Genomic DNA, 288,358 nt, shown 5'->3' with positions numbered 1-288,358 from the left:
GATGCACACTGGTGCGTTTTGATGGTGCGTGTCAGAATATATCACCATATATATGTGTTATCCTGTCCATTTGCATTATTTACAGATCGAGATTTTATAAGGTCGGAAGACTCATTTGATTGCACGGTAAATTATAGAGTAAATATCTGGCAAGGTTGCCCCGCTATCAGGGGGGGGGGGGGGGGATACTTGTAGACGAGCCAAACTTAAATAATGCCCTCCTTGTTAATACCAAGGGGAAGTAAGCGATGTTGGTGGTAGTGATAAAAGCAATGCCAGTCTGTTGGGTAGAGTGTGTACTGACAGTTACAGGCGGTTGTTGGGTATAGTGTGTACTGACAGTTACAGGCGGTTGTTGGGTAGAGTGTGTACAAACAGTTACAGGAGGTTGTTGGGTAGAGTGTGTACTGACAGTTACAGGCGGTTGTTGGGTATACTGTGTACTGTCAGTTAAAGGGGATTGTTGGGTAGAGTGTGTACTGACAGTTACAGGAGGTTGTTGGGTAGATTGTGTTCAGACAGTTACAGGCGGTTGTTGAGTAGAGTGTGTACAGACAGTTACAGGATGTTGTTGAGTAGATTGTGTACAAACAGTTGCAGGAGGTTGTTGGGTAGATTGTGTACTGACATTTACAGGCGGTTGTTGGGTAGATTGTGTACTGACATTTACAGGCGGTTGTTGGGTAGAGTGTGTACTGACAGTTACAGGCGGTTGTTGGGTAGATTGTGTACTGACAGTTACAGGCGGTTGTTGGGTAGAGTGTGTACTGACAGTTAGTGGCGGTTGTTGGGTGGTGTGTCTACTGACAGTTACAGGAGGTTGTTGTGTAGATTGTGTACAGACAGTTACAGGCGGTTGTTGGGCAGAGTGTGTACAGACAGTTACAGGCGGTTGTTGGGTAGGGTGTGTACTGACAGTTACAGGCGGTTGTTGGGTAGGGTGTGTACAAACAGTTACAGGAGGTTGTTGGGTAGATTGTGTACAGACAGTTACAGGAAGTTTTTGGGTAGGGTGTGTACAAACAGTTACAGGCGGTTGTTGGGTAGACTGTGTACAGACAGTTACAGGCGGTTGTTGGGTAGAGTGTGTACAGACAGTTACAGGAAGTTTTGGGGTAGGGTGTGTACAAACAGTTACAGGCGGTTGTTGGGTAGATTGTGTACAGACAGTTACAGGAAGTTTTTGGGTAGATTGTGTACAGACAGTTACAGGAGGTTGTTGGGTAGAGTGTGTACTGACAGTTACAGGCGGTTGTTGGGTAGAGTGTGTACAGACAGTTACAGGAAGTTTTGGGGTAGGGTGTGTACAAACAGTTACAGGCGGTTGTTGGGTAGATTGTGTACAGACAGTTACAGGAGGTTGTTGGGTAGATTGTGTACAGACAGTTACAGGAGGTTGTTGGGTAGATTGTGTACAGACAGTTACAGGAAGTTTTTGGGTAGGGTGTGTACAAACAGTTACAGGAGGTTGTTGGGTAGATTGTGTACAGACAGTTACAGGAGGTTTTGGGGTAGGGTGTGTACAGACAGTTACAGGCGGTTGTTGGGTAGAGTGTGTACAGACAGTTATAGGCGGTTGTTGGGTAGATTGTGTACAGACAGTTACAGGAGGTTTTTGGGTAGCGTGTGTACAAACAGTTACAGGCGGTTGTTGGGTAGAGTGTGTACTGACAGTTACAGGAAGTTTTTGGGTAGGGTGTGTACAAACAGTTACAGGCGGTTGTTGGGTAGAGTGTGTACTGACAGTTACAGGCGGCTGTTGGGTAGATTGTGTACAGACAGTTACAGGAGGTTGTTGGGTAGAGTGTGTACTGACAGTTACAGGAGGTTGTTGGGTAGAGTGTGTACTGACAGTTACAGGCGGCTGTTGGGTAGATTGTGTACTGACAGTTACAGGAGGTTGTTGGGTAGAGTGTGTACTGACAGTTACAGGCGGTTGTTGGGTAGATTGTGTACAAACAGTTACAGGAAGTTGTTGGGTAGGGTGTGTACAAACAGTTACAGGCGGTTGTTGGGTAGAGTGTGTACTGACAGTTACAGGAGGTTGTTGGGTAGAGTGTGTACTGACAGTTACAGGCGGCTGTTGGGTAGATTGTGTACAAACAGTTACAGGAGGTTTTTGGGTAGCGTGTGTACTGACAGTTACAGGAGGTTGTTGGGTAGATTGTGTACAGACAGTTACAGGAGGTTGTTGGGTAGAGTGTGTACTGACAGTTACAGGCGGTTGTTGGGTAGAGTGTGTACTGACAGTTACAGGAGGTTGTTGGGTAGATTGTGTACTGACAGTTACAGGAGGTTGTTGGGTAGAGTGTGTACAAACAGTTACAGGAGCTTTTTGGGTAGGGTGTGTACAAACAGTTACAGGAGGTTGTTGGGTAGAGTGTGTACTGACAGTTACAGGAGGTTGTTGAGTAGAGTGTGTACAGACAGTTACAGGAGGTTGTTGGGTAGAGTGTGTACAGACAGTTACAGGAGGTTGTTGGGTAGATTGTGTACAGACAGCTACAGGAAGTTTTGGGGTAGAGTGTGTACTGACAGTTACAGGCGGTTGTTGGGTAGAGTGTGTACTGAAAGTTAAAGGGGGTTGTTGGGTAGAGTGTGTACTGACATTTACAAGCGGTTGTTGGGTAGGGTGTGTACAAACAGTTACAGGCGGTTGTTGGGTAGAGTGTGTACTGACAGTTACAGGAGGTTGTTGGGTAGAGTGTGTACAAACAGTTACAGGAGGTTGTTGGGTAGAGTGTGTACAGACAGTTACAGGAGGTTGTTGGGTAGAGTGTGTACAGACAGTTACAGGAGGTTGTTGGGTAGAGTGTGTACAGACAGTAAGGGGAGGTTGTTGGGTAGAGTGTGTACAAACAGTTACAGGCGGTTGTTGGGTAGAGTGTGTACTGACAGTTACAGGAGGTTGTTGGGTAGAGTGTGTACTGACAGTTACAGGAGGTTGTTGGGTAGAATGTGTACAGACAGTTACAGGAGGTTGTTGGGTAGGGTGTGTACAAACAGTTACAGGAGGTTGTTGGGTAGATTGTGTACAAACAGTTACAGGAGGTTGTTGGGTAGAGTGTGTACAGACAGTTACAGGAGGCTCTTGGGTAGGGTGTGTACAAACAGTTACAGGCGGTTGTTGGGTAGAGTGTGTACAGACAGTTACAGGAGGTTGTTGGGTAGAGTGTGTACAAACAGTTACAGGCGGTTGTTGGGTAGATTGTGTACTGACAGTTACAGGAGGTTGTTGGGTAGAGTGTGTACTGACAGTTACAGGAGGTTGTTGGGTAGAGTGTGTACAAACAGTTACAGGAGGTTGTTGGGTAGAGTGTGTACAGACAGTTACAGGAGGTTGTTGGGTAGGGTGTGTACAAACAGTTACAGGAGGTTGTTGGGTAGATTGTGTACAAACAGTTACAGGAGGTTGTTGGGTAGAGTGTGTACAGACAGTTACAGGAGGCTCTTGGGTAGGGTGTGTACAAACAGTTACAGGCGGTTGTTGGGTAGAGTGTGTACAGACAGTTACAGGAGGTTGTTGGGTAGAGTGTGTACAAACAGTTACAGGCGGTTGTTGGGTAGATTGTGTACTGACAGTTACAGGAGGTTGTTGGGTAGAGTGTGTACTGACAGTTACAGGAGGTTGTTGGGTAGAGTGTGTACAGACAGTTACAGGAGGTTGTTGGGTAGAGTGTGTACAGACAGTTACAGGAGGTAGTTGGGTAGGGTGTGTACAAACAGTTACAGGCGGTTGTTGGGTAGAGTGTGTACTGACAGTTACAGGAGGTTGTTGGTTAGGGTGTGTACAAACAGTTACAGGCGGTTTGTGGGTAGAGTGTGTACTGACAGTTACAGGAGGTTGTTGGGTAGAGTGTGTACTGACAGTTACAGGAGGTTGTTGGGTAGAGTGTGTACAGACAGTTACAGGATGTTGTTTGGTAGAGTGTGTACTGACCTTTAAAGGAGATTGTTGGGTAGTGTTTTTACTGACAGTTAAGGGAGGCTTTTTGGTAGAGTTTGTACAGACAGTTACAGGAGGTTGTTGGGTAGAGTGTGTACTGACCTTTAAAGGAGGTTGTTGGGTAGTGTTTTTACTGACAGTTACAGGAGGTTGTTGGGTAGAGTTTGTACAGACAGTTAAAGGAGGCTGTAGGTGTTTACACCAACCAGAGACCTACTGTTTGTGAGAGGCAACGACACTATCTGTTGTGTATTGATGGTACATATACTCTTAATCACGAAGAACAATCGTCTCGACGTATTCAAAAGTTGTGATAACCCAGTTTCCTTCAACATCTCGCAAATGCTTTTGGTTGTCATAACTATTCTAGTCGTAGACAAATGAAGTACACATGTTAATACCTTCCATGTTCTGTTCATCTGTTCTGTTCATGCCGGTGTAGCCACATAAATAGAGATCCTCACCCATTCTCATTAAATATGTCAACACGAGTTGATAGAAGTGGAAAAGATCCGAGGCTTCCCGAGGAGTTTTTCGACTTTTATCAATGAGTGTTGATATATTTGACATCGAAAGACACTCGGGTGAGATTTTGTTTCTCATTCAACATATTTCTTCCAAATTTTTCAGTTTGTAGGTAGTAGTAAGCAGTGTACGAAGTGTAAAAAGCACTGCTAACAGTTTCAGGAGAAGAGCCATTAGTGATGTCATTTGATTGTGACGTCATGGTAACAATGACGTCACAATGGTCTCCAAAGCATTGTGATGCAATTTAATTGCAGCGATATCTACAATGTACCTCACCCAAGCGATATATCCTGTGGGATGATAAATTATGATAAACAAGTGAATTAACTTAGATCTACGCGATAGTGAACACTATTCCATTAATACCATGGCGTCCTGTATATTCTGGACCATGGCCAGTCTACCCAGAGACCGAACACAACAGAAACACGATTTGTATAAAAATAATTTTATCAATGATAAATTATCATCAGTGACTTGTATATTTACAGGTCTCAGGATTCCAAGAGAATTGTTATCTTCAGCACTCCGGTCGTGTTTGGCGTTTTACGATCGCATCAATGTTATCAATGACACCAGTACATGTGGCCAGTAAAGATAAGTACATCATGTACCATCTTCGGCACACAACAGGTTATATTGGGGTTAGGAGTACGATGTCACGCAGTACTTGCAGTTGGACATCTGTCCACAATACTGGACGATGAGTGCGTGAGCGAATAAGCATAATGGTATAAAGTCAAGTTTATCTTGAGTGTGTCAATATTGTTGAAACTACTTGTTGATGCACAGCGTAGCGAGTGGGTATGGGTACAATGCTTTCAGCAGTATTCCAGAAACATCATGGCGGGGCACAAAGAATGAACCTTAACATAGTGTACCAATGTGGAAATCGAGGGCCCGTCTACATGGCAGTGGACTGACAAACAAAACATACCTGGTTGAACTGCAAAATAAGCCGTAACAAATTTGAAGCCACAACTGTCTGGGTTGAACACGCAGACAAGAGATGGAAACGCACCCCTTGCGGTTTGTGATATACACTAAGTTACTAAAGAAGGTTTCACGCCATAGTCGGTAATATTACAGTGAGTCAAGTCCGTCTATTTGAACTAGGCAAACCTTTTCCCTGAAGGAAAATTGTTATATCAACCGCGTAACCATTCTTTCCATCTCTATATAATCGCAAGGAAGAAAAATAATGTTTAGGCTAGGAAGGCCAGTGGTATTTTAAAAACAACGGCTGTTATAGCAAAGAAGTATTTTTCGTCAGGTGGGAATCTACACGTGATTGAACCTTTTGTTCTGTTAGATGGGTGAGTCCTATAGAGCTAGCGGTGGGTAGGATATTTCTTTTTGAGCAATCTTGTTTAAACTTCAGTAATTGATCTCGTAGGATGAGCCTGAGCACATGATCGTATTGAGAGCTCATTTTTGTCACTAAGATAAACTGAGAGTGATGAGACACAGAGACATAAGAACAGAGACGTGCTGCGTATGTGCGGCGTCTGTGCACGTCTCGTCCACGGTGGAGGGCCTGTAGTGGAGGATCCAGTCGTCCACGATCTCCTCCAGAATAGTGAGAGGCATAGGGCCGTTCTCCAGCACCACGGAGTGGAAGTCCCGAATGTCAAACAGCTCACCTGGAATCAGTATTCATACAGAATGTTAAAAGGGTGATACTGTTTTCTTCACTTCTAACACATGATATACTTCAGTTATTAACTTCAGTTCTACACTCATGAAACCTGTGTAGAAGGTGCAGGTCCCCCCTTGTTATGTCCTTACCTAATGCATCCTGTGTAGAAGGTGCAGGTTCCCCCTCGTTATGTCGTTACCTAATGCATCCTGTGTAGAAGGTGCAGGTCCCCCCTTCTTATGTCCTTACCTAATGCATCCTGAGTGAATGGTTCAGGTTCCCCCTCGTTATGTCGTTACCTAATGCATCCTGTGTAGAAGGTGCAGGTCCCTCTTGTTATGTCCCTACCTAATGCATCCTGTGTAGAAGGTGCAGGTTCCCCCTTCTTATGTCCTTACCTAATGCATCCTGTGTAGAAGGTGCAGCTTCCCCCTTGTTATGTCCTTACTCAATGCATCCTGTGTAGAAGGTGCAGGTTCCCCCTTCTTATGTCCTTACCTAATGCATCCTGTGTAGAAGGTGCAGCTTCCCCCTTGGTATGTCCTTACCTAATGCATCCTGTGTAGAGGTGCAGGTTCCCCCTTGTTATGTCCTTACTCAATGCATCCTGTGTGGAAGGTGCAGGTCCCCCCTTGTTATGTCCTTACTCAATGCATCCTGTGTGGAAGGGGCAGGTTCCCCCTTGTTATGTCCTTACTCAATGCATCCTGTGTGGAAGGGGCAGGTTCCCCCTTGTTATGTCCTTACTCAATGCATCCTGTGTAGAAGGTGCAGGTTCCCCCTTGTTATGTCCTTACCTTATGCATCCTGTGTAGAAGGTGAAGGTTCCCCCTCGTTATGTCGTTACCTAATGCATCCTGTGTAGAAGGTGCAGGTCCCCCTTGTTATGTCCTTACCTAATGCATCCTGTGTGGAAGGTGCAGGCCCCCCTTCTTATGTCCGTACCTAATGCATCCTGTGTAGAAGGTGCAGGTCCCCCTTGTTATGTCCTTACCTAATGCATCATGTGTAGAAGGTGCAGGCCCCCCTTGTTATGTCCTTACCTAATGCATCCTGTGTAGAAGGTGCAGGTCCCCCTTGTTATGTCCTTACCTAATGCATCCTGTGTAGAAGGTGCATGTTAGCCCTTGTTATGTCCTTACCTAATGCATCCTGTGTAGAAGGTGCAGGTCCCCCTTGTTATGTCCTTACCTAATGCATCCTGTGTAGAGGTGCAGGTTCCCCCTTGTTATGTCCTTACTCAATGCATCCTGTGTAGAAGGTGCAGGTTCCCCCTTCTTATGTCCTTACCTAATGCATCCTGTGTAGAAGGTGCAGTTTCCCCCTTGTTATGTCCTTACTCAATGCATCCTGTGTAGAAGGTGAAGGTTCCCCCTTGTTATGTCCGTACCTAATGCATCCTGTGTAGAAGGTGCAGGTCCCCCTTGTTATGTCCTTACCTAATGCATCATGTGTAGAAGGTGCAGGCCCCCCTTGTTATGTCCTTACCTAATGCATCCTGTGTAGAAGGTGCAGGTCCCCCTTGTTATGTCCTTACCTAATGCATCCTGTGTAGAAGGTGCATGTTAGCCCTTGTTATGTCCTTACCTAATGCATCCTGTGTAGAAGGTGCAGGTCCCCCTTGTTATGTCCTTACCTAATGCATCCTGTGTAGAGGTGCAGGTTCCCCCTTGTTATGTCCTTACTCAATGCATCCTGTGTAGAAGGTGCAGGTTCCCCCTTCTTATGTCCTTACCTAATGCATCCTGTGTAGAAGGTGCAGTTTCCCCCTTGTTATGTCCTTACTCAATGCATCCTGTGTAGAAGGTGAAGGTTCCCCCTTGTTATGTCGTTACCTAATGCATCCTGTGTAGAAGGTGCAGGTCCCCCTTGTTATGTCCTTACCTAATGCATCCTGTGTAGAAGGTGCAGGTTCCCCCTTCTTATGTTCATACCTAATGCATCCTGTGTAGAAGGTGCAGCTTCCCCCTTGTTATGTCCTTACTCAATGCATCCTGTGTAGAAGGTGCAGGTTCCCCCTTCTTATGTCCTTACCTAATGCATCCTGTGTAGAAGGTGCCCCTTGTTATGTCCTTACCTAATGTATCCTGTGTGGATGGTTCAGGTTCCCCCTCGTTATGTCGTTACCTAATGCATCCTGTGTAGAAGGTGCAGGTCCCCCCTTCTTATGTCCTTACCTAATGCATCATGTGTAGAGGTGCAGGTTCCCCCTTGTTATGTCGTTACCTAATGCATCCTGTGTAGAAGGTGCAGGCCCCCCTTGTTATGTCCTTACCTAATGCATCCTGTGTGGAAGGTACAGGTTCCCCCTTCTTATGTCCTTACCTAATGCATCCTGTGTAGAAGGTGCAGGTCCCCCCTTCTTATGTCCTTACCTAATGCATCCTGTGTAGAAGGTGCAGGTTCCCCCTTCTTATGTCCTTACCTAATGCATCCTGTGTAGAAGGTGCAGGTTCCCCCTCGTTATGTCGTTACCTAATGCATCCTGTGTAGAAGGTGCAGGCCCCCCTTCTTATGTCCTTACCTAATGCATCCTGTGTAGAAGGTGCAGGTTCCCCCTTCTTATGTCCTTACCTAATGCATCCTGTGCTCTCTTCCGTAACTCTTTTATTTTGATTTCGCCAATCTTGTATGCACATGCCTGCCCTGGCCATGTGATGTATCTGTCAATCTCTGTCGTCATTTCCGCCCTAGAGAAGGATGTGTAATTCAGCATGTACTGGATAGCCTCCTCGCGGTTCCACCTGGTTCAGACAGACAACGACCACGGTGTTAGGATAAGCCTGCCTTCAGTGGCAGAAACAGTTCAACCATAGTGAGAACATCTTAATGGGTAAAAGTTGTGGATAGCAAGAGAAAGAATCATGAAAAATATGCCTCCATGTTTGTGGAATTGAGATAAAAAGAAAACAACCAAGAAACAGGAACAGGGCTGTGGTGAAAGCAGAATTCAGATGTGTGTAGAATAGAAAATTTGTAGTTTATATCCCGAAAAAAATATCTGTACAAATTCAAAGTCAAAATATCAAGTCAAATTAAAAACTTCACATTTTTAAAAGTTATCCCATATATGATATACAACGGACAAATGTATCAGAGAAGGTAATTTTTTATCATTAATGTCCAAAGAAGGATTTTGCTTAACGGTTGTAACCATAATTTGTTCCAAGCACCTACGTTATTCGGTAATAATATCAACAGTTTGAATCATAAGTCCCAAGCACGAGAATCTGATGAAACACAAGTTCAGTAGTGTGTATGGCCACCATGTGCGTTGACCTTGTGATACTTGTGAACACATGATTGGGAAGATGACGCCATTGTTGCTGCAAAATGGTGCCAAGATCTTGCAAATTCTGTGGTTGGATCTGGAGAGTGCGCAAGAGCGACCCAGACGTCTTCGATGGGATTGAGGTCGGGAGACCTTGACGGCCAGTCCATGACGTTGACTCCCGCATTCTGAAGGAAATTCCTTGTCAAATTTGCTGTGTGGGGTCTGGCATTGTCGTGTTGGAAGATCAAACCGGGTCCATGTGTTGCCATAAAAGGCAGAAGTTCTGGTGCCAGTACCTGGTCACGGTAAGCAGCAGCGTTGAGGTTGCCACGGATGACAAGAAGCCTGGAACGTGCATTGCCACAGAAAGCACCCCACACCATGACACTTCCGCCTCGAAATCTGTCAGCTTCCTGTACACAACACTGGGCGTAACGTTCATGACGGCGCCTCCAGACCCTCGCCCTACCATCAGCAAATCGAAGATGAAATCGGGATTCTTCACTGAAGACGACTTGATTCCAATTCCTCTGAGTCCATCGTAAGTGTCGCTGTGCCCACAATTGACGTTGACGTCTGTGTAATTGAGTCAGAATCGGCCCGCAGTATGGCCGTTGTGCTCGAAGATGAGCAGTTCTCAGGCGGTTTCGAACAGTTTGCGCACTCAGTCTACCCCTAAACAGTTCATTTCTGGTTGATGTAGCAGTCAAAAGTCGGTTACGGGGGTGTCGTAAGACAATCTGACGATCCTCTGCATGTGACGTCACACGTGGTCGATCTGGCCGAGGGCGATCAGCGGTGGTACCCGTTTGCTGTAGACGCGTCTGTAAATCATAAACAGTCCGTCGACTACAACCCATCGTCCTTGCGACTTCAGCTACGGACGTTCCCGTCTGCAACATGCCGATGGCACGTTCACGTTGCACATTTGAAAGGCGTGGCATGACAAATGGCCGTAAAGACTATTGTTTTCTTGTGTTTTTTTTGTTTTTGTTAATGACTGCTAACAAGTATGGCTGAAAACACGTGCGGCATTATGGCCACGTGACCAGTTGCACATGAAAAAACACTTTTGCCACTATAGTGCTGTGCACATGATTTTGATCGATTCACCTGCACAAAAACGGGTGTTATCTGAAGACAATACGTGGCCATTACTGTTTAAATACACAATAAGGGCCCACAATGATAACTGGTCAAAATGTTAAAATTTTAGGATTGTGAAGTTTTTAATTTGGTTCAGTATATGTGTTTCAGTGTATATTCACGGTGAATGAAGTTATATATTCATCTCATGCTATACACAGGTGTCGGTGTATTGATACAGATGTGAAATACCTCACCCGTAGTAGTGTAGGCCTGTGTCCACCACTAGTCTACATGCTCGGAAGATCTCAGAACTGTAGCGCCCCATCCTTAAACACAAGCCATATTCATCACGCCATACACAAGCCGAGCTCATTACGTCAAGCACAGACCGTGTTCATCACGCCAAATACAGACCGTGTTCATCACGCCAAACACAAACCGTAATCATAATGCCAAGCACAGACCGTGTTCATCACGCTATACACAAACCGTACTCACAACGCCAAACACAGACCGTGTTCATCACGCCAAACACAGACCATGTTCATCACGCCAAACACAGACCGTGTTCATCACGCCAAACACAGACCATGTTCATCACGCCAAACACAGACCGTGTTCATCACGCCAAACACAGACCATGTTCATCACGCCAAACACAGACCATGTTCATCACGCCAAACACAGACCGTGTTCATCACGCCAAACACAGACCATGTTCATCACGCCAAACACAGACCATGTTCATCACGCCAAACACAGACCATGTTCATCACGCCAAACACAGACCATGTTCATTACGTCAAACACAGACCATGTTCATCACGCCAAACACAGACCATGGTCATCACGCCAAACACAGACCGTGTTCATCACGCCAAACACAGACCATGTTCATTACGTCAAACACAGACCATGTTCATCACGCCAAACACAGACCATGGTCATCATGCCAAACACAGACCATGGTCATCACGCCAAACACAGACCGTGTTCATCACGCCAAACACAGACCATGTTCATTACGCCAAACACAGACCATGTTCATTACGCCAAACACAGACCATGTTCATCACGCCAAACACAGACCATGTTCATCACGCCAAACACAGACCATGTTCATCACGCCAAACACAGACCATGTTCATTACGCCAAACACAGACCATGTTCATTACGCCAAACACAGACCATGTTCATCACGCCAAACACAGACCATGGTCATCACGCCAAACACAGACCATGTTCATTACGCCAAACACAGACCATGTTCATCACGCCAAACACAGACCATGTTCATCACGCCAAAGACAGACCGTGTTCATCACGCCAAACACAGACCGTGTTCATCACGCCAATCTCAAACCATACTCACAACGCCAAACACAGAACGTGTTCGTACCTCCAAAGAAAAAACGTACTCACCTCTCCAAACATAGGCTGTGTGAACACGCCATACATAAACCGTACTCAAGTCAAACTCAAACCATACCATCATTCCAAACACAGGACGAAATGTCCTGATTGTACATGTATGTAAAACCGTTACATACCATGCACTAATTTAATGTGTAATGCATTGTTTAAAATACAGAAACTTCTGTTAATTTTAACTCCACAGGAAGTAATGATGGGCAGGCTGTATATGCTTCAAATCAACGCGTTGCCACAGTTGTGACATTTGGTTTTAAGACCAGTCCTACCCGTTCGAAAGCACAAGAGTTTTAAGCATATAACCACTGTTTAAGATGCACACTTACAGTTCGTAGTCATTTTGGTATAAGTTGAGCTCCTCCCCGAGTGATTCTGCATACAGCGCCCAGCCCTGCAAGGAGTCAGGTAGTATATGTGCAGAAGCAGAAGCATAGTGTGTATACTAGTAAGTATGTACTCACCGACAAACGAAATGCGAATACCACATAAGTTGGTTAATTTATGAAGAATTACTAATTTTGAAGAGATATAAGATTGGTTCAACGCAAAAAATACTTCTACACTGTACTACCGACAAGAAATGTGGGAACTAATGATTTGATACCGTTTCTTTACCATGCTCCCCGACGCGTGAAGATACGGGTAAGAATAGGTCTTCAGCAACCCAACCCATGCTTGTCGAAAGAGACGAATATGCTTGTCGTAAGATGCGACTAACGGGATCGGGTAATCAGGCTCGCTGAAATGTCATCATATCCCATTTGCGTGGATCGATGCTTATGATATCAATCACTGGATTGTCAGGTTCTGACTCGATCATTTATAGGTGGAATACAAAAGCTTAAAAATAACAAACAAACAAGCCATGCTCCCTCGACTCACCTCCCTGTAGGCTGTGTAGAAGGGGAAGTGGAAGGGCACCTCATAATACCGGAAGTACTCGGTGTTGCGCCGGAAGTCGGGCAGATTAGCCTTTAATGCGTAACTGATCTGAAAACAAACTGACACATGTGTAAAACATCGGTACTCGGCCACTACAATTACATTGAAGTAAGCTGTTCGTGCCATTGTTTAGGTAGACATATATACTCTGGACAATAGAAGCCAACTTTACCTGTAAGTGGTGGCCGGGCACAGACTCGTGCAGTGTGATGGGCACCATGATATACTTCCCTCTGAAAACATACAGCATCGATATGGAAACTCGTAACAGGAGGAATAAACGGTTTTCGAAAACTGTTTATGTGGTTGTGTACGAGCAGAATGCAATCGTAAAGATCCGGGTTAGAATAGGTCTTTAGCAACCCATCCTTGCTATAAAAGGCGACTATGCTTGTCATAAGAGGCGACTAACGGGGTCGGGTGGTCAGACTCGCATACTTGATTGATGCATGTCATCGTATCCCAAATGGATAGATCGATGCTCATAATGTCAATCACTGGATTGTATGGCCCAGACTCGATTATTTACTGACCGCCACCATGATGCATGAAATATAATAATGTGGCAAGGAATGATACATTCAAGTCAATAACACTGACCTGAAAAAGAATGCAAAAATAATTGGATAAATATTATTAAATAACTGCTTGAGACGCCCAACGCTAACACCGTATTCGTGCGTGTGTGATTCCCGTGCAACCTTTCGAGTTGAGTTGATTGGTTCAACTGTGTCATATGGCCCTGTGACGCAGGGGTAGCATTATGCAGATGGCTGTTACAATGAATGCTCGTTCCACCCGTGACGAACAGGTCTGGTTGTTGATGAAATATAGTGATAGCTAAATAGAGATATTTTTTTATTCATGCACCGATAGTCTTTAAATGTAATATCCAGTTATGTATGACTGTTTAATAATCTCATACCAACTTTGACTGGAGTAGGTCCAATAGTTTTTTAGATAATGTAGTAAACGTCGGTACCTTAAATCAACTTCCAGACTATAGTGTCATCATAAACAATGCCCTATGTAAAATAGAATTGAGATTAAGAAAGCGGACTTACATTTCGTGGGGTCTATTAACATTGACCTTGAAGATCCCTGGGCGGGATCCATCCTCTGACCCTGACTGGTATTCCCCGGCTGGGCCGTCATACGGCATGGGCTCCACCCTAAACATCCATGTAACTTGATCAACACAGAACTGATGCGTCACACAACGACACTCACAATGGACATGTAGAACTTACGTAGAGAGATGCTTAATGACGTAGTTGGTGTTATAGTAGTATAAACGCGTTAGACGTGTCACCGCGAATGTTGTAGAGATATTGTTGTAGCAATCGTAAAATAATGATAAACTTCGCGATATGGGACTATTCCAGATAAACGGACATTGGCATAAGGCGAAGTAGAGCAAATGACGTTTTCAAAGAAATTAATGTAAAGATTTTATGAAGACGAAATTGGGTGACTGAAAACCATTGTTTCCAAGTAAGAAGTTGGTGAGTAGCTAAAGTTACGCTACATGCTATTATGACTAAAACTAACTTGATAAGTAGATTCGAAAAAACAAAAAACGACTGTAGCAGTAGTAGTAGTAGTAGTAGTAGTAGTAGTAGTAGTAGTAGTAGTAGTAGTAGTAGTAGTAGTAAAAGAAGAAGAAGAACCAGTAACAGTGCTAGTAGTGGTCGTCATAGTCAGATATTCGCGGCTAGCGTAGTCGTTGTCTTAGTATTAATAGCTGTAGAAGTAGTGGCAGTAGTAAATAGTAATTATTGTAGAGTAAGCGTAGTAGTAGTTGTATGTAGTAGTAGATGTAGCCGCATTATCTGTCGTAATGGATATAGCACCGACTGCAGTAGTAGAAGTAGTAGTAGTAGCAGCAGCGGTAGCTGTAGTAGTAGAACTACAAAATGACATCTTACTTGACAGGTAAATCCGGTAGGTGGTTGAAGACCTCGTGGAGTTTAGGGTTTATTCTTTCATTGATCAACCTGTTATATCCCTCTAAAAGCTCCTCCTGCAGAGAAAGGACAGAACTGGAAACTTACAGGACAACGTCGACTATTGACAAAGGACATATAAGTGTCTACTAAGAGACGGTCATCTCATCAACTGCTAGTGTGAGTGAGTGAGTACGGTTTTACGCCGCTTTAGCAATATTCCAGCAATATCACGGCGGGGGACACCAGAAATGGTCTTCACACATTGTGCCCTTGTAGGGAATCGAACCCGCGTCTTCGGCGTGACGAGCGAATGCTTTAACCAATAGGCTACCCGACCGCCCCTCAACTGCTGGAACAATAGACTGCAATTCTACAGGAAGATACGAATATGGTCTACTCCATGATGATGACCGTCAGATTATGAGAGCCTACTTTCCTCATCGTGAGTCATTGATAGGTTACTCTTGTTTTACTCGAATGTTCACATACGTCTGTGTTGAACGTTGTAAACCCCCCGCATGCCACAAGGACATAATTCATATGTCCGTTCTCTTCAGCCCTCACTTCGAAATCGAACACAATTACATCATGCACATGCACACTGATGCACTTCATTGTTTTGAATTCTGTGGGAAATTCCCTGTTCTGTGATATCATCTACTGTCATTTTAGGCAAACCAACATTATTGAAAATTACCTCTGAAAATTAGAAACCTAGGAAACCTCGTTATGTTTTTATACATTACGAATTTACCATTCAGTGCGTTATTTACTGTATGTTTAGATTATTATCATATAAAGGATAGGTCTCTCGGCAGGATAAAGCCAACGGATAAAAACTATATCCGATGTGGTCATATGCGGATTGAGATGCAAATACCAAAAGTCAAGTACGGGATACTTTTAGTATTTACAAACCATCATGGCGTCGAGTCAGAATTAACCATCGGGATATGGAGAAACTACTGGAATAATTGCTATCATTATTAAAAGACTAGTCTAATATACTGAAAATCAGTATGTTCGTGTGACGTAGCTAAAGCATTTTACAAGTTTGGGTAAATTTGGAGAAATAAATTGTGAAACAATTTAGCGAGGACACTAGCCAAGCGGGATTAGTTCCCATAGCGGTGCTTGGAACCTTTCCCCCAAATTATAACAGTTGGATTGGGCCGAAATATGTCCAAATTGTTACCTTGTTTCGTTTTGTCGCTGTGTGCACATCTAATTGCATTTCGTAACATTATACTTCCGTCAACAGATGTGACGTCTCACTGAGTAGGGTAAGAGTAGCTTCCCTTTGGTTAAAGGGCAGTTACTCTAGCGGACAGACTGATGGATTGCCACGAAAGGCCATTGAAACAATTTGTTTAGGCAATTGTGGATTTCCCTATATCAAGTTACGCCACTGTATGTGAAACAGGTTTCAGTTGGAACTATATTGACTGTTGTCACTGTACGACTGACACGTCACTTACCTCCTGATGTAATATATATTAATGCGCACATTCCAGGAAAACTTGCAATGTTTAGGTTATGTTTGTAAGAGATGGAAAGAGATTTTTCGAGCACAAAAGCGAAGAATGACATTATATGATAAAGAGGTTATCCCGCTTGTGCGTTTGGGGATGGTAAATAGGGGAGCTAAATACATAGTGTTTTTTCCTAAAACAGGATATTTACCATCCCCAAACACACTCACGTGACAACCCTTACATCTATCTAATCGAAGAAATTATTTTTTCAAAAATAGCTTATAAGTGATCACGGGTATTATCTGTTTTTCATCAAATCACCAATGATAATTCTGAAATGTCGCCGATAAGACGTTTAGAATGTTTTAGAACTTTCCGCAAAATTGGATAGTGTTTACAAAATCACGTTTCACGTATGCCGGTTATATACGCTTATAAGATCACGTATATTATATTACTCAGCTGCGATACATACATCCCTGAATTCTTCCTACATTTTAGAATCAATGGAAAAATGATCTTTGTAACCAGTACTAATCATCTAGATGAAATCAATTGAAATGTTACATTTGGAAACGAACACTGTGCTAGAAAAATTGTACTTGTTTGAAATGTTTGAACAAAGCGAAATTCAGCTTTTACACTGTGTAGTATTTTATCCAGGTTTGAGAGATCCATTCCTCTAATTGTTGCATAAATTGGCTCACGTGTTTGAGAATATTCATCAGAAGAGTATCATAGCACGAATTATGGAATTAAAAATATATATACATTACAATGACCAGGTAAATTGAACAGAAATCGTATAAGTTTCCGCCCTGCGAGACGCCATGATTGACGCAAACTCACGTACAACGACGACGATATTTATCTGCATTTCGGACTAATTCTCTTGGTTACCATGGAAATCATAGACAAACAGCACGCAGATTGACAGATAGTTTCTGATTACTTACGATTGATCCCTCAATCAACGAAAATCCTCATCTGAAAATCCCGACGTACTGTCAACGGTGGACACGCCATTTTGAAAAAGTCGGTCACCGGTAGTAATTGTTGTACATATTCGGTTATTTCTTTGTGGTGAAAATTATTAACTCGGCATCCAGTGGGTTCATACATATTCTTTCATCTTGTCTAGTCTGCATTATAATCATCGTCTTGATAATCCACAGTTATGGCGGAAACCTTTCTGTGCAGGGTCATACTATTTATGATTAGTAAGCGGTCCGTTTGGTGATGTCACTCATGACTATAGTGTTATGTATTAATGCGCCACAGAGATCATGAGAATAGACAAAATGCATCGATTCGATGCAAAAAAAGTACGAGGCTAGGATGTGTAAGAAACCGATTAATGCACTCGTGCCTTTCAGATACTCGAGTATTAATCTCTATCTACAGAAAGAGAGTAACATAGTCTTCTTTGGTGGTCAATGGCGAATACATGAATACATGACTAATGTCTCCTGCTGGAGGCCAATGGTAACAACAGAGAGAGGAGACTATAGTCTACTATTGGAGGTCAATGGTGTATACCTGAATACATGACTAATGTCTACTGCTGGAGGTCAATGGTAACAACAGAGAGAGGAGACTATAGTGATCTATTGGAGGTCAATGGTGTATACCTGAATACATGACTAATGTCTACTGCTGGAGGCCAATGGTAACAACAGAGAGAGGAGACTATAGTGATCTATTGGAGGTCAATGGTGTATACCTGAAAACATTACTAATGTCTCCTGCTAGAGGCCAATGGTAACAACAGAGAGAGAAGACTATAGTCTACTATTGGAGGTCAATGGTGTATACATGAATTTATGACTAATGTCTACTGCTGGAGGTCAATGGTAACAACAGAGAGAAGAGACTATAGTCTACTATTGGAGGTCAATGGTGTTTATATCAATACACGACTAATGTCTACTGCTGGAGGTCAATGGTAACAACAGAGAGAGGAGACTATAGTCTACTATTGGAGGTCAATGGTGTTTATATCAATACACGACTAATGTCACTGCTGGAGGTCAATGGTAAGAACAGAGCGAGGAGACTATAGTCTACTATTGGAGGTCAATGGTGTATACATGGACACATGACTAATGTCTACTGCTGGAGGTCAATGGTAACAACAGAGAGAGGAGACTATAGTCTACTAAAGGAGGTCAATGGTGTATACATGAATACATGACTAATGTCTACTGCTGGAGGCCAATGGTAACAACAGAGAGAGGAGACTATAGTTTACTATTGGAGGTCAATGGTGTATACCTGAATACATGGCTAATGTCTACTGCTGGAGGTCAATGGTAACAACAGAGGGAGGAGACTATAGTCTACTATTGGAGGTCAATGGTGTTTATATCAATACACGACTAATGTCTACTGCTGGAGGTCAATGGTAACAACAGAGTGAGGAGACTATAGTTTACTGCTGAGAATGAAGGGTGTCTGCAGGAAGAGAAGAATAAGGTGATGTGAAATGAGTGATGGGAGTTTGAGTGTCATGGATACCCTTTTCAGACACAGTATACTGACTCCGAGCCCACCAATCCATATCTGCCCCTTTCAGGCGGAGTGCCAGTCAGGGTAACAACAAGTACTTTTTTATAGTAACTTGAGAAAAATATACCTAAAACGAATTTATTTTGTTCATCCAAATGTAAACAATTTTTTTTTAAATGAAATCAGTTAATACAAATATTATTTGAAACGAATCGATGTATATTTAGCATGCCAAGTCAATTAGGAAGTCTTTTGTGTCTTCGGCCTTTACTCTTAAACTCTGTAATACATATACTATAGGCCCGTGGCCTTTCCGTATTGACAATAAAAAAGATTGATCGATTGATCTTAATTCCCTGTGGTATGACACGACCAAGGACGCTTCACCCGTCCTCCCGGTCTTCAGACAGATGCCACGTCCACCAGACCATGAAGGCGGTTCAAGAAAGGAAAGATGTACTGCTGGAGATCAATGGCGACTACGGGAAGGGAAGACTAATGTCTCCTGCGTAATGGTATCTATTGCGAGAGGGGACATGGGACTGGAATAAACTACTAGCAACTATTGAATGGTCATCAACGTGTGCCAAAATAGAACAAGTGCAGCTTCAGAAAACATGTCTGTTGTTGTATATGCATCCAAACAACTGAGCAATGAGATTACAACAACGAAATGAAAGTCCCTCACAGAGAACTTATGACTTGAATATGAGGAATATCGTAGATTCCCTAGAATAACAAGTTTTGCCAGTTTGCAACGATCAGTATATTAAGTGATCTTCCCTATGTCAAATAATGTACACACTGAACATATGGATCTGCTCCCATCATGGAGGTTGAGGGGTCGCTTGGCAGGATCTCAAAAAGGCTTCCTGTAAGACTACAATATCGAGGGGTGGTAGGTCTGAATGGTAAGTACGTAAGGATTCATTCGATATATTAAGATCCGGTGAGCAGGCAGGTCAGTGTCCGTACATCCTGTTGCTGGAGGTAAGTAGCGACAACCATTCATTGGGTGGTGTGGCATTATCGTTGAAAGACATGTTCACAGTTTCTAGGAAATACCTGCATTCAAGCACGCCTGCTGCAGGAGACATGGGTATTTGAGAACGTCAAGTGTTCACGTTGTAAATCTGCAGCGGTAAAAATGGGTTGTTCTGGGATGGGATAAAACGACATCGGTATTATGTGAAAACCAAAGAAAATGCACTTGATGGAATATGTACGCTTCTATATCAGTTGGCAGTGTATTATATATGACCTTCAAAGAATCATTTATCATGAATGTATGGGTTAAGTCAGTTTTCAGAGCATCTGGTTGTATACTGCTGTATTTGAATAAGTTACCGCTGAATCTGTATGCAGGGAGGTATTGTTCCTCAGAAAAGCAAAGTACTCAGTAATTGACCCTTTGAAGTTCTGCTTCTTCACAATCTGAAATAACAATTGTAACATTAATTACCCTTCTGTGGTCATTCAACTGCTTGGCTGTACTAGGTAGCTTTGTGCTATTTCGTCATTAGAACTATGGTGATCTTCACATCACTATCTGATACACTTGTCTTGCAAATACTCATAGAAGAACAACACATTTGCCATACGTTTTCGCCCCTTGTCTCATCTGCTTCGTATGGATGAGGTTTTCTACGTACAACCCCCTGAACTACTCCCTCTCCTCTTCACGAGACACACAACGAACTACCACCTGAAGCCCCTCTCCTCATCACGAGACACACAACGTACTACCACCTGAAGCCCCTCTCCTCTTCACGAGACACACTACGTACTACCACCTGAATCCCCTCTCCTCTACACGAGACACACTACGTATTACCCCCTGAAGCCCCTCTTCTCTTCATGAGACACACAACATACTACCCCCTGAAGCCCCTCTCCTCATCTCGAGACACACAACGTACTACCACCTGAAGCCCCTCTCCTCTACACGAGACACACTACGTATTACCCCCTGAAGCCCCTCTTCTCTTCACGAGACACACATCGTACTACCCCCTGAAGCCCCTCTCCTCTACACGAGACACACAACATACTACTCCCTGAAGCCCCTCTTCTCCTCACGAGACACACATCATACTACCCCCTGAAGCCCCCTCTCCTCCAGCCAATCTTATCATGTCTCTTCTCCATCCCCCCCCCCCCCCCCCCCCTCTCCTCAAGCTAATCTTATCATTTCTTACCTTCCACATCAGTCCCTACTCGTTTAGCCAATCTTATCATGTCTCACCTTCCGCATCAGCCCACCGATCCTCTCTACCTCTTGAAGTCCTATCTGATGAACGGTCTCTGGACTCATGGCTGTCGACAGATGCCATTGGAGACACGCCTTGTAATAATTCTGGCCATCATCGAGTGATCCCACTCCCCACCCCTGCCTGGTCCGGGGGAAATAGTCCTACAGGAATAATGAGGGAAACATGTTATCCACAAAATGAAATGTGAGCAAGTAATATTCCTTTTGTCCCAAATGTTTTAGTAACTAGAATTAAGAAAACAATAATGCACACTTTACAGTATCCCGACTTGTCACTCATACCCAAAACCTATTTGAAGCAAACGACGTGACTTAAAGACGAGTATACAAACGATTTGGTGACAACGTTGCTAACTCACTGTTTCCAGGAATGTCTTCATGTCTTGGAATGCCCCAAGTAATCCTTGAATTAACGAATATGCTCTGTCTCGTAGATCGCTTCTGCAAATACAACATTAAGTTAAGTGTAAATAAACGATCATTTTAAAATCCATGATCTTTCATCTGTGACACCTACTTGATGAAGAGTGCAACCCACATGACACACTCATGCGAGGTATAGGTGCAGCCTACTTGGCAGTGTTAGCTATTGAGTTTGATCGCAACCTACTTGGCAGTGTTAGCTGGTGAGTTTGAGTGCAACCTACTTGGAAGTGTTCGCTGGTGAGTTTGAGTGCTAGATTCGGAACAGTACTCACTTGGCAGTGTCAGAAAAGGGGAATTCGTCTAGAAGACCTGTAAAAGGTTCATAAAATGGCGATTCCTCAGGGCGGACAAGCAGTCGTTCTATTTGTGCAGGTACTCGAATCTGTCAGGAGACATAAATATATTGCCGAGTATGACCAATAGGCAAAATATAAATACTGATGAACCTAAACTATCATTTCTTGCCTATAACTAAGATTACATAATCATAAATGTCAGACGATGCATGGACACGTTATACTTACAACGGAGACATTGTGCATGGTATGGTTGATTCCGATCGCTGTTCGATACAGGTCCTGATATTCAGCTAACTGTAAGATGGAGACGAAAGCATGGCAGCGAATGCGTATGTTGGTTAACGGTAACAATAGCAAAACTTCTTGTCATTGGCCCAGGTTAGATAAATAGGAAGTTAAAAGAATTCGGTTAAAAATTACACCTTAATGACGTTTGTTACGTCAACTTTCCATTCTACAGATCGCTAACATACTGATGCTGCTATTGAAGCTGATGTCATGTCTGACAGTGTTTCCATTCTACAGATCGCTAACATACTGATGCTGCTATTGGAGCTGAAGTCATGTCTGACAGTGTTTCAGTGTGTTCCCACGACCTCCTTATGACAACATACTTGCAATGGGGTATTCTCAAGTCTGACAAGGAAGTTTTCATAGTCCCCTCGTGTGAAGAAAGGCGTGGCCTCCACGTGGTGAACTGGGTCCACGTGTATTCCCTCCAGGAAGTTCAAAGGATTGATTGACCCATATCTGAATTCCATGGACGAATACTTTAGTTACAGTCATATCAGGCCATAAATTGCAGTAGGTTGTGTATATTTAACCATTGAAAACTATGTCAGCGGAATAATATATCATGAAGAGTGCTATGAAAGACAAGCCGATGCATTATATCACCCTCAGATAATGCAGCGGTAGAAACGGTGAGGGTAATGTAATGGTAGATTGTGAACACAGAATCTACAAACTGTAGTTCAAAAGAAATTTAGTACAATTTTTTTTATTCCCGTTTGTAAAAAGCGTGTGATTGCACATTAGTCTAATTTATTAAACTCTCTGAATAAATTATGTCCATTATGTCCATTGACTAAACTGTTATCTTACTCACACAATTGCATGAGATCATGACAGCGAAACCCAACCGAAGTGTGCACGCAACACCCACCTCCTCCATCTGTAGCCTTCCAGGTAGGTCTCAAGCACATCCTTCAAGATGCGGTAATTTATCCTGTCCGTCTTACACAGCTCTGAAGCATCAATAGTTTCTAAATCCTCCTTAAACATGTCTGCTATTTCCTAAAACAAAACACCAGGTGCATGTTAACACGGTAGTATTACTGAATCTATTCCAATAATGGCATCGCATCAAGTACTTTTCTGTGTGTTCAATGATTTGGACGGGTAGATGATTTAGTGAAGAATAACCAATTACTTTAAAAGGACACACTTACTTTTCTTTCGTCCATTCGGGCGAGACTGAACGCCTGCAGCCTGTCGTTAAAGCGATATGTGCCAGAGTAGGTGGCGAACTCGGGCGAATCCTCCAGCCGCCAGTCGTAGAACTCCTGTAGGAGAAGATGGAGGGAGGTGGTGGCATCGCCTGGATACAGACACATACCAGGAGTCAAACCTCACAACTGATACTACTTGATGACCAGACTCTTCTTGAAAGCTTATATATGGTCTGTACTGCAATCAGATTCGGAGTATTTTTTATGCAGTTTCAAATTGTGCTGCTGTTCGTGAAATGAATTAAAACAGATGACAAAATTCTTTTATGGTTTGTTTATGTTTCTCAAATAGTTCCTTCTTGTATGCCCCACCAGCACGTTCCGACAGCATCTACAGGTCACAGAGTAGCCAGCCAGTATTCTCTCCAAACTATGTCATAGTTATACGTGTTTCTTGAAGTGACATTTAGAAGTTGACATGATGATCAATGGAGATAGTTCTATGGATATACAACTTCGTTATTAAATTATGCTTTCACTGCAATAAAGCAGGTGTATATCCATACACCTATCTCCCTTGCTCAGTTTTACTTGTTGTCTGAAACTCGTTTGGTGTTTCAGTATGGCGTAATACAGTTTGTTTTCATTATGAATACTTGTGCCAGTCTGTATTCCAGATCATGATAGTTGATGCAAATTTGGATTGGATTGGGTGACTCCGAGAGTCCGACAGTCATTTACACGTGACGTTTACGGAATGGTTACTTACCTCGTACAAACATGTGTAAAGCCATGTGAGACATCAGAAACACCATCGGTAATCTGAGGAATGCAATACACATAAGGCATGTATTTTAACAATGACATTTCAGCTTGGTTTCTTTTAAAGGCAGTTATCATGTCGTTATCAAATAGAATGTCAGTACCGAAAAATATTTGAATACGTAAGGTTTGAATACGTTTCGAATAACCATCGACTCGGTTGAGATGCATCTCATCTTCAACATTACAGTTGATGAGTATCACTTTATACCTGTTTGTCCATTGTATACTGATATGAACAAAAAAAAATTGTATCAATGAAAAACATTTTGTTAAACCTAATATTCACAAATTCCACATATGAACGACAACCAACAGTTGTGTGTGTAATTATTAAAATATTTTGCCATTTACGATTAAATTTGGGTTTATTCAAATTGACTGTTAAGACATTGCCCATTCACTCAATGTTTCAGGTTCAACAAAGCCTTCGCCTTTTATTTGGTCATGCCAAAATGAGTATACACCTACGGTCCTTACTTGAACAGTATTTAATCAACGAAACAAATTATCAATTTTCATCTTGTTAGGAATGCAAAATGAGCCTCCCTCCTCAGGCCCACACAAAGCGTACCATATTGACCTGACAAACGACGGAAACAGTGGTAGTTAGATAGAAATATTGTGTGTAAAATGCAATGTTCCTTTCTAAGGTGTGAAGATGAATGGGTTGTGAAGATAACCACCAGACTGAAATGCTTGTAAGGACGTTTACCTTGATATCTGATTACAAACTTAAACATCAGTTCCTGACACTGCAAACACGAAAACGTCGTTTTTTTCCGTATATGGTCATTGGACGGAAAAACGACGTTATTTGGACGTTTTCAAACCATCGTTTTTCCGTCCAAATAACGTCGTTATTTGACATCGGAATTTACTGGGAGAGAACGATAGCGTTAAGCTCCTCCCTTTCTTGATTGACATTGTCAATCAAACAACAGCGTCTACCGGTATTTCTACTTCTCAGTTTTCATTGGTCAGTCCCCGCGTGTTAGATTACAGGCCCGCGTTTGACGCTGCACTCGAAGCGCTTAGCGGAGGTACTGAAATCAATCGTTCTGCGCATGCGGATTACTTAATGCCTTGACCAAATTTTCCGTTCTGTGCATGCGCGATTTCGCGTATTGTTTCCTAGATTTAATGTCACCACTATTGGACAATGGTTCATAAACACAGTCACGTGAAGGTTCGGAATCGTAACGAGTAACTCCATTTAAATTGAAGAGTATCCCCAGTGATATGGGAGATTCCAAGATGAAACTATTCTATGGCTATCTAGGCTGCCACCCAAACCGATCTAAACGGGACCCGATAGCTTATTGTATGCTATATAGTCATATGGAAGTGGACAAGAACTATACATTGTATTCCGGCCGATTGTTCTTGCATTTACTTATAAGTCAGGAAAATGGACTTAATAGGGGAGTTGTTGAATGTAATTATTTTAATTATTAAAAGTTGCCTATACACTAATCTGGACGAACTTCTCATTGTTCTGTTTATGTCATCCTATATACTATTAGTATGTTACCGTTCTAAAGTCAACCTCTCACATAACATTATATTGTTCATAGTATCAAAGTTTAATCAACAATATCAAGAGCAGCGATTTAAACCACTGAAACACCCAAACACAAGGCTGTTATCAAGCGCTAGTGCAGACGTGATGCATCGTAAAAACTGTATCGTGATGTCTTCAGAAATAAAATTATACTACGAGATAGTACGGCTAACGCTGACTCACCGGTGGAACAAAGACAATATCGCTAATACAGATATAACGTATTTGAATGTTAATACTAAAGACAAACAATCATTATTTTTGCAGTGACGATATAACACGTATACACGTTTATTGTTAACTTTCATCAGTTTTGCTCTTCATTTTAATAACTTTGTTTTCACATATACATGTAGCAATACCCGACAAGCCTGTCATACATAATTATGGGGCAGTTTTCAATCTTGCACTGACTTACTCTGGTGTTAATGAGCGAAGTTTATTGGCTTGTGTGTAAAACCCCGTTTTTCTGGTAATCCTATTATTACTTAGTTTATTTCTATCTAATGACACCCTGTACTCTGGATCATGGCACCGTGACTATCCATAACAATTAAGATGAACATTCAGTTCAAGTAAATGAATGAGTTTGTTTTGACGCTACAGTCAGTCAAAAAACCAATGCTGTGAGGTTTGATAACACACTTCTACCAGGTCGAACATCGTGGATCCTCATTTTCTGCCTAAAGAGAATCATAGTTCATATGCTAATCCATCTGCGAATACCCTCCCACTCAAGATGACCTTACTTGTTGCTAAATCTATCATCTACCCCCCCAATCTCAACCCCCCCAGCACGCACGCACGCACGCACGCACACACACACACACACACACACACACACACACACACACACACAAACAACTGACCTAAATAACCTGGACAGGAAATACTGCTGATCGTAGCCTCAGGTCAACTCAGCCGCGCCACCGCAGAATGTTCGTCCAACTCTGCAGGGGGCATTCTCAGTGGCTTCAAACGCGCTGAAATGTTTTCGCCTTGCATCCAAGATGCCGGACAAGTACAATCGTATGAAATTTGGCTATTTTAGGTCCTATCTCTTTTTTGATTACCCAATAAAGTCAATTCATAGTTACACGGTTGTGAAGAAGCTTACAACTTTATAAGACTTATTCATCTCATTCCAAAAAAGCTACTCGCGCTCACATAAAGTTGTAGTTATTATGTCACTGTTTTATTTCTTTAAAAATATATTACATGTTTAACAATAACAATTAAGATGAACATTCAATTTCCGATATAAGTAAATGAATAAGTGTGTTTTACGCCACAATCAGTCAAAGACCAACGTTGACGGTCTGATGACACTCAATCTACCAGGTAGCACATGGTGTACACCCTATCCCCATTGAAGTCTCCACTGTGGGTATTCCTGGGGACGAAAAGGCCCCATGTACCTAGGAATTTCATCAATACATTCATGCGCGGCATTCTCTGCCTAAAGAAGATCATTTAGTTAACATGCTAATCCAACTTGAACTACCATCCCGCTCAAGATGAATGTTTTATGTAACATCAAACAGGCCCACATTTACGCACGCACGCACGCACGCGCACACACATATTTGGATTTACCAATCCCTGAATTGAGAAGACGTGCGTTACGAAGCTCCTCCAAGTCATCATCAATATCCGTATATGTCTGTGATATCATTACCCATCCAAAGCCGAATATACATTTATTGTGTTTTCTTGACAACAAATGTTATAATTGGGATAACACTTTCTGAGTAACGTACAGATTCTCGTACTTTCTTGGGTTGAGTCCCGTCCGTGATTTGAACCCACACTGTGAGTGAGGCACCCAATCGCCAGAACACAAAGTTGGCGATCTAACCCAGCCACCGAACCAAAAATGTTAGTCCAGATGACGTATACTTTGTGTACTCCTCTGACAAGAGAAAAATGGCACGGCTTCTATGACCGAAAGCTTTGCACCAACAATACCTTTAAGAAAGTGGTCAACAGTAACACACATTATATTTGGATACCACTTTCTCAGTAAACTACATATTTTTAGGGTGGAGATAATAGACGTTGATGGTTGATTATCAATGGACAAATTAAAGCAAAAACTTAACTTATGAATGATTGGTAATGGGAAATGGACAATGGGCAAACGGGAGGCGGGGTAATCAGCGCCATGCCAGTTATCTGTTGGCTTCCCTTGTTGCGTTCCCTTCTTTGCTATCTTTTTACTTTTGTTGTTCTTACAGGTACAAATATATGTTCTCTGCCTCATAGCATTTAATAACATGCACCTGATGAAGGAGAAAGTACATATTCCGAAACGCAGTGTTCCTCCGTTGACATCCATAAATATTTTTCCTTGTGTGTATCAGTTCTTAATGCCCTTCAAAGACTCAATCTAGCTTTGTTTTTAAATGTGGTGATATTTGCGTAGAATATAATATGGTCATGCCTATATACATTTGGGTCTTTGTCTACATAAGCATTTAGACATACAATTTAAAGCTAAGGACATTGCTAATTCTGCAGGCATGAAGTACACGTCATAGCAAGCTTTATTCATACTTTAGATATTCGTAATGGAGATCTGTAACTGAAGTTTACCGTAATCTTCCGCAACTCTCACCTCCTGACCAGTTGAACGTCTTAGTGCATTCAGATGCCATTGTAAAATTCCAGGCTGCCCCTCTTTCTGTGATGTTTTGACGGATGAAATCTATTGCGTTATAATAACCTCTGTTTGCTGATATATAATATGTACATGTTGTAAAATATTTACGATATTTTAAACGTGTAATTCGATGCATATGCAATGCAATGTGAACATAAGTGCGGATGCACGAAGGCGGTTATAGTCATAGTTATACTGCGATGGATGTAGGGGAATGGTAGGGGGGTGTATGTATGTATGAAAGCACGAATACCGATACATGAGGGCGGATATAGTTATAGTTCGATGGATGTTGGGGAATGGTTGGAGGATGGATTATGTATGAAAGCATGCGCATGGATCCATGATGGCTGACGTAGACATAATGGTGGGGAAAGAAGAATGTGATGTGTGTGTGTGTGTGTGTGTGTGTGTGTGTGTGTGTGTGTGTGTGTGTTTGCGTGCGTGCATGCGTGCATGCATTGTGATACGAGGGTTGGCGAACATGTTGTCAGATGATTGTGTGAGTAAGTTAAGTGGTTGAGGATGTGGCAGGTATGAGTATTGGTACATGCAGACTTGGGGTTGGGGGACTGGGTGTGCCTGTACTTAGGTCTTTTGTTTCACTCACTTATAGTGTTTTCTTTCACTCAAATACAGTTTTACGCATTTTAATGATTTTAGTGACTCAAAGGTCATACTGGCCGGGCATTCAACATATCTACCCCAACTACATACGTAGCCATTTTTATGGTGTACAATTCTTCTTCTACCTCTCTCTCTCTCTCTCTCTCTCTCTCTCTCTCTCTCTCTCTCTCTCTCTCTCTCTCTCTCTCTCTCACACACACACACACACACACACACACACATACACACGCATTAATTGTTTTATTAAATGTATCTTCTAGAGTCAGTAAGAAACTAGAAATAACTGCCTTTGTTCTGTAAACCTCACCAAGTTTCAGCTTTCGCCTCTTCCTTTGTGGACTGAGGTTTCACATTTGTAAAATGATCTCTCTTATCTGTGTGTACCATCAACTTAACTGCCCTCACCCCCTGTTGTTTTCCCGTCCCATATTGCCAAGCAGGTGACCCACAAGGAGGAATACCGCCCTCCTAGTCTGTCTTACAGACCCTGATACAAATATATATCAAATACAGCCCATGCAAGTCTAAAATGTTTGGCAAGTCTAGATCACTGAAGAGAGTCACTGGGCTCCTTTTTATTATATTTTTATTAAGATAACTAAACAACTGTTTTTTTATGTACGATATGTTCATTTCAGAGACTAGATTTTAGTCTAACCGCCCTCCCTCAGTCCAGTGATACTGTGCCTAGCACAATATGTTGGGGATACGTAGCCTTGCTGTGGGCAAACATTTTGTAACAATTTGGCAAACTTTGATATGTAAACAGCAAATATTATTCAGTTTTATTTCAACAAAAACGAAAAAATCGGATCCTACTTATTTTGTGGATACCATAACAATAAATCAAGCCAATAGATCGTTTGAGCTGGCATGAATATAAAAAATAATTAGCAAGTCGATAGTCATAATTCCCTCTGTTGGTCCCACGTGAAATGTTCTTCATGAATAGGATAGATGGCTGATAGACGTTCGACCGAATAAAATCATTTGCTAACTTCAACTGTTCATCTAATTTCCATGAATGTATGTTACATAGTTTATATGTTCATGGGCTTCTTCACTGAATGTATAGTGTGGAGGACTACTTCACTTGAGGATAAGTAACATGAATAATGATGATAATTATGATAGTATTGCCATTATTATTCCTTCAGATTATTAAAAAAAAAGTTATTATGTTTTCATAGAGAGAAAGAGGTATAGAGATTGTGAGATTATTTTTAGCATCGGAATTGTTAACATAATTCTTAAAGATATTATGTTTTGTTTGTTTGTTGTTAAATGCTGCACTCAGCAACGTAAGGATATTAAAACATTACATTTAGGTTCAGTTGTATTTTTATATTTGTATCATTTTGCAAATGTTACAGAGTCCTGATAAGGGATATATAATAATGTATAGTAGCTATTCTTAAAGTAAGAATATGTTAGATTTATCAACCAGAAATATTGCACACAAGAGGATAATCATATTTCATGACACTATTCAACGTCGAAGTCAACGATATTTGTGTATGTTATTGCTAAATGACACGGATACGTCATGATAAAGCAATTAGAAATTGGCATTTGATGATATAAGATAGCTACGCGATAAATCACAAAGAACAAAGAAGGAAGCGATATTTATTTCACGATAAAACATTGTTCTATCATGACGTCATTTATTGAGATTCGAACATGCACTCGCAACTTGAAAAGTAAAATTTGTAAATTTGACCTTATTTTTGAGAGGTATGTGTCTAGTGAGTTGTTCCCAATAAATGTTGCTGGAGAATCCGAAAGTGAGAGTGATATGACAATCGGTATTGGGAGAAAAGGTACAGATGATTGACGAGAAAATTGTGAGAATATGCGGGACCAAACTCAAATCCTAAAATGGATTTATCTAGCATGGCCGCTGTCGGATTCTATTCAAGAAATCATCATTATTTAAGTACGGGTAAAAATTGTAAAGCGTGTATTTTTTCCTAATTTAACACCCTAAAAGAGGCTGTACGTAATGTTGATATCTCATATAGAAATAAACGAGTCTCGGTCGTTGTTTAGCGTACAATAAACAACTCCCACTCGTCGTTTGTTTTCTTAATTACATGACCATATACACTAACATTATATCTTTTCATGTTTATCGGTCAACAAAAGCGACATAAGCATTTCCATAATCATGAGAAACCCTTGCCAAAAGTAGCGCCAACTGCACCATTGCGACAACATCAGGAGCATGTTTCATGATTCATCATAATGAATGATGACATTGGGTGCTCGCAAAAACGCGAGCTCATTCCGATCCACTAGTGGCACCCGCCACAAACACATCCAAAGGCAAGCCAATTGTTCACCCGAAAAGGCAGAGAATTGCATCTGACATCATTTTTGTTATTGATACGTCAAACCTGGATATGCCGTCTACACGTCCAACACAAAGCCCAAGCCAGGACCCAAATCCTTCAAACCCGGCCAAAGTTCTGTTAATTACATACATTTCCCCCTAACCTTAAATAATCTATACTAGTTCTGAAGTAAATCGTATTTACCCGTATGAATCGTCTTATGTTATTTATTGCCGATAAACAGAATATGCACACTTTCTGAAAGTAATGTGTGATAAGTCACGCACCAAACCTATACATGCTGCTCTTACTTAAAAAAGAATATTGGGTTAATAAGATACGTATATTAAAGTACCATGCTTTCCTGATGTGCTCTCATTCTAATTTGAAATAATGGCATAAATAGTTACCACTCATCTTTCAATATTTTTCAAGGTTGGGTTAATCACGAACATATTTGAATATGTACAACATCTATACTTACTTATCTTTATACTTAAAGGCATTAGGTTTGTCTGTCATAAGACCCCGAAACAAATATGTCCAACACAGCCAAATATTTGGCTCTTGGCTCCTTGTTCTTATATTTTATAAGTATTGTTTAAACAACTGGTTTTTTTTGTAAAATATGTTCATTTCAGAAATTAGATGTTATTCTAGCATCAGGTCTGTGGTACGTTTACTGCATCAGCATTACATTAAAACGATATTACATTATATAAATCCACACAGAGGAAATGCTTAACATTTATCTTTTAAGGAAGAGTGCAGGACGACTTGCTTTATACATATAAATGTGGACATATATGTATGGACATTTGGATGATACAGATATATACCTCCTTAAAGATAGTGTTCGTAGATGACTGTAGAAAATGGAACAATTATGTGAGTAATCGGGTTAATACCACGTTCAGCAATATTTAGCCATATTGCGATATTGGTTTCCAACATACAAGACGGACCATGAAATTATGACTTGAATTTGGACCTGGCTTTCTGGTGTGATGTAACACCCCAGAATCTCCGGTAGAAAAAGGGCTCAAAGCACGAATTAAGATCACGAGATGATACTGATGTATGCATCTTGACATATATTTTCGTAGTATTACTACCTTAATTCATCAGTATACATGTATTTTGCATAACAGGATATTATAGGATCGACGCTGACATGCGCATATAACCTATTCACCAGTGCTGTAATATTTCATTTCTTCTGACACATATCGACACGAGAAATTATATTTGAATTTAAAAGGAGCCCAAGTGAGATAGAAATTTGAGTCTGAACCTGTTGAACAAGGCTTGTTTCATTTTGGGCTATAGCATTGCCGCAAGGCCTGGGCGGAAGGGAACACCTGTTTGCACCCATCAGATACCAATCACAACTTCTCTCTCCAAACGAAAACAAAATACGAAAGATGTCGGAAGTGTATCCTTCTAATTTTCTATTTAGATACATGTTTTAACTTTAAAGTAATTATATGTATCTCATGTATTATTGGTATCTGTGATGCTGGTTCCGTTTTGTTGCCATTGTGTAGCTTTTGTGGAGTTATTATGAATATCAAATACATGCCTTGAAATATGGACTTGTGAAAGAACTCATCATTGAATCATTTGCATTTAAATTAATGCATATACCATTTACTTGGCGTGTATGGACATATTATCCATCTACTTATACGTGTACACACTTATTATGGACATATACAGAATTTCATTGTACCTTATTATTTAAAAAAATACCCGTGAAGATCCGGGTTAGAATAGGCTGACTTGGTTGATGCATGTCATCGTATCCCAAATGCGTAGATCGGTGCTCTTGATGATAATGACTAAATTGTTTGGTCCAGACTGGATTATTTACGAACCACCGTCATATAGCTGGTATATTGCTGAGTGCGGCGTTAAACAACAAACAATCAAACAAAATCTATATAATTATTAAACACCTTCCAACAATGAGAAATTAAACTTATATTTTCTAAATATTCTGTTATATTTATAACATAATTTGATTCATAATTTAATTATTGCGTTGCTTTCTTCCCTGTCATTGCCTAGATCTCTCGTTACCTATTCACAAGAATAGATTAAAATAATTTGTTTTACTATCATATTTCTGTTTATCTAATTCATAATACGAAATTGATAATTCATTTATAATAGTATAGATCATATTCGTGTATATCACTATCTGATGCTAAGGTTTTATTTCAGAAAATATAATTAATTCAAAATGTAGAAAGATACACAATTTGCCATTATTTGACTTTTAAACTGTACAAAGTATGATATAATGATCAGAATGCCTGTAACGGGCCGGGTAGTATTTAAGAGAGAAATATTTGTCGAGAAGTCCCATTTTTCAGATATGCCCTTCAGTAGTATTATTGCATATCTCCAGAGAGAGGTTTACATTGTAGTTCTCATTATTTGTTGATAATTCAAAAAGCAACATAGAAAATATAATATATGCTACCATGACGAAAGAATACAGAGTATACATAACTCGCAATTCTATATATTCAGCAAACAGCCCAAAACCGAAACTCCACAACATATCCGATTACACTGATTAAGGCTGTCCCAGTTCTCCATGCGATACTGACGCCCGTTCGTCTCCCAGACCATACAGAATAAATTTAAAAGGAATCCAGCTCAAGTCTAGAACGATTTGGCAAGCCTAGATTGCCTTAATTCTATCCATGAAAGTAAGCATTAATAAAAAAATATTGTTCTTGTCTGCTTCAGATTATATTTTGTAGATACTTATTTTAACTAGGAAAATTTTACTGACACCGGCGCTGTCCCTATTGAAGCTATCCATAACAATTTCGAATTGCCGTCCATTGTTCGATGTCAATACATCGATGACAAGTGAGGATATCATAAAGTAATCGTTGATGCCGCGCTACAGGTTGATTAAAATTATAATCAAGTTGACTGGAGTGTGCATTACTACAGTGAACATGTACATGATCATGCCCTAATAATCAAATGCCGTAATGTCAAATACTAATTTATTATTGTGTGATGAATTTAACTGGATCAGTGGTAACATGTGATATTAATATTCCATCAATTTCTTTCCTGGTTGGTCCATTCATGTCTACAAAATGAAAACAATACAATTAAATTGGAGCATAGAACAATTCTTAATTTCAGTCTAGAGCTGTGGAAATCTAGACTTTCCCAATCATTATAGACTTGAGTTGGTCTCATGTTTTACATTATTCTCTTGGGTCAACGTCACAGCTCATACCAAACACTAACAAGACCAGCTTGCCCCCCGCCGGAGCCCCCGGATTTTGGTTATATCATCTAACATGGCCCATTCTGCTCTTAAGTAAACAAGAACCTAATCAGCGAGGGGTCCTTTATCATCCCTATGTGGCTGCTTATAAAAATCTGATATCTTTTCCCAAAGACCTGGTTAATAATATATTTTCTGCTGAATATTCGAAACAAACAGAGTGAGTTGGTACTACATGTACATATATATACGGTTCTATTTTAAATGACTGCAGCGCTCCATTATGAAAACAATTTGTTTTAACGCCGCTCTCAGCAGTATTCCAGTGATATATGACGGCGGTCTGTTGTATATGAAATATATGCAAATTGAATCTTGAAAGTTGTAACATTTCCGCAAATAAGTATCACATGCAGTATACAGTATATCAATTGCAATATACTGTATACATCAGTATACAGTGTGTCGCGAGCTCTGCGCTGGGCTGGAGCACACATTTCCTACACCTCTCCCTTCGGCAAACACATCACGAGGGTTGCAATGAGGTCACAGGTCAGGCGTGCACTCGTCAGTTGTCTAATACGGTCAAGAGTAAGATCTTCCGGAAGACCACTGCACTGGAGGTATGTGGATAATTGAGGAGGTACTACGTGTTTGGAACTGTGAGTTGAACACTAAGCAATTTTAGAGAAGAGCTCACAATAAAACTTTATGGACTCGCGGACGGACTTGTGTTTTCATTTCAAGACGTACATTTATCAGGTTGAACTTCCTAACTGTAACAATAACTGAACTTTACGCCTTTTATACACATTTGTGATGGAGCGACAATGCGACAACGAGACATATTTTGACCTTGAAATTGTCGCGTTACGGCATCGTCGCCCTTTTGTAAAATAAAGAAAAAGATTATCAAAGAGCGACAATGCGAACACGCGACAATGCGACAAATGGCCAATTGTCGCGCTTTAGTTAATTTTGACACGTTTTGCTTGTTTTTGTAAAGGCGTCAATGCGACAATGCGACAACGAGACAATGTCCCTTCCATAGTAATCCGTGCAAATAAAAGTAATGAAATAGAAGTCTGACATGCCAGTTAAAAGATAGAGTGTTGCAGCTTCTGATTTCATAGATCTTCAAGAAGGGTTATCACTAATGGGATGGGTGATGAGATCAACTACATACGCTGTGATTAACAATAATGCTCCGAGTCAATACATTTTGTCAAATGTATGACATGTATTACGTGAATGAACATATTGTTTATACTCGTCCATGTTTTTGACGGAAAAATAATTTACATGCTCGGTATTACTGAGGACGGGCATCATTGTGTGTTTCCGTGCTTTGTTCAGGTGAACAATTGACTTGTCCTTGCATGTGTTTGTGACGGGTGCCACTTGTGTGGCAGGATACGCTCACCTTTTCCCGAACACCCATTGGATGACCTGAACCACTTCGGATTTTTATCCCACATCAGTCTGATACACCATGATATAACTGATATACTGAAATACTGTACAGTGGAAAATAATGTTTAATGCGATTACCGTAGTGTGTTACTGCAACTGTTCATATTTTGTGCAGTGATGTTATGTAATATGTAAAAGAATTTAAAGCATATTCAATTATCCAATTGATTTGAATAGAATATACTTGCGTCAGTGTATTTTATTAACGCCCCAAATCGTAATTTAAACACATAAAAATTATAACAGATCACGCATGGTGCCTTGACTTACTACTAGATTTAATGGGCCACCCCGGAATAAAATAGTTCCCCCCAAAGCGAGGAACATATGTTTTAGTATGTTTACAAGAAATATATTCCAAACAATATCCTCATTAGATGAGAAGATCTTTTACAGAATTACCTCAGTAAGTCAATTACAATGACAGAGCGTCGTAATACATTTACATCAAGTACAAAACGTCAAAATGGCCGACACGATAAACGTGACGGGAGATATTTTCGAAGTTGTTAATTAACCTGTGGCTATTTCAAGCCTTTGGCATCACTGATCAATAGGCCGATCATTGAAAGGTGATTGTGAAGATGTGTCAAATAGATACTACGGTAAATTCATAGATTTCTGTAAATTGTCACTGCGACAGTTTGGATTTTGTTTCGTGTTTTTTCTCTCTGGGATGGGTTGTAGCGAGGGTATCCTTAAATGGGCTTGCAACCACGCTTCTGTATGAATTCGTACCAGGGAATTCCAAGGGTTTTCCCCAGGAATGTGGAAGTAGTCAGTGTTTACGCCTTTTCAAGAATACAGTCACGTGAAGATCGTCATGTGACCGACCTCGCGTCCAAGTCGTATATCTTGTAAACTTCACATTTAAAAAATAGTTATTGTTATAACCAAATGAAACACAACCCATTATCCGATAGGGGTAACTGTACATAGCCGTTACCACAATAAACTTAGTAACATTGTTTGGTTTGACTTCGTGGCGCGTGTCTGAATTCCATTAACATGTAACATATCCTAAAACTAGCTTATCAGCAAATCTCGCTGCACTGCGCGCGACAGATACTAGAGCAAGGCATGCCAGAAATACGAAACCTAAAGCTTCCGAAAGGAAGCCTTGGACATCACGTGCATCGGGGGACCAGCGCCATCTGATTGGCCGTTAACAGTTGTACAAGGCGGAGCAAAAAGCATCGTTTTTCCGTCCATTTTACGCTTGAAAAACTCGACCCTTTTCTGGACACTTTCTAGACGCTGACCAATTAATCACTTTTAATGAATTTTTAGTCGTTTTTCCGTCCAATGACCATATACGGAAAAAAACGACGTTTTCGTGTTTGCAGTGTGAAAGATAACATCAAGTGGTCTTATTGCAGCCTGCAAGTTCTATACATAAGCAGAGTTGTGTGGCAGCCAGAAGGGTCGGCGCTGGGAAACGACTGTGGCGATGGAAGAGGCCTGCTCTCCTTGAGACTTGAGACTGCGACAGGTGGGCAGAAAGAGGTGAAACGGTATTCACCTGTACGTACCGGATGTGACGCAACCCAACACAGTTACATCACTTGTGATAGATCCATTAAAGTGAGTGCGAGAGGATGAAGAGAGTAACCAGCTCATCTTCCAATCCTAGGTTTTGAAGAGGTTCTCTTCCAAAGCTTGGTTTTGAAATGGGTCACTTCTAAACCTGCTTTGAGGTTTTACATTTCAATACCTAGGTTTTACAATTGGCGTTTTAAAAACTTGACACTTGATATGAACACAATTGTGTTTGATGATTGGTTAAAAGTCACACATTTTGTTTATTTGAAAATTCGTGACTTGAATCGAACCTGCAACTTTACATATCATATATAGGTTTGTCACCACTGGGCCACTGGGCCAGCTGATGAGGTGTTGTTCAATGTATCATGTCATGACTCTAGCTAGTCCATGCTGCACGTGTTTTTTCTCTCGCACGCTTTGATTGAAAATTAATCCTTTTATATCGCGACACACTGTATTGTTTCACTATAAGTTATGTCGATGTATTCTTATTTTCTCTGGTACTTCCTGCATTTAGACGGTTCTTAAGTTAAATACAACACACTTCCGAGGTTTTGGTTGAAAAAATAAAACATAGAGCTCGGTTCTTTATTTGTAAGCTCGCGGTTTTACATTTTCAACCAAAACCTCGGAGGTGTGTTTTATCCTATACCTAACAGCGAGTGAGTTGTGTTTAATGCCTCTTTTAATATTATTCCAGTCATATCACGGCGTGCCAGCTTAATGTGTGAGAAAAGCCCGAAGTGATGCAGGTCCCAGACGTTTACCACTTTGGTGAAACCCACGAGCCCGGGTATGGTGCTGACAAACCTAGAAACATAATCGGGGCGAACCGGGATTCGAACCCACAATCATAGGTTTCTGGCGGGACGCAACTCTGCACAGCGAAACGCGGCGCCTGAGACGACTGGGCTCCCCGTGCCCCCCTCTACATAACAGTATGCTTCTGGGACCAATGGACACACCCTAACAATAATGCTCATTTTTTGCTCAAAGTGTTAAAGGATTCTTTTTCAAATAATTTACAGTAATATTATATTCATACCACACCTTTACAAGGTATGTGGAAGGGTATATAGGAAACGAGTGCCGTCTGTCCGTAAAACATCCTTACAAGCTGTATACCAACCCAATATCAGTGGACCGCTTCCGCGGTCTAGTGGTAAAGCATCCGCCCGGAGAGCAAAAGACGTTAATAGATGTTACTTGTTGTTACCCTGCCTGGCGCTCAGCATTAAGGGGCTAAAACAAGGACAGATCGGCTCGGAGTCAGTATACAGTGTCTGAGCTGGGTAGTCATGTTAAACTGCGGCATGGTATCTCAGTGGGTTAGCATATATAATCGGCAATAGTCCGGACTAGTACAAGCAGCCAAACACACACACACTTGCATGCACGTCGCCATGTAAGTGCAATAATCTTGAGCACGACGTTAAACCCCATTTCACCTCCCAATGTCATCATCGTTCGATAGTTTGTGTTCAGTAAAGACTGAATGGTTTGGTTAGATGTATACTGTGACTAGAGACTATATATATACGAACGGGAAAAGGTAAAGTATAAAGTTTGACTTATAGTACAAAATACATATATTCTGAAATTAAATGATCTTTCCATACATATTAATGAAGACATCTATTCCAATTTAAGGTCGTGATTCACAATTTGCACGTGCACGTTAAATGCATGCCTTGGATGCTTGCCTGTTTGTTGGGAGCATGATGCTGATACACCGTAAATTACGCTTTCGCAATGCCCCGGCTTCCTGTAAAGCAACGTCTACGCGCCGTGGAGGGTATTGCTGCAATGAGCAAAGGCGTAAAACGAAGTTGTCAGACATGTTAACATTACCATCTACAGCAGGGTAACACTCATGACTTACCGCGAGCCGGTCGTCAACGTGTGACGTCACGTCAACAAGACTACCATATTTGGTTGGTGCAACTATGGACCGATACCAAACTTCTACATTAACAGCTCCTGGTTTGAAACCAATAAGTGTCAGAACCGGACGCAGCCGATGGCTCTGATGGTCGTGCAAGGGTCTACAGGCGTCGCGGAGAACGTTTCACCGACGCTTGCGTTACCCAAAGTTTTCAGTTTGCGGATGGAAGTGTTATGCTATTGGGTGGCGTCACAACTCATGGGAGATCACAACCCATCATCGTTAATGTCAAACTTGAGTGACGTCCGCTACCGGGAAGACATCGTTCGAGATCCCGTTCTACCCTTTGTGCAAATGCAGGGACGTAACGTCACAGCAGGATAATGCCCGCCAACACAAATCTCTGATTGATCACCCCAAGTCCGTGCCTTCAATGCAACGCCGCTGCCTCACTTGTTTCAACGCAAATAGTCACACCCGCTATTGACATTGTTCATTGAGGTGTTACACCACCCCTCTTTAGGGCGTGTCGCTCTGTCTCCTGTTGCCAGGTATGGGTTTTCTCAATGAATGTCTCAATATAAAACATGGATCAGAAAAATGACCAAATAGTTGTTGCTATTTTAAAAACAAAACAACTACACCACTTTTCATGAAGCACAGTTAAACTGTTTTTCGCTTGTTTATATAAAGTGATGCATATGCTCAATTAGTATTTCAAATATTAATAGATATTACGGTTCGTTTGTAACTTTTCATTTTTTTAAATTTAAAAATTAGCGCTTTGGGCAAAGATAATTTTGAACTTTTTCTTTATTTTTTTATAACGGCTTTTGACAGTCAAAATATATATACTGAACCAAATTAAAAACTTCACAATCCTAAAATTTTAACATTTTGACCAGTTATCATTGTGGGCCCTTATTGTGTATTTAAACAGTAATGGCCACGTATTGTCTTCAGATAACACTCGTTTTTGTGCAGGTGAATCGATCAAAATCATGTGCACAGCACTATATTGGCAAAAGTGTTTTTTCATGTGCAACTGGTCACGTGGCCATAATACCGCATGTGTTTTCAGCCATACTTGTTAGCAGTCATTAACAAAAAAAGGAAAACACAAGAAAACAAAAGTCTTTACGGCCATTTGTCATGCCACGCCTTTCAAATGTGCAACGTGAACGTGCCATCGGCATGTTGCAGACGGGAACGTCCGTAGCTGAAGTCGCAAGGACGATGGGTTGTAGTCGACGGACTGTTTATGATTTACAGACGCGTCTACAGCAAACGGGTACCACCGCTGATCGCCCTCGGCCAGATCGACCACGTGTGACGTCACATGCAGAGGATCGTCAGATTGTCTTACGTCACCTCCGAAACCGATTTTTGACGGCTACATCAACCAAAAATGAACTGTTTAGGGGTAGACTGAGTGCGCAAACTGTTCGAAACCGTCTGAGAACTGCTCACCTTCAAGCACGACGGCCATACTGCGGGCCGATTCTGACTCAATTACACAGACGTCAACGTCAATTGTGGGCACAGCGACGCTTAAGATGGACTCAGAGGAATTGGAATCAAGTCGTCTTCAATGATGAATCCCGATTTAATCTTCGATTTGCTGATGGTAGGGCGAGGGTGTGGAGGCGCCGTCATGAACGTTACGCCCAGTGTTGTGTACAGGAAGCTGACAGATTTCGAGGCGGAAGTGTCATGGTGTGGGGTGCTTTCTGTGGCAATGCACGTTCCAGGCTTCTTGTCATCCGTGGGAACCTCAACGCTGCTGCTTACAGCGACCAGGTACCGGCCTTTTATGGCAGCACATGGACCCGGTTTGATCTTCCAACACGACAATGCCAGACCCCACACAGCAATTTTGACAAGGAATTTCCTTCAGAATGCCTGAGTCAACGTCATGGACTGGCCGTCAAGGTCTCCCGACCTCAATCCCATCGAACACTTCTGGGATGCTTTTGGCAGAAGTCTGTGCACTCTCCAGAACCAATCACAGAATTTGCAAGATCTTGGCACCATTTTGCAGCAACAATGGCGTCGTCTTCCCAATCATGTGTTCACAAGTATCACAAGGTCCATGCGGAGGCGTTGTGTGGCAGTTTTCAATGCACATAGTGGCCATACACACTACTGAACTTGTGTGCCATCAGATTCTCGTGCTTGGGACTTATGATTTAAATTGTTGATGTTATTACCGAATACCTTAGGTGCTTGGAACAAATTATGGTTACCACCGTTAATTAAAGGCCTTCTTTGGACATTAATGATTAAAAATTACCTTCTCTGATACATTTGTCCGTTGTATATCATATATGGGATTACTTTTTAAAATGTGAAGTTTTTAATTTGACTCAGTATACATTATAACAAGAGCTTATCATCTATTTCATATGTTTACTGCAATGTTGGTGCCTGTTTGTGCCCTTTCATTGGTTGTTATAGGATCGGACAAACCTTATATCGTCCTAGTTAGCTGCGTGTTGGTGCCTGTTTGTGCCCTTTCATTGGTTGTTATAGGATCGGACAAACCTTATATCGTCCTAGTTAGCTGCGTGTTGGTGCCTGTTTGTACCCTTTCATTGGTTGTTATAGGATCGGACAAACCTTATATCATCCTAGTTAGCTGCGTGTTGGTGCCTGTTTGTACCCTTCCATTGGTTGTTATAGGATCGGACAAGCCTAATATCATCCTAGTTAGCTGCTTGTTTGCATACAAAAGTAACTGAATACAGGCAAGCAAGGCTCTGCCAGGCTACCATAGACGTGTCACCAGATGATTGTGTAACTAATACTATATGGTTATTTGTCCAGCTCTCTCGCCGTTGACCAGACTGGTCGTACTCCGGGAGGGTGCTGGCTGTCTGAGAGATATGAGAGGCCTATACCATACATCTGGAGGGCCGGGTTCGCTCCTACAGAGTACGTTCCTCTGTTACTCTCAACATACTACTACATAATTGTGAGTAGCATAAAGTCCGGTTCTCTTCTCTTATGTTTTGTTAAGGCCGTAGATAATAACATATTTTTCGTCGATGCTATAACTGCCTTCTAGGTTCAACAACGGCGTTGTTTACCGCGACTGAACGTCCGCAGTATATATAGTGCAGTTGGGGAGTGATAACACGTGGTAGCCAAGTTTTCCTGTGGTTGTACACCTACATCACAGAAAGCATGAACTTACACATAGTGCGGCGCGTGATTTAGCAGTGAGCACCGCAGTCTGCCCCCTCTCACTAATGTTGGTAAACAACAGGAATATCACCAGTGAACATGCGGTCTCAAGGAAGCAAAGGTACAAGAGAACACACATGAATGACAATATACCATTACCATCTGGAAGGGGGCAGATATATTAGGCATGTCCTTGAATATAATATCTTGAAGGTCGCGTCCAGACTGTTTGGCGTAGTGCTAGTCCAGCACATATGCTAGGGTTGTGTGCCTTTGAATCACGATGTACTGAGAGTTATGTATCTTTGTATCACCAGGCACTGAGAGTTATGTAGCATTGTATGACTATGTACTGAGAGTTATGGAACTTTGTATCAGCAAACACCGAGAGTTATGGAACTTTGTATCACCAGACACTACAGGTGTATGTGCTGACTTTGTATCACCAAATTATGAAACATTGTATCAGCAGACACTGAGAGTAATGATACTTTGTATCAGCAGACACTGAGTTATGTAACATTGCATCACTATTTACTGAGAATTATGCGACTTTGTATCACCAGGCACTGACAGTTATGTGACTTTGTATCAACAGACACGGAGAGTTGTGTGACTTTGTATCACCAGGCACTGAGCGTTATGTGACTTTGTATCACCAGGGGCGGTCGGATAGCCTAGTGGTTAAAGCGTTCGCTCGTCACGCCGAAGACCCGGGTTCGATTCCCGACATGGGTACAAAGTTCATTTCTGGTTCCTCCCGCCGTGATATTGCTGTAATATTGCTAAAAGCGGCGTAAAACCATACTCACTCACTTGTATCACCAGACACTGAGTAGTTTGTGTCAGCAGACACTGACAGTTATTTAACTTTGTATCACAAGATGCTGAGAGCTATGTGACTTTCTATCACCACACACCGGCTGATTATGTGATCAGCAGACACTGAGAGTAATGTAGCTTTGTATGACTATGTACTGAGAGTTATGTAACTTTGTATCAGCAGACACTGAGAGTTATGTGACTTTGTATCACCAGACACTGAGAGTTATGTGACTTTGTATCAGGAAACATAGAATTATGTGACTTTGTATCACCAGACACGGAGAGGTATGTGACTTTGTATAAGCAGACACCGAGAGTTATGTGACTTTTTATCACAAGGCACTGAGAGTTATGTGACTTTGTATCAGCAGGAACTGAGAGTTATGTGACTTTGTATATCCAGAAATCGAGAGTTCTGTGACTTTGTATCTGCGGACACCGACAGTTAAGTGACGTTATTTTAGGAGACAACGAGAGTTATGCGACTTTGTATCAGCAGACACTGAGAGTTATGCGACTTTGTATCAGCAGACACTGAGAGTTATGTGACTTTGTATCAGCAGACACTGAGAGTTACGTGACTTTGTATCACCAGACACTGAGTTATGTGACTTTGTATCAGCAAACGCTGAGAGTTATGTCACTTTGTATCAGCAGACACTGAGAGTTACGTGACTTTGTATCACCAGACACTGAGTTATGTGACTTTGTATCAGCAAACGCTGAGAGTTATGTTACTTTATATCAGCAGACACTGAGGGAAATACGATGTTATTGTATCGCCGTTGTTAACCATCATGGTGTAGGGTCGTGTGACTTTATACACTAATGGCATTCCTGTGAACAGATAATATCAGCAATTGCTCCGACATAATTTCATCAGGCAACTGTAATGATTTAATCTCCTCCAGCGCCGCTTCTCGCTGTGCCACACATGCCAATGTGCCTCCGCGCGGGAGGTGTGCAAGATCGCCGGGGACAGCACGATACACCTACATCATGTGTTTTTCACAAGCAAGTTGATCGGGGATAAATCACACTGTGCGGGCGTGATAACTTTTCCTGTTTCTACCTACTAACCGAAATACTGACCCTGATGAATGCGTATTTCGAGCATATATATAAACTATTCCTGGCGGTAAAACGGCGCAGCTTGCGTCTCAAGCATGTCAGACTATTTACACATCTTCACTTAGCGTTCTCACGAGCGATTCACGTGCACTGACACACGGGGCAGATATGTGTATGTGAGTGTACGTGTTATGATGTGTATATGCGCGTGTGTGTGTGTGTGTGTGTGTGTGTGTGTGTGTGTGTGTGTGTGTGATTGCATGTGTACCAGTTTGAGCGTAAGCGTGCGCGTGCGTGTGTGTGTGTGTGTGTGTGTGTGTCTTTACGTGTGTATGACCTGTGTATGCGTGTGTTTGTGAAGGTATATGAGTGTATTCTCGTGTGTGTGTGTGTGTGTGTGTATGCGTGTTTGTGAAGGTATATGAGTGTATTCTCGTGTGTGTGTGTGTGTGTGTGTGTGTGTGTGTGTGTGTGTGTGTGTGTGTGTGTGTGTGTGTGTGTGTGTGTGTGTGTGTGTGTGTGTGTGTGTGTTTGTGAAGGTATATGAGTGTATTCTCGTGTGGGAGTGTGTGTGCGTACGTGAGTAGCTGAGTGTTTGTGTGTGATTGCATGTGTGTCAGTTTGAGCGTAAGCGTGCGTGTGTGCATGTGTGTGTGTGTGTGATGCAACCACTACTGTATGAACACAGGCTGCCCGGGACAGTCGTGGGCAATACGTCTTGGTATCATAGGACACAGAGTGATATAACTTTGCATCACCATGCACATTGGGCATTAGGACTTATAGGTCAAAATGTAAGGTGAGGTCCAATGGGGTTTAACGTTGTGTTCAAGATTATTGCACTTTATTAGCGACGTGCATGCACATGTGTGTTGGTGTGCGTGCGTGCGTGCGTGGATGATGCAACTCTCAGTGAACGCAGGCCCCGCAGCCGACCCTCAAGCTGATGCAAGCCTTGATCTCAGTTCAGAGACATTTTACTGCGGGAAAGTTTGTGATTCAGAATAGCGCCATTATGCATTTCCTGACTTCATAACAATTAGGGTCGGTGGGGTAGCCTTGTGGCTAAGCGTTCGCTCGTCACGCCAAAAACCCGGGTTCGATACCCCAAATGGGTACAATTTGTAAAGCCTATTTCTGGTGTCCCCCTCCGTGATATTACTATTGCTTAAAACGGCGTAGAAACATACTTACTCACTCATAACAATTACATATGTAGTGGTTCTGAAAGGATGTACGTAATATGTCATTTGATCATGTCCTTCTTTAAGAGACCTCGAATTAAGGCAACAATGTTGTTTTTTCATGAGGAATTGTAGCGCATGTCTTCGCGAATACATGTATGAAAATAAATATGTTGAGGCACACGACATTAGTGTTAAACTACAGAGTTTGCACATGGGACACTGGGACAATTTCATCAGAATTCATGCTTCAGCAGGAAAAAGAGAACCATCACCGACACCGCCTGTTAAGATTCCACTCATTATGTTTTAGTATAAAAGATACACTAATAATGTTGATAAATAAGGCTATATGTGGGTATAGGTAGGGAAACTACCACTTACCTGTATAGCTGCATGGCTGGTAGTTGCATTGACTGTAGACACCTCTGCCGCTGCAGGAGCACTAGGTCTGTCTCACAACGACCTCTGCTGTTGAAGAAACCAAGACCTGATGTCTCGGACAACTTTATAAGCCGCATAGCGAAACCTGTATGATTCACATGAAACTAGTAAGTCATCAGTTGGATTATAAACCACCAAAGGGAGATAACCGGTGCTGGTAGTGATGAATTGGTCTCGATGTCAATCATAAGATCAATTATGCTTCTCCTGGGGGCGGGGATATATGAGAACTACGATGTGCGATATTATATCATGTAAATAATATGAAACTAGTTTAATAAACATTTCTAACACATGTTTACTTAACTTAACTCAATATTTATATATGTCCTATCTGTTTGAGTTTTCCCCGAATCGACTGCTGATGCAACGTCAGGGCACTATGATGAAAGGGTTCACGCGGTGTGCGCTACTTCCATTGCCATCTACAGAGTGCCTAAACGGGCATATTCATTGGGGGGACTGGCATGGACATATAGAGAAATCAGGATACGTCACCAAAACTGTTCTAAAATTATATGTTGACGTCTGAAACTCAAAAGAAAAATTGAAGTGAATGTGTTTCAGCAAGCTCTGGTTGACTGAAAAGCGTGGTGTTAACCGGATAATAGTTTTAGCAACCGTAATTTCTGATAGTGATAATTGTATATGAATGTTCTGCAGAAACCGATCCCAGTTAGTTGAAATGGTAATGTGGTGTATCTTTGATGGTTTTTTTCTCACATTGCCCAAGTCTTAATGTTGTTTTAGTAACGGATTAGGATTAGGCTGGATTATAGTCTGTACTAGTCTGTTCTAGCTATGGTGAGTTGTAGTCAGTCGTAGTGGTAGACTAGTAGTATAATATTTGGATTGAAATGATGAACTATCAATAGGCTATTTAGGCGTGTCACTTCTATCCATGTTCATTGCAAATATGACGAGCGCACAGGTTAATGTTAAATTCATTCCTAACCCACGTGGTGGGAGGCATTTGATCTTTTCTGGCGACAAGTATAGAGTGAAGACTACCCATGGTATCAGACTATATTGGAAGTCATGTAAGGCTGGCTGTCCAGCAAAAGTGACAACAGTTAATGATGTTATCAGCACGTTTCTGACCTTGACAATCCAGAAGTGGTAAGATTTGCAGACGATGTCACTTAACAGTGGGTGGGAGGTGATAACAGGGTGGGTCAAGGATAACAAATCATGTTGAAGGGTGGCATTTGAAATTGAATCCGGAGGTTCCCTTCAACCAAACAAAAAAATGTATCGGGCCATGGATGACCGACTCGAAGTGTTAAGGAACAGGTTGCTCCAACAAACTATCAGTTACACAGTATGGCGATGCTGTGTCCTACCTTCTGGGTGTTCCTATGTAAAGAGTAATATGTGAAAATAAATGTCTAAAATGTCAGAAGTAAATGTTTTAAAATGTCAGAAATAAAATCATGAGATGTGAAAATGTTACTTTTGTCATTCACCAGTTTATACATTGAAAGCTACAGTTGGTATACTTTTTTTCTGCAAGAGACTATAACCTTAATCCCTATTGTTTAGGGGATTAGCATGGTTGGGTGATTTTAAAATTAAAACAATAGTGTTGGGCAATGTGAGAACACCCCTCTCTGGTGATGGTGTCCACACAAACGGAGTGATACAGCCGACAAGCTACCAATCTTATTTGGTTTTCTTTTGATTAATGAGAAATAATTATTCTATTTAAATTCTATTTGATATTACAAAAGAATTCCAAATTTTGGTATTAATAACCCAACCTGTATGCTAAATCCACACATGGCTGGGTTTTATAACTTGGAATTGTTTTTTCATATCAAATAGAATTTGAAATAAAATAAGTATTTCTTATTAAGTATGTCATTGATGTATATGAATGTCAAAACAAATCCAAATTATGACATTTATAACCAAGCCCTGTGTGGACATTCTGGACATGAATTGTGACACTGTGTATCGTGCATGTGAGCAAATGTAGCTGATGTGTAATGAAATAGTCGACTGCATCCTCCAACCTCATGATCAGTGGCGCGAATTAATATTCTATGAAACATACTTTGGAGTCGTTAAACTATTCACAATACTGAATGTGGGATTTTTGTAGAAGACACGTCACTCCGCCAGCCTATGTGTACCAACACTACAGACGCAATATCCACAACCCCCAAAAGATGGTGTTGCATCAGAAAGTTCCAAATAATTATGTTATCTTCTGTAGCCTCAATAGAAGATATCTACAGCCCATACTTGGTCACATAGTTATCTACAGTTCCAGCTATAGATGACAACATGGTTATCGACAGTTCCACATAAAGATCACAACATACTAATGGATCTACAGCTCCAGCTATAGATGACAACACAGTTATCTGCAGCTCCAGCTATAGAGGGCAACACAGTTATCTGCAGCTCCAGCTATAGATGACAACACAGTTATCTGCAGCTCCAGCTATAGATGACAACACAGTTATCTGCAGCTCCAGCTATAGAGGGCAACACAGTTATCTGCAGCTCCAGCTATAGATGACAACACAGTTATCTACGGCTCCAGCTATAGATGACAACATACTCATATATCTACAGTTCCAGCTATAGATGACAACACAGTTATCTACAGCTCCAGCTATAGATGACAACACAGTTATCTACAGCTCCAGCTATAGATGACAACACAGTTAACTACAGCTCCAGCTATAGATGACAACACAGTTATCTACAGCTCCAGCTATAGATGACAACACAGTTATCTACAGCTCCAGCTATAGATGACAACACAGTTATCTACAGCTCCAGCTATAGATGACAACACAGTTATCTACATTTCCAGCTAAAGATGACAACACAGTTATCTACATTTCCAGCTAAAGATGACAACACAGTTATCTGCAGCTCCAGCTATAGATGACAACACAGTTATCTGCAGCTCCAGCTATAGATGACAACACAGTTATCTACGGCTCCAGCTCGAGACGGCTACATAGTTATCAGATAGATATTTGTTTATGTCTAGCGTATAAGCCACGTCTAGATATGTGCTCATATCTGGGCTCGAAGCTATGTCTAGATATAAGAAAGCTACGCGATAAATCGCAAAGAACATTGAAGATCGAAGCGTGGTTTATATCTCGATAAAACGTTGATCTATCATGACGTCGTTTCTGGAGATTCGAACATGCGCTCGCAACTTGACGTCGTAAATGTTTTTGAGAGGGGAAGTGTCTATTGAGTTGTTCCCCATAGATGTAGCTGGAAAGCGCAGATGAACGCAAGGGCCGAACGATCGCACCATAAAGTCGGAGAGATATGACAATCGATTTTGGGAGAAAAGGTGCAGACAGATAATCAGCGTAAAACAATTTTGAGAATACCAAACTTAACCCTCCTGTACATAAAATGGAGTTATTCGGAGAGTCATCATTATTTAAATAGTCGAATAAGGGTGATAATGCGACATTGTAAAGGTTAAAATATATTGCATTGTCGCCCCTTCCAAAACGAGTAAAAAAGGCGTTAAAATGCGTGACACCGCGACAATGCGACAATGTGACATATTGATGTAGGTCCAAAACAAGAAACAAAATGAGGACGAACCCGGATTTTTCGAACCCACGATCATGGGGTTCTGGCACGCCTTGGGGACGCCACTCTGCACAGCGAATTCATCGATTGTATTATCATTATCATCATTATTATTATTATTATTATTATTATTATTTACAGATTAAAATTAAAAATGCAGCAAAGAGAGTTTGGGTGATCCTGGCACAGTCAGGCTTGTTAGGCTCATCATCAGCTCAGGGCCCTTGCCCCCTCTTCACGCAGCCCAGTCGGCGAATGGGACTTCTCCCTGAAAGCGCTGCCTAGTCAAACCCACCCAGAACGTTTCGTAGAATGTGAAGACTCCCCAACACTGCATCCTTCTGCATTACCCAGATTGTCAGAAGGGCTGTATTCCTGGTAGCAAACCCGGGTACTCTCCCGATGTCAGTCAACAGATTGGGAGGTACCAAACCTAAGGCACCGAGAACAATGGGGAGTCGGACAACTTGGTACTTGGGATGCAAGCCTGACATTTCGAAAGCGAGGTCTGCATATTTGCCATGTTTTTCCTCAATCTTCTCAATCACATTCCTGTCAAAAGGGACAGAAAATTCAATGATATAAATGATTTCATTGGATTTATCAAAAAAGGACAAGGTCAGGTTTGTTGGCCTGGATATGTGTGAGGCTGTATACGGGCCTATTCCAAAGGATTTTGTATTTATCATTTTCCATGACGCCCTCTACATATTCCAGGTCGTACCATGGATGGACCTCTGTGTCAAAACCACAAGCATGGCAAAGACGGTAATAAAATGATCGAGCCACCCCATCATGTCGCCAAAGATACTGTGTCTGTGCCATAGCTGGGCATCCACTCACAATGTGTTGGACAGTCTCATCAATTTCATTACATAATCTACATTTCATATTCACATTCTGATGCAAAATCACACATTGACGGTTTCGAGTGGGAAGTGACTGGTCCTGAGCAGCAAACAGAAAGCCTTCTGTTTCACTTTTCAGGCCAGACGACTTCATTCAAGCGAAGGACTCTGCAGGATTGCTGATCTTCTCAACACACTGCACATAAATTCGATGCAGTGTTCGTTCAGAAAGGCCTATACGTATTTGGGAATGCCAAGAAGACGAACACGGTCACCCATCCAAGGGCTCTCCGTGACAAACGTGACCTGTGGTTTATCGCCGCTTTGAACATAATTTAAGTTATTTCACAGTGTGTCATCTTGATATGGGAGGAAAATCCCTAAGTGATATTTGTGTATGGTGATTGGATTCGAACCATTTGGTTTTAGAAACATTGGAGCTAACAAGAGACCACTGGAGTTTGAAAAGGAGCATAACCATTTTACCGCATGCGTGGATGAATTCACTTATTATTCATGTGCACCATTGATCGAAAAGGGCAAAAACGCGACAATGTGGCAATGCGACATTATCAATACGTCGCATTGTCGCGATGTCGCGCATTTAAACGCCTTTCTTACAAGTTTTGATGGGGCAACAATCTAACAATGCGACTTATTTATATTTTTTAAAATGCCCTTTGGTAAAATAAAAAACATTATTCAAAAGATGCCAAATGTCGCATTGTCACGCTCTGGTTAATTGTGACACTTTTAGCTTATTTTTGTTAGGGTGACAATGTGACAAGGCGACAATGTCCCTTCTAGGATTCGATACATATGTCCCCTTTTTTGTTCAAAATCAGTGTTATAAGACCTAATTTTATTTGCACATTAGAACCTAACCTATCATCATTGTTGCTGACAAGTGGTTGATATTACAGACGAATGACGGGGATGAAATATACCCAGATGCTAGGGTCATAGCTGGACTAAATTAGTGACAGTTACAGTTACAAGGTAGGGTTAAAAGTTAGAGTTACAAGGTAGAACTTCAAGTTAGAGTTAAAAGGTAGAGTAACAAGGTAGAGTTACAAGGTAGAGTTACAAGGTAGAGTTACAAGTTAGAGTTATAAGTTAGAGTTACAAGGTAGAGTTCCAAGGTAGAGTTACAAGGTCTAAAGGTGTTGAAAAGAGAAAGTGTTTTTGACGTTCTGTTCAGAGCTAAGAAAGATAGATATGAGGGCAAATGACGTTGATTGGCTAGCCATGGATCAGTTCATAAAATGATTGGTGACACAAGAACTGTAAGCTGCAAGGCATGCACAGGTGGAACCGTTGGACCTTGCAGTGACAGAGGCATCTGAATGACTGGCTATCTGTTGAAGCAACAGACCCCTTTTTCAATTTCCTGACATTAACAGGAATTGTAACAGATGATATGATTAAGAAAACCTAGCAAAAACACTTATGAGTTATTTTGAATAACAAGAAGGTGTCATGTATGTTATGTAGAAGAATGTGTCTTGTATGCTTCTGTTTATGTGGAATGAGATGTCTTGTATGCTTCTGTTTATGTGGAAGGAGATGTCTTGTATGCTTCTGTTTATGTGGAAGGAGGTGTCTTGTATGCTTCTGTTTACGTGGAAGGAGATGTCTTGTATGCTTCTGTTTATGTGGAATGAGATGTCTTGTATGCTTCTGTTTATGTGGAAGGAGGTGTCTTGTATGCTTCTGTTTATGTGGAATGAGATGTCTTGTATGCTTCTGTTTATGTGGAAGGAGGTTTCTTGTATGCTTCTGTTTATGTGGAAGGAGATGTCTTGTATGCTTCTGTTTATGTGGAAGGAGATGTCTTGTATGCTTCTGGTTATGTGGAAGGAGGTTTCTTGTATGCTTCTGTTTATGTGGAATGAGATGTCTTGTATGCTTCTGTTTATGTGGAATGGGATGTCTTGTATGCTTCTGTTTATGTGGAAGGAGGTTTCTTGTATGCTTCTGTTTATGTGGAAGGAGATGTCGTGTATGCCTCTGTTCATGTGGAATGAGATGTCTTGTATGCTTCTGTTTATGTGGCAGGAGATGTCTTGTATCCTTCTGTTTATGTGGAAGGAGGTGTCTTGTATGCTTCTGTTTATGTGGAAGGAGGTGTCTTGTATGCTTCTGTTTATGTGGAAGGAGGTGTCTTGTATGCTTCTGTTTATGTGGAAGGGGGTGTCTTGTATGCTTCTGTTTATGTGGAAGGGGGTGTCTTGTATGCTTCTGTTTATGTGGAAGGGGGTGTCTTGTATGCTTCTGTTTATGTGGAATGAGATGTCTTGTATGCTTCTGTTTATGTGGAAGGAGATGTCTTGTATGCTTCTGTTTATGTGGAAGGAGATGTCTTGTATGCTTCTGTTTATGTGGAATGAGATGTCTTGTATGCTTCTGTTTATGTGGAAGGAGATGTCTTGTATGCTTCTGTTTATGTGGAAGGATATGTCTTGTACATTTCTGTTTATGTGGAAGGAGATGTCTTGTATGTTTCTGTTTACGTGGAAGGTGTCTTGTGTGCTTCTGTTTATGTGGAAGGAGATGTCTTGTATGCTTCTGTTTATGGGGAAGGAGATGTCTTGTATGCTTCTGTTTATGTGGAAGGAGATGTCTTGTATGCTTCTGTTTATGTGGAAGGAGGCGTCATGTATGCTTCTGTTTATGTGGAAGGGGGTGTCTTGTATGCTTCTGTTTATGTGGAAGGGGGTGTCTTGTATGCTTCTGTTTATGTGGAAGGAATTGAGGTGGATGGGATGGTTGATGCAGGTGCTTCAATTTCTGTGATATGTGAAACATTTTTTTAAGTTAATCTCGGGGACACTAGTAGTCATGCCTTGTTAGCAAATTCACAGGAAATCAGGATAAGTGGTTCGACACACATTGTACATATATATCCGCATTGGACCAAAAAACAAGGCATTGCGCGTCTTGTTAATTGTTGTGACCTGACTCATTGTACAGACGTGTTGAGGGTCTTGAAAGCAAAACTAGATATGTCTCAACAGAGAATGAAGATTGGGTGGTATTCTATTGTATTATTGGGATTTAGTATTGCAACCAGATATTTGTCAGCTGCAGTTGCAACAATACAGATATATTTTGGATAAAAACAATGAGACAAAAAAAAATTCGACACCCCCAGAAAATCAAATGGCCGTTCCCTGAAATTGATTGGGGCGCTCGTATAATATCCACCTTGATATAAAGTGACCTTCATTGGTCGTTGCCAAACTCCATCCCAGCGCTGGACACCCTCGTTACCTTCCCGGTAAACATGGCTCCGCTGTGAGGAACTCGTTTCTGCTTGTTGAGAAGATTTGATGGATGACATTATTCCAGGTGCTTCGAAGTTTGCGAAATCTCTGGAAGGTAGGCTAGCTGTACCTATACTAGTACGGAGCGAGGGCGATACGCGGCCTTTTCCTTACGACCTGCCTTCCAGCTATCTCCTTGCCCTGTGCGGACGGGATACCTGTCGGTAAACAACGACTTTACCGCCTGTTTCCTAACCTGAGTCCTGGATTCCAGAACGGAGCACGTGCCTCATACAATGTATCCAAACGTGACAAATACTGTATATTCGTGGATGCATTGGCTCTTTACATAGGGCCAATTATTCCGTATTCTTGCTGTCATACTTTGACCTTTTGTATCATATATTTTAACCATAGCCATATCTTATATGATTGAAACCTTTATCCTGTGAATTCCAAGATGATTTATTGATTGTTCATTGATCTTGTGACGGTTGTGTGGTTGTTAACTGATTTCACAATTAACTTCTGTATGTATTGATTTCTGGGTTAACCATAACGTTTCAACACAACAACACGTAACAACGTATACGTTTTTTTCTGGTAGCCTAGTGGTTAAGGCGTTTGCTCGTCACGCTGAAGACCCGGGGTCGATTTCCCGACATGACTTCAATGTGTGAAGCCCATTTCTGGTGTGATATTGCTGGAATATTTCTAAAAGATATTTAAACCATACTGACTCACTCACTCATTGTAAGGTGGCGCAATAAAGCGTTGTGTTATCACCATGTTCTGCCAATCCTAACCAGTCGGATATGTACAGAGAAGAGATGGAATTTATCGAAACAGACATATTCGTTAGACCAATTTGAGTTTCGCTAGAGTTGAGAAAGAAAATGAAAAAAACATTAACTAGGAACTAGGCACATCTTAAGACATGGCGATATGGCACGAATGAACATGCAACCTGAAGGGCTCGTTGTTTGAATCACCAATGGAAACAATGCCAACGATTTCCACCCACACACAACAGAACGACGTTTTCGACAAAAATAGCAATTGCAGTCACAATTTGGTCTCTTTAACTGAGTTTAATGATTTGTGTGTTTTGTCGGTTGAGAGAAAAATGAGCAAAGCGAAAAAGGTGGGCATGCCCACACAGGTCATTCTCAGGTACTTTTTAAACCAATACAGCTGAAACTTGATAGTGGGAATTAACATTTATTTCTGTCTGTCGATTAGTCATGTTTCTTTATAATAGGCCAATTTTTATTTGCGGGGGGGGGGTGGCGTCTGAGAAAGGGAGTGTGTGTGGAAGGGTCGAATTTGAAATAGGAGATGGGAGGGGATTATTGCACTTATCTATCGACGTGCATGCACGTGTGTGTGGCTGCTTGTGCTAGTCCGAAGTAATGCCGAGTTTATGGTGACAACCCATTGTGATACCATGCCTCAGTTTAACAGGAATACAACACTCAGACACAGTAGACGGACTCCGAGCGGATAAGTCCTTCTTTTAGCCAGTTAATGCCGAGCGCTAGGCAGGGTAACAACAAGTATAATCTTTTAACAGCTTTTGGTAAAACGCGGCAGGGGATCGAACGGGCGGACGCCTCTGATACTAAGTAGGGTTGGGCTATTTTGCGATGACCCTTATTCTCCTAACGACTGGTGGATGGTCTCTGCCATAAGGTATATGACAAAACCCGGACTCATGCATTCTAGTTTCATACTCTTCCACAATACATTGACACGCTTTGTTTTATTAATCGTTACTTCAATCACCTGATCGTCTGGTTTGTGTGTGAGAGGGGCGGGAACTGCCGGTGGGGCAGGACATATTTACCCCCGTCGACAAAACCAGGTGTCATCACTGATTTTCACCGCTATTTGCCCTTTTCCCTATGTATAATCGAGACTCGTTGTTCTCTGCTGTTGGCGTGTTATACTCAGTGTTATTTCTGCGGTTGCATGATAACATGTGGTAGGAGATAACACAACTGACACACAACTGACACACAACTCCCCCTGTCCGGCTTCATTCTACTCAATTGTAATCCTCCAAATAGCTTCTTCCATGATGTGGTGTGCTGTGTTGTCGATCCTGACCTTGACATGACTGGAGGCCACGAACCCTGACAGTGGCGTGCGTAATATATCACCACTCAGTAAAGTTACGGTGTCAGTTTAAAGTTACTCGATAAAGATAGAGGATTTGTCTCACTGAATGGTTGGTTTACTTGACGGCTAATCACAATTAATATCAATTATTTTCAGGTAATCCAAAATTCTACTTTTGTATTCGGATGTTGGTCTACTGGTCATGCTGAGTTTGATTTAAAGTCCCAAATAGTTACAATGTATAAAACTGGTGTTCCCTCTTGATGTGGCTGAAATATTGCCTAACAATGCCACATTCGCCTAACCCTTTCAAAACCGTATGTTCAGTGGCACACTGGGTAAGGACATTTTTCACACAATCTATGACACAATCGCGGCACGGCTGAATAGCTTCATAGGTTTGCCATAATTAATCAAGACGTTAAATCAAACTGGACAAACTAAGGACAACAATAACTGTTTTCTATAAGAAAATACTTTTTATTTCATATGTAAGTCAAATATCATGTTAAACCAGAACATAATTGAAATGGATGTTGGTTAAAACATTCCACTGGAATGTTGACTGAGGTCGCAATGTTCTTGTAAACCAACGTACGAAATGTACGCGCAAAATTCGCATAAGGGGTCATTGCGCATGACAGAGTGGTCCCTTTTGTTCATAGGGGAGATCAAGAGAAGCGTGTGTTTTTTCACGTGTTGGCTTTTGTATTTGTATTTGTATAAAAACGAATATATGACGACAAACACAATGTTGGTTACAAACTGGAAATGGATTTTTCATGCACGTGCAGCTGGTCCGCCAGTATGGCACCTGATCTGATCTAGTGAAGGTACCAGTGTTCGCAATGTTCTTCCATGGCAATAGTTGAACGCGTCGATGGAAAAATAACTAGCATCAAACGAGCATTCTCTCAATCTGAAGCGGAATAAACACGGTGGTAGATGTAGACCGTAGTCTAGTAGATGGAGAGGTAGCTTCATGGAGGGGAAGCGGAATACACACGGTGGTAGATGTAGACCGTAGTCTAGTGGATGGAGAGGTAGCGGAATAAACACGGTGGTAGATGTAGACCCTAGTCTAGTGGATGGAGAGGTAGCGGAATAAACACGGTGGTAGATGTAGACCCTAGTCTAGTGGATGGAGAGGTAGCGGAATAAACACGGTGGTAGATATAGACCCTAGTCTAGTGGATGGAGAGGTAGCAACATGGAGGGGAAGCGGAATAAACACGGTGGTAGATGTAGACCCTAGTCTAGTGGATGGAGAGGTAGCGGAATAAACACGGTGGTAGATGTAGACCCTAGTCTAGTGGATGGAGAGGTAGCAACATGGAGGGGAAGCGGAATACACACGGTGGTAGATGTAGACCCTAGTCTAGTGGATGGAGAGGTAGCGGAATAAACACGGTGGTAGATGTAGACCCTAGTCTAGTGGATGGAGAGGTAGCGGAATAAACACGGTGGTAGATGTAGACCCTAGTCTAGTGGATGGAGAGGTAGCTACATGGAGGGGAAGCGGAATAAACACGGTGGTAGATGTAGACCCTAGTCTAGTGGATGGAGAGGTAGCGGAATAAACACGGTGGTAGATGTAGACCCTAGTCTAGTGGATGGAGAGGTAGCGGAATAAACACGGTGGTAGATGTAGACCCTAGTCTAGTGGATGGAGAGGTAGCTACATGGAGGGGAAGCGGAATAAACACGGTGGTAGATGTAGACCCTAGTCTAGTGGATGGAGAGGTAGCTACATGGAGGGGAAGCGGAATAAACACGGTGGTAGATGTAGACCCTAGTCTAGTGGATGGAGAGGTAGCGGAATAAACACGGTGGTAGATGTAGACCCTAGTCTAGTGGATGGAGAGGTAGCGGAATAAACACGGTGGTAGATGTAGACCCTAGTCTAGTGGATGGAGAGGTAGCTACATGGAGGGGAAGCGGAATAAACACGGTGGTAGATGTAGACCCTAGTCTAGTGGATGGAGAGGTAGCTACATGGAGGGGAAGCGGAATAAACACGGTGGTAGATGTAGACCCTAGTCTAGTGGATGGAGAGGTAGCTACATGGAGGGGAAGCGGAATAAACACGGTGGTAGATGTAGACCCTAGTCTAGTGGATGGAGAGGTAGCGGAATAAACACGGTGGTAGATGTAGACCCTAGTCTAGTGGATGGAGAGGTAGCGGAATAAACACGGTGGTAGATGTAGACCCTAGTCTAGTGGATGGAGAGGTAGCGGAATAAACACGGTGGTAGATGTAGACCCTAGTCTAGTGGATGGAGAGGTAGCTACATGGAGGGGAAGCGGAATAAACACGGTGGTAGATGTAGACCCTAGTCTAGTGGATGGAGAGGTAGCTACATGGAGGGGAAGCGGAGGGAATGTAATAAGGGATACGTTGACGGTCAAAACATAGAAACAATGAAGGATTGCTAGGCATAACAGGACTAGTTTTAGTAATAGGCCCTGGAACTAGATTCGTTGAGAAACCTGGGGTATTGGTCAGACAGACCCTGAAAACGGTTCTACAATAGACCGACCTTGAAACAGACCTACGATAGACGAGGATTGTACCATGGGCGTGGTGTCCTGGTATACCACCTTGTTGCACCTATAAAAGCGGCATAACAAGCTCACGTCAGACTAGTTTGGCTGTGTTAAACAGCCGGAGAGATCGCCATGTTTATATAGGATATTACATAATGAGCCACACTTTTTTCAACAACACAATTACTTTGAGTATGCGTAAGATGCAAACCAGACAACGACTCCTTAGGTAAAACTGACGCCCGCACACCATGACACTAGGATAAAGGTGTTCACCCAAAAAATTGATTAGTATTGATTTTTGCAGCTTGATATGTGGTAAGTCATAATGTGTGGTTGTCACAACGTCTAACTTCCTGGTTTAACGGCTTCCCCATGCAATAGCTAGTTTATATAGCGCCGGTAACACCCCACCACACCCCCACACCCTACCCCACACCCCACACCCCACACCCCACACCCCACTTGGTGACTGGATGTTGGAATACACTACCATGGATGAGCGACGTGACGTTTGCTTTAGTTAAATTATCGTACTGAATACGGTGGATTGAGAAACTCGAAGTAGATTCTGCAGTGTGTTTGACTCCTTGATACGAACTGTCCGAGTTTGTGATGGAACCCGCTTGTTTGGGGCTGTGCGTTGTTGTCCTTGGAGACCTCAGCTGTTTGTTAACTCGTATTGCAGTTTTCGAGTTATTGCTGCATGGTGACATGGTCGATATACAAGACTGCTGTTGTTCGAAGAGGAAGAGGACGAAGAAGTGTAGAATCAGCGTCTGGAGAAGATGTCATCTGTGTACTCAACGTCCATATAAGTCGCCGTGTACATCGGCACCCTACATCGTTCGCAGTCGCAGGAGTCCACGCGGCGATAGTAGACGGGGAGGCTGTTCCCCACTGTCACCGGCTCCAGTTGCACCTGTGGCAATTAAACCATATAAACTCAATGGCAGCATACATACACGTGGAAACAGACTGTAACAGATCAACAACGTAATATGTAATCAAAATATTCAGACAAGCCGAAACTCTCGCCGCCTGTAACAGTGCAACAGAGTAACAGTATACAGACACACGGAAACTCTCGCCGCCTGTAACAGTGCAACAGAGTAACAGTATACAGACACGCGGAAACTCTCGCCGCCTGTAACAGTGCAACAGAGTAGCAGTATACAGACACGCAGAAACTCTCGCCGCCTGTAACAGTGCAACAGAGTAACAGTATACAGACACGCAGAAACTCTCGCCGCCTGTAACAGTGCAACAGAGTAACAGTATACAGACACGCAGAAACTCTCGCCGCCTGTAACAGTGCAACAGAGTAACAGTATACAGACACACGGAAACTCTCGCCGCCTGTAACAGTGCAACAGAGTAACAGTATACAGACAAGCAGAAACTCTCGCCGCCTGTAACAGTGCAACAGAGTAACAGTATACAGACACACGGAAACTCTCGCCGCCTGTAACAGTGCAACAGAGTAACAGTATACAGACACACGGAAACTCTCGCCGCCTGTAACAGTGCAACAGAGTAACAGTATACAGACACGCAGAAACTCTCGCCGCCTGTAACAGTGCAACAGAGTAACAGTATACAGACACACGGAAACTCTCGCCGCCTGTAACAGTGCAACAGAGTAACAGTATACAGACACACGGAAACTCTCGCCGCCTGTAACAGTGCAACAGAGTAACAGTATACAGACACACGGAAACTCTCGCCGCCTGTAACAGTGCAACAGAGTAACAGTATACAGACACGCAGAAACTCTCGCCGCCTGTAACAGTGCAACAGAGTAACAGTATACAGACACACGGAAACTCTCGCCGCCTGTAACAGTGCAACAGAGTAACAGTATACAGACACGCAGAAACTCTCGCCGCCTGTAACAGTGCAACAGAGTAACAGTATACAGACACACGGAAACTCTCGCCGCCTGTAACAGTGCAACAGAGTAACAGTATACAGACACACGGAAACTCTCGCCGCCTGTAACAGTGCAACAGAGTAACAGTATACAGACACGCGGAAACTCTCGCCGCCTGTAACAGTGCAACAGAGTAACAGTATACAGACACGCGGAAACTCTCGCCGCCTGTAACAGTGCAACAGAGTAACAGTATACAGACACGCAGAAACTCTCGCCGCCTGTAACAGTGCAACAGAGTAACAGTATACAGACACGGAAACTCTCGCCGCCTGTAACAGTGCAACAGAGTAACAGTATACAGACACACGGAAACTCTCGCCGCCTGTAACAGTGCAACAGAGTAACAGTATACAGACACGCGGAAAAGCTCAAGTGAGGTGAGGTGAAATGGAGTTTAACGTCGAATTCACGGTTATTGTAATTATACGAGTATAGCAATGTGCATGCGCATGTGTATGTGTGTGTGTGGCTGCTTGTACTAGTCCGAACTAATGTCTTGTTTACAGTGCTATCCCACTGAGATACAATGCCGCAGTTTAACAGGAATACCCCACCCAGACACAGTATACTGACTCCGATCCGACCAGTCCTTGTTTTAGCCCCTTAATGCCGAGCGCCGGGCAGGGTAACTGAGAGTACCATCTTTTAACGTCTTTTGGTATGACGCGGTCGGGGATCTGACCCCCAAACTTCTGCTATTTGGGCGGAGGCTCTACCACAAGCCCAGGGAGGCGGTCTGATTGGGACCAAGAGGCTTAGACGTGTACTGACAACACTTGATGTGGAGTATAGTATGGTAGGACATATTTGACGCTGTGTTAATGTCATTGTACTCTGATCTTACATTTGTGCTGGTACTCTGGCAGTTATACCCGGCTTATTTAACGTCAGTGATAGTCCCGAGGAATCTACAAAGAGTGTCCCCGGATCGATTCAGGAGCGGTTTGCTTCAAGCGTTGAACAGGTTGGCGAAAAACCTTCTAGCTTGCTGGAAGCACCTTAATGCCGAGCGCCATTACCAACGTCTTTTGGTATAACGCGGCCAGGGATCGAACCTCCGACCTTCCGCTCTCCGGGCGGACGCTCTACCAATAGACCACGCAGTTGGTGGTTCTGCATAACACGCCAAATGCTGAACGTGTAATCAGACTATACAGAGACGTGGAAATACTCGCCGCCTGTAACAGGGCAAAGGCCACACGTGTATACAGAAACGTGCAAACATTTCTGTCTGTGTATACAGACACGCGACAACAGCGTCTGTGACAGGGCAACAACGTAATGTGTAATCAAACTATACAGACAAGTGGAAACCCTCACCGCCCGTAAAAGAACAACTGCGTCATGCGTATACAGACACCTGGACACACTCACTACCTGTAACAGGGAGCCCATAAACTGTAGAAACACATACCATCTGGCGGGAACTTGTTACAGAACAGCAGCAGGAGTCTTCGTAGCGTTTGATGTAGGTCTTGTTACTGATGAAACCAACTGAGATGCGGGGCATGATGGCGGCACTGGAGGTCTCTCTGCAGGCGTTGGTATGGACAGCCCGCGTCCTGTACCCCTCGATGTTGATCTCCGTGACCTCTGCCACCCTCACACAGCGGCCCTCAATGTGCACCAGGACGACCAGGGCTGATGCCAGACTGACCAGGTAGCTGTAGGTTGTGGTCATAGTGGACAGTAGGATGGGGCTGAAACAGGAGACGAGTGTACGTCATGTGAACAATACAGTGGCTGTACTAGCTGGCTTAACTTGTCAAATGGTAATTTCTTCACGGCCCTAAATTATAACTTCGCTATTATTTAGTTACGATCCAGTGGAGCTAAAATCAAAGGACTTGATGTAAACATTCGACTTTTTCACGTAACACATCTCATCAGGTCTGAGATCGTTCAAGGCTGCATGTCAAATGTCTGTAGATCACAGACAGGGTAAATGTTATCACACCAAGAGAGACGACACATACTTCCAGCCTCTACACATTTCTATATAAAAATATCCTGATGTTTTCAATCAAGACCAAAGCGAACACAAATTTTGTAAATTTTCTTGAACTTTCCTGAAATACATTATTGAAGGTGGTTTGCGTTTCATGCTAGAAACCTTTTTAAATCGTTACATTTGTGCAAATTGATTTCTATAATCATATCTCCGATAATTTGATGTTAACTGAGTATAAAATCGATTTCTTTCATTGATAAATAACAACGCGATAGATATTCAGTAAATATATTATCCAAACGCTAAACAGAGAAAAAAACTTAATTTTCGAGGTCATCATGTCAGTTGCAGAAATGCGAACATTCAGGTTAATCTGACGTGTCATGTCATAATAACTAATTTCCAATGTTTTGTTTGAATATTTACGATGTACGATAATTGCTTATTGCTATTTTATTATCAACAATGCCTTCCTATATATGCCTTGGCAAAAGTTGACCATCTTCACAATCGAAAAATGTTTCATTTGTCAATGACGAGAGAAAAACGAAAATAAAGATCGTATATTCTGCTAGCAATATTTCAGTAAGTACAAAGGACCCGTAAAGATCCGGGGTAGAATAGGTCTTCAGCAACCCATGCTTGCCGTAAAAGGCGACTATGCTTGTCGTAAGAGGCAACTAACGGGGTTGGGTGGTCAGGCTCGCTGACTTGGTTGATGCATGTCATCGTGTCCAAATTACGGGCATCGACGCTCATGGTGTCAATCACTGTATTGTCTGATCCAGAATCAGTTATTTACAGACCGCCGTCATATAGCTGGAATATTGCTATGTGCGGCGTTAAACAACAAACAAACAAACAGTAAGTGCTAATGTCACCGAAGTGATGTCACAGACAGGAGTTGTCTGCTGATAACCGTTCGCAACAAAACGGTAAATTTTGAAATATTTCGCCTGTCGTATACAGAATAAACACAAATCAATACATAGTACCAGTAATCACCACTAATATGAAATAACAACATGACTTTGATATTATTGGCGTATTATTTAATATGTTTGACCTTGCATGCTCCCATGACCCGGAAACGGTAGACGATGAATCAATATGCCACATGCAAGTTTCTCGGTATCTTTTATTTGAACTTTTGCTGATTTACAAGGAACACTTTCGAAGTTACGTTGAAAAAACGGGGATATGATTCATGTTTCATATGTCTATAGATATCGTCGATCGGCAATGATCACCCTCAACAACAGGTGCGCGAGAAAGGGCGTGACAAAACGTGTTTCAAAATAACATTCATGCGTTGCTGAATATGATAGGATATACACAAGTGCGTGATGCATATATCAATAAAATACTACATATATATTTTCAGTGTTAGTTTCACATTAAATTTTGGATAGCTCAAAGATTTTTTATAATACATTTATAGAAACTAGCATGGTTTTAGAACAAACTCAGAGCATTTTCAAATTTATTCCATAAAGATCGCCATGATTGCGATTTGTTGATAGATGTGTCAATGTTTAATTAATACCTGAACATCAATTATGTGAATAAGTAACTATGTGATGACACTATTTAATTTTAGTATTCCATGAATAAGAAATAAATAGATAAGATCCTTGACACATACATACGAAACTCATATGGACATTAATCTTGTGTATTAAATGGTTTGTTTCCAAACGAAACAATGCTAAAATATAACTGTGATATGAATATGATACATTAATTTCTGTAACAGAACATGAGATTGTTGTTTGCTTAATCACAAGAACCAGGGTGGCACTTCAGCTGGTGAGTTAGCCATATATTTATAAAAGAATGTTATCTTTGGAAAAAGGAATAGAGTACATATATGTACAGTGAAAATTTCTGCAGTCCTGTTCGGTTGGAGAAAGGTACATAAAAAATATCCAACCTCATGTATTTTTATTCTTGGTCCTCACCAATGAAATCATGTGTAATTACTCTGGCAGGATTTTGCTGGTTGTTGCAGGATGCTCAGGTGTGTGACAGTGACGCTCTCGCATGTCCCTACAGGATCATGAACCGTTGTAACGATGGTCTACAGGTTTTTGTCTATCAGTCAATGTGATGTAAATAATTAAAAAACGCAAATCATCACCCGCCTTGGATCTGACATCCTTCATCATTTGTAATGGGTTTCTGAATATCCAGTCAGTATAGGTCCTTATTAAGTTCCACATTTCTCAGTCTTCTGGGTGGAGTGAAAGGAAATATCCCTGTCTACATGATTAACCTTGTTATATTATTTTATCCTGTCAGACACACCCCATGACGTCATGTCGCCTTATGGTGTTTATTTTGCGCATACATGTACTGCTGCAAACCTGTTTTCCCTAGTATGCAATCACAGTACCCAACTTCATCAGCTGGTGAGTCACACGTTGCTCAGTTGGTGTGTATAAAAGTGTCCTTGCTATCATGAAACAAGAATTACCAAAAGAAATCGATTTTTCTTTGATAGGTCAACGTCAAACCATCTGCCAAGTTAGATAGAATTATAACTTTAAAAGCCTTCATTTCTGAGGTGTCCATAGTTTTCAGATGTTTGTTCTACTTTTAGGACAAAACATAAGCCGTCTACCTGCTTGGTTTCGTAAACAAATACTTGTTTGAAATCGTGAAAAGGAATTCTACCGACAATCACACATTATCCAATGGTTCCACGAAATCCAGTTGAAATGTTATTTTTGTACCCTAAATTTCGTGTGGGTTTGTACCCAAACCGATATGTGATTTTCTACCCAGAATAATTTTGTATTAGTTTCGAAGATACACACGTGATTACTTTTCCTATCAAAACAATACAATTAGCTTAGGCTTAACCAAATTAACTGGCCTCTTCGTCAGTGACAAGATGTCACATTCCTATCAAAACCAAACAATCAATTTGAGTTGCGCCAATGGGGACTGACTTCAAACCAGGACCGCGTACGGTGAGTCATATTATGGACTTGGAGAAATGTGAAACGTGTCACTTACGCTTGTCAACAACACACGAAATCATTAGCAAACTCGATAAAAATTAGATATTTCTTACAAAGATTTATACATTAATTTAGATATATAAAATGGATTGTAATAGTAGTACGGAATAACAATCCATGTGAAGTTGGTTGCTCACCGCCCATGCCATGATCGTACAACTTTCATCCACTCGATGATGTTACGAATCAGATTCAGATTGCTTCTGTTTATAATTAATTATACCGAAAGACGCTAACTTATAGAAATTAAGGAACTTGAATGTTCATCGGTTAACACAACATAATCCATGCCGCGCATGCCACAACATGCCGCGCAACGTGGAGTGTACCAAAAGTCAACAATTGCCGTTTCTGGTAGTTGTGTGGGGAGAAATTTGGCCGATGTGTTCTTTTTTAGGTAAATAAACTACTGAAATTACTACTTTCACTTCCAAAATGGAGATTCGTCACAATATGGCTGAATTGTTGCCGAAGTGGCGTAAAATCTTGACTCACTCACTCATTCACTACAATGGATAGGCGAGATAAAGCAATCCGATAAATTTGATATCACGAACTGATAAATGTGCAAATGAAGTCACAGGACAGAATCTATGTTTAAGCTCCATCATTTATGAATAAACTATCGACTGACGTTGCCGATAAATGTATATATGTGTTTCCCTATGTATGGGTGTTTCTGTGGACAACTATGGCTGTAAATCATTTGGCACTACATTTTGTTTGTTTGTTTGTTTGTTGCTTAAACCCGCACTCTGTACAATTCCGGCAATATGACGGCGGTCTGTAAGTTATCGAGTCTGGGCCAGACAACCCAGTGATTTACATCATGAGCCTTGATCCTCGCAATTGGGATATGATGACATGCATCAAACCAAGTCATCGAGTCTTACAAACCGATCCCGCTTCCGTCTCTTACAGCAATATATTAATCATGGGTTGTGGAAGACCTATTCTCTACCCGGATGGTCGCGGGTTTGCACTACATTTTAAATGGGCGGTTCACACAAAAAATGTATTCACAGGCGATGTCGAAAGTTACTTCATTGGGTGAAATAGCATCGACATCGATTTTTTAAAGAATGACATTTTGTAGTATAGAGTTTGATTCCCTCGTGTGTTTTCGTGTCATAAATACTATATGTTAGGAACATGCCCGCATGATACAATTTGTATCCTAATATATATGATAATCAGCTCATAATCTCTCCATAACTAGTTAACTTATTAGAGCTATCTACACGTACTAACTATCTTCATAGTCAAGAAAAGATTACTTGCGGAATTTTAAAAGTGACCTTGCAGTGTTTCAACTTCAGTATCAATACCTCCCTGGACAGAGTGTCTGCGTCATTTCTCCCACAGGATTTGAACGACTTCTGTTATAGGTCACCCTGTCAACACGCCGTTCTCCCTGTCTACCAGTTGAGTCACTCAATCTCGGAGAACGATACACCTGTGTGGCGGACGACAGAAATATAACCAGATCTGGGAGGTCATATAAGTGTTATGATTGTGTTATGTCTTGCTATTGGGCAAATTGCAGCAGTCACATGGGTAGCTTATTTCACGACTCGTTTATTTTCACTATTGAACACTTAACGAAGACTGAGTGGGGTTTATTGCCACTTTGACAATATCAGGTCATATCTAAGAATTTCAGACTGATTTGAGTGGAACGCCCAAAGCATCAGTCGTTTACGCGTTGGTAAAACTTAACTGACAACTGCTTATAATTAGCGGATCCTTACCAGTCTTGGCCAAGACTTCTTGTCTTACACGTGTCGCAGAACAATATCACGGCAAACGTTGTGTATTTCTTTCATAATTAAATAATATATTCTTAAACTTCAAATGGCAAGTCACATATACAGTATGGACATCACGTTGAGACCGACACCAGCTGAAGCAGCGCTTCCTCATCCCTGCGCAGTCTGGTACATGTACGTCAGAGCGGGTTCTTGACCCACACCCAGTCATCGCGTTACAGCTTAATGACCGCCAGTATTACATTACCGTGGAATGACTGAGAACCTTGCCGTACACGATGGGTAGCAAAGCTCTTGAGAAGAGAAGATATTCCTATTGAAGATATCTCCGTGATAAAACTGGGAATAACTATGCCACGTGTTTAGTATAGTTAAGTTCAGTACTGAACATTTATATATTAATGAAATGGTCGATGTGACTGACGCAGTTACCGTTGTTGGTGATATTACGTACGTAGGTCACAATGGTCTGAGTGTTGTCTTATGTCTTACTGCCCACGTGGTGAAGATCCAGGTGGTAAGATACTAAATCCGTTCGTTGTACAAGGTTGACCTTGTTTTATTCGTTTTGATTGGATAACCGTCACCTCTGTCACACCGGGACTACTTTTTTCATTCATAAAAAATCACGAGACACCATCACTGAGGCAATCTGAGAGCGAGAGATATTTACAAACACTTTATTAAACCAAACAAGATAGTCACACGCATCAAATTCGGTTTGCATTCTATATAGGTTACGTATAGAGCTCCTACAGACATTATATAATCGAGCCAGATATCCATTTACAATGTACGACTACCGATCAATGGATCGATGGTCCCCAGGAGCGTGGCACTGTTTCGGGAGTTCGCACGACTGCACGACCAGATCACTCAAAGTGAACATTTCCGATACAAATCATTCGAAAATGATTTCTGATTATGTGGTTCAAAATATCCTAAATGTGAACAATAACATTCCCTATCCCTAGCGTAAAACGATGTGAGTAGATCACGGTTGTCTTTTCTTATTCAGATGGTGACCTTGCCCTTCGTTCGAAGCTGTCGCTGGCATGAAAGCAGGCTTGAGTTTGTTGATACTCATGTCTTCAGTACAGGGTCGAACAGTTAACATGAATATCTTTGGCTAACACTCTGGTTTCACTCTTCCAAAGCGGTACGTACAGGATATAAATTCAGCTGATAGATTAAGGAAACCGCACCATGGGTAAATGAGCAGCCAGGATCCCGGCGGTGCGAGTAACCGACTGTTGGTCCGAGATTCAAAGCGCCGCGCTGTTTGACTTTGTTAGGTTTTCTTACAGTTGTACTGCCTACTAACAACAATGCGCCTGAATGACCAAAAGTTGCAGAAATTCTTAAATAATGGTTTTGAGCATTGGTGCTGCCACGTTTGCATTCAACAGAAGGAACATGTAAGTTGTTAATGCGTATGCATAGAAATGTCAACAATGCCCATGTTTGGGCATATATCAATATTCATGCGCAACCAGATTTACAACCAGTTTCAGTTTGGTCTGTTTACGAACAATAAAATGTTAGGTATTTTTACTTTAATACCTATTTAACGTGGGTAATAAATAAAATACCATACTCATTCTCGTTAGATACCATTTTTACGCATTTCTTGAACTTTCTATGGTATTTGACCTCGCTCTCGCTCGTCCACTCGTTTCGTAAGAATGGTATCTAACGACCACTGTACTGATTTTACTATTGCAACAGGAGCTGAATCATCACAATCTCCAAATGTGTCAGACATCCAATTTGTCAGACAGTTTAAAACAACAACTTTTATGGTTGAGGGCACATCATGATCAGGTGTGTGCTATATTCCCTAAATCCGAATAGACTAGTCCTGTCGTTAACAACAGTTCTGTCTGACCAGCTGGTCTCCGGATCCATGAGCACTTCTGCACTTTGGGTTCTTGTCGGTATAGAACCGCCAATGCTATTACTTAGGTCTTCCTCCAGACAGCTAGGGTGAAGTGGAAGTCATGAAGTATCCCGTGATTCTTTTGATCATGTGTCTTATATATTATAACTGCTAATAATTTCAGTAAAAACAACTCGGATGAATTTAGCTATGAGACAGACAGATCTACTCAGTGAACATATCAGTTAAAAACTATTCCACTGTCTGACAAATGGGAGGACCCCGTCACTCCAGGTATTGACAATGAAAAGCCGGAATTTATTTGAGCATTCATCTGATGTAATAGTTCCATATCTAGAAGTAATTCTTTAAATTCAAAGTTTTTCCGAGATTGGCCAGTGGGTATTATCATTCATCTCTGGGTATAATAAGAGATTAGTGTTTGGGGCTGTACCATTCCAGAAACTAGATGAAGCAAAAGCTGGTTTCAGAGAGGGCTACCCAAACATCTACTCTAGGGGTACTATAACAATTATGTTTGTGTTAAGTTCTCCAATCCAGCGTTATTTATCAAGTATTATAAGTAAGGGAAGTTTGACGACTTTACCAATTGAAAGCATTCGACCCTGCAAACCATGGCAAACCCTGGACACTTCTTGGGTCTCGATGAAGTCGCAGGAAAACGTTGAACTTCTTATCGAGTATATAAGTTAAGTTACGTGAAAGGTATTTGTTATCATGTCAAATAAATTTGTCTTCTCGATGGTTTTTTATCAAGTTAGACCATATGAGAGCCTCAAAAGTAATTTCAGGGAATATTTCTAACAAACTTGATGTTAAATCAGGGAATAATACCTGAAAAATCTTGGGATTATGTATATTCCCTCAGTGAATCAGACATTAAATATATTCCCTGAAAATTTCAGGGAATACACATATTCCCTGATTATACATATTTCCTGTATATATATTAACGAGTAAATACTTGCATAAGGAAAAATGGCAAGTGTTCTATAGAGTTTATGCAATATGAGTGCGATTTTTGAGGTAGATCGTGTTTCAGTGTTAACATAAAAAGACTAAGGTAGTCGTATTTAAAAACGAAGTTCGAAAGGCGTTAGCAAAGCGCGAGAGATCTTTTAGAGAAAATAGAGGAGAAAGCATTAATAATGATTATCTTTATAGGAGAAGAAAGTGCTAATAATGATGTATCTATTTCGGAGATGAAAGCGTTAAAAATATTGTATCTATTTCGGAGAAGTAAGCGTTAAAAATATATCTATTTCGGAGAAGAAAGTGTTAATAATGATGCATCTCTTTCGGAGAAGAAATCGTTGATAATGAAGTATCTCTATCGAAGAAGAAAGCATTAATAATGATACCTCTTTAGCGGAGAAGAAAGTGCTAATAATGATGTATCTATTTCGGAGAAGAAAGCGTTAAAAATAATGTATCTTTATCGGAGAAGAAAGCGTTAATAATCATGCATCTTTTTTCGGGGAAGAAGGCGTTGAAAATCAAGTATCTTTATCGGAGAAGAAAGCATCATTAATGATACATCTTTATCGAAGAAGAAAGCGTTAATAATGAAGTATCTTTATTGGAGAAGAAAGCGTTAAAAATGATGCATCTTTATCGGAGAAGAAAGCGTTAATAATGAAGGATCTTTATTGGAGAAAAAAGCGTTAATAATGATGCATCTCTTTCGGAGAAGAAAGCGTTAATGATGAAGTATCTTTATCGGAGAAGAAAGCATTAATAATGATGCATCTTTATCGGAGAAGAAAGCGTTAATAATGAAGTATCTTTATTGGCTAAGAAAGCATCAATAATGATGCATTTTTATCGGAGAAGAAAGCGTTGATAATGAAGGATCTTTATTGGAGAAGAAAGCGTTAATAATGATGCATCTCTTTCGGAGAAGACTGCGTTGATGGTGAAGTACCTTTATAGGAGAAGAAAGCGTTAATAATCATGCATCTTTTTTCGGGGAAGAAGGCGTTGAAAATCAAGTATCTTTATCGGAGAAGAAAGCATTAATAATGATACATCTTTATCGAAGAAGAAAGCGTTAATAATGAAGTATCTTTATTGGAGAAGAAAGCGTTAAAAATGATGCATCTTTATCGGAGAAGAAAGCGTTAATAATGAAAGATCTTTTTTGGAGAAAAAAGCGTTAATAATGATGCATCTCTTTCGGAGAAGAAAGCGTTAATGATGAAGTATCTTTATCGGAGAAGAAAGCATTAATAATGATGCATCTTTATCGGAGAAGAAAGCGTTAATAATGAAGTATCTTTATTGGCTAAGAAAGCATCAATAATGATGCATTTTTATCGGAGAAGAAAGCGTTGATAATGAAGGATCTTTATTGGAGAAGAAAGCGTTAATAATGATGCATCTCTTTCGGAGAAGACAGCGTTGATGGTGAAGTACCTTTATAGGAGAAGAAAGCGTTAATAATGATGTACTAGTATCTCTATCGGAGAAGGGAAGAGAAGCAATCTTTTTTTTTACCTGTCAAAACATGTTCGTATCTGAGCGCTACGTTAATATGGGTTGTTGTTGAAAATCGCTGACGCGATTCTTTTGTGCTGTCGACCTCTAGAGACACCCGCAACGTATGTCATTGTAGTCGGCAGATTGTTTTTCAATATACAGCTGAGGTAACGCATTTTTCCAGAATGTTTTTTGATGTTAGTGAAGTAACGTATTTTCCTGAATATCTTTTAACATATTACTGAAGTTACGTTTTTTTTTCCGGAATGTTTTCCCATATACTATACTGAAGAAAGGTATTATATATTTCCTGAATATCTTTCAGTATATTGCTGAGGTAACGTATTTTTCAAGAATGTTTTTTGATGTTATTGAAGTAACGTATTTTCCTGAATATCTTTTAAGGTATTGCTGAAGTAACGTATTTTTACAGAATGTTTTCCCATATACTATACTGAAGTAACGTCATATATATATTTCCTGAAAAGCTTTCAGTGTATTGCTGAGGTAAATTATTTTTCCTGAATATTTTTCAACATAATGCTAAAGTAGCGTATTAAAAAATGCCGCGCTGTTCAAAAGAAGGTTCTTGTTCCTACGGGTGCATGAACAGGTCGAGTACAGCTATCCGACAAGCTGCATATTTCATAGACCTCTGCGCAGCTGGAGCGTTCAATGAAGCCTGTGATATGTAAACTATTGGGACATTGAATGACGGAGAAAGCAAAACAACTTTCACTCGTTCTGATGATCTGTCTGGTTTCAAAGCATGCAGGAGTGGTCGGGTACCCTAATGGTTAAAGCGTTCGCTCGTCACGCCGAAGACCGGTCTTTGATTCCCGACATGGGTACATTGTGTGAAGCCCATTTCTGATGTTCCCCGCCGTGATATTGCTGGAATATTGCTAAAAGCGGCGTAAAACCATACATACACACTCACTCACTCAAAGCCTGCATCATTCCTAGCCTGAATCGATGTCGCTCTCAGACAGTGTGGGCTGTGTACCGTCTTCAACACTTTGACTATTTGGAAACATCTGCCATGAAACCTTCGAAACTTGTTTTCCCTAACGATTTACAAGTATACCATTTCTCGCGGTTGCGAAATGACGTCCTTAACACACTGGTTAAATAGAGAGGAAGCTTGAGTGTCGGTTCTACTGATAAAGGTTTTTAGCATTTAAACTGGACGATAAGACTCACCTGTTGAGTACATTCTTTTGACAGCCATTGCCAGTTCATTCTTCCACGTTATTTTTAGACATTGAGGAATTCCCCTAAAGTAGTTTTGAATGTCTCCGCCTGATTGACAACGTAATCACGTGACATACTGACGTTCATCGGGAAATGAACGACAGTCAGCTTGGTAGTGTTCACCTGGGCGAGGTCACCCGCTACTGCGGGGTACGACCACAAACAAGTTCTCAAGGGTTAGAGGAAGCACCATAAAATGTCTGTAAATTGGTTCGTGGTTTGAAATTAGACTGCGTGCATAAACTTAGCATTGTATTATTACGAGGGAAAATGTAACATAGACTAGCCAAACAAAAAACAGAAAGACATTTTATTTCAGTAACAGACCATCTGCCCCTTAAACACTGATATAGCATCATACTATAAATTGTCAATGGAAGAAAATAACCAGCCTAGATTTTCAGCCGAAACCGATTCCGCTTAAAAAGGCAATTAGCTGTCGAAATAATATGATGCATGCTAGAGTAAAATACATACATTTATATATATAACAATTCCATTAATGAATAAAAGTTATGGGGTATTTCTTAATTTGTAGCTTTTTCAGTATAAACCCAGATTATGAAGAACAAGATTATCACCTGTTTGCATTAGCTGTGTGAATTTTATTAGAGATGGATATTCAGTGTAATATGTCATATATACTTTCTTTTACAGTGACATATTGATCACATATAAACATCACACAGTTTCAATATATCTAAAGTTTTTGGACAAAGAGAAATTACAAAATCGTTCATTATGGGTGGTGTAAGTGTTTCATGCAAATTCAACATTTAAACAGACATTATACAAGTTTGAAATATATATCTTAATGTAATGTGGAATATCGTTTGTTAAATATCATTCTTTTTTCAACATAGATTTGTACTGAACAAAGTACATGCAATTACATTTCGAAGATACTTTCATTGAAGAATGCTAGTGTTGATACAGGGGATCTGATAGGCTTTGTTGAAATTCATTTAGGAATATTGTCATATAGCCGATTATTTAATGTTACCAGACCAGCCCACAACCTAAGCTGAACAAAATGCTAAGGTTTTCAGAATTAGTCAATGCCTTTTTAAAACCCACGTACGTGCTGGAATGCTTACCATCATCTGGTAGCAGATTCCAAGGGCGGGTAGTAGCGGGATGACATGACTTAATGCTAAGCAAAGTCTTACAAAATATGTCTTGTAACCTGCACACCATTTCTTAATTTGTAATGGTTATCTATATCTATCGGACGAGATTAATCAGATATTCATTTTGAAATTATTTGGACGAAAAACTGCAAAATATGCAATATATTTATGGAAACACAAACTTGACACGAATCACTTCGTACTACAGTTGCAGTTATCAAAGCACAAACCTTTTTTTATGTGACAAATGATGATACTATCAACAAAGCAGCAACGATTATAATTATCATATGTTGTTGTTGTTGTTATTATTATTATCATCAGCATTATTATTAGAATTATTATTAGCATTATTTTGTAAAAGGACGGTCTACCCCATTACTGTGTCTCAATTAACTTTATACTGTTCTGCACATCGGACTTACTATTGTGAATATGGATAACACTACCATGCTGGTAACTACACTGAGAACCCGACACCGCGGTTAAACATTCAACGGCCAACGTGAAACTCCAGGAGTAAATGCATTTGCGACTTATTTAATGAGTGTGATACTACTCCCGTGTCAGCTCCACCAACTCGATGTACATGTTCTCTCACACCAGACATTGTTTCAGTGTGTCCATGTCGGAGGTGGTCACTCCAATATTCCCCGTGTGCAAACTCGGATGTGTAACAATGCTCCGGAGGGTTACTGTTCTCACTCAGGGCAGCAACACCAGTCAAAGATCACAGCTTATTGAAAACAAAACTAATTGAAGAAACACTGTTGCGCTGATTCCTACCAGTCCCGGATCATAACGAATAAGCAGAAACAACCTCAAAAAGTATATTTCACTTTCTACAAACTTGAAATTGAAATTTGACCATTCTGCATTCTGTTTATTTGAATGTTAATAAGCGATATTCTCAATGTTGAAAGAGAGAAGTTTCAGGTGTTCGTTATGACGGCAGAGGATATATGTTATTATTCTTTATTACTCACCCGTTGGAGTGAGTCAGTTGGGTTTAACGCCACTTTTAACAGTATAACAGTTATATCGCGGAGTTTCAGCTTAATGTGGGAGGAAAGCCCGAAGTGATGCAGGTCTCAGACGTTTACCACTTCGGTGAAACCCACGAGCACGGATATGGTGCTGACAAACCTAAAAACATAATCGGGGCGAACCGGGATTCGAACCCACAATCATAGGTTTCTGGCGTGCCCAAGGGACGCAACTCTGCACAGCGAATCGCGGCGCCTTAGACGACTGGGCCACCTGAGCCCCCCTCACCCGTTGGAGATATCATTGTTTTATAAACATAAAGCTGTATTATATATTGTGTAATAACAACACTTACGGACAGGACTAGTTTTGGTCATCAGCTGATCATTTTAATGGAGGCGGCGGTAGCGCATTGCAACTGTTAAACGTTTACTCTGCTCCCAGACGGAGGATCTACTCCCGAGAGACACTCCACGTCTTCACGAAACAGATGCATACAATAGCCATGCATGTCAATATACTGGTTGTAGTTTTGACAAAACATTTTTGAGTTGTCCATGTTTTTTAGCAGTTGCCTTCAACTGCAGGACTTGTGATGTAAATGTCACAGTGCGTTTGAAGATATGTGTGGGCCATATTTTAACCAGTGACATTTGCCAAAATAAACTGAAAACTGTGTGCTGCCATTGTCACATTATTCACTTAAGGGTTTAGTAAAACTAGTTCAGAATGTTCAAGACACTTAATGACCGGAAGCTAGCTTTTCAACTAATGAACACATTTTATCCTGCACTAATTTCAAAATGAAACTCTGATGTTATGGCTGTGCCACTTTAGAAAGAATGAAACTTCGGGGCGAGAACAAGGTGAGTATCTCAAGTTGAACCGGAAGCGGATCATTTCGTCACTTTATTTCTAACGAGTAGCCGTGCAACAAGAGAACAATTCACTCCTATATGTAGGAATAGGATAGATACAACCAAGGGCGTGTGGAACGTGTAACCACACATCTGACTGTAATACAACCAAGGGCGTGTAACCACACATCTGACTGTAATACAACCAGGGGCGTGTAACCACACATCTGACTGTAATACAACCAGGGGCATGTAACCACACATCTGACTGTAATACAACCTGGGGCATGTAACCACACATCTGACTGTAATACAACCAGGGGCGTGTAACCACACATCTGACTGTAATACAACCAGGGGCATGTAACCACACATCTGACTGTAATACAACCAGGGGAGTGTAACCACACATCTGACTGTAATACAACTAGGGGCATGTAACCACACATCTGACTGTAATACAACCAGGGGCGTGTAACCACACATCTGACTGTAATACAACCAGGGGCATGTAACCACACATCTGACTGTAATACAACCAGGGGAGTGTAACCACACACCTATATCCTGATTGTAATACAACGAGGGGCATGTAACCACACCCATATACTGATTGTAATACAACCAGGGGCGTGTAACCACACATCTGACTGTAATACAACCAGGGGAGTGTAACCACACACCTATATCCTGATTGTAATACAACGAGGGGCATGTAACCACATCCATATACTGATTGTAATACAACCAGGGGCATGTAACCACACCCATATACTTATTGTAATACAACGAGGGGCATGTAACCACACCCATATACTGATTGTAATACAACCAGGGGCGTGTAACCACACCCATATACTGATTGTAATACAACCAGGGGCATGTAACCACACACCTATACACTGATTGTAATACAACGAGGGGCATGTAACCACATCCATATACTGATTGTAATACAACCAGGGGCATATAACCACACATCTGACTGTAATACAACGAGGCGCGTGTAACCACACACCTATATACTGATTGTAATACAACCAGGGGCATGTAACCACATCCATATACTGATTGTAATACAACCAGGGGCATGTAACCACACCCATATACTTATTGTAATACAACCAGGGGCATGTAACCACACCCATATACTGATTGTAATACAACCAGGGGCATGTAACCACACCCATATACTGATTGTAATACAAACAGGGGCGTGTAACCACATCCATATACTGATTGTAATACAACGAGGGGCATGTAACCACATCCATATACTGATTGTAATACAACCAGGGGCATATAACCACACATCTGACTGTAATACAACGAGGCGCGTGTAACCACACACCTATATACTGATTGTAATACAACCAGGGGCATGTAACCACATCCATATACTGATTGTAATACAACCAGGGGCATGTAACCACACCCATATACTGATTGTAATACAACCAGGGGCATGTAACCACGCCCATATACTGATTGTAATACAACCAGGGGCATGTAACCACACCCATATACTGATTGTAATACAACCAGGGGCGTGTAACCACATCCATATACTGATTGTAATACAACGAGGGGCATGTAACCACGCCCATATACTGACTGGAATTGTCTGATACAACATTTACTTGTCCAATAGCATCATTATATCTTTACTAAAATCAATTTTAGAATGATTTGACAAAGCACATATAATCCTACAATAATGATTCCTTATATTGTTTTCATTGTTTCTAATGACCTGGAACCGTTTTTGTATCTCATAACTGCCCTAGTGTTTCGATTTAATCTCAGTCACTTAATGGTCTGTTAGGTCTCTCCGTTGTTTTGTTCGCATTATGCTGTTTCATACTGTTTTGTAAGCTTTTAATCATGAACATTTACAAAATATGCAAAACATGGAGATTGCATATCAATACTAGTAAAACAAAAATTATAGTTTTGGTGGTGCAAAAGGCGATAAGAGTAAACATATAATATTAATTGGCTCACCAATCGAATATGTCATCAGAAATATCTTGGAATTCACTTTACAAATAAAAACTCTTTCAAAACTCCTATTAAAGCAAATTGTGAATCTGTCACTAAGGCCATGTACTTTGTATTACGTAAAAGTAGAAGATTTAATCTTTCCATAAAATGTCAATTATATCTCTTCGATGCAACCGGAAAACCAATTCTAATATATGGTTGTAAAATCTTGGGTTTTGAAAATTGTAAACAAATGGAAACTGTTCACGTTAACTATTTACGTAAATTTCTTCCCATTAAGGAAAGTACACTTTTACACATGTTGTATGGAGAACTTGGAAGCGTACCTATAAATAATTCTATCAAATGTCGAATGGTATGTTTTGGGGCTAAGGTCTTATCTTAGTAACAAAAGTTATCAAGAATTCTATATCAAATGTTATATAATGATGTCTGTATAAACAATAGCTGTCAAAAATGGATAAAATATGGAAAGTGGAAAGTATTTTCAATGAAACAGGCTATAGTTTTTATTGGTTAAGCCAACAGGCAGTTCCTCAATCATTTCGATAAGATTATCTGAAAAAGCAACTCAAACATGGAATGCAGAGATTACATGTTCTTCTAAAGGTATCACATATCGCATATTTACAGCTGAACTCTCCCTTGAAAAGTATTTATTAGTTATCCCTTTCTCTTTGGCTGTAAAAGTCCCTTTATTTAGAACCTCATGCCACCATTTACCCATTGAACTAGGTGGGTGGCACAAAATCCCTGTCAATGAACGAACGTGTAAACTCTGCGACATGAGCGATGTTGGTGATGAATTCCATTATATTTTCTTTGACCTTTTTTTAAACACCAACGGAAAATGCATGTTCCAATTTCATATGCTAAAACCTAAATATGTTTGAATTTAAAGAACTTTTCAATTGTAAAAAAAATAATGTTATTTAAAAACTCTGTACATTCTGTAATATCATTATGAAAACTGTAAAATCTTCCATGTAAACCACCCCGCCATCTTATGTATTTACTGTTTGCAAATTTGTACCTCATATGCCGAGGATCCCGGCCTGAGCGTAAATAAAGTTCTGTTCTGACTACTGTTGCAGTTCGCGTACTTGCAGCGTTAATGAATGTCTGTGTCAACAACACGTTCTAACAAAAAAATGATATATTGTCCTCTATAATCATGAAAAAAAAGAATTCTGCTCCGGTTTGTTTAAAAGATTGTTTGCCACATTCATTGACGCATAGTGTTAAAAGTTTCAGGCTCTAGTTTGGTGGCTGAGCCATCCATTGTCAGCGTGTTTACGCCATCACAACAGTGCAGGGTGAACAATTTCATCGGTTGTCCAAGCGCACCTCTACAGCATAACAACGCTTAGACCAAGATAACATGTAAAACTTTCCAATAATACTTCTCATCTTGGATTGTAAATCGCAATTACTCTGTTGACATGTTTACAACATCAATGTCGCCCCATCACCATGGCGTCTTAAATGAACTTATTGAAGAACATGACAGATCCAGAAGAGCGCCTTGATGGATATGTATTGCAACCGATTATCCGAGAGATATCATGATATATCGTGATGAAATATCACGTACACGGTATACAGGATGGTATGTGACACTGATAAAAACGAATGATGATCTGTGATCTTACCTGAATCGACGGCGGCAGATGTACACACAGGTGCTACAGGCGAGCCAGGGGCCAGTTCTTATAGGGCCCAGCACAGGTGTAAATATAGCCTTGTCCCTGCAGGGATACAGTTACATGGGTGGGGCAGGAGCAGTGGGAGGGGCAGGGGAGGGTCTTGACACTATTCCTTGTGACGATTCCAAGAATTCTATTCTAGAACATCTTCTCTTGTAACCTGTGTTTATTTTGTTGTAACAATGATGTATGGTGTTGAATTCCTGACAGCAAGTTGTGTTATAGCAAGTGCGCGCAGTAATGACATGCACAAGGAGCCGTGTTTACAACATGCCTCGAACTGCTGCTAAAAAGCAGCAAATTGTCAGGTTTTCGTGACGTCTGGTGGTTGCTGAAGATACCAGCAGTGCGGGATGACGCGGCCAGGACGGCCAGGAGATCGTTTGGTCATGGCCCGGTCATGAAGGCTGTCATTACTGGCACAAGGGAATTCTATGTCACACTATATCTCCACTAGAACCAGAGCCCCAAGGCTAGTTCGGAGTCTTGTCGACCATTTAAACAATACAGCTATCTGAGGCAGTGATTTAATCATAGGTGTGTGCTATGCTGGGGGCGTCTGGTGACGAACGCGGGCCACACCCACCAGTAAGTCGGTTATGGTATAACTATGTCCTGATACTGCCACAACATGAGCGTCGTATAGTTACATGCACTACATTTGTCAAAAAAGCAATAATGCTGACATCACAGTTTTACGTAAGACAACAGGAAATGTGTAACTGATGATAGCCATATGATGTCATATGACCCATGCTACTGTTGCCCATGTGTTGTCAACAACATGTGCAAGTATTGCCCAGGACAAAATACATGCATTATCAATAGCTGTAAAGGGTGATAATGACAAAACGATGATGATAATGACGGGTATAGTGTGGGTATAGTTTGTTTCATATCTACAGAAGCATATGAGGAGTTTGCCCCCTACAAATTCATGTAAATACACCAATCAACTATTCTGGTTTGATGATTGTGATGCACTGCTTGATAACATCTATATGACCCTTCTGATTCACAGGCCGATACTATTATAACATTTATATGACCCTGCTGATTCACAGGCTGATGCCATGATAACATCCATGTGACCCTGCTGATTCACAGGCCGATACTATGATAACATTTATATGACCCCGCTGATTCACAGGCTGATGCCATGATAACATCCATGTGACCCTGCTGATTCACAGGCCGATACTATGATAACATTTATATGACCCTGTTGATTCACAGACCGATACTATGATAACATTTATATGACCCTGCTGATTCACAGGCCGATACTATGATAACATTTATATGACCCTGCTGATTCACAGGCCGATACTATGATAACATCCATATGACCCTGCTGATTCACAGGCCGATACTATGATAACATTTATATGACCCTGCTGATTCACAGACCGATACTATGATAACATTTATATGACCCTGCTGATTCACAGGCCGATACTATGATAACATTTATATGACCCTGCTGATTCACAGACCGATACTATGATAACATTTATATGACCCTGCTGATTCACAGGCCGATACTATGATAACATTTATATGACCCTGCTGATTCACAGGCCGATACTATGATAACATTTATATGACCCTGCTGATTCACAGGATGATGTCATGGTAACATCCATGTGACCCTGCTGATTCACAGACCGATAACATGATAACATCCATGTGACCCTGCTGATTCACAGGCCGATAACTTGATAATATCCATGTGACCCTGATGATTCACAGGCCGATACCATGATAACATCCATATTCACAGGCTGATGCCAAGATAACATCCATGTGACCCTGCTGAATCACAGGCTGACTGGCTGTTGACACACAGGATTTTGCATATTACGATGACAACATCTACCTGATCAGGCTGACGTTTGGAACGATGACAACACCTACCTGATCAGGCTGACGTTTGATACAATGATAACACCGACCTGATCAGGCTGACTTTTTATACGATGATAACACCTACCTGATCAGGCTGACTTTTGATACGACAACACCTACCTGTTCAGGCTGACGTTTGATACAATGACAACACCTACCTGATCAGGCTGACTTTTGATACGACAACACCTACCTGTTCAGGCTGACGTTTGATACAATGACAACACCTACCTGATCAGGCTGACGTTTGATACAATGACAACACCTACCTGTTCAGGCTGACGTTTGATACAATGACAACACCTACCTGATCAGGCTGACGTTTGATACAATGACAACACCTACCTGATCAGGCTGACTTTTGATACGACAACACCTACCTGTTCAGGCTGACGTTTGATACAATGATAAAACCGACCTGATCAGGCTGACTTTTGATACAATGACAACACCTACCTGATCAGGCTGACGTTTGATACAATGACAACACCTACCTGATCAGGCTGACTTTTGATACGACAACACCTACCTGTTCAGGCTGACTTTTGATACAATGACAACACCTACCTGATCAGGCTGACTTTTGATACAATGACAACACCGACCTGATCAGGCTGACTTTTGATACAATGACAACACCGACCTGATCAGGCTGACGTTTGGAACGATGACAACACCTACCTGATCAGGCTGACGTTTGATACAATGACAACACCTACCTGATCAGGCTGACTTTTGATACGACAACACCTACCTGATCAGGCTGACGTTTGATACAATGACAACACCTACCTGATCAGGCTGACTTTTGATACGACAACACCTACCTGATCAGGCTGACGTTTGATACAATGACAACACCTACCTGATCAGGCTGACGTTTGGAACGATGACAACACCTACCTGATCAGGCTGACGTTTGATACAATGACAACACCTACCTGATCAGGCTGACTTTTGATACGACAACACCTACCTGTTCAGGCTGACGTTTGATACAATGACAACACCTACCTGTTCAGGCTGACGTTTGATACAATGACAACACCTACCTGATCAGGCTGACGTTTGATACAATGACAACACCTACCTGATCAGGCTGACTTTTGATACGACAACACCTACCTGTTCAGGCTGACGTTTGATACAATGATAAAACCGACCTGATCAGGCTGACTTTTGATACAATGACAACACCGACCTGATCAGGCTGACTTTTGATACAATGACAACACCTACCTGATCAGGCTGACTTTTGATACAATGACAACACCGACCTGATCAGGCTGACTTTTGATACGACAACACCTACCTGATCAGGCTGACGTTTGATACAATGATAGCACCTTCTTGATCAGATTGACTTTTGATACGATGAAAACACCTACCTGATCAGATATACCTCGATCTGGTGTAACGTGTCATTTCATACAATTATGACAAAAACACAAACTGTTTAGTTTGGTTTATCATTTATTCAAACGGTTACTAAAAACAAACAAAAAAGGCCATTTTTGGTACATACGAGCAAGGACATATCTTAATATATTTACATTCGGAATTATCATAGTGCTGATTTGGATATGACTAAACATCTAAACTGAAGGAAACTGAAAGAAAGTATAACTAGTTTATTTTTATGGAATTGAAAATTGGAAGAACTGTTGTTATATTCAATTATGTCTATTTAACCATCACTCATTCCTTTAACAGTTTGTAAAAAGTAATCTGTTGCTTGGTAATTTCGTGTAAAAAAAATGGTTATATGACTACTGGTTTAAGAAATGAATTCGCAATTACATGACTCCTACCATGTTTAAAATGTTGTAAATCAGTGCCGAAAAAAGCAAATTTATTCATTTTCAAAGATAAGATGTCTAAGATACTCATCGGCAGTTGTGTATTATGCGAATTATATTGTTTTTACATTTTTTAAAATACAACCAAGTAGATGTTTCTATAAGTGCTGACTATAAGCGCCAGTACAGTTCATGTTTTGGATATACTATACCTATCTTAGGAAGTAAGGTCGTTTCACTCAATAAAAAACTCCCTTTCTCATTAACTACTATACATCGTCAATGTGGGTATGGTATCTTTGATCAAATGATGTATTGGTGTTGAGAAACAAGAAATGGGATATCCCTCTGATCATGAACAAAGTGTAGTTATATTTCTCTGATCATGAATAAAGTGTAGTGATATCCCTCTGATCATGAACAAAGTGTAGTGATATTTCTCTGATCATGAACAAAGTGTAGTGATATTTCTCTGATCATGAACGAAGTGTAGTGATATTTCTCTGATCATGGACAAAGTGTCGTGATATTTCTCTGATCATGAACAAAGTGCAGTGATATTTCTCTGATCATGAACAAAGTGTAGTGATATCCCTCTGATCATGAACAAAGTGTAGTGATATTTCTCTGACCATGAACAAAGTGTAGTGATATTTCTCTGATCATGAACAAAGTGTCGTGATATTTCTCTGATCATGAACAAAGTGTCGTGATATTTCTCTGATCATGAACAAAGTGTAGTGATACCAAAGACCCGTCATTCCAATCTGATCATGACAAACAGGTTAATCGTTTCTGTTTTATCATTCATAAAGAATAGTTTTAAATATCCGTGTAATTATATCATGGAGAGAGAGAGAAGAGAGAGAGAGAGAGAGAAGAGAGAAAGATTATATATTGTACATAGCCACAATATTCATCATATATGGGCAATCCCTACTATCATAATTATCAAAGACAGATATTACATTTATACGTACAGCTATATACATTGACGTTAGTAACCCGATCAGTGGACAGTGTGTGTACCATGTGAAGACACGGTCTGAATGTCTACTAGGAAACTAAGTGCTAAGAGGACACGGCCAAACGAAACTTTCGTCTCCTTTCTTCAACATAAGGGCTGCCTGCCTCAGGATCACAGGCGATCCACTCCTGCGGCTTCTGGTCATATCTCGTCATGTGGTAGTTAGAGTGTTGTAACATGGTGATCCTTGCAGTGGTAGCTATCGGCAATGCACATGCTTCCCCGACAGTTAACCTGTCAATTTGAGGTTTCACACAAGTCAAATAAGGCGATGTGTTGATGGAATTAAGCCACTGTTTTTCCATCAATAGGAGTTTGTAGATGTGACTTGGGAATCTAATGATATATCTTCCCGGGGCAAGAGATTTACTATCTGTAAAAGTCCAGTTTCCACACTTGCCGAACTAGCCTGGAGCTGTATTTTGGCTGGACTAACGAGTGCATAGACCAATCAAAATCGCGTAACGAAATCGACATCCGGTTCGTAAACTGCCGTGCAGATTTGCAAAGCAAATGTACCGTCAATTTAGCATCAAAATATGTATTCAAAACCTTTTCATGTTTTTAAACTATATGATCACGTTATTTGATACACTTCGCGAAGTAAGACCCATTTGATTATCGATCAGATCGTCTTGACCGGGCGCCGACATCTTGTTTGAAGCAAATGCAAGTGATATGAGAGGTGGGATCTGATAAGTCAATAGGAGGGACATAGAAAGGACATAACTCGTAATAGCCACTGGTGGCGCTACGATCGAGCCCAGAAATTCCAGCCTAGTTCTGCAAGTGTGGAAACTGTACTTTTAAAGTCAGTTACCTCCCTTGCCTCGGGAAAATGTACTTACTCATACTCTTAGTTGATTGTAAGCCCGACTGTTTAAAGGAGATCTATTTAAAAAAACGTTTTTAAAACATGTTAAATAATCATACAAAGTACATATTTACACCCAAAAAAGTCATACGTGATTTAATTGTTATCTTAAAAGCAACAAACAACAATACTGATATCCCATTTGGGGGCCGAGCTGTAGCTGTGACGTCACAGGGGAGAGAGGCCCGCCATTTTCTTGTATTTATAGTGCATTAATCTGTATGCCAATTAGGTAATTTTCGGTGTATAGAAGACGCGAAATTGGGTATTGTGTTGCGAAGGGGTGTACATGTACTCGTTCATCAAACAAATGTACAAAGTGTGATTTCTTCAAATGTCAAAGAGAAAGGTCCGATTTAGCGTCTCTGTCTATGAGAGAGATGCAGACAAACAAAAAGTACTTGTTTACGAAGTAAATATAGCATTCATTGTTGACTGACTACCGCCGTACTACAATTGCAAAAGACCATGCTAATTGATCAGATTACATGTTAAGGCAATACCATATGGTACAGTTTTGGTGTACATAAAGGCACATATTCATTTCATGGTCTTGCATACTTGAAGCCCTTGCATGTGTCAGGAAAGACATGTTATTCACAAAACATACAGGATGAACGTTTTTACATTTTTTGGACATCTTCAGTAAACTAGACTTGAAGGTGAGAATGATCTGTATGCACAGTTGATTGCTATCTGTAAGCCCTGAAATCAACTGTGTGTTTCATTTTAAAAAAAGAAGAGCAAACAGATTAATTCTCACTACCACGTACATTCTATACACCTTCTTTATACAAAACGGGGAGGGGATTTAGATGAAGATGTTTTAGTCATGAAAATCGAAACATATAAAAAAATATGAAGTACATGTATTTGCCTTTGGAATAATTATACGATGAATGTAAATGTGAAAAAAAGAATTTGTGTGTCAGTCTTATTGGATACGTGTTTATTATTGATTATTTATAATCAGAGGTGGATCTAGGTTTTTCCAAACGAACTCATTCTACCTTGGTGGGGAGGTGGTAGTTTTAACTCGTGGATTTCAAGGGGCAGGGGGGTTTAACCCCCTGAATCACGCCTCTGGTTCCACCAGCGATAATTATTTCAGTCATATTCTCTCTAAATCTAAGGTAAGTTATTGTATGACAAAAAACTGTTTTAGGTTAGATACGTATTCATTTCTCGTCTCTCCCTAGTATATGGTAGTCCATGTAATAATCATGCCGAGTGGAGTCATTGTGCATGTAGCAGGCCAACTGCCGGCCACTAACATCCCTCTATTGGTCAATGAAGTATATATTATTACAACTGTTTAAAGGGCAGTATTAACTGAACCAACCATCACTAGAAATACCATTAACACAGAACATTCATGTTCAAAACAAATTTAGGTTTAGACCTCTACTAATTGTTTTGCATTAAAGACAACACGATGAGCAAGGTTTTGACAATGGTAAGTGTCTATATACACCTGGCACGTTTTACACAGGAAAAAGAAATTCTTTTATTGCTAAACATCCATTTTATTTAGAAACGTCAAGATAGCCTTTTAACACCAGATTGTGTTCCCTTGTCGTTCCGTGTTGACATCTGATTGATAGCCTTCACTCATAGATCTACCTGACTTTCCTCGCTGCTGTCAAGACTACTAACCACGGGCTCATATTGACATGGACGAATATGTGTAAGGTCATTGAGCGAAAATAGCATTGCCTGGTGATGCCATGGCGAACGCAGGTCATCTATCAAACACTATGCAGAAACAGTGATCTGCAAGTCATCTCTCCACTATGACGTCAGATCACTTGATAACAACTCTTATCAATAACTCTCGGCAGTTTCCGGAATACAAGTACGATTGAAATGTTGCAACGGAAACGATATTCTGTGAACAGTCGCATCTACTTAATTTTCGAGTTATCACCATGACAACATGGCATGACAACTATGTCTTAAAGTGAAATGTAAAGTGGCGGATTTCTATATGAACATTATATTTTGTATGTTAAATGAAAGACTCCCAACCGCTAAGAAACTTTATATGGCAAATGTTGACGACTATTGTGGCAAATAAACAATACATGTATTTTGACCTAACATATGTTCAGTGGTAATTCTTACATGACGGGTGCACACATACTACAAAGAGAGATATACTCGGGGTGATGTGACTGAGCTGGTAGCGCCAGCTACTGAACAGCTCAGGGAGTAAAATCGTGACAACAATTTTAGAATAATAACAACTGTAGAATTTTTAGAATCGTGGGTAATCATTATCGGCTAATTCCTATGTTGTAACTGGCAGTGAAAGTTGCATTTCGCGCATGCATACACTGCTCACGTTGAGTTAGCCTGCTAGCCATAACAAATAATATTCTACTGTTTTAAAATATTTTCACATCATTTATCATTTGCTTTCTTGGTGAATAGTCTCAGCAATGTTTTTGTAAAACGTATCCCGGTTCACCATAATGAGTTCGAGCAATGACACGTGACGGTCAATAAATACGCAATTGGAACAATCCTTGGAATGAACTGGAATGTGACAATGTTTAATGATACACCGCGATACGGTTACATCACTGTCTTCAGTGTACGTTGTAAGCGTCTTTGTCGCCGTCGTCGTCACTGACACAGTCGTAGGCGGGATTCTCTATGCCGTTATCCATCATGACCGGTTCGTCTTTGTTGTTGTCGGGGAAGGTGATGCGGTAGAAGGTGTCCACACGCTTCGGGTCGTCTTCCAGGAGCTTGCCGTGGGGGATCTTGTAGTGGCGGTGTCTGTCGACAGCAGGGGACAGCACGTTAGTTTGGGGAGGTGTAAGGAAAGGTCACTTACATTATATACTTCTGCCTTACAGTATAAACGTATAGTTTCAGCATTTAGATGACAATATATACTTCAGCCTTACTGTATGAACGTATAGTTTCAGCATTTAGATGACAATATATACTTCTGCCTTACTGTATGAATGCATAGTTTCAGCATTTAGATGACAATATATACTTCAGCCTTACTGTATGAACGTATAGTTTCAACATTTAGATGACAATATATACTTCAGCCTTACTGTATGAACGTATAGTTTCAGCATTTAGATGACAATATATACTTCTGCCTTACTGTATGAATGCATAGTTTCAGCATTTAGATGAAAATATATACTTCTGCCTTACGGTTTGAACGTATAATTTCAGCATTTAGATGACAATATATACTTCAGCCTTACTGTATGAATGCATAGTTTCAGCATTTAGATGACAATATATACTTCAGCCTTACTGTATGAATGCATAGTTTCAGCATTTAGATGACAATATATACTTCAGCCTTACTGTATGAACGTATAGTTTCAGCATTTAGATGACAATATATACTTCTGCCTTACTGTATGAATGCATAGTTTCAGAATTTAGATGAAAATATATACTTCTGCCTTACTGTTTGAAAGTATAGTTTCAGCACGTATTGTGACAATAGTCGTCACTGCCTTACTGTATAAATGAATAATTTCAATACTTGTTATGACAATATATACGCACTAGTCTGACTAGTTGTTTCAACTTACTTTCGATACATGATGACAGCAACCACCAGTGCTATGACGCTGGCCAGGAGCACCACGATGACAACAGCGGCCACCGTTCCAGGGGATAACCTCGACGAAGCTGCAAACAGTTGCCGTGATGCTAAGGTTACTCGTGGACCAAGGACATGTATACAGGTATAATGAGTTGGCGTATTGGACGCCATAGTGACTTGTGACCAAGGACATGTATACAGGTATACAGAGTTGAAGTATCGGAAGCCATTGTGACTTGTGACAAAGGACATGTATACAGGTATAATGAGTTGAAGTATCGGATGCCATAGTGACTTGTGACCAAGGACATGTATACAGGTATACAGAGTTGAAGTATCGGATGCCATAGTGACTTGTGACCAAGGACATGTATACAGGTATACAGAGTTGAAGTATCGGATGCCATAGTGACTTGTGATCAAAGGCATGTATACAGGTATAATGAGTTGGCGTATTGGACGCCATAGTGACTTGTGACCAAGGACATGTATACAGGTATACAGAGTTGAAGTATCGGATGCCATAGTGACTTGTGACCAAGGACATGTATACAGGTATACAGAGTTGAAGTATTGGATGCCATAGTGACTTGTGACCAAAGGCATGAATACAGGTATACAGAGTTGAAGTATTGGATGCCATAGTGACTTGTGACCAAGGACATGTATACAGGTATACAGAGTTGAAGTATCGGATGCCATAGTGACTTGTGACCAAAGGCATGTATACAGGTATAATGAGTTGAAGTATCGGATGCCATAGTGACTTGTGACCAAGGACATGTATACAGGTATACAGAGTTGAAGTACTGGATGCCATAGTGACTTGTGACCAAGGACATGTATACAGGTATACTGAGTTGAAGTATCGGATGCCATAGTGACTTGTGACCAAGGACATGTATACAGGTATACAGAGTTGAAGTATTGGATGCCATAGTGACTTGTGACCAAAGGCATGTATACAGGTATACAGAGTTGAAGTATCGGATGCCATAGTGACTTGCGACCAAAGGACATGTATACAGGTATACAGAGTTGAAGTATCGGATGCCATAGTGACTTGCGACCAAGGACATGTATACAGGTATACAGAGTTGAAGTATCGGATGCCATAGTGACTTGTGACCAAGGACATGTATACAGGTATACAGAGTTGAAGTATCGGATGCCATAGTGACTTGTGACCAAAGGCATGTATACAGGTATACAGAGTTGAAGTATCGGATGCCATAGTGACTTGCGACCAAAGGACATGTATACAGGTATACAGAGTTGAAGTATCGGATGCCATAGTGACTTGTGACCAAGGACATGTATACAGGTATACAGAGTTGAAGTATCGGATGCCATAGTGACTTGTGACTAAGGACATGTATACAGGTATACCTAGTTGAAGTATCGGATGCCATAGTGACTTGTGACCAAGGACATGTATACAGGTAGACATAGTTGAAATATTCGATGCCATAGTGACTTGTGACCAAGGACATGTATACAGGTATAATGAGTTGAAGTATCGGATGCCATAGTGACTTGTGACCAAGGACATGTATACAGGTATAAAGAGTTGAAGTATCGGATGCCATTGGGACCAAGGACGTGTTTACAAGTACAAGGTTTTGACGTACTAGTTGCCATGGTGACTTGATACCAAGGACATGTTTACATGTTATAGTTGCCATGGTGACTACAGAAAAAAAGACATGCTTACTGGTAGAGAGTGTGGATGTACTAGTTGCCATGGTGACTAGATACCAAGGACATGTTTACAACTACTGGATGTTGACTAATTAGTTGCCGTGGTGACTTGTGACGTTGGACATATGTATAGGTATTGGTGGTTGACTTATTGGATGCCAAGGTGGCTACTGACATAGGACATGGTAATGGGTGTTGACTTACTGGTTTTCACTGGGGCTACCCCATGAACCTCAAACTCCGTGGTGGAGTACTCACTCGTGGGTGTCACTGAAATATATACAGGGAACTGCTTTAACGAAGACGAGGATACATGTGGAGGTGTGATACAATTTTGCATATATTTGCCAACTGATTTTTTAAGCATTGTAATACTTTCAATATTATTTTAGAGAGTCCGAGGTGTGGTGAAATGGGGTTTAACGTGTTTGAGTGTATGTGGCTGCTTGTACCAGTCTGAACTAAGATACCATACCGCAGTTTAACATGAATACCCCACTCAGACACAGTACACTGATTCCGAGCCGACAAGACCTTGTTTTAGCCCTCAAATGCAGAGCGGCAGGCAGGGTTACAACAAGTACCAGCTTTTAATGTTTTGGGGCATGACGCTGCCGCAGTTCGAACCCCGGGCACTCCGCTCCCCGGGTGGACGCTCTACACCTAGGCAACAGACGCAGTCTCAGAGGGCGTGAGTATGGTGGCCGAGAGGGTACATCGCTTTCTCGCATTCTCGCTTTCTCGCGGTATAGCAATATTCCCTCTTGGCTACTATGGGGGTCGCATGTGTTATGTGTTTCTATACGATAAAAAGTATATAAAACAACATCAATGAATTGTTAAACCTGACCTCAGTGGGGGGAGGCTGATGTGGGTTTTAATCATAAAAGAGGGCTGAGATTACATATCAAATTATACATATGGAAGGTATGTTAAAATTTTCTCACTATCTACTTAACATAATTTAACTGTACAAACGCAGGTGATTTTTTAACAATCCACGGATTTCTGCGTAAATAGTAATTAATTTATTTATGGCCCTACTTAGGAGTTTTATGCGATCCCCCGCCCCCAGGTCCAGGAATCAAACCAAACGGCAAATAACACCGAGTATTAGCACTGAGTAGTGTACTTCCTCAAAACAACACTTCATATCGATATCAATGTTTATTCTGTTAGCGGAGTTGATGGGATCAAATTGGAAGTCCTCACCCCAGCAATGGTAACACTACCGGATGTCCATTATGTAATTTCTATTGTTTGCATGACATATTGTTCTCAATAAACCGTATGTGGAAATAGATGGTTGTTTGGTTTTACTTTCAAGTTGGTATTTCCTCTATTCAAAGTGTGTAGTGAAGCTGTCTTATCAACAGTTATTTCTGAGACATAAATGCAAAGTTTAATTAATTAAGTCAACTCTCGTTTTTTGCATTTATAATTGATTCTAAAGTTAATTTCAAGATTGACAGTACATATACTGAACAACAAAAGTTCCTGTGACATTGGGGTGAGTGAGTTGGGTTTAACGCCGCTTTTAACAGTATTCCAGTTATATCACGGCGTCCTGTGACATTGAATAAGATTTAATGCAAAGTTTGGGTTTTTTACCAAATCTGAAATAATTTCGGTTTGCAACAGATAAAAGACTTCGTCCGTGTTCAAAAGGTTTAATTTGCCATACTGACTTCAGAAAATGCGTGATTTCATTTAAAAAGATCATAAGTGAGTGAGTGAGTGAGTTGGGTTTAACGCCGCTTTTAACATTATTCCAGTTATATCAGGGCGTGTCAGCTTAATGTGGGAGGAAAGCCCGAAGTGATGCAGGTCTCAGACGTTTACCACTTCGATGAAACCCACGAGCACGGGTATGGTGCTGACAAACCTAGAAACTAAAAAAACAAACACACATGAACATGCCAAAATGGCAATTTACAAATCAATAGCGTGTGTGTCCACCTCTGGTTGCGATGTAAGCAACACATCTTCGTCTCATGGAATGGACCAGACGTCGCACGATGTCCTGTGGGATATCTGTCCATATCTGCTGAAGCATGTTTCGAAGTTGCTGGAGTGTCTGTGGAAGACGTGGTTGACGTCGAAGGCGCCGATCCATCTCATCCCACATGTGCTCGATTGTTGAGAGATCAGAAAATTCTGAACAAGTCGAGCAATATGAGGCCGGGCGTTGTCATGTTGTAAGGTAATGCCTGGGCCATGACGACGCAAAAACGGTAGAACAACAGGGCCAATGATCTCGTTGCGGTAGCGCTGTCCATTGAGATTTCCCTCTACCACCATCAGAAGGGTCCTCTGTCTTGCTGAAATCCCACCCCAAACCATAACGCTGCCGCCCCCGAACCGATCTTCTTCCATGACACAATGATTGACGTAACGTTCACCTCGACGTTGATACACTCGAATCCGTCCATCGCTGTGGCTGAGGTGAAAACGAGACTTGTCCCCACTGCATGGCCGTCAAGCGTAGACGTGCTTGACGGTGGTTTCCTGTCAAAATGGGACGTCTGGCGGGTCTTCTGGCGACATTCCCTGCACATCTGAGGCGGCGAGGTACGGTTTGTGACGATATTCGTTGAGGGCCAGGGATGCTTCTTGCAGTCACTGTTGCTGGCTGGAATCGATTTCGTAGGTGTGTTGTTCGAATCCAGTTGTCTTGTGTTATTGGTTACGCGTGGCCTGCCACTCCGAGGATGGTCTCTGACTGCATTCGTCTGTTGCCAACGTTGCCATGAACACCAAATTGGTGTTTCTGTTTACGTTAAATTGTCTTGCAACATCACGTTGACTCGATGCTGCTTCAAGCATACCAATGGCTCACAGACGCTCATTTTCGGACAGGCGTGGCATTTCGTAATGTTGAATAATTTCCTAATTTTGTTGTTTTTCTGAGTGGTTGTTGCAGGGATGCATATGGAATCCCGTTAACGCACATGTTTTTATATCCATTCTTGGGTAGTGAAATGCATGGGGCTTGTATAGAAGACTTAGTCAACTTTTGCATGGAATGCATGCTTTTCTGTAGCAGTTGCGTTTTTGTGACTTGATTCCATACATGTACTACAATATTGAAAAACAACTTTACTTGTTTGAAAAAAATAAACTAAAATATTGGTGTCACAGGAACTTTTGTTGTTGAGTATACTATTCAAAAGAAGTTAAAGAACACCCGATCCTTTCATATGACTATGGTTAGCCATGAGAGAAAGCGAGAAAGCTTTAGACCGAGAAAGCGATATTTCCCATAATGCCGTACATTAAAAGGGTTTTTGCTGATATTCAGTGACCCATTCCTATAATTCTCACCGCTATTTTGCCTCTTATAATTAGATTTTTTCAACACCTTGAAGTAGATAAATATGTTACATATACATATATAATGCTATCTCGTTTAGTTTGTATACACGCATGTGTTTATTTTCTTGTTGTGTAGTAAATAGCAAGATTCACAGACTACAACAGAATAGTCGCTATTCATTTTGTTCATAATACCACCCAATTCTTCCATCAATCTTAAGCTGAAACTTTAAAGGATAAATTGAACTGGAACAAACAATGAATTTCATATAGATCATATATTGACAAATAATTGTCTCGTACTATCAGCCACTACTAGTATTGTTTGCAATGTCCAAAGAATTATTTTGTCGGTCAACAGATTTGGAGTTTCTGTTCGATTTCGGAATGACAAGTTTATTGATAAAGATACATGTACATAATGCAGACAAAAGTTTTACATGAACAAAGTTATGGTTCCCTTACAAAATACAGATCGATAAGATATGTGTCTCTACCTTAAGTCACATATACGACTTTTGAGAGCGTCATCAACCGGTAACCTCATTCATCGGACAATAGATATGAAATGCGTTGTAAATATTATTAAAAAACGACTTCGGGGAATTAAATTTAATGCTAAAGTGCTTGTAAGATAGAGTTTAACTTTCCTACACGGGGAGACTAGACATCCGATTATAGAATACACTCTCCCAAAAAAAGAAACGCACAGGTAGACAGGAGCTCGATAGTCACATGTTGTCGTTGTACGAAGACATTGAAAACTGTTCATTGTCATGTCACATAGCGCTGAACTCAGTATCTCGTGTGACCGCCCCGGGAAGCAGTCACGGATCTGCATCTCCTTGGCACTTACTGGATAAGCGTACGAATTCTGTCCTGCGGAATTCAGCGCCATTCTGCTTGTAACGCGTTGGCCAAATTTGGGAGTGTCTGTGGCGTGTTCTGACGTTGACGTACACGTCGATCGAGTTTAACCCAGAGGTATTCCATTGGGTTGAGATATGGAGATCTCGATGGCCAGGGCAAGTCATTGATGTTGGCATTATGAAGGCAGTCTACCGTGACACGAGCTGTGTGCGGTTGAGTGTTGTCCTGTTCCTCTGGCGGTCAATGATTGGAAGAAGGTAGCGATTTGCTGTCAAATTTCTCTGAAACACAACCAAGTCAGATCTCGTGGTGTAGGATATGGCCCACTAAACCATGACACTACCGCCACCGAAATTGTCGAATTCACGTACACATTGTGGGGCAAAACGCTCATTTCGACGACGATAAACACGTTGTCTTCCAACTCGCCGGTGAAGAAGAAATCGTGATTCATCGCTAAACCACACTCGTCTCCAGTTTTTCAAATTCCAAGGGTGAAAGGTATGGCACCAACGCAAGCGTCGTTGTCGATGGATCTGTTGCAATACAGGGACGATAACTGGTCTTCTTGGTCGGATTCCAGCCTCGCGAAGATGGTTCCTGACACTCTGGTCCGATATCCACCTCAAACCAGGGATGCGTCCTGTAGTCTCCATAGCTGTGCCATTGCGATGACGTAGGTGGAACAGTCGAATGTAGTGATCCTGTGCAGGGGTGGTAACTCTTGGTCGGCCGGTTCTCAGACGCTCTGCAGTGGAATTGAACTCTGTGTATCGGTCACAAAGGCGGCAAATGGTGCTGTGGTGGACGTTGAAGTGGCGTGCAACAGAAAACTGCGATTCCCCTCTTTTGATACGTCCTATGGCGATGTTCCAATCGGCAGAACTGAGTCTCGGCACTTGAAATATGTTGACAATTGAATGAAAAAGTATTGGCTTATACCTGCCTTTTTAAAGCCACTATCACGAGTTACGAATGCTATAACTTGCACGTGCATTTTGCTTTACTGTTGTCCTCCATGACATTTTTGCAAACCGACAATGGCTGCGTTTTGACGCACCGTTTGTCGAATACAAGGCCACCAACATTTTCCAATAACATATATCCAATTTATATACCGGATATTTTGTGTAGTCAGGTTCAATGAACTACATACTTCCTGTGCGTTTCTTTTCTATCTTACCACATATATACACAGACAATGAGTCACACACACACACACACACACACACACACACACACACACACACACACACACACACACACACACACACACACACACACACACACATACATAATTTTAACAAAACTATACATACAAATATACAAGTACACATATCAACTGTAGTAACGCCACAGCGATGGGGGCAGTGGGGTAACCTAGTGGTTAGAGCGTTTGCTCGTCACGCCGAAGACCCAGTTCCATTCCCCACATGGGTACAATGTGTGAAGCCCATTTCTGGTGTCCCCCGCCGTGATATTGCTGAATTATTGTTAAAAGCGACGTAAGACTATTCTCACTCCCCCACAGAGGTGTTTATCAAATTACTATATGCAAGTACATATACTTGTATATTTGCACAAGACAAGAGACACAATACAAGTTGAAATACAATACAATACAATAGAAATCAAATTTCCAAAAGAATATTTACGGACAACAGTATGACACACTGTAACATCATATACTACTGAAAACAAGTTATAGAACACCCCCAATTATAAGATTGTATTTTGCAATACAATCAGCCATGACTAACTAACCGTAGTCTTCTTAACTTCTTTTGCAAAGATTATATTTATATTTTAACCTGATTTATTTAGAGCGTATGGCAATGATCTGCCATGCGTGATGGTCACATAAAACTAAATAGGGCCATAAATCAATCAATTACATTTTACGCCGAAATCTGTGGATTGTTTTAAAATCACATACGGCTGTACAGTTAAATTATGTTTTACGTAATTTGTGAGAAAAGTTCAACATTCCCTCCCATTTGAAACAGATAACACATGCGGCTCCTGAAGTGACCGAGAGGGGATATAGTTTACCGCGAGAAAGCGAGAAAGCGAGAAAGCGATAAAGCGAGAGAGCGAGAAACCGATAGTGCGAGAAAGCGAAAAAGCGATGTCCCCTCTCGGCCACCATACCTGAGACACTTATGATCTCATGTTTAAATCTGTGGCATGTTGTGCGCGGTCCATCACACTTCATCGTGAAGATATCAGTGTCCACGAGAGGATCTCTACTTTAACCTATGTAATCCTAAGCGATACAGCTAATTCATCGCGTGCTAAAGTACCTGTGCTAGAGCTCAGTGATGTAGATGTCGTGTGGGTTGATGGAGAGAGACCTGGAGACGCCGTTGGTATCACACTTGTAACTGGAGATTTGGGTGTTGGCGATGATGATAAACTCGTCACAGAAGATGGCGAAGACATCAACGTTGTGTGTATGGACGATGAAGTTCTAACTGTAGTTGTAGTTGTGACGGCGTTTGGCGAAGATGTCGGTGTGGTCGTGAGCCGTGTTGTAGTAGGTGCTGGCGTCGTTTCTGTGCAGAGGGGGAATATAACATACATGTTAACAATGTGCAGCTCGAGGTATCTAAAATAAGCCAAAATTACATCATATTATAATAATAGATAAAAGTTACAAAACCCTTGCCATATTCATCGATTTACGATTCCGACTATATCATGAGTATGTGTTTATGAATCACTATCAAATAGTGATGATACCAGGTGTTCACGAAAAGTTAAACCAAAAGTTGTTGTTTTCGGAAATTAAAAATACAATACAATTGTATTATTTTCACTAATACCCCTCAGGGTGTTGTGCTTATAGTGTTGTTTTGATATGATAATAGTAATAAAGTCAGACTGATATTACCTCGAATGCAGGTCCTTCGGTCATCATTAAGACGAAAGCCTTCCATGCAGGCACACGTGAACATGTTATGTGGGCGGGGCAGACACAGCTGCTGGCACTCTTTGAAGACACACACACTGTTGCCTGTCATGAATACACACCATAGCGTCTTTATAGTCATCTAGTAGCTAGATCTAGTGGCCATTTACGTCATGCTGTACAGATTGGAAAGTGATACATATTCATTGGCTATTCATGATAAAGGATGGCCAGGTGGAGAAATGCACGCAGTTTTGCATGTGATTTCCTGCGACATGTTCAAATGAATAATGTAAATAGTAACTTCAGCTTCTTCAAAGCGTCTCTTTATGTTTGTATACATTTCCTTTCACAAATTACTATTTTGTGCATTTTTTGACATGACTTTACTTGCGTTTCCTTTGCGTTTGAGTATATACATTGTTACATCTCGCCAACGACCACAATTCAAACATAGTAACCTCTCGCTAACCACCACAGTACACACATAGTAACCTCTAGCTAACCACCACAGTACACACATAGTAACCTCTCGCTAACCACCAAACTACACACGCAGTAACCTCTCGCAAACCACCACAGTACACAGATAGTAACCTCTCGCTAACCCCCACTGTACACACATAGCACCCTCTCGCTAACCACCCCACTACACACGTAGTAACCTCTCGCAAACCACCATAGTACACACATAGTAACCTCTCGCTAACCACCACTGTACACACATGGTAACCTCTCGCTAACCACTTAAAGTTTGAAAGTTGGCATGTTGCCAGGAGTCTCACCTAGGACAACCTCCGTCCTGTTGAAGCCATAGATGCCGTACAGTTTGGTGAAGGAATCTGTGCCAAACTCCTCCAAAGCACCGCCGTCCTTGTGCATCCGGGATATGTAACTGTAAGTTCGGAGTTGTTAGTAAACAGTTGTAATTAGTTCGCTAACTATTAGACAGGACAACTGGAAATAGAATTAAATAGTCACTAGTTGGTGCAGGTTGGTCAATGACAGGGGAGACTACTCACGTTTTCTTCCAGTCTGTGAGGTAAAGGTAGTCGCCCATGATGGCGATTCCGAAATAGTGTGCCACGTCCTCTTTAAGCATAACGCGTTGTCCGGTGCCATTCAGGAAGATCATGGACACTGTGTTAAACTGTGCGTCCACCCAAAACAGGCGTCGACCTGTTGCAAAGTTAGGCAGTGTCCATCAGAAGATTCATCTCAGTTGTAAATAGTGGAGGTGGAATTTTTGTCAGAAAGTCTTTTGCATCATACATAACGTTATCTCTATACCATACGTGATCATACTGAGAGTTTCCTTATAAGTCTGGTTTGTTTTATACTTTAACTGGGACACTTACCTTACTGTTTCACTGTTCGTAGTCGACAGGTATTTCATGATAATTCACTTGTTTCCATCGCAATATGGCTGCAATACTGCCGACGCGATGCAAAATTTTAACTCACTCATTTAATGGATCCGTGTTGTGTGGAATACAGCAGATATGTCCCTAAGGTAACTTCATCCATAATGTAACCGAACCTGAACCGGAATACTCGAAAGTGCCATACCTTGGCAATGTATTCTTAACACGACTGGTCGGGTCCATTTTATCATTGAGCGAAACCTGTCAGGAAGACTAGACAACAAGGCTGCAAAGGATCTGATGTCGTGCCTTGTGGTGTAGTCGCGTTCTGCTCCATGTACAGTTAGTTGCCTATCTGGGGTACGTGTGTCCGTTTTTGGTCAGGGTATATTTCAGTATTCATAAAGATAGGTTCCTAAAGAAGTATTCCATTCTACAACGTCCCCTTCAAGGAATATGAGGTTTACAAGTTCAGTCTATGTAAATGTTGTTCCTTAGGACCTACTCTTTCCGTCCACTGCGAGACCATTCGGCCAGGAGTTCTTGTCCAGTATGACAAACTTGGTGCGGTCTGACCCATCCATGGATGCCCGCTCAATCCGGGGCTCTTTACCCCAATCTGTCCAGTAGAATGTCCTGCAAGTAGAAGGGTAATGGTCAACCCATCGACATTCGGTATCCCCAGACGGGTGTAGGACAGAAACCCCTGTGGACTTTGGTCACGAGATCGCGAGAAAATGAAATGTCGCATTCTCGCGTTCCCGCGATTTTTGTGTTTTTGTGGCCTAATTTGACAAGTCGAGATTGCGAGATTTAACATCATGTCCAAATGACCAAAATCTCGCGTTCTCGTGTTCTCGTGTTCTCGCGATCTCGCATTGTCGCGTTCTCGACTTTTGACAAAAGGTGCTATGTACCAAAAACTAGAGAATGCGAGATCGCGGGAACGCTAGATTTTGGTCAAATCTCGCGTTCTCGCGATCTCGCATTCTCGGGTTTTTGGCACATGTAGCTTGTTTCCAAAAGTTGAGATCGCGAGAATGTCCCTTACAGTATTCCATAAAAATTAGACGTCACGGTATTATTTTATTTATTTTTAAGAATTGGCATAAATCAATATAATTGGAGTAAGATCTGGTACTCCAATGTTGTTGGTTTTTTTCTTTTAGCTGAACACTTCAAAGGAAAAACAAAAAACAAAAACAGAAGTTGAAGTTGAACTGTAGGTACTGACCCCTCCAGAGGAAGCAGAGCAATTGCCCTCGGCTCGTCCACAGCCTCAGTTATTAGAATTTTGCGGTGTGTGTAGTTGGTAAGGGAGACAACTCCGATCAGGTCATGTCCGGCATCGGTGAAGTATAGAAGTTTATTTATGTGGTCTACAGCCAGGCCGTCAACCACCGCACCTGCAACACGTCGTTAGCGGTCAGAAATATACGTCTGTGTTGACGATACGTTATTCCAACAAGTAACTGCGGTTATGTAATTATTTATATAATATTGTTATTATTTAGATACTGAAAACTCCTCCGAAGTTGGAACCCTATGCCAATTCCTAAATTGTACGGATTTTACTAAATTTGAAACAAATTCAATTCAATTATAACCCTTCATAACAAGTTTAAATCAAACGGGGTACACTGCATACCAAACATTATGTCATGGCGGTGATAACAGTAATTTATACTGCGGCAGTTTCTAGAACCGGAGAGGATATGTATAGTCAATCTCTGGGTGGTCTGCCCAGATGTCAGATGTATTTTCGTCATCACCCTACCTTCATCCATCCCAACGACGATCTCGGCGAAGTCTCCGTCCAGGTTGGATCCCTTGATGATGCGGACTGTGTTGTCAGACCAGTACAGGCGCATCTTGATGGGGTCGAAGCCAATGGCGATGGGCGAGTGCCTGGTGGAATGGCGAATGGCGTGGACCACCCCGTTACTGGAGCTCACCTGGAAAACCTGTCTCTGGTAGGCGTCGGTCACCAATAGGAAGTTGTTCTCTGATATACCTAGGAAACATGACAGATTCTAGGACATGTTGGTTTCTTATGACATGAGGCCTCGTGAACATGTCGGGATGTCATGATATGCAGCTTCTAGAAATGTGGAGATGTCCTGACAAACATATAGAAGGACAAGTCGGAATGTCATGATAGAGCTTGTAGGACATGACATGTTGTCATGCAGCTTTTATGATACGTGAGGATTTCATGACACATTTTCTAGATCATGTGATGATTTCATGACAAACCGTTTCGAGGTCATGGGAGGACATCATTGCATGACGTGAGGATGTCATGACATCAATCTTCCATGACATGTGATGCTGTTGTGACATGCAGCTTATGTGTCGGGATGTCATGACACACAGTTTCTAGGAAATGTCATTATTACACACATCAGGCTATTGTGTCAAGGTGTTTGGAGGGTTGTTGGACATAATGTAGCATTTAGGATTTGTTTTGATATCACTGGCTTTCCATGTCGTTACACGGCAGGGATGTTAGAACACCATGGTAACATTAGAATGATACTTGAGCTTCTCTTTAATGTCAGAATAACAGGCAACATGATAGAGATTTCGAAATATTCTTGCAAATGTGATACATAGTTTATGTTCAATCTTAATCTGATATCGCTAGAATTAAAATAAATAAGCAGACTTAGTGAGACAGGGTTAACACCTCATTGTCCTGGGTATTAACATACGTATCTCAATAAAAATGCATTCAAACTTTCCGTTCTGCTTTACATGAACAGCTCTTTGTTTGGAATGTTTAACTATTATTCCTTTGAAGGAAAATCTTTTGCATTACTTGATATGCAGGTGACGTCATCCTCTGCCAGGTGATATCCCAGACCGCACGTGCACCAGGTGGCGTCTTCAGCCCCACTCAGACACAGCTGGCTGCACGGGTTGGCACCCTCCCGACAGCTGCCTGCAACAGGGAAGGTTAGAGTCCTTTGCTTATTTTCTCTATAATACAGTCACAGAATGTCTTAATCCCACAATAGATTATATCACACGTTAATATAACTATCCTAACACAACCACTGTCTAATAGCATTATGTCTATCTTAGCTAGAGATCCTTCTTCTGAACCGCTTCTGTTTCTTGTTACAGATTCATATTAGAAAAATTGGCAGAACCAGCAAGTTTCAATCAAATTGACCAAGTACCATGTTTATTTTATTGATAAGTCAAGTTTGATGTTGTTCATAAATCAGTTACTGATGACCCTGATAACAGAGACAATGCCTCAGTTTCACACGTGGCTCGTGTTACAGCATCTGGAACGAGACAATAGATGGTTGCCAGAGAAAGACCGCTTACTGTTATAGGGAGGCTGGTTGTGAATGTCGAAGGTGACGAGGTCTTGAGCGATGCCGTAATGGGGGTGTAGGATGCCGCGGATCTTCTCCTCCTTGTCGAGTCTGGCCATGTGGATACCGTTCATGTCGTTTCTGTCGGTCCACAAGATGATGTCCTGAAGAGGCGCATAAAGACACGTTCAATCCATGGACAGCAGGTAGAAGGTTTGTGGTTGGAATGATGTTGATGTCTTAGGATATGATGCACGATACCGTCACCGGACAACAAGCTGGCAAGATGTCACTGGACTGGTCAGGTGTCTCTCATATCGTTAATCAGTTGATAATCAGTTTTCGTAATTAAATTCAAAATGATCTTTTGATTATATATTTACGGCCGACAAGTGTCATCGTGAACACTGCAGTTCCTCGTGTAACAGTCACTATAGTTGTCTATGTCAGACGTGTGGTAGGTAGCCCTGTGTGCCTGTGTCAGACGTGTGGTAGGTAGCCCTGTGTGTCTATGTCAGACGTGTGGTAGGTAGCCCTGTGTGTCGGTGTCAGACGTGTGGTAGGTAGCCCTGTGTGTCTATGTCAGACGTGTGGTAGGTAGCCCTGTGTGCCTGTGTCAGACGTGTGGAAGGTAGCCCTGTGTGTCTATGTCAGACGTGTAGTAGGTAGCCCTGTGTGTCGGTGTCAGACGTGTAGTAGGTAGCCCTGTGTGCCTGTGTCAGACGTGTGGAAGGTAGCCCTGTGTGCCTGTGTCAGACGTGTGGAAGGTAGCCCTGTGTGTCTATGTCGGACGTGTAGTAGGTAGCCCTGTGTGTCTGTGTCAGACGTGTAGTAGGTAGCCCTGTGTGTCGGTGTCAGACGTGTGGTAGGTAGCCCTGTGTGTCTGTGTCAGACGTGTGGAAGGTAGCCCTGTGTGTCTATGTCAGACGTGTAGTAGGTAGCCCTGTGTGTCGGTGTCAGACGTGTGGTAGGTAGCCCTGTGTGTCGGTGTCAGACGTGTGGTAGGTAGCCCTGTGTGCCTGTGTCAGACGTGTAGTAGGTAGCCCTGTGTGTCGGTGTCAGACGTGTGGAAGGTAGCCCTGTGTGTCGGTGTCAGACGTGTAGTAGGTAGCCCTGTGTGTCGGTGTCAGACGTGTGGTAGGTAGCCCTGTGTGCCTGTGTCAGACGTGTAGTAGGTAGCCCTGTGTGCCTGTGTCAGACGTGTGGTAGGTAGCCCTGTGTGTCTATGTCAGACGTGTGGTAGGTAGCCCTGTGTGCCTGTGTCAGACGTGTTGTAGGTAGCCCTGTGTGCCTGTGTCAGACGTGTAGTAGGTAGCCCTGTGTGCCTGTGTCAGACGTGTGGAAGGTAGCCCTGTGTGCCTGTTTCAGACGTGTGGCAGGTAGCCCTGTGTGCCTATGTCAGACGTGTGGCAGGTAGCCCTGTGTGTCGGTGTCAGACGTGTGGAAGGTAGCCCTGTGTGTCGGTGTCAGACGTGTAGTAGGTAGCCCTGTGTGTCGGTGTCAGACGTGTGGTAAGTAGCCCTGTGTGCCTGTGTCAGACGTGTAGTAGGTAGCCCTGTGTGCCTGTGTCAGACGTGTGGTAGGTAGCCCTGTGTGCCTGTGTCAGGCGTGTGGTAGGTAGCCCTGTGTGCCTGTGTCAGATGTGTGGTAGGTAGCCCTGTGTGCCTGTGTCAGACGTGTTGTAGGTAGCCCTGTGTGCCTGTGTCAGACGTGTAGTAGGTAGCCCTGTGTGTCTGTGTCAGACGTGTAGTAGGTAGCCCTGTGTGTCGGTGTCAGACGTGTGGTAGGTAGCCCTGTGTGTCTGTGTCAGACATGTGGAAGGTAGCCCTGTGTGTCTATGTCAGACGTGTAGTAGGTAGCCCTGTGTGTCTGTGTCAGACGTGTGGTAGGTAGCCCTGTGTGCCTGTGTCAGACGTGTAGTAGGTAGCCCTGTGTGTCGGTGTCAGACGTGTTGTAGGTAGCCCTGTGTGTCGGTGTCAGACGTGTAGTAGGTAGCCCTGTGTGTCGGTGTCAGACGTGTGGTAGGTAGCCCTTTGTGCCTGTGTCAGACGTGTAGTAGGTAGCCCTGTGTGCCTGTGTCAGACGTGTGGTAGGTAGCCCTGTGTGTCTATGTCAGACGTGTGGTAGGTAGCCCTGTGTGCCTGTGTCAGACGTGTTGTAGGTAGCCCTGTATGCCTGTGTCAGACGTGTAGTAGGTAGCCCTGTGTGCCTGTGTCAGACGTGTGGAAGGTAGCCCTGTGTGCCTGTTTCAGACGTGTGGCAGGTAGCCCTGTGTGCCTATGTCAGACGTGTGGCAGGTAGCCCTGTGTGTCGGTGTCAGACGTGTGGAAGGTAGCCCTGTGTGTCGGTGTCAGACGTGTAGTAGGTAGCCCTGTGTGTCGGTGTCAGACGTGTGGTAAGTAGCCCTGTGTGCCTGTGTCAGACGTGTAGTAGGTAGCCCTGTGTGCCTGTGTCAGACGTGTAGTAGGTAGCCCTGTGTGCCTGTGTCAGACGTGTAGTAGGTAGCCCTGTGTGCCTGTGTCAGACGTGTGGTAGGTAGCCCTGTGTGCCTGTGTCAGACGTGTTGTAGGTAGCCCTGTGTGCCTGTGTCAGACGTGTAGTAGGTAGCCCTGTGTGCCTGTGTCAGACGTGTTGTAGGTAGCCCTGTGTGCCTGTGTCAGACGTGTAGTAGGTAGCCCTGTGTGCCTGTGTCAGACGTGTGGCAGGTAGCCCTGTGTGTCGGTGTCAGACGTGTGGAAGGTAGCCCTGTGTGCCTGTGTCAGACGTGTGGTAGGTAGCCCTGTGTGTCTGTGTCAGACGTGTGGTAGGTAGCCTGTATCAGGCGTGGGATGTCACTTGTGTCTGTGTGAGATGTGGTTGTCACTTTCTTGTGTCTGTGTGAGATGTGGTTGTCACTTGTGTCTGTGTGAGATGTGGTTATCACTTGTGTCTGTGTGAGATGTGGTTGTCACTTGTGTCTGTGTGAAATGTGGTTATCCCTTGTGTCTGTGTGAGATGTGGTTATCACTTGAGTCTGTGTGAGATGAGGTTGTGATTGTGTCTGTGAGAGATGTGTTAGTTTGTTATTTAACGCCGCACTCAGCAATAATATACAGCGGTCTGTAAACAACCGAGTCTGGACCAAACAATCCATTGAATAACATCATGAGCATCGATCTACTCAATTGGGATACGCTGACATGCATCAACCAAACCAGCGAGGATTACCACCCAATCCCGTTAGTCGCCTCTCACGACAAATATAGTCTCCTCTTACGGCAAACATGGGTTGCCGAAGACCTTCCCGCCCGGATCTTCACAGTCGGTGTCTGTGTGGGATGTGGTTGTCTGGGTCTGTGTGAGATGTGAGTTATCAGGTTTGTCTGTGTGGTATGTGAGTTGTCGGGTGTGTCTGTGTGAGTTGTCCGGTGTATCTGTGTGGTATGTGGTTGTCACTTTTGTTTGTGTGAGATGGGCTTGTCTGCGTGTGTGTGAGATGTGAGTTATCAGGTGTGTCTGTGTGAGATGTGAGTTGTCGGGTGTGTCTCTGTGAGTTGTCCGGGGTGTTTGTGAGGGGTTTGATTGTCACTTTTGTTTGTGTGAGATGGGCTTGTCTGCGTGTGTGTGAGTTGTGAGTTGTGAGTTATAAGGTCTGTCTGTGTGGTATGTGAGTTGTCGGGTGTGTCTGTGTGAGTTGTCGGGTGTGTCTGTGAGGGGTTGAGTTGTCGTGTATGTACGTGTGAGATGTGAGTTATCAGGTGTGTCTGTGCGAGATGTGCTTGTCACCTGGAAGATGCTGATGCCGTAGAAGCCGCTGTTGTCCAGGTTGAAGATGATGGTCAGCCGCTCTGTCTTGAGATTGTAGCTCCTCACATGGTTCTTGATTGAGTCGCTCCAGTACATGCTGTAACGCAAGGATAGCACCAGATAAGAGCACCTTTGTCTCGGATCCCCACTCGACCTTATGTTTATTGTGGATCAACAAATAGTACTGTCCTTGCTCGTGAGAGACCCAAAGGTATTTTACAGCCAGGTAAGAAAGGTATAAAAGCCAGATTTAATAAAGAACATTTCTTAACATTTGGGGACAAATGTTGCTTATATTTTAAATGTTATATTTTTCTTCTTATACGTGTCTGTCTTATATCCGTTTCCTACTCTGCTGATGTGTTACTCCGTGTGCCATACGATGTGGCCAGCAGTACTGACATGTCATTGGTGTAGTCAATGTAGAGGTGGTTGGGGGAGCCGAGGTCGTGGTCGAGAATGGCCCGCCTGTCGCTGCCGTCAGTGTAGGCTGTTTCCACTTTGGGCGTATCTCCGGGGTCCGTGAAGTACAGGCGACTGGAACAGGGGCTCTATGGTCAACATGCACTATTTCTGCAACGTTATATTTCCAAGCAAAGGTAAGGAATCGATTGTTCAGAAAATGGTTAAACTGGTTCTCTGAGGTTTCTTGGAATGGAGTTACGTTTTTTATAACAGCATATACTAAGCGACTGTATCTGCAAGAGCGAGAGTTATGGGTAGCATCACATACCCGCGTCCCGGGTGTACAGCGATCCCGAGGGGGTTGTCAAGGTTGGTGGTGATGAGGTCTCTCTGGAAGGTGCCGTGCCGGCTGGCCACTTTAATCAGCTGGTTGCTAGAGTCGGTCCAGTAGAGGTTGCCACTCACCCAGTCCAGACAGAGGCCTAGAGCATACACAGCCACTGTACTATACTGTATACTCGGTACACCACTCACCCAGTCCAGAGTTTCCTAGAGCATACACAGCCACTGTACTATACTGTATACTCGGTACATCACTCACCCAGTCCAGAGTTTCCTAGAGCATACACAGCCACTGTACTATACTGTATACTCAGTACACCACTCACCCAGTCCAGAGTTTCCTAGAGCATACTCAGCCACTGTACTATACTGTATACTCGGTACACCACTCACCCAGTCCAGACAGAGGCCTAGAGCATACACAGCCACTGTACTATACTGTATACTCAGTACACCACTCACCCAGTCCAGACAGAGGCCTAGAGCATACACAGCCACTGTACTATACTGTATACTCAGTACACCACTCACCCAGTCCAGAGTTTCCTAGAGCATACACAGCCACTGTACTATACTGTATACTCAGTACATCACTCACCCAGTCCAGAGTTTCCTAGAGCATACACAGCCACTGTACTATACTGTATACTCAGTACACCACTCACCCAGTCCAGAGTTTCCTAGAGCATACACAGCCACTGTACTATACTGTATACTCTGTACACCACTCACCCAGTCCAGAGTTTCCTAGAGCATACACAGCCACTGTACTATACTGTATACTCAGTACATCACTCACCCAGTCCAGAGTTTCCTAGAGCATACACAGCCACTGTACTATACTGTATACTCAGTACACCACTCACCCAGTCCAGAGTTTCCTAGAGCATACACAGCCACTGTACTATACTGTATACTCGGTACACCACTCACCCAGTCCAGGCAGAGGCCTAGAGCATACACAACCACTGTACTATACTGTATACTCAGTACACCACTCACCCAGTCCAGACAGAGGCCTAGAGCATACACAGCCACTGTACTATACTGTATACTCAGTACACCACTCACCCAGTCCAGAGTTTCCTAGAGCATACACAGCCACTGTACTAAACTGTATACTCAGTACACCACTCACCCAGTCCAGAGTTTCCTAGAGCATACACAGCCACTGTACTATACTGTATACTCAGTACACCACTCACCCAGTCCAGAGTTTCCTAGAGCATACACAGCCACTGTACTATACTGTATACTCAGTACACCACTCACCCAGTCCAGAGTTTCCTAGAGCATACACAGCCACTGTACTATACTGTATACTCAGTACACCACTCACCCAGTCCAGAGTTTCCTAGAGCATACACAGCCACTGTACTATACTGTATACTCAGTACACCACTCACCCAGTCCAGAGTTTCCTAGAGCATACACAGCCACTGTACTATACTGTATACTCAGTACATCACTCACCCAGTCCAGAGTTTCCTAGAGCATACACAGCCACTGTACTATACTGTATACTCGGTACATCACTCACCCAGTCCAGAGTTTCCTAGAGCATACACAGCCACTGTACTATACTGTATACTCAGTACACCACTCACCCAGTCCAGAGTTTCCTAGAGCATACACAGCCACTGTACTATACTGTATACTCAGTACATCACTCACCCAGTCCAGAGTTTCCTAGAGCATACACAGCCACTGTACTATACTGTATACTCGGTACATCACTCACCCAGTCCAGAGTTTCCTAGAGCATACACAGCCACTGTACTATACTGTATACTCAGTACACCACTCACCCAGTCCAGAGTTTCCTAGAGCATACACAGCCACTGTACTATACTGTATACTCAGTACACCACTCACCCAGTCCAGAGTTTCCTAGAGCATACACAGCCACTGTACTATACTGTATACTCGGTACACCACTCACCCAGTCCAGACAGAGGCCTAGAGCATACACAGCCACTGTACTATACTGTATACTCGGTACACCACTCACCCAGTCCAGAGTTTCCTAGAGCATACACAGCCACTGTACTATACTGTATACTCAGTACACCACTCACCCAGTCCAGGCAGAGGCCTAGAGCATACACAGCCACTGTACTATACTGTATACTCAGTACACCACTCACCCAGTCCAGAGTTTCCTAGAGCATACACAGCCACTGTACTATACTGTATACTCGGTACACCACTCACCCAGTCCAGACAGAGGCCTAGAGCATACACAGCCACTGTACTATACTGTATACTCAGTACACCACTCACCCAGTCCAGAGTTTCCTAGAGCATACACAGCCACTGTACTATACTGTATACTCAGTACATCACTCACCCAGTCCACAGTTTCCTAGAGCATACACAGCCACTGTACTATACTGTATACTCAGTACACCACTCACCCAGTCCAGAGTTTTCTAGAGCATACACAGCCACTGTACTATACTGTATACTCGGTACACCACTCACCCAGTCCAGAGTTTCCTAGAGCATACACAGCCACTGTACTATACTGTATACTCAGTACACCACTCACCCAGTCCAGAGTTTCCTAGAGCATACACAGCCACTGTACTATACTGTATACTCAGTACACCACTCACCCAGTCCAGAGTTTCCTAGAGCATACACAGCCACTGTACTATACTGTATACTCGGTACACCACTCACCCAGTCCAGAGTTTCCTAGAGCATACACAGCCACTGTACTATACTGTATACTCAGTACACCACTCACCCAGTCCAGAGTTTCCTAGAGCATACACAGCCACTGTACTATACTGTATACTCAGTACATCACTCACCCAGTCCAGGCAGAGGCGTAGAGTCCTGATAACAACCCCAGTTCCATCAACTATCGTCTCCGCTGTAGCTCACCTGATACAACCCCAGTTCCACCAGCTATCGTCTCTGCTGCAGCTCACCTGATACAACTCCAGTCCCACCAGCTATCGTCTCCGCTGTGGCTCCCACTTCAAGGTTAATCCTGCTGATAGTTTTTGTATTGTTTTCAGAATAATAGAGAAAGTTTTCCCTCGCATCGAATGCTAACGCCAGGTATCCATGACGTTTATCCAGGAAGCACTGTTTGTCTAGGGTGACGTTTAGCAGCGACATGTCGGCAACGTTGGCGGGATAGTGACAGATGGCGTCGTGCACAGCGTAGATGTGAGAGGGCTGAACGAACACCTCCGTCACTGAAAGAAATGATAAGAATGAGGCAAAGGTTACGTCGCCGACAAAAGCCGTTTGTTGACCACCTTGATCACGTCCAACAATATCAGGCGTGAAATGATGTTAATATTGAACAATGGAAAATTCATAACTGTCAAGTCCACTAAGATGGTTGAGAATTTGAGATGATAGATGCCGGTACTTAGAAGCAGTGAGTGAGTGATTGAGTTGTATCTAGCATCACTGCGAGCAGTATTTCAGCCATATCGCGGCATGTTAGTCTAACGTGGGAGGAACGCCGTCAGTGACACCGACCTTTCCCACGCCGGTGTGGTGCTCACATACCAGAGATAATAACCGAAGCAAGATTTGATTATATCAACGGATCCTGGCAAAGCTAAGGGACTCAACTCCGAACAACGAATTGTAGCGCCTTAGATCATTGGGCCACCCGTGCTTCTTTTGAATAACCAACAGTACATACAGCCATTTGTATCATGAATACTGTATGTGTGTACATGTATTTCTGATCACGAATTGGGGTATGATATTGTATTTGAAAAGTGAAAGGAGCTCACATTCACAAGAGCGATCATCGTCGGTGATGTTGAATCCCTCCCCGCAGATGCATCTGGCGCCGGGGTCGGGCATGTCCACGCAGAACTGGTCACACTGCAACGTGTCGCACCTATCTGCACACAGGATAAAAACATGATTTAATTGTTTTACCATCCTGTCATGTTCGTTTGGTGGCCAATGATCATTGCGATATACTCATATATAGATATACTAAGTTACATTACAGTGTCACAATCAGCTCCTACTCGTGTAGATATCAGCTCGTCTGGAATTTGTCCACGCATGATGAAGAGCCCTAAATTGTAACGTTGCAGCTGTTTAGATGTGATGAAAGTACATGGTTGCCTGGTTGTATAGATGTGATATACGTACGTGAAACAATGTTGTATAGCAGTGATATACGTACGTGATACATTGTTGCATAGCTGCGATATACGTACGTGACACATTGTTTTATAGGTGTGATATACGTACGTGAAACATTGTTGTATAGATGTAATATACGTCCGTGATGCATTGTTGTATAGATGTGATATACGTGCGTGATACACTGTTGTATAGATGTGACATACGTATGTGATGCATTGTTGTATAGATGTGATATACGTACGTGATACCCTGTTGTATAGATGTGACATGCGTACGTGATACATTGTTTTATAGATGTGATATACGTACGTGATGCATTGTTGTATAGCTGTGATATACGTACGTGATACCCTACTGTATAGATGTGATATACATACGTGAAACATTGTTGTATAGATGTGACATACATACGTGAAACATTGTTGAAAAGATGTGACATACGTACGTGATACCCTGTTGTATAGATGTGACATACGTACGTGATACACTGTTGTATAGATGTGACATGCGTACGTGAAACATTGTTGTATAGATGTGACATACGTACGTGATACCCTGTTGTATAGATGTGACATACGTACGTGATACCCTGTTGTATAGATGTGATATACGTACGTGATGCATTGTTGTATAGCTGTGATATACGTACGTGATACCCTGCTGTATAGATGTGACATACGTACATGAAACATTGTTGTATAGATGTGATATACGTACGTGATACCCTGTCGTGTAGATTAGATATACCTACGTGATGACACTGTGATGTAGATGTGATATACGTACGTGATGACCCTGTTGTGTAGTTGGTATACATGATGATGTCATAGGGGATGTAGCCGAGGCGGTAACTGATTTTATTTTGGCCGTCGTTCTTGTCTACGATTTTAAGGTGGCCTTTACTTTGTTCGGTCACAAACAGGTAGCTCTGAAACAGCAATAGAAACAATGATAAGCAGTGGGCGAGCATCACCAGACACAGACAAATGACATGGTGAAATAGGTGACAAAGCACCTATTATTAGCAGGCATCCGATAATACGTTCTGATTGTGTTGAGGAAAGTCAGTTGTGTAGCCCCGATGATAACATTATTTCAACCATATGACGATGTGTCTCCTTATTTCGTGCTACCTAACAATAACAGACGGTCGGATCGAGTCGAATCTGAGCCAATGGTGGCCCTGTGAATATTGTGTAAGTGAATAAGTGAGTGTAGTATGTCATTTTTATCATTGGTTGTTGCTGAAATGATACGGAGCACCAGTGACATGAGTTGGATTTTCGCTACAACCTTAAACTCCAGAGTGTCAGTAACTTTAAACATACCCCATAGGCTGCAATGCCAAAGAAATTGGACCCTGAATTTACGACGACGATCCGCCGTCCAGTGCCGTCAATGTTGACGGCCTCCACTGTGTCCTTCTGACTGTCCACCCAGTACAACGTGTCTCCGTCCAGAGTGATGCCCCGGGGGTGCTCCAGGCTCTGGTCAACCAACACGTGGCGGTCAGCTCCCAGCAAGTCGGACATCTCGATCCGCGGACGCTCGCCGAAATCCGACCATATAAGTAATCTGAAGACATCCCGGCATAACATGTTACAAGAACTACCTACAGGGATTGAGGTCTCCTTACTTAACCAGTAAGGCACAATAACAGTACCATCATTTACGGGCTACTTAATTTGCTATAGGTACTTAATTAACTACGATGGGAAATTGGAGAAAAATAAGCTCTTTAAAATTGTTGACTTCACTGTCCCCCTTTTTCCATGTCTAAACTATCCTGCGTTGGGGGCAATTCCGTCCCAACTCACCATCTTTCTATATATGAACTATCCTGCGTTGGGGGCAATTCCGTCCCAACTCACCATCTTTCTATATATGAACTATCCTGCGTTGGGGGCAATTCCGTCCCAACTCACCATCTTTCTATATATGAACTATCCTGCGTTGGGGGCAATTCCGTCCCAACTCACCATCTTTCTATATATGAACTATCCTGCGTTGGGGGCAATTCCGTCCCAACTCACCATCTTTCTATATATGAACTATCCTGCGTTGGGGGCAATTCCGTCCCAACTCACCATCTTTCTATATATGAACTATCCTGTGTTGAGGTAATTCCGTCCCAACTCACCATCTTTCTATATGTGAACTATCCTGTGTTGAGGTAATTCCGTCCCAACTCACCATCTTTCTATATATGAACTATCCTGTATTGAGGTAATTCCGTCCCAACTCACCATCTTTCTATATGTGAACTATCCTGTGTTAAGGTAATTCCGTCCCAATTCACCATCTTTCTACATGTGAACTATCCTGTATTGAGGTAATTCCGTCCCAACTCACCATCTTTCTATATGTGAACTATCCTGTGTTAAGGTAATTCCGTCCCAACTCACCATCTTTCTACATGTGAACTATCCTGTATTGAGGTACTTCCGTCCCAACTCACCATCTTTCTATATGTGAACTATCCTGTGTCGAGGTAATTCAGTCCCAACTCACCATCTTTCTATATGTGAACTATCTTGTGTTGAGGTAATTCCGTCCCAACTCACCATCTTTCTATATGTGAACTATCCTGTGTTGAGGTAATTCCGTCCCGACTCTTTCTGTATGTAAACTATTTATTGTTGAGTCAACCTACATGCCTCACCCTCGTTCAATACTAGTATGTAAACTACCTGAGAAGATTACAGATTAGAATTCAAGTCGACTCACCCTCTTGTTGTATGTACGGCTATGCCATGTGGGGAATCTAGGCCCGTCTGTATGATGATTTTGTATGTTCTAGTCTTGTCACTTGCGTGTAGGGGCGCCATGATGATCCAGTTATACAGGGCATCCGTCCAGTAGAGGTTACCGGACTGCCAGTCCACGGCCATGCCGTACACCTCTGGAGACGTTCCCGTGAAGACGTCTGAGGTGTCGGTACTGCCGTTGAGAACGAGGCTCTGTATTCGTTTGTTCATGGCCTCGCTCCATATCAAGGTTTGGGTGGTGTAGTCGAAAGCCAGAGCAGAAAACTCCCATCCAAGATGTGGCGCGCTGATGTGCCTGATCTTAACCTTGCCACTAACTACCCACTCATCAGGGTCCCCCTCAATCCCCACCAGTCGGGACACAGAGTTCCTCAGGGACGGGACTTGGGCCCAGATAAGATTTTGTCCGTGTCGAACTGAAAACAAGCACCATGACGACAATGTGTGAGTTACAATCCAGCTGAATGAACAAAGGTCGCCTGTGGGTATCTCCAGAAATTATCAGAAGCTGAACATTATATAAATCAATTTTATCGATCTTATATATGACTATTTTTTAAGAGTGTCAGTAAGACGTATTTACAGTTTGTATTTCTTGTTTGTTTCGATTATTATTCTATCAGGACCAAACAACAATGGTGTACAAGGATGAGTACTCTGCCGTCGTGCATCAAGGGGATTGTGGACATATATGTTGAGGTCATTTCTGTCCTTAGATCGGAAACAGATTACATTGATCGTCCATCTACTTGAATATGGTTAAACGTCCCTGGGACACACATGTGCACATACTCTCATCATGATGTCTCCTACATCTACCACGGGTCTACGACGTGCAGGTTTCTGCCTGTTAGTGTGCCAAGTCCACGTACCCATTGTTGTGGCATGCGTGTAGACAAATACTTTTATAACGTGCGCGTATATATCTGTCACGTCCCTGTCTCGTGCTTGTGTCACGTGTACGTCCATAATACCTATGCCCCATGCATAGTAACATAACTGTATCACATATACTTTGTTTTGTCACTTGTATAACAAGTTGACACATTACACGTTCTTTTGTCATGTCCCTACTGGGTTGCATGTAAACATGGTTGCGTCATACACTGAAAATAAAATATACACATTGTCAAACTATGTTTCATCCACAAAAGCCAGAGACATTAAGTACAAAGAAACATCGGACGCTGACATTTTTCTCAAAAAATAGAATTCAGGTGTTTTGTAAATATAAAAACATGAGCCACTAATTTGTTGTTGAGCGCTATTGATTGCTGCTATGCCTGATAAGGTACTTGTACATGTTGTCAATCCAACTTGAGTTCACTGTATATAATTTGTCATATTTGTTATATATCCTTGTGGAGGGGTAGGGTGGAGGGGTAGGGTGGAGGGGTAGCTTAGTGGTTCAAGCGTTCGCTCGTCACGCCGAAGACCCGGGTTGACTCCCCACATGGGTACAATTTGTGATTCGTGCTGAACAAAACGTGTATACACAATTGTGTGTGTGCCCCCATAGTTGTGTCTAGGGGGACGTTCGTGACCTAGAAAACAGCAACAGGAAAGAGTAGACATGAACGGAAGTCAGCCAGTAGGCGAGCATAAAGAACAGTCATATAAATACAGTGTAAGACGGCAACATGTACTCAAAGAGACGGAAGTCAATACTTGTCGAGTTGGAAATAAATTACGTTAGTTGCACAGAGCTCGTGTACAAGTAACAAACTACAGTACACACTTCCAGCAACTAGCCTGCATGTTGGCACATATTGCCACTGTCGAAGCTGTTTGAACAAGGGGATGAAGGAGTACTTCATTTAAGATTTCTGATACGATATTTCATATGTGTGAGTGTCTCCATGAGAGGGAAGAGATAACGGTTAGGTTACGGTTAGATGTCGGTTAGGTTGCTGTTGGGATTTTATGGAAAAAGTAAATTATCCCCGAAAAGTCTTGATGAATATAATTATGCTTAAGAATGTTGAAAAAAGGAAATTAGCAACCACAAAAACTGTATTGTTGAAAGGTGCAATTTTGTTGAAAAAAACTGGCTCATATGTTTAAATAAAATAATCTGGTTTTGTTGCTAAAAAGAATCTCGCAGATCTCGGTCCCTTATTTATCATATTCTCATTACCGAACATAGCTGCGGCATGACATTGTCCATCTCACGTCACATATTGCCAGAAGTCTCGGTGAGGAATGTCCCCATGTCACACCTGTTAGAGCCCATATTGTTACACCTGTTTGTAAAACATATGACGCAGTTTTATGGACATCGTGTGACCAAAGTCCGAAGTGGAAGAGAATGCCTCCTTTGAACCCCATCTCTCGTCTAAAGTAAGTACTCCTGCCCAAAGATACAAAGATTTCGTTTTTGGCAGCTGAGAAAGAACTTGCAATGCAATGATGTCCGTTTGATTCACTGGAGATGAGTGTCTCCTATCAAACTCATAAAGCACTTTCACGTAGGTATTTCCGTAAATTCACGATTGCATCAATGTCATATTTTAAACTTTATAGCCACGCCATGACGTCAAGATAGTCCGACTATTGTTACGCATTGCAACATCTTCAGGAGTAACCCGCATTCGTCATTTCGTAATGTTCAACTCACTTTAAGTTGAGAAAATATTTAAACTCAGTCATTAATATGCATTCTAATAGTTGCTGATCATCAAGGTTGTTTATAGCAACTGTATCTGACCTAAAACTAGGCGTTTATCGAGTATATGAACTGAAGCGTCACGAAGCGTAAACAGAGAAGTTCTATGCATTGCTTGCCATGACCCCGTATTTTTACTACATCAGCTAATGTTTAAACGTTTCATTTTACACGAGTCGATAGAGCATACCGTCACAGCATACGGACACACGAGAGCAGCGTGCGATCCGCGGACAGTCATTATCACTGTATACGTCACCCTGGGGTGGGAGTTTGGTGTCGGAAATGGGAAGGTGGCGTGAGCCCCCGGGGCAGTGCTACGTGAGCTCCCTACACAGCAACGTGTCAGAATATCCACAATGGTTTGTGGTACTTGTCTGTGACACAACAAGTTGCAGAATGTCGTTGCACCCATTTTTATCCTGAGATTATTTCCTAAACGGTAATGATTGATTATTTTAAGGATTTCATTTTCACATTAGTTTACTTACAATCGTAGTCAATTACTTTAAATTACTCAATTCCTTATGAGTTACTTGGCAAGTATGTAAATCAAGTACCATTAAAAACTGTTCACTTGAATAATACATTCTATTAATATGCATTTATTTAGTTTATACCTGAGATATGACTGTACTAATCCCAACGATGCTTATGTTTGATGTCTGTTGAACATATATGATAGTTGGATTCAGGCTTCAGACCAATCACAAAAAAACACTGGTAAAGACAATTTCAGTATCATAATACATTATAAAGTTCATTTTTTATCAATCTTGTCAAGAACGAGCACATAGATGGGTGGCTGAAAGGTTTTGGGCCTAACTATGATGGACTGTGTTGATGGTGTTATTTCTCATCCTAATAGTACCCTCATAGGTCCACACACTGCTCCCGGCGATACTGAAGTGTCTATATCCCACTGGTGGCTTCTCCGGGGATACTGAAGTGTCTATATCCCACTGGTGGCTTCTCCTGGCGATACTGAAGTGTCTATATCCCACTGGTGGCTTCTCCCGGCGATACTGAAGTGTCTATATCCCACTGGTGGCTTCTCCCCGCGATCTTGAAGTGTTTAAATCCCACTGGTGGCTTCTCCGGGGTCACTGAAGTGTCTATATCCCACTGGTGGCTTCTCCCCGCGATCCTGAAGTGTCTATATCCCACTGGTGGCTTCTCCCGGCGATACGGAAGTGTCTATATCCCACTGGTGGCTTCTCCCGGCGATACTGAAGTGTCTATATCCCACTGGTGGCTTCTCCCCGCGATACTGAAGTGTCTATATCCCACTGGTGGCTTCTCCCGGCGATACTGAAGTGTCTATATCCCACTGGTGGCTTCTCCCGGCGATACTGAAGTGTCTATATCCCACTGGTGGCTTCTCCCCGCGATACTGAAGTGTCTATATCCCACTGGTGGCTTCTCCCCGCGATCCTGAAGTGTCTATACCCCACTGGTGGCTTCTCCCCGCGATCCTGAAGTGTCTATACCCCACTGGTGGCTTCTCCTGGTAGTGTAAAGATCCTCCACAGCAAAAATGACATCATCATCCTTTTCATAATGCTTGCCAGACAGCGCTTTCTTCAAGTTGGAGAATAGGTGGAAATCGGTACCAAATCTTGGCCCTGTGCCACAAAAGCGATTTTCGGGCTACGACTGTCGTGTTTCAGTGTGGGAGAGCTATGATTGTGTTGTGGAACGAGGCCCTGTTGAAGACGGAGAATGTCCAATAAGTTCAGGCTCAGGCACCAAAGCCTAGATGACAACACACCTTGTTCTGTTTTCCCGACGTTTAGTCTAGATATTCTCATACAGTTGCCTGAATATATGAGCATATTATTGGTCATTAATGGTCTGACCTTGCGGAGGTAGTAGGATTCTTTTGTAATCCCAGAAAAGCGAAGCAATGAACTTGCCAGCTGACGGAACAGACTTATACGTCATAGGAGGAGATGTTAGATGATGCCACTGCTTTGACTGTTGTTGAGTATCTGGCTGATAGTGGCGAACCCAAGGCTCATCCATTGTTACAACCGCTCACCAAACGACGTACATTCTCACAAGAGATGATGAACATGGAGACTTTCTGGTCAGAAGCCCTGGACCCCAGTGTGCCGTGACCTTTGTTATGCCCAGCTCCTTCCCCAGATCGTTCTAGGCGCTGTATTGGCTGTGTGGCGTCTGTTGAGACGTTGATCAATCATAATCATATCGTGTATTTCATCAACATTTTTCTTGATATTGTTAGATTGTACTATTTTGTGACAACATAGAAACACAGTCATATCATCGGTAAGGAAAACCAAAAGGGTTCACGAATCCAAAGTAGAAGAAAATATAAAGAATAAAAAAGGAACAAGGAACCAAGGCGCTTAGTTAAAAAAGTATGTCAAAACACAACCTGATAGTGTATTTTGTCCCTCATTTGTATCTAATGAATGTAGGATTATACTCTAGATATTGTCAATGTCCTAAACGCATTCTACTCGAATTAATCAGACCTTCCGATAATCGAATCGGGCAAAATTGATAACCCATTATCGTCAATCGGTCATGGCGATAATGAAGTTAGTGATATCCTGTTATCAAAAGACAAAACGTGTCCTTTATCATGGAAAGAAGCATCAATTACTCCACTATAAAGGGAAGGTGGTGTATATGATTGTTCAAATTACAGACCTGTAGCCTTAAGTTGCTTATCAAAGATGTTTTTAGAAATGTATGTTCAAATATGTATTTAATTTCTTCAGAGATAACAGTTTACAATCAGGATTTATGCTCGGTATTAATAATGATTTGGTTAACATTTCAAACTGGAACGAATAAAAAATAGAATACAATCCCGGTAAGACTGAACGTCTAACACGAACCGTTGAGCCGACCCGGTCTTAGACCGAATTTATATGTGAACGATATTTCCCTTCAAGAAGTAGAAAGTCACAAGCACGTGGGTATAACACTTCAAAGTGGTTGTTCGTGGAAAATCCATATCGATGATATTGTCAAAAACGTAAATCCCATGATCTTGCTTAAGAAATTTAATATACCAGGTATGTAGAAAAACTATATAGATAAAGACGCTGCCTGTTTTTCCACTGGTGTTGTCATATTTGGGACAGTGGCACAAAAGAACAATTTCTTTTATCAGAACAACCTGCATTTACCGCGCTATGAACAGTTTGCGGTGCGGTTCTTGGCACCGGTCATGATAAACCATAGAACGAAACAAGTTCCAGTTCTCAACAAGGAAGATACCAGTTCAAATTGAAGACCTTTTATGAAATGAATATCGGTCTTGTATCGGAATATCTTAGTCAACTTTATTGCAGCTCAAAGTTCAGATAATAGCAAATGATGATTTGGAGATGGATGTAATTTATCAACTGAAGGACTTAAAGGTATGGAAACTTGTTTCTCCCTTACGTTTAAACTGTGGAACGCACTTCATAATTAACGCGTGCTCATTAAGAGAATTTAACACTCTAAACAATGGCCCTGACACTACAAATAAATATATAGACTTACATTTCGGTCCTAGATTCTGTCAAATTATGCATTGTCACCTCGGGCTCGGCTGCAGCGAATTTAAAGCTCATAAATATAATAACGTCAACGCCAGAGAATAACCAGCATCGATTACCCGACGAAACAGGTTCTAGTGGGCGAAAAGGGCAAATTGGGCGTGAAAACTAAATAGAAGTCCTTATACATGCTTTTACATTCATATATAAATAATGTTACCTTTTTCATTTTAAATAATAATCCATTACTTACTAATAATGTCACAATATACATCTATGCTCAGAGATAAATGCTTTGTTGAAGCCTATTAAACGTTCTATGTTCCAAATTTGTAACAATATTTTGTAGAGTTGGGTTTTTTTAATTTTGGTAAATCCTTTCGAATTGGAAATATTCATTAGACACTTTTCAATAAATGCTAAATAGAACAAACAGCATGATAATTTCAGGGTTTTGTATGTCCCTATTTATAAGAAAGGGAACAATATTAATATTAACATTTGACCATGAAATGGAAAGGTAAACTCCTCGCCATACAATGAATTTATTATTATTCCTAAATAGGGATTAGTGTGTCAAATTGAAGCGTTCGTTGAGTTAGGCAATCCTACTCAGCACTTTGTCAGATTTACGTTTGTTCAAACTATACTGAACTTCCTCCGTGCTAATTGGAATATACGTCAATGGCGGCTGGAACCAGCCTATGTTTGGTGCGTCACTTTTGTTAGCACTGTTTGATAGTACTGTGTAAGTACAGGCGTTTGATCGGAGGTTAGTTTAGCAGTCGTTAAACAGAGCTTTACTCCATGCTTCTGTGGGTATATCATAAGTTTGTTTGATCCATAATGTCTGCTGAAAGTGACGCCAGTTATCTCATATCCAGAGTCCAATCATTCAGCTGTGTACTGGTCTGTCTCACGGTCCCTGAACCATAATTTCAATTCCCCCCAGCCCTGTCTGTAATACCAAAGCCCCAAAATGAAGCAAGTTTAGATGTTCAACAGCTTCTCCCATCACACTGGGGCTCCTTTGCAATTTAAATGGCGTTTGTCTAGCCGTTTACCTTCATCTGGATGTCTAGTGTATCTACACGTTGGTATCGGTTGCGTGTGTTCATACATAAGCATGTTTGTACTTTGGAAACATATCAAGGAAGTGGAATGGTGCTGCTTCATATATTTATTTGTTTATTAAACCATGATGGAACCCCAATAGGTTGCACTGTTACTGGACGCCTCGCACACACTGTCAGTTAGAAATGTTGTGTTGGGATTGACAGAGGAGAAGTTCATTTGAATAATCAAGACTGTCTTATCTAGCCTTGATGACGATAAGAACTAACAAGGCATTCATATGCAGATTACTCCCCTCATATGTGTAACTCTGCACGAAAATGTTGCCAAGAGACCGAACCGTGTTGTATTTTAGTAATTGGGGGTAACTGATAAAGTAATATGTTTTACTCAATGTAGTTTCAATACATGGCAAGTTACATGCCGCTACACGTGATGTTCCTATAACATTTCTCATGCTTGGATGTTATGTTTGTACTGGGCATAGCATCAATGCATGAAAAACAGTAGATACAGGACAACAGAAATCATTCAGTATTTCTACAATCGCTGTCGTGCTAGGGACCTCGTAATCGAGCATGACCTTTCCCAATTTAAAGATATTTATAAATAATAATATTGTTAATAAGACACAGTTATTTCACATAAAGTTCTTGAAAGGTAAACATTTACTTTTGTTTTGCTGAACATACATGTAGTGACCTAGAACCAAGCGGTTACCTGGTGTTTATATTTGTATGGCTCAAGGCGTGGGTTCGATACCCCACGAAGTAAACTTCATGAAAGACACTTTAGTGACATCTGTTGTGATCTTTCTTCAATGCTATTAAATGTTGGCTTAAACATCACTGAGACAAACTGACCACTGAAGCCAATCGTCTTGGTAGTTTTTGACCATCTTTGTGTCGACAGCGTAGAAACACCGTATTGATATCCTCCTGAAATGCCCTCTACCTCTGCACGGACAACCGTATTGAATTCCCCCTTCCCCGAGTTGCCCTCTTCCCTGGAGAAACACCACAATGAATGCTCCTGAAATGCCCTCTACCCCTGAAGTAACACACTATTGAGTTTCCCCTTAACTACCCTCTTCCTTGGAGAAACACCACATTGAATGCTCCTGAAATGCCCTCTACCCCTGAAGTAACACACTATTGAGTTTCCCCTTAACTACCCTCTTCCTCGGAGAAACACCACATTGAATGCTCCTGAAATGCCTTCCACCCCTGAAGTAACACACTATTGAGTTTCCCCTTAACTACCCTCTTCCTCGGAGAAACACCACATTGAATGCTCCTGAAATGCCCTCCACCCCTGAAGTAACACACTATTGAGTTTCCCCTTAACTACCCTCTTCCTCGGAGAAACACCACATTGAATGCTCCTGAAATGCCCTCCACCCCTGAAGTAACACACTATTGAGTTCCCCCTGAATGACCCTCTTCCTCGGAGAAACACCATACTGGATGCTTCTGAAATGCCGTCTACCCCTGGACCAAATTGAAATCCTGTCATGTGTTTGTTGACATACTACTCTGTGGAGCAGTACCTGGTCAGCTGACTCCGCCACACTTCCTGAGCTGCTAGTACGACTCTCTAGTGCGTATATCCCTGCTGCTAAGTGCATGTAAACTTCCCTCCATCCAAGTGTTCTCTCGGGAAGTGCCCCGATTCTATAAATACTTACTCGTGATTTTGAGGTATTTACATAAAAGCGTCAAAACACTAACCATATCTGTAACAAAAGTCGATTGTACGATACCGATTATATCACGTGTTTATGAATCACGATCACCTCAGAATGAAACCAAGTGTTCGTGAAAAGGTGAGCGTATCCTGCCTCAGCGGTGGCCCCCGTCACAAACACGTTGTCAATATGGGCTGGAAATACCTATTCATATGCATACAGAAAGAGATGGGGATGCCCACTTCTTGCCTCAATGTCTTACCCCAAACGTTTACATAGGTCTTATCAATGAGGAACTCCAGCATTTGCTTTCATTTTTGACAAATTGTCATCATGGTTCAGGGAATAGTTTTCCCTACGATTGTCGAGTGGGATAGTAGTATACAAAGTTGAAAAATCCAATGATTTGACAGAGTTGGTCATCCTAGCTTCACTGTATTTAACATTATAGTTAATCTTTGAGACAGGGGCCTGGTGGTACATTTGCTGGATGCAGCAATTTGTCTCTATGTGTACAGATTGTTATGGAATCCAGTACAAAAGAGGAATGAACATGTCTTCAGGTTTTAGAGTCAAGTCAAAAGTTGATAGTACTGATGTATTATTATCAGTTATGTACTTACTCCAGAAATATTATGTCAACCAAACACTGGGGAAATTTAACACACTCATGTATTCCTCAAACGAAACATTTTTAAGAAATTTAGTTCCCTATATCCACAATGAAATGGGTGTTCAGAATCTTATATTATTGCGATATCTGCAAGCTCGACGCAGTGTTATAATGTGTACTGGGTTGAGCTGGAGACTGTATCAGATCATGTACCGTGGACCGATGAAGGCCGGTGGGGTAGCGTACGCTCGTCACGCCAAAAACCAAGGTTCGATGCCCCAAATGGGTATAATTTGTGAAGCCCATTTTTGGTGTACCCCGCCGTGATATTACTGGAATATGGCTAAAAGTGGAGTAAAACCAAAGTCACTCACTCATCCTCGTGAGCCGATGGCCTATATCTGTACGTGATGTATGTGTGGCATAATTACAGGTGTTTTGTGTCTGGATTTGAATACCACGATCGACACAGGCGTGTGATGTTTGTGTCTGGATCTGAATACCGTGATAGACACAGACGTGTGATATATGTGTCTGGATCTGAATACCGTGATAGACACAGACGTGTGATATATGTGTCTGGATCTGAATACCGTGATAGACACAGACGTGTGATATATGTGTCTGGATCTGAATACCATGATAGACACAGGCGTGTGATATATGTGTCTGGATCTGAATACCATGATAGACACAGACGTGTGATGTATGTGTCTAGATCAGAGTACCAAAGGTAGCAAAGTGAATATCAGTCACATGGATATGTTAACCCTACTTATTGCAAAACTGACATTATGAAAAGCATGCTCTGCTACAAATATAATAGTTAAACTAAACTATTACCCATTTTCCATTGCTCGATGTAATCAACAACATGCAATCAAAGCCTGGCATGCATTCATACCTATTCAAAATGAGAAACAAACAAAACAGTAGCACGCTAACCACAAGTAGGGGAATTAGTATTATTAGGACACATTTTGATCCCTCATCTGCGCTTGAAACCAATTGCATATAAAACTATATTTATTCAAAGAAAACCAATAAATTCACAATTTAGAAAAAGCCAAAATGCTGCAATCGTGTCATGTTTGTGCATACTCCTTGACTGAAAGCTGTGTAATTCCCAATTCATTTCACGAAGTGATCTACAGTTATAAGAGCAAGGATTAGGTCGGATTTACGAGGTTGGAATGAAACACAAGGTTGCTGAGATTACAAAGTGCATTCGACATCTCAGAAACTGCGATTAGGAATTTTAATTCCAGGAACTGATATTGTGTCCAAAGTGTAAAGTAATGAAGTGGCCGCAGTGACGCTCACACTTGACAATACGGGAAACAGGGTCATAGTGCCCTTCCCAGCTGTGCCGAGCGCTACACCGTCAGCTTACCCACCAGCGTTCTGCTTCATCATGTAGCTACCCCCACGGCCATCTTGCACAAAACATTTTCTTTCCGCTTGGGCATTACAAAAAACACAACAAATGGTACCTCAAAGAATAAATAGAAATCTGACAGAAAGAAATATTTTTTAAGAAAAGTACTGGATGTATGTATCTTTAACAATGCAAATCGTGTGGCCGTTGTCAACAAAGTAGGTCTGGGAATGATATTGTATACTGAAGAAAACACTTACTTGAATGTACGCTGGCAATGGACGTAAATATCCATACAAAATGAAATATCGCGTTATGGATGTGCATGGCTCTGTTTGGACCACCCTACGGCAAGAAGTGACGTTCTACTACGCATGCGTTGCTGAAGTAAAATGGTGGCGAGTGCGGAAGTTGGCTGTGTAGTCAGTGGCGGAAGAGGCAGTGACTTCCGAGTGTTGTATTAAGTCCTGAGGCAGCGCAGTTATGTAAACTTGTGATTGCCTTGATACTTCTGTTACTCTCGAGAAGAATAGGGAGAGTACACAGAAACATGAGAGAGATAGGGAGAGTACACAGAAACATAAGTTAGAGATAGAGAGAGTACACAGAAATAAAAGTTAGAGAGAGGGAGAGTACACAGAAATAAAAGTTAAATATATGGAGAGTACACAGTGGGATAAGTTAGAGATAGGGAGAGTACACAGAAACATGAGCTAGAGATAGGGAGAGTACACAGTAACATAAGTTAGAGATAGGGAGAGTACACAGAAACATGAGCTAGAGATAGGGAGAGTACACAGAAACATAAGTTAGAGATAGGGAGAGTCAGAGAAATAAAAGTTAGAGAGAGGGAGAGTACACAGTAACATAAGTTAGAGATAGGGAGAATACACAGAAACATAAGTTAGAGATAGGGAGAGTACACAGAAACATAAGTTAGAGATAGGGAGAGTACACAGAAACATAAGTTAGAGATAGGGAGAGTACACAGAAACATAAGTTAGAGATAGGGAGAGTACACAGAAACATAAGTTAGAGATAGGGGGAGTACACAGAAACATAAGTTAGAGAGAGAGAGAGTCAGAGAAATAAAAGTTAGAGAGAGGGGGAGTACACAGAAATAAAAGTTAAAGATATGGAGAGTACACAGTAACATAAGTTAGAGATAGGGAGAGTACACAGAAATAAAAGTTAAAGATATGGAGAGTACACAGTAATATAAGTTAGAGATAGGGGGAGTACACAGTAACATAAGTTAGAGATAGGGTGAGTACACTGTAACATAAGTTAGAGATATGGAGAGTACACAGTAACATAAGTTAGAGAGAGGGAGAGTACACAGTAATATAAGTTAGAGATAGGGAGAGTACACAGTAACATAAGTTAGAGATAGGGAGAGTACACAGAAACATAAGTTAGAGATAGGGAGAGTACACAGAAACATAAGTTAGAGAGAGGGAGAGTACACAGAAACATAAGTTAGAGATAGGGAGACTACACAGAAACATAAGTTAGAGATAGGGAGAGTACACAGAAACATAAGTTAGAGATAGGGGGAGTACACAGAAACATAAGTTAGAGATAGGGAGAGTACACAGAAACATAAGTTAGAGATAGGGGGAGTACACAGAAACATAAGTTAGAGATATGGAGAGTACACAGAAACATAAGTTAGAGATAGAGAGAGTCAGAGAAATAAAAGTTAGAGAGAGGGAGAGTACACAGTAATATAAGTTAGAGATAGGGAGAGTACACAGAAACATAAGTTAGAGATAGGGTGAGTACACTGTAACATAAGTTAGAGATATGGAGAGTACACAGTAACACAAGTTAGAGATAGGGAGAGTACACAGTAACATAAGTCAGAGATAGGGGGAGTACACAGTAACATAAGTTAGAGATAGAGAGAGTCAGAGAAATAAAAGTTAGAGAGAGGGAGAGTACACAGTAATATAAGTTAGAGATAGGGGGAGTACACAGAAACATAAGTTAGAGATAGGGAGAGTACACAGAAACATAAGTTAGAGATAGGGGGAGTACACAGTAACATAAGTCAGAGATAGGGAGAGTACACAGTAACATAAGTTAGAGATAGGGGGAGTACACTGTAACATAAGTTAGAGATAGGGGGAGTACACAGTAACATAAGTTAGAGATAGGGGGAGTACACAGTAACAGAAGTTAGAGATAGGGGAGTACACAGTAACATAAGTTAGAGATAGGGAGAGTACACAGAAACATAAGTCAGAGATAGGGAGAGTACACAGAAACATAAGTTAGAGATAGGGGGAGTACACAGTAACATAAGTCAGAGATAGGGGGAGTACACTGTAATATAAGTTAGAGATAGGGGAGTACACGGTAACATAAGTTAGAGATAGGGGGAGTACACAGTAACATAAGTCACGGATAGGGAGAGTACACAGTAACATAAGTTAGAGATAGGGAGAGTACACGGTAACATAAGTTAGAGATATGGAGAGTACACAGTAACATAAGTTAGAGATAGGGGGAGTACACAGAAACATAAGTTAGAGATAGGGGGAGTACATAGTAACATTAGCTAGACTTAGGGGAGCACATAGTGACATTTGTTATGGGGTGGATGTGAATTATAGTGTGAACTTTAGTGTTTGTCGACTTGGGAATGATTGCCCTGCGAAAAGGTTTTCATGACCATGCTTCCTCCTAGATGCCTTTTACAACCATTACTTCCCATGATTTGTCCAAGGATATTATAACATTTTTTTACATAACGCTCGTATGACATATTCATTATTTTACACCAATATTTCATAGAGGGGCGGTCGGGTAGCCTAGTGGTTAAAGCGTTAGCTCGTCACGCCAAAGACCCGGGTTCGATTCCCGACGTGGGTACAATGTGTTAAGCCCATTTCTGGTGTCCCCCGCCGTGATATTGCTGGAATAGTGCTAAAAGCGGCGTAAAACCATACTCACTCACTCACTCATAGACCTTTTGATGGTATATATATTAGTATACAATGGCTATCCTTAACATTCGCCTCGCACAACATGCGCTGACCCAGAGGACATAGTTCCTAAATCTCGTTTACAAGCTGCTAAATGTGCAACTTCTGTTTCCTCAGCAACATTCAGTCCCCATATTTCCGCACTGTACAACAAAATGGGACAAACTTGGGTATCAAAACTCTTTCGTCCATACTTATGACCTACTGAATAAATAAATACCTTGATATTCATACCAGGAAACACATTCTATTTGTGCACTATTATAGAACCATTTTTCATATTGCGCAATTTTTAAAAGCTATTACCGTTGTTGTTGCTTTTTTTCATATTTACCTCAAACAATTCTCAAAACATGCATACAATTTACGTCTCTTTCTTAAACGATAGCGCTCAATAACAGACTGTAGGATAAAAAAAAATTACCAATAGTACTATAACCTTGGCGAAAACCAACTTGCGATTCAACATGTTTTTCATAACAAGAACACCAAAATATTAGTCTCCTATTCAGAATGTGTATGGACAGCTTGCTAACATACTTGTAATTGATATACCGATATATAAAGGTTTGCTACACTAGTATCCCCTTTCTTTTATATGATACAATTAGGCCCAATCTCTGGCCCACACGACTCTGGAAGATATGGTCAATCAAACACGTGTGAAATGGGCATCACTGTTGTGGTCTACGTGTGAAGTGTGCATTACTGTTGGGGTCTACGTTGGAAGTGTACATTACTTTTGTGGTCAACGTGGGAAGTGTGCATTACTGTTGTGGTCTACGTGGGAAGTGTGCATTACTGTGGGGGTCTACGTGGGAAGTGTGCATTACTGTGGGGGTCTACGTGGAAAGTGCGCATTGCTGTGGGGGTCTGTGTGAAAGCTGTATTACTGTTGTGGTCTACGTGGAAAGTGCGCATTACGGTGGGGGTCTGTGTGAAAGCTGCATCACTGTTGTGGTCTACGTGGGAAGTGCGCATTACTGTGGGGGTCTGTGTGAAAGCTGCATTACTGTTGTGGTCTACGTGGGAAGTGTGCATTACTGTTGTGGTCTACGTGGAAAGTGCGCATTACTGGGGGGTCTGTGTGAAAGCTGCATTACTGTTGTGGTCTACTTGGGAAGTGTGCATTACTGTTGGGGTCTGTGTGAAAGCTGCATTACTGTGGGGGTCTACGTGGGTAGTGTGCATTACTGTGGGGGTCTACGTGTGAAGTATGAATTACTGTTGTGATCTACGTGTGAAGTGTGCATTGCTATTGTGGTATACGTGTGAAGAATGCATTCCCAGCGATTCACATTGATATATTTGTATCCGAATATTATTATTTTTCTTCTCTATTTTCTTTCACATAAATTACAGTATTATAACCTCGACACATCTTACACACAGGTAATCAGAACGTGGTTTTTCCGATCCGGCCATGACTACACACCAGTGAAGGGGAGATTATAGTTTAGATCATCTTCCACCAACGCATGGATGTATGCCGCATTCACATGGAGAAAAAACGCTCACAAGGCGTCACCGTTATGCGGGAAAACACTGATCAAAGTGATATGAGAAATAACTCACGCAATATTTAGATATGCATATACTCTCCCGGTAAACAGTAGAAATGGAAAGTTCTCATCCATAGCACTGTTTTATCTCAGCATAACTCAAACCTCACTATTGTCCCCATGATTAAAACTTCACCGATATTTCGTTAGGCTTGGCAACGGTCGTATCAATCTTTTAAAATGTGTAACCGCTCAGAATGTGCCGAAATAAAAAATGAAACACGCGTGCTCCAGAGCGAATGAGCCCAGGACTTAGTTGTGATGGGGGAGTCAGTGGACCCAGGACTAGCCGTTAGTTGTGATGGGGGACCGAGTCAGTGGACACAGGACTAGCTGTTAGTTGTGACGTGGGACCGAGTCAGTGGACCCAGGACTAGCTGTTAGTTGTGATGTGGGACCGAGTCAGCGGACCCAGGACTAGCTGTTAGTTGTGATGTGGAACCGAGTCAGTGGACCCAGGACCAGCCGTTAGTTGTGATCGTTGACCGAGTCAGGGGACGCAGAACTAGCTGTTAGATGTGATGAGGGACCGAGTCAGTGGACCCAGGACCAGCTGTTAGTTGTGATGGGGGATGGTGTCAGTGGACCCAGGACCAGCTGTTAGTTGTGATGGGGGATGGTGTCAGTGGACCCAGGACCAGCTGTTAGTTGTGATGGGGGATGGTGTCAGTGGACCCAGGACTAGCTGTTAGTTGTGATGGGGGATGGTGTCAGTGGACCCAGGACTAGCTGTTAGTTGTGATGGGGGACCGAGTCAGCGGACCCAGGACTAGCTGTTAGTTGTGATGTGGGACCGAGTCAGCGGACCCAGGACTAGCTGTTAGTTGTGATGGGGGACCGAGTCAGTGGACCCAGGACTAGCCGTTAGTTGTGATGGAGGATCGGTGAGTCGTGGAAGCCGTACACTCTAGTTCATGAAAGTCATTGTTGGTTTTCAGATACTGATAACATCACATAGCACAGATACATTCTTCCGCAACTACACTTTGCGCCGAAATATGGCAGCAGCAGTTCAGGGCCTGGATATAGTTTGTTCAAGTTGGGTGTAGGTATCATGACGTCATCAGTACAATAATGTCCCATCAAGCATATTTTGGACACTATACACATATACCCTGAAACATACATCTTGAACTATTTATATTATATATAATAATATACAATGCATTGTTTCCAACGCATATCCACTTATAAACGCCTCAGGTTGACAATGGGTGGTGGAGTACCTTGTGGGTTTTGACAACAGTTTGATCTTTCTCTAAGTTTATAGACAAGCAAAATGCCGACGCTTATCACGAGGCCAGATAGGAAAATAGAGATGCAGCACACGTTGTTGTAGGAGTCCCTGGAGTAACTGGATGTCACAAGTTAAGTTGTCCTATTTCTGACACGGCTAACAGTACGCACTCAACACACCTACTAAACAACTATAGACATTCCCTTATCTTGTATAGCACGTGTGGGAACACTAGGACTGCGCATCGTGGTAGGAAGAGGTTATGTACAGTTATAGATATGTAGATGATGTATCTTAGACTTGTGACATGACAATGCAATTTATATGTATTTACTTTCATTTTTTTGCTAAAAGCCCAGGCAAGTCCAGATGAAACTAAACCAAGTCTAGTTTCCTTGATGCCACCGAGGAGGAGTGTCTCTTTTGAAGTACAGTTATATAAGTGTTGGTCTAGAGTATACATGTACACCAGTCTATTTCGCTTGAAATAGTGCTACACTTTTTTTAAATAAGATGTATCTTGAAAAATCAGTCTAAAACTCCAACGTGGGATAAGAACCTTTCTTTATATCAACTTCACCATTACGATCAACGGTGTTCAGGAAATAAAGTTATCATATTTGAAAATATGTATCTACAAAAATACAAAATAAAATCCAATGTCGGCATAAGAAGACATACGGGCATGTTGAATGATATTTAACGGGACGTTCAACTGCTGCAGGAAGGGTAGCATTGTTTTACTCATTGACTGATTTTAATTGATTTGACACGTAATATATATTCATCAAGATTTGATTTGGCCGAAAAACTAAGAACTTGAGGCATATGCGCTTTCACAAGTCAAGCCTGCCATAGATATGTTATTTCTGAAGTAAATATATATCTAAAGACAGCGGAGCTGGTATTGCCATGATAGAAATTGCAATACATACCACGATAACAAGATTCGATTCATATTCCGATAGGATTATCAAAGAAAACTAACAATCAAAGAATCATACGAAATAGAGAAACTGTATAACTTTTGATAAAGCTATACGATAGTATTTAAAACATGATGTTTTAATCTGGACACACTTGACGTAACATGGCAATCTGTGCTGACCAACCGTTACATTGCATCACATCCTGTGGAAACATCAGTACTGATGCATCATCATCCGATGTGCAGCATACAAAATAAACCCTCTTTGTCTGCATCCACCAAGCCCAGGATTATGACGCAATTTGTATAGAGTTTAAAGATCCGGCTTAGCATCAATGTTAACTGATGTAGCCGTTATCGCCTGGGTGCCGCGGAGTCCGGGTGTAGGTGGCTGTGGGAGCGGCACGGCGTTGTCCGGTCACTGCTGATAACGGTTGAGTAAGATAAGGAACGGGCCGAGCTCGAGGGAGAAAGGGGACGAGGCGAGCAAGGACCTCAAAACCCGAACAATGTGTTTAATAATACTTGATCAGAGCGCACCAATGAACATAAACTGCCAGGCAAAGGAAGTATACATTTGAAAAATGCATTTGATCTTATGATTACAAGCATTATCAAAACTCAAGCAGGCTGAAAACAGTCGCTGAAACACTGCAAACCTAGAGGTTCAAAAGGCAGCTAGGTCGAGGAGCAAATGGTATATATATATATATATATATATATATATATATATATATATATATATATATATCAGGGAAACGCGGAAAATCGCGTTTTTTAAAACAGTTGTCCTCGGGAAAAATCATCTTCCGCGTAAAAATATATTAACAGATTTAAAAAAAAACACTCCGAAAAATATGATCGAAAACAGGACAATCCGCAGCAAAGGTTTTCGGACATCATACGTTTTCTGTCACGAATACTCGCACTATAACGTTGGGTGTGGCGTCACACAGAAATTGTAAATACTCAGAGTCAGATGATGGCTTGTTTTTAAGATTAAGTTGTCTTTAAGCCTGTAAGTGAAAGAGATGTTTTACAGTTGTTCATGTGATTAGCGAGAAAACTATGAATGTTTCTTCAGCGTCCAAAAACCCATAACATGGGGATATATGTTGTATTAATGTCTTATGTTGCAATGGAGTTTTGGTTTTTTCAACAAAGGTAAGTCAGTACAAGGTAAGTATTTTTCAATATGCTTCAACATGCGGAAAGGGTCAATAATTCTTTCGGCAGAAATTGACAACATTTCAAACATGGTAGGGTAATGTGAGGCCCGAGAACAACTGGTGGTATTCCTTTTTATTAATACTGATACTTTAAAGTTGTATATATCCGAAAATATGTGTATCTTGAGGTGGCGTTTGAATTGGCAGTGAGTGGGGGTCAATTTAAGATCCAGCGTTGGGTGGGTGGTCCTCACTAAACATGCGCCTGTGTTGTGGGTAGCTAAATCTCACTAAACGTGCACCTGTGTTGTGGGTAGCTAAATCTCACTAAACATGCACCTGTGTTGTGGGTAACTAAATCTCAATAAACATGCACCTGTGTTGTGGGTAACTAAATCTCACTAAACATGCACCTGTGTTGTGGGTAACTAAATCTCACTAAACATGCACCTGTGTTGTGGGTAACTAAATCTCACTAAACATGCACCTGTGTTGTGGGTAGCTAAATCTCACTAAACATGCACCTGTGTTGTGGGTAGCTGAATCTCACTAAACATGCACCTGTGTTGTGGGTAGCTAAATCTCACTAAACATGCACCTGTGTTGTGGGTAACTAAATCTCACTAAACATGCACCTGTGTTGTGGGTAACTAAATCTCACTAAACATGCACCTGTGTTGTGGGTAGCTAAATCTCACTAAACATGCACCTGTGTTGTGGGTAACTAAATCTCACTAAACATGCACCTGTGTTGTGGGTAACTAAATCTCACTAAACATGCACCTGTGTTGTGGGTAACTAAATCTCACTAAACATGCACCTGTGTTGTGGGTAGCTAAATCTCACTAAACATGCACCTGTGTTGTGGGTAGATAAATCTCACTAAACATGCAGCTGTGTTGTGGGTAACTAAATCTCACTAAACATGCACCTGTGTTGTGGGTAACTAAATCTCACTAAACATGCACCTGGGTTGTGGGTAACTAAATCTCACTAAACATGCACCTGTGGTGTGGCAGTTGGTCGGTCCTTACTAAAGAAACGTCCACCCCTGCTTTTGTTTCTGGTTAAGTGTGATATTTTACGAAACTTCAGACAGAGGGAGGGGACAGACAAAGAGAGAGAGAGAGAAACGCGTGTGTGCGTTTGAGCGCGTGCCTGTGTGCGTGTTTGTGTAGCTTAGCAAATATAACTAAAATCTTTTAGTGAACTTTAACTCGAGTTTTAGTTCAATCTATATACTGTCTAAGAGCATCATTAAAATACCTCATTTAAAGACCTCAAGGGCGTGCGATCCAGTAAATTCAATGTGTTGACCTAGTGAGTCGGTATTGAAGCAGGATATTTCGCTTACTCACATTTGGTGGAAGTCTTAATGTTTCTTGCATTATTTATTCAATATGATATCTTCAATGCTAAATTGTATGTGTTCGCACTGGTTTCCTGGCGTGTGATCAAACACAGCAGAAAGGTCAGTGCAAGACAAATATACGCAAAACATTAAAGGGGGACAACTCTTCCTTCCTCCGCGAATGATGCACGTTTGAAACTTTTTTCTTGCTCGCATAGCCAAAAATCAAATCGTATTGTCTGTTGGTCTGTTGATTGTATCATATTGTTTCATGTGTTCTCTGGTAATACCAGTTTTGTGTTATCTATGTTTTGCACATGCCCCTGCTGTAACGGATGTGAGAAACGAAGATCAGCATTTTAGCTTGGGTTATCTTCACATCTTTTCTTGTCCAGTACTCCGAAGTATTGTTTTCATTAACTGAATGTCAGTTTTTCACATCATTAACATCTGATGTATCAATGACGAGAAGTAAGTAAAGACAAGTAGATCAATGCACTTGGCTGTTGCATTTACTGGGTATAAAAACATGCGCTTTATATTTCAACACAAACATCGTGTCACGGGTCTCGTACAGTTCACTCTGGCACATATGACCTCAGAGATGGAGATGACGGACTTATCTCTAGTAATGAAATGAACTCCATGGCGTCATTCCATCCCAACATCTATGACTTCATGACCATGTTGATAGATGAGGTAAGGTGAAATGGGGTTTAACGTTGTGTCCAAGATTGTTGCAATTATATAGCCACCATCTTCCCGAGGCAAGAGAGTTAACTGACTTTAAAAGTCCAGTTTCCACTCTTGCCGAACTAGGCGGGAATTACTGGGCTCGATCGTAGCGCCACCAGTGTCTATTACAACTTATGTCCCTTCTAAGCCTCTCCTGTGGACCAATCAGATTCCACCTCTCGTATCACTTGCGTTTGCTTCAAACAAAATGGTGGCGCCCAGTCGGGACGATCTGATAGATAATCAAAATCTATAGTGTCATAAAACGGGTCTTATATCGCGAAATGCATCAAATCACGTGAGCACCTTGATTAAAAACATGAAAAGATTTGGAAAATATCTGCTGACAACGAGTTGGCGGTGCACATACTTTGCAAACTCTGCTATCGACCGAAATCTGAACGACAGTTTACGAACCGGATTTCGATTTTGACTGGACTATGCATAGACTCGTTAGTTCAGCCAAAATGTAATTCCATAATACCAGCCGAGTTCGGCAAGGGTGGAAACTGGACTTTTATGCTCAGTTAGCTCTCTTGCCTCGGGAAGCTGTATAGCGACGTGCATGCACGTGTGTGTCTGTGTGTGTGTCTGCTTTTGTGTCCGAATTAGTGCCGGTTTTGTAGTGCTAGCTCACCGAGATACATGCCGCTGTTTAACATGAATACCCCACTCAGACACAGTTCACTGACTCCGAGCCGACCAGTCCTTGTTTTGTCCCCTAAATGCAGAGCACCAGGCAGGGTAAGAACAAGTACCACCTTTAACGTCTTTTAGTATGACGCGGCCTTCGAACCCCCAACCTTCCGCATATGTGATTAAACATGTTCTAAAGTCGTCTACAGTAGCTATGTTCATGATACACGTACGTACTTGTCCTGAAGTCCAAATTGAATAATATATATATATGATGGGTTATTTCATCGTCTGGAAAAAAACTATGTATTTTGTAACCATTAATTTTAAATAATCAAGAATGTAAGTAATTTATGTTGTTATTGTTAATCCTTTGAAGTTATCAGATGTGTATAAGCCTGTACTGTGCTGTCTAACTTCACGCTTGCTTGAGAACCCTATAAGAACTATACAGAAACGTCGCATCATAATAGAATAAAGAAGTTGTCATCCATAAGGTATCTTGTCGTGACTTGATAGATGTAGAAGACAGAGTAGAAGACAGGGGTAGAATACGTGGGTAGAAGACAGGGGTAGAAGACAGGGTAGAAGACAGGGTAGAAGACGGGTGTAGAAGAGAGGGGAGAACGGGGTAGAGAACGGAGGGTAGAAGACGGTGATGGAGGACGGTGGAAGAGGATGAGGGCAGAAGACAGGGGAGAAGCCGGGGGGGCGGAGGGTAGAAGACAGGGATAAGAAGAAGGTGGAGGACGGAGGTAGAAGACGGGGGTAGAAGACAGGGGAGAAGACAGGGGTGGGATGGACGGAGGGTAGAAGACAGGGGAGTAGACTGGGGTAGAAGACGGGGGTAGAAAACGGGGGTAGAAGACAGGGGTAGAAGACAGGGGAGAAGACAGGGGTGGGATGGACGGAGGGTAGAAGACAGGGGTAGAAGAAGGTGGAGGACGGAGGTAGAGGACAGGGGTAGAAGACGGGGGTAGAAGACAGGGGTGGGATGGACGGAGGGTAGAAGACAGGGGTAGAAGACGGTGGAGGACGGAGGTAGAGGACAGGGGTAGAAGACGGGGGTAGAAGACAAGGGAGAAGCCGGGGGGGGGGGGGGGGGGGGGGGGTGGGGGGCGGAGGGTAGAAGACAGGGATAAGAAGAAGGTGGAGGACGGAGGTAGAAGACGGGGGTAGAAGACAGGGGAAAAGACAGGGGTGGGATGGACGGAGGGTAAAAGACAGGGGTAGAAGACGGGGGTAGAAGACAGGGGTGGAATGGACGGAGGGTAAAAGACAGGGGTAGAAGACGGGGGTAGAAGACAGGGGTGGAATGGACGGAGGGTAGAAGACAGGGGTAGAAGACAGGGGAGAAGACAGGGGTGGGATGGACGGAGGGTAGAAGACAGGGGTAGAAGACGGTGGAGGACGGAGGTAGAGGACAGGGGTAGAAGACAGGGGAGAAGCCGGGGGGGGGGGGGGGGGGCGGAGGGTAGAAGACAGGGATAAGAAGAAGGTGGAGGACGGAGGTAGAAGACGGGGGTAGAAGACAGGGGAGAAGACAGGGGTGGGATGGACGGAGGGTAGAAGACCGGGGTAGAAGACGGTGGAGGACGGAGGTAGAGGACAGGGGTAGAGAACTGAGGGTAGAAGACAGGGGTAGAAGACAGGGTAGAAGACGGGTGTAGAAGAGAGGGGAGAACGGGGTAGAGAACGGAGGGTAGAAGACGGTGATGGAGGACGGTGGAAGAGGATGAGGGCAGAAGACAGGGGAGAAGCCGGGGGGGCGGAGGGTAGAAGACAGGGATAAGAAGAAGGTGGAGGACGGAGGTAGAAGACGGGGGTAGAAGACAGGGGAGAAGACAGGGGTGGGATGGACGGAGGGTAGAAGACAGGGGTAGAAGACGGTGGAGGACGGAGGTAGAGCACAGGGGTAGAAGACGGGGGTAGAAGACAGGGGAGAAGCCGGGGGGGGGGGGGGGGGTTGGGGGGCGGAGGGTAGAAGACAGGGATAAGAAGAATGTGGAGGACGGAGGTAGAAGACGGGGGTAGAAGACAGGGGAAAAGACAGGGGTGGGATGGACGGAGGGTAGAAGACAGGGGTAGAAGACGGGGGTAGAAGACAGGGATGGAATGGACGGAGGGTAGAAGACAGGGGTAGAAGACAGGGGAGAAGACAGGGGTGGGATGGACGGAGGGTAGAAGACAGGGGTAGAAGAAGGTGGAGGACGGAGGTAGAGGACAGGGGTAGAAGACGGGGGTAGAAGACAGGAGTGGGATGGACGGAGGGTAGAGGACAGGGGTAGAAGACGGTGGAGGACGGAGGTAGAGGACAGGGGTAGAAGACGGGGGTAGAAGACAGGGGAGAAGACAGGGTAGAAGACGGGGGTAGAAGACAGGGGAGAAGACAGGGTAGAAGACGGGGGTAGAAGACAGGGGAGAAGACAGGGGTAGAAGACGGGGGTAGAAGACAGGGGAGAAGACAGGGGTGGGATGGACGGAGGGTAGAAGACAGGGGAGTAGACTGGGGTAGAAGACAGGGGAGAAAACGGGGTTAGAGAAAGGAGGGTAGAAGACGGTGGTGGAGGACGGTGTAAGAGGACGACGGTAGAAGACAGGGGAGAAGACGGGGGTGGGGTGGACGGAGGTGTAGAAGACAGGGGAGAAGACGGGGGTAGAAGACAGGGGTAGAGAACGGAGGGTGGAGGACGGTGTAAGAGGACGACGGTAGAAGACAGGGGAGAAGACGGGGGTGGGGTGGACGGAGGTGTAGAAGACAGGGGAGAAGACGGGGGTAGAAGACAGGGGTAGAGAACGGAGGGTGGAGGACGGTGTAAGAGGACGACGGTAGAAGACAGGGGAGAAGACGGGGGTGGGGTGGACGGAGGTGTAGAAGACAGGGGAGAAGACGGGGGTAGAAGACAGGGGTAGAGAACGGAGGGTGGAGGACGGTGGAAGAGGACAACGGTAGAAGACAGGGGAGAAGACGGGGGGGGGAGGTGGTGGTGGACTGGACGGAGGGTAGAAGACAGGGGTAGAAAACTGAGGGTAGAAGACGGGTAGAAGACGGGAGGAGACGGGTGTAGAAGACAGGGGAGAAGACGGGGGTAATGGACGGTGCTAGGGAAGGGGGTAGAAGACAGAGTAGAAGACAGGGGTAGAATACGTGGGTAGAAGACAGGGGTAGAAGACAGGGTAGAAGACAGGGTATAAGACGGGGGTAGAGGACGGATGTAGAGGACGGTGCTAGGGGAAGGGGGTAAAAGACGGTGGTATAAGACGGGGGTAGAATACGGGGGTAGAATACGGGGGTAGAAGACAGGGTAGAAGACGGTGGTAGAAGACAGGGGTAGAATACGTGAGTAGAAGACAGGGGTAGAAGACAGGGGTAGAAGACAGGGTATAAGACGGGGGTAGAGGGCGGTGGTAGAGGACGAGGGTAGAAGACTGTGGTAGAAGACGGGGGTAGAAGACAGGGGTATAAGACGGTGGTAGAAGACAGGGGTAGAAGACAGGGTAGAGGACGGTGGTAGAAGAAAGGGGGAGAAAAAAGGGGAGAAGACGGGGGATAAAAGACAGGTAACAGATCATGAGGCGCAACAGGTCATGATATTTCTGCAAACTCGATGCCAAGGGAAGCAACTCCGTCGCTCTTAACCCTGGGATGTGCCAAGTAAATATTGATATTTTTAGCTGTGACCTAGATGTACATAGAGACAAACCACGGGGCTGGCTGATAATTATTCATGAGCGTTCCGCCATGATGTTCCTTGAATGACATCCGCGCGAGTTAGGAGCGATCGGTTATCAGTTGTGTCCAATAATTAGCAACTTGACCCGCAGTACCTTGCGACCACTGGAGTCCTCCGAACAAGCCGAGCTTCGTCGAGACATGTAAGGGCATTAAACGTGAGTACAAGCTACGTCCTTGTGTGAACCTAGACTGCACTACGTGTTCAAAACATGGGCTGCGAGGCGAAACTATTGTGTATCATATCAACTTTTACTACATATTTTCAGCAGGTTTGTGAAACCCTCACAAGAAAACCTTCTACCCACGAGTAAATTATTCCACAGCCTGAACAGTTGCTTACATACCTAGATGTAGACTTCTGTCTCCGAGGATATTTTTAAATGGAACAATAATAAGTCTGATAAAATTATATGGCGTGTGAATGTTTATGTTTTTTCAGTTCTGATTTATTATCAATGACAGCCTTTGTGGAACTTGGTATTATAGTGTTGTGTCTCTGTGAAACCAGACCAGGGGAGCGTGGTTCGTGACAACACTGATATTGTGACCAGCACCTCGCGCTGCGAATGCAATGTTAGGTGCCACGTGTTTGCGAGCCAGGTGTACCATTGTGTTGTGTAATTCCCAGCGGTACATATAACCAGCTCCGCAAACAGAATTATGCAACATTACATCGCAGCTGAACATGCGCCGTATTCAAATGTCAGCTTTGTTTCATCTTTGTCCCGACCAACCAAACCAAGACAAATTAAGCACATGTTGACCTACTTTCGTAATACCTGCCTGCCATATGTGACACGATTGCGCGACACGCTCTGGTGGCTTTCAGTGTATTCGTCCATGACATTAAGCCATACCAGGTCACGTCACAAGAAACTGTGGTCCAGTCGGGATGAGTGTTACTAGAAGTAATTATTACCATTATTACCAAGTCGTGATGACAAAACACACACACACGTGGCCAACGCGACTCTTTAAGGCCTACCCTGGGGTATTGGGTAAGTCGTTTGGCCTCAGGCTGTGTACAGTTTCTAGTGTTTTGAAAGTCATAAGTCGGGCATAACAGACTGAGGTGAATTGTTTCCATGTCACATTTGTTTATATATTCACCGTCGTCAGAATGTATCAAGTCACCGTCGTCCCACAATGTTGCAATACCAACACAGGGCATATGACGAGTTAATATTCCATGAGGACATTTCCCAGGCGGTCGTTCTGTGGGGTCGGTATTCCAACATAGATTATTTACTTGTATATATATGACGTATTGATTTTATTGTTTTGCAGTCATAGATAGACTAACTTAAAGTATCATTAAAATTAAAATGTAATTACAATGTATCTTAATGCCTTATTACCAATGTACCCAAGTCATGCAAATATACCACGTATCATCATTTATTTTAATTGATGACATCAATAAGTCATTTATTGGCCCTTATTGGAATAAAATCACTGTGAAGTTGGGATTATTCGTAGATGCCACAGCAATTAACGACATAGTCTCCGAGATGTAGAGTGTATAAGCGTCCAAGACCCAGGTTGCAGGAGTTGTGTAAGTAGTTGTCTCAAGTAAGAGGGTGATAGGGTTATTACTATGTGGCAGACCTTTGTTTAGAAACATTCAGCTCCGATCATATAAATATAGTGAAATATATACTACTCGAAAGAAGTTAAATAACACCCGATCCCATTAACTATAGTTATATGAAAGCATCGGGTTTTGTTTGAAAGTATATTTCTGTTACATCTAAACATCGTCTTGGTAATATCAATATATCATATCTCATTCTAAATTAGACCCGTGGAGATCCGGGGAAGAGTAGGTCTTCAGCAACCCATGCTTGCCCTAAAAGGCGACTATGCTTGTCGTAAGAGCCGATTAACGGGATCGGGTGGTCAGGCTCGCTGACCAGGTTGATGCATGCCATCGTATCCCAATTGTGTAGATCTATGCTCACGATGTCAATCACTGGATTGTCTGGCCCAGACTCGATTCTTTACAGACCGCGGTCATATAGCTGGAATATTGCTGAGTGCGGCGTTAAACAATAAACAAACAAAACATTCTAAATTAACAATAGACCTCGTGTGCATGCTCCCATCCTGGGCACCTGGCACCGTATCGGTTTATTCAATGTAAGCATAATTATATTTATTGACATAACAAACCTCATGGTGAGATGGCATAGATACATTTTTTATATGAATAAATAATGTACCTATATTACTGTCAACACCTCGATTTTAAGATAACACAAATGGATTAGTTATGTAATAAAAGATATCATAATGTATACAACGCAACACGCTCCTTCACACAGGCAGACAGATGGCCGAGTGTTGTCAGTACAGGCGTCGCTTGTCTGACACGCTATATCACAATCTGGAAAATGTTTCACATTTATTTGCTCGTAGGTTGATCTCGTGTATCACGCAGTTATACCATCATCACCACCTGCCGCGATGGACTGCAGTCGATATGTTTTACCGTATTGGTTTGATTTGAACGTGTTATTTTCATGGTATTTGTGATGTGTGCACGTCTCTATCCCTCGGGAGTCCTTGATCGACCAACACATTCAGCAAGCATTACGGTGTGTTTGTGATACATGGCCGCCACTTGAACATGTCATTCATAAGTCATAACCCATCAAGGAAATTACATGTTGAACTCCGTGACCCAGAGAACAACGGGGCCACGGCCTGGTGTGTACCGAGAGGTAGCAGCACGTGCACGGGGCTATCTTCTCCTGGCGGAGGTCCCCAGGGGAAACGGGTTAACGCAGACAGCTTGTTCTACCCAGCCTCGCCTGCACCCATGTAGACTAACATTTAGTCTATGAAATCTTATATTACACAATATCCTTCTTGACTCTAAAAATAAAATAAAATTAAAAAATTCCCTATGCTGATTTCATATGTGGAATAGAGCTAGCTAGAGCTGGCTAGACTGTTTTTCATAAAATAAATATATTCCACAGTCATGGTGCAGGACTAGCACCCATGTAACCCGACGGCCTGCTCTTGTTGGGCCGACCCAGTACACATTTCCACCAAACTGTATTGATCTCACTCTACTTCTACTTCACAAACCACCTGATCCCACCCTTCTCACCCAACCCCGTGACCTACTGTGACCCACCAGTCCTCTGGGGCAATTAAAAAAAAATCTGAGGCTGTCACCCTACAATAACGTGGACACACACTTCTCCAACGTTATTTCTGGTGGTTACATATGTTTTTAGAGTCCTTGGGATCCTTCTTTCTAATATATATTAAAATCTAACAAAAAGTTCCTAAATCTTTTCAATTGCGAGACTAAATATTCGTCTCGGCGTCATGCGTCATTGCTGTTAACAAGGACTTGCCTTGAAAGTTTGTGTGGATCGCTGGCGTTGTAGCAGTGTGTGGTTACATAAGAAATATGTGGGTAAACGTTACCTGCCAGAAGGGGGTCATGTTCTCTGATCGCCGCCTACAGCTGGAACCATTACACTGTCAACGCCATCTGGCGACCTGGTTATGGCGTCGTGACATGGTGTGGAGGAAGCTAGGGAGGGGTGCCTCGTTACCAGCGGGTGCTGTATATACCAGCGGGACAGACCTTTGTAGACGTAGGAGTTGTGGAGAAAGGATGCAGACAGACCTTTATAGACGTAGGAGTTGTGGAGAAAGGATGCAGAAAGACCTTTATAGACGTAGGAGTTGTGGAGAAAGGATGCAGACAGACCTTAATAGACGTAGGAGTTGTGGAGAAAGGATGCAGACTGACCTTTATAGACGTAGGAGTTGTGGAGAAAGGATGCAGACTGACCTTTATAGACGTAGGAGTTGTGGAGAAAGGATGCAGACTGACCTTTATAGGCGTAGTTGTGGAGAAAGGATGCAGACTGACCTTTATAGATGTAGGAGTTGTGGAGAAGGGATGCAGACAGACCTTTATAGTCGTAGGAGTTGTGGAGAAAGGATGCAGACTGACCTTTATAGACGTAGGAGTTGTGGAGAAAGGATGCAGACAGACCTTTACAGTCGTAGGAGTTGTGGAGAAAGGATGCAGACAGACCTTTATAGTCGTAGGAGTTGTGGAGAAAGGATGCAGACAGACCTTTATAGACGTAAGAGTTGTGGAGAAAGGATGCAGACAGACCTTTATAGTCGTAGGAGTTGTGGAGAAAGGATGCAAACAGACCTTTATAGACGTAGGAGTTGGGGAGGAATGAAGCAGACAGACCTTTGTAGACGTGGGAGTTGGGAGGAATGAAGCAGACTGATTTTATAGACGTAGTTGTGGAGGAAGGAAGCAGACAGGCCTTTGTAGACGAAGTTTTGGAGGAAGGTTGCAGACAGGCCTTTATAGACGTAGTTTGGGAGGAAGGAAGCAGACAGACTTTTATAGACGTAGTTGTGGAGGAAGGAAGCAGACAGGCCTTTGTAGACGAAGTTTGGGAAGGAAGGAAGCAGACAGACCTTTATAGACGAAGTTTGGGAGGAAGGAAGCAGACAGACCTTTATAGACGTAGTTGTGGAGGAAGGAAGCAGACAGGCCTTTGTAGACGAAGTTTGGGAAGAAGGTTGCAGACAGGCATTTATAGACGAAGTTTGGGAAGAAGGTTGCAGACAGGCCTTTATAGACGAAGTTTGGGAGGAAGGAAGCAGACAGACCTTTGTAGACGTAGTTGTGGAGGGAGGAAGCAGACAGGCCTTTGTAGACGAAGGTTTGGGAGGAAGGTTGCAGACAGACCTTTATAGACGAAGTTTGGGAGGAAGGTTGCAGACAGGCCTTTATAGACGAAGTTTGGGAGGAAGGAAGCAGACAGACCTTTATAGACGAAGTTTGGGAGGAAGGAAGCCGAAAGACCTTTATAGACGAAGTTTGGGAGGAAGGTTGCAGATAGACCTTTATAGACGAAGTTTGGGAGGAAGGAAGCCGAAAGACCTTTATAGACGAAGTTGGGGAGGAATGAAGCAGACAGACCTTTATAGACGTAGTTGTGGAGGAAGGAAGCAGACAGGCCTTTGTAGACGAAGTTTGGGAGGAAGGTTGCAGACAGGCCTTTATAGACGAAGTTTGGGAGGAAGGAAGCAGACAGATCTTTATAGACGTAGTTGTGGAGGAAGGAAGCAGACATGCCTTTGTAGACGAAGTTTGGGAGGAAGGTTGCACACAGGCCTCTATAGACGAAGTTTGGGAGGAAGGTTGCAGGCAGGCCTTTATAGACGAAGTTTGGGAGGAAGGTTGCAGACAGGCCTTTATAGACGAAGTCTGGGAGGAAGGAGGCAGACAGACCTTTGTAGACGAAGTTTGGGAGGAAGGAAGCAGACAGGCCTTTGTAGACGAAGTTTGGGAGGAAGGAAGCAGACAGACCTTTGTAGACGTAGTTGTGGAGGAAGGAAGCAGACAGGCCTTTATAGACGAAGTTTGGGAGGAAGGAAGCAGACAGGCCTTTATAGACGAAGTTGTGGAGGAAGGAAGCAGACAGGCCTTTATAGACGAAGTTTGGGAGGAAGGTTGCAGACGGGCCTTTGTAGACGAAGTTTGGGAGGAAGGAAGCAGACAGGCCTTTGTAGACGAAGTTTTGGAGGAAGGAAGCAGACAGGCCTTTGTAGACGAAGTTTGGGAGGAAGGAAGCAGACAGACCTTTATAGACGAAGTTTAGGAGGAAGGAAGCAGACTGATTTTATAGACGTAGTTGTGGAGGAAGGAAGCAGACAGGCCTTTGTAGACGAAGTTTGGGAGGAAGGTTGCAGACAGGCCTTTATAGACGAAGTTTGGGAGGAAGGAAGCAGACTGATTTTATAGACGTAGTTGTGGAGGAAGGAAGCAGACAGGCCTTTGTAGACGAAGTTTGGGAGAAAGGTTGCAGACAGGCCTTTATAGACGAAGTTTGGGAGGAAGGAAGCAGACTGATTTTATAGACGTAGTTGTGGAGGAAGGAAGCAGACAGGCCTTTGTAGACGAAGTTTGGGAGGAAGGTTGAAGACAGGCCTTTATAGACGAAGTTTGGGAGGAAGGAAGCAGACTGATTTTATAGACGTAGTTGTGGAGGAAGGAAGCAGACAGGCCTTTGTAGACGAAGTTTGGGAGGAAGGTTGCAGACAGGCCTCTATAGACGAAGTTTGGGAGGAAGGTTGCAGACAGGCCTTTATAGACGTAGTTGTGGAGGAAGGAAGCAGACAGGCCTTTATAGACGAAGTTTGGGAGGAAGGAAGCAGACAGGCCTTTGTAGACGAAGTTTGGGAGGAAGGTTGCAGACAGGCCTTTATAGACAAAGTTTGGGAGGAAGGTTGCAGACAGGCCTTTATAGACAAAGTTTGGGAGGAAGGTTGCAGACAGGCCTTTATAGACAAAGTTTGGGAGGAAGGTTGCAGACAGGCCTTTATAGACAAAGTTTGGGAGGAGGGTTGCAGACAGGCCTTTATAGACAAAGTTTGGGAGGAAGGTTGCAGACAGGCCTTTATAGACGAAGTTTGGGAGAAAGGTTGCAGACAGGCCTTTGTAGACGTATGAGTGGCGGAGGATGGTTGCAGACAGACCTTTAAAGACGTAGTTTTGGAAGAAGGGAGCAGAGACCTTTATATAGACGTAGCGAAGGAAGGTTGCAGAGACAAGAACGCCATTTCCCACGAGTTCAGTTAACCTTATGGTGTTGTCTAGTGCAGATGCTTCTGCAACTGTTACGTACACTTCAACCGACTTGATAGGTATCTGCAACATTGCACACTGCATGGCCAACGTCCTTGTGTCATATTACAGCGACTGTAGGTCATTGCGACATGATAAATATATTTCAATTTCAGTGCAAATTTGATGTCAGTACGGCGACGAGAGATATCTTCTATCAAATAATGTGTTTCAACTAATTTAAGATAAAAGGTTGATATTGACAGCATGGTAAATGCATTGCCCTTTATGATGCCAGGCCTATCCTTTCATGCGTTCATGTATTGCAGCCCTATTACTCTATTCAAGTTTTCTCGGCATTAGTGTCAGTTTGTTGGTATCACGTCCTACATGTGATGGAGTTGATAGCATCCGCGATGGCCCTCGGGCGTACTCCTGGCCGCCATAGTGCTGTAGTGCCACCACCCTCAGGGGTCTACTACTGGCCGCCATGGTGTTGTAGTGCCACCACACTCAGGGGTCTACTACTGGGTGCTGTAGTGCCACCACCCTCAGGGGTCTACTACTGGCCGCCACAGTGTTGTAGTGCCACCACACTCAGGGGTCTACTACTGGGTGTTGTAGTGCCACCACACTCAGGAATCTACTACTGGGTGTTGTAGTGCCACCACACTCAGGGGTCTACTACTGGGTGCTGTAGCGCCACCACACTCAGGAGTCTACTACTGGGTGTTGTAGTGCCACCACACTCAGGAATCTACTACTGAGTGTTGTAGTGCCACCACACTCAGGAATCTACTACTGGGTGTTGTAGTGCCACCACACTCAGGGGTCTACTACTGGGTGCTGTAGCGCCACCACACTCAGGAATCTACTACTGGGTGTTGTAGTGCCACCACACTCAGGAATCTACTACTGAGTGTTGTAGTGCCACCACACTCAGGAATCTACTACTGGGTGTTGTAGTGCCACCACACTCAGGAGTCTACTACTGGGTGTTATAGTGCCACCACACTCAGGGGTCTTCTACTGGCCGCCACAGTGCTGTAGCGCCACCATACTAAGGAATCTACTACTGGCCGCCACAGTGCTGTAGCGCCACCACACTCAGGGGTCTACTACTGGGTGTTGTAGTGCCACCATCCTCAGGGGTCTACTACTGGGTGCTGTAGTGCCACCACCCTCAGGGGTCTACTACTGAGTGTTGTAGTGCCACCACACTCAGGAATCTACTACTGGGTGTTGTAGTGCCACCACACTCAGGGGTCTACTACTGAGTGTTGTAGTGCCACCACACTCAGGGGTCTACTACTGGCCGCCACAGTGCTGTAGCGCCACCACACTCAGGGGTCTACTACTGGGTGTTGTAGTGCCACCACACGCAGGGGTCTACTACTGGGTGCTGTAGTGCCACCACACGCAGGAATCTACTACTGGGTGCTGTAGTGCCACCACACTCAGGAATCTACTACTGGGTGTTGTAGTGCCACCACACTCAGGAATCTACTACTGAGTGTTGTAGTGCCACCACACTCAGGAATCTACTACTGGGTGTTGTAGTGCCACCATCCTCAGGAATCTACTACTGGGTGCTGTAGTGCCACCACACTCAAGAATCTACTACTGGGTGCTGTAGTGCCACCACACTCAGGAATCTACTACTGGGTGCTGTAGTGCCACCACACTCAGGAATCTACTACTGGGTGCTGTAGTGCCACCACACTCAGGAATCTACTACTGGGTGTTGTAGTGCCACCACACTCAGGAATCTACTACTGGGTGTTGTAGTGCCACCACACTCAGGGGTCTACTACTGGCCGCCACAGTGTTGTAGTGCCACCACACTCAGGAATCTACTACTGGGTGCTGTAGTGCCACCACACTCAAGAATCTACTACTGGTTGCTGTAGTGCCACCACACTCAGGAATCTACTACTGGGTGTTGTAGTGCCACCACACTCAGGAGTCTACTACTGGGTGCTGTAGTGCCACCACACTCAGGAGTCTACTACTGGGTGCTGTAGTGCCACCGCGCTCAGGAATCTACTACTGAGTGCTATAGTGCCACCACACTCAGGGGTCTACTACTGGCCGCCACAGTGCTGTAGTGCCACCACACTCAGGGGTCTACTACTGGCCGCCACAGTGCTGTAGTGCCACCACACTCAAGAATCTACTACTGGGTGCTGTAGTGCCACCACACTCAAGAATCTACTACTGGGTGCTGTAGTGCCACCACACTCAGGAATCTACTACTGGGTGCTGTAGTGCCACCACACTCAGGGGTCTACTACTGGGTGCTGTAGTGCCACCACACTCAGGAATCTACTACTTGGTGCTGTAGTGCCACCACACTCAGGAATCTACTACTGGGTGCTGTAGTGCCACCACACTCAGGAATCTACTACTGGGTGCTGTAGTGCCACCACACTCAGGGGTCTACTACTGGGTGCTGTAGTGCCACCACACGCAGGAATCTACTACTGGGTGTTGTAGTGCCACCACACTCAGGGGTCTACTACTGGCCGCCACAGTGTTGTAGTGCCACCACACTCAGGAATCTACTACTGGGTGCTGTAGTGCCACCACACTCAGGAATCTACTACTGGGTGTTGTAGTGCCACCACACTCAGGAATCTACTACTGAGTGTTGTAGTGCCACCACACTCAGGAATCTACTACTGGGTGTTGTAGTGCCACCACCCTCAGGGGTCTACTACAGAGTGTTGTAGTGCCACCACACTCAGGAATCTACTACTGAGTGTTGTAGTGCCACCACACTCAGGGGTCTACTACTGGCCGCCACAGTGCTGTAGCGCCACCACACTCAGGGGTCTACTACTGGGTGTTGTAGTGCCACCACACTCAGGGGTCTACTACTGGGTGTTGTAGTGCCACCACACGCAGGAATCTACTACTGGGTGCTGTAGTGCCACCACACTCAAGAATCTACTACTGGGTGCTGTAGTGCCACCACACTCAGGAATCTACTACTGGGTGTTGTAGTGCCACCACACTCAGGAGTCTACTACTGGGTGCTGTAGTGCCACCACGCTCAGGAATCTACTACTGGGTGCTGTAGTGCCACCACACTCAGGAATCTACTGCTGGGTGTTGTAGTGCCACCACACTCAGGGGTCTACTACTGGCCGCCACAGTGTTGTAGTGCCACCACACTCAGGAATCTACTACTGGGTGTTGTAGTGCCACCACACTCAGGAATCTACTACTGGGTGTTGTAGTGCCACCACACTCAGGAATCTACTACTGGGTGCTGTAGTGCCACCACACTCAGGAATCTACTACTGGGTGTTGTAGTGCCACCACACTCAGGAATCTACTACTGGGTGCTGTAGTGCCACCACACTCAGGGGGCTACTACTGGGTGCTGTAGTGCCACCACACTCACGAATCTACTACTGAGTGCTATAGTGCCACCACACTCAGGAGTCTACTACTGGCCGCCACACTCAGGAATCTACTACTGGCCGCCACACTCAGGAATCTACTACTGGGTGCTGTAGTGCCACCACACTCAGGGGTCTACTACTGGCCGCCACAGTGTTGTAGTGCCACCACACTCAGGGGTCTACTACTGGCCGCCACAGTGCTGTAGTGCCACCACACTCAAGAATCTACTATTGGGTGTTGTAGTGCCACCACACTCAGGAATCTACTACTGGGTGCTGTAGTGCCACCACACTCAAGAATCTACTACTGGGTGCTGTAGTGCCACCACACTCAGGAATCTACTACTGGGTGCTGTAGTGCCACCACACTCAGGGGTCTACTACTGGGTGCTGTAGTGCCACCACACTCAGGAATCTACTACTGGGTGCTGTAGTGCCACCACACTCAGGAATCTACTACTGGGTGCTGTAGTGCCACCACACTCAGGAATCTACTACTGGGTGCTGTAGTGCCACCACACTCAGGGGTCTACTACTGGGTGCTGTAGTGCCACCACACTCAGGAATCTACTACTGGGTGCTGTAGTGCCACCACACTCAGGAATCTACTACTGAGTGCTATAGTGCCACCACACTCAGGAATCTACTACTGGGTGCTGTAGTGCCACCACACTCAGGAATCTACTACTGGGTGCTGTAGTGCCACCACACTCAGGAATCTACTACTGAGTGCTATAGTGCCACCACACTCAGGAATCTACTACTGGGTGCTGTAGTGCCACCACACTCAGGAATCTACTACTGGGTGCTGTAGTGCCACCACACTCAGGAATCTACTACTGGCTGCCACAGTGCTGTAGTGCCACCACACTCAAGAATCTACTACTGGGTGCTGTAGTGCCACCACACTCAGGAATCTACTACTGGGTGCTGTAGTGCCACCACACTCAGGAATCTACTACTGGGTGCTGTAGTGCCACCACACTCAGGGGTCTACTACTGGCCGCCACAGTGCTGTAGTGCCACCACACTCAGGAATCTACTACTGGGTGCTGTAGTGCCACCACACTCAGGAATCTACTACTGGGTGCTGTAGTGCCACCACACTCAGGAATCTACTACTGGGTGCTGTAGTGCCACCACACTCAAGAATCTACTACTGGGTGCTGTAGTGCCACCACACTCAGGAATCTACTACTGGGTGTTGTAGTGCCACCACACTCAAGAATCTACTACTGGGTGCTGTAGTGTCACCACACTCAAGAATCTTCTACTGGGTGCTGTAGTGCCACCACACTCAGGGGTCTACTACTGGTGCTGTAGTGCCACCACACTCAAGAATCTACTACTGGTGCTGTAGTGCCACCACACTCAGGGGTCTACTACTGGGTGCTGTAGTGCCACCACACTCAGGAATCTACTACTGAGTGCTATAGTGCCACCACGCTCAGGAGTCTACTACTGAGAATTCCGGGGAAAAGTACCAGTCCCCACACAATATCAGATGGTCGGTCACTGAAGGCCTGTGCCCTTCCTCAACAACCCCTTCGACTAAAATGGCCTGTCGCGCCCGTTCTCTGCAGCTGTTAGTATAGGGGCCCGTATGCACCAGTTTATCTGTAACTGTTAGTATAGGGGCCCATATCCACCAGTTTATCTGCAACTGTTAGTATAGGGGCCCATATCCACCAGTTTATCTGCAGCTGTTAGTATAGGGGCCCATATCCACCAGTTTATCTGCAACTGTTAGTATAGGGGCCCATATCCACCAGTTTATCTGCAACTGTTAGTATAGGGGCCCATATCCACCAGTTTATCTGCAACTGTTAGTATAGGGGCCCATATCCACCAGTTTATCTGCAACTGTTAGTATAGGGGCCCATATCCACCAGTTTATCTGCAACTGTTAGTATAGGGGCCCATATCCACCAGTTTATCTGCAGCTGTTAGTATAGGGGCCCATATCCACCAGTTTATCTGCAGCTGTTAGTATAGGGGCCCATATCCACCAGTTTATCTGCAACTGTTAGTATAGGGGCCCATATCCACCAGTTTATCTGCAACTGTTAGTATAGGGGCCCATATCCACCAGTTTATCTGCAACTGTTAGTATAGGGGCCCATATCCACCAGTTTATCTGCAGCTGTTAGTATAGGGGCCCATATCCACCAGTTTATCTGCAGCTGTTAGTATAGGGGCCTGTCTTCGCCCCTTCCTCGACAGCTGTTATGCGTGGATCTATGCTCATGATATCAATCGCTGGATTATCTGGTCCAGACTCGTCATTTTACAGACCGCCGTCATATATAGCTGAAATATTGCTGGCGTTACACAACAAACAAAGCACTGATGGTCCCGCCAACTACTACCGGTTGAGCTGGGCTGGTGCCAGGTTGTTTGTCTCCCATAAGGTGCATGGGAAATCGGTCTAGAGTCTCATGGTGCACTAAACAGCGAGCAGTTTAAATGTCATCACGTACAAGTGGTCGGCATTAGTTTGCAACACATTGATTTCCTGTCGACATTTACTTATGTAAACGAGGCGTTCAAATCTGCGAATGTAATGGACCTTCTATACTAAAGGCCGTGTATTTGTTAGTGACAGCGTCAAGTTGGTTATTTTTGTTAAGACAAGACATGACAGCAGTCACTAACCGTCGTAGCTGCCACAGCTGAAAGTGATGCATACCGAGGTCCAGGTCATTGTGTATTGAGTTTCAGGTCATTGTATATTGGGCTCAAGAACATTGTATATTGAGCTCAAGAACATTGTGTCTTGAGAACAAGGTCATTGTGTATTAAGTTCCAGGTCATTGTATAGTGAGCTCCAGGATATTGTGTATTGAGTACCAGGTCATTGTCTATTGAGTTGGAGGTCATTGCATATTGAGCTCCAGGACATTGTGTATTGAGTTCCAGGACGTTGTCTATTGAGTTCCAGGTCATTGTCTATTGAGTTCCAGGACGTTGTCTATTGAGGTCCGGGACATTGCCTATTCAGTTACGACATTGTCTATTCAGTTCTACGACATTTTCTGTTGTGATCCAGCATATTGTCTATGAAGATTCAAGACACTGTCTTGTGAGTTCCATGACCTTGTCTAACGAGTGACATTGCATTGCCTATTAAAGCAAACTGTTCGTTGGGCCTTGCAAAATCTGCCTACAATATATATCCGGTTCCAATAGTTCTAACTCACGAAGATACATTTTTGTCATTGTTATTTTCAAAATATTTTTTGTTGACCTTCAAGAACGTGGTGACACTGCCAGGTCAGATATCGGCCCTGGCTTGACCTGACCTGCTGGCCTTACCTGCTGTATGTTGTAGTCAGGCCATGCAGCGTGGCCACTGTGACGTCATATACCATTTTAACCTCAACACGATCACATGATGTAATGGCTGTCAATTACCTCCCCTGGGTGTCATCGTACGGGCCCGGTAAGTCACACATTGACTTACATCTGTAAGATTGGTGCATGGTTCTGAGATCACAGCTAGGTCTTCCAGCAGTAAGGAAGAACAGTGGCTCACTTTGATGGACCACACGGGAACACATTCCTTTGCTGAATCCGTCATATTGCTGCAAGAAATATATACTTAGAGGGAGATGTAGCGATACCTTAAGGCTGGAAGACCCAAAATAGGTGAATTTAATACGTCACAGCGGAATTTCATTGTGGCGCACTCCATCGTTTTTGAAACTATGAGTTAGGATATATGTATAGAAAACACGAGTTACGCTAAAATAGCACGATGTAAGCCTCGTTTGGTATGACGAAGCGCTGGCGGCAGGGGTCAATGGATTCCTTCACATGTGATGTTTTGCCCCGTGTCCAGCAAGAGTACATCTTTATCTGTGACTGTAGATGAAACAAACAATACTAGTTTATTATGGTGTTATGTGTACGTTTGTTTTACAAGATAAAACACGTCTTAACAAGTACAATACCACGCGTAACTGTGGCCTGAAAGACACCCTTTTATCTGTGTTTTATATATCTCCTAGTGTTTCCTTGCATAAACTCGAGCATACCAAACGTTCATACAAACATTTACACCGTCAGACGCTCCATGCTTTGTGTACATGCTCAATGCTTTGTGTACATGCTCAATGTATATGTAAATAATTAAGCCTGGCCGGGACACATGTTCTAATCACCCATAGGCATGGACAGTAGGCGGGTACCTAGCATGGCGTAATTACTGGAAGAAACACGTGTGGTAACTTTAAACAGTAAACAAACTTCCACTGAACCAATGGTCAGTGTCCGATCGGACAGTGGCCCCTGCACGCACGCTCACCGTCTGCGGACAATGTCACCTATATCTGACCTAGTAGTCTACAACCCTTTCTGATAAGAGGAATCGGTTATGGAAATTTTTAATGGAAATGTTCAGACGAGGTCGTTATTTTTTCGAGACCCCTGGCAGATAAGGTCTGGCATATAGACGTGTCGTCTGTCTCCATATTTTCAATACATTTATGAAAAGATTCGCCTTGTTTACTCCAGGTACTGACATTTAGCTTTGAGGATAATTGGGGACAAAATATTCTACCATTTAGGGACCACTCCATAACTAAAATCGAGAAGGTAAACATGAGGGAAACTCTCAGGATATGGTGATACAGTAAGACTTGTTTTGACATGAGTAGGGGTTCGTATTCCAGTCTCCTAATTATTTTCTTTGGTATATGTCCGCACCTCACCCATGTTCACGAGACCTGCATAAAAAGTTTTAAGTCTACGACCTGTGTCACTTGTGGAAAGTGTCTTCCCTTATTAAGCTGAGGCGCCGTCATATCAGCCACATAACACAAACTACTCAAATAGTGTTGGGGCGATTTGCCCAACTCACTCACTCTCTTGATAGGTCATTGTAAGAACCGCTTTGTGAACTGGCACAGCTGAACCTGCAAGAAGACGCCCCCTCATTCGTCACCACTCGCCCCTTTCCGTAACCCGCAAGAAGACTCATCCCCCTATCGATGAATGTTATGTGCAAAAATACGACAAACCAATCAGACTGCGAGTATGACTTCAAGTACTTCGTCAAAGAATCCCTCCGGAATATATTTTTGATTTTACATATGTCTTGCATAAGAAATTACCCAAGATGCAGTCAAATGTAATCAATCATACTGTATACGACTGTAAGTCCCGATATTTATTAAATAGCATTTGAGTATATCTGACAAATGGGGGGAATATACGTGAATCAATTTTTTTAGGTATGACCGTTTGCGCTTAGACGGAACCCAGTCGCAAACAATTCTATGAGAGGGGCACGAGTCGCTATTTGGCTTGTCCTGGAATAACACGAATTGGTAACGAATGATCTTGTGTACGTCATGCTGTAACAGGTTGTGTGGCGGTGCTTGTCAGATGTTAGATAACCGCTGTTCTTTGTACCACTAATCCCCTAAACCCCCGTAGCAGACAAGACGTTTGATTTAGTTATGTCTCAGATGTGATGTCTCTTGTCTTCTGAGCACAGCCCAGAGGTCGCTGTATACATCGGTCGTGAGTGCAGGGCCACAATTAACTGTAGTGGCCAGTGGTCATGTTGCCGCCAGTCCCCTGTAAAGGCCACTTCCACTGTCCTTTCCGTGGACTCTTAGAACGATACAGTCTCGTAGTAAGTGGATTAGTGGTTGGTGTGATAACAGATGTTTGCCTTCAGGATCTCTCATCACGTCAGTCCCACAGTCCGCGGCATCGTGGTTCGGCTTGTAAAACCGGTCATCGAGATATCGCTGTGATGTTGTTGAAGTGCTAAATTAAGTGGCGTGAAAATTCAACTGCAAAGTTGCTAAATTCTGCAGCCTTACTTGATTTTGCAATATCATTAACGATTCATTTCATGAACGATGCCGATAAGGATTACTTTTCCTAGGATTTTGACAGCCTTTAATGTAATTTACCTTAACATCTCTTTTGATTTTGATGTCAGGATTCTAATGACAGCTTCAACCTGTGCTGTCAAATGGTCCACCAACATAGGCTGATTCCCTCTGTGCTGTCAAATGGTCCACCAACATAGGCTGATTCCCTCTGTAATGTCAAATGATCCATCAACATAGGCTGATTCCCTCTGTGCTGTCAACTGGTCCTCCAACACAGGCTGATTCGCTTTGTGATGTCAAATGGTCCACCAACATAGGCTGATTCCCTCTGTGCTGTCAAATGGTCCACCAACATAGACTGATTCCCTCTGTGATGTCTAATGGTCCACCAACATGGGCTGATTTTCTCTGTGATGTAAAATTGTTCAAATATAGGCTGATTCCCTCTGTGATGTCACATGGTCCACCAACATAGGCTGATTCCCTCTGTGATGTCAAATGGTCCACCAACATAGGCTGATTCCCTCTGTGATGTCTAATGGTTCAAATATAGGCTGATGTCCCTTTGTGATGTCTAATGGTCCACCAACATCGGCTGATTCCCTCTGTGCTGTCAAATGGTTCAAATATAGGCTGATTCCCTCTGTGCTGTCAAATGGTCCACCAACATCGGCTGATTCCCTCTTTGATGTCTAATGGTCCACCAACATAGGCTGATTCCCTCTGTGATATCAAATGGTCCACCAACATAGGCTGATGTCCCTTTGTGATGTCTAATGGTCCACCAACATCGGCTGATTCCCTCTGTGCTGTCAAATGGTTCAAATATAGGCTGATTCCCTCTTTGATGTCACATGGTCCACCAACATAGACTGATTCCCTCTGTGATGTCTAATAGTCCACCAACATGGGCTGATTTCCTCTGTGATGTAAAAATTTTCAAATATAGGCTGATTCCCTCTGTGATGTCACATGGTCCACCAACATAGGCTGATTCCCCCTGTGATGTCAAATGGTCCACCAACATAGGCTGATTCCCTTTGTGATGTCACATGGTCCACCAACATAGGCTGATTCCCTCTGTGCTGTCAAATGGTTCAAATATAGGCTGATTCCCTCTGTGATGTCAAATGGTCCACCAACATAGGCTGATTCCCTCTTTGATGTCATATGGTCCACCAACATAGGCTGATTCCCTCTGTGATGTCAAATGGTCCACCAACATAGGCTGATTCCCTCTGTGCTGTCAAATGGTCCACCAACATAGGCTGATTCCCTTTGTGATGTCTAATGGTCCACCAACATCGGCTGATTCCCTCTGTGCTGTCAAATGGTCCACCAACATAGGCTGATTCCCTTTGTGATGTCAAATGGTCCACCAACATAGGCTGATTCCCTCTGTTCTGTCAAATGGTCCACCAACATAGGCTGATTCCCTCTTTGATGTCATATGGTCCACCAACATAGGCTGATTCCCTCTGTGATGTCAAATGGTCCACCAACATAGGCTGATTCCCTTTTGGTTTTCAAATGGTCCACCAACATAGGCTGATTCCCTTTGGGTTTTCAAATGGTCCACCAACATAGGCTGATTCTCTGTGTGTTGTCAAATGGTCCACCAACATAGGCTGATTCCCTCTGTGATGTCAAATGGTTCAAATATAGGCTGATTCCCTGTGTGCTGTCAAATTGTTCAAATATAGGCTGATTCTGGCAGTGCAGCTGTTGTTGTCGACAAGTACGTGGGACTTGGCACAACAATTACATTGATATATGTAGGTCCAATGATTGTAAACTAATTAATGTACGTACTTAATGTAAGATTGTTCATACGTACCCCGGTAGGTGGCGACACGCTACAGGTTTTGCTATATTGAAATGACGGATTTTACTGCGGACAGCGTGTCTTGTTGACAAAACTAACAAGCCTAATGTAAACACCAGTTGCAGTTCCGAACAAAATGTACCTACACGTTATCAATCTGTAATGATCCGAGGGGCGGTGGGGTAGCCTAGTGGTTAAAGCGTTCGCTCGTCACGTCCAAAGCCCGGGTTCGATTCCCTACAGAGGTACAGTGTTTCTCGTGTCCCACGGAAGGATATTGGTGGAATATTCCTGGAATCGGCGTAAAACCCAAGTCATTTACTGTAATAATCCGACAATCTACTACCCTTAGATTTGCGGTATGCCTTTGTAAACCCATTCAAGTCTCCCGTTTTCAAAGATTATAGGTTCTAAACACCAGGATCGCTTTCTCCGATTTCCTTGTAAATTGAGCGTTGAATGCCTTACCCCCCCATGGCAATCTAACCACCATTACACCACCCCCATGTTTTGTGTTACTTTTGACATTTGTCACCGAAAACTCGGGATAAAGGACGTTTGGTAGTTTCCTGCACGTGACAATTATTTGATTCGGAAGAAGATATTTCCTTATGGCTATTATGACCTTTACAGGTTCCTAGGTTGAAACTTACGGTCCACGTATACGGATAATCGGATAATCCATATTTTTTTAGTATTTAAAGTTCAGTGTAAATGGGATCTTGTGTCAAGTTGTTCACGAACCGTCCAAGTGGGACACAAGTGTCTAGTCTCTCTGAACAAGACGGCATTTCCGTGTGTCGGCCGTGTCACGCAGATACAGTGACGGGGTTAAAGTCCGCGCTGGATGAGACACAGTCACGCCGGAGGTAACTACGTCGTTAACGCGCACCGTGCTCACAGATACTCGTGTCCGGGGTAATGGCCCTGGTGGAATAGCGACATGCACTCTCCAGTCCTGCCTGTGTAGGGAACTGCTGCGTTACTTCTGTGTTCAAGAAGGGTTCAGGATGGATTATCTAAACCTGAAGACATCCCTCTAAACACATTCCATTGGTTCTTTCCATACTGTTGCACATGCAATTATACAAAAAGGGAAAATTAACCGTGATCATATTAATTCATGGATGACTACACATGGATACGGCTTGACTATTTGATCAGACTATACACACAATAAACAATTTGGAGTTTGATGTCGCTGCAATGCGTATTTGGGTAAAAACACCACAACTCAGTTTGTTCCGGAGAACATGTAATATATATGGTCTCTGGTTTGTTCCCGTCCAAACCCCTGGGCGTCCCTAATGCATAGGGAATTATATTTCCTCAAAACCTAACCTAGTCCTGCACCATGACCGTGGAATATATTTATTTTATGAAAAAATAAAATCTAGAAACGCATACAAAAGCAAGTCTAGCCAGCTCAAGCTAGCTCTATTCCACATCAGAAATCAGCATGGGGAAAAATAATATTTTTTAGAGTCAAGAAGGATATTGTGTAATATAAAATTTCAGAAACTAAATGTTAGTCTAAACCTAACCGTTTTAAGACAAATATGCTTGGCAGAATTCGAATTTAAATTCCAGTTTTGATCAGACTATACACACAATAAACAATTTGGAGTTTGATGTCGCTGCAATGCGTATTTGGGTAAAAACACCACAACTCAGTTTGTTCCGGAGAACATGTAATATATATGGTCTCTGGTTTGTTCCCGTCCAAACCCCTGGGCGTCCCTAATGCATAGGGAATTATATTTCCTCAAAACCTAACCTAGTCCTGCACCATGACCGTGGAATATATTTATTTTATGAAAAAATAAAATCTAGAAACGCATACAAAAGCAAGTCTAGCCAGCTCGAGCTAGCTCTATTCCACATCAGAAATCAGCATGGGGAAAAAAATTAATTTTTAGAGTCAAGAAGGATATTGTGTAATATAACATTTCAGAAACTAGATGTTAGTCTAAACCTAACCGTGTTAAGACAAATATGCTTGGCAGAATCCGAATTTAAATTCCAGTTTTTACGAAAGAAATCTGAAGAAAGTCCGTTTGGCCAGTAGTCAGTTCAAATAAAACACACAGACATTTCATATCTTCCAAAACAAAAGAGAGTTGATTTTAGCTTTGCGTGTGTCTATTCTACATCTCACTGATAACATGAATATGATCATACTTTCTTTGAGTATGGTATTTATTCATTATAAATACATTTCATGACCTAAAGAGGAGATTAAGAAATTGTAACAGACACTCCTATATGTCAAGTAGACCTAGATATTGTAGTCTTATGAGCTTGTCCCCCACCCCAGATATAAGCAGTTTATCGAAGATCAGAATTGCCTTACTAGAGTAACGTCCCTTTGAATCATTTGGTGTGATGACGTCAATCTCCAATATAGCTGGCACCTCTCCAACAGCGAACAACAAAGGGGCAGGGTGCACAACGGCTCATTAACCGGCCGTCACTGCATAATCCATGCTTATCAAATGATTTTATGACGTTCCGAAACGTGCAGAGATTTGAGTAAATTAACGAAAGGGCTCTAAACTGAATGAAAACATTCGGTCACGTGGTATAGTGACCTTTGACCCCAACAACATAAACACTGATGTCAGCTGTGTGTCGATGGCTAAGTAATAACCCTGTGTGTTGTGGATGAGAAGCCTCGTCACAAACTGGCCATGTTATGTTTAAGGAGAGATGATATTTGCTGTTCGTTAGTAATTGTTTGAGTGTTTTAATCTCGTAGACGAAGGACGAAGTGAAAATCTCACCTCGTCGGTCCTGGTGTTTTTCTGTATCGAGGAATGTTCTCACACAAAGGTAAGCAGAGCTAATGGCAGTCACGGATGCGAGCCCCGTCTTTCAATGAGCGACTGCGAAACATCAGGGCGTGTGAACGGGAACGTCTGTGTGAATGAGGGTCAGTTTCACATATTTTCGCCTGTACCTTAGATGTTACCTGTAGTTATATTGATTTGTACATCTGGATACAGCTGGTAGTGAATTGTCAGACCAACGGGAACAGAGTGTGATGTGCCTGTACTGGCCGAACATTATTGTATAGTTCTGTGGGTTGTGGCATAGGTACACATTCTGTAAAACCCAACTAATCGATCTCATTTGTGGAATTAAATTCCTTAGTCAGATAAGCATAAGAATTATCACTGACGTTTAAATATACATTGAATGTGTATACATGTACTGATGTCCTATGTAGCCAGCTGCCCGGGGGAGGGAGCCTAGATACAAACTGCATGTAGATATCTGAACTGTACACGCGAGGTTTGAATACATATGATGCGGGGCAGGACTACAGGATGCCAGGAACGAGTATGCAATGCGATGTAGCAATACCAATTTAGATATGCGAGTAGAGCAGTTAATAATACTATTATATGATGCGATATAACAGACAATAGTACCAATATATGATGCGATATAGCAGCACATATTACCAGTATATGATACGACATAACAGCACATAGTACCAGTATATGGTGCGACATAACAGCACATAGTACCAGTATATGATGCGATAAAGTTGCACAATATGTCTGTATATGATGCGAAATAACAGCACATAGTACAAGTATATAATGGAGCTAGATGTTTATGATGTTGTAAGACCTAAAACAAGATACGACGTTGGAGTCTCTAATTAGGACTTCAGGGTGTGAAAATATCTTGTGAAACACCAAAAAACACCCTGTGAATGAAGTTGTTGTGACAGTTATCTAGGCGTGGGATAGCTTAGAGAGGATGTGATGGACTATGGACCAGGACGACTGTTCTGCTTCGGGTAGTCTTTTGCCTTAAGGAATGGTTTATTCTTCCCTGCCCTGAAGGCGAGGAAGTGTTTTGTTAGCACTTTGGTGAATGACGGAGAGCGCCATTTTGGTTTATCTAAAACTTGGAATATGAGTGTTTTCATCTGAACGTGTTTAACTGTGTTTGTCACCTTCCGTGACTTAGAAATATTTCATGATTTAATTTAAACATGTTTTGTAATGTAGATAATCCATGCTATTGAATTATTTTTTTTTAATGTAAAATGTTTAGAGTAAATAAATCTACTTCGCTAAAGTTGCCTGTTCTATATTTTGTAAGAATGAACTTTTTGGCACTAGGTGATATCTCCATCAGCTACAGGCCGCTTAACTACGTACTGCCCTTACACTACTCTACATGGTATTTTATTCAAGCTGTAAGCTGTCGCAGCTTTGGGGAGTGGGTGATTGTGTGGCCCTGATCGCCCTAATTACATCATTCTTGGTTTGTGATATTGCTGCTGAAGGCGACGTTAAACTTCCGTCAATTAGTTTCAATACCACAGGGAAATATTTAGTGCAGGGCTAAACTAGCTAGAAATTTAATCATGTTTTGACCTGCATACATCATTATTCAATGTGTTGTGAGGAATCTATACCATAAACGTCTTGATGTTCCCATCGAGTGTAATATAGAGAGAAACAGAAGTTTAAGATACATATGTGTATACATAAGTGGTATCTTGGGTACATTTAGTCAAGGTAGTTAATTATCTTAGTTGAAAGTGCTCTGATTGAAGCTGTCATTGAATTAATGTCCCATTAAATAGTGAAATCACGTGTGTAAACATTTGTCTTCAAAGGTTCTCACGAATATTGTATCAGATGAGGTAATGTCGAGTTGAGAAGATTTTGAAAAAGTTTGTGAAACGATTTCCTTACCACTAAAATCCTATTATATCATATGAGGTATCTGCATATTAACCGAGCGGTTGCCTCGCAAGTTACATTGATTACACATTACTCGCTAACGTCTTGTGTAACATTCCACCACATCGGGTCAAACAGCCATACTAATGGGGGTACATTATTAACATTTGGTTTTGGCTGTGGCCTGAGAATTGTCTGAAGCATGACCGGCCCCAAGACGGACTGCTAACTTCGAGATGATGCACTTTTCACCTGTGTGTGTTGTGGCGTGCGTGTAGTGTTCAGCTGGTGTTGTGTGGTCAGCTGCTGATCAAAAGTTGTTTTCCTGATTTATGATATTAAGCCTTCTTTACCTTGGTGTATCCGCTCACTTAAGACTCATTCACGTTTGCATTGGTTACCTACTAAATATACGCTGTTTTTTATGTGAACACATATCGGTCATGACATCGATTTTCCCGTTCTATTTGAATCCCAGTAAGTCCCTAGTTTGAGAAGCTTGTTGTAGAGGAAGGCTACGAGGGGTCGCCCCTGTAGACTGATCTATACCAATCACACTGTCTTATTGATTGTAGTCTTAGAGGCTTCAGTGGGTTGGAGTTACTGGCGTGAACTGTTCTCATTAGCCCAGATAGAGTCTTTGGTTAGACTGTAGTAGCCAGCGCATGGCCGCGGAGAACTGACCATTACATTGTAGGATGATTGTGGCAGGTTATCGCAGCATTACCTCGCTTAGCAAGTGGATAATCCCACATTAGCTGTACTGCTGAAGTGTATACCGGGCTCGACCAATTGACACGGAACATGCCACCTCGATCTTTATATTGACACATCGTTCTTGGATCTCCAACAGACACATTGTTCTGGGATCTCCAACAGACACATTGCTCTGGGATCTCCAACAGACACATTGTTCTGGGATCTCCAACAGACACATTGTTCTGGAATCTCCAACAGACACATTGTTCTGGGATCTTACACTGACACATGTTCTGGGATCTCCAACAGACACATTGCTCTGGGATCTCAAACAGACATATTGTTCTTGGATCTCCCACGGACACATTGTTCTGGGATCTCCAACAGACGCATTGTACTGTGATCTTACACTGACACATTGTTCTGGGATCTCCAACAGACGCATTGTACTGTGATCTTACACTGACACATTGTTCTTGGATCCCCAACAGACGCATTGTACTGTGATCTTACACTGACACGTGTTCTGGGATCTTACACCGACACATGTTCTGGGATCTTACCCTGACATATGTTCTGACATATTTGTATGCATACATTGTTCTGACTGTTTGTGCTAATGCCAAGTAATGACCATGACGATTGTGTTGTCAGACTGTGCATGTGTCACGGACAACAGTCACCCCACAAGACCGGCCAGCTTGTGTTATAGACCGTTATAATCATGACGATGCTATTCTCCATGTTCGGCGTCATAGCCCCTCCCCCTGTTGCGTGATTACAGGTATACTAAGCATTCTTTAGCCCCCTGTCCTTCGAGAAGCCCATGGCATCAGTCAGTTCTTGTGGAAGATGAAATGGAGCGCAGAGATTTACGTTCTTTCACATGACCACGTCGGATTCCAGTAATGGTCTACCGCACGCCAGCAACAGAAGGCAATTGTATGTTCCAACACGAAGAAAGCCCACTAGTAACAGGCGGGGTCCTCTGTTTTCGCATGGACGGAGTGCTTGGGAACCAGATTGCAATTATGTAACTCTCCTAATTATGTGTTTCACTGCAAAGTTTGTCATGCAATTTCACACTGGAGGTTTTTTTTATGAGTGGAGATCGTCGATAAAGGTGATGTGTGTCTTCTGTACGGTGGTAGAGCTTCGTGGGCGCTGTGTTGTTTTGGGTCAAGGACGACGCATATTTTTAATCATGTCTTTATATCTGTGTGACAAAGTAGCATGTGACCCAGAGTTCTGGTTCAGCGCAATTGGCGCTGGAGAGTTACGTCTCTTGTTGGTGCAAGGATCTGCTAGTCATTGGTTCGTTAATTCACAGTTCACCGTGATTTCCTTGGTTTGTCAGCACCATATCCGTTCTCGTGGGTTTCACCAAAAGGATAAACGACTGAGCCCTGCATAGCGTTGATCTTTTTTCCCACATTAAGCCGATACGGTTACCCGCCAACATGTTGTTGCATAATTTCTTATTCAATTGAACTATTCCTTGTCCTCAATTGTTGGAAAAAATTAATCAGGTCACAATGAAAAAGGTCATTGTTTCAGGCAACCAAGTGCCATCTGTCTTCTATATGCGCCATACAATAATCGTGCCGGCTACCTGACCTACTTTGTATTGGAAGGTCGCGTTACCCGAAACAAGAAACACTTACAATACTTCCCTTCACAACATGGAGAGGCAAGCGAAGAGAGGGAGTTGTTTATCGTACAATAAAACACTGCAAAGATGAATTTGAATCGTATGTAGAGATCTCGGCACACAATATATATGGATAAATGATAATATCAAAAAATAGAAAATAAGCCAATTATATATGTGCACATTTAAAAGCAACTGTTAAATTTCTTACGATTGTCTGAAGTACGATGCATGGTACGTTTTTGAGCTACGAAGAATTCACTGATCTGTATCAACTAAAAACAAATTTCTAGAATACGCAGGTTTGATTTCAGCCATAAGAGCGTATGGACATACCAAATCGATATCTTTTGAAAAACAAGTAGAATTGCCCTATATTCCTTAAAATTTAGAGATACTAGATAAAGAAGATGAAGGATGCAAGATATTGTATTCAAATATAGTGAATTATCTGAAACATTCGCAGTGAAACAAAAAAAGGGAAAATGAAATTAATTCTGAAATATTCAATACCGAGTGGTCCCTAGAATTCTCATAACTAATACATATTAATACATCTGTAAAATAAAGCCATCACCATTGTGTACTTTTGGTGATGTTGAAGTTGAATCTATTATCCATCTGTTATTTGAATGTACACATGTGCCGTTGTGGCACAGCTTGATGAAAGGGATAGAAAACTGTACTGGCACAAATTCGAAATAAATAAGCAAAATGTCATATTTTGATTTAGGAAGAAACCAAATGACGTACTAAACTTGATTTTCATTCTAACTAAATTATAAATCTACAAAAACAAATGTAGGAATCGCCTACCACATTTGAATGGTCTCAAGTCTATGGTAACACATTCTTATCATGTCAGCAAAGCTACTGCCTATTCAGAAAGCAAATATGGAAAATGGATGACCTTTTGGTGCTCATCTCACAATATGTTTACATAGGTAAAATTTATCCAATGTCCAATGTTTACACAACACTAATAATATGTATGTGACGTAATTATATTATCCATCACTTTTCTCTTTGAAATGTGTCAATACCCAAAAAGTGTGCCTGTACCCCCCAAAAGAAATAAAGACAAAAAAAATATATAAATAGATTAAATAAATAAATAAATATATAAATAAATAAAACACCGCAGGGAGAATATACCATAAGGGGCGCAACCCCGAGTGGTTTATTCTCCCTACAGTGTCTTATAGTACGATAAAAGAACGACCACGAGTCGTTTATTTTTTATATGAGATATCAACATTTTGTACATACCGTTTAAGGATGTCAATAAATTGTACAAGCTTTAAGAATATTTACGCGTATTTAAATAATGGTGACTCCCTGAATACAATTCGACCTCGGCAATGTCGGACAACTCCATTTTATGTACAGGGGGATTAAGTTTGGCATTCTCACAATTTTCAAGACGATTATCTGCACCTTTTCTCCCAATACTGAATGTCATATCACTCCCACTTTTGGGTGCGATCATTCAGCCATTGCGTTCATCTCAGATGTCCAGCTAAATCTCTGGGAAACAACTCACCAGACACCTCTCAAAAATAACGTCGTCCAATGTACGACGTCATCAAGTAGCGAGCGAATCTCCAGAAATGACATCATGATAGAACAATGTCTTATCGTGAAATAAACCAAGCTTCGTTCTTCATTTTCCTTTGTGATTAGCTATCTATTATAAACCTATAAACCATATATATGTCTTAAACTGATCTTAGCATCTTGCCGTGGAGAATTACGTCCCTTACACTGGCAGGATCCACTTTCTGGAATACCAAATGAGATCCGATGAAAACCTCCCACCTGGCACGCAGTTCTTCTAACATGGTGAAAAGGTAGAAGCGCAACATATGCCGAAGATATTATGGCATTGTGTGCAAGACGAGTTGCTGAAACTGAAACAGCCTGTCCACACAGAATGACTCCCGTCGTTCGCTATCTGTGCCAGGCCCACATAGATAGTACTTATGTTTCAACACTCGTGTAACACTTAGATTTGCACTATCATATCGTGTCCCTGGCGTGATATAGCTGTCGGTAGTAGGGCAGCTGTGCTATCTCCCGTGCTTAAAAACCCGTGTCACTAATCAGACCGCATTGCACAAGTCGATGACCGTCAGTCAGTAATAATATCAATGACTAATCTGAGACGATGAGGTTGAATTTTGATTTTCGAAAGCTCCCGGACAGTGAAGGAGCATCAGGTCAGTATGCTCGAAGGGTTTCCTCACAAGGAGTTGAGCAGTAGTAGGACACACACAAGGAGTTGAGCAGCAGTAGTAGGACACACACAAGGAGTTGAGCAGCAGTAGTAGGACACACACAAGGAGTTGAGCAGCAGTAGTAGGACACACACAAGGAGTTGAGCAGCAGTAGTAGGACACACACAAGGACTTGAGCAGCAGTAGTAGGACACACACAAGTTGAGCAGCAGTAGTAGGACACACACAAGGAGTTGAGCAGCAGTAGTAGGACACACACAAGGACTTGAGGAGCAGAAGTAGGACACACATAAGGGGTTGAGCAGAAGTAGTAGGACACACACAAGGAGTTGACCAGCAGTAGGACACACACAAGGACTTGAGGAGCAGAAGTAGGGCACACATAAGGGGTTGAGCAGAAGTAGTAGGACACACACAAGGAGTTGAGCAGCAGTAGTAGGACACACACAAGGACTTGAGCAGCAGAAGTAGGACACACATAAGGGGTTGAGCAGAAGTAGTAGGACACACACAAGGACTTGAGCAGCAGTAGTAGGACACACACAAGTTGAGCAGCAGTAGGACACACACAAGGAGTTGAGCAGTAGTAGGACACACACAAGGAGTTGAGCAGCAGAAGTAGGACACACATAAGGGGTTGAGCAGCAGAAGTAGGACACACATAAGGGCTTGAGCAGAAGTAGTAGGACACACACAAGGACTTGAGCAGCAGTAGTAGGACACACACAAGGAGTTGAGCAGCAGTAGTAGGACACACACAAGGAGTTGAGCAGCAGTAGTAGGACACACACAAGGAGTTGAGCAGCAGTAGTAGGACACACACAAGGGGTTGAGCAGAAGTAGTAGGACACACACAAGGAGTTGAGCAGTAGTACGACACACACAAGGAGTTGAGCAGTAGTACGACACACACAAGGAGTTGAGCAGCAGTAGTAGGACACACACAAGGAGTTGAGCAGCAGTAGTAGGACACACACAAGGAGTTGAGCAGAAGTAGTAGGACACACACAAGGAGTTGAGCAGCAGTAGTAGGACACACACAAGGAGTTGAGCAGCAGTAGTAGGACACACACAAGGAGTTGAGCAGTAGTAGTAGGACACACACAAGGAGTTGAGCAGCAGAAGTAGTAGGACACACACAAGGAGTTGAGCAGCAGCAGTAGGACACACACAAGGAGTTGAGCAGCAGTAGTAGGACACACACAAGGAGTTGAGCAGCAGTAGTAGGACACACACAAGGAGTTGAGCAGCAGTAGTAGGACGTACACAAGGAGTTGAGCAGCAGTAGGACACACACAAGGGGTTGAGCAGCAGTAGTAGGACACACACAAGGAGTTGAGCAGAAGTAGTAGGACACACACAAGGAGTTGAGCAGAAGTAGTAGGACACACACAAGGAGTTGAGCAGCAGTAGTAGGACACACACAAGGAGTTGAGCAGCAGTAGGACACACACAAGGGGTTGAGCAGTAGTAGGACACACACAATGGGTTGGTAAATGTTGTGCCGAGTCTCATATGCACATCCGACTAGGGCAAGTTACCAAGGCAACGATAACGTTATGTCGTTGCCGCTATCGACCGACTTCCATAAGCGGTTTTATTGTCACAAATAAGTGTCTGACACAACATATCCCACCACAGCTCCCACCCTGCCTGCTGGGCAGCACATTCCCGTATGTAGCAGAGGAAGTTAGTCTAGGCGTCATTGAGAATCTTAGGTGTCTTAGGATAACGACTTGCTTGGTAGATTGGCAGTGTCGTTGTGGTTGGCAGTGTCGTTGTGGTTGGCAGTGTCATAGTGGTTGGTGTCTTATTATAAGGAGTGGCATGGTAAATTGGCAGTGTCACTAGATTTGGTGTCTTACGTAAATAGGTGATGAAGCATAGCGGTGCCATTGATGATGGGTGTCTTTTGATAACGAGTGACAAGATAGATTGGTGTCTTATGTGGTAGAATAGCAGTGTCTTTGAGAACGAGTGTTCTAAGTAAGTAATTAATGTGGGGAATAGCAGTGTCTTTGAGGACGAGTGTTCTAAGAAAGTAATTAATATGGGGAATAGCAGTGTCTTTGAGGACGAGTGTTCTAAGTAAGTAAGTAATATGGGTAATAGCAGTGTCTTTGAGGACGAGTGTTCTAAGTAAGAAATTAATATGGGGAATAGCAGTGTCTTTGAGGACGAGTGTTCTAAGTAAGTAATTAATATGGGGAATAGCAGTGTCTTTGAGGACGAGTGTTCTAAGTAAGTAATTAATGTGGGGAATAGCAGTGTCTTTGAGGAGTGTTCTAAGTAAGTAATTAATATGGGGAATAGCAGTGTCTTTGAGGAGTGTTCTAAGTAATTAATTAATGTGGGAATAGCAGTGTCTTTGAGGAGTGTTCTAAGTAAGTAATTAATGTGGGGAATAGCAGTGTCTTTGAGGACTAGTGTTCTAAGTAAGTAATTAATAAGGGGAATAGCAGTGTCTTTGAGGACGAGTGTTCTAAGTAAGTAATTAATAAGGGGAATAGCAGTGTCTTTGAGGACGAGTGTTCTAAGTAAGTAATTAATGTGGGGAATAGCAGTGTCTTTGAGGACGAGTGTTCTAAGTAAGTAATTAATGTAGGGAATAGCAGTGTCATTGAGGACGAGTGTTCTAAGTAAGTAATTAATGTGGGGAATAGCAGTGTCTTTGAGGACGAGTGTTCTAAGTAAGTAATTAATATGGGGAATAGCAGTGCCTTTGAGGACGAGTGTTCTAAGTAAGTAATTAATATGGGGAATAGCAGTGTCTTTGAGGACGAGTGTTCTAAGTAAGTAATTAATGTGAGTAATAGCAGTGTCTTTGAGAACGAGTGTTCTAAGTAATTAATTAATGTGGGGAATAGCAGTGTCTTTGAGGAGTGTTCTAAGTAAGTAATTAATGTGGGGAATAGCAGTGTCTTTGAGGAGTGTTCTAAGTAAGTAATTAATATGGGGAATAACAGTGTCTTTGAGGACGAGTGTTCTAAGTAAGTAATTAATATGGGGAATAGCAGTGTCTTTGAGGACGAGTGTTCTAAGTAAGTAATTAATATGGGGAATAGCAGTGTCTTTGAGGACGAGTGTTCTAAGTAAGTAATTAATGTGGGTAATAGCAGTGTCTTTGAGGAGTGTTCTAAGTAATTAATTAATGTGGGGAATAGCAGTGTCTTTGAGGAGTGTTCTAAGTAAGTAATTAATGTGGGGAATAGCAGTGTCTTTGAGGAGTGTTCTAAGTAAGTAATTAATAAGGGGAATAGCAGTGTCTTTGAGGACGAGTGTTCTAAGTAAGTAATTAATGTGGGGAATAGCAGTGTCTTTGAGGACGAGTGTTCTAAGTAAGTAATTAATATGGGGAATAGCAGTGTCATTGAGGACGAGTGTTCTAAGTAAGTAATTAATGTGGGGAATAGCAGTGTCTTTGAGGACGAGTGTTCTAAGTAAGTAATTAATATGGGGAATAGCAGTGTCTTTGAGGACGAGTGTTCTAAGTAAGTAATTAATGTGGGTAATAGCAGTGTCTTTGAGGAGTGTTCTAAGTAATTAATTAATGTGGGGAATAGCAGTGTCTTTGAGGACGAGTGTTCTAAGTAATTAATTAATGTGGGGAATAGCAGTGTCATTGAGGACGAGTGTTCTAAGTAAGTAATTAATATGGGGAATAGCAGTGTCTTTGAGGACGAGTGTTCTAAGTAAGTAATTAATGTGAGTAATAGCAGTGTCTTTGAGGAGTGTTCTAAGTAAGTAATTAATGTGGGAATAGCAGTGTCTTTGAGGAGTGTTCTAAGTAAGTAATTAATATGGGGAATAGCAGTGTCTTTGAGGACGAGTGTTCTAAGTAAGTAATTAATAAGGGGAATAGCAGTGTCTTTGAGGACGAGTGTTCTAAGTAAGTAATTAATGTGGGGAATAGCAGTGTCTTTGAGGACGAGTGTTCTAAGTAAGTAATTAATGTGGGGAATAGCAGTGTCTTTGAGGACGAGTGTTCTAAGTAAGTAATTAATGTGGAGAAAAGCAGTGTCATTGAGGACGAGTGTTTTAAGTAAGTAATTAATGTGGGGAATAGCAGTGTCTTTGAGGACGAGTGTTCTAAGTAAGTAATTAATATGGGGAATAGCAGTGTCTTTGAGGACGAGTGTTCTAAGTAAGTAATTAATATGGGGAATAGCAGTGTCTTTGAGGACGAGTGTTCTAAGTAAGTAATTAATATGGGGAATGGCAGTGTCTTTGAGGAGTGTTCTAAGTAAGTAATTAATGTGGGGAATAGCAGTGCCCTTGAGGAGTGTTCTAAGTAAGTAATTAATGTGGGGAATAGCAGTGTCTTTGAGGACGAGTGTTCTAAGTAAGTAATTAATATGGGGAATAGCAGTGTCTTTGAGGACGAGTGTTCTAAGTAAGTAATTAATGTGGGGAATAGCAGTGTCTTTGAGGACGAGTGTTCTAAGTAAGTAATTAATATGGGGAATAGCAGTGTCTTTGAGGACGAGTGTTCTAAGTAAGTAATTAATGTGGGGAATAGCAGTGTCTTTGAGGACGAGTGTTCTAAGTAAGTAATTAATATGGGGAATAGCAGTGTCTTTGAGGACGAGTGTTCTAAGTAAGTAATTAATGTGAGTAATAGCAGTGTCTTTGAGGACGAGTGTTCTAAGTAAGAAAGTAATGTGGGGAATAGCAGTGTCATTGAGGACGAGTGTTGTAAGTAAGTAATTAATGTGGGGAATAGCAGTGTCTTTGAGGACGAGTGTTCTAAGTAAGTAATTAATGTGGAGAATAGCAGTGACATTGAGGACGAGTGTCCTAAGCAAGTAATTAATGTGGGGAATAGCAGTGTCTTTGAGGACGAGTGTTCTAAGTAAGTAAGTAATGTGGGGAATAGCAGTGTCTTTGAGGACGAGTGTTCTAAGTAAGTAATTAATGTGGGGAATAGCAGTGACAGTCAGGATGAGTGTTCTAAGTAAGAAATTAATGTGGGGAAAAGCAGTGTCATTGAGGAATGTTCTAAGTAATAATTAATGTGGGAATAGCAGTGTCTTTGAGGACTAGTGTTCTAAGTAATAATTAATGTGGGAATAGCAGTGTCATTCAGGATGAGTGTTCTAAGTAAGAAATTAATGTGGGGAATAGCAGTGTCATTGAGGACTAGTGTCCTAAGCAAGTAATTAATGTGGGAATAGCAGTGTCATTCAGGATGAGTGTTCTTAGTAAATAATTAATGTGGGGAATAGCAGTGTCATTGAGGACGAGTGTCCTAAGCAAGTAATTAATGTGGGGAATAGCAGTGACATTCAGGATGAGTGTTCTAAGTAAGAAATTAATGTGGGGAAAAGCAGTGTCATTGAGGAATGTTCTAAGTAATAATTAATGTGGAAATAGCAGTGTCTTTGAGGACTAGTGTTCTAAGTAATAATTAATGTGGGAATAGCAGTGTCATTCAGGATGAGTGTTCTAAGTAAGAAATTAATGTGGGGAATAGCAGTGTCATTGAGGACTAGTGTTCTAAGTAAGTAATTAATGTGGGAATAGCAGTGTCATTCAGGATGAGTGTTCTTAGTAAATAATTAATGTGGGGAATAGCAGTGTCATTGAGGACGAGTGTCCTAAGCAAGTAATTAATGTGGGAATAGTAGTGACATTGAGGACGAGTGTCCTAAGCAAGTAATTAATGTGGGGAATAGCAGTGTCTTTGAGGACGAGTGTTCTAAGTAAGTAATTAATGTGGGGAATAGCAGTGTCATTGAGGACGAGTGTTCTAAGTAAGTAATTAATGTGGGGAATAGTGGTGTCATTGGGGTTGGTGTCTTAGATTAATGATTGACATGGTAACGGTCTCAATGAGAGGTGTGCTAATGACTACTTAGAGAATAATCTAATCCCTTATGTAACAAAATAGCTTGACTAAAACATGTTCGGAAATTCCCGTAATAAAGATCAACCAACTGATGCCCTATGGCACTAGCGTGCTGTTATCTATTCCTGTGTGAGCGAGGTCCATCAGTTGACCTGTATCTGGTGATAACATTGTTGCATCAATCCTCCACTGAACCTAGTGCGTTCTTACGTTTGTAGTCACACATTTGGTCTCCTATATTATTCTAAACCCTGCTTGTGATTCCGGGGTTGCAGGGATGAGGACTCGGGTGAGGAAAACTAATGCGTGTCACTGTCGGGCCTTGCTAACCTTACTATTTTTGATTGACCACTGACGGGCCTTGCTAACCTTACTATCTTTAATTGACCACTGTCGGGCCTTGCTAACCTTACTATCTTTGATTGACTACTGTCGGGCCTTGCTAACCTTACTATCTTTGATTGACCACTGTCGGGCCTTGCTAACCTTACTATCTTTGATTGACCACTGTCGGGCCTTGCTAACCTTACTATCTTTGATTGACCACTGTCGGGCCTTGCTAACCTTACTATCTTTGATTGACCACTGTCGGGCCTTGCTAACCTAACTATCTTTCATTGTCCACTGTCGGGCCTTGCTAACCTTACTATCTTTCATTGACCACTGTCGGGCCTTGCTAACCTTACTATCTTTGTTTGACCGCTGCCGGGCCTTGCTGATCTTACTATCTTTGTTTGACCACTGGCAGGCCTTGCTAACCTTACTATCTTTGACTGACCACTGTCGGGCCTTGCTAACCTTACTATCTTTGATTGACTACTATAGGGCCTTGCTAACCTTACTATCTTTAATTGACTACTATAGGGACTTGCTAACCTTACTATCTTTGATTGACCACTGTCGGGCCTTGCTAACCTTACTATCTTTGTTTGACCGCTGCCGGGCCTTGCTGATCTTACTATCTTTGTTTGACCACTGGCAGGCCTTGCTAACCTTACTATCTTTAATTGACCACTGTCGGGCCTTGCTAACCTTACTATCTTTGATTGACCACTGTCGGGCCTTGCTAACCTTACTATCTTTGATTGACTACTGTCGGGCCTTGCTAACCTTACTATCTTTGATTGACCACTGTAAAGTGATGTCTCGTGTGACTAGCGGGTCATCTGTACAGTGATGTCTCGTGTGACTAGCGGGTCATCTGTACTAGTGATGTCTCGTGTGACTAGCGGGTCAGCTGTACAGTGATGTCTTTAGTGACTAGCGGGTCATCTGTATAGTGATGTCTCTTGTGACTAGCGGGTCATCTGTATAGTGATGTCTCGTGTGACTAGCGGGTCATCTCTACAGTGATGTCTCGTGTGACTAGCGGGTCATCTGTACAGTAATGTCTCGTGTGACTAGCGGGTCATCTGTATAGTGATGTCTTGTGTGTGTGTGACTAGCGGGTCATCTGTACAGTGATGTCTCGTGTGACTAGCGGGTCATCTGTATAGTGATGTCTCGTGTGACTAGCGGGTCATCTGTATAGTGATGTCTCCTCTGACTAGCGGGTCATCTGTACAGTGATGTCTCGTGTGACTAGCGGGTCATCTGTACAGTGATGTCTCGTGTGACTAGCGGTGGGTCATCTGTATAGTGATGTCTTGTGTGACTAGCGGGTCATCTGTATAGTGATGTCTCCTCTGACTAGCGGGTCATCTGTATAGTGATGTCTCGTGTGACTAGCGGGTCATATGTACAGTGATGTCTCGTGTGACTAGCGGTGGGTCATCTGTATAGTGATGTCCTGTGTGACTAGGCACATCTTATCGTCAAATACCTTTATTGCCTCTGTTTGGACGTTAACCAGGACAGCACTGTCGTCATATTAGCCGCGCTTCAACAAGACTTAAAGGTTCTGATTCCACGTGGGTCTTTGTCTGTGTGCCGTTTGTGGTGTTTTCGTCGCACAGTCGGATAGAAGATCGATACTGTATCTATTGATGGCAATATATTTGTTGGAAATGATTGGCCTGTTTGCGAAGTATCGGCTTAACAGACAGTCTTTGGTTAACGCGTTATATTCTGGAATACATACACCTATATGGAAAGTGGTTGACCTTATCTGAATCGATTTTGGAGATTTTTTTAATCATGGCTATTATCGTGTATCAGAAATGATTTAAGACGCTGAGCGGGTCTGATTTGAATATGTACAGTCACGTATTAAAGTGAACATCGTTGCTAACAATCAATATGTTATATCTCATCAAATTACAAAATATGAGTTTGTCGGATTGTACAATTTGTATGCGTTCCCTCATCTCAACAAGACTGATGACCAACGAATATTTGACATCCATTATACGGACCGTGTGAAGGACCACATCGGTTTACACTCGACGATTGTTTTATTGTTTCAGAGACTAAATGATCGTCGTCACTATTAAGCGGAAGTCCAGGATGAACGAGGAGGATGGCTACCGGAAGTGGGTCGTCGTTCTGGCCGCATTTTTTACGCAGTTCATAGTGTGCGGCATCACGTACAGTCTGGGCGTCTTCCACGTCATCTTCAGGGACATCTTCCAGAAGAACCACTTCGATACGTCATGGGTGGGATCGGTACTGCTGTACGTCACGGCGCTCTCCAGTACGTCAACCTTTATTTTACCTAACATTAAAATACTAGCCTCTGATTGGTAAAAGAGCGGGCAATGATTTTTTCCATGTACCCCGCTAAGGAATCAATCGTAACACACCTTAGGTAACTTGCTTATCTCGCATCAGTATCTGGGTAAAGGGAAGTAACTCGGCTAATTTGCGTCGTCTGCTAGCTGTCAATGTGGCTGAATCAAAGCGTTTTATTCAGTGCAACTTCTAATGTATGTTCCGGGTTTGTATGATGTCGGTGAGATCAACTCGTTGTCAACCGATCCCTCAGGGCATATGGTGTGATGTACCTTGTGTGAGAGCCTATGTACATAACACCATATGCCACTCGAGATCGGTTGTTAACTTATAATATCAACTCATATGCTCTTTCCTCCTTCAGATCGATGTATAGGATTTATTTTAGATGTGAAATATTATTCAAGGCCAAATGCAAACTTTTGTATTCTGTAATTCTGATCTCTTATCATGTTGCACGGAACATGGCAGCCCATACCATAAGACTTAGCATGCCAGGATTTCCTGATCGTGGGTTCGAATTCCAGAGTCACCCTGATTTGTAACACTGTAACACTGTAACAGTGATTGGTATCATCGATCCTCAGTCAAGTCAGCCGGCCTGACCACCCGAATTCTCTTACCAGAAGCATGGGTTGTTGACGATCTATTCTAACCGGGTCCCTCACGGGTCTTTTCCAGTCTTAAGCTGACACGCCGTATTATAACTGAAAGTACTTTTTCAAAGCGGCATTTAATCAACTTACTCACTTTTGTTGTGCTACTGTGTGTTGCAGGTGTGATGCTGCGGTTTGTAGCGAGTATATGGGGATGCCGTGTCAGCGTTATAGTCGGGGGGCTTCTGGCGGCGACAGGGCTGTCGCTAGGACTTGTGGTCAATGAGCTTTACCAGGTGTACCTCACATTCGGACTGCTTACAGGTGAGTTCATAAGGCTTGGTCTGAAACGTTGTGAGGTTGTGATCAAGGGCGAGGCTGTATTTGAGGAGGATTAGGTGTGGGCGAGGCTGTATTTGAAGAGCAGTAGGGGTGGGGATCGGCGAGGCTGTATTTGAAGAGCAGTAGGGGTGGGCGAGGCTGTATTTGAGGAGGAGTAGGGGTCGGCGAGGCTGTATTTGAAGAGCAGTAGGGGTGGGCGAGGCTGTATTTGAGGAGGAGTAGGGGTTGGCGAGGCTGTATTTGAAGAGCAGTAGGGGTGGGCGAGGCTGTATTTGAGGAGGAGTATGGGTTGGCGGGGCTGTGTTTGAAGAGCAGTAGGGGTTGGCGAGGCTGTATTTGAGAAGGAGTAGGGGTTGGCAAGGCTGTATTTGAAGAGCAGTAGGGGTTGGCGAGACTGTATTTGAGAAGGAGTAGGGGTTGGCGAGGCTGTATTTGAAGAGCAGTAGGGGTGGGCGAGGCTGTATTTGAAGAGCAGTAGGGGTGGGCGATGCTTTATTTGAAGAGGAGTAGGGGTGGGGTGAGGCACTATCTGGGGAAGGTGAAAAACAAGACACTTTTTTATCTAAAACCATGATCCCAAATATATTTTTAAGAAAAGCACCTTGTAACATTGTACAATGTGACAATGTCATTTTTTTGGCAGGCAATATATTTCTTTATAACAGGATTTTCTGGGACAATTTATGTTTTTTAATGAAATCCCAGCGCCCTGTAAACATCAGAATCAACACCAGAATCAGCAGACAACCCCATTCCCGATCTGTCTGTAGCATTTGACACGAGTCTGCTGGTATAGATCTGATCTATTTTGACCGACGCTGGGTGTGTACGAGGCCAAGACACAGACATGGTATTGGTCGATGCGTTATCAGTAATCAAGCGTGTATACAACTTGACATAATGAAGCAAATGCGTCTACGTTGAATTGATACGGATATCGAATGCATATGTCGACAGGTTGGTTTGACCTTCCGACTGGTCACTTAGTATGGGGATGGACCACAGATTTGATAACTGCGTACTTCCATAACATTCCCCAAAAACGGAATGGAAACTGAAGACCTTTCACGACCCCAAGGATCCTATGATAACAGATTAAGAACCACGCACGCGCACGCACACGCACACGCACACACACACACACACACACACACACACACACACAAATGACGAATTCTCATGTATGTTTTTCGTTTATGCGACATTTTTGTACATGTAGGTACATATATGCGATGTTATGACTGTAACGCTTTTTGTTGCAGGTATTGGCTTCGGTCTGGCGTGTTCACCCTCTATAGTTGCTGTAGAGCGTTACTTCATCCATGGGCGGTTCCAGGCGTTGAGCGTTGTGGTTGGTGGGGTCGGGGCAGGCATCATCACCTTCCCCATCATCATCAGACACATGCTGGACATGTTTGCGTGGAGGGGAACTCTCCTGCTCCTGGGCGGGGTGTCGCTCAACCTGTGCGTGTGTGGTGCCCTGCTCAAGCCTCTACCCGGGGAGAAGGAGGTACGCCTCCTGCCACTCCTGTCCTGCCTCCCCCTCCGAAACCCTCTGTTCCACGGCATGTGCATCGCCAACCTCTTCTGGAGCTTCGGGTCCACCATCATCTACATGTACCTGCCATCCTATGCAATATCGCAAGGAACGGACTTCGAGAGCTCCACGTTCCTCGTGGCTTGTGTCGGCATGGCCAGCTTCACCAGCAGGATGATATTCGCGTTTATGGGGCACAACAGTACGCTGGATGACGTCACGTCTGTGCTGTGCCCTGTTGGACTTGGCGTGGTTGTCACTGGCATCTGTCCGCTCTTGTTCAAAGACTTCACGGGTCAGATAGGATACACGTTACTATTCGGCTTCTATAGTGGATATTGGACAACATTCCTCTCTCAAGCTTCCCGGGAGCTTCTCGGCCCGGAGTATATTGCTATGGGCAACGGGTACCTGTGTTTTATGATAGCCTTGGGCTGCCTCACCGGAGGACCAGCGGCAGGTACGGTTATGCTGGTCTCGATATGGGACTTGGTGGCTATACGACCCCTGGTCGAGGATAACATATGTTTTATGTAGATATTAGAAACAGCTCCGCTGTCAGTGTTATATCCTTTGATAGGTGTGCTAGCTTTACTGATCTTACGATAAAATGTCTTACGTTTTTCGATGCCGAATTTTTGACACTCGAACAAAAAGGATCAGGAATATTGACAGCATTTTGGCCCACAATGTCTGATTTTCGAAATCATGAACCCTCAGACTTATATCAATACCTAATGTGGAGATGAGGCTTATATTTGTGTAGACTGGTGATTTTGTGCTGGAAGCGTTCTTGCCACATGTCTTTCACCCCAGCTAATTTCCATAGATGTAAGTACAGACAGTACAAATATATTGTAATAATATTGTTAGTTTTTCTTGCAAAGTTCTAAATATCGACCCTGTCACGCATTGTCCTGTCAGAGACCGACATGACACTTACAGTCTCTATATATAGGTAAGCACTGAAATAGGGAAGGTATGAATTAGAAAACACGATAACCTGGCACGAGATTGGTAACCAGCAGTATACATGGTTGGTCGTCATTGTAACAAGCACTTCCTGTATACGTGGGGCGTCCACGTGGCGTCAAGCAGTACACGTGGTAGGCTGTCAATGTAACAAGCAGTGCATGTTGTTGGCCGTCATGGCAACAAGCAGTACATGTTGTTGGCCGTTATGGCAACAAGCAGTACATGTTGTTGGCCGTCATGGCAACAAGCAGTACATGTTGTTGGCCGTCATGGCAACAAGCAGTACATGTTGTTGGCCGTCATGGCAACAAGCAGTACATGTTGTTGGCCGTTATGGCAACAAGCAGTACATGTTGTTGGCCGTCATGGCAACAAGCAGCACTCGTGGTAGGTCGCCACTGTAACAAGCAGTAATTTAGAAGACTAAATCTACTTACCCAATTTTTGAACAACGATTTGACATGTTGTTTATGTTGATACCATTGTTTGTCTGCGACAGGTTTGCTGATACAACACGAGAAGGAATACAAGTACGCCTTCTACCTAGCAGGTACAGTACCCGGCGACACCACCGCTTCACCCACAGCCAAACTGTCATTATCAGCATCTTTGTCGGAAGATTCCTAGTTAACTCGTATTCATTTAAACTTAAAATATAGAATACGCTTTATTAGTATCGAATAACGATGGTCATCCATGAGAGCACTGAACTAGGAATGGTACCACTGCCTTGTTAAGTAAATTCATATTATAAGATTATTGCGTGTGTATGTTTATAAGCTGCGTCATATCTCTGTCAATGACTAACTGGCGTATGCCACTGTATATGCCCGACCTTCATGCATCTTGCTATATTCTTCCCAGGGGCGTGTCTGCTGTGGAGTTCCGTCATCATGGTGCTGTTTAAGATCAAGCGCTGCGTTGTGGCCAACAAGCCCCTGACTGACCACAAGATTCCCCTCATGGACGACGAGGAGGATTACAAGGACACGGAGAAGACTCCGCCGGCGGCAGACGACATCGTTGTGTGGGTAGCACGAGATCTGTGAATATGTACTGGACGCCAGGGACCTCCTGTCTTCATGTGGAATTATTGTTGACACTTGATAATGATATGATTGTTTGTGTTCAAGTTGGCCTGGGTTCATGCGCGTTTGTTTTTGTTATTAAGCCATCCATATGTTTTTGTGTTTCTCATCTCCCAACTCAACCAGCAGGGAATAGGGTAGGCGAAAATAAATAAATAAATAAACTAATTTACAATTAACAAATAAACAATTGACTAATTGTGCAACGTATGTTATGACATTTTAAAGCTTAGAAAATTTGGTACCGGACTTTAAATTTAATTATGACTTAGATCAAGTCGCTTTGCTTCGGAAACAAGTTTATATAAATATAGCTTAAGAAAGATCAACTTGAACAGGTTTTTCTGAGTTTGCAATGGTAGAAGTATTTAATTTTATCACATCGAGGCATAAAGTTCCACAGCGGTGGGAAATATCCGGATAGGAAAACTTTCATTTCACGTCGGAATGAAAATTCGGGAGATGGGAAAGAGAAAAAAAATATGGACAGCCTCACTGGAAGAATGATGACTATGCAGGGGACGTGCTACTTCATCTGAAGTATGTTCATAGGTTGGACAGATTAAGATCTGCCGCAGACATTGAGCCATCAGGAGGACACTAGCTTGCAGGTCCACGAGCACTGAGGTGCACACACACCTTCTCTCCCTCCTGTCAGCTTGTTAGGGTGGCGGGTGCATGTCTCCCTTACTGCTACATTTAGTCTGATAACACATACACTTCCCTCTATTCTAACTAAACTACCGATAAAGATGGGATATAGTATTCATTATGTATTGAAACATCTCCACCGTATATACAAACTGTCCTATTTCGGTTACCGGAAATTCATGTTTGCTTTTCGGAATAGCACACCCGTGTTTGTACCTGAGCTGTCATATGTTAAAAACACATCACGAGTAATGTAAAGAGTTTCATTTTGGAGACACTATAATCCTAAAACTGTATGCTTCCCCAGGAAAATTATTGTTAAGTCGTGTTTACTTGAAAGACGCTAACTCCCTATTCCAGTTGAAACTAACCAGCTTTTCTTCCTTCCAGACATGCAGTGGTAACCTCGGTATGAACTAACATCCACCACCTTGCACCTCCATTGCCAAATAGACTGTTCTATTTAGCATGGGTAAAGGCTGAGAGTTAGAAATCGAGTGGGAGATTCCAAGTTTGCTGTAAGTGTGATTGTGTCGCGCGTGGAGACGGGAAGGCTCCCGGTTGTGCTGGCTGCAACTGACACCGTGGTGCTGTGTGGATCTGCCGTCGTGACTGCATTTATATAAGTGGCACAATCAAAATTGTTTCTCAAGCCGTTACAGTGGCGACATCTTTACTTGTTCCTAAGCCTACTCAAGATTCGATGGAAAATACACGTTTCTTCTTTGTGCCGTGTTGAAGGCATGACGTAAATCACTATGCAAGCCGGTCTCCGGCCCTGTGGCTGCGGACTTTCAGCCGATGTTCAATGTAGATATATATGTATGCGTGGATTTGGGGCGAGGTTCAGGGGATGCCATTGTGTGTTCGTGTGACTCTCCACCTGCCAATTTCATTGTCAGCTGCAAGTCACGAAATTCAACCAGACCAATTTTGTTTTTTGTTTAACTGATTTACTCAATTCTGTCAAGGATCTCCTTGGCAAAACGTGATAGGGGTCGGTTGTTGTTGAAATGACACTACTTCGTGGTGAGACAACTGATAAGGATAGTACATTGAACGCTTTCTGTGATTGTTTGACCATTTTGGTGTAGTTGCCTTCAATGAAACAAGTACGGTTCTGAAATAAGTGCACACTCAGCCACGATTTCCTATATTTCGTTTCATTTGGCAAAGGAAAAACAAGAAACGTGTTGGTCTGGCGTTTGTGAGGTATGTTTGAAAGTGTGGAACTACAACAAGAGATTCATCACGATTTACAAATGATGTTGTTCATATAGTATTCTGGTTCATATGAATATTTATATAGTCTGTTGCAATCTGTCGTTGATTGAGATTTATGTGGACAAAATGATAACAACACTGCTACCAGTCTGATGCTTTACTCGACAGCGTTTGCTGAACAGTCAAGGAAACCTGTCACCCAAAACGCGACCTTCACCTAGTTGGTAAATCAAAGGGGCGGAATGGACCATGTGACATTTAAAGCAGTGGTAGTGAACATCGTACATTTTCTGAATACCTGCCGTGTGTCAGTACATTGATAAGTTACAGTTACTATCTGCTCCACAACTAATTAATAACAGTGATGAACTTCCATAAAACTCCGTTATTGTTATTAATGCCCCCCCCCCCCCCCCCCCCCCCCCACTCTCAACACCAGGCATTTGGTTAATATATATAATGTGTAACACATCCCTCTGAAAACAAGGACTGTCTTGACGGGTCGGTAATCCAGGGTCGGTAATCAGTCCGTTTCTTGTTTCTGGTACGTACGAATAGACAGAGGTATGTGCAGTTTATCTTTGTCATGCACAAACAATGCACGATAGCCGCGAGTTATCCAGTTATTTATAATGACATGTTATCAGTTCGTGTAAATATAATATTGTACGATATCATAGCCAATCAGTTGTATTTATACTTTAGATAGTGGAACGGTTGACACCCCGCCTAGACCGGTGTCACACTGTCGAGGGCATACAGCACACACTAAAGGCCATTTGACAATGGTTTTGTTTCGGTCAATAACATACAGCTGACATCGACCTCAGCCTTAAATAGAGCATGTGTTCATGAATGAAAAAGGGCGTATTTCATGAAGTTCCAGTTAAAACATCCGAAATTGCAGTAGGTGAAACAAATGAATAGCGGGTATTTTGTTTCAAACGATTATTTTAGGATGTAACATGTGTGCAGTTTGACCCGCTCATACGTATAGTTAGTGTTTGAAAAGGCGACATAAAATTAAAACACCAATTCGTCTCATGCCGGAACGTGTTTCCAGTAGTACGCGGGACGTCCTATTGAAAGATGGCGCCATACGTCCCAATAACGCCTCCCTACCTCTATAGTGTACTGTACGGCGAGAGACTTGGCTCCCTGGCAGCTGTTGTTTCTAAGACAGTGAGTGACAGTCAGAGACGTCTCTCTTTAACACTGATGGTCTGAACTGTTGTAAAGTGGACCTGTTGTGTCAAACGTTGCTGCTGCTTGTCATGCTCCGATAGTCATACAGACCCTGAAACAAATATATCCAAATTAGCCCATGCAAGGCTATGATATTTGGCAAGTCTAGGTTAGTGCAGTATGAGGATGAAGGAAGTCTCTGGACTTCTTTTGTTATATTTTGTAACTGTAATTTAACAACAACAACAAAATTGTTCTGTAAAATCGTTCATTTCAGAGATTAGATGTTTGTCCAATGCTTCCGCACCCAATGAATTAGTATCTCTGACAGAATGATATGTCCCAGCCTCAATGTCGGGACAAATTATGTTCCACAACTCGTCAAAGCATAAAGGTTATCACGTCGGCTAAATTCCTCGCCAGACAGTTCCGCTGATTCCCTAGACTGACATGTTCCGTAGGCAAGAGAGTTAATTGACTTTTAAAGTCCAGTTTCCACCCTTGCCGAACGAGGCTCGAATCCCTGGGCTCGATCGTAGCGCCACCAGTGGTTATTACGAGATATGTTCCTTCTAATCATCTCCTATGGATCAATCAGATTCCATCACTTGCATTTGGTTCAAACAGAACGGTGGCGCCCAGTCAAGACGATCTGATCGATAATCCAGATCCATGTTCTGATAAAAAGGGTCTTACATCGCGAAGTGCTTCAAATCACGCGGGCACCTTTATTAAAAACATAAAAAAAAGGTTTGGAAAATATCTGTTGACAACGAGTTGGCGGTGCACATGCTTTGCAAATACTGCAATCGACCGAAATCTGCCCGACAATTTACGAACCGGATTTCGATTTCTTTGCGCGATTTTGATTTGACTATGCAAAAACTCGTTAGTCCAGTCAAAATGTAACTCCATAATCCCAGCCTAGTTCGGCAAGGGTGGAAATTGGACTTTTATAGTCAGTTAACTCTCTTGCCTCGGGAAGATGCAAGACTGATAGCTTGACTATGTACTATGGTGGCCGAGATAGAGCTTGACTATGTACAGGTGGCCGAGATAGAGCTTGACTATGTACAGGTGGCCGAGATAGAGCTTGACTATGTACAGGTGGCCGAGATAGAGCTTGACTATGTACAGGTGGCCGAGATATACCTTGACTATGTACAGGTGGCCGAGATATACCTTGACTATGTACAGGTGGCCGAGATATATATGGTGTTTGCGTCAATCTTAAAGAATGGTGTCTTCCTTTTAGCATGACCTCTTAAGGTCACACACAAGACACGTCACGTTACATGGGTAACGATGTCTACGTGTTTGTCCTAAGCTGTGTAGATGAAGTGCTCCGAGGCAAGGCACGGCCGCTGCTGTAGTGCTGTAGTTTGGAGGTGACTGCGATTCCGCTGTACATAGCGTGGTGGTGACGTGTATAAGTGTCCAGGGATATACGTGACTGTACATATACCTATTTTCTTCATGTTCGTTTGAGATTATCTGTCATTTGGGACATTAATAAAACAAGTTGATATTTACAGGTGTATTGTGTGTTTGTTTGACGACAAGTGCATGTCAACAGCCATGTGTAAGAGGGGCACGGGGCACTTGATCGTCTTAGGCGCCGCAAATATGCTCCAAATAAGTATGCGAAATATCATGATTACAGAAATACAAAGAGGCAAGATACAGGTAATGGTAATGAATGGAAAAGGACAAGGTGTAACATGGCGATCAACAGACCATGTTAGCTGTGTACTGGAAGGACAGGTGTAACATGGCGATCAACAGAACATGTTAGCTGTGTACTGTAAGGACAAGGTGTAACATACCGATCAACAGAACATGTTAGCTGTGTACTGTAAGGACAAGGTGTAACATACCGATCAACAGACCATGTTAGCTGTGTACTGTGAGGACAAGGTGTAACATGGCGATCTACAGACCATGTTAGCTGTGTACTGTAAGGACAAGGTGTAACATGGCGATCAACAGACCATGTTAGCTGTGTACTGGAAGGACAAGGTGAAACATGGCGATCAACAGACCATGTTAGCTGTGTACTGGAAGGACAAGGTGTAACATGGCGATCAACAGACCATGTTAGCTGTGTACTGGAAGGACAAGGTGTAACATACCGATCAACAGACCATGTTAGCTGTGTACTGTGAGGACAAGGTGTAACATGGCGATCAACAGAACATGTTAGCTGTGTACTGTAAGGACAAGGTGTAACATACCGATCTACAGAACATGTTAGCTGTGTACTGTGAGGACAAGGTGTAACATGGCGATCTACAGACCATGTTAGCTGTGCACTGTAAGGACAAGGTGTAACATGGCGATCAACAGACCATGTTAGCTGTGTACTGTAAGGACAGGGTGTAACATGGCGATCAACAGAACATGTTAGCTGTGTACTGTAAGGACGAGGTGTAACATGGCGATCAACAGAACATGTTAGCTGTGTACTGTAAGGACAAGGTGTAACATACCGATCTACAGAACATGTTAGCTGTGTACTGTAAGGACAAGGTGTAACATACCGATCTACAGAACATGTTAGCTGTGTACTGTGAGGACAAGGTGTAACATGGCGATCTACAGACCATGTTAGCTGTGTACTGTGAGGACAAGGTGTAACATGGCGATCAACAGACCATGTTAGCTGTGTACTGGAAGGACAAGGTGAAACATGGCGATCAACAGACCATGTTAGCTGTGTACTGTGAGGACAAGGTGTAACATGGCGATCAACAGAACATGTTATCTGTGTACTGTAAGGACAAGGTGTAAAATGGCGATCAACAGACCATGTTAGCTGTGTACTGTAAGGACAGGGTGTAACATGGCGATCAACAGAACATGTTAGCTGTGTACTGTAAGTGTGCCAGCAATCGAACACTTGTGTGCAGTCAAAACTTGAACGTTTGAGATGTTCGTTTGGACGACTCCAGTAAGTTAAGGATGAGTCTGGCCTCATCTGACAACAAAGCGAGACCTATGACCATTGGTGCCTTATTATAATGTGTCGATTTGTTGACGGGGTACAACACGTGGTCACCGACCATCCAGATTAGCAGCATGCAGACTATTTGTAATCGTTTCCTCAGTTTCTTGGATACCGGAAGCCTGGGGCAAGTGTACAACTCTATTTCTTAAAGCCGGCTTTCTGATTAATCGATCCTGAGCAAGGGTTTCAGACCTAGGGCGCCTTGTCCGGGCCGATCATTAACATTTCTGCAGAAACCTGTTCAAAAGTCTGCAAATCACAGACTGAGACACATTAAACATTTTGGCTACCTCTCGCTGAGTTCTACCAGTTTGAAACATGCCCACTGCCCTTACACGTTCATCACATTATACATGACAAATACGGCATTACAGCAAGAGAAGCGAGCTAACGTGTTGCAGTGGATAATGAAAATGACGACCTTTCACTGAAGTGTCCAAATCGAGAATGACCCCCTACCCACTTGCACGGAGGAATTGCTTGATCACCGTGCAATGTTTCAAGTGTGTTTGGGTGTTAGGTATTGGTTCCGAAACCGTTCTGTCTGTGGCAGTCATTGTTCAAAGGTAATCATATCATTTATATTTCATGATTTCCTACTTTTTGGGGAGAGGACATGTTCGCCCCTTAGTGGCGCCGCTGATCATGTGATTTGATCTGATACCGGACGCACCTATAGTGATGTGTCCGCACCATGCCCACGGACCCACGGAGGCGGTCCCATAAAAGAGCATCCATCGTGAAACATTGAGCAGTTTCACAACTTGCCTCGACGATATCTGACTTTCGAGGGAATCACCGTCCTTGACACCTCAAGCAGTAGGACCTGTTTTGATGCGACGTCAAAGAGCTGCAAAGATAGGCTTGGGCATGGCATCATGGTAACTGGACAGTGTTGTCAGTGGTGAAAAGTTCTGTTCTCAGACGAGTAACAGTTTTCACGGCAGTATGATGGTCGCACCCTGGTGAACAGACTCAGCCGTGAACTCTTTGCTGATGTCAACGTACGGGAACAAAATCAGTTTGTTGGTGGTAGTATTATTGTGTGGGTGGAGTTTCGTTCTGGCACAGGCCTCCTTTCTGTGTGATCAATGGTAATTCTCTGATCATTCGTGCTTCGCTGTCTCGGAAAGATTGGACCAAGAGCTGTTTTGCAAGACACAATGATAGATCCCATTATCCCCGCGTCGTCACTGACTTCTTCGGACTGAACAATGTCACACAGATGGAGTGACCTACATATTCGCCCGCCGCGGCGCCAACTAAGCTCTGGAACCAACAAGCGAGACGTATCATCTGAAACAGCCTGCCCGTTGGTTGGTAAGCAACATCTTCATTTTGACCCCGAGAGACTTTGATAACATGTAATGTTGACAGTATTCTGAGAACAGTCATGTTGACACGGAATTTTAGCTGTTCAGGTGCAATAAAATATTTATCCCACACCAGGGAATTCGTACTTTCTTTCATTTATATCAAAAATAATCTCTGTTGCCTCACTTGTTCTGAGTCCCGTGAAGTTTCCGGGTTAGAGTTGACCTTCGGGTTGTCAAGTTCGCTGACTTGTGAGAACACGAGATAGCTATTGGTTATAGTAGGACTACGACAGCATTGTTGTTGCCAGACACACTCTGAACACGAGGTTTTGAATGCTTACAGTATTGGCTAAGCATTTTTTATGTCGGATTTAGTAACGTAAGCAAAGATTTAACCTCTATGGATGCCAGTACTATCGGAAGAGATGCCATAACTAGAGCGGTATCACGGTGGAGCAGGTGCACGGCCGTGAAGCAGAACAATAACGAACACTGCACATCCACATGCATACCAAACCCTATATGTACAGAGGTGAGCGCACATGTACATACTTGCAATATACTAAAACATTTACGTGCAGTAGTGGTCAAAATGACGTTGTTGATATGGTTGCTGTGATGGATAGGACCATACAACTTAAAGTTTGCAATGGTTCAAGTTTTGACGATCTCAGAAGAGCTCAAAATGTCCCGGTAAACAATGAATGGGTAACCCCTAAAGAACAAACGGACAAAGGTAACAGCCATGGGCATGGTGTGCACGAGGTGCTCGATGGATCGTGACAGAATCGTTGTACATCACTGTCAGAGAGCACAACAACATTTGCTATTTATGATTGCTACAACTGAATGCAACTGTGCCTCCTTCGTTTGACGACCGAAGAATTAGGCAGATGTGTAGGTATGCTTGTAACTGGGTCAAAATTGCCAACGTCAGCCAAAGTTTGATCAGCAGGGCATGGAATCGATACCAGACGTTCAGGACAGCTCTCCAATGACATGCAGGTGGTCGACAGCATTCCAAAACACAGCGGGAAGACAGGTTTCCCCTCACGGCAGCAAGCTGTCATCATTCCGTGACTGCCACCACGCTAAGAAATGACCTGTCCAACGCAGATGGTATTAACGTTTCTACTCAGACAGTGAGTAATCGACTCCTTGAGGTGAGTCTCTGGTTACGGAGGGCGTGCATTCCAACTCCACTGATCGGAGAGGCAGGCACGTCTGGATTGGACTGAAGATCATGTCAATTAGACAGAACAGGATTGGGCTTAAGTACTTTTCAATGATGAATCGAAATACTGTCTAGACTTAAAAAGATCGTCGTGCCCGAGTGTGCCGTAGACGAAGAGAAAGATTTCCGAATTCAAACGTTGCCGAACATGGCCGCTATAAAGTGGGCTTAATTATCATTTGGGGTGGGATCAGGAGAACTGAAAGAACCGATCTCCAAGCAGGGCACGATCACAGGTGTGTGCGCTACAGGGATGACACCTGGACGTGTACGCGAGGCCGAATGCATCATGGACGATAACGAACGACCTCACTAAGAACGGGGAGACCACTGTCCGGATCACAGAGTTGTATTTTGGACAATGAATTTGTCTTCGTGGGATATTTATTTTAGTTTTTGTCAGATACGCTCATTTTGACGGACTATCTGAATGATTATAGGTCATATGTTGTTTATTGGCATTGTGTGGCAAATGACAACGGACTTTTCTTAATTCAACATGTCTACCTTTTTAAGTGGTGATCCCAAGCAAACTTTGAGTCGTATATTTTGAAACCTCCTTTCTGGTTCCACGCAGGCAAAGTTTCAGTATCAGACATCTACATACTTATTATTAGTAGGGGCCATTTTGTTCCTTGGTGTGTTATGTTGTCACATACATTTCTATGTGACACTTAGACTTGCCACTCCTGCTTGGTCTACCACGCCCTAAAGTGTCAGTGAAAGTAAGATGGTGAATAAGGAAATAAAATAAGATTCATTCCTTCATCTCGTGTAGACTTCAGTTTAAATATATCGGCAACATGGTATTATACTACCACGGACCTATATATAGATGCGTGAAACAACAAATGCGGGTCAACTTTCGAACCTCAGTTCTCAGCCGGATGTGATATCCTTCCGCTCTTCAGTTCACCACACGTGACACACACCATGTCGACATTATAGGTCACGTGGATATAGTTCACTTCACGTGAGGTCCGATCTACTGTCCCGCGTATGTGTGAGAGCATATTCCGAATGCGTAATTCATTCTCAGTGTGAAATGAACAAATATGAGAGACTACCCATATTCTCAAGCGTTTATTCTAAAAAGTGTCCTACAGGGACAAAAAGAAATGTGAATATAGAATATATAGTCAAAAATATACTAAACAGATACTGATATCAACATGTACTCTGGAGTAATACTGCACTTAGTTGGAAACTTGGAGAATTTAAGGGAGGGAGAATTTGCAAACAATGTAAAAGTCATTTAGATACAGATGGAATATTTACATGTCATTTAGATACAGATGGAATATTTACATGTCATTAAGATACAGATGGAATACTTACATGTCATTAAGATACAGATGGAATATTTGCATGTCATTTAGATACAGATGGAATATTTACATGTCATTTAGATACAGATAGAATACTTACATGTCATTTAGATACAGATGGAATATTTGCATGTCATTTAGATACAGATGGAATATTTACATGTCATTAAGATACAGATGGAATATTTACATGTCATTAAGATACAGATAGAATATTTACATGTCATTTAGATACAGATGGAATATTTACATGTCATTAAGATCCAGATGGAATAATTGCATGTCATTTAGATGACACCCCACCCCACCCCACCCCACCCCCACCCCCACCCCCCGAACACCCAACAAGTACACCTTAAGAGATCTTACACCTCAACTACATGTATCACAGATGTGCCCTGGACACCCAACAAGTACACCTTAAGAGATCTTACCCCTGAACACCCGACAAGTACACCTTAAGAGATCTTACACCTCAACTACATGTATCACAGATGTGCCCTGAACACCCAACAAGTACACCTTAAGAGATCTTACCCCTGAACACCCGACAAGTACACCTTAAGAGATCTTACACCTCAACTACATGTATCACAGATGTGCCCTGAACACCCAACAAGTACACCTTAAGAGATCTTACCCCTGAACACCCGACAAGTACACCTTAAGAGATCTTACACCTCAACTACATGTATCACAGATGTGCCCTGAACACCCAACAAGTACACCTTAAGAGATCTTACCCCTGAACACCCGACAAGTACACTTCAGGAAATACTTGACACGTACATGTATCCCAAGCATATGAACCAATGGTGGCATGAAATAGTGACAATGTCTTTGAATTCCTGGGCCTCTAGAAGAAAACTCTCGGCTTTTTCAGTCAATCCAACTGCACCTCCATCTCCTTTCATGTGGCCATTGAATTGTTCATGTGTCTGACCTTGTGCCACACCAGAGAATGTCTGTTTAGTCTTGTGTGTCACTAATCCACCGGAACAATATTTGTGGTACAGCGGTGCGTGGGTTCTACTGTAAGAGGGATACATCTGTGAAATGCAAGCCATTAATATAATAAGCGATGCTGCAAACTTTGGGAAACCTGCTTTTTGAATTGCACACAATAGACACAATATGCAAAGTTCTAGTTCGAGAACAAGGGGCCAGTAGTGAAACGGGCTGAGCAGCTTACTTCGGTGCACATCAGTTTCTGAAAGGATCATCTGTGTTCGCTTCTGTTTTCTTATATAGCACATATGCCTGATGTTGTAGCAGGGTGGGTACACATGATGAAGAAATCAGCAAATCTGCCTGAGGCATTTCCAGCAGCACAGATTGCAGTTTTCCATCTACTTCCTTCGGAACAGTTTCTGAGAATCCTGAAAGCAACTATTTCAATATGCAAATCTACAAAACATGATAAGGAATATTTCTCAGATCTGCCTTACGGAATACAGATCTCGCTTGAAATGAATGATTTTGTTTACCAAAAGCTAATAAAAAAGCATTACTTGGAATTGTTTTAAAGCCAAATGTGATTGAAATGATTGCAATGAACAAATGATACTGATATTGTGGACAAACATTAGACATTTTATTAAGATTAAGTCATTTGGGCGGCCATCTTAGATTTTCCTCGCCACCAGTGGGCGCTGCATATAAGATTGGAATTATATACAACATTGTTGCAATTAATTGTTCCATAAATTACAAAAGTTGACAAAATAAGTATAAATATATATTGAATATATATTGACATTAAAGAGATTTTAACCATTTTGGAGACCATCTTGGATTTTCGACCACCAGGCGGCGCTGCTGAGGTGGATCCATATCCAGAAATGTATGGAATGCTTCAATGTATAAGTGTGCCAAGTCCGTCACCACCACACCCCTGTCCTTCGCCACCACATCCCTGTCCGTCACCACCACATCCCTGTCCGTCACCACCATACCCCTGTCCCTCACCACCATACCCCTGTCCGTCACCACCACACCCCTGTCCGTCACCACCACATCCCTGTCCGTCACCACCATACCCCTGTCCCTCACCACCATACCCCTGTCCGTCACCACCACACCCCTGTCCCTCACCACCACATCCCTGTCCGTCACCACCACATCCCTGTCCGTCACCACCACATCCCTGTCCGTCACCACCACATCCCTGTCCGTCACCACCACATCCCTGTCCGTCACCACCACATCCCTGTCCGTCACCACCATACCCCTGTCCCTCACCACCATACCCCTGTCCGTCGCCACCACACCCCTGTCCGTCACCACCATACCCCTGTCCGTCACCACCACCCCCCTGTCCCTCACCACCACATCCCTGTCCGTCACCACCACCCCCCTGTCCGTCACCACCATACCCCTGTCCGTCACCACCACCCCCCTGTCCCTCACCACCACATCCCTGTCCGTCACCACCACACCCCTGTCCGTCACCACCATACCCCTGTCCGTCACCACCATACCCCTGTCCCTCACCACCACATCCCTGTCCGTCACCACCACCCCCCTGTCCGTCACCACCATACCCCTGTCCGTCACCACCACATCCCTGTCCCTCACCACCACACCCCTGTCCGTCACCACCACACCCCTGTCCCTCACCACCATACCCCTGTCCGTCACCACCATACCCCTGTCCCTCACCACCATACCCCTGTCCGTCACCACCACACCCCTGTCCGTCACCACCATACCCCTGTCCGTCACCACCACACCCCTGTCCCTCACCACCACACCCCTGTCCGTCACCACCACACCCCTGTCCCTCACCACCATACCCCTGTCCGTCACCACCACACCCCTGTCCGTCACCACCATACCCCTGTCCGTCACCACCACACCCCTGTCCCTCACCACCACATCCCTGTCCGTCACCACCACACCCCTGTCCGTCACCACCATACCCCTGTCCGTCACCACCACACCCCTGTCCGTCAATTTTGATGGTGGTGACTGACAGGGATGTGGTGGTGGCGGACAGGGATGTGGTGGTGACGGACAGGGGTGTGGTGGTGACGGACAGGGATGTGGTGGTGACGGACAGGGATGTGGTGGTGACGGACAGGGGTATGGTGGTGACGGACAGGGGTATGGTGGTGAGGGACAGGGGTGTGGTGGTGACGGACAGGGGTATGGTGGTGACGGACAGGGGTATGGTGGTGACTGACAGGGATGTGGTGGTGACGGACAGGGTTGTGGTGGTGACGGACAGGGGTGTGGTGGTGACGGACAGGGGTGTGATAATGACGGACAGGGGTGTGGTAGTGACGGACAGGGATGTGGTGGTGACGGACAGGGGTGTGGTGGTGACGGACAGGGGTGTGGTGGTGACGGAGAGGGATGTGGTGGCGACGGACAGGGGTGTGGTGGCGACGGACAGGGGTGTGGTGGCAACGGACAGGGGTGTGGTGGCGACGGACAGGGGTATGGTGGCGACGGACAGGGGTATGCTGGTGACAGACAAGGGTGTGTTGGCGGGGACCTCATTTGGTGGCCTTGTCTCCTGTCGCGACTTGGATCATATTCCATTCCTACTGTACAAGGTAAGGATCTTCCTTCAAGAAGTTCTGCTGAGGTTCTGACAGTCCCTGAAGAAGTCCTTGTGTCTTTTCTAAAATTATCATACGTTATAATGAAATGAAGCCGAGTTCGTGGCATTACTCCTTTGATCATCCATATATGTATTGCATAATGACATTCCTTGTCCGTTGTTCATGCCCTAGCGTGTTACTCCTGTTTTACAGATCTCCATCTTTGGAATAAGCTGCTCACAGTGATGGAATGTGCACTTTCAAAAGAAAACATTTTTGAAAGCTGCTTAGGTAAAATTGATGGAATAATTTCAGTTTAAGTTTATAAAGGTATGTGACACCAGCTGCCTGTAGAGGGCAAAGGTTATGTACAAATATATATTATAATGTGATATTGTTCCTCCAGGTACACGAAGGCACGTTGCTCATCCAGGTCGAATGTACTCTCATAGTGTGATTTGAATTGAAATATAAGTTTATAGTGAGGATGTTGCTAACTTTGAATTTACCTAAACAATAATTTAACCTGAACTTCTTTCGCCATATCGAGCGCGGTATATGCATGTGTGACTGGACATCGGAAAGTATTCCAATTTCCCAATAAACCCAATGACCCAGGGTACCCGGATGGTCCTGGAATGTCCATCTGAACTTTCAGATACCATATCCCATGCTTTAACCTATACGTACAGATTTCTTTGATAGGCATTTAGAACTTTCAGATACCATGTCCCATGCTTTAACCTATATGTACAGATTTCTTCGATAGGCATTTAGAACTTTCAGATACCATGTCCCATGCTTTAACCTATACGTACACATTTCTTTGATAGGCATTTAGAACATTCAGATACCATGTCCCATGCTTTAACCTATGCGTACAGATTTCTTTGATAGGCATTTAGAACTTTTAGATATCACGTCCCATGCTTTAACCTATACGTACAGATTTCTTTGATAGGCATTTAGAAGTTTGGGAAGTAGGGAGAGTCACAGCCCTCACCACCAACCTCAAAGACTTCAAGATCAGGAAACTACAAGAAGCCATCATCATCAAAAGACTCCAGCCGTCAATCAACCGTGACCAAGGCTTTACATATCCCGGTGTACCATCAACTCATCAAAGACCCCAAAGACCCCAATCAGCCATAATCCTGGTGTTTATATTACTGGCTTTATCCTTTGTTTTATGTCACTGACTTCACCGATGATTATCACTACCCTTGTGTGTACATAACAGGCTTCTCTACTCCAGTATAACAATATCTATACTCTACTGTATAAACATTGCCTCCTACTTGTATATATACTTACCAACTGCACCCTGTATATATATATCCTCAGTCCCACCCTCTTCAATATAATGATAAACGATCTATTCGAGGGCCTATCCCCTAAAGTAAACACATCAAAATTCGCGGATGATGGAGCCATCTGGTTCCGCACTAAAAGCATGAAAATGGTCTAAAATTTACTCAAAAAATCTCTTAATAAAATACAACAATGGGCTGACAAATGGGGCTTCTCCCTTAACTCAGAAAAAACAACAGGAATAGTATTCAAACATAGAAACATGAAACCCGCCTCCCCAATCCTCCAGCTAAACAATCAAACAATCAAATTTCAAAAACAAACCAAATTCTTAGGATTTATTTTCGATGAACATCTCACCTTGGATGCTCACATCCAAAACCTAACAGCTAAATGCAGTAAAGACCTAAACACTGGGGAGCCTCCAAAGATACCCTCCTCTCTCTCTACATATCACTAATTAGATCAAAACTAGACTACGGCTGCGCCATATACAAGACCCTAAACAACTCTCCATCTAAAAAACTTGACTCAATACAATATGAGGCTCTCAAACTAATTACACGCACCCAACATGGCACCTCCTACACCTCACTTCAGGCCTTAACAGGAGAAATGCCACTAAGTCTACGCAGGGAACAGCTAAGCTTAAATTTCTGGGCCGCGTCCCAATCAAATCCTCTCATCTAAAACTTAATAAACCAAAACATCAGCCCCAAAAACCAAGCTCTAGCTCGTAAACACCCCTTACTTACCCCAATATTCCAAAGAATAATAAACTACCTCAATGAACACCAAATTAAAAATCTTAAACAAAACTGCAAACAATCAAATATCTTCACCCCTAAACTTAAAATACCCAAAATAGACACAACACTAGCTAGCCAAATAAATAAACAAACCGACCCAAACATAGCTAAAACTACCACACTAGCATACATACACGAAAATTGGCCAAAATGGTGTCACATTTACACGGACGGATCCTCAGATCCAACCTCCAAACACACAGGTTTCGGAGTCCATACCACACAACCAACTAAAACCACACAATCCTTCCGACTCCCAAACAACCAATCAATATTCACGGCAGAACTAATGGGCATGGCCTCAGCCCTCCATAATCAAGAATCCAAAAAAACACAAAAAAATCCTAATACTTACCGACTCCCTAAGTGGACTGCAAGCCCTCCAAAACAAAAATACCAAAAAACGACCTAAATTAATAAATCAAATACTTAAAAGCTCCAACGACCTAACTAAGGCAGGCAAACAAATAACCTTCTTGTGGATACCCGCCCACGTAGGAATATACGGTAATGAAAACGCCGATAAAGCAGCTAAACTATCCCTCAAAATCCCAGAAATAAGCTTAAACTTACCCATCTCAAAATCAGAAATTAAAAGTGTAAACAAGTAAAAAATCACCAAAAAATGGCATAACCTATATCTAAACTCAAATAGCCAAATCAAAAAAGTGCTCAGCAAACCACTAACCAAACCCAAAATTCTCCATCCATCAAAACAAATCGACAGAGTAATCACTAAACTCCAAACAGGACACACCAACCTAAATAACCATCTAAAAAAAATTAAAAAACACACTACAGGTAACTGCCCACACTGCAAACAACTAGAAACCCCAGAACACGCACTCATCCACTGCACACACTACCTAACACATCGAACCGCATTACAAACCACCCTCAATCTAAACAAGGCTCTCACTATAGAAGCAATACTAAACCCACAAAATAAACTAGAAAACTTCAAGGCCTTAGGCGTATTCTTAATAAAAACGGAACTAATAAAACGCATCTAAAAACACAATAACCTACCAAATCAAAATCAAATAAACAAACAAACATCCACCATACCCAGCTCCCTTAGTTCTCCTCCCCAACCCCATCGGCATCTATTCCAAATCTCAAAATTCCAAAATTCTATATAAGCAACCCCTAAACCCCCCTCTTGGGTTGCACAGACTACTTTCGCCCCTTTCGGAAACACATTAAATGGCCTGGCCGGGCCCGTGTGCGAAATACGCATCAGTCAGAAAGCGCACGTTAAATCTCCAAACTAAGTAAGTAAGTAAGTACCCTGTATATGACTTGCTTGATAACGGTGCTAGAACCTACACCGAAACGTCGCTCTTACTTGTAATAAAGAAGTTGTTCATCCATAAATTCTTTTCCTTACTTATACGTACAGAGTCGCCTCCCTTTGACCACTACTGGCTGTCAATTTTATTGTCAACCATCCTGATCAGCCTGCGCGTTGGTCTAATTGCTTGAAAATGGAAATATCTATACGGGCCTCGTATGAACATGTGTATGTGCTAATGTAGGAAGCTGTTCACTGGGAGCCTGCTGACCTAGAGACCTAAAATATGTGCAGTATGTATGGTGAAGTTGCATTTACACGTGTATCTGGGATATTTACACGAGGGAAAGTAAGTTAAGCATATTTTCGGTATCGCAATCATAAAATAGCATGCTTATGAAAGAAAAACAATTAGATTTACAGTCTTAACATGTATTATTGGATATAAAAAATGAATAAATCTAATAAGCTCCCCATGTGAGGAGCTAAGTTAGGCATTTTACGACGCTTCAATCATTACTGAAACAACCACCCGATGAACGTGAACAGAGTAGGTTTGTGAAGGTGGCATCAGTCTTTCCATACAGACGCAATGACTTAGTGAAAAGATGCGCATTCGATCAAAAACAAATTTGGTCGTTGTGGTATTATTCTGGCTTCGTGGATCCTTTACCCTAACACAACTCTGAAAATTAAATTTCAACAGTAAAACACGTAAACCTCCAACAAGATTGGCATATATTGAGATCGGTTGAACTTTCAGGCACTAGATCTCTTTGATAATGTCGAAATCAGGATGGGCCTAATATTCTATTATATCTGCTATGTATGTGAAGCCCCGAATGCCCAGTCGTCTCTTCGGCCGCAATTAGAGGCGAGAGTTGCGTCACTTATGAAACCTATGACCGTGGGTTCGCGTCCACGGTTTGTCGTGATTATATATCAGTTTTTTTTGTGAGTTTTGTCAGCACCATATTCGTGCTCGTGGTTTAGAGGTACTTTCATAGGTGACTTAGTGACCAGTGTGTCTGTGAAATCCCGTATGCTACGGTGCACAAAGTGGTTCGAGCTTCACAAATCAAATTCTTTTATTTTATAAAAAGTTAAATTGACTGTACGTTCCACCTTTTAAAAAACAATACTGTTGAATATATGTATCGTTTAACACAACGTCTTTTACCATGTTACATCAGCTGTAGTATGTGCTCACAGTGGGTGTTCGGATTGCAGTGAAAAACATCACTATGAACAGAAGAGAGCTTACGCCGGCCCTGCTACAAGTGATCGAGCGTTAGCTACCTACAATCGTGGACATTATATTCCTTGATATGTCACAAACCGGGGTATAACTGCATTCCTGTTCCAATTTGCAGTGATTTCAATAAGATTTTGTAAAGGGTTTGGTTGCAAGAGTCCTTGGGAAAAGCACTCGTCATATCTACTTGAATGGCGCACTTAATGTTTCAATATGATATAGGACAGTGAATAAAGCGAGTTTTGATACTACTACTTTAACTGTTTATGATAATCATCAAAAGACACCTTCGTGAGATATCAGTGCTTTACTGACTATACTATCCGTCATGAGTTGAGTGCAATACCGGGGGTCATGTGATATGTTAGCAATACCGGGGATCATGTGATATGTTAGCAATACCGGGGGTCATGTGATGTGTTAGCAATACCGGGGATCATGTGATGTGTTAGCAATACCGGGGGTCATGTGATGTGTTAGCAATACTGGGGGTCATGTGATGTGTTAGCAATACCGGGGATCATGTGATATGTTAGCAATACCGGGGGTCATGTGATATGTTAGCGATACCGTGGGTCATATGATATGTTAGCAATACCGGGGGTCATGTGATATGTTAGCAATACCGGGGGTCATGTGATATGTTAGCAATACCGGGGGTCATGTGATATGTTAGCAATACCGGGGGTCATGTGATATGTTAGCAAATACTGGGGGTCATGTGATATGTTAGCAATACCGGGGGTCATGTGATATGTTAGCAATACCGGGGGTCATGTGATATGTTAGCAATACCAGGGGTCATGTGATATGTTAGTAATACTGGGGATCATGTGATGTGTTAGTTTTACCGGGGGTCATATGATGTGTTAACAATACCGGGGCCATGTGGTATGTTAGTAATATCTGGGGTCATGTGATATGTTAGCAATACCGGGGATCATGTGATATGTTAGCAATACCGGGGGTCATGTGATATGTAAGCAATACCGGGGGCCATGTGATATGTTAGTAATACCGGGGATCATGTTTGAGTTTGGACCTACAAGAAAAGGAATACTTTATAAGTTGGTTGTGGCATTATCGATATCTAATGCATAATATTCTATTCAACATAACACATGCAGTTTTTCACACTTTTGCGTAATCTTTGTAATTAAAATAGTAACCTCTGTACTCCGCCCAACTTTGAGATGCAGTTCTCACACTGAACCTCCACACTGGTATCCCCTGTGAGCTGTTATCGGGTGAGTGGGTGAGTGAGTGAGTGAGTGTCTATCTGTATTATTTAAGTGAAAACAAATTTGGAGGTCTATAAGCTTGAACACACAACATAAGGTTCGCACGAGCAGGTACATATTGAACCAGTAACTCAACCACTTGGCCACACGGGACATGGTAGAAGTATACAGCCTTCGAAATGAATGTTAAAAAGATAGAAAAGTAATTTTCTGTATTTGCAGAATACACATTTGAAGTTTCAAAATGACAATTTTATATGTAGAGTTTAATCTTATTGTTCTACCACATCCTTCCATTCCAAGACAGGTCATGTCGGGGCTATGTGTTGTTTAGTATACTGTGACTTTAACAAACCTGTATGTAGATAATGATTGTGACTGACGGATGTATGTCATGTATATTTGGAGCGTTATGTTCATACGATGAAGGTGCAATGATAGATGATTTAGGTTGTGACTTATTGAATAATTTACCTTGCACGAGGGGTAAATATTAACATCCCTGGTGAAAGCTAAGACAAGTTCGATATGACATTGTATTTGATTCATTCTGGTGTAGTGTTGCTTCCCTGAACCATTTCAAAATGTTCCTTGGATTTTACGTGGGTTCATTTAAAATAGTTTCGGGAAAATATCACCCCTGAGGAATGCACACCCAACATTTATAGATTAGCTTTTCTTCTTTTGCACTGTTTTGGGGACTCGGTGTGAAAAATAGGATTAAAATGCAAATATTTCCTTTCATTTTCACGTTTATGGAACACGAAAAACGTATGGATGAATTTACTATGACTATTGAACCACTTTACCAGTATATTAAACTTTAGATCAATTATTACTTTATCGAAGAAAATATTAAGGCTAGTGTCTGGGATATGGGTTATAAGGTTTCATCCATCCTTTCAAAAAACAAATTTGACGAAACTGGAATCATTTTGTACAAAACAAAGAAGACATTGTTGCGGCTGCTGGCCACTAGACACATAACGCGACATCCTCCCGTCCAGCGAGTGTGCTGAAACTGTGGCCGGTGACTGAAGCGGACGTAGAAGTTACCTGTTCACACTGTGTCTGTTGAACACTCAAGTGTAAAAATATCGTCAAACAACAGCTTTTTCCATCTTATTGTTCTCTGTATTGTACAAGAAGAGTTTACAATTCCCATGATAATAGTTTTATCGTGAAATGATGTTGAGGTTGTCCAGCTCAACTACAACTTGTAAAAAGTATTCAAATAGCGTTTATTTGTTATCACGGCACACAGGAATGGTATGAAAAACATTTTAAACACCCATCCAAATAATTTCACAGTCTGGTTGGACAAAGCGCTTTCGTGGCAAAGCAAGAAAGCGTTACTACCCTTTATCTGCCGACAGATGGCGTGATTTTAAGTAAGGGAATATGGTTTTACACCGCTTTTAGCAATTTTCCAGCAATATCACGCAGGGGACACTAGAAATGGGCTTCACACACTGTACCCATGTCGGGGATCGAACCCGGGTCTACGACGTGACGAGCGAACGCTTTAACCACGAGGCTACCCGACCGCGCCGTGATTTTAAGTGATCCCCCAGTGTGAGCAGACGTTTAGAAGCGTCCAAACCACGTTGACGCCATCTGTATGAGTAGTGGAAGTACGTTTATAAAAATATAAAAGAAATGTTATTCTGCTGTAAGGAATATATATATTTTAATGTGTCTGTTTTGAGAAAACGTGAGATGATGTCCAAAACATTTATGCGCTTACAAAACATGTTGGCATCATGTATCATGCGGCGGTTCGAGTTATGTGTTATTTAAATATCAAGTGGTACTGTCACTGGAGCCAAAGGAGCCCAACTCTTCAACCAACTTACAAGAAGAGAAGTTAGACAAACAAGCTTCATCTCGGGGAATTTCAAACAATTATCTTTGTATATTGTTAACCAAACTCTTTTTTCCGAACCAGACGATGACACACAGATGAACATTGTGTTTTTTCTGACCAGAAGCCATACCTACTTAGGTGAGAAGTCAGCTTTGGCACCGACAGATAATTTTACATCTCTCAACTTCGGGCCTGAATAGAATCCCATGTCAGTTATTGAAAGTGCCTGAGAAAAGTTTCTCCACTCATAGATTGCCAGTACGTCTATATTTGCCAAGACTACTACCTTATCGAGGTCAATGTTAATGACTTGCGAATGTTGAGTTTACAGGAAAAAATGGTGAGGAAAACTTCGAACCTACTAGGGACGTATTTCGACGTGGTGCAGTCGGACATACATTTCCGGGTCGACTTCTGTTTGGAGGCATGATGTGTACAGCTCGGAGCCCTGAATTTGTATGAAGACTGGCTACAACGAGCTCGGTATCCATAGGAGTCGGGCCAGGACGGGCCAGGACGCGAATATACATGCACTTTGGACGACATGAGGACGTACTGCGAACGAGTTGGTCGGGTTAAGAATTAGTTAGAACTGGCTTGGGCGTATTGTGAACGAGGTAGAACGAGGTTGAACTGGTTAAGAACGGGTTGAGAAGGGCTACGGACGTGCTCGGACTGCTTCGAAACTGGATACAAACGGACTGCAGACTGGCCAAGAACGAGATAAGAACGAGATAGACGTATTGAGGACTGCTTATGAACAAACTAGCATCGTATCTTCACCAAACTACGCGTTCTTCCGTGATCCCAGCCCGTTCTAGTATTTGTAGGGTAGGACGGGATAGAACTACTTTGGTGTGATGGTAGCATTACGGGTGAACTGACCTAGAGCAACATCCAATGCCGTATTGCCACCAGACAAGCCAGATTCAGAGCCTGAAACACCTCATGCAGTATTGCCACCAGACAAGCCAGATTTAGAGCCTGGAACACCCTATGCAGTATTGCCACCAGACAAGCCAGATTTAGAGCCTGGAACACCCTATGGAGTATTGCCACCAGACAAGCCAGATTCAGAGCCCGGAACACCCTATGCAGTATTGCCACCAGACAAGCCAGATTCAGAGCCTGGAACACCCTATGCAATATTGGCACCAGTCAAGCCAGATTTAGAGCCTGGAACACCCTATGCAGTATTGTTATCAGACAAGCCAGATTCTGAGCCTGGAACATCAGATGCAGTCTTGCAAGCAGACAAGCCAGATTTAGTGCCTGTAACACCCTATGCAGTATTGTTATCAGACAAGCCATATTCTGAGCCTGGAACATCAGATGCAGTCTTGCTATCAGACAAGCCATATTCTGAGCCTGGAACATCAGATGCAGTCTTGCCAGCAGATAAGCCAGATTTAGAGCCTGGAACACCCTATGCAGTATTGTTATCAGACAAGCCATATTCTGAGCCTGGAACATCCCATGCAGTATTGCTACCAGCCAAGCCAGATTTTTCTTGGGTTCTTTAACACCGTGGAGCTGCTCGAGGTGCAGCAGACATGTCTGTCAAGTTCTGGCACGCCCATCCCAAATGTGGGTTTATCATTAGCCTACTCATACACCACACATCCTGCCGTCAGTGGCTGGTTGATATGTAGTTATTGGAGGCAGGTGTATAGGTCTTATAATATACAGCAGCCATTGGAGGTGTTGGGAACACTCCAGGACCAAGCCGTACTGCCTAAGTAGATTGAATGCGCTCGAACTACCCTTGTCAAAATTAACCCATTACGTAGCAGGGGCGTCTTATCTGCACCCAATTCTGTTTTAGAAATGTATTTTAGCAAATTAATTACTTTCTTATATTTGGTAATGATACTTGCAACATGAAAAGAGAATGTCAGTCAGTCAGTCAAAGTATATACCAAGAAAGTTTGAATTCTGAAACAAATTTTAATCTTTTATTAACAAACTACAATTCTTTATTGTGAGGGTTAACATCACGGTAACTTACTTTGTATGGTATGTTTCAAACCCAGTTTACATATCAATCTATGCTGAAACACTTTAGTACTGATTCCTGTGGAAATGGAACATGACCAAAGCGTCTCCAGAAGGACCGTCAGCCAACTGAGATGCATCACCATTAACAGGCACTCACCAAAATAGTCATTGTGTCGTGACAGACAGTTTGCAGAGTTGTCTCCCCTTTCAGGTTCCTATGAACCCAAAATATATTCATAGTATGATTTGGTTGGCTTGTTGTTTAACGCAACACTCAGCAATATTCCAGCTATAGGACGGTGGTTTATATATAATCGAGTCTGGAACAGACGCAATTCGAATACCATGACATGCATTAAAGGGCAAGTTCACACGGAAATGAACCATTTTTTCTTGTACTTTTTCCACATTAAAAGTAGACATAGAAGTGTCATAGACAAAAATATAAAAACATCATATTTAATTAACATATTTTTTGCACTAAAACGATTTATATTTTTCACATTTACCAAGTGTTCTATTTCCATAACAAAAACACCATGGCTTATGCCCCTTGCAATATGACGTCATTGGTGCCAATTGATAAACATTATGACGTCATCATGCTTTGTTAGAGCCGCTTCACGTGGTGTAGGTACAGTTTTGTGATTCTAGCATCTCAGATGCCAGCCAGAATTGTGTTATGCTGAGTCACCCTGCGCCCGAGTGTGTCGTAGACCATGTTGTTTTACCGCAAACTGGTCCTTGATATCTTTTGCGTTGAGAATAGACAGGGACCCAGTTGAATTGGCACCAATTACGTCATAATCTAAGGGGGATAACTCAGGCCTATTTCGCTCGTAAAACGAAGGCCTCATAACGGCATATCACTTTCACACTATTGTGAGCTTCCTACTTTCACTGTGAAAAAAATGAGTGTATATTTTCAAACACAGATACTAACTAATTCTAAAATTGCGTTTTGTTTAGAAAAAGAAAGAAAGTGATTTTTGCGTGTACACTTCCCCTTTAACCAAGTCAGCAAGCCAAACCAAAAGACCCCGTTAGTCGCCTCTTACGACAAGCACATGCAGTTGTCTTTTACGACAAGCATTGGTTGCTGGGGATCTATTCTACCCCGGATCTTCACGGGTGCCATGATCTGAGAGCACCCTTGGCCTATACGTGCTATATCAGGAGATACAAACACTATCAGGGTCACCAAACGGGGAAGTGTGTTTGGGAGGATCATGTATTTAAGAAACGACCACGATTCGTATATTTCTTATGAGATATCAACATTATGTACATCCTCTTTCTACTGCGCCAATCATGGTTTAGTCTCCCTGTAGTGCGTCATTGTACGATAAACAACTCCCACTCGTCTTAAGTAAATGAACAGTTATTTAAGTAGGAGGGGCGATAATCTTTGGTCCATGGTCCAGTTGAGTAGTATCTCTCTCTCTCTCTCTCTCTCTCTCTCTCTCTCTCTCTCTCTCTCTCTCTCTCTCTCTCTCTCTATGTATCCCTTTATGGCTATATGTCTCTTATTCATGGACTTTTGGGATTCGTTCTAAATGTTAGTCTCTTGTTGATATTTTACAGCGTGAACGTACTCCTAGGATTTGTAGGGATATTGTGTTTATGCTGTCGATAATTTGTCTGTATTGTCATGTTGTAAATGTAGGATAGATCATGGAAACTAGTTGTGTTTCTGTATGCTAACGCACAGTAGAATGTATTACAAGTGTTATTATTTACGTAAGGTACATAGTTCGGTAAGCGTTAAGTTCAGGCATAATACATCATGATACATCATTATTAAACTAAATTTTCAAGTAAAATAAAGCCGATGTATGTTAGTGTGAAGTATGAAGGTAAGAATGTGAAACACGTGTCGCTAGGTTACATGTTTTGTTATATATGAATGTGTAGTGTATGAATGTAATTTGTATGACTGCATGAAAGAATCAGGGTTTTGGTATTATATTTCAGAAGTGTTTTAAGTTATTCCTGTATTTGTTGTGCAGATGTAGCTGTATGGCCGGTGCAGCGGTCAGCGTCTGGGCTGATGTGCCCTTGCACACACGTGGTGGGTTAACTAGGTTTTCTATACATTTTGTATATATTGTATATTGAATATATACATGATAGTAAATGTATCAAGTCATGTTGTTGGTACTCCGCGTGTAATATATATATATATATATATATATATATATATATATATATATATATATATATATATATATATATATATATATATATATATATATAAGCAAGTTTGCGGGTGTTTGTGATAGCATTAAGTGTTGATGCAAAGTAAATGTAAGCATCTATCAGCAGTTACAATATTTTGTATATGGTCAAATTTAATGAAATATTTGTCAGTATGTGTTTATATTTTGTTTAATGAATGCTTTACAATTGTTTCAAGGTTTAATTATAAGTAATAAACTTGGCCGTAATCGCGAACGACACCTGTGTCTGTTCTTCATGTTATGCTTTGTTTGTTTGTTGTTTAACGCCGCATTCAGCAATATTCCAGCTGTATGACGGCGGTCTGTAAATAATCGAGTCTGGACCAGACAATCCAGTGATTGACATCATGAGCATCGATTGGGACACGATTACATGCATGCATCAACCAAGTCAGCGAGCCTGACCACCCGATCCCGTTAGTCGCTTCTGACAAGCGTACTCGTGTTATGAAGCAGACCCGGTTTCACCATGAATTCTGGACACTGACTAAACAGCGATATGTGATAGGGATGAATAAACTTTCACAGGGGCCAAAGGCACATGGCACCTCTAGTATAAGCTCCGCACACAACCGTCGAAACCAACTTAACTTTACACTTGATGTCAGTTTACATAACCGGGTGACAGAAGAACATATATATACTTATGTGAACTCGTCAACTCGATAGTCCTTCGGTAAAGTCAGTTTCCATATAATCTGAATCATAATTTGACTAACGCCATACACAGGCAGTGGAAATAAAATGTTGACGCTGTCAATATTTTCTCGTTGTACCTTTGAAAACCCCTAACACCATCTTTCCGTATCAGGTCATTGGTTCCTCGTTGTACTGTCGAAATAGTCTTTTAAACAACAGGACGCGAGTAGACTAGCTGAAGCTTAGCCTCTGAAAATATTTAATTTTGATAGCTACAAGCATCTACATATAAATTGAAAGCAGCCCCCGTGAGATGTGAGATTCAGACTGTATCAGACTCTAGCGTTACAGTAAGAACGGGGGCTGGGGGTGGTGAGAAAATAATATGGTTCGGGGTCCGTGAGACAGACTTTGCTGCTAGCTGCGGTGACCGGATTCCCTCATCCGTTATTCGTTTAATATCAGCTCTTCCGTAAGTCTATACATGTGGATGCGGCCAATCCCGTAATGAAAGGAATTGGGCTGTAGCAGATTTACATCGTACTTCTGCATCTCCGATTGCTATATTACTATATGTCTAATGATAAAATATTTTAATAATCTATAATACCGGTCTTTTGTTTAATCAATTATCCCTGCTTTATTTAATCATAAGCGATTTTAAACATAGGTCCCAGATCGAACCAAACGCCGGTCTGTTAGCTATGCCACACAGAAGGTTGTCAGTGAGAGAACATTTATGAAAAGCGCTCGGCACGCCTCGTGACATTCCGCTGTATGTTAATCATCTCCGCGAGGGCTCGGCATCTCATGAATAATTCATGACTGGTTGTTTTCAATCGCATGGAGGCTGCGGCGGTTTTGACGTTTGAGGGTAAGTTGTGTTGATCCATAGGCGACAGGTTATTGACGGAATCTGGTATGTCGTCTTTTGTTTCAGCAACGCGTAGTACACGTGCAGGCATCTGTAACCTATCGAGGATGTGCGTGATTCTGTAGAAGTGCTTCGCTCGAAGTGCCAGGATTCTGCGAGTCTGCAACATGGCATCGTCATTCCTATCTTATCTGCCAACGGTGCAACAGGCGCACAGCTTGCTTAAGTTATAGGGCGAGATCTGAACACTGAACAGGAAGATTACTTTTCATCAATTTAACAATAGCCTATAGATCTATTCTTTGAATGGGTGCCCCCTTCACCTCTCACCTAACTGCGCGCACGTACCATCGACCAAATGACTGGGGTATTATAGCCTTTGTGAACACACAAGCGCCCCCACCCCCAAACCCAACCCCCCAGTCCACGATACATAAACTGACATTTGCCAGATCTTCAGAAGGATGACAAATCTGAATCGGAATAGAACGGAAATAGTCATTGATGGTTCCGCAGCTTACTGCTGAAATTATTGAGTGTCTATTAGAGCTAGGGCTATCAGTAACAAAAGAAAAAAATGATTTCTTATCAAATTATTGTTCAGAATGTCAATCACTTTTTCATCTGTAGATCTTAATGATTGCACGAATCACATCTGTCATGTTCATCATCAATATGTAATAAACAAACAAATCCATTGACATATGCTTTCTTGAACATGTTGAAAATACAGACAAAATGGCAACTTAAAGGGGCACTGATCTAAAGCAATTCCCCGGGTCTGGTTGTTGCCTTTGTTAGTGTTTTTTCCCGTGAGTGCCCGGATGATAAGTAGAAATCTAGACTATTTCGCGACCTGTGCTGCGCAATTCGTAAGCACATCTGTCACTTTTAGTTTTGATAAGTCACTTGCTTGGTAATTGTGCGATTTTCGTTTACACTATTTTGACTTGCAACACAAAGTAAATATTTCTCCTGAGCATTGCTTATTTTATCGTGTTTATATTTTTACAGTCAAAATGTGCAAAATTTTCACTTAGGAAATTTGTTAAATGCCTAAATATTCAGTTACTTTACAAATTGACTTAAAAATATGTCCATCTGTATTATTATAAAACGAATTCCAAAGATTTTTATGTTTAATATCATCACCAAGAGACTAAATGTTACGATGGAAAGTACATTTTTGTATTGTTTGGCTTCTAATCCAACCTACATAATAATCTATTATGATGTTTTGGGGCCCTTTTGATCGTCTTGATTTTAGTCCGTCTGTTAAAGAAATGGACAGATTTTTCAGTCAAAATGAGTGAAATATTTACACAGTTTTATAAATTGCCTGAGAGAATCACATTTTACAAATTGACTGTAATATATACACGCTTACTAAAAAAAGACTTGTGAAAACAACGTCAATCGCACATCGAAGAATTTCCCAACCAAGACGTAGAGGAACAAGAATGAATCTGTTCAATGCTACAGCAAATGAAGGAAAACAAAAGGCAAATATCATAATTATAACCAACCAATGTATAATTTTAGGCAGCTTCCTTGTTCGAGGAATGTATCCGTGAATATCCACACCAAGGCCATAGTTAACTTTTTTTGACAGGGGGGGGGCAAATATTTGTACAAGTATCACTTGTCCCCAACTTGATTCAAATAAAACTGTTTTCTATAAAAAATCTCAGGGGGCACCTGCCCCCCTGCTGGCTACAGCACTGCACACAAAGGAACAATATCCCACACATCTGCAGCTGTACAAAGAAACGTATTCGATGTCACGTGTCTCTGTAACAATCAAATATTTTAAAATATATATATCGTTTCGGGATATTATAACCCGTGTTCGTTTCCCAACGATCACTTGGATTGTTTCAGGTGTTTGACATAGGTGTCAGGTCTCAAAGGTCGGCTGAGAAAGCCCACGTGACAACTATTTTCATAACGTCCACGGTTCCTAAAATATTCCATTGAGTTAGATAACAATGAGCAATTAATCAACGTATTATCGGTTAACCCTTTGAGCAGAGTATCTTGTTTTTACATCGGCACATCACGCCATGATATGAGTGTATGCCTTTTTAGTAAACCTAGACATGTAAACACTCACTTTTGACATATCCACTGTGCACATGGTGCAAGATAACAGTGATTAATCAATCAACATATTTTCTGTTAATCCTTTGATGACAAGGAACGATCCGTTGATTCACTATAAAGTAAATCAACTGATCATTCATCTCTTGGGCTGCCACGTGCATATTACATAACACACATTTCACCTCACTTCAAACCTGTATTTAGATTGAATAATTACCCCAGACACAATAAATGCCAAATGGGAACCTTTGTTGGGTAATCTGAGTGGTGGTACCAGTAATTATACCTGTAAAAAATTCATTAACTGAGCATCAAGTTAATGACGACAAATACACAAGTGTAGCGTTATACCAGAAAATGTGGATGACAACAAGGGAGTCGTTATCGTATTATCGACGCAATCCGAAATCGGAAAATGCTTTCACTGCATGGATGCTTATTTTATGATTAAACTATAACCATCTGGGGTATTTCCAAATGACGACAACCGATGAGCTCAGCCACACTTTTTGTCTGTTTGTTTAGGCTGAAGAAATTAATTAACATGCGCCTTTTTTTTAAATCGTTATAGATCACGATTAACCAATCAGTGTTCAAAAATGGGTAAAAGAAATATTGTCCCAAGTTTATTTAGCTTTCCTTGCAGACGGTAGCCCAGTCTCTGGTCACGCTGAGTTGCGTTGCGTATCATCCGGGTATTCACGGGGAAAAAACAGTAACAAAGGCAACAACCAGTCCCGAGGAATTGCTTTAGATCAGTGCCCCTTGAAGACTTCCTATTGTTGTAGGGTTTTACATAAGGTAAAGAAAAAACATCTATAAATACCATATTCTTGACAAGTGTACAGTTTCTGTAATAAAAGTAATTATTAAATCTTACAGTCAACAACACCACTTCATTACTTATATTTCCTGTATGGACCCTTGAAATTGGGGGTCCTCTGAACCCCTGCATTTGTAGGACTAGGTAAAACAATGCCTGCCGACACTATTTTGCATATACAATTATAATGTAACTTGAACCCAAACTTTAGTTTTTGGCCTAAGAGTTATTGTGAACAGTAGCTGGAATATTGCTGAGTGCAGCAGAGATCCAGATACGCTGCGTATCTGCGTAAAATACGCATCAGAAATGCAGAAATTCGCAGTAAAATAAAATCCAAGCGTATCAAATACGCTACGAACATTACAGATTCGATTAGTAAATCAGCAACATATTTTGAAATTATAAACAGGCATTCCGTCAACCTTGCCAAACTCCACGATGACATTTACATCATGATCATTTACCATCACACTTTCTTGTGGACATATCGTGGTATTTTTTAGTCCTATAATTATAAATCTCTCGAACCGACATGACACTATTTTGCAGGGACTAGATGAATAGTGTTTTCAAATATTTAACTTAAATACCCACGTGTGTAACAACTAGTGGGTAACAGAAATTTGAATACCCAGATAGAATTACTGATACCCAATGATTTTAAAATGCATGGGTAAAATACCCACAACACCAAAAGCTTATCTGGAGCTCTGGTGCAGGGTTAAACAGCAAACAAACAAACAAACAAAGTGTGAACTCTGGTTTTTATGTTTATAATTCCATAATTGCAAAAAAATCAGCCAGAGCTTGGTCTTGTGAGCAGTGCTCCATGTCGTGATGCAACCAGCCAGAGCTTGGTCTTATGAGCAGTGGTCCATGTTGTGATGCAACCAGCCAGAGCTTGGTCTGATGAGCAGTGGTCCATGTTGTGATGCAACCAGCCAGAGCTTGGTCTTAGGGGCAGTGGTCCATGTTGTGATGCAACCAGCCAGAGCTTGGTCTTATGGGCAATGGTCCATGTTGTGATGCAACCAGCCAGAGCTTGGTCTTAGAGGCAGTGGTCCATGTTGTGATGCAACCAGCCAGAGCTTGGTCTTAGGGGCAGTGGTCCATGTTGTGATGCAACCAGCCAGAGCTTGGTCTTATGGGCAGTGAACCATGTTGTGATGCAACCAGCCAGAGCTTGGTCTTATGGGCAATGGTCCATGTTGTGATGCAACCAGCCAGAGCTTGGTCTTAGAGGCAGTGGTCCATGTTGTGATGCAACCAGCCAGAGCTTGGTCTTAGGGGCAGTGGTCCATGTTGTGATGCAACCAGCCAGGGCTTGGTCTTATGGGCAATGGTCCATGTTGTGATGCAACCAGCCAGGGCTTGGTCTTATGGGCAATGGTCCATGTTGTGATGCAACCAGCCAGAGCTTGGTCTTAGAGGCAGTGGTCCATGTTGTGATGCAACCAGCCAGAGCTTGGTCTTAGGGGCAGTGGTCCATGTTGTGATGCAACCAGCCAGAGCTTGGTCTTATGGGCAGTGGTCCATGTTGTGATGCAACCAGCCAGAGCTTGGTCTTATGGGCAGTGAACCATGTTGTGATGCAACCAGCCAGGGCTTGGTCTTATGGGCAGTGGTCCATGTTGTGATGCAACCAGCCAGAGCTTGGTCTTATGGGCAGTGGTCCATGTTGTGATGCAACCAGCCAGAACTTGGTCTTATGGGCAGTGCTGCATGTTGTGATGCAACCAGCCAGAGCTTGGTCTCAGGGGCAGTGAACCATGTTGTGATGCAACCAGCCAGAGCTTGGTCTTATGGGCAATGGTCCATGTTCTCTTGCAACCAGCCAGAACTTGGTCTTGTGGGCAGTGAACCATGTTGTGATGCAACCAGCCAGAGCTTGGTCTTATTAGCAGTGGTCCATGTTGTGATGCAACCAGCCAGAGCTTGGTCTTATGAGCAGTGGTCCATGAATGACATCGACCAGCCAAGTCACCAAGTCTGACTACCCAAACAATTTTAGTCACCTTCAACGCCAGGCTACTGGGAACATAGAGAATCCAACGAGGGAGATGATTAAATTAGATTACAAACTATTAAATACAAATGTATTTGACTCTGTCCGATGATATTTTACAGTAAGAATTTGGTGTTTTGCAACAATGCGACATTTTGTCAAAGCCAATGGTATAAGTGATCAAAAGTAATCCAATTTAGGTATCACGGAAAAAGGAAAGCAGATATATGCATGTATATTGAAGATAAAAAATCTGTATCATACCATTCATAAATGTGAAATAAGGACCGGTATGTATGGTCGTAATACACATGATACATGTTTTGGTTGGTTTCTTGTTTTAACGCCGCACTCAGCAATATTCCAGCTATATGACGGCGGTCTGTAAATAATCGAGTCTGGACCAGAAAATCCAGTGATTGACATCATGAGCACACATGATACATGTACAGACCACTGGACACATGCTTGAGTTGGGCTAAAATGTGTTGATCATTGCTAGCTTAAACCTTTAAAAGTGCGCTGCATTCATGACATGCATCAATAACACTGAATGGACTGTGTTTTACACTGGGTGCTAGTTGTCACCAGCCTCTATGCAGTGCTAGCTGGCTGTAAGTCTGATGATGCTAGCTGGCTGTAAGTCTGATGATGCTAGCTGTAAATGTCATGGTGCTATCTGTGTATCAAATGATGCTAACTGTAAATCTAATGATGCTAATGGTCCTTGTTGTAAATCTTATGGTGCTAGCTGTAAATCTAATGGTGCTAACTGTAAATCTAATGGTACTAGCTGTAAATCTAATGATGCAAAATGTGCTAACTGTAAATCTAATGATGCAAAATGTCCTAACTGTAAATCTAATGATGCAAACAGCGTTAGAATTTGGCACTAGTCCTATAGTCCTTGCCAAACTGCCCAGTGGTAAAGGTATCCTAAGGACTAGTAGAAATTTGCCCTTTTTAAGGGTTTTGCTTAATGTTATCATTATGAGGACTAGTGGCCAAAAACTGTTAGTTTCTATCCCTAAATCTAATGATGCAAATGGTGCTAGCTGTAAATCTAATGGTTCTAGCTGTTAATCCAATGATGCTAACTGTAAATCTAATGGTGCTAACTGTAAATCTAATGATGCTAACTGTAAATCTAATGATGCAAATGATGCTAACTGTAAATCTAATGGTGCTAGCTGTAAATCCAATGGTGCTAACTGTAAATCTAATGATGCAAATGGTGCTAACTGTAAATCTAATGGTGGTAACTGTAAATCTAATGATCCTAACTGTAAATCTAATGATGCTAACTGTAAATCTAATGATTCTACCTGTAAATCTAATGATCCTAACTGTAAATCTAATGATGCTAATTGTAAATCTAATGGTGGTAACTGTAAATCTAATTATCCTAACTGTTAATAATGATGCTAGCTGTAAATCCAAGGGTGCTAACTGTAAATCTAATGGTGCTAGCTGTAAATCCAATGATGCTAACTGTAAATCTAATGATGCAAATGGTCCTTGCTGTAAATCTAATGGTGCTAGCTGTAAATCCAATGGTGCTAACTGTAAATCTAATGGTGCTAACTGTAAATCTAATGATGCAAATGGTGGTAGTTGTAAATCTAATGATGCTAATGATACTAACTGTAAATCTAATGATGCTAGCTGTAAATCTAATGATACTAGCTGTAAATCTAATGATACTAGCTGTAAATCTAATGATACTAGCTGTAAATCTAATGGTGCTAACTGTAAATCTAATGATGCTAGCTGTAAATCTAATGGTACTAGCTGTAAATCTAATGATACTAGCTGTAAATCTAATGATGCTAGCTGTAAATCTAATGATACTAGCTGTAAATCTAATGATGCTAGCTGTAAATCTAATGGTGCTAACTGTAAATCTAATTATATTAGCTGTAAATCTAATGGTGGTAATGGCGCTCCATTTCCTATTTTGACTGCTTCACCCTTTACTTTGCAGGTAGGACATCACGATGAAAGGGAATCACTCCTGTATCAGCACTGGCGATGTAGAAGTGTGGGTGTGATCAGGCACCGAGTCACTACGTCTACCATCAGTGAACACCCAACAGTAAGTCCTGTTACAACCTGTACACCTGAGTCACTCTGTCTTCCCTCACCGACAGTAAGTCCTGTTACAACCTGTACACCTGAGTCACTCTGTCTTCCCTCACCAACAGTAAGTCCTGTTACAACCTGTACACCTGAGTCACTCTGTCTTCCCTCACCGACAGTAAGTCCTGTTACAACCTGTACACCTGAGTCACTCCGTCTTCCCTCAGTCTCTGTTAATGTTGTGTGAAGGCCTACATTCACCCAGTCTCTGCTCGTGGTGTGTGAAGGCCTACATTCACCCAGTCTCTGTTAATGTTGTGTGAAGGCCTACATTCACCCAGTCTCTGTTAATGGTGTGTGAAGGCCTACATTCACCCAGTCTCTGTTAATGGTGTGTGAAGGCCTACATTCACCCAGTCTCTGTTCATGGTGTGTGAAGGCCTACATTCACCCAGTCTCTGCTCATGGTGTGTGAAGGCCTACATTCACCCAGTCTCTGCTCATGGTGTGTGAAGGCCTACATTCACCCAGTCTCTGTTAATGGTGTGTGAAGGCCTACATTCACCCAGTCTCTGCTCATGGTGTGTGAAGGCCTACATTCACCCAGTCTCTGTTAATGGTGTGTGAAGGCCTACATTCACCCAGTCTCTGCTCATGGTGTGTGAAGGCCTACATTCACCCAGTCTCTGTTCATGGTGTGTGAAGGGCTACATTCACCCAGTCTCTGCTCATGGTGTGTGAAGGCCTACATTCACCCAGTCTCTGTTAATGGTGTGTGAAGGCCTACATTCACCCAGTCTCTGCTCATGGTGTGTGAAGGGCTACATTCACCCAGTCTCTGCTCATGGTGTGTGAAGGCCTACATTCACCCAGTCTCTGTTAATGGTGTGTGAAGGCCTACATTCACCCAGTCTCTGCTCATGGTGTGTGAAGGCCTACATTCACCCAGTCTCTGTTAATGGTGTGTGAAGGCCTACATTCATTGGATGAGGGTAAAGACTAAAAGAGGTAGGTGGACCATTGCCCTGACAAGCTGGTCAGCAATGGAAATTAACCTGATTCATTCACTAGCCACAGTCATAGAGCTGTGAGAACACATCCCTAAACAGCCTGGCATTCTATGTCTACTACTACTAGCATGGAGATGGTTGTAGTGGACGACTCTCTGCCTTGGGTTAGCGTGCTAAGGTCATCCCAGGCGTGCCGATATTGTTGTGAGGATGTTTTGTGCACTACCGCTAAGTGGGACAATGGGAGTGGGAAGCCGCTGGGACATATAATATGTAACAATGTTTTGTCCAACACAGTCAGCTAATATAGTGTTTTCCATTGACAGAATCACTCACAATGCTGGTCAACAGAAAGACCAGCTTCAAGAATGGTATGTCCATGGCCGACTATGGCCCTGACGAGAATCTCAATGACAACGCCGACATTGAGTGGGTTAACAAGACCTGGACACGGAGGTTGCTGCGGGGATGTGCACTTCTCAGCATGATCTCCGTCAGCATGAACACACCCAAGACGTTCGAGAAGCTGCCGGCTCTCATGTATGTCACCTTCTCCATCGACATGGTGATTACCTTCCTGTTCACAGCCGAAATGATTGCCAAGATGCACATCCGGGGTGCATGGAAGGTCAGTGTATCTCCCAGCAGCATCAGTTCGTTCAACTAAGTTTGGTCATGTTTGACATTGGTGATTGTCTTTTTGCTTGTTTTGTCATGTCATCAAAAAGAAATAATATTTCACAGGAAATGCATGAAAAGATTAAATATGCTTCAGACGGTTGGGAAAAAAAAGGAACTTATCTGTCAAGAAAAATACCTTGCTTTGACATATATTTACACTCATAGTTTTAATTTAAATAATCTGGTTTTGCAGCTGTAGCTGAAAAAATATCTGGCCTCCATTCGAAATTGCAGTGTCTTACTGAACATGTCAGCTGGACACAGATACAGTGTCTTACTGAACATGTCAGCTGGACACAGAAACAGTGTCTTACTGAACATGTCAGCTGGACACAGGTACAGTGTCTTACTGAACATGTCAGCTGGACACAGGTACAGTGTCTTACTGAACATGTCAGCTGGACACAGATACAGTCTCTTACTGAACATGTCAGCTGGACACAGATTCAGTCTCTTACTGTTTACTGCAGGGCGAGGCACCATACCTGAAGGACCGATGGTGTCAGTTTGACGGGATCATGGTGTTGTTCCTCTGGACATCAGTTGTGCTGCAGGTAAATAACCAGGGCTGTGTATTTCATGCACTTATACAACAACTGGTGAACATCACCATTCGATTCACATCAGGATCTGATGACAAGATCTAAGCATCTGTTGACTGACAAGTGAGTTAAAATTTAACATCGCATCGGCATTATTTCAGCCATCAAGGCGTGTGTTATTTTACTGACTGAGTGTGGTTTGTCTAAATTAGTGTGTGTTTTCTGTTTGACAAGTGTGTGCTGTCTGACAAGTGTGTGTGTTTTCTTCAGGACAAAGTCTGTGTTGTTTGTTGGGCAAGGTCTGGGTTCAGGTGTTTGAGATGTGTTGTCTGGTTGTGTTTGCGATGTGTTTTCTGGCTGTGTTCAGGTGTTTGAGATGTGTTGTCTGGTTGTGTTTGAGATGTGTTGTCTGGTTGTGTTTGAGATGTGTTGTCTGGTTGTGTTTGAGATGTGTTGTCTGGCTGTGTTTGAGATGTGTTGTCTGGCTGTGTTTGAGATGTGTTGTCTAGCTGTGTTTGAGATGTGTTGTCTAGCTGCGTTCAAATGTTTGAGATGTGTTGTCTAGCTGTGTTTGAGATGTGTTGTCTAGCTGCGTTCAAATGTTTGAGATGTGTTGTCTGGCTGTGTTCAGGTGTTTGAGATGTGTTGTCTGGTTGTGTTTGAGATGTGTTGTCTGGTTGTGTTTGAGATGTGTTTTCTAGCTGTGTTTGAGATGTGTTGTCTGGCTGTGTTTGAGATGTGTTGTCTGGCTGTGTTTGAGATGTGTTGTCTGGTTGTGTTTGAGATGTGTTGTCTGGTTGTGTTTGAGATGTGTTGTCTGGTTGTGTTTGAGATGTGTTGTCTAGCTGCGTTCAAATGTTTGAGATGTGTTGTCTGGCTGTGTTCAGGTGTTTGAGATGTGTTGTCTGGTTGTGTTTGAGATGTGTTGTCTGGCTGTGTTTGAGATGTGTTGTCTGGCTGTGTTTGAGATGTGTTGTCTAGCTGCGTTCAAATGTTTGAGATGTGTTGTCTGGCTGTGTTCAGGTGTTCAAGATGTGTTTTCTGGCTGTGTTTGAGATGTGTTGTCTGGCTGTGTTCAAATGTTTGAGATGTGTTGTCTGGCTGTGTTCAGGTGTTTGAGATGTGTTGTCTGGCTGTGTTCAGGTGTTTGAGATGACCGGCTCGATACCACCGGAGCATCCAGGGTCAGTTCTACGTATCCTGCGCTCCCCCCGACCACTCATCCTCATCAGGGTCTTCCGGGTCTTCCTCAAATTCTCCCTGCCAAAAAACAGAATCAACCAGATCTTCAAGTAAGTCTCTTTTTGATACATCGTCAACCTTTGTTATGCCCATTGTTTTGCTTTTTCAAACCTGTTCTTACATGTAACAATCTGTTCCAACCATTCATATATGAAGCCCATGCTATGATACTTAACAACTTCGCCCTACATCTGACCAGACAGCGTGGTTTATCAATCATGACACAGGGATGTGAAATCTCCGCGGAAACGCGGAAAATCGAATTTTTTAAAACAGTAGTCCTCGGAAAAAATCATCTTCCGCGTAAAAATATAATCAAAGATTTAAAAAAAAACACTCCGAAAAATATGACGCGACGGTTGTCCTGTTTTCGATCAGAGCTTTCAGCAGCATAGGTTTTCGGACATCATTATACGTTTTCTATCACGAATACTTGCACTTTAACATGGGGTGTGGCGTCACACAGAAACTGTAAATACTCAGAGTCAGATGATGGCTTGTTTTTAAGATAAAGTTGTCTTTTAGCCCTGTAAGTGAATGAGATGTTTTACAGTTGTTCAAGTGATTAACGAGAAAACTATAAATGTTTCTTCAGCGTCCCAAAACCCATAACATGGGGATATATGTTGTATTAATGTCTAATGTTTGCAATGGAGTTTTGTTTGTTTTTTCAACAAAAGGTAAGTAAGTACAAGGTAAGTCTTTTTCAATATGCTTCAACATGGGGAAAGTGTCAGACATTGCACGCTTGTGACAGTTGTCCTTGTGTCTGGGGGATGGGAGGGTGAAGTTTATGGTAGTATTGCTCCCAGACCTGGCGGGTAGCCGGGTGTGCAGAAGCTATGCCTGATTTTTTAAAAGTACTGATTTCAGTTCAAATTTTACTTCATCTGCCACCTGTATCACATCTATTGGTACATTGATACCCATAATCTACTTGTGTCACACCTATTGGTACATTGATACCCATAATCTACCTGTGTCACACCTATTTGTACATTGATACCAATAATCTACCTGTGTCACACCTATTTATACATTGATACACTTAATACACCTGTGTCACACCTATCAGTACATTGATACCCATAATCTACTTGTGTCACACCTATCAGTACATTGATACCCATAATATACCTGTGTCACACCTATCAGTACATTGATACCCATAATCTACTTGTGTCACACCTATCAGTACATTGATACCCATAATCTACTTGTGTCACACTTATTGGTACGTTGATACCCATAATCTACCTGTGTCACCCCTATCAGTACATTGATACGCATAATCTACCTGTGTCACCCCTATCAGTACATTGATACCCATAATCTACTTGTGTCACACCTATTGGTACATTGATACCCATAATCTACCTGTGTCACACCTATTTGTACATTGATACCAATAATCTACCTGTGTCACACCTATTTATACATTGATACACTTAATACACCTGTGTCACACCTATCAGTACATTGATACCCATAATCTACTTGTGTCACACCTATCAGTACATTGATACCCATAATCTACCTGTGTCACACCTATCAGTACATTGATACCCATAATCTACTTGTGTCACACCTATCAGTACATTGATACCCATAATCTACCTGTGTCACCCCTATCAGTACATTGATACGCATAATCTACCTGTGTCACCCCTATCAGTACATTGATACCCATAATCTACTTGTGTCACACCTATTGGTACGTTGATACCCATAATCTACCTGTGTCACACCTATTTGTACATTGATACACTTAATGAACCTGTGTCACACCTATCAGTACATTGATACACTTAATACACCTGTATCACACCTTTCAGTACACTGATACCCATAATCTACCTGTGTCACACTTATTGGTACATTGATACGCATAATCTACCTGTGTCACCCCTATCAGTACATTGATACACATAATCTACTTTTGTCACCCCTATCAGTACATTGATACACATAATCTACTTGTGTCACACTTATTGGTACATTGATACACATAATCAACTTGTGTCACCCCTATCAGTACATTGATACACATAATCTACTTGTGTCACACCTATCAGTACATTGATACCCATAATCTACCTGTATCACACCTATTGGTACATTGATACACATAATCTACTTGTGTCACACCTATTAGTACATTGATACCCATAATCTACTTGTATCACACCTATTGGTACATCGATACCCATAATATACCTGACCTGTGAAGATCCGGGGTAGATTAAGTCTTCAGCAACCAAGCACACTACTTTTCCAACTCTGTTCATATTTTGGGCAGTGGGAGGGTTGCCACGGCAACTTCCTATTGTGTGTTGGGAGGGGAGGTCAGAGGACAAAAACGAATTATTTCTACATTAATACGCTACTCAAACCTCTTAACTTAGTCATGTTACTTATCATCTAAAGAATATCTACCTTCAAGACATTATTATGAAACATAAGGTTGAGGTGAAATCTAATGACGTGTTCACACTATTACACTATTTGGGGTAGGTTGTGCTTATGTGAAAGACAACATGTGTCTGGTGTTTGACAGCATTCAGTGTGTGTCCACAGGCGGTCCAGCCAGCAGATCTACAATGTCACCATCTTCTTCCTGTTCTTCATGTCCCTGTATGGAATCCTGGGAGTGCAGTTCTTCGGGGTGATGAAGCACCATTGTGTAAAGAACGAGACGGATGTCATGTAATAACCTCAGTATATCTCTGTAGTCATAGTAACTGCATGGTGGCATTTGGAAGAATGCATAGTCAGCATTTTAATGTCTTTAAATTTAAATTGTAATTAAAACAGAATTATTTTTTTGGTATAATATTCTTCAGGTTTCCAATCATCATGTGGAAAAATATAATATGAAATTCATAAATGAAGTAACTTGTCCTGTTTATGTGTAACTGTGAAACAGGCTGTGTCTTGAAACTCATTTCGACTTTAAGACTTTACAGTATGGCTGCTCCTGTGTTTAACCTGTTTCTGTCTGAGTGTTGTATTGCTGACTCTATAGCATGTTTCACTTGTTCGTACAGCAACATAACCAAGTATGACCTGGCTGTGCCGGACACCCACTGCTCCCCAGAGCCTGGCCAGGGCTACCAATGCCCCAGCAACATGAAGTGTGTAGAACTCACTCTGGCTAAGGAGATCATGGGCTTCAATGGTTTTGATACAATTGGTGAGTTGGAAGGAGTGTGTGAGTGAGTTGGGTGTGAGGAGCTTTGAACATTATTCCAGAATATGGTGTGTCAGCTTACCAGTTTGCTGAAACACATGAGCAGGTATGGTGCTTACAAACCTAGACTCATCAGAGAGAACCAGGATTCAAACCAATGTATCACTGATAATATCATTCCTTACATCAGTGAATCATGTAATTGCAATAATTATTTGCTGGTTATGTTTGCTGACTACTAGCCGTGTCCCGTGTGTTTCAGCCACCAGTGTGTTCACGGTGTACCAGGCTGCGTCCCAGGAGGGCTGGGCTTTCCTCATGTACCGCTGCATAGACAGCCTCCCATCATGGAAGGCCTTCCTCTACTTCATCTCTCTCATCTTCTTCCTGGCATGGCTGGTCAAAGTGAGTCAGCTTGACAACAAGTCAGGCTTGTAGCAACACTGCAGCTTATTGCTCTCTGTGAACACAGTTTTACTATCAGGGGCCAAGTGGCCTACAACACTGCAGCTTATTGCTCTCTGTGAACACACTGTTTTACTATCAGGGGCCAAGTGGTCTACAACACTGTAGCTTATTGCTCTCTGTGAACTCACTGTTTTACTACTAGGGGCCAAGTGGTCTACAACACTGTAGCTTATTGCTCTCTGTGAACTCACTGTTTTACTACTAGGGGCCAAGTGGTCTACAACACTGTAGCTTATTGCTCTCTGTGAACACACTGTTTAACTATCAGGGGCCAAGTGGTCTACAACACTGTAGCTTATTGCTCTCTGTGAACACATTGTTTTACTATCAGGGGCCAAGTGGTCTACAACACTGTAGCTTATTGTTCTCTGTGAACACATTGTTTTACTATCAGGGGCCAAGTGGTCTACAACACTGTAGCTTATTGCTTTCTGTGAACTCACTGTTTAACTACTAGGGGCCAAGTGGTCTACAACACTGTAGCTTATTGTTCTCTGTGAACACACTGTTTTACTATCAGGGGCCAAGTGGCCTACAACACTGTAGCTTATTGCTCTCTGTGAACTCACTGTTTTACTATCAGGGGCCAAGTGGCCTACAACACTGTAGCTTATTGTTCTCTGTGAACACACTGTTTTACTATCAGGGGCCAAGTGGCCTACAACACTGTAGCTTATTGCTCTCTGTGAACACACTGTTTTACTATCAGGGGCCAAGTGGCCTACAACACTGTAGCTTATTGCTCTCTGTGAACACACTGTTTTACTATCAGGGGCCATGAATGACAGTGAGTGGTGTTGCCTTGTTACAGAACGTCTTCATTGCTGTTATCATTGAGACATTTGCTGAGATTCGAGTGCAGTTCCAACAGATGTGGGGGCCGAGAGGCAGTGCGGCCGAATCTGATTCCTCCCAGGTATTGTTCTGCACAGGTGCAACATGATGCATTCTACCATGAATTTGGAATTTACTCGATTCTGATTGTTCAATCAGAGGCTATTAAATCACAATAAACCCCCTCTGATTGAAACAGCTGGTTTGACGGCCGCATCACCGCGGAAGCACTTTTTTCAGTCATTGTCGGTAGGCATATTTAAATAATTATATCTGCAATTACCGGTTACAAAATGCATAGATGTGGTTACTACAATATTCAAAGGATGTGTGGCAATACATTTCGTGCAGAAAACACAATAGAAATCTACAAAGGGAATGTATTTATGTTTTGGAGACAACAGAGAGCTTGGAATTTTGGCACTTTTCCATATATGACTTTGATGTCATATCTTTTGCGTCACAATGAGCGATATGACCTCATAATGGTGATGTGCGATGTAGAGGGAAAGCCTTGCAAAGCTTGCTTTGTTTTCTTTAGGGATGCCCACCTCATGTTAGCTTACCAAGTTGCCATGCATATATCCTTTCAATGCCTGTCATATGTTTGAGTGAAGTATTATGGTGTAAACAAACTGCTTGAGTATATACAACCAGGGGTCCGGAAACCGTCATATGCGCCGGACATGTCCGATTGGGAATCTCAAATGTCCGGTTTAAAATATTGCTTACCGGACATTTAAATTTTTTCTGTCCGGACATTTTAAAAAGTATTGTCCGGACATTCTTAAATTTTGACCGGACATGATCAACAGTTAGGACTGAGCAATTTCTGTCTGCAGTTGTAACACAATGAAGATTATCTACACTGACAAGCTTTGTTTGTTTAGATTGCTGTAAATACATCGTACCTAGAACATGTAGAATGATAGTCCAATCGGTCAATCACTGTAATAGGCAATAAACTGAGTTGACACTGATTAATCGAGGATTTATTACTGAGAACATCTTGTTAATTTGAGTAAAATGTGTTTACAACTGTACATAAATACCTTGCATCATCGATGTACCTCATTATCCTCACAATGCTACGATACGTAACCTCAGACAAGAAGCGAAAGCGTGACGACAGCCAGTCAACCGATGAAGATCAGTCGAGCGGATCTGCCAAACCCTCAAAGTCTGAATGATCATTTTGTAAGTCGTGGCTAACGACTTTCACTTGGTTGACATACAATGAGGATTTGCAGATTTTATTGTTTTCAGTAGCTACTCGTATATTGAATCTTGATTGACCGCCATTTTGCTTTCTGTGACGATCGATATCAAATTTTTTATGGTCAATAATTACGTACAGATGAAAAAGTATTCAAATAACTATTGCTATCAACGATAGTTTAGGCTTTTGGATTATATTATCTGTCTTGTTTTTAAATAATCTTTAGTTTTAAAAAAAAAACTTTTCCCGTGAGGTCACGTGATAACCAAATATGGGATAATAATCTCGATCAAAATGTTACGACGCGTACACTTGAGCAGACTCATGAATATTAATAGACCGTTCACAACGTTGACAGATCGTTATTATAACAGAAACAAACGTATGTTTTCCATGTATATCTAAAATGATATTATTTGTTATTAATTGTCCGGTGAATTTTAAACAATTTAAATTGGAACAATTCATAATTCATCATATTATGAATACGTAACAACTTGTAATTTGTGTGTAAAAAGTCGTACTAAAACACGCTGTTTGAAGGGGGCGTGGCATAAATGAAAATGTCCGATTGGGATTTTAAATTTTCCGGACCCCTGTATACAACGCCATGTTTTGTTCGGTGATTCCGTAAATCAGATCGATAACCCACTCAAAACACTGGACTCAACCCATGCTGCTTCACTCAGTATATTTGCTAACACCAAAGAGTTCGCGTTTTATTTAGTCATGGTAGAATGGAGATAAACATACTGTGTTTTCAATGTAGAGCTAGGTTACCTGTAGATTTAACCGTGCTAAATTGAATTTGGAACCAAACGCACAGCGTGAGGTTTCAAATGTTAAATTTTGCCCGGCTAAATCTACAGGTAACCTAGCTCTACATATGTTTATCTCCTATTTCAAGGCCATCTTTTAGAAATCTCACTTTCGGATATCAAAATCCCCTTATATGAAGTTAGGTAGGTAGGTACGGAGTGTGTTTCTTTAAGTCATACCATTTTAGTACTTTTATAGAAACAGACATGCAGATTTGGGGAGTGTATATGAAAAATAAATTCAGTTTGAGTTATTTTGTGTGGTTGTTCTGTTTGCCTGAACAAAGGTATGTGTTTTCTTGTGTCCCGGAGATGGCTCCTGTTACAGGTTATCACAACAGACGGCACAGTGTGGAAACTTGTGATCCTGGACGAGAACAAGTCTCAGGGCCTGGCCCCCCCGGTGTTCCAGCAAGTCATCCGGTCCAATCTCTTCCACACATTCATCCTGCTGCTGGTTCTGGCCTCCGCCATCACAGAGGCCAGTCTGCACTTCGACCACAGAACCAAGAACCCGGACGATAAGCTGGATGGATTCTACTATGCTGAGGTGAGTTGACAATGTGTGTTGTGTTGACCTGTGGTATACTGAGGTGAAATGTCAACATCTGTAGTGTGGACCATGACCTGTGGTATACTGAGGAGTGTTGTCAACATCTGTAGTGTTGACCATGACCTGTGGTATACTGAGGGGATTTGTCAACATCTGTTGTGTTGTCTATGACCTGTGGTATAGTGAGGTGAGTTGTCAACATCTGTTGTGTTGTCTACGACCTGTGGTATAGTGATGTGAGTTGTCAACATCTGTTGTGTTGTCTATGACCTGTGGTATAGTGATGTGAGTTGTCAATATCTGACCTTTTTTTTTTGACTGTTGACAGGTTGTGTTCACTCTGCTGTTTGTCCTGGAAGCTTTGTTCAAGATCTGGTGTCTCGGCTTCATGGGGTACCTGAAGCGGTCGCTGCACAAGTTTGAGCTGCTGCTGGCCATCGGGACAACCATCCATATCATCCCTGACTGCTACCGCTCACAGTTCACATATTTCCAGGTGGGAGTTTTTCAACTTTGGTTTTGGGGGGTATTAAAATGTACACCATCAGTCCGTGAGTGGATTCATCCATCTGTGTATGATGTTGTTTCCGGAGCAGCTCTTGAAACTGTATTCCAAACTTGGTACATAGATAAGTCTAGTGGTGAACTGGTGCCATCTGATAGTTTGTGATTTTGAAAAAAAATATTATTCACGTTTCCATGGCAACAACAACATGAAAACCATACATTTTTTGTCTTATCCTTCATTACTACCTTTTACTGCTGTTTTACTATTACGGTGCCATTGGCACCTGCAGCACCTCTAGGGCATGATCAGTATACAGTTGGCGCCTTCCAGTGCTAGTGACACCTGTTGCGCATCATACCAATATGTCTCTGTTGCCAACAACCTCAAATCCGTCCTTGGCGCCTTCAAAGGACACCATCGCTCCTTCAAAGGACACCATTGCTCCTCGTGGACCTCCCAGATCTACCCACCGCACTTCCAGGTCTTCTCGCTCCAGACATCAGGTCCGTAGTCATTCCCCCGCTTTGCCAGCTGTACGATTATCCATCTGACTCTTCGGCAAGCTCAGTTGGAGGAAGTTCCTCATGGTTTTTTTTCCAGGGTATCCACTACCAATGGGAGGTCATCCTAATTGGCATTCCCACTACAGCAGTTTCTGGCGCTCTTTATTCGTCTTAGAACCCGCTGGGCTCCATCATGCTCCCGATTCATCTCTGTTTGTTTCTTAGTTGGTGGACAGTGAAATCGAATGTCTGCGATGTCGTCAAGCCCACACTCCACCCTTTAGTTGACAGGGCTGGGGGGCACCTCTAGAGGACTGATTCCGGGTTGTGGTCAGATGATCAGCACTGGTGGCACATCAACAATCAGGAACTCGAAGCACTCATCCAGGCCATGTCTCACGGGCTATCCCGTCTTAAGCGCAGTGTTCACCATATCCACAAACAACAACCCGGTCATCTGGTGTCCATAACAACATATCTAGTTGCCCTCAGTTCAATGCAGATCGTACAGTGGAGGATCAAGTTGCCATGTTTCGTCCCCCAGCCTGGGATGTGACTGTGGTTGATGCATGTCATCGTTGCCCAGTTGCGTGGATTGATGCTCATTATGTCAATAACTGTGGTCCAGACTCGATTATTTACAGACCGCCGTCAAATAGCTGGAATAATGGGGCGTTAAACAACAAACAAATAAAACTACACAAATACCACTGAATTTGTAAATTATCATGTCCTGGTGTTTTATCGTAAATTTCTTTCTTTGAAATCAATCTTAGTTTATTGTAATTTTAAATGTTTAAAACATGTTTATTATTTTTTATATTTCATCCTGACTCATGCTAATTTACACTGAACAAGAAGCTTCCACTACACTTTGGGAATAAGAAGAACTAATTTAATTAGTCTGAGTCATGATGTGTAAATGACATTTTTATCATAAAAAATTAAATTTTGCTCTAGAAAGTACAAATCTTAATCTAGATACCAAAGGTCTTCCGAGAATCTTTAAAACCACTTTTTTTATCATTAACTCACTTAGATGTTTGTGACAAGATAAGGTTGATGTGTCATGATATTGTTCGTTCAAAAGTCACGTGAGCTACAAACCCTTATGGCTCTATTTTTATGTCATTGTAATTCACACTATTTCACAATCATTCGCATTAGTGTATCTTTTCATATTTCTAAATTTTTCATGGTTGTTTACATAGCTGCAGAAACCCCTAGCGATAAGTAGCAAATAGGATATGTTATGGGTTTTTTTGTTTCAAAATTAAAAAAGTATTAATGATTGAAGATGTTTGTAGGTGTTGCGGGTTGTCCGACTCATCAAAGCTTCTCCGATGCTGGAAGATTTCTGCTTCAAGGTGAGTGTCTGACTCTACCTATTGTTGAGGACAGTTGAAATATTGCAGACATGTTGATCACTGAAGCCAGGGAAGCACCACTAAGCCTTGTGTGTGTTTGTCAGATCTTTGGACCGGGCCGGAAACTGGGTAGCCTCATCCTGTTCACCATGTGCCTGCTCATCATTGCCTCCAGCATCTCCCTCCAGCTCTTCTGCTTCATCGAGGACTTCACCAAGTTCGAGACCTTTCCACAGGTGGGTGCGACTGCTACACACAGGGAGGCAGTACACTGGGGGACTAGAATTACAATGCATAACAGTCATGAAATGCACAAGTTGAAATTATTGTGGAAAAGGAAATAATTGATGAAATTATCATTGATATTAAGATTCATGTATATGGACACCAGAAGAATTGTCAGAAATGCCATTTTATTGCTATTAAGGGTTGTCAAGTGGTCATAACTTTGTTTCATGTTGACAGTTGTTTGTTTGTAAGTGAACCGTATGGATACTGTACAGGTTTTCATTGTCACTGATACAACAAAAGCTTGTTGACAGCGGACCTAACATGTGACGTGAGAGTGGCACGTCGGACGGATGACTTCGGCAATGGGAAATATGTTATGAGGAGTTAGAGAAGCTTCACTGTAGACATAGTTCTAAACATTTATTGCCTGCACCAGTTTCAGTTCTAGTCTTATCATCAAAGCACAAGTCATGAATTATTATCTTTCTGAAATGCATCATTAACCCTACAGTTGTGCACTGTTTAATCTACTAGTTTATTTGTGTAGTCAACTGACTGTGGAGCAACCTGTATATGACAGGAAGCTCATCTGCCAACCCACATCGCTTGGCAGAGTAGCTACAGTGGTATCCGTGTTCCATCCAAATGTGGAGCACAACCATATGGGAAGCAGGTTCAAGCTTATATCTAGGTGATTTACATAAAACATGTTTCCAAGACGTCACCACCAGGATGTGGGGTCTCCCAAACAATTATGATTTGCATAATACCTGTTACAAAACTTCACCACCACAATGTGGGATCCTATAAATGTCTTGTAGGATCTAAACAAGTTGACAGTGCGTGAGACCAGACGGATCCCCTCTCAAAGAACATTATTTCAGGGCATTTTCTCCTTCCCCCTTCACCAGCACACTCAAGTAGGGTTCTCATTGCTTTGAGTCACTGTGTACAGTAAAATGCTACACAGCTTAGATTTTAATGTCCTGTGACGCTGACAACGCTGTGTGTGATGTTATTTGGCTTCTATGGAGTCCATGTAGTGGGTGGAGGTAGCTGTGTGAGATGCCATGTGGTGGGTGGAGGTAGCTGTGTGAGATGCCATGTGGTGGGTGGATGTAGCTGTGTGAGATGCCATGTGGTGGGTGGAGGTAGCTGTGTGTGATGCCATGTGGTGGGTGGAGGTAGCTGTGTGTGATGCCATGTGGTGGGTGGAGGTAGCTGTGTGTGATGCCATGTGGTGGGTGGAGGTAACTGTGTGTGATGCCATGTGGTGGGTGGATGTAGCTGTGTGAGATGCCATGTGGTGGGTGGAGGTAGCTGTGTGTGATGCCATATGGTGGGTGGATGTAGCTGTGTGTGATGCCATGTGGTGCGAAGAGGTAGCTGTGTGTGATGCCGTGTGGTGGGTGGATGTAGCTGTGTGAGATGCCATGTGGTGGGTGGAGGTAGCTGTGTGTGATGCCATGTGGTGGGTGGAGGTAGCTGTGTGTGATGCCATATGGTGGGTGGATGTAGCTGTGTGTGATGCCATGTGGTGCGAAGAGGTAGCTGTGTGTGATGCCGTGTGGTGGGTGGAGGTAGCCGTGTGATGCCATGTGGTGGGTGGATGTAGCTGTGTGTGATGCCATGTGGTGGGTGGATGTAGCTGTGTGTGATGCCATGTGGTTGGTGGAGGTAACTGTGTGTGATGCCATATGGTGGGTGGATGTAGCTGTGTGTGATGCCGTGTGATGCCATGTGGTGGGTGGAGGTAGCTGTGTGTGATGCCATGTGGTGGGTGGAGGTAGCTGTGTGTGATGCCATATGGTGGGTGGATGTAGCTGTGTGTGATGCCATGTGGTGGGTGGAGGTAGCTGTGTGTGATGCCATATGGTGGGTGGATGTAGCTGTGTGTGATGCCATGTGGTGGGTGGAGGTAGCTGTGTGAGATGCCATGTGGTGGGTGGAGGTAGCTGTGTGTGATGCCATATGGTGGGTGGATGTAGCTGTGTGTGATGCCATGTGGTGGGTGGAGGTAGCTGTGTGTGATGCCATGTGGTGGGTGGAGGTAGCTGTGTGTGATGCCATGTGGTGGGTGGAGGTAGCTGTGTGTGATGCCGTGTGATGCCATGTGGTGGGTGGAGGTAGCTGTGTGAGATGCCATGTGGTGGGTGGAGGTAGCTGTGTGAGATGCCATGTGGTGGGTGGAGGTAGCTGTGTGTAATGCCGTGTGATGCCATGTGGTGGGTGGAGGTAGCTGTGTGTAATGCCGTGTGATGCCATGTGGTGGGTGGAGGTAGCTGTGTGAGATGCCATGTGGTGGGTGGAGGTAGCTGTGTGAGATGCCATGTAGTGGGTGGAGGTAGCTGTGTGTGATGCCATGTGGTGGGTGGATGTAGCTGTGTGTGATGCCATGTGGTGGGTGGATGTAGCTGTGTGTGATGCCATGTGGTGGGTGGAGTCAGCTGTATGTGATGCCATGTGGTGGGTGGAGGTAGCTGTGTGTGATGCCATGTGGTGGGTGGAGGTAGCTGTGTGTGATGCCGTGTGATGCCATGTGGTGGGTGGAGGTAGCTGTGTGAGATGCCATGTGGTGGGAAGAGGTAGCTGTGTGTGATGCCATGTGGTGGGTGGATGTAGCTGTGTGTGATGCCATGTGGTGGGTGGATGTAGCTGTGTGTGATGCCATGTGGTGGGTGGATGTAGCTGTGTGTGATGCCATGTGGTGGGTGGAGGTAGCTGTGTGTGATGCCATGTGGTGGGTGGATGTAGCTGTGTGTGATGCCATGTGGTGGGTGGAGGTAACTGTGAAATGCCATGTAGTGGGTGGAAGTAGCTGTGTGTGATGCCATGTGGTGGGTGGAGGTAGCTGTGTGTGATGCCATGTGGTGGGTGGAGGTAGCTGTGTGAGATGCCATGTGGTGGGTGGAGGTAGCTGTGTGTGATGCCATGTAGTGGGTGGAGGTAACTGTGTGAGATGCCATGTGGTGGGTGGATGTAGCTGTGTGAGATGCCATGTGGTGGGTGGAGGTAGCTGTGTGAGATGCCATGTGGTGGGTGGATGTAGCTGTGTGTGATGCCATGTGGTGGGTGGATGTAGCTGTGTGAGATGCCATGTGGTGGGTGGAGGTAGCTGTGTGTGATGCCATGTGGTGGGTGGAGGTAACTGTGTGTGATGCCATGTGGTGGGTGGAGGTAGCTGTGTGTGATGTCATATGGTGGGTGGAGGTAGCTGTGTGTGATGCCATGTGGTGGGTGGAGGTAGCTGTGTGTGATGCCATGTGGTGGGTGGAGGTAGCTGTGTGTGATGCCATGTGGTGGGTGGAGGTAACTGTGTGTGATGCCACCTGGTGGGTGGAGGTAGCTGTATGTGATGCCATGTGGTGGGTGGATGTAGCTGTGTGTGATGCCATGTGGTGGGTGGATGTAGCTGTGTGTGATGCCATGTGGTGGGTGGAGGTAGCTGTGTGATATGCCATGTGGTGGGTGGAGGTAGCTGTATGTGATGCCATGCGGTGGGTGGAGGTAGCTGTGTGAGATGCCATGTGGTGGGTGGAGGTAACTCTGTGAGATGCCATGTGGTGGGTGGAGGTAGCTGTGTGTGATGCCATGTGGTGGGTGGAGGTAACTGTGTGTGATGCCATGCGGTGGGTGGAGGTAGCTGTGTGAGATGCCATGTAGTGGGTGGATGTAGCTGTGTGTGATGTCATATGGTGGGTGGAGGTAGCTGTGTGTGATGCCATGTGGTGGGCGGAGGTAGCTGTGTGAGATGCCACCTGGTGGGTGGAGAAGTGTAGAGGTTGCTGCATGTGCTAATGTTGTGTTCGACACATTATGCAGTAAATGGAAACCCTGTATCTAACTAGAATTTTCACAAACTGTTCATTTTGTATGCATTAATTACCTATTATATTTTACCGAATGATATCTTCAGTGTTTCCTTTTTGGAACTTTCCTCATTAAATAGACCTGTGTTAGTGTGTCTCGTCCTGGCTAATACATACTGTTTTCAATACCAGGCACTTAAGTCCATGTTCCAAATCCTCACACAAGAGGGTTGGATTGAGAATTTCGACGTTATGACAAGAGTTTCATCTGGCATAGTGCAAGCTATGTGTGCTACGTATTTCTTGCTATTTCATCTGTTTGTGACCGTGGTAAGTAGCCTGTCCTGCCTGACACAATGCATCCAGCCTGCTGCCTGCCCTCATGACCATCTCAGCCTAACAGCATCTCCTTCTCTGTCTTGCCCTGACTCTGCATGTGCTTCAGCCAGACATGGCTCTGCAGTGCAGGGCACATCCACCTCAGTGTTTACTCTGCATGTCAACAAGAGGTCTTGGCATACAATTGTAAAAATGAAATCATTCAGTGGTCATGCTTCTGTCAAGGAAAGGTTACATTGGACATACAGGCTTTCTATTCAGTGAGGTTGTTGCAATGAAGAGCAGTTAATTATTCACCCAAGATCAAGATTTGGTTGTAATTTATGTTAATGCATTAGTGATGACTCCAACCCTGACAGGTGTACTTAGTGGTGACTCTCGGCCCTGACAGGTGTATTTTTGGTGACTCGCGGCCCTGACAGGTGTACTTAGTGGTGACTCTCGGCCCTGACAGGTGTACTTAGTGGTGACTCTCGGCCCTGACAGGTGTACTTAGTGGTGACGCTCGGTCCTGACAGGTGTATTTAGTGGTGACTCTCGGCCCTGACAGGTGTACGTAGTGGTGACGCTCGGTCCTGACAGGTGTATTTAGTGGTGACTCTCGGCCCTGACAGGTGTACTTAGTGGTGACTCTCGGCCCTGATAGGTGTACTTAGCGGTGACTCTCGGCCCTGACAGGTGAACTTAGTTGTGACTCTCGGTCCTGACAGGTGTATTTAGTGGTGACTCTCGGCCCTGACAGGTGTATTTAGTGGTGACTCTCGGCCCTGACAGGTGTACTTAGTGGTGACTCTCGGCCCTGATAGGTGTACTTAGTGGTGACTCTCGGCCCTGACAAGTGTACTTAGTGGTGACTCTCGGCCCTGACAGGTGTACTTAGTGGTGACTCTCGGTCCTGACAGGTGTATTTAGTGGTGACTCTCGGCCCTGACAGGTGAACTTATTGGTGACTTGCGGCCCTGACAGGTGTATTTGGTGGTGACTCTAGGCACTGACAAGTGTACTTAGTGGTGACTCTAGGCACTGACAGGTGTATTTAGTGGTGACTCCAGGCACTGACAGGTGTATTTAGGGATGACTCTTAGCCCTGACGGGTGTATTGTCTGTTTCACTGTTTGTTATTCAAACAGATCTGGACATGTGGAATGAACTTTTTGTTCATACTTGGCAATATCATCTGAAATGTTTACTGAACATACTGTTTTGTGCATGACTGGAGAAGTTGGCAGCGTGTGTCAGGACCACGTCAGATGGAGGAGGATGTCACCCTCCTACTTCACCATCTGTAACCTGCTGCATCACATGCCGACAGGTCTCCTAACTGTTTACTGTTGTGAAGCATCGATACATCCATTACTTACATGTCTGCTCACTCTCTTGCATGTATTAACTGATAGTCACTAACGTCCATATTTTGGCCACAAGGAACAAACAGCATCACACTATATTTTCTGTCCTATGGGTCGTAAAGGAACCTTTTTAAAAGACTTCCAGACTTAGTATGTGACATGCCATGGAATTCCTTTGCACACAACACTTCAATACCTCCAAGATGTTCTCCTGACAAACATGGCCGACTATTGATCCATTTGACAATCTCTCGTGTGTTGTGTGTATACCTTATTGACAATTTGTTTACTCTGGCTTCAAACTAAAGAACCTCAGTTCTTCGTTTGACAAAGATGCAATGGCCATAGATCACCTTGGGCTACGACTCATACAGGTGAGGAAGGCTGTACACCCTGTGGGTCGCTTGTCCCTCAGTGACACCCTGCATGTTTAACCCTATCCTTTCAGTTGCAGGTACCCCACACCGATGTGTTGATCTGTTTATTTCTTGTGGTATTAACAGTTGAATGAATTTACTGCATCAGTTTAAAGCCCCATCTGCGGTAGTAACTACCGCACTCTAGTGGGCGGAGCTTATACAAGTGATCTGACAGGTCAATATGACGTCATGATAACACACACATTTCATTGGTTATTGCGTAAACGGGTGACGTCATGTAAACACCCTCCCACGTGGGTCGTTTGACAACAAGGACGTAAGTTTTAATGGTAATATAAATATCTATCAAACGATTCCAAGACTTTTCAACAAACGCGTACGTCTTTGGTTTCAAAACCTACCTGCCATGTCGTCTCCACATCTTCATAAAATGATACAGTGGAATGTCCACGATTTATCCAACACAGTCTAACACACAAATTATATTTCTAGATCTCTGGACGAGAACGAAATACGTTGTCGTGATGCATATGAGCAGTGTAAATGAACAAGAAACATAATATGTGTTGGGGCACCAATCGTTATCCTGTGATGTACGGTATATCTGCAGTTTATAAATAGCATTTCTCACGATATATAAGGCAATCGGTGATTTCAACAATGTTTTTCTTCGTTGTGTTCGTCTTGCATCATCTGGAATCTGGATGACAACGATCGTGTAGAAAACCCTGGTAATAGTCAAAAATATTTTCAAGTAATCAAAGTAGTTTTTTGTCGTTTCCGTGACATTTTTTAATTGCCAAGTAGATCTAGCAATGTATTTTGGCAAAGTCACACTTGTCCGATGAAGCCCTTATGCTGAAGTAACTCGATCCGTGAAACATGGCGGGTCCCAGTGACCCAGATCCCTCTTGATTGGCATGCCAAGTGTCATTTGCATAAGGCCATCCATATTTTTTGTATGTGTTTCTCCCCTCAAGCCTAAACTAACCAGAGAGCGGCCGGACGAGACAAAATATATATTATTTATCAAAAAATGTCTTTTAATAATTGTGTAAGTTATTTTAAGACATTTAAAAAAAAAGTTCAAACACTTGGTACTAGAATCTAGTCTATGAATTTGTTTATTATGTAGATCGATTCGCTTTGCTTCGGAAGCGAATTTTTAGTTAACAACGGAACAAAGATAAAGTTGATCTGGTTCTTTTATAAAGTTGAGCTAGTAGTATTTCTTTTAATAGATCGGTGCGCAATTTTCCACAGCGGCAGCAAAATTAAGACACGAAAACATTATATTATTTCACGTCGCAATGGAAATAAGAATATTAAAATACGGACAGCCTCACAGACTTCGAAACGATGTTCAAATAAATATTTGTTCACATTAATTCTATCATGTGCGAGAAAATGGATTTCAACATTATTTTCATCAAGCTTATTCAGGTCGCTGGCTGCACAGCTCATCCTCTCTTGTAAACTACTTCGGCATGAACACATGTTTTGTCGCGAAGCTCAAAGCAACAATGTTTCTCTCAGATACATTTTTTTCTCCATCCATGACGAGCATCTGTCATAATGTGCCTCAACAACCTTCCTGGTCAGTTGAATTCAACAATGTTATACACACGGCCTCACTCACGGCTTCATCACAAGATTCCTTCCAAATACCCACCACGTGATCAGGGTTACGACCTTGGGATGAATTAATAAATTAATTTGCACTTTTAGAAAAGATTTTTTTTTCGTGAATATTATTATTCAAAAATATCCTGTACATGGTACTTTGGGATTGCACCGCGGATTTCTTTTATTACTTTATAAAACTTTTTGTTTTCCCCTTTCTGACCTCGCGATCTCCTAGCAACCACGCCCCATGAGTGCATCGAGTTGCTGCTTACAACTGACAAGAACTTTGCAATTTCGCTGGTCTTCAATATGAGCAACAAAACATTTTCATGTAAATCCTAATTTGACGAAGAGTTATTCGAGATAATCAGGAAGCCTTTGGTCATTTCGATTGTGACATTGGTGACTTTATCGTGGAGAAAGTTCCAATTCAAGATGACTTCATTCCGATTCACAACTCGAATCGACAAGATGGCGCCTCTCTTCCCGCCCTTGCAAGTGCAACAGAAACTTTGACAAATTCAGTGCCGATTCTTGGGAGTAGTGATTCAGTGTCACAGCGAGATTTCATTGTGGAACCAGATGAAGCCGAATATGTATGTTCACACTTCTTTTGTCAATCATGCGTGACACGGCACAGACAATCGCAGTTAGGGAATGGTGCGGCCAGCATGTTGCAGAAATTCGTCGATTCGAACACAGTGTTTCTGGACTGAGCTAAATAAACGAAGTGTTTGGAGAGATCGTAGATACTTGGACTTGAAGAAACGGAATTATACGTTGCAGCAAATGAAGGATTGGTGTGGACAAAACGGGAAAGGGATCCCAGATTGTATTTTAAAACTTGTGCGCGAAGTACCCCGAACAAAAAATACATGTAACAAGTGTGGATCTAATGATCAAACTCAGTTTTGTGTGTGAAAATTCTGTGAAAGAAAAGGAAATTCATAATTAAAGTTGTCTTGGAATATGTGTATTGGAGTTTTCGTTTATCGTAAGTACAATATTATCCGGATACGCCTTCTGTAGGCCAAAACATCAAGTATATTCAGTTACTTTTTTACCAGTTGCTTATGTGCATTTTTATGTTGATACACGTAACATATGCATCTATTGTAGTCAAGCTGAGAAATATTGGCGCAACTTCTGGTGCTTCAAATTAGGCCCCTTCCTAAACACTAGTTGAAAAATCTCTGTAATAATTTACGTTTTATGAATATAAACTGATTATTGTGTGGCACAAATCTAACTGTTGAATGCAAATGACCAAAACTAAACAAATATCTGTAATTTTCGGATTGAACTGAAAGAATCGCGTCGTAAATTTCGTATTTAAGTATCGTTACTGTTACATTAACTGAAACTGATGTTCTGCTGCTGTTCTGCCGTAAAAATATACAACACAATACACTTTGACCACAAATGCATTAAATGTGCCACATGTACACATGACCATGTGCTTTGCTATTTATAGCGCAAACGTAAATAAGCTCCGCCCACTGTGATCGATGCAGACGCCAAACACGATCGATTCGATTTTTTAGGATAAAACTACAGAAAGTTTATTGACTTATATCTTGATGTGGAGCCATTTGTTGTATCCATGGTTTGTCATTCAAGTTGATACGAAGTTTGACGGTCAATGGTGATCTGGTTCCCGTATGGTTTTCAAAAAACGTCTCCCGACACTCCGTTGTGTTTACATTGTCAGTCATTGTTCGAAACTGAAACACCGCCACCTTGCGGGCTATTTATAGTCAGGGTGGGGCTTTAAGGTTCACTACTTTAGGAAGAGGAAAATTGGCATGACTCCAGTGTCACGTTCCAGCTTTCTTCAGACCACATTTTTCCTCTCCCTAATGCAAGCGAGCGAATGTAGGGCTGATGTTCCCCGCTAGGGGAAGCTAGTGTGTCCTGATGAGTTTGTGTATTTGTGCTTTCTTCTCTCTCCTCACAGGCCTTCATGTCTATGTTTCAAATTCAAACGCAAAAAGGGTGGATTGACGTAATGCATATCACAATGTGGAGGACTGGGGAGAGAATCGCTCCCCTGGTTGCCATCTATTTCATATTCTACCACCTGTTCGTCACTCTGGTGAGTACTGCACACCTTGTCCACACCCGCTACCAGGGACGACGCCGTGCATACCCTCGTATCGTAGTCATGTGACTGTGCTGGCAGCTTTGGGGCATCCTCCATATCGTCGTGTTTATTTTCTGTTTCCAGGGAAACCCAGTCTGTTCCGTCATCGTGGTTTGGGCTTCTCCATCTATTTCTGCCTGACAATAATGCTGAATGAATTTGCTCAAATATGATATTTGTTACTTACAGAGTCTTCATGTGTCAGTAGTCATGTATTGCGGGCAGCTGGTTGTGGTTTTTCTTGTTGTACTCAGGATTTCAGCTAGCAGTGGGGGCACAAAGAGACACTACATGTTTCAGCTAGCAGTGGGGGCACAAAGAGACACTACATGTTTCAGCTAGCAGTGGGGGCACAAAGAGACACTACATGTTTCAGCTAGACAGTGGGGGCACAAAGAGACACTACATTTTTCAGCTAGACAGTGGGGGCACAAAGAGACACTACATGTTTCAGCTAGACAGTGGGGGCACAAAGAGACACTACATGTTTCAGCTAGCAGTGGGGGCACAAAGAGACACTACATGTTTCAGCTAGCAGTGGGGGCACAAAGAGACACTACATGTTTCAGCTAGATAGTGGGGGCACAAAGAGACACTACATTTTTCAGCTAGACAGTGGGGGCACAAAGAGACACTACATGTTTCAGCTAGACAGTGGGGGCACAAAGAGACACTACATGTTTCAGCTAGACAGTGGGGGGCACAAAGAGACACTACATGTTTCAGCTAGACAGTGGGGGCACAAAGAGACACTACATGTTTCAGCTAGACAGTAGGGGGCACAAAGAGACACTACATGTTTCAGCTAGACAGTGCCGGCACATAGAGACACTACATGTTTCAGCTAGACAGTGGGGGCACAAAGAAACACTACATGTTTCAGCTAGACAGTGCCGGCACATAGAGACACTACATGTTTCAGCTAGACAGTGGGGGCACATAGAGACACTCCATGTTTCAGCTAGACAGTGGTGGCACAAAGAGACACCACATGTTTCAGCTAGACAGTGGGGGCACAAAGAAACACTACATGTTTCAGCTAGACAGTGGGGGTATATAGAGACACTACATGTTTCAGCAAGACAGTGGGGGCACAAAGAGACACTACATGTTTCAGCTAGACAGTGGGGGCACATAGAGACACCACATATTTCAGCTAGACAGTGGGGGCACATAGAGACACTCCATGTTTCAGCTAGACAGTGGGGGCACAAAGAAACACTACATTTTTCAGCTAGACAGTGGCCGCACATAGAGACACTCCATGTTTCAGCTAGACAATGGGGGCACAAAGAGACACTTCATGTTTCAGCTAGACAGTGGGGGCTCAAAGAAACACTACATGTTTCAGCTAGACAGTGGGGGCTCAAAGAAACACTACATGTTTCAGCTAGACAGTGGGGGCACATGGAGACACTACATGTTTCAGCTAGACAGTGGGGCCACAAAGAAACACTACATGTTTCATCTAGACAGTGGGGGTATATAGAGACACTACATGTTTCAACTAGACAGTGGGGGGCACATAGAGACACTACATGTTTCAGCTAGACAGTGGGGGCTCAAAGAAACACTACATGTTTCAGCTAGACAGTGGGGACACATTGAGACACTACATGTTTCAGCTAGACAGTGGCCACACATAGACACACACCATGTTTCAACTAGACAGTGGGTGCACATAGAGACACTACATGTTTCAGCTAGACAGTGGCTGCACATAGAGACACTCCATGTTTCAGCTAGACAGTGGTGGCACATAGAGACACCACATGTTTCAGCTTGACAGTGGGTGCACATAGAGACACTACATGTTTCAGCTAGACAGTGGCTGCACATAGAGACACTCCATGTTTTCAGCTAGACAGTGGCTGCACATAGAGACACTACATGTTTCAACCAGACTGTACGGGTACTTTGGGACACTACATGTTTCAGCCTGACTGTAGGTGTACTCGGAGACACTACATGTTTCAGCCTGACTGTAGGGGTACTTTGGGACACTACATGTTTCAGCCTGACTGTAGGTGTACTTGGGGACACTACATGTTTCAGCCTGACTGTAGGTGTACTTGGGGACACTACATGTTTCAGCCTGACTGTAGGGGTACTTGGGGACACTACATGTTTCAGCCTGACTGTAGGTGTACTTGGGGACACTACATGTTTCAGCCAGACTGTAGGGGTACTTGGGGACACTACATCTTTCAGCCTGACTGTAGGTGTACTTGGGGACGCAACATGTTTCAGCCATGCTGTAGGTGCACTTGGGGACGCAACATGTTTCAGCCTGACTTTAGGTGTACTTGGGAACACTACATGTTTCAGCCATGCTGTAGGTGCACTTGGGGACGCAACATGTTTCTGTGTTTGTTGAAGAAAGAGCTGGATATGCTCCTAGGAGTTGCTGTGCATGACAGGTTGCCCCTTGCAGGCAGTGGGAAACAATGGATCTTCTCAGGCTAAAAGAAAAAAGACCTACTCATAAGTCCTTCAATGGAATAATGTTCCAAGTTCATATTTGAGCATAAAATAATTTGGGGTCATAAATGAATGCTATTAAAGACATTTTCAGACAAATATCTTCCTTCTAGAGTAGGCTACGTGTCAGTTATATATTATCTACCTGCAGGACAGCGGCACCGATACACTCCAGTAGCATATTCTGTTTGTGGCTTGTTGTGCCGGGGAAACGCTGTGAATGTGGTCTACAAACTGAATATGCTATCTCACTAACACATCCGACTTGTGGGGCCAGCTGACAGTGGATAATATCACTCACACACTCACACCCTCATGGCCTACAGTCCAGTCATACGTTACAGCTAGGCAGGGGTCAAGTCAACATGGATGTCGGTATCACAGGTTATGAGGCTCTGTGCAAGTTACCTATTTTTTATCACCGGACCAATATTGTTGTTACTCAAGTGAAGTAGAGTTCAACAAATTATGACTGATTTAATAAATTCAAAATGTAAGTTAAATTTGAACAAAATGTGTCCTTTGAAATAAAGATTAATCTTTTTCTCGTCAGTCCGACTCAATCGAAGTATATCATCATGTATATAGACAAAGTACAGGTAAATTTAGGTTTCTGCTGATATTTCTGTCTCAGTTAAATACCCTGGGTACAAGACAGACTACAGATGTTCTGAACAATGTAAGTTATGCAAGAAAACTATCTGGATTTGTCAAGGCCTTTCTTTCCCGAGGATCATTATTGTTAGATAAGGTATTTAATCATTTTTACATAAAGCTAGTGTAAACATGTGAGAACTATGATTCTGACTGTGGGCCAATATATGGGGCACGCACACACTACCTAACAAATGTGTGGTAGATAGTCTAATTGTCAACATATCAAGTCTACTGATTGTGCACCTGTTAGTGAGATGAAACACGTGATCTGTAACAACTTACTAAAGCTGGTGGCACTACAGTGTGCCCAATGTGCTGGTGCTACTGTGGTGTCGTCATGTGTAGTGTAGTCCTGTGTGGAGGTTCTGGCTGCCAGATATTTGTCTGACACCACTCAGCATCCCTGTGTTCAGGCCAGCTCAGGTCCATGGCAGACAGAGGCAATATCTCGGGAGGTTAATGCAGTATTTACAGATGTGCTGGGATAGTCGGAGGGAGCATACTGAAATAAGAGATCTGAACTTGAAGACAATCTGCCACTACCTGTTTCAGATCAGCTATGTCATGATGTCAGATGAAAATGGAAATCTTTCAATCAGAAATGCCGTATGATGACAGTAGCCTTATATATTAGTTAGCAGGAGAAGAAATATTTAACACTCAACCTGGTTGTATAGCTTACTGTATTTCAGAGACCGTAGAGAGCACAAACAGTGTCAAGTACAGTGTCCGATCATCTTAATTCATCATGATTCCAAAATTATGATAATGTTGCGACGAATTTGTCACATATTGTAATTAAATAACTGACTTGACTTAAACTGTTCAAGTTGTGTTTTTCATCTTTTGGGGCAAATCTTAAGTGATACCGCTATAAATGTTACCCTACAATGTTGCGTACTGTGAGGTGGAGCTGAGGGGAGCCTGAACACAGGGGCGTGGCCCAATACTGCCATAGTTACCATGACAACAGAGACAGGTGGAGAAGCCGGGCTGTGAGTCGTGCAGGCTGGGGATCCATGTATTCTAGATGTCTGTACACATATCTTTGTATTCTTTTCAGTTCTGTTTGTTTTCAGCAGCTACTCTGCCACCTAGCATCACACTGTACCTTAGTGTCTCCGCGGTCTGTATGGTAACAGTAAATGTTAGCAACCACAACACAAGGTAACCATAAGGCGTTCAAATGTCCTACATCATGTGTTCAATACTAATCCAATACAAATTGCCCGATGGCATTTAAGGATGATAAATTCTCCCTATTTACGAGGGATATTTTGTTAGTTTCAGTGGTTATAGCAACTTTCACCCTTCGAAACATTTTTGTTTTGAGTTTGGATTTGAGATATAGACGCTATCTGTATTGATTGTCTAACCCTTTGAAAATCTTTCAGTTAACTGTGTGAAATCCAGTGCAAACATGCTGAAACTACCTGACCATAAGCTAACACTTCTAGCGGAATAGCTCAGTTCTTCTGCTGGTACTCATGTTGTTTTTATACTCTGTTGATTTCAGTGTCATCTTTAGTTCATGTAAATAGATGTCCCACACGTATTCTTGTACCACTGAAATGTCTGGCTTTGGTGTGGTGGTTATATTTTGCACATAAACTATTTGTGGTAGTTGTGAGTAGGATATATTTATTACTTCAGATATTGTGCTGTGTTTCCCTTTACAACTATATATCATTTCTTTGTAATTGATGTGTTATAATTTCATATATCTAATGATATCTAATCATTGAGTTTTTTTGGTATTCATTATATTTGTAATAATATATATTAAATGATATTTCTATAGAACTAACTTGGCACCTGATAAGTGTTAATATAAATGAAGAATGTAATGATTAATGCTGATGGAGATGATGTTGGTGGTGCCATGTGTGTGTTGTTACTGCTGCTGTATAATGGTACTGCTACACACAGATTGTCATCAGCTTGTTTGTGGCTGTTATCCTTGACAACTTGGAGTTGGATGAAGACATCAAGAAGCTGAAACAGGTCAGGACTTGTTCATCATATTGTAATGCATTGTACTCTGTCTAGTGACTTTGTGTCGGAGGATTTATAGAGAGTCTTTCTTCACATATTTGTCTTAGAACATGTACAGGGACACGGTAAGCTTCTTGTCAATTATTAATACTGTCAAGTCCCATTTATCTGACCTGGTTGGTTGCATGTGATTATGTCGGATTAACGGGAATGTTGGATAAACAAAATTAAGTAGTATCAACATTTGTGATCGAAAATCAGACAGCTACATGATAGATAACAATACAAACATGTTGCATCTTGTAATGTTCCATTGTTACCGAACTATGTTTTCTAATCATGCAACCTCTAAAGCGTAACACAAAACTACTGTTACAGGCTGTACTGGGACTGACTTAAAATACTTTTGAAAGAATAGTCTGGAATGAAAGTTGCCAGTTTGGAACTAGTGCCACAAAAGCTCAAGAAAGCTGCTTTCTTTGTGGCTAATGGTGACTACCTGTTTCAATGGCCGGTCAAAGCTTGCGAAAGATCGTTCTGACGTGTTTATTGTTAAGCAAGGTTATATCTGCAGCAGTTGTAATATGCAGCCACCAGCTGATTTGTCTCGCATCAAAACACAGAGCTGTGTACTCGCAGGCAGATGACCACCGAATACCCTGATCAATGTGTTGGATTAACAAGACTCATTTATGAGTGATTTCAGCATTTCGCAAATTTGGTGTGTGGGTGATGAGGTTGTTTGTGCTACAGGTTTGCTGTGTTTCCATGTTGACAGTTGAAGGCCAGGGAGATGAGGTTGTTTGTGCTACAGGTGTGCTGTGTTTCCATGTTGACAGTTGAAGGCCAGGGAGATGAGGTTGTTTGTGCTACAGGTGTGCTGTGTTTCCATGTTGACAGTTGAAGGCCAGGGAGATGAGGTTGTTTGTGCTACAGGTGTGCTGTGTTTCCATGTTGACAGTTGAAGGCCAGGGAGATGAGGTTGTTTGTGCTACAGGTGTGCTGTGTTTCCATGTTGACAGTTGAAGGCCAGGGAGATGAGGTTGTTTGTGCTACAGGTGTGCTGTGTTTCCATGTTGACAGTTGAAGGCCAGGGAGATGAGGTTGTTTGTGCTACAGGTGTGCTGTGTTTCCATGTTGACAGTTGAAGGCCAGGGAGATGAGGTTGTTTGTGCTACAGGTGTGCTGTGTTTCCATGTTGACAGTTGAAGGCCAGGGAGATGAGGTTGTTTGTGCTACAGGTTTGCTGTGTTTCCATGTTGACAGTTGAAGGCTAGGGAGATGAGGTTGTTTGTGCTACAGGTGTGCTGTGTTTCCATGTTGACAGTTGAAGGCCAGGGAGATGAGGTTGTTTGTGCTACAGGTGTGCTGTGTTTCCATGTTGACAGTTGAAGGCCAGGGAGATGAGGTTGTTTGTGCTACAGGTGTGCTGTGTTTCCATGTTGACAGTTGAAGGCCAGGGAGATGAGGTTGTTTGTGCTACAGGTGTGCTGTGTTTCCATGTTGACAGTTGAAGGCCAGGGAGATGAGTGCCGAGACCCAGGAGTTCCTGCCTCTCAGACTGCGAGTGTTTGCCAGATTCCCGTAAGTTGATTTTTAACAATTTATGACAAGAATTGATGATTATTGCTTTTTGGTGATTGTCATATTATTAATCAATAAACCAACATGACACTGGTGCTTTTATTGCTTACTTGATTACAGTCAATCTCAAATGAAAAATGCAGTAACGACATGACACCAAAACATAACCAAAAATGGTTCTTAGAAAGGTAGGGACATTGGGCCCCACTTTTCCAGTTTCTGAAATGAACACTGGGTTCCCCGATTCCATCTGCTCGTGGTATGACGAACAGAAATGCACATGATTGTGTCACTGTGGCTTACATTAAATTGATTCACCCAGTTGTGAACACTATTTCATCCTTGTTAACTAAAATTAAATTGTGAATTACAAGAATATATGTTTTAGGGAATAGTTCATAACATCTTAGGGTGTTAATTTCCGATTAAACAAGAAAGGTTTCCTTTTCAGTGACCATCCCCAGATGGTGAGAGTACACAAAATGTCCAGTGACTTTGACATCGCAGATGTGCGTGAGAGCTTCATGCGCCAGTTCCAGACCCATCAGAACAGCCTGAACCTGGTGGTGGACACCCAGGACAACGACCACCAGGTGTCCTCCTGCCTCAAGGCAGCTCACCTCCACCTCATCAAGTCCCCCACACACGAGACACGCAGTGGGGGGGTGGTCGAGAAGAAGAGTGGCATCTTTACCATTGTCAGGTGGGGTTGTGATAGTATCAGTGCTAGCCCACTACTGGCTAAGTAGTTAAACCTTTATTATGACCTCACACTATTGTTGTTAAACCCATGAAGTTCTGGGTCGAAATAAGTCTACAGAAACCCATGCTTGCCGTAAGAAGTGACTATGCTTGTCTTATGAGGAGACTAACAGGATGAGGTGGTCAGACTCACTAACTCGGTAGATGCATGTCAACATATCCAACTTGACTAGATCGATGCTCATGATGTCAATCACTGGATTGTCAGGTCTGGACTCAATTATTTACAGACCGCCATCATATAGCTGGTATATTTCTGTGTGGGCTGTTAAACAACAAACCAACTATTGTTGGTGCCCTTGACTCTGAGTCAGCAATTCACTGACCATTCTGAACAACAGTTAGGCAAGTAAAACGGGTGGAGCTATTGGTCATTATGCAAAATTCTACATCATCAAGTCGGGGAAATCACTCAAATCAGTTGCTTCTGGAAGTTAATTCTATTTCCATGAATCAAGAGATTCTCATGATTTCTCCATTGTGTAGTGCTTTTGATGTGCACAGGATTACCTGGTTCATACACTCTTCCAGGGCAAAAGCTTGTGTAACTTAATTGGAAGTTTGATGAGAGTTTAATGAAGAGTACCCTGTCAAGGGAATCACAAATATCATGATATGAACAAGGAGTTGATATTCCTTTAATAACTACTTCCTGCACTGGTGCAGAAAACAAATGCATGAGTGGAGACTTTAAAACAACAAATTTGGCACCTGAACATTGTCTTCATTTATGTGAAATAAAACTTCATTGCTGGTACAGTCGTGCCCCGCTTATACGGACTTCAGATATCCGGAAACCTCGGTTCCCGGACGATTTTCATTCATAACGAAATAATTACTATATAAATTTACCCGTATATCCGGAAATTCAGTTTCCGGAACCGGACGGTCATTTTCATACACAAAACACTGAAATGCACTCAAAATTGTCTCACTTATCCGGACAGTACACTTCCGCTGGTGGTAATATCTTTGATTCGTGAGAAGTCAATTAACCAGTGACACTGAGTTACGTTTGAGACGAGCTTGTTTATTGTACATGTACATGTTGAACTTCATTACGTATTACGAGAACATTACGAGGCATTGTTTTATATCTAGGGATTAAGATTACCTTGTGTATTTTCTCGTAAACTAAGCCGGAAACAGCAGTCAGCTGTACACACGTTTTCTTAGAATCGACCGGTGATTCGGTAAAGACACACCCAATGATATAACTTTATAGGATTTTTAATGGAACCAGTCTGACCAGTCACCGTCAAGGCTCACGCGCATGTGATCGCGTGATCGCGAGAATTTCATGTTGACATAGAATCGTCAAACAAAAACAAATATGACTTTTAACGAGTCAAAGTATGTCATCTATGATATATGTATCCATTCTCTGTCAACTAAAGTTCGTTTCAAGGCGTCAATAGCGGTATTCTGACCGTGGTTGCTGTTAATAACGGTGAGTTGTGCGATCTTCCGATCGCTTCACACACGATTTCGCCGAAATTAATAAAAACAATATGTATAAGGAATTTTGTCATGAGTTGCATAATTGAAGGGAAGTAACTCTTCCAGTAAGAAGCTGGTTTCAGTTATACGGAAATTCGTTTATACGGACGAATTGTGAAATGACGCTAGTGTCCGTATAAACGAGGCACGACTGTACTTACATTGTGGGTAAAGTGTGTGTTTGTATTACCAGAGATTCAAGTCAGCACAAGGTGGAGAGCGGAGGGTCAGCCCAGCTGATAGCAGCCGGAAGTAAGGCCCTGTCCTTACTGGGGCAACAGCATCAGATACGCATGGACCAGCGCAGGTAATGGATTAGGTGCTTGTTTGGCCAGCTTCAATGAGGCTTTGTAGGCATCTGTTGGTATCCAGTTATCTCCCTGTGGGGATACTCGTAGAATATGGTCCTCAGTAACCTGTACTTGTCTGAGTCAACTGAAGATGGATCATTTGGTCAGGCTCTGATTTGGATGATAGCATATCATTGTTCCATGTTGGCCTGAGACACTTCTTTGCCTAGCCCAGACTTAATTATTTACAGGCTGCCATGATGCAGGTTGAATATTGCAGCGTTAAACAACATTCAATCACTCACTATCCAGTATTAAACAACATTCACTCCCTCACTATCCAGTATTAAACAACATCCACTCCCTCACTATCCAACGTTAAGCAACCTTCACTCAGTAAAACAACATTCACGTCCTCACTATCCAGTTTTAAACAACATTCACACCCCCACTATCCAGTACTAAACAACATTCACTCCCTCACTATCCAGTATTAAACAACATCCACTCCTTCACTATCAAACGTTAAACAACCTTCACTCACTAATCAACATTTATGTCCTCACTATCCAGTGTTAAACAACATTCTCTCACTCACTATCCAGTGTTGAACAATAGTCACTCCCTCACTATCCAACATTAAACAACATTCACTCCCTCACTATCCAACATTAAACAACATTCACTCCCTCACTATCAAGTGTTAAACAACATTCACTCCCTCACTATCCAGTTTTAAACAACACTCTCTCACACACTATCCAGTGTTGAACAATAGGCACTCCCTCACTATCCAACATTAAACAACATTCACTCCCTCACTATCCAGTGTTAAACAACATTCACTCACTCCCTCACTATCCAGTTCTAAACATCATTCACCCATTCACTATCCAGTGTTAAACAATAGCCACTCCCTCACTACCCAACATTAAATAACATTAACTCTCACTAACCAACATTAAACAACATTCACTCCCTCACTATCCAGTGTTTAACAACATTCACTCACAATCCAGTATTAAACAACATTCACTCCCTCACTATCCAATCCACAGAGGTGATCCTGGTTTTCTATTTCAAGGAGTATGCGTGGATCCCGCCCAAGTAGCATGCGTATCCGGCCTCACGGCACACTGCGGGAGAACGGTGACATAAACATGATGCATGCTGGGAGTCTGGCCGGTCGCCGCACAGATGACTTTGATATCAAGGTGTGGCAGCAGAAGAAACAACAGGCAGAGATCAAGAGGTGAGAAGCTTATGCAGTGAGAAGTAAATAGGAACAACACAGAGACCATGAACCTGTGGGTAGTTGTTTCTGTGCCATGGATGTGTACAAACCTGTGGTAGTAGTGTACAAACCTGTGGTAGTTGTGTACAAGCCTGTGGTAGTGGTGTACAAACCTGTGGTAGTAGTGTACAAACCTGTGGTAGTGGTGTACAAACCTGTGGTAGTTGTGTACAAGCCTGTGGTAGTGGTGTACAAACCTGTGGTAGTAGTGTACAAACCTGTGGTAGTGGTGTACCAGCCTGTGGTAGTGGTGTACAAGCCTGTGGTAGTAGTGTACAAGCCTGTGGTAGTAGTGTACAAACCTGTGGTAGTGGTGTACCAGCCTGTGGTAGTGGTGTACAAGCCTGTGGCAGTAGTGTACAAGCCTGTGGTAGTAGTGTTCAAACTTGTGGTAGTAGTGTACAAGCCTGTGGTAGTGGTGTACAAACCTGTGGTAGTGGTGTACAAACCTGTGGTAGTAGTGTACAAGCCTGTGGTAGTAGTGTACAAGCCTGTGTAGTGGTGGTGTACAAACCTGTGGTAGTAGTGTACAAGCCTGTGGTAGTAGTGTACAAGCCTGTGTAGTGGTGGTGTACAAACCTGTGGTAGTAGTGTACAAGCCTGTGGTAGTAGTGTACAAGCCTGTGGTAGTGGTGTACAAACCTGTGGTAGTAGTGTACAAGCCTGTGGTAGTAGTGTACAAGCCTGTGTAGTGGTGGTGTACAAGCCTGTGTGGTGGTAGTTGTGTACAAGCCTGTGTGGTGGTGTACAGGCCTGTGTAGTGGTGTACAAGCCTGTGTGGTGGTGTACAAGCCTGTGTGGTGGTAGTGTACAAGCCTGTGTGGTGATAGTGTACAAGCCTGTGTAGTGGTGTACAGGCCTGTGTGGTGGTAGTTGTGTACAAGCCTGTGTAGTGGTGTACAGGCCTGTGTGGTGGTGTACAAGCCTGTGTGGTGATAGTGTACAAGCCTGTGTGGTGATAGTGTACAAGCCTGTGTGGTGATAGTGTACAAGCCTGTGTGGTGGTGTACAAGCCTGTGTGGTGGTAGTTGTGTACAAGCCTGTGTAGTGATAGTGTACAGGCCTGTGTGGTGGTGTACAAGCCTGTGTGGTGGTGTACAGGCCTGTGTGGTGGTGTACAGGCCTGTGTGGTGGTAGTGTACAAGCCTGTGTTGTGATAGTGTACAAGCCTGTGTGGTGGTGTACAGGCCTGTGTGGTGGTGTACAAGCCTGTGTGGTGGTGTACAGGCCTGTGTGGTAGTGTACAAGCCTGTGTGGTGATAGTGTACAAGCCTGTGTTGTGATAGTGTACAGGCCTGTGTGGTGGTGTACAGGCCTGTGTGGTGGTGTACAAGCCTGTGTGGTGGTGTACAGGCCTGTGTGGTAGTGTACAAGCCTGTGTGGTGATAGTGTACAAGCCTGTGTGGTGATAGTGTACAGGCCTGTGTGGTAGTGTACAGGCCTGTGTGGTGGTAGTTGTGTACAAGCCTGTGTGGTGGTAGTTGTGTACAAGCCTGTGTGGTGGTGTACAAGCCTGTGTGGTGGTGTACAAGCCTTTGTAGTGGTAGTGTACAAGCCTGTGTGGTGGTAGTGTACAAGCCTGTGTGTTGGTAGTGTACAAGCGTGTAGGGTGGTGTACAAGCCTGTGTGGTGGTGTACAAGCCTGTGTAGTGGTAGTGTACAAGCCTGTGGTAGTAGTGTACAAGCCTGTGTGGTGGTGTACAGGCCTGAGTGGTGGTAGTGTACAAGCCTGTGTGGTGGTAGTGTACAAGCCTGTGTTGTGATAGTGTACAAGCCTGTGTGGTGGTGTACAGGCCTGTGTGGTGGTGTACAAGCCTGTGTGGTGGTGTACAGGCCTGTGTGGTAGTGTACAAGCCTGTGCGATGATAGTGTACAAGCCTGTGTGGTGATAGTGTACAGGCCTGTGTGGTAGTGTACAGGCCTGTGTGGTGGTAGTTGTGTACAAGCCTGTGTGGTGGTAGTTGTGTACAAGCCTGTGTGGTGGTAGTTGTGTACAAGCCTGTGTGGTGGTAGTTGTGTACAAGCCTGTGTGGTGGTGTACAAGCCTGTGTGGTGGTGTACAAGCCTGTGTAGTGGTAGTGTACAAGCCTGTGTGGTGGTAGTGTACAAGCCTGTGTGTTGGTAGTGTACAAGCCTGTGTGGTGGTGTACAGGCCTGTGTGGTGGTGTACAAGCCTGTGTAGTGGTAGTGTACAAGCCTGTGGTAGTAGTGTACAAGCCTGTGTGGTGGTAGTTGTGTACAAGCCTGTGTAGTGGTAGTGTACAGGCCTGTGTGGTGGTAGTTGTGTACAAGCGTGTGTAGTGGTAGTGTACAAGCCTGTGTGGTGGTAGTTGTGTACAAGCCTGTGTAGTGGTAGTTGTGTACAAGCGTGTGTGGTGGTAGTGTACAAGCCTGTGTAGTGGTAGTTGTGTACAAGCCTGTGTAGTGGTAGTTTTGTACAGGCCTGTGTAGTGGTAGTGTACAGGCCTGTGTAGTGGTAGTGTACAAGCCTGTGTAGTGGTGTACAAGCCTGTGTAGTGGTAGTGTACAAATCTGTGTGTTTTACTGACAGGAACCAGCAGGAGGAGGAGCTGCGGGAAAACCACCCTTACTTCGACACTCCGCTGTTCTTTGTGGGCCGGGAGAGCAAGCTGAGGAAGATCTGTCAACTCATTGTCAATGCCAAGTACAAATACATGTCACGTGACCCCATCACTGGCAAAGAAATCAAGAGCAAGTATAAGCGCTTCCAGTGAGTTCAATATTAAGCTTTCTCTTTTTGTTTCCTAGTTTCCTTGAAGCTGACACAAGTGAGTTAAGTGTCTCATGGCGTGTCTGTGTTGCAGTAAGCTTCTGGGGCTGGTGACTTACCTGGACTGGGTGATGATCATCGTCACCATCCTCTCCTGCACATCCATGATGATGGAGACTCCACACAGACGCATCATGAATGATGACAAGTTAAAGGTAACCTTGCTTTTGGTGGCACAACTGTTAGTTCATTGAGATTTAATAAAATAATGCTTCATTCTGAATGTTATCAAATGTACATGGTTATACCGTTTGTAACTATATTGCAGAAATATTGTCATGTGTCATTGAATTTTGACTTACTCATTCATCATATAACCATTCATCATATAACCAGATTTTAGTATATAAATCAGTATTATGAGACAGAGCACTGAAGTGCTCGGGTTCATGTGACCAGGGTCAGGATCACTGTACAAATCATCGGGTAGGGAGGTGTTGTAAAGTTGGATGTTGACAACAAGAAATGTCCTGGCAAGTGATTAACTGAGCTTGTGGGTAAAGGTCATTAGACAATAAGTATGTATTTCTCGCTATGAGGCATAGGACAGGGTTTATAAGTTGTATGATATTTACCATGTGTTTTGTCAAAACAGTTGGTCATGTGAATTTCTTACAAAGCTAGCTCACTCATCAGCTAGAAGCTCAGGATCTTGTGATAACACTTCTACTGCAGTGAACACATGTGAATGTCACAAAACTTTGTTATCAAGCTTTCTCAAGGAATTAAATGTTCCTTTCATGACATCTATAGCATTAGCATTCTAGGTGGTTTCATTAGACCACAAGTCTACAACATTGTGTTCTAGGTGGTTTCATTAGACCAGAAGTCTACAGCATTGTGTTCTAGGTGGTTTCATTTGACCAGAAGTCTACAGCATTGTGTTCTAGGTGATTTCATTAGACCAGAAGTCTACAACATTGTGTTCTAGGTGGTTTCATTAGACCAGAAGTCTACAGCATTGTGTTCTAGGCGGTTTCATTAGACCAGAAATCTACAGCATTGTGTTCTAGGTGGATTCATGAGACCGGAAGTCTACAGCATTGTGTTCTAGGTGGTTTCATGAGATCTGAAGTCTACAGCATTGTGGTCTAGGTGGTTTCATTAGACCGGAAGTCTACAACATTGTGTTCTAGGTGGTTTCATGAGACCGGAAGTCTACAACATTGTGTTCTAGGTGGTTTCATGAGATCGGAAGTCTACAACATTGTGTTCTAGGTGGTTTCATGAGATCGGAAGTCTACAGGATTGTGTTCTAGGTGGTTTCATGAGACCGGAAGTTTCTCGGACTCTGTTAAGTGAGTTGAGGGCATGGTACATATAAGGTTTGTACTGCATAGGCATGTGATGTGTGTTCCCAAGTTGATGTGGACTGACCGTTGTCATTGTCGCTACTGCAGATTGCGGAGTATGCCTTTGTTGTGTGCATGAGCCTGGAGATGAGCCTGAAGCTGATGGCTAACGGCCTGCTGTTTACACCCAAGGCTGTGGTGAGGGACTTCAGTGGCATCCTGGATCTGTTTGTGTATGGGGTAAGTGACAGACTCACCTGTACATCATCCTTACTCCTCTGCCAGGACTTACATGGTTATTTGTGATTCTTGAGTGCTAGCTGAAAGAGGATGTGTGCTGCAAGCGTGAACACGCAGCTCATGTTGCAGAGTCTCAATACAATGAATCTCATCTAGTAACATACATAGATCTGAAAGTTGTTCAATTAGACATTTCTCTATTATGTATTGTTCACTTGTACTGTTTTTGTTGGGAAAGGTATCTTCTGTTCTGCAATATGTGTATAATATGCACAAGCAAGCCAACATATACTGGCATCCATTGATGTAATAAGGTATTGTTGTGATATTGCTATGTAGATGTGTTGTTAGCACTAACTTGTATGTACCTACTACAGATCAGTGTTGTGTTCCTGTGCTGGATGCCCAATGAAGTGCCCCCCATGTCCGGTGCACAGGTCTTCATGATCCTGAGATGTCTCCGGCCGTTACGTATCTACAGCCTGGTGCCTCACATGAGGAAGGTTGTCTTTGAGCTGGTGCGGGGATTCAGGGAAATATTGCTGGTATGTAGCCTGCAGCATGACATTCACATATACAGGATAAGGAGCTCCTGGTTATTCCTAAAGACCCCCTACTTGTGCCCTAGTCTGGTTCTACATGACATATGGACCACGTACCCCCTACTTGTGTCCTAGTCTGGTTCTACATGACATATGGACCACGTACCCCCTACTTGTGCCCTAGTCTGGTTCTACATGACATATGGACCATGTACCCCCTACTTGTGTCCTAGTCGGATTCTACGTGACATATGGACCATGTACCCCCTACTTGTGCCCTAGTCTGGTTCTGTGTGACACATAAAACACGTACCCCCTACTTGTGCCCTAGTCTGGTTCTGTGTGACACATAAAACACGTAACCCCTACTTGTGCCCTAGTCTGGTTCTACGTGACATATGGACCATGTACCCCCTACTTGTGCCCTAGTCTGGTTCTGTGTGACACATAAAACACGTACCCCCTACTTGTGCCCTAGTCTGGTTCTGTGTGACACATAAAACACGTACCCCCTACTTGTGCCCTAGTCTGGTTCTGTGTGACATATGGACCATGTACCCCCTACTTGTGCCCTAGTCTGGTTCTGTGTGACACATAAAACACGTACCCCCTACTTGTGCCCTAGTCTGGTTCTACATGACATATGGACCATGTACCCCCTACTTGTGCCCTAGTCTGGTTCTGTGTGACACATAAAACACGTACCCCCTACTTGTGCCCTAGTCTGGTTCTGTGTGACATATGGACCATGTACCCCCTACTTGTGCCCTAGTCTGGTTCTGTGTGACACATAAAACACGTACCCCCTACTTGTGCCCTAGTCTGGTTCTGTGTGACACATAAAACACGTAACCCCTACTTGTGCCCTAGTCTGGTTCTACGTGACATATGGACCATGTACCCCCTACTTGTGCCCTAGTCTGGTTCTGTGTGACACATAAAACACGTACCCCCTACTTGTGCCCTAGTCTGGTTCTGTGTGACACATAAAACACGTACCCCCTACTTGTGCCCTAGTCTGGTTCTGTGTGACATATGGACCATGTACCCCCTACTTGTGCCCTAGTCTGGTTCTGTGTGACACATAAAACACGTACCCCCTACTTGTGCCCTAGTCTGGTTCTACGTGACATGTGGACCATGTACCCCCTACTTGTGCCCTAGTCTGGTTCTGTGTGGCACATAAAACACGTAACCCCTACTTGTGCCCTAGTCTGGTTCTGTGTGACATATGGACCATGTACCCCCTACTTGTGACCTAGTCTGGTTCTGTGTGACACATAAAACACGTACCCCCTACTTGTGCCCTAGTCTGGTTCTGTGTGACACATAAAACACGTAACCCCTACTTGTGCCCTAGTCTGGTTCTACGTGACATATGGACCATGTACCCCCTACTTGTGCCCTAGTCTGGTTCTGTGTGACACATAAAACACGTACCCCCTACTTGTGCCCTAGTTGGGTTCTATGTGACATGTGGACCATGTACCCCCTACTTGTGCCCTAGTCTGGTCCTATCCATGCATCTACACACCATGCGACTGTTTATTTGTCAAATATCCATGCATCTAATGACCATGTGACTGTTTATTTGTCAGGTATCCATGCATCTACTGACCATGTGACTGTTTGTTTGTCAGATATCCATGCATCTACTGACCATGTGACTGTTTATTTGTCAGGTATCCATGCATCTACTGACCATGTGACTGTTTATTTGTCAGGTATCCATGCATCTACTGACCATGTGACTGTTTATTTGTCAGGTATCCGTGCTGCTGATTGTCCTCATGTTTGTGTTTGCCACGTACGGTGTACATCTACTGACCATGTGACTTATTATTTGTCAGGTATCCATGCATCTACTGACCATGTGACTGTTTATTTGTCAGGTATCCATGCATCTACTGACCATGTGACTGTTTATTTGTCAGGTACCCATACATCTACTGACCATGTGACTGTTTATTTGCCAGGTATCCATGCATCTACTGACCATGTGACTGTTTATTTGCCAGGTATCCATGCATCTACTGACCATGTGACTGTTTATTTGCCAGGTATCCATGCATCTACTGACCATGTGACTGTTTATTTGCCAGGTATCCATGCCTCTACTGACCATGTGACTGTTTATTTGCCAGGTATCCATGCATCTACTGACCATGTGACTGTTTATTTGTCAGGTACCCATACATCTACTGACCATGTGACTGTTTATTTGCCAGGTATCCATGCATCTACTGACCATGTGACTGTTTATTTGCCAGGTATCCATGCATCTACTGACCATGTGACTGTTTATTTGTCAGGTACCCATACATCTACTGACCATGTGACTGTTTATTTGCCAGGTATCCATGCATCTACTGACCATGTGACTGTTTATTTGCCAGGTATCCATGCATCTACTGACCATGTGACTGTTTATTTGCCAGGTATCCATGCATCTACTGACCATGTGACTGTTTATTTGTCAGGTATCCATGCATCTACTGACCATGTGACTGTTTATTTGTCAGGTACCCATACATCTACTGACCATGTGACTGTTTATTTGCCAGGTATCCATGCATCTACTGACCATGTGACTGTTTATTTGCCAGGTATCCATGCATCTACTGACCATGTGACTGTTTATTTGCCAGGTATCCATGCATCTACTGACCATGTGACTTATTATTTGTCAGGTATCCATGCATCTACTGACCATGTGACTGTTTATTTGCCAGGTATCCATGCATCTACTGACCATGTGACTGTTTATTTGCCAGGTATCCATGCATCTACTGACCATGTGACTGTTTATTTGCCAGGTATCCATGCATCTACTGACCATGTGACTGTTTATTTGCCAGGTATCCATGCATCTACTGACCATGTGACTGTTTATTTGCCAGGTATCCATGCATCTACTGACCATGTGACTGTTTATTTGTCAGGTATCTGTGCTGCTGATTGTCCTCATGTTTGTGTTTGCCACGTACGGTGTACCTCTACTGACCATGTGACTGTTTATTTGTCAGGTATCCGTGCTGCTGATTGTCCTCATGTTTGTGTTTGCCACGTACGGTGTACATCTGCTGGGAGGCCGACTAGCTCGCTGTAATGACCCAAATATTGGATCCAGGGTAAGGAATGATCTTGTAATGTTTGTGGGAGTGGAAAAAGGGAGACGAGTCTGAGGCAATGAACTGGACAGGGAGTTTGTCTGTTGCAGGAAAACTGCACTGGGCTGTTCTTCAGCAAGGTGTACATCACAAAGATGAAGATTGGTCGCAAAGACAGCGAGGGACCCGGCTTTCTGGTACCAAGAGTCTGGTCAGTGGCAACAATTCACTCATCATGGGCAATGATTAACACCTGCAAACACATGAGGAAGGATTGACACCTGTAAACACATGAGGAATGATTGACACCTGCAAACACATGAAGAATGATTGACACCTGCAAACACATGAGGAATGATTGACACCTGCAAACACATGAGGAATGATTGACACCTGCAAACACATGAGGAATGATTGACGGACACCTGCAAACACATGAGGAATGATTGACACCTGCAAACACATGAGGAATGATTGACGGACACCTGCAAACACATGAGGAATGATTGACACCTGCAAACACATGAGGAATGATTGACACCTGTAAACACATGAAGAATGATTGACACCTGCAAACACATGAGGAATGATTGACACCTGCAAACACATGAGGAATGATTGACACCTGCAAACACATGAGGAATGATTGACGGACACCTGCTAACACATGAGGAATGATTGACACCTGCAAACACATGAGGAATGATTAACACCTGCAAACACATGAGGAATGATTGATTGACACCTGCAAACACATGAGGAATGATTGATACTTGCAAACACATGAGGAATGATTGACACCTGCAAACACATGAGGAATGATTGATTGACACCTGCAAACACATGAGGAATGATTGATACTTGCAAACACATGAGGAATGATTGACACCTGCAAACACATGAGGAATGATTGACACCTGCAAACACATGAGGAATAACTCATAGTTGTCCTATTTGTATATTTCTACATATTTATGATGTACAGACGAAATTATTATTTGTAACATGATAATTTATGACACTCATAGGTTCTCAGCACAATCTTTCTATAGAAGATATGTCTCTCCTGCAGCTAATCAGTGTGGATAATACAGAGATTATTACATTTGTGTGTTTATGGAACTGGTTTGATGCAAATTGTGACAGAATATATACCTTAGATGTTACTTGGGAAATACTACATATCTGGCACACATTTCATAGCTTCAGTATGACACGCACACTTGTGTAATACTCTCTATCCTAGGGGTAAAAAGCCACTATGTATGAACAAATGGAATTGGTTTGCATTTCATACCCCCCTCATTGGTTTGTCTGGCCCAGACTATTATGCCCCGTCACAAAGTTTGGTAGGGGTATGGAAACCGAGTTTATCCGTCCGTCTGCTTCTTAATTTGGACAAATGTTTTCAAAATCAATTTAAGTCACAGAAATGGAATTTTACACACTGATGTTACTGGTCATCATGTCAAATGAGTTCAAAAATTGGTTTAATAAATTACTTTTTTACAGAGTTATGGCTATTGCTCCGTGCTTTTCAACTTAGTGCATACTGCGTGAAATAGGGACAAGTTTTCTCAGAAACTACTGAAGTTACATAAATGAAAGTTTGCATTCTTTGTATAGACTGAGTTATGTTTTCCATGTTATGTAACTTTTGGTGGCATAGGGCCGCCTCCTTGGTCTAGTGGTAGAGCGTCCGCCCATAGAGCAGAAGGTCTCGGGTTCGATCCCCGACCGCATCATACCAAAAGACGTTAAAATATGGTACTTGTTGTTCCCCTGTCTGGCGCTCATTATTAAGGGGCTAAAACAAGGACTGGTCGGCTTGGAGTCAGTATACTGTCTCTGAGTGGGGTATTCATGTTAAACTGCTGCATGGTATCTCAGTGAGTTAGCACTATAAATCGGCATCGGTCCCAACTAGTACAAGCAGACACACACACACACACGTACATGCACATATAAGTGCAATAATCTTGGACGCTACGTTAAACCCCATTTCACCTCACCTCACCTTGGTGCATAGTGTCTGCAATGACAAGTTTTCTCTGAAACTACTGAAGTTGGTTTACCTAAGAGATACTTATCAAGTATGAGTTTTTTTTGTCCAGAGATTGGGGCCTTTCTGATGACATAAAGCAGCCCAAGTCCTTATCACTTCTTAAGACCTAGAACTCTTTTCTTTATAGTTTTTATTCATTATTATGTGAACAAACAAAATTCTACTGTGCCCCATGATGGGTGATAGTGATGACGCTATTTTCTGGCGTTTAAGACATCTGGTACTTAATACTCATAAAGTGAGAAGAGTGTTTCAAGTGACATTAATTATTACAAGATTTACTTTCCCAACATCAAATGAAGAGGACCAAAGACATGTTCCCTGTCTTGGCAAGCCTTGTGAGGCATCTCACAGTGATCAATATCAATGCAGAGAATCTAAATTGTTTTTTCAGCCCCTCATAAATAAAATATCAAAAGATAAGTTATCTATGTGGTGTGCTCAATGAGAAAGTGACAGTATTCCTATATTCTGTTTCCAGGGCTAACCCACGCAACTTCAACTTTGACAACATCGGCAATGCTATGCTGGCTCTCTTTGAGGTGTTGTCCCTGGAGGGCTGGCTGGAGATCAGGGACGTCATCATCAGCAGGGTTGGACCGGTCAGTATCTCCCCTCACTTTCATGTAGGTCGGACCGGTCAGTATCTCCCCACACTCATGTAGGTCGGACCGGTCAGTATCTCCCCACACTCATGTAGGTCGGACCGGTCAGTATCTCCCCATGCTCATGTAGGTCGGACCGGTCAGTATCTCCCCATGCTCATGTAGGTCGGACCAGTCAGTATTTCCCCATGCTCATGTAGGTCGGACCAGTCAGTATCTGCCCACACTCATGTAGGTCCGACAGGTCAGTATCTCCCCACGCTCATGTAGGTCGGACCGGTCAGTATCTCCCCACGCTCATGTAGGTCGGACCAGTCAGTATCTCCCCACACTCATGTAGGTCAGACAGGTCAGTATCTCCCCACACTCATGTAGGTCGGACCGGTCAGTATCTCCCCATGCTCATGTAGGTCGGACCGGTCAGTATCTCCCCATGCTCATGTAGGTCGGACCAGTCAGTATTTCCCCATGCTCATGTAGGTCGGACCAGTCAGTATCTGCCCACACTCATGTAGGTCGGACCGGTCAGTATCTCCCCATGCTCATGTAGGTCGGACCAGTCAGTATCTCCCCACACTCATGTAGGTCGGACCAGTCAGTATCTCCCCACACTCATGTAGGTCGGACCGGTCAGTATCTCCCCACACTCATGTAGGTTGGACCGGTCAGTATCTCCCAACACTCATGTAGGTCGGACCGGTCAGTATCTCCCCACGCTCATGTAGGTCGGACCAGTCAGTATCTCCCCACACTCATGTAGGTCGGACCGGTCAGTATCTCCCCACGCTCATGTAGGTCGGACCAGTCAGTATTTCCCCATGCTCATGTAGGTCGGACCGGTCAGTATCTCCCCACGCTCATGTAGGTCGGACCAGTCAGTATCTGCCCACACTCATGTAGGTTGGACCGGTCAGTATCTCCCAACTCTCATGTAGGTCGGACTAGTCAGTATCTCCCCACGCTCATGTAGGTCGGACCAGTCAGTATCTCCCCACACTCATGTAGGTCGGACTGGTCAGTATCTCCCCATGCTTATGTAGGTCAGACCAGTCAGTATCTCCCCACACTCATGTAGGCAGGGTCGGACATTTTAGTTACAAAACTCAAGGATAGTCTGTTAAAGTGTAATGATTAATAAGTACAAGTGATTATCCCCCGCCCAACAAAGTCACGTTTCGTTTCCGGAGCATAACTCATACACCGTTCAATATTTTTTCATCAAACTTTGCAGGTCTGTCAGGTACATGCTGAACTGTGCCTTTTGCTATTTAGAAATTTTAGAAATTTTTATTTTTTTACGTTTCCATGGCAGCAAGATGGACTAAGGTTCTGTGAGGGTAGGGTTCGTTTCCGGAGCATAACTTATAAACCGTTCAATATTTTTTCATCAAACTTTGCAGGTCTGTCAGATACATGCTGAACTGGTGCTGTTTGCTATTGAGAAATTTTAGAAATTTTTATTTTTTACGTTTCCATGGCAACAAGATGGACTTAGGTTCTGTGAGGGTAGGGTTCGTTTCCGGAGCATAACTCATAAACCGTTCAATATTTTTTCATCAAACTTTGCAGGTCTGTCAGATACATGCTGAACTGGTCCCATTTGCTATTTAGAAATTGTAGAAATTTTTATTTGTTTACGTTTCCATGGCAAGAAGATGGACTTAGGTTCCAAACTCTTCTTTTTTTTACAATTTCCATGACAAGTTCCACCTCGGTTAAAAAAGGTTAGGGTTTGCTTAGATTGAATTATGTCATAAATTCTGCAACAGGGGCGGGGGATATAGCCACGTTAGTGGCAAACTCTTGTTTTTCTTCATTTCACTGATGTGGTTGATGCTCGGTGTCAACAGATGGAGGCTATCTACATCCACTTCTTCGTGTTCCTTGGCTACATGATTGGACTGACTCTGTTTGTCGGCGTTGTCATTGCCAACTACAGTGAAAACAAGGTATGCTCCATGAAGGCAGTTGGACAACTCTTGCGTGCTTGTCTCTCCAGCAGTAGGTTTTATGTCCTGGACCTCCTTTCAGCTTGTCAGTTATCAGATACATTTAAATCATATCAGTAAATACCTAAGCTAACACAATTAATAGAAAGGAGGTTAAGTAATTCTTTGAAGTGAATTTTGGCAAATTAGATTTCTACTTGGGCTGGGACGGGTTACTCGGGTACCTGGGTTGTGTGGGTACTGAGTAGGGCCCGGGTACCCAAATGGTTAGTCACATGATATATTGTTTTATGACAAAAATTATCTAGAACTCTATGGTTGCGCTCAAGTCACTAATGTTCCCATACTTTCTGACTATGCACCCATTCCTTCTGACTTTTCACATGGTTGAATAAAGATATAACTTAAGTCAACTTCAGTGTATGCATGACCAGATTGTTTAATACATGTATCTAAATACGTTTTGCCAGGGCTATGGTCAAGTAATAGGGGGGTGGGTACCCAGGTATGGTCGGGTAATAGGGGGATGGGTACCTTGGTAGTAGATTTGGACTCGTCCCAGCCCTAATCTCCACTGAATGGGTCAACATGTAAAGATTGCAAGGTTGCATTAGTGATTAGGATTTGGTATCAATGGAACTCTCTGTATAGCCAGCCATATCAGTCGGTATTTACATATATTTATGATGTCATGCTGTGTGCATGTGTTAAGATGGTGTTTGTGTGTTCCACTGTGTCCAGGGCACAGCATTGCTGACAGTTGACCAGAGGAGATGGATGGACCTGAAGGGCAGGATCAAGCTGGCTCAGCCACTGCACATACCCCCCAGACCAGGTCAGTCTGTCTAACCTTGCTGCACATACCCCCCAGACCAGGTCAGTCAATCTAACCTTGCTGCACATACCCCCCAGACCAGGTCAGTCTGTCTAACCTTGCTGCACATACCACCAGACCAGGTCAGTCTAACCTTGTTGCACATACCACCAGACCAGGTCAGTCTGTCTAACCTTGCTGCACATACCCCCCAGACCAGGTCAGTCTAACCTTGCTGCACATACCCCCCAGACCAGGTCAGTCAGTCTAACCTTGCTGCACATACCCCCAGATCAGGTCAGTTTGTTGGATGAGGTGAAACTATATTTCCTTTCCACTATTTCACCTTTTATTGTTATTAACGTTTTGTGTTCCTCTTCAGACCGCAATGAGTTCCGATCCTGGATGTATGACATCACTCAGCACATCATCTTCAAGAGGGTGGTGGTGCTCCTGGTGCTCTCCAACTGCTGTATGCTGTTTGAACCTGTGAGTGCCACACTGGGCGAAGAGTACCAAGGGAGGATGTGGCAGGGAGGGGTCAGAAATATGCCTTCTGAGTAGCAGTGGCATGGACACAATTACTAGATTACAGAAATTCCAACAAATTAGAACTTTGCAGATTTGGTTTGTTGCGGAAATTAAGGATTGTTCTGGACTCCCTTTGGATTATGGTTTTGTCCTATTTTCGGTCCAGCCATATGCTATATACTTTAGTAGAAATGCTTATAACGATTGACGGTAGTAACGAAATAAAACTCTTTGTCCCTTTTGGTTGGTTATAACTGTAGTTTACTGTATATATATTTTTTTATAAGATAACTTTTTTTCTGGGACTAATTGTCCGTCAATTGGGTACTGTCTGAACCTGTTAGTGACAACATTAGTATGGGGTCAAGCATATTCCCAAACTGCCAGTTTAAGCTGTCAAAGTCTCACTGCATGAAGTAGTGTGCCTAGTTAGTGTTGTGGGTCAGTATGTGATGTGTTGTTTCTCTGCTACAGTGGAAGGACAGCCAGTGGACAGTCATCCTAGCAGGCTTTTCAACAGCCTTCACCATTCTCTTTGTTTTTGAGGTAAGTACTGGCATCCTTCACCATTATCTTTGTCTTTGAGGTAAGTACTGGCACCCTTCACCATTCTCTTTGTCTTGGAGGTAAGTACTGGGAGACTTAACTTTCTATATCTACTGACACGTTTTACACAGTAAAGATTCCCGCCAGTTGAGGTGATATCAAAATCTATTTCCGTTTATGTTTGATTAAATTATTAACTTTTTTCATAAATTTGAGTCTAATGTTAAAATGTTATGGTTCAATTTCTGGCACAAGTGCTGTAATGATACATTGCCTAGCAACAGGTCTTTCAGCTGGGTATGTGGGACTAATGTATTGTCATCTGTGCTTGTGTGGTACAGGTTATAATGAAGATGATAGCACTGACACCTGGCGGGTACTGGACGAGTCGGCGCAACCGATACGACATGTTTGTCACGCTGTTGGGAGTCATCTGGATTATCATGCACTTCATACCACAAGCCGTGAGTACACACTGGCAACACTTCACATCACAAGCTGTGAGTACACACTGGCAACACTTCACATCACAAGCTGTGAGTACACACTGGCAACACTTCATACCACAAGCCGTGAGTACACACTGGCAACACTTCATACCACAAGCCGTGAGTACACACTGTCAACACTTCACACCACAAGCTGTGAGTAGACACTGGCAACACTTCACACCACAAGCCGTGAGTACACACTGGCAACACTTCACACCACAAGCCGTGAGTACACACTGGCAACAATTCATACCACAAGCCGTGAGTACACACTGGCAACACTTCATACCACAAGCCGTGAGTACACACTGGCAACACTTCACACCACAAGCTGTGAGTACACACTGTCAACACTTCACATCACAAGCAGTGAGTACACACTGGCAACACTTCACACCACAAGCCGTGAGTAGACACTGGCAACACTTCACACCATAAGCTGTGAGTACACACTGTCAACACTTCACACCACAAGCCGTGAGTACACACTGGCAACACTTCATACCACAAGCTGATGGTATGTGTGTGTGCATTGTTTGAATCTATCTGTATAAGAATAGTTATAATGTACCTATATGTATTAGGGCTGGCTAGATCTGAGCATAACTACAAAGGTTGTACAGTGTGCATGTACAGGCTGCACTTGAACCAATCACACGGCCAGGCAGCATAGTTCTGCAGGCAGCAAAGGGACTAGGTATAATGATGATGGACAACATTGGTTACCATGCTGCCATCAAGTATCTCTAAGTGAAAGGGGTAACTCTCAACAGACATCATGCCAACATGGTGTTACGTTGAGGGGATTTGGGATTATTTTTGGAACATGGTTATTTTACCAAACTGTTTGGCAAACTTTGTGATGATGCGTCGGCGGTAGGAATGTTTCTACTCCATTCATGTAGCATTTCATAAAAACTGGGGGAGTTATTTCTTTTTACGGTTGAATCAGATTTTTTGTGTGGGACTTATACAGTTTGTATATGTTTGTGCAGAATGACTACAGCAACACTGTGGGGTATGTGGTGATTGTGCTGCGCTTCTTCACCATTACTGGAAAACATGTGAGTACCCTAGTCACTGACCTTGGACAACTTGTGTGTACCCTATACACTGACCTTGGACAACTTGTGAGTACCCTATACACTGACTTTGGACAACATGAGTACCCTATACACTGACCTTGGACAACTTGTGTGTACCCTATACACTGACCTTGGACAACTTGTGAGTACCCTATACACTGACCTTGGACAACTTGTGTGTACCCTATACACTGACCTTGGACAACTTGTGAGTACCCTATACACTGACCTTGGACAACTTGTGAGTACCCTATACACTGACCTTGGACAACTTGTGTGTACCCTATACACTGACCTTGGACAACTTGTGTGTACCCTATACACTGACCTTGGACAACTTGTGAGTACCCTATACACTGACCTTGGACAACTTGTGTGTACCCTATACACTGACCTTGGACAACTTGTGAGTACCCTATACACTGACCTTGGACAACTTGTGTGTATCCTATACACTGACCTTGGACAACTTGTGTGTACCCTATACACTGACCTTGGACAACTTGTGTGTATCCTATTCACTGACATTGGACAACATATGAGTACCCTATACACTGACCTTGGATAACATGCGAGTTCCCTATACACTGATCTTGGACAACATGTGAGTACCCTATACAATGACCTTGGACAACACGTGAGTACCCTATACACTGACCTTGGACAACATGTAAGTACCCTATACAATGACCTTGGACAACACGTGAGTACCCTATACACTGACCTTGGACAACATGTAAGTACCCTATACACTGACCTTGGACAACTTGTGTGTACCCTATACACTGACCTTGGACAACACGTGAGTACCCTATACACTGACCTTGGACAACTTGTAAGTACCCTATACAAGACCTTGGACAACACGTGAGTACCCTATACACTGACCTTGGACAACATACAGTTTATTTGAGCAGGAGCACAGGAGAATCGACGGTGACATGGTTATATTGCTCCATACGAAAAAAAAATCCGGCAATAACGATCAGCTGTACCAAAGTTAGCTTATGGTTATTAACATTTAACAAAGTGAAATACAAGATTAAAGCATTAAATTCCATTCAGTACTCTAAGTGTTCTCTTTACTTTTGCCATTACTCCTATATTGACATAATAAGGAGTACAAACATTATCTGGAGCCCTGCTATACACTGACCTTGGACACCATGTATGAGGGGCGTTCAATATAGAAATCTGCAGATTGGTACTCGTACCACACCTCTGTGGCAGCCTTTATGTCCTCGTCATCCTGGAAGCGTCTTCCACGTAGGGCAGATTTCATTAAATAGTCACTGGGGGCTAAGTCTTGGTTCAAACAGTTAAATCACCCACCCTACAGCCCAGACTTAGCCCCCAGTGACTATTTCCTGTTCCGACAAATGAAATTATATTGAAAATTAAAAGTGCAAAAGATATTCTGCGACTTGGTCTTATATTGAAGTTGCAAAACTTATTGAACGCCCCACGTAAGTGTTCTGTATGCTGACCATGGAAAACATGTGAGCACCTATACTCTGACCTTTGACAACAGAAAGTTACCAACCTGTCATTTTCTGTTTGAGACTGTAAATCATGTTAAGCAAGGCCAAATGCACATATTATATTTAGAACTCATATGGAGATAAGTTTAATGTGGCATACATTGGTCTGTGATCCCTGCCAGAACTAGGCAGTGATGGAGCCTCCTCCTTGTTGCAGGCCACACTGAAGATGCTGATGCAGACCGTGGTGATGTCGGTGTTCAAGAGCTTCTTCATCATCATGGGCATGTTTCTCCTCATGCTGTTCTATGCCTATGCTGGCGTCCTTCTCTTCGGGGCTGTCAAGTACGGCTACAACCTGGGCAGGTGGGACTCTAGACAGAGCAGGGAACATCCGAAAATACTCTCTCTTCACCTAGACATGCATTTGTACCATTCACCAATATAAGTCAGTTTATTATTTTACTACAAATGGATTAGGAATCAATAGGGTTACCATGGCAGCCACATTGAAAGTCATTATTTTACCCAATACTCCGTTTTTCTGGATGTTTCTTTGTGAAACTGGATGTGCAGTTATGTGGTGGGCAGAATAACATGTCTGGGGATATTATTAAGTAGGATGCATGTCAAGTTTATGTGATTTGATTATTTGGAAACACTTTGTTTGTGAAAAAGTACCACCAAAACTACAAACTTCTTGTACTAGTCATGGTAGTAGGTTTTGATTTTCTAACTTTGGAAGGCCGTGTTGTGTTCATGGCTTTGGTTACTAACCTCTTTCTTTGCAACAGCGGTACTTTTGTCTTCTCAAAGATAAGTGAGTACTTGTAGAGTGTAAAGAATCTATTCGATGGAGTGTTGAGTGGGCTGTGAAGATCCCTACAGGTAGTTTGTTTCAGCCCCAATACATACATAATTTAATTATAAACATGATCAGTATGGATAGTATATGGCACTAGGGGTAAGACTTCCACCCATATCCCCCCCTAAAAACAATATATGATGAAAAGCATTGAGTGGCAATGCATACATGGATGAGTTTTGGAGGGGGGATATGGGCAGAAGTCAACCCTCCTTCAAGATAAAACACATTAGACTTGTACAGAGTCGAATCATGTTCAATAAATGAAACATAAATATCCCAACTCGTATGAGGGATGCAGGCTGATGCAGGATGCAGTTTATAGCCCAAGTAGTATAGACTATGGGAGTACGGCCTCACCCCACCCTGGACCAGGTCCACCTGACAATGCTTCCACGGAGGTCTGAAGCTTTATCAATTATATGATGGATCACTGGATTGTCATGTTTGGCTAGCAAAATGTAGCAACTGCAAAGGTAGCTCCCATTGTCTATACCCCTGAACAAATAAATATGCTATAAATATGTTTACTATCAACACAGTTCCACTGGCATGTATGGAATACAAGCATTAGAAATACTACAAAATACTATGCATATACATGACATACATACATATATCACTGGTATTCTTTGTATAAACATATTACAGAAGATACACATGGTTCATACCAAAGTTAAACACACAAGTTAGTTGAAGTAAGAATACATTACAATATCATAAGACAATGCTTGCTTAAGTACTATATTCAACAACAATTCTTAATACATAGTATTCTAACCGAGGTTCTCCAGATGAATAGAGTAATAATGAAATGAACTTACCCTGTGTGATGCAGTAAAGTGCTGGTGCTCTCAGAACATGGGCAGAGCCATATGCTGAGTAACCAGGGTACTCCCATGATTGAAAAGGTCATGGAGAACCAGAGAACAGTAGCAGCCTAACCACAGGCCAGGCCTGCGACAGACCCAGTCATGATAGTCATGACCCTAAAAGAAGTTGTTTAGAGAAGCTAGCTCTCCTATGAATTAGTAGATTTGTGCATGGTGTTGGAAGTTAACACAAATTATTTATGGAAATAAATATTAAATATTTAGGCTTAGGTTATTAATTTAGTTCATCTTAGTTTAATGTAATGATGCTATAAAATGTGCCCACATACTATTTACAAGTATCCTGCTACATTTCTTCACCCTTGCATGTTTCAGACATGCCAACTTCGAGACAGCATCAAGTGCCGTGATCCTGCTGTTCCGTATTGTGACTGGGGAGGACTGGAACAAGATCATGCATGACTGTATGGTGGGTGGACAGTGCACAGTGCTGCTGCTGCAGCAGGGGATACTGGTTTGGCAAAAGTCATAAGGCCAATCATTTTTCAAAAGACCATACTCTCCTGAATTAGGTTAATGTGATCTTACACTATTTAACCCTGTCACATATCAATTGACAGCAATATCAACTGTATCTTGTTTATACTGAAGCTGTTTCCCGCCTCCATGAGATGGTGTTATTGTAGGACAAGGTACTACTGCTGTCTCTGGCCTCCATGAGATGGTGTTATTGTAGGACAAGGTACTACTGCTGTTTCTGGCCTCCATGAGATGGTGTTATTGTAGGACAAGGTACTACTGCTGTCTCTGGCCGCCATGAGATGGTGTTATTGTAGGACAAGGTACTATAGCTGTTTCTGGCCTCCATGAGATGGTGTTATTGTAGGACAAGGTACTATAGCTGTTTCTGGCCTCCATGAGATGTGTTATTGTAGGACAAGGTACTATAGCTGTTTCTGGCCTCCATGAGATGGTGTTATTGTAGGACCAGATACTACTGCTGTCTCTGGCCTCCATGAGATGGTGTTATTGTAGGACAAGGTACTACTGTTGTTTCTGGCCTCCATGAGATGGTGTTATTGTAGGACAAGGTACTATAGCTGTCCCTGGCCTCCATGAGATGTTATTATTGTAGGACAAGGTACTACTGCTGTTTCTGGCCTCCATGAGATGGTATTATTGTAGGACAAGGTATTACTGCTGTTTCCCGCCTCCATGAGATGTGTTATTGTAGGACAAGGTATTACTGCTCAGCTCCTGTTTCAGATCAGTCCTCCGTTCTGCAGCAGGGGGCCCAACTACTGGGACACAGACTGTGGCAACTTTACTGCATCACTCATCTACTTCTGCACCTTCTACGTCATCATCACCTACATTGTGCTCAACTTGCTTGTCGGTCAGCATCTTATCTTGGCACATGTGTGACACTGTCTGATACCACAGGGGATTGTAACTCAAAAAATAGGAGCTGTGGTCACACCCAGTGTCAGTATTCTGTATACAAGGAAAGGGATGTAACAAGGCCAGCTCACAGTGAGACATAGATGAAGAAATTTGATGCCATTGTTTGGGGGCTTGCGTCTTCAGAAGCTGAAATACCATGATTTTTCAATTGAAAATCCCTACTCAGAATTTGTACCGATTTGTACCGCTAACTTACCGATTTTGTTGTTTATTGGATCCTGTACACAAATACCATGCACCAAAACAAGTTTAATCGATGGCTTCTGTCAGCCCTCCCATCGTCATTCTTTCCGCGACACATGAAACTGATGGTAAAATGAGTTTACGTACATTTATTTGTCTCAATAAGCCCTTTGCTGTGACCCGTCCGCCATAGACGACCTTGACCCTGCCATACCTGTCACTGAAAAAAATCCAACGATCTGATTGGCTATAAATAAAATGTGTTTTTCCTCTACATAGTCTGCTAAATGAATGGCGCAAACTTTTTCAATTTTGAGCAGGGATTTTGGCTCGGAATAAAAAAATCACTATATTTTGAGCTTCTAAAGATGCTAGCCCCCAAAGTATGGCTTTGATTTTCTTCATGTATGTCTCATTATGTAGCTAAATGTATTGGCTTGAGAATTCATAGTTTAATTGGGGTGTTTACAATGGACATTGTTGAAATCATCCTGGAACAAACTTTGTGAGTTGGCCTCATTATTACCCTTTCCTTTTATACAGTATATTGACACTGGGTGTGGCCATATATTTTGTAGCTCCTATTTTTTGGCTCCCAAGACACTGTGTATAACACTGAAAAAAAGAGTTTGGGATTCCCATGAACAAAACAACAGTGATGATTTGTAATGCTGAACAACCCGCTTGAATGTTTTATTTCACATGTATCATGATGAACATTTCCACAAAACTAGCAGTACATTACACCAGTGAAGATCTGCCTTAGAATAGGTCTTCAGCAACCCACGCTTGTTGTTAGAGGTGACTGTGCTTGTCATAAGTGGTACTAAAGGGATCAGGTGGTCATGCTCACTGACTTGGATGATGCATGTCATCCTATCCCAATTGAGTTGATTGATGCTCATGATGTCAATCTCTGGATTGTCTGGTCCAGACTTGATTATTTACAGATCGCCGTCTTGTAGGTGGAATATTGCTGAGTGCGGCGTTAAACAACAAACACACAAACAAACAGTACATTATGCACATAGTTTCACTCACTGATCATATTTCAGGGTTATATTATTTACTTGATAGTCATTAACTAAAGTCTGATTTAAGGTGAATGAAAAGAGGTGAGGATGTACTGTATGATGTTGATGTGACTGTTGCAACCGGCGTAGTTTGTTTTCTAACTGATGGTGTGTGATGTTGATGTGACTGTTGTAACTGGCGTAGTTTGTTTTCTGACTGATGGTGTGTGATGTTGATGTGACTGTTGCAACCGGAGTAGTTTGTTGTCTAACTTATGGTGTGTGATGTTGATGTGACAGTTGCAACCGGAGTAGTTTGTTGTCTAACTGATGGTGTGTGATGTTGATGTGACTGTTACAACCGGAGTAGTTTGTTGTCTAACTGATGGTGTGTGATGTTGATGTGACAGTTGCAACCGGAGTAGTTTGTTGTCTAACTGATGGTGTGTGATGTTGATGTGACTGTTACAACCGGAGTAGTTTGTTGTCTAACTGATGGTGTGTGATGTTGATGTGACTGTTGCAACCGGCGTAGTTTGTTGTCTAACTGATGGTGTGTGATGTTGATGTGACTGTTACAACCGGAGTAGTTTGTTGTCTAACTGATGGTGTGTGATGTTGATGTGACTGTTGCAACCGGAGTAGTTTGTTGTCTGACTGATGGTGTGTGATGTTGATGTGACTGTTACAACCGGAGTAGTTTGTTGTTTAACTGATGGTGTGTGATGTTGATGTGACTGTTGCAACCGGAGTAGTTTGTTGTCTGACTGATGGTGTGTGATGTTGATGTGACTGTTGCAACCGGAGTAGTTTGTTTTCTGACTGATGGTGTGTGATGTTCATGTGACTGTAGCAATCGGAGTAGTTTGTTGTCTAACTGATGGTGTGTGATGTTGATGTGACTGTTGCAGCCAAGGTAGTTTGTTGTCTAACTGATGGTGTGTGATGTTGATGTGACTGTTGCAGCCAAGGTAGTGTGTTGTCTGACTGATGGTGTGTGATGTTGATGTGACTGTTGCAGCCAAGGTAGTTTGTTGTCTAACTGATGGTGTGTGATGTTGATGTGACTGTTGCAGCCAAGGTAGTTTGTTGTCTAACTGATGGTGTGTGATGTTGATGTGACTGTTGCAGCCAAGGTAGTTTGTTGTCTAACTGATGGTGTGTGATGTTGATGTGACTGTTGCAGCCAAGGTAGTTTGTTGTCTGACTGATGGTGTGTGATGTTGATGTGACTGTTGCAACCGGAGTAGTTTGTTGTCTAACTGATGGTGTGTGATGTTGATGTGACTGTTGCAGCCAAGGTAGTTTGTTGTCTAACTGATGGTGTGTGATGTTGATGTGACTGTTGCAGCCAAGGTAGTGTGTTGTCTGACTGATGGTGTGTGATGTTGATGTGACTGTTGCAGCCAAGGTAGTGTGTTGTCTGACTGATGGTGTGTGATGTTGATGTGACTGTTGCAGCCAAGGTAGTTTGTTGTCTAACTGATGGTGTGTGATGTTGATGTGACTGTTGCAGCCAAGGTAGTTTGTTGTCTAACTGATGGTGTGTGATGTTGATGTGACTGTTGCAGCCAAGGTAGTTTGTTGTCTAACTGATGGTGTGTGATGTTGATGTGACTGTTGCAGCCAAGGTAGTTTGTTGTCTGACTGATGGTGTGTGATGTTGATGTGACTGTTGCAGCCAAGGTAGTTTGTTGTCTAACTGATGGTGTGTGATGTTGATGTGACTGTTGCAGCCAAGGTAGTTTGTTGTCTAACTGATGGTGTGTGATGTTGATGTGACTGTTGCAGCCAAGGTAGTTTGTTGTCTAACTGATGGTATGTTTTGTTGGATTCAGCCATCATCATGGAGAACTTCTCTCTGTTCTACTCTAATGAGGAGGATGCTCTGCTCAGCTACAATGACATTCGGCAGTTCCAGAACACATGGAACTATGTAGACATCAATAGAAAGGTATGCAGCCACCCTCACATTGACAACAGTCAGAAGTAAATGAACCACTTTAAAATAAGCAGGTTTTTCTTTTCTGTTTGCATGTCTGTGGTCGTCTGCTACATGTTTCTGTTGTGCTTTTGGTTTCATTATGCTGAACTATAATATTTAAGAATTGTTGGTGATGTACTTCACTGTGGGTCGACAGGGTGTGATCCCGGCTCGGCGGGTGAAGTACTTGCTCCGCCTGCTGCGAGGCCGTCTTGAGGTAGATCTGGAGAAGGACCGCTTGTTGTTCAAACACATGTGCTACGAGATCGAGAAGTTGCACCAGGGCGGCGACGTTACATTCCATGATGTCCTCAGGTATGTCAACCCTCGCGTCTCACTCTCTCATGCTCCATATGTCAACCCTCTCGTCTCACTCTCTCATGCTCCATATGTCAACCCTCGCGTCTCACTCTCTCATGCTCCATATGTCAACCCTCGCGTCTCACTCTCTCATGCTCCATATGTCAACCCTCGCGTCTCACTCTCTCATGCTCCATATGTCAACCCTCTCGTCTCACTCTCTCATGCTCCATACGTCAACCCTCGTGTCTCACTCTCTCATGCTCCATATGTCAACCCTCGTGTCTCACTCTCTCATGCTCCATATGTCAACCCTTGTGTCTCACTCTCTCATGCTCCATATGTCAACCCTTGCGTCTCACTCTCTCATGCTCCATATGTCAACCCTCGTGTCTCACTCTCTCATGCTCCATACGTCAACTCTCGTGTATCACTCTGTCATGCTCATGCTCCATACGTCAACCCTCGCGTCTTACTCTCTCATGCTCCATGCTCCATACCTCAACCCTCGCGTCTCACTCTTTCATGCTCCATGCTCCATACGTCAACCCTCGCGTCTCACTCCCTCATGCTCCATATGTCAACCCTCGCCTCTCACTCTCTCATGCTCCATACGTCAACCCTCGCGTCTCACTCTCTCATGCTCCATACGTCAACCCTCGCGTCTCACTCTCTCATGCTCCATGCTCCATACGTCAACCCTCGCGTCTCACTCCCTCATGCTCCATATGTCAACCCTCGCGTCTCACTCCCTCATGCTCCATGCTCCATATGTCAACCGTCGCGTCTCACTCCCTCATGCTCCATATGTCAACCCTCGCGTCTCACTCTCTCATGCTCCATACGTCAACCCTCGCGTCTCACTCTCTCATGCTCCATGCTCCATACGTCAACCCTCCCATCTCACTCTCTCATGCTCCATAAGTCAACCCTCGCGTCTCACTCTCTCATGCTCCATGCTCCATACGTCAACCCTCGCGTCTCACTCTCTCATGCTCCATGCTCAATACGTCAACCCTCGCGTCTCACTCCCTCATGCTCCATACGTCAACCCTCGCGTCTCACTCTCTCATGCTCCATGCTCCATACGTCAACCCTCGTGTCTCACTCTCTCATGCTCCATATGTCAACCCTCGCGTCTCACTCTCTTATGCTCCATGCTCCATACGTCAACCCTCGTGTCTCACTCTCTCATGCTCCATAGGTCAACCCTCGCGTCTTACTCTCTCATGCTCCATATGTCAACCCTCTCGTCTTACTCTCTCATGCTCCATACGTCAACCCTCGTGTCTCACTCCCTCATGCTCCATAGGTCAACCCTCGCGTCTCACTCCCTCATGCTCCATGCGTCAACCCTCGTGTCTCACTCCCTCATGCTCCATAGGTCAACCCTTGCGTCTCACTCTCTCATGCTCCATACGTCAACCCTCGCGTCTCACTCTCTCATGCTCCATGCTCCATACGTCAACCCTCGCGTCTCACTCCCTCATGCTCCATATGTCAACCCTCGCGTCTCACTCCCTCATGCTCCATGCTCCATACGTCAACCCTCGCGTCTCACTCCCTAATGCTCCATATGTCAACCCTCGCGTCTCACTCTCTCATGCTCCATACGTCAACCCTCGCGTCTCACTCTCTCATGCTCCATGCTCCATACGTCAACCCTCGCGTCTCACTCCCTCATGCTCCATACGTCAACCTTCGCGTCTCACTCTCTCATGCTCCATACGTCAACCCTCGCGTCTCACTCCCTCATGCTCCATATGTCAACCCTCGCGTCTCACTCTCTCATGCTCCATACGTCAACCCTCGCGTCTCACTCTCTCATGCTCCATGCTCCATGCTCCATACGTCAACCCTCGCGTCTCACTCCCTCATGCTCCATTTGTCAACCCTCGCGTCTCAGTCTCTCATGCTCCATGCTCCATACGTCAACCCTCGCGTCTCACTCTCTCATGCTCCATATGTCAACCCTCGTGTCTCACTCTCTCATGCTCCATGCTCCATACGTCAACCCTCGTGTCTCACTCTCTCATGCTCCATACGTCAACCCTCGTGTCTCACTACCTCATGCTCCATATGTCAACCCTCTCGTCTTACTCTCTCATGCTCCATACGTCAACCCTCGTGTCTCACTCCCTCATGCTCCATACGTCAACCCTCGCGTCTCACTCCCTCATGCTCCATGCGTCAACCCTCGTGTCTCACTACCTCATGCTCCATAGGTCAACCCTTGCGTCTCACTCTCTCATGCTCCATATGTCAACCCTCATGTCTCACTCCCTCATGCTCCATACGTCAACCCTCGCGTCTCACTCTCTCATGCTCCATGCGTCAATCCTCTCGTCTTACTCTCTCATGCTCCATGTGTCAACCCTCGTGTCTCACTCCCTCATGCTCCATACGTCAACCCTCGCGTCTCACTCTCTCATGCTCCATGCTCCATACGTCAACCCTCGCGTCTCACTCCCTAATGCTCCATATGTCAACCCTCGCGTCTCACTCTCTCATGCTCCATACGTCAACCCTCGCGTCTCACTCTCTCATGCTCCATGCTCCATACGTCAACCCTCGCGTCTCACTCCCTCATGCTCCATACGTCCACCTTCGCGTCTCACTCTCTCATGCTCCATACGTCAACCCTCGCGTCTCACTCCCTCATGCTCCATATGTCAACCCTCGCGTCTCACTCTCTCATGCTCCATACGTCAACCCTCGCGTCTCACTCTCTCATGCTCCATGCTCCATGCTCCATACGTCAACCCTCGCGTCTCACTCCCTCATGCTCCATTTGTCAACCCTTGCGTCTCAGTCTCTCATGCTCCATGCTCCATACGTCAACCCTCGCGTCTCACTCTCTCATGCTCCATATGTCAACCCTCGTGTCTCACTCTCTCATGCTCCATGCTCCATACGTCAACCCTCGTGTCTCACTCTCTCATGCTCCATACGTCAACCCTCGTGTCTCACTACCTCATGCTCCATATGTCAACCCTCTCGTCTTACTCTCTCATGCTCCATACGTCAACCCTCGTGTCTCACTCCCTCATGCTCCATACGTCAACCCTCGCGTCTCACTCCCTCATGCTCCATGCGTCAACCCTCGTGTCTCACTACCTCATGCTCCATAGGTCAACCCTTGCGTCTCACTCTCTCATGCTCCATATGTCAACCCTCATGTCTCACTCCCTCATGCTCCATACGTCAACCCTCGCGTCTCACTCTCTCATGCTCCATGCGTCAATCCTCTCGTCTAACTCTCTCATGCTCCATGTGTCAACCCTCGTGTCTCACTCCCTCATGCTCCATACGTCAACCCTCGCGTCTCACTCTCTCATGCTCCATGCGTCAATCCTCTCGTCTTACTCTCTCATGCTCCATACGTCAACCCTCGTGTCTCACTCCCTCATGCTCCATACGTCAACCCTCGCGTCTCACTCTGTCATGCTCATGCTCATGCTCCATACGTCAACCCTCGCGTCTCACTCTGTCATGCTCATGCTCATGCTCCATAGGTCAACCCTCGCGTCTCACTCTCTCATGCTCCATACGTCAACCCTCGCGTCTCACTCTCTCATGCTCATGCTCCATACGTCAACCCTGGCGTCTTACTCTGTCATGCTCATGCTCATGCTCCATACGTCAACCCTCGCGTCTCACTCTCTCATGCTCCATGCGTCAATCCTCTCGTCTTACTCTCTCATGCTCCATACGTCAACCCTCGTGTCTCACTCCCTCATGCTCCATAGGTCAACCCTCGCGTCTCACTCCCTCATGCTCCATACGTCAACCCTCGCGTCTTACTCTCTCATGCTCCATGTGTCAACCCTCGCGTCTCACTCCCTCATGCTCCATACGTCAACCCTCGCGTCTCACTCTCATGCTCCATGCGTCAATCCTCTCGTCTTACTCTCTCATGCTCCATGTGTCAACCCTCGTGTCTCACTCCCTCATGCTCCATAGGTCAACCCTCGCGTCTCACTCCCTCATGCTCCATACGTCAACCCTCGTGTCTCACTCCCTCATGCTCCATACGTCAACTCTCGCATCTTACTCTGTCATGCTCATGCTCCATACGTCAACCCTCGCTCAGGGTAGCAGAAAGCCCATGACATAAAGCACAACTTCAGTACATCTTATTTCTTTCTTCTTTTTTTTACAGTAAAATAACATACTTCTCACTCACTCATTCACTTTAGTAATACAAACATACTGCATATATCAAGTATGCTTAAACTATTAAAGTTGATATATCATACTGCAGTGTAGGAAAGTACATGGTCTCAAACAATAAAGTCTTAAGTACAAAACTAAAATTAAAATGAAAGCTGCTCCTCATTTTCGGAAAAGTTGATGATACAGCATCCAAGCACCATAGAATTTCTGTTGATTACCTGTCTTGAAGGGAATAACTTTTTCAATGTTGTATTGTGAAAAAGCTTCGTTTTTATAAACATGAAAATAAGGTTTTGTATTTTGGAATTTGCATCTATAAATATAGAATTTTGCATTTTGTAAAAGTAAATCAAACACTTTATCTGTTTTTATGTTCTCTTTAACTCCAAAAGGTATGAATTCTTCACAAAATGTCATATTATAAACATGAAAGCACTGGTCTATCCACACTGACACTTCATCCCCAAATCGTTTTATTACACCACATTCCCAAATCAAGTGAGTAATTGTTTCCTTTTCATTGTGACAGGAGCACAAATCATTCTGAGCATTATTGAGTACATACAGAAAAGTATTAGTGGTGAGAATGGTGACATCCTGTGTTGTACTGAATATTTTATTACAAATATTGTAATTCCCACTTTTCCTGCCCTATAGTTTTTTTTACTTCTGTAGAAACCAATAAAAAATTAAAATGCTTTGAACCGGACTTGGAACTACAAATAGTTTTTACCACACAGCACTGGTCCTCCACAGAATCTGTTGGAACTCTTACTAAATTTAGAGCTCCAAGGTATTGTTTAATGCTGCTGTGACACCATACAACTCCAGATAGGTTGAACAAATACCACACATTTCAATAAATTCCTCATATGACAGAAACTCCTTATTGGCCTTGACCAAGTCTATAATTTTGGAGACGCCCTTCTCAAACCAGTATTTCAAGAAAAATGATCATTTAATTTTAATATTAGTTCAGTTAAAAAACTACTGAAAGATTCTGGCTTGAATTTCTTATCTATAAATGACTGAAAACAACTTTTCCAAAGCTCATTACTTATCAAAGATAAGTTTCTCTGAAAACACGTCAAACCAAACTCAGCAAATTTACACAAATAAGAATATGTAGATTTAAATAGGTGCTTCCATTTTGGATCACCTGAGGACACAAGTCTCCTTATCCATGTGGCCTTAAGGGATGTTACGTATGAATAAATATTCACCATACTTAAGCCCCCTTGCTTAACAGGTTGACAACTTTAATCCTCTTTACTTTGTCTCGTTTATCACTCTAAAGAAATATAAAAAGCATAGCATTTACGGTAACAAGAAAATCATTTGGGGGATATTGTGATAACAATAGATAATTGAGTTTTGAAATCATCAAGGATTTAATGATTGCCACCCTACCAACTGGTGTAAATATCCGTTTCATCCACCTATTCATAATCTGTTTTAACTCAAATAATTTAAGTTCAACTGATTTATGCAAAATTTGTCTCCAAGAATTCTAAACTCTTCTGGATTCCAACTAATAGGCAAATCATCTTTGAACTTTTCTTTACAACCTCTCTTGGGGCCAAGCCAGATAACCTTTTTTTATTATAGTTAATCTTAAGACCAGATATTTTGGCAAAACAATCAAGGGAGTTAATACATGATACAAAGGAGGACTGACTACCGTCAAGTAATAAATCCATATTGTCAGCATACTGACTAAGAAGATACTCACTACCGTCCACCAGGATACTTTTGACATCTCTGTTAGTGCGGATCATATTGGCTCGTATTTCTGCACAGATAATAATTATATACGGTGATAATGGGTTACCCTGTCTACAACCTTGTTCGATTTTAAAATAAGATGACAACTGACCATTGATGGACATACAGCTTTTTATATCATTGTAAAATAGATATATATTTTCTTAAATTTTCACCAGATCCTCAAAAGGATAAAGATTTGTCGATAAATGACCAAGCAATAGAATCAAATGCCTTCTCAAAGTCTATAAGAAGAAGCATACCAGGAATGTTTGATTTTTCTGTACATGAGACTGCATCATAGATTAAGCGAATATTGTCACCAATGTAGGGACCTGTCATGAAGCCAGTCTGATCTTCATTAATGACAAATGACAATTTAGATTTGATTCTATTTGCTATGCATGAAGATGCCAGTTTATATGAAACATTCAATAGTGATATGGGCCTCCAGTTAGCTGTGAAGCATTAAGGCTTGTCCCCCTTTGGAATACAGACAATAACCCCTTGTTTTTGGGTAACAGAGAGTTCAACTGATTTTAAACCACAATTCAATGATCGCAATAAAAACTGTCCAATATCTTTCCAAAAGAATTTATGAAATTCAGTGGGAAAGCCATCTGAGCCTGGGCTTTGACATCCACTGTTGATGTGGGTGACTGTGTTACAGCATGCTGTCGTACCGGTCCGTGGACATTCGCAAGTCCCTGCAGCTGGAGGAGCTACTGGCACGGGAGGAACTGGAGTACACCATCGAAGAGGAGGTGGCCAAACAGACCATCCGCAACTGGCTCGACAAGTGCCTCAAGAGAATCAGAGCTGTATGTGTACTTCTTAAATGTTGTCAGGATTATGGTAGCACCAATTTATTAACAATAGTTGGCCTATATGAGCTCATTTGGAATGCATAAGGAAATTGTGCGACAGACATTCATTACCTAACCCATATAGACAGGGTGGCATTACCTAACCCATATAGACAGACTTTCATTCCCTAACCCATACAGACATAAGGAAAGCTATCAATCCAGCAATGTTGAATTGTGGTAAGCTGTTACGACATGAAAAAAGTCACCACCTTGGTGCTCTTTCTTTATGCAAGATTTAGATCTACCAGTTATGGCTTTGTGGACAAAAACAATCCTGACGAACACAGATTGACAAGATACATTTCTCTCCTTGCAGAAGGAGCATTCCAACATTATCTCCAACCTGCGAGCAACCAATGAGCCCCTGTTCACTGTCACTGAACTGACATCGGGGGGAGCTGACATCAAGGAAGAGAAGGAGGAGGGACCTGTGCCTCCCCGCACCAGGAAGAAGGGGCATGTCGAGCTCCGCAATCCTGTCATACAACCACCCAGTGTTCTACAGGTAGGTACCCTGTCATACATCACCCAGTGTTCTACAGGTAGGTACCCTGTCATACAGCCTACAGTGTTCTACAGGTAGGTACCCTGTCATACAGCCTACAGTGTTCTACAGGTAGGTACCCTGTCATACAACCACCCAGTGTTCTGCAGGTAGGTACCCTGTCATACAGCCTACAGTGTTCTACAGGTAGGTACCCTGTCATACAGCCTACAGTGTTCTGCAGGTAGGTACCCTGTCATACAGCCACCCAGTGGTGTACAGGTAGGTACCCTGTCATACAGCCTACAGTGTTCTACAGGTAGGTACCCTGTCATACAACCACCCAGTGTTCTGCAGGTAGGTACCCTGTCATACAGCCACCCAGTGGTGTACAGGTAGGTACCCTGTCATACAGCCACCCAGTTTTCTACAGGTAGGTACCCTGTCATACAGCCACCCAGTGTTCTACAGGTAGGTACCCTGTCATACAGCCACCCAGTGTTCTACAGGTAGGTACCCTGTCATACAGCCACCCAGTGGTGTACAGGTAGGTACCCTGTCATACAGCCTACAGTGTTCTACAGGTAGGTACCCTGTCATACAGCCACCCAGTGTTCTGCAGGTAGGTACCGTGTCATACAGCCTACAGTGTTCTACAGGTAGGTACCCTGTCATACAGCCTACAGTGTTCTGCAGGTATGTAGGTACCCTGTCATACAGCCACCCAGTGTTCTACAGGTAGGTACCCTGTCATACAGCCACCCAGTTTTCTACAGGTAGGTACCGTGTCATACAGCCACCCAGTGTTCTACAGGTAGGTACCCTGTCATACAGCCACCCAGTGTTCTACAGGTAGGTACCCTGTCATACAGCCACCCAGTTTTCTACAGGTAGGTACCGTGTCATACATCCACCCAGTGTTCTACAGGTAGGTACCCTGTCATACAGCCACCCAGTGTTCTACAGGTAGGTACCCTGTCATACAGCCACCCAGTTTTCTACAGGTAGGTACCGTGTCATACAGCCACCCAGTGTTCTACAGGTAGGTACCCTGTCATACATCCACCCAGTGTTCTACAGGTAGGTACCCTGTCATACAGCCACCCAGTTTTCTACAGGTAGGTACCCTGTCATACAGCCACCCAGTGTTCTACAGGTAGGTACCCTGTCATACAGCCACCCAGTTTTCTACAGGTAGGTACCGTGTCATACATCCACCCAGTGTTCTACAGGTAGGTACCCTGTCATACAGCCACCCAGTTTTCTACAGGTAGGTAGGTACCCTGTCATACAACCAGCCTCCCAGTGTTCTACAGGTAGGTACCCTGTCATAGGGCCACCCAGTGTTCTGCAGGTAGGTACCCTGTCATACAACCAGCCACCCAGTGTTCTGCAGGTATGTAGGTACCCTGTCATACAGCCTACAGTGTTCTACAGGCAGGTAGGTACCCTGTCATACAGCCACCCAGTGTTCTGCAGGTAGGTACCCTGTCATATACAACCAGCCACCCAGTGTTCTAAGGGTATCTGGAACTTTATACTTTTTTAGCCTTATATTCTGACCTTTGTCCTGTAAGTTTGTGTGTTTGATGAGAGGTGTTTGTGTTGTATAGGGCCAGTCAATGAGGAAGTTTCTGACCCCAACACTAAGTGACGGAGCGTCACGCCTGGCAGAGAAGGAAAGACCTAACCTCCGCAAGCGAAGCTGTAAGATCAACACAGGTAGTATGTCTTTGACAGGCATTTAGAAGTGATACACATAAGAAAGAGAATTTGTGGATGACAACTTCTTTATTATGAGGAACACAACGTTTGGGAGTATAAACTTAATCCTTCATCAGCTGAATAAATTCTTTGAGGCAGAGAACATATATATGTACCTGTAAGAACAAAAAAAGTTACCGGTCAGTGTGTACCAGTCTGTGTACCAGTGGGTGTGTGCGGATCACTGTGTGTGTACCGTCAGTGTGTATCAATCTGTGTGTACCGGTCAGTGTGTATCAGTCTGTGTGTACTGATCAGTGTGTATCAGTCTGTGTGTACTGATCAGTGTGTATCAGTCTGTGTGTACCGATCAGTGTGTATCAGTCTGTGTGTACCGATCAGTGTGTAACAGTGTGTGTTCCGATCAGTGTGTGTACCGATCAGTGTGTAGCAGTGTGTGTACCGATCAGTGTGTGTACCGGTCAGTGTGTATCAGTCTGTGTGTACCGGTCAGTGTGTATCAGTCTGTGTGTACCGATCAGTGTGTATCAGTCTGTGTGTACCGATCAGTGTGTAACAGTGTGTGTACCGATCAGTGTGTGTACCGATCAGTGTGTAGCAGTGTGTGTACCGATCAGTGTGTATACCGGTCAGTGTGTATCAGTCTGTGTGTACCGGTCAGTGTGTATCAGTCTGTGTGTACCGTTCAGTGTGTATCAGTCTGTGTAGCAGTGGGTGTGTACAAGTCTGTGTACCAGTCTCTGTGTACCACTGTGTGTGTGTGTGTATGTGTGTGTGTGAATCAATGTGTACTGGTCAGTGTGTACTGGTCTGTGTACCAGTGGGTGGGTGCCGGTGTGTGTGTGTGTGAACTGGTCTGTGTGTATCGGTGTGTGTGTGTACCGGTCTGTGTGAACTGGTCATTGTGTATTGGTGTGTGTGTGTGTGTGTATCGGGCTGTGTGAACTGGTCTGTGGGTATCGGTGTGTGTGAACCGGTCTGTATGTATTGATGTGTGTGTGTGAACCGGTCTGTGTGTACCGGTCAGTGTGTACCAGTCAGTGTGTGTACCGATCAGTGTGTATCAGTCTGTGTACCGATCAGTGTGTGTACCGATCAGTGTGTAGCAGTGTTTGTACCGGTCAGTGTGTATCAGTCTGTGTGTACCGGTCAGTGTGTATCAGTCTGTGTGTACCTGTCAGTGTGTATCAGTCTGTGTACCAGTCTCTGCGTACCAGTGTGTGTGTGTATGTGTGTGTGTGAATCAATGTGAACTGGTCAGTGTGTACTGGTCTCTGTGTACCAGTGTGTGTGTACCAGTTTGTGGGTGCCGGTGTGTGTGTGTGTGAACTGGTCTGTGTGTATCGGTGTGTGTACCCGTCTGTGGGTATCGGTGTGTGTGTGTGTGTACCGGTCTGTGTGTAACGATGTGTGTGTGTGTACCAGTGTGTGTGAACTGGTCTGTGGGTATCGGTGTGTGTGAACCGGTCTGTATGTATTGGTGTGTGTGTGTATTAGTGTGTGTGAACCGGTCTGTGTGTACCGGTGAGTGTGTGTCAGTCTGTGTAGCTGTGGGTGTGTACCAGTCTCTGTGTACCAGTGTGTGTGTGTACGTGTGTGTGTGAATCAATGTGTACTGGTCAGTGTGTACTGGTCTCTGTGTAAAATTTGGTGTGTACCGGTCTGTGTGTACCATTGTGTGTGTGTGTACTGGTCTCTGTGTAAAATTTGGTGTGTACCGGTCTGTGTGTACCATTGTGTGTGTGTGTACCTGTGGGTTTGTACCGGTAGATGTGTATCGGTCTGTGTGTACCGGTTTGTGTACTGGTCAGTGTGTACCGGTCAGACATCCATATACAGTAGCCAGCAAGTTCGGGTATAAGGCTCAAGTATATAGCTCTAGTTTAATTGTAATGTTCAGGTATAATGTTTAAGTATAAAGTTCAAATGTAATGTTCAGGTGTAATGTTCAAGTATAAAGTTCAGGTATAATGTTCAAGTATAAAGTTCAGGTATAATGTTCAAGTATAATGTTCAGATATGAAGTTCAGGTGTATTATTTAGGTGTGATGTTGAGGTATAATGTTGAGGTATAATGTTCAGGTATAAAGTTCAAGTATGATGTTCAGGTATAATGTTCAGTAATAAAGTTCAGGTGTAATCTTCAAGTATAATGTTCACGTATAATGCTCAGGTATAATGTTCAGTTATAAAGTTCAGGTGTAATGTTAAGGTGTAATGTTCAGGTATAATAATCAAGTATAATGTTCAGGTATAATGTTCAGTTATAAAGTTCAGGTGTAATGTTAAGGTGTAATGTTCAGGTATAATGTTCAGTAATAAAGTTCAGGTGTAATGTTCAAGTATAATGTTCAGGTATAATCTTCAAGTATAATGTTCACGTATAATGCTCAGGTATAATGTTCAGTTATAAAGTTCAGGTGTAATGTTAAGGTGTAATGTTCAGGTATAATAATCAAGTATAATGTTCAGGTATAATGTGTAAGTATAATGTTCACGTATAATGCTCAGGTATAAAGTTCAGGTATAATGTTCAGTTATAATGATCAAGTATAATGTTCAGGTGTAATGTTCAAGTATAATGTTCAAGCAAAATGTTCAGGTATAATGTTCAGGTATAAAGTTCAAGTACAATGTTTAGGTATAATGATCAAGTAAATGTTCATGTATAATGTTCAGGTTTAAAGTTCAGGTATAATGTTCAGTTTTAAAGTTCAGGTATAATGTTCAGTTATAAAGTTCAGGTGTAATGTTAAGGTGTAATGTTCAGGTATAATGATCAAGTATAATGTTCAGGTCTAATGTTCAGTTATAAAGTTCAGGTCTAATGTTCAAGCATAATGTTCAGGTATGATGTTCCAGTATAATGTTCACGTATAATGTTCAGGTATAAAGTTCAGGTATAATGTTCAGGTATTATGTTCAAGTATAATGTTCAGTTATAAAGTTCAGGTGTAATGTTAAGGTGTAATGTTCAAGTATAATGTTCAATTATAATGTTCAAGTGTAATGTTTAGATATTATGTTCAATTATAATGTTCAGGTATGAAGTTCAGATGTAGTGTTCAGGTATAATGATCAGGTATAATGTTCAAGTATAATGTCCAAGTATAATGTTCAATTATAATGTTCAGTTGTGATGTTCAAGTATAATGTTCAGGTATAATGTTTAGGTATAATGTTCAAGTATAATGTTCAGGTATAATGTTTAGGTATAATGTTTAGGGATAATGTTCAAGTATGATGTTCAGGTATAATGTTCAAGTATAATGTTTAGATATAATGATTAATCATAATGTTCGGGTATGAAGTTCAGATGTAATATTCAGGTATAATGATCAGGTATAATGTCCAAGTATAATGTTCAATTATAATGTTCAGTTGTGATGTTCAAGTATAATGTTCAGGTATAATGTTTAGGTATAATGTTCAAGTATAATGTTCAGGTATAATGTTCAGGTGTAATGTTCAAGTATAATGTTCACATATGATGTTCACATATAATCTTCAGGTATAAAATTCTGGTATAATGGTCAGGTATAATGTTTAGTTATAAAGTTCAGGTATAATGTTCAGTTATAAACTTCAGATGTAATGTTCAAGTATAATGTTCAGGTATAATGTTCCAAGTATAATGTTCACGTATAATGGTCACGTATAATGTTCACGTATAAAGTTTAGGTGTAATGTTCAGGTATAAAGTTCAAGTATAATGTTCAGGTATAATGTTCAAGTATAATGTTCACGTATAGTGTTCAGGTATAATTTTCAAGTATAATGTTCAGGTATAATGTTCAATTATAATGTTCAGGTATGAAGTTCAGATGTAATGTTCAGGTATGATTTTTAGGTATAATGTTCATGTATAATGTTCAGGTAAATGTTTAGGTATAATCTTCAAGCATAATGTTCAAGTAAAATGTTCATGCACAATGTTTAGGTCTAATGTTCAGGTATAATGTTTTAGGTATAATTTTCAAGTATAATGTTCAGATTTTATGTTCAAGTATAATGTTTAGGTATGTTTAGGTGTAATATTCAAGTATGAACCTATAGCGAGCAGAGATGCAAACCATCATGATTTTGAGTGTTTCGGATCATTACAATATGTTCAACCAAATTCTGCCAAAACATTTAAGTGAAACTTAGATTAAGTTTTATGAGGCATTGTGCTTGGGATGGAAAAGCTTGGTGTGTGTTTGTGACATTCTCCATGTTGTCTGCTGCAGGTGGCAAGCCCCTCCCTCTGGTGTCAGAGGGCAGGACCGAGGACGACCTGACCACACCCACCATGGAGCACCCAATCGACTCAGCACTGGTGGGGAAGTATGTGTCACTTGACATCAACTCTTGGTGGAAGGAGCTGAACTGTCTCGATATATCAGAAGATGGCAATAGGACCATACTGTACTAGTCACCAGTACATCACTGTAGAGTTGTGTGGCAATTGGACCATACTGTGCTAGTCACCAGTACATCACTGCAGAGTTGTGTGGCAATTGGACCATACTGTACTAGTCACCAGTACATCACTGTAGAGTTGTGTGGCAATTGGACCATACTGTACTAGTCACCAGTACATCACTGCAGAGTTGTGTGGCAATTGGACCATACTGTGCTAGTCACCAGTACATCACTGCAGAGTTGTGTGGCAATTGGACCATACTGTACTAGTCACCAGTACATCACTGCAGAGTTGTGTGGCAATAGGACCATACTGTACAAGTCACCAGTACATCACTGCAGAGTTGTGTGGCAATTGGACCATACTGTACTAGTCACCAGTACATCACTGCAGAGTTGTGTGGCAATTGGACCATACTGTACAAGTCACCAGTACATCACTGCAGAGTTGTGTGGCAATTGGACCATACTGTACTAGTCACCAGTAAATCATTGCAGCGCTGTATGGACGTACTAACAGCTGGTCAGTCCCTGCAATCTTGTACAGGAATTGGCATAGACTATGCCAACTTGGATTTAAGGGAACAGGTCATTTTATGCCTTCCACTGGGAACAGGGCCAGAGTAGAGCCAGTTTACCAGATCTGTATTCGCCTACTGTGTAGGTAGGTGGACGTTCAAGTCAAGGGGTACACACAAGCTGATGATTGTCTCCATTTTCATGATCTTTTGAAGAAACAAAACCAGGATGTGATTTGATGCTGATGACGTGAGAGAACTGGATCAGCATCAGCTGTGCCCAGAGTGTAACAGGGAGTGTAACAGGGGAGCGCAACAGGGGAGTGCAACGGGGCACATGCAGGGGTCTGGTTGAGACTTCCCACAACACTGCTACATGCATCAGAAAGGGACCTGCAGTACTATGGCATGTGTCCAGCCTGACAAGTACTCAGCATGATGTCAGTATTAGTGTTTGGGTTGGTTTGAATTCTCCACGGAGAGTCATCCTGGCTGCCAAACAATGTCACTGGTTGATTGGCCAGAGAAGAGGAGAAATAGTTGATAATTTGAGTGTGAGAACACAGTTTCAAGCCACAATTATTGATACAGAAATGAACAAAATTTGGAGTATGTCAAACGTGGGTCGTGAAGTGCCAGCAAGATGGACTTGCTCACTGGTACAGCTGTGTCCTGATCACTTCCATGCAAGGTTGACTTGCTCACTGGTACAGCTGTGTCCTGATCACTTCCATGCAACGTGGACTTGCTCACTGGTACAGCTGTGTCCTGATCACTTCCATGCAACGTGGACTTGCTCACTAGTACAGCTGTGTCCTGATTACTTCCAGGCAACGTGGACTTATTCACTAGTACAGCTGTGTCCTGATCACTTCCATGCAACGTGGACTTGCTCACTGGTACAGCTGTGTCCTGATCACTTCCATACAACGTGGACTTGCTCACTGGTACAGCTGTGTCCTGATCACTTCCATGCAAGGTTGACTTGCTCACTGGTACAGCTGTGTCCTGATCACTTCCATACAACGTGGACTTGCTCACTGGTACAGCTGTGTCCTGATCACTTCCATGCAAGGTTGACTTGCTCACTGGTACAGCTGTGTCCTGATCACTTCCATACAACGTGGACTTGCTCACTGGTACAGCTGTGTCCTGATCACTTCCATGCAACGTGGACTTGCTCACTGGTACAGCTGTGTCCTGATCACTTCCATACAACGTGGACTTGCTCACTGGTACAGCTGTGTCCTGATCACTTCCAGGCAACGTGGACTTGCTTACTGGTACAGCTGTGTCCTGATCACTTCCAGGCAACGTGGACTTGCTCACTGGTACAGCTGTGTCCTGATCACTTCCATGCAACTTGGACTTGCTCACTGGTACAGCTGTGTCCTGATCACTTCCATGCAACGTGGACTTGCTCACTAGTACAGCTGTGTCCTGATCACTTCCATGCAACGTGGACTTGCTCACTGGTACAGCTGTGTCCTGATCACTTCCATGCAACGTGGACTTGCTCACTGGTACAGCTGTGTCCTGATCACTTCCATGCAACGTGGACTTGCTCACTAGTACAGCTGTGTCCTGATCACTTCCATGCAACGTGGACTTGCTCACTGGTACAGCTGTGTCCTGATCACTTCCATGCAACGTGGACTTGCTCACTGGTACAGCTGTGTCCTGATCACTTCCATGCAACGTGGACTTGCTCACTGGTACAGCTGTGTCCTGATCACTTCCATGCAACGTGGACTTGCTCACTAGTACAGCTGTGTCCTGATCACTTCCATGCAACGTGGACTTGCTCACTGGTACAGCTGTGTCCTGATCACTTCCATGCAATGTGGACTTGCTCACTGGTACAGCTGTGTCCTGATCACTTCCATGCAACGTGGACTTGCTCACTAGTACAGCTGTGTCCTGATCACTTCCATGCAACGTGGACTTGCTCACTAGTACAGCTGTGTCCTGATCACTTCCATGCAACGTGGGCTTATTCACTGATATATCTGTGTTGCAGATGAGGTGTCTGTAGAACAATTATAATGTCTGTATATATTGATATATTTATTATGGTACCTGACAGCTTGTGGGTACATTATGATTTGTTATTTTATACTGGCCTGAAACCATTGTTATTTATTAACAATGCTTTATTGATATTGTATTTATTAGTTACTACTGTAGTTCATTGTAATTTGCTCATTGAGTTTTTATTTTATTTTGTTATACAAATATGCTCATTTTGCCAAAAATATACACTTTAAGGAAGGTGCAATATTGTTAGTTCTTTGGTCATGCCTACTACTTTTGGAGGAAGAGAATATATGGTATATGAGAATGTTGAGTTCTGTGAAATAGTCAGCTGTTCACTGTGTCAGTTGCATGTTGTGTATATCTGTATATAGGTGAGAGAGTTTCAGGATGTCAGATGTCATTTATACGCTGGGTTATATATTTATATATAGACCAGCAAATATCTATTTTGAACATAAAACCTACCTTTGAATTACATGTGTTCCAATCAAGGCTAAAGTATAGCTCAACAGCTACACTTATGGCTCTGTTACAGGATGTCATCTCACAACAGCTGTACTTATGGCTTTGTTGTAGGATGTCATTACACAACAGCTGCAATTATGGCTCTGTAATATAGGATGTCATCACACAACAGCTGCAATTGTGGCTCTGTAATATAGGATGTCATCACACAACAGCTGCAATTGTGGCTCTGTTATAGGATGTCATCACACAACAGCTGCACTTATGGCTCTGTAATATAGGATGTCATCACACAACAGCTGCAATTGTGGCTTCGTTATAGGATGTCATTACACAACAGCTGCACTTATGGCTCTGTTACAGGATGTCATCTCACAACAGCTCCACTTATGGCTTTGTTATAAGATGTCATTACACAACAGCTGCAATTATGGCTCTGTAATATAGGATGTCATCACACAACAGCTGAAATTGTGGCTCTGTTATAGGATGTCATCACACAACAGCTGCACTTGTGGCTCTGTAATATAGGATGTCATCACACAACAGCTGCAATTGTGGCTCTGTTCTAGGATGAGATCACAAAACAGCTGCACTTGTGGCTCTGTTCTAGGATGAGATCACAAAACAGCTGCACTTGTGGCGCTGTTCTAGGATGAGATCACAAAACAGCTGCACTTGTGGCGCTGTTCTAGGATGAGATCACAAAACAGCTGCACTTGTGGGTCGGGTTATAGGATGTCATTACTATTTCAACTCAGATCTGTTAACCCTTAAATTCACAAGTGTTCAGTAGAATTAAAATGTTAAGAAGTGTGTAAAAGTATATTGTATGTCTCAAATGTGTGGAACACAGTAGCTTGTTATCATTGGGTGTTTGAACTGTGACTAAGCAGATGGTGGGAGTGCTCTTGCCTTCATGTCACAAATAGCAAATGAACAGCACCAAACCATATGAACAGACCAAGCTCAGATGACCATTGTAGGTTATAGGTAGATTTACATTGGAAGAGAAAGTAGTGTGTATTCCTGAGTATTGAGTGAATTGTGTTCAAAGTCATGATGGACATACATGTTCATGCTGTCATGAATTTTGTTGTGTTTGAATAAAACAATGAAGACCATGGTTAATGTTTAATTTGTAGTTAAGAAGACTGATGACAATGAGTGATGTTTGGGAACATGGGTACTGTTGTGTGTTTATTTATCTGGTGCTCAGGTGACTTGGCTGATTGTTGTCCCGTGTATTCTGACGCAACAGAATGAATGATGTTGATCATAAAAACAAACACTTTTTTCTGGCTCAAACTCAATTATTTACAGGCTGCCATATAGTGTTGTATAGCTGGAATATTGAAACTTATACTGGATCATTCGAATATC

At 42.8% G+C, this 288,358-nt stretch overlaps 8 protein-coding genes and 1 pseudogene across 13 annotated transcripts; 4 read left to right on the top strand and 5 right to left on the bottom strand.

Annotated features, from left to right (window-relative positions):
* Positions 1 to 4,965: 4,965 nt before the first annotated feature.
* LOC139447416 (uncharacterized) lies at positions 4,966 to 46,146 on the bottom strand. Of its 2 annotated transcripts, none has more exons than XM_071228752.1 (18): positions 46,057 to 46,146; positions 24,000 to 24,052; positions 23,231 to 23,344; positions 22,945 to 23,075; positions 22,394 to 22,529; positions 22,005 to 22,073; positions 21,753 to 21,862; positions 21,414 to 21,495; positions 21,028 to 21,195; positions 20,130 to 20,216; positions 14,779 to 14,873; positions 13,915 to 14,022; positions 13,023 to 13,083; positions 12,791 to 12,898; positions 12,235 to 12,299; positions 10,731 to 10,802; positions 8,688 to 8,857; positions 4,966 to 6,117 (listed from the first exon to the last, which is right to left on the bottom strand). In XM_071228752.1, the coding sequence occupies exons 3-18, from the start codon at positions 23,243 to 23,245 to the stop codon at positions 5,915 to 5,917; spliced, it is 1,680 nt and encodes a 559-aa protein (XP_071084853.1). In that variant the 5' UTR covers positions 23,246 to 23,344; positions 24,000 to 24,052; positions 46,057 to 46,146; the 3' UTR covers positions 4,966 to 5,914. The 2 variants fall into 2 exon arrangements, with proteins under 2 accessions (XP_071084853.1, XP_071084852.1); XM_071228751.1 differs by having other exon boundaries at positions 23,231 to 23,379; positions 46,057 to 46,140.
* Positions 46,147 to 77,869: 31,723 nt separating this feature from the next.
* LOC139447421 (uncharacterized) lies at positions 77,870 to 78,844 on the top strand (annotated as a pseudogene).
* Positions 78,845 to 87,622: 8,778 nt separating this feature from the next.
* LOC139447085 (low-density lipoprotein receptor-related protein 4-like) lies at positions 87,623 to 124,924 on the bottom strand. 2 transcript variants are annotated; one of them, XM_071228238.1, is made up of 21 exons: positions 124,796 to 124,924; positions 113,557 to 114,013; positions 112,158 to 112,404; positions 111,616 to 111,757; positions 110,460 to 110,573; positions 109,632 to 109,904; positions 106,679 to 106,832; positions 106,348 to 106,482; positions 105,925 to 106,042; positions 102,170 to 102,323; positions 101,652 to 101,774; positions 100,608 to 100,844; positions 100,065 to 100,236; positions 99,336 to 99,466; positions 98,489 to 98,645; positions 98,252 to 98,361; positions 97,449 to 97,571; positions 96,859 to 97,110; positions 90,575 to 90,640; positions 88,656 to 88,755; positions 87,623 to 87,867 (listed from the first exon to the last, which is right to left on the bottom strand). In XM_071228238.1, the coding sequence occupies exons 1-21, from the start codon at positions 124,860 to 124,862 to the stop codon at positions 87,675 to 87,677; spliced, it is 3,525 nt and encodes a 1,174-aa protein (XP_071084339.1). In that variant the 5' UTR covers positions 124,863 to 124,924; the 3' UTR covers positions 87,623 to 87,674. The 2 variants fall into 2 exon arrangements, with proteins under 2 accessions (XP_071084339.1, XP_071084340.1); XM_071228239.1 differs by lacking the exon at positions 90,575 to 90,640.
* On the bottom strand, positions 110,717 to 111,302 carry LOC139447824 (uncharacterized). Its single transcript, XM_071229307.1, has 3 exons — positions 111,203 to 111,302; positions 110,901 to 111,010; positions 110,717 to 110,725 (listed from the first exon to the last, which is right to left on the bottom strand). Exons 1-3 carry the CDS (start codon positions 111,300 to 111,302, stop codon positions 110,717 to 110,719), a joined length of 219 nt encoding a protein of 72 aa, XP_071085408.1.
* A 10,705-nt stretch (positions 124,925 to 135,629) lies between the features above and the next one.
* LOC139448890 (uncharacterized) lies at positions 135,630 to 139,019 on the bottom strand. Its single transcript, XM_071230408.1, has 2 exons — positions 138,972 to 139,019; positions 135,630 to 138,245 (listed from the first exon to the last, which is right to left on the bottom strand). Exons 1-2 carry the CDS (start codon positions 139,017 to 139,019, stop codon positions 135,630 to 135,632), a joined length of 2,664 nt encoding a protein of 887 aa, XP_071086509.1.
* Positions 138,846 to 181,223, top strand: LOC139447197 (monocarboxylate transporter 12-like). Of its 4 annotated transcripts, none has more exons than XM_071228419.1 (7): positions 138,846 to 139,034; positions 174,138 to 174,364; positions 175,179 to 175,322; positions 176,603 to 177,337; positions 178,352 to 178,402; positions 178,717 to 178,879; positions 179,982 to 181,223. In XM_071228419.1, the coding sequence occupies exons 2-7, from the start codon at positions 174,145 to 174,147 to the stop codon at positions 180,004 to 180,006; spliced, it is 1,338 nt and encodes a 445-aa protein (XP_071084520.1). In that variant the 5' UTR covers positions 138,846 to 139,034; positions 174,138 to 174,144; the 3' UTR covers positions 180,007 to 181,223. The 4 variants fall into 4 exon arrangements, with proteins under 4 accessions (XP_071084520.1, XP_071084522.1, XP_071084521.1 ...); XM_071228421.1 differs by lacking the exon at positions 138,846 to 139,034 and adding an exon at positions 139,780 to 139,877; XM_071228420.1 differs by lacking the exon at positions 138,846 to 139,034 and adding an exon at positions 159,107 to 159,420.
* A 19,445-nt stretch (positions 181,224 to 200,668) lies between these two features.
* LOC139448889 (uncharacterized) lies at positions 200,669 to 201,733 on the top strand. The gene is made up of 2 exons (XM_071230407.1): positions 200,669 to 200,693; positions 201,129 to 201,733. The coding sequence occupies exons 1-2, from the start codon at positions 200,669 to 200,671 to the stop codon at positions 201,731 to 201,733; spliced, it is 630 nt and encodes a 209-aa protein (XP_071086508.1).
* A 4,182-nt stretch (positions 201,734 to 205,915) lies between these two features.
* On the top strand, positions 205,916 to 285,268 carry LOC139447203 (sodium leak channel NALCN-like). The gene is made up of 42 exons (XM_071228428.1): positions 205,916 to 205,961; positions 212,880 to 212,990; positions 214,311 to 214,612; positions 215,136 to 215,219; positions 216,351 to 216,499; positions 219,027 to 219,155; positions 219,497 to 219,642; positions 219,902 to 220,044; positions 220,919 to 221,023; positions 223,307 to 223,528; positions 223,860 to 224,027; positions 225,850 to 225,909; positions 226,014 to 226,145; positions 230,142 to 230,279; positions 235,601 to 235,738; positions 240,854 to 240,928; positions 242,430 to 242,503; positions 242,955 to 243,206; positions 244,959 to 245,072; positions 246,140 to 246,307; positions 248,901 to 249,080; positions 249,175 to 249,295; positions 250,541 to 250,672; positions 251,050 to 251,217; positions 254,241 to 254,345; positions 254,435 to 254,535; positions 256,871 to 256,991; positions 258,845 to 258,943; positions 259,685 to 259,778; positions 260,140 to 260,246; positions 260,763 to 260,834; positions 261,176 to 261,298; positions 262,321 to 262,389; positions 264,109 to 264,257; positions 265,965 to 266,058; positions 266,856 to 266,985; positions 270,088 to 270,203; positions 270,391 to 270,548; positions 277,144 to 277,294; positions 277,659 to 277,847; positions 279,440 to 279,548; positions 283,781 to 285,268. The coding sequence occupies exons 3-42, from the start codon at positions 214,322 to 214,324 to the stop codon at positions 283,963 to 283,965; spliced, it is 5,361 nt and encodes a 1,786-aa protein (XP_071084529.1). The 5' UTR covers positions 205,916 to 205,961; positions 212,880 to 212,990; positions 214,311 to 214,321; the 3' UTR covers positions 283,966 to 285,268.
* Positions 285,053 to 288,055, bottom strand: LOC139448888 (mucin-17-like). The gene is made up of 2 exons (XM_071230406.1): positions 288,048 to 288,055; positions 285,053 to 286,502 (listed from the first exon to the last, which is right to left on the bottom strand). The coding sequence occupies exons 1-2, from the start codon at positions 288,053 to 288,055 to the stop codon at positions 285,053 to 285,055; spliced, it is 1,458 nt and encodes a 485-aa protein (XP_071086507.1).
* Between the last annotated feature and the right edge of the window lie 303 nt (positions 288,056 to 288,358).

Source organism: Haliotis cracherodii, unplaced genomic scaffold, assembly GCF_022045235.1.
Source record: "Haliotis cracherodii isolate W230 unplaced genomic scaffold, xgHalCrac1.p SCAF_7, whole genome shotgun sequence".
Taxonomy (NCBI): Eukaryota; Metazoa; Mollusca; class Gastropoda; order Lepetellida; family Haliotidae; genus Haliotis; species Haliotis cracherodii.
This window is presented reverse-complemented; position numbering and strand designations above follow the sequence as displayed.

Excerpts from the sequence above, each read along its gene's own strand:
- LOC139447416 (XM_071228751.1), bottom strand. The coding sequence starts at position 46,085 with ATGCAACTACCAGCCATGCAGCTATACAG. Across the intron at positions 10,803-12,234 it reads TACCAAAATGACTACGAACT|GATGGGGCGCTACAGTTCTG; the intron begins GTAAGTGTGCAT and ends CTTGTGTTTAAG. Across the intron at positions 6,118-8,687 it reads GAGAGCACAGGATGCATTAG|GTGAGCTGTTTGACATTCGG; the intron begins GTAAGGACATAA and ends TACTGATTCCAG.
- LOC139447824 (XM_071229307.1), bottom strand. The coding sequence starts at position 111,302 with ATGTCACATCTATACAACAGGGTATCACGTACGTATGTCACATCTTTT. Across the intron at positions 111,011-111,202 it reads TACAACAATGTTTCACGTAT|TGTATCACGCACGTATATCA; the intron begins GTATATCACATC and ends TCTATACAACAG.
- LOC139447085 (XM_071228238.1), bottom strand. The coding sequence starts at position 124,862 with ATGCACATCCATAACGCGATATTTCATTTTGTATGGATATTTACGTCC. Across the intron at positions 101,775-102,169 it reads CAACCAGCCTCCCTATAACA|GCAGCTGTCGGGAGGGTGCC; the intron begins GTAAGCGGTCTT and ends TCCCTGTTGCAG. Across the intron at positions 99,467-100,064 it reads GCTCTGCTTCCTCTGGAGGG|GACATTCTACTGGACAGATT; the intron begins GTCAGTACCTAC and ends TTCTACTTGCAG.
- LOC139448890 (XM_071230408.1), bottom strand. The coding sequence starts at position 139,019 with ATGTCTCGACGAAGCTCGGCTTGTTCGGAGGACTCCAGTGGTCGCAAG. Across the intron at positions 138,246-138,971 it reads AGGACTCCAGTGGTCGCAAG|CACCGTCCATTACCCCCGTC; the intron begins GTACTGCGGGTC and ends CCCCTTCCCTAG.
- LOC139447197 (XM_071228419.1), top strand. The coding sequence starts at position 174,145 with ATGATCGTCGTCACTATTAAGCGGAAGTCCAGGATGAACGAGGAGGAT. Across the intron at positions 177,338-178,351 it reads CACCGGAGGACCAGCGGCAG|GTTTGCTGATACAACACGAG; the intron begins GTACGGTTATGC and ends TGTCTGCGACAG. Across the intron at positions 178,403-178,716 it reads GTACGCCTTCTACCTAGCAG|GGGCGTGTCTGCTGTGGAGT; the intron begins GTACAGTACCCG and ends TATTCTTCCCAG.
- LOC139448889 (XM_071230407.1), top strand. The coding sequence starts at position 200,669 with ATGAAGACTGGCTACAACGAGCTCG. Across the intron at positions 200,694-201,128 it reads GACTGGCTACAACGAGCTCG|ACAAGCCAGATTCAGAGCCT; the intron begins GTATCCATAGGA and ends TATTGCCACCAG.
- LOC139447203 (XM_071228428.1), top strand. The coding sequence starts at position 214,322 with ATGCTGGTCAACAGAAAGACCAGCTTCAAGAATGGTATGTCCATGGCC. Across the intron at positions 225,910-226,013 it reads TGGAAGATTTCTGCTTCAAG|ATCTTTGGACCGGGCCGGAA; the intron begins GTGAGTGTCTGA and ends TGTGTTTGTCAG. Across the intron at positions 266,059-266,855 it reads AGATCATGCATGACTGTATG|ATCAGTCCTCCGTTCTGCAG; the intron begins GTGGGTGGACAG and ends CTCCTGTTTCAG.